The following is a 269,768-nucleotide window of genomic DNA, read 5'->3' on the forward strand; positions in this document are numbered from 1 at the left end:
CTCGGGGGACCACATGGGATGCTGGGAATCGAACCCTTGTCGGCCGGGTGCAAGGCAAACGCCCTTCTGCTATCGCTCCAGCCCCCTTCTTTTTCTTTTTCTTTTTTTTAATCTCCCCCCCCCCAGCTGGGCGGGCGGGAGTGGGGGGTGGGGGCCACACTCAGAGGTGCTCAGTACTTAATCCGATGGTGGTCAGGAATCCAAAGTGGTGCCACGGACGGAACCCGAGTCAGCGGAGCTCAAGGCAAAAACCCTCTCTGCATCCCCAAGATCAACTTTTTTATTTGTTATTTTTTGTTTGTTCGGGGTTAAGGCCACACCCAGAGGTGCTCAGGGCTGACTCCTGACTGTGCTTTGGGATCCTGGAGGTGCTCAGGGAATCCTGGAGGTGCTCAGGAAATCAAATGTGATGCCCAGGCTCCAACTCACAAGATAAAGAGCCCCCCGCTGCACACCCAAAATCAACTTTTTTTTTGTTTTGTTGGGGGTTTTTTGAGAGAGGGGAGGGATTAGGCCACACGTAGTGGTTCTCAGGGCGAGAGCCCCCAAAATCAATTTATTTTGTTTATTGGAAAGGGAGTTGGGGGGAGACGGATTAGGCCCACCTGGTGGTGCTCAGGGCTTACTCTTAGCTTTGTGCTCAGAAGTGTCTCTGGTGGGGCTTGGTGAGGCCATGTACAAGGCTTCCTTCCCCTCTGTTCCCCGCCCCCCCCCCCACCACCAACTGTCACCATTACAGAGATGGGACTTCCTGGGAACTCCAACTCCCTCTCTCCATCTGGACCCCCTGCCCCCAAACCTTTCATTCACACCTGTCTTCTTCTTGTCCCTAAATCTCCCATGCTACTTTCCCAAAGACTGCTGCCCTTTGTCCTCCCCAAACCAACCTAAAATCATCTTTGTTCCGTGTATGATGGGGTGCTCTGACCCCACCAGCACACACATGCAGACCCCACTTCTGGAAGCTCTCCTGGGGTAAACACTTCAGTTCAGTGACCCTGATCCCTGACCTGTCCCTAGCTGTAACTTTTGAGGAAGCTCAAGGTTGGCACAGTACTTTTCTTTTCCTTTTTTTTTTTTCTTTTTGTGTCACACCCGGCGATGCACAGGGCTTACTCCTGGCTCTGCACTCAGGAATTACTCCTGGCAGTGCTTAGGGGACCTTATGGGATGCTGGGAATCGAACCCGGGTTGGCCGCCTGCAAGACAAATGCCCTACCCTCTGTGCTATCGCTCCAGCCCCTGGCACACTCCTTTTCAACTGTCCTCCGTTCCCTCTATCACAGGAGCTCGCACCAGCGCACTGCAAGCAAATTTATTATCAACCTTAAAGATTTCTGAAGTGGATGGAAGAGATGGTCCAAGAATGCCTGAAGGCCCTTGTGGTTCCTCCCCCAGGCACCACCAGGGGTCATTGCTGAGCAAAGAGCCCGAGTCAGCCCTGAGCACAGCCTGTGTGACCCCAACACCAAACAGAAATATCCTCAGAGTCCAGGGAGACAGGGAGTTCGGTGCCTTGCACGTGGGCTGACCCAGGTTCCACCCCCATGGAGTTCCTCAAGACCCACCAAGAGTAATCCCTGGGCACTGCCTAGTGTGGCCTAGAAACAAAAATAAAATTAAATTTAAAACTCCCCAAACTCAACTTCTGAGGCTTTCCTGAAGTACATTCAGGCCTGGGCCTGGCATTTCTGTTGGTGAAGTGGGGAAGCATCTGTCCTGAGGTTTGCCCTAACTCCCCACCCCTCCCAGCCCCAGTTCCCATTTTAAGCAGACTTCTGATAAGAAAATTGAATGCCCTATGGAAAGAGGGGTAACCTTAAAGGTAGGTGCCCTGGAGGGCTTTCTGTAAGAAGTGACTTGGATTGCCCCGGGACAGTGGAGAGAGTTGGGCAGCTCAGGTAAGGTCCAGAGCTGAGCATCTGAGGACCCAGATGCCTCTTCCGTCCCGCCATGATCTGCACTCTGGTCCTTGTCCAGAGATGAGGAAGATCCAGTCGGCAGCCTCTTAAATTCAGAGGTTTTCTACGACCTCAGGCACCTCTTTGCCCTATTATTTGCGGTTCTTACCACCCTCACGATTTCCTTCACCAGACCTTTTATTCCTTACTCACTCAGGAGACTTTGAACGGCTGCTGAATGGAAGAGCCATCATCTCAATTTCCCTTGAAGATAGCTACCAACGTAAATAAGATGAAAAAAAAAAATCAAACCTGCTATTGGGGCTGGAATGATAGCACAGCGGGTAGGGCGTTTGCCTTGCATGCGGCCCGACCCAGGTTCGATTCCCAGCGTCCCGCATGTCCCCCGAGCACGGCCAGGAATAATTTTTGAGTGCATGAACCAGGAGTAACCCCTGTGCATCGCTGGGTGTGACCCAAAAAGAAAAAAAAAAAAACAAAACAAAAATCAAACCTGCTATCAAAAACTAGAGACTCCTGGTCTGCTGATGGTGGGGGACGGAGGATGAAGGCAGTGATCGTGAGTTAGGAACAGTGGAAAAAACAGAAGCAGACGTGAAAAACTGTCCTCGCTACAATCAGGAGGAGGAAAAACAAAAATTGCTAGTTGACAGTTATGATCCAAAGAGTCCACGTGGCTAAACAAATGTGCACCGTTTTAGAAAAGCAACTCAAGGATTTTTCATTTTTTAAATAAAGTGGTGGGATTTTGCTCCCAACACTCTTGTGTAACCCTGGGCAGCTGTTACATTCTGTAATTGAGTACCCTTTTTTCTCCACCCAGAGATTCTAAGTGGCAGGCAGACCATAGCCAAGTAACCAGTCCCCTTGATGTTCTGCAGGGATGAATGGATGAATCAGACAAGCCTGGGCAGAAAATTTTAAAATTAAGTTCTCCACAGAGTGGGTCCCTGGTAGATAAACCCCAGTTTTCTGCGGACCAGTCTTTAGCTTTATATATATGAGAGATAGTACAGTTGGTAGGGCACAGCTTTGCATAGGTCAGCACAGGTTCAATCCCCAGCATCCCTTATGTTCCCATAAGCACACTGCCAGGAGTCATTCCTGAGCAGAGAGCCAGGAGTAATGCCTGAACATTACCTGGTGTGGCCCCAAACCAAGAACATATATGTGTGTGTGTGAAAATAATGTTTCTTGCTTCACAGATGTCTCTCTTTCTCTAGTATATGCCTGTTTATCTCTTTCTGCCCACCTCCCTTCCTTCTCCCCCAGCTGAAATGTGGGGCACAAAATCATCAGGCACTTTTTGCTCATCTGCTTCCCAGTGTAGATTCCAAAGACACCAGAGACTTGGGAGAAAGTTGGTCTCATGCCTTACTCAGTGTGTTGCATTTTCTTGTGTGGACATTGCACAGGAATGGTCTGGTTCTATGGCGCTGGACACAGTCCCCACCACTTCCTATTGCCTATCACCTGCTCGTCGTCACTCGGATGAGTTTAGGATGAGGGGATGGGAGAGACTGAGAAGTCCAATGGGTCAAGGATTTTTCATCCAAGATGAAGTTTCAGGCCAACTGCGGTTCTCAGCAAAAGGGGGACCTGCCTGCAGGGCCCCACAAGCCCTGAGGGTCTCAGTAACCTTGTCAAGGGGGCGTCTGGAGATGGCACTAAGACCCCCCCCCCTCCCCGTGCGGATGGCAAAGTAGCCTGGGTGCAAACGAAGGTGCAAATGCGGAGGGAGGGCCCAACTCATCAAGACCTCTGATTGGGCGCTCATTTACTGTGACGGTCTATTGGCTGACCCATAGCTACCAATCAGAGAACAGAAACTGCTAAGGACGGATGTCTCCTTAGAAGAAGCTCCAGTTGCTGCATTGTGGTGGTGAAATTGAGGAAAGCGGTGCTGGAGGGAGCTATATTAGAGGTGGGTGTTTGTCGATCCTGGTTGTTCCCCTTACAGCTGCTGCCACAGTGACACCATCACACAGTCAGCCCGTAGAAATAAACCTTTGTGTCCTGAAAGTCAAGAGTACACTGGTCGCTGTAGGGCGATTCCCAGCATATCTTACGGTCCCCTGAGCACCACTGTAATTCCTGAGTGCAGAGCCACGAGTAATGAACTCCAGAACTTACTCAAATTGGAGTCTAGCAGAGGTTTGGTCCACTGCCCCTATTTAGGAAAAAAATCAATTTAGCTCACCCCTGAAAATCTACCTGCTGGATTTTTGGGAGAGGGGTCAAACCCAGCAGTGCTCAGGGCTCATTCCTGGCTGTGTTCAGAGCTGACTCTTGGCTCTGTGATCATGGATCACTCCTGGGTCTGTGCCTGTACACAGGTATACACGTGTGTACACAGGCACAAATGAGTGTGCATACAGACACACATACACATCCATGTATACATAGACACATATACATGTACATGGGCATACATGCATGTACACAGGCACACAAGAAGGTGTGCAGACATACACAAGTGTATACACAGACACATATGCATGTATAGGGCATGCATACATGTGTATTACAGAGATACAAAAGTGCACACAAGACACATAAACAGATGCATGCACAGACACATATACACATGTTTGTATAAGGCATACATATGTGTATGCACAAGCACACATCTATGCACATGTACACAGATACACATGTATATATACAATGTGCACTCGCATGTGCATGAGTACAATGCATGCATGCACCTGGGCAACAGCATATGTGTACATAAGCACACATGTGTGCACAGGAATAGTGTGCACATGTGCACCCAGGCACATGCATACACGTGTATTGGTGGGTACCATACACATACATGCACACCTACACAAAAAGTCACAAGTATGCATGTGATCACATGCATAAGTGTACACAGAGTGAACTGCAGTTGTTCATGCATGAAGATGGGCATTGTACACATGCACCACCAGGTCATACATGCAGTGTACACATACATACAGGTGTACATGGGTATAGTGCACAAGCCTGCACCCAGGCACAGACAGGCATACATGAGACACAAATGCACCATCACCCAACCACAGCACACAGGGCAGTGCAAATGCAGCTCACAGACACACACAGACACAGACACATCTATTCTACACATACATATGCACATTGCGTGTATGCAGGCAAGTATATGTGCATAGACACAGGCACAGAGTTGAACACTGTATGTGCATGCTCAGACAGTGTATACACATGCAAATAGCATACGATGTGATCTTTCTAGGTACATGTATGCACATTTCATTGTGCAGATACAGGTTCACATAATTTCTTTGTTTGGGGTGGGGGTCACATTTCTCAGTGCTCAGGGTTGACTTCTGGCTCTCTGTCAGGGATCTTTCCTGGAGGGACTTGCAGGGAGCCTATGTAGTGCCATGTAGACCCATGTCCCTGCATGCAAGGCAAATGCCCTACCTGCTGATTTTTTTCTATGTCCCCTACATGCACATACTTAAACACATGTACATATGCATGTGCATTTCACAGTGCAGGCAACTGCACAGATACACAAACATGCATGCATGCACATATACAAACACAAGTACACACACATCGCATTGTACAGATAACTCACAGTACATGCGTGTATATGTACACAGACACACCAGCATGCATATATCTGCATAGGCATAGTGGCCATGTGCACATACACACAGGCATGCACAAGGCAATACATACATGGGCATAGGCAGGGCCATGCATGCAGGGCATATGTGCTCAGACATACATATAAGGTAGGCATGTGTGTGCACACCTGGACACACAGTCAGGGAGTCAGGTAAATGAATGTACATGTATGCAGACAAGTACATTTGTACCAACTTTTGCACACACCTATTCAGATAAAGACATGACTCAACACACACCGAGGCACATGGGCACAGACATGTTAAGAGGCCCAACATCCACAGCCATGCAGTCACTTGCTTGTCTCCAGTGCCCGCAGACCTGGGCACACAGGTCCACACTTCAGAAGTCTCGCAGTGGCCAGGCCAAACTAAACGCGTTTTGGAAAATGAGAAAGAAGAAAACAAATGACTCAGACAACCGCGAGTCCCCCAAGACCATTTCCCATCTCTCCGCTGAGGAGCAGAGCAACACAGCCAAACACATGGATCAAAATGCCATCTTCCACATCTGGGGACAAAAATGGCGCTGGTCCTTTGAGACCCTCAGATATATTTGTTGTTGTTGTGTATCTCGCCCGCACAGCAGAGCCTAGCAAGCTACCCGTGATGTATCCGATATGCCAAACACAGTAACAACAAAATCTCCAATGGAGACGTTACTGGGCCCGCTCAAGCAAATTGATGAACAACGGGAGGACAGTGACAGTGACAGTTGTTGTTGTTGTTGCTTTTGCTTTTATGGGTCACACCTGGCAATGCACAGGGGTTACTACTAGCTCATGCACTCAGAATTTACTCCTGGCTGTGCTCAGGGGGACCACATGGGATGCTGGGAATCGAACCCGGGTCGACCGTGTGCAAGGCAAATACCCTACCTGCTATGTTATGGCTCCAGCCCCAACCCTCAGATATTTGGGTGTTTTGTTGTTGTCGTTGTTTGAGTAGAGGGCATTGAACCACATCCAGCGACACTCAGGGGCTACTCTTGGCTCTGTGCTCAGGGATTAATCCTGGCAGTGTTGGGGGAATGATATGGGATGCCAGAGGTAGAACCCAGGATAGCCGCATGCAAGGCAAGCATTCTACCCCTAGGGCCTCAACCTGGATGCACCTTGACCTTCAGCCTAGAAGGATTCCTCAGTGTTGACCTTGTCTGACCTTGAACTTTGGCCTCTTGGATCCAGAGCCTTGGCCCCGGGTGTCACTACAGGTCTTTGAGCAACTTCCCCGCAGAGCTGTGTGTTTCTACCTTCTGCTCTGGAAACTTGAAACTCTTGAGAAAACACCTTCTGTAGAAGACCTGCTCCACCCAGCAATCTGCCACCCTGGAGAAGAAGAACCCCCACAAACCATCCCCCCCCACTCCAGCACCACCACCCAGCTTCACTTGTAACAAATTTTATCTGTTGTGCAACTTTGCAGGACAGACTGTGCATGTCCCCGTGCGCCGTTGCATAATTTTCCAGCTGTTTCCAGGACTTGGTCGGTCTGGCAGTTCTCACAAGCCATAGATAAAAATGAGATCTATGTAAATATAACGCGGAGCATATGTGTGCCATGAAACAAGTGAGAAGCAGAGGGAAGGAGGGGGGAGCAGGCCAGGCAAAAAAGGCAGATGAAACAAGCGTAAACATTTGGAGCGCCACCTTCCACAGTCTGGGCGAGAGAAAGTAGTTAGGAAGTGATTTTGATGGCGGTGGGGGGCATTTCATCTTGCAAAAATAGTGTCGGTTTTGGAGAAAGTTTGTTGTTTTGAATTTTTTCCCCCTCCTGACTGATCACATGGGCTTTGTTTGAGCAGTGGGGTGTTTTGTTGTTTTTGTGTGTTCTTTGCTGGAGCAAGCCCTAAACCCCAGGGTTTTCTGTTATGCGGTGGGCATGCTCTTCCCAGGGCTCTTCCCAGCTTGACCTGATATGCCCTCTGCAAAACACAGAAAGGCTTCAAGATGACAAATCTCCTTCGATCCTTGTCGTCTGGGTTGCCATGTAGAGGTCAGCCCTGCCTTTCTGGGGTGGAGGGAGTTACTGCCAGACCTTCTGAGTTTCCAGGGTCCCCAGGGCAACTGTCTGCAGCAGATCTAAAACCGGGTCTTGGTGGACGGTGAGTAAGATGAGCACAGTGACCAGCAGATGTCTGCAGAGTTCCGTGTAGGGCCATCTCTGTGAGTGATGCTGATGGAATCAGTAGCAGCAGCAGCAGCAGCAGCAACAATGGGGTTCAACACAAGTCCAAGAGCAGCGAATGGGCAGGGCTGGAGCAATACAGCGGGGAGGACTCTTGCCTTGCACACAGTCAACCCAGGTTGGATCCTCAGAATCCCATATGGTCCCCTTGAGCACCGCCACGAGTAGTTTCTGAGTGCAAAGCAAGGACTAAACCCAAAGAAAGCATCTCTGCATGTGGCCCTCCACGAAAAATCCAAATAAATGAATAAGAACAGTTACTCGGTAAGAGACAGATACAATACACATTTCAGGCACAATACACATTTTACACTTGTGTATCTCCATCCTTTAGTTGTTTCTGCTGCCTCATTGGTCACACCCTATGTAAATGAAGGTCTGTGTAATGGCGAATGAGAGGACATATGTAAACAAGGGGCCAAACAAAGGCCAGGGCTCACTGGTCCCTTCTCTCCTTCCTGAAGTCTTCCTTTCAGCATCTTCCCCGGTGGGCATCTTGAGCAACTGAGCAGCCAGATTTGCCAGACTGGTAGTCTACACTGTAGACCACCGGCAAGAATCCTCAGCATATTGTTGGGTTGGGAAACAGCACATCTTATTTAAGTTGAATGAGATGCACGTAAAAATTGGGAGGTTGAGCATTGAAATCTAGATTTTTGGCTTCTATGGATAAAGTAACAAATGACATTGCTTTTCAGGAGTGGTCCCTGAGCACAGAGCCAGAAGTCATCCTTGAGCATAGAACCAAGAGTGATTCCTTAGACCAGAGCCAGGAGTCAGACACTGTGCCCTCCCCATCAAATAAAAGCTAAAACAAGCAACATCAACATTTAAAAAAAAAAAAAATGTAGGAAAGAGCATGGGGCCATCTTCCCCTGAAGAGACTTGAATTGCCTATACCTTAATGTTGTTGTTCTTGCTTTTGTTTTCAGCTCACACCCAGCTGTGCTCAGGACTTATTTCTGGCTCAGTGCTCAGTGCTCAGGGATCACTCCTGGCAGTGTTCTGGGGATCATATGGGATGCTGGGGATCAAACCCGGGTCAGCCATTTGCAAGGCAAATGCCCTACCCACTATCTCTTCACCCCTTGATGTTGAATTTCTGATGTCCACTGTTCACTGTTCACTGTCCTCCCGTTGTTCATCGATTTGCTCAAGCGGGCCCAGCAACGTCGCCATCGTGAGACTTCTTGTTACTGTATTTGGCATATTGAATACATCACGGGAAGCTTGCCAGGCTTTGCCGTGCGGGCGAGATACTCTCGGTAGCTTGCCGGGCTCTCCGAGAGGGGCGGAGGAATCGAACTCGGGTCGGCCATATTGGCTGCGTGCAAGGCAAACGCCCTACTGCTGTGCTATCGCTACAGCCAAAAAAAGAATTTTGCTCGAGCCGGCCCAGTAATGTCTCCATTGTGAGACTTCTTGTTACTGTTTTTGGCATATTGAATACTCTCGGTAGCTTGTCCAGACATCAGAAATAATGCCTTTCTGTATTAACCCCAAAGATGTGTGCTCACCTGTGTGACAGCCCTGAGGGTGACTACTCGGTGGCTGAGGGTTGTGGAGAACAGTTCAATCCTTCATGGACAGCTCTCCTAAACAGGATAATCCAAGACACATACATGCATGTGCACGTGTACATGTGCATACACACACACACACACACACACACACACACACACACATCTATCCCTGTAAAATAATGATTGCCATCCAAATCACACCAGTCTTGGAATCAGACCTAAATCAGAATTCAAGAATTCCTGTGTTGGGGCTGGAGTGATAGCACAGGGGCAGGGTGTTTGCCTTGCACGCTGCCGACCCGGGTTCGATTCCCAGCATCCCATGTGGTCCCCTGAGCACCACCAGGAGTAATTCCTGAGTGCAAAGCCAGGAGTAACTCCTGAGCATTGCCGGGTATGACCCAAAAAGGAAAAAAAAAGGGGGGGCTGGAATGATAGCACAGCGGGTGGGGCGTTTGCCTTGCAAGCAGCCAACAAGAATTACTGTGTTGTTATTTGGGGGGCACACCCACCAGTGCTCAGGGTTTACTCCTGGCTCTGCATTCAGGAATCACTTCAGACTAGGGTCAGGGAACCCTACTGTGTTCTGGGTATTGAACCCAGGTCAGCTTTCCCCACTGTACTATCTCTTCAGCCCCAGGATTCAGGATTCTAGGTCAGATCTGGAGGTTGTTCCTCTGGCCCCAGGAACCCACAGCTCTTGTTCTTCCCTGACCTGTCCTCTGCCTTCTCATGCCTATCTCCGACACTAAAACAGCCTGTCACTCCCAAAACACTCCCACTCAAAAAGGACTGAAATGAACTCTGATCCTTTGCAATTCTGCAGTATCTCTGGAAAAGTTTTGCCAGATTCAACTGCCCTGGGTTAGGGAATTTTCTGGAATGAGACTCTGCATGCATAGCCTAGAGGTTAATCCTCAGGATGGGTCTCAAAGACTCTTGGAGATTTTTTTCCCTGATTTTTTTCCGCTTCTCATCTTGAGTAATCTCCAGCTCCTTTAGATCTCACTCGTTAGTTTTTGCCAATCTGGTTCTCTCAAAAAATATGTGGGTTTCCTATGTATCTCGTTGCATATGTTGAAAGCCATATCTGGAATTCAAGATAGGTGTATCAAGGGCTGGAGTGATAGCACAGCGGGTAGGGCGTTTGCCTTGCACATGGCTAACCTGGGTTCAATTCCCAGCATCCCATATGGTCCCCCAAGCACCACCAGGAGTGGTTCCTAAGTGCAGAGCCATGAGGAACCCCTGAGTATCACCGGGTGTGACCCAAAAACAAAACAAAACAAAAAAGATAGGTGTCTCTCTACTTCATGACAGGTACCATGTGCAGCGTCACAATTGTAGGATCATACCTTTGATCTTTCTGGCAGCCTCCAGGTGCTACTAAATTCTACTAGAGCCTTCTCAAGGGTGAGATATTTCAGCCTTTGAAGAGCTCAAGGCTCCAAAATATTATCTTAATAACCAGGCAGTTGATGTGACTTTTTTTTTTACACACTGAACCTTGATTTAATTATATCTTATTGGATGAAGATCTACAAATTAAAAATAGCCTTCCCCTGGAGCTGGAGTGATAGTATAGTGTCTAGGGTGCTTACTTAGCACACGGCCAACCCGAATTCAGTCCCCAGCATCACATAGGGTTCTGCAAGCACTGCCAGGAATGATTCCTGAGTGCAGAGCCAGCAGTAGCCCCTGAACATCTCCAGGGGTGGCCCCCAAACAAACAAAAAGCTTTCTCTCTCTGTGTACTCAGCGAACCACCTTGCCTTTTTTGTTCTCTGCATTTGCTCTCAATTCTGAGAGGAGCAAAGTGCTCTCACGCTGTGATTTCTCAGTGAGTCCATAAGCAGGCGGCAGTGGAGGACGCCTGGACGAACCAGCCCAAGGCCATTGGTATATTAGGTACAGCTTCTAAGTTTTTGCAAGTGATATTTAAGGGGGGGTGGAGTTAGGGATCATACCTGGCAGTGCTCAGATATTATTCCTGGCTCTGCACTCAGGAATTACTCCTGGCGGTGCTCTGGGGACCGTATAGCATGCCAGGAATCAAACCCAGGTCATTACCTGCAAAGCAAGAACTTACCTGCTGTAATATATTTTTCAGCCCCTATTTTTGGGGGGTTGCCACACCTGGCAACACCCATGGCTGACTCTTCGCACAAATAAATAAAGAAAGAAATTTTAGAGGCTGAAGCGGGGAGGGCGTTTGCCTTGCACGAGTCAACCCAGGATCAATCCCTGTCATCCTATGTGATCCCCCGAGCATCACCAGGAGTAATTTCTATGTGTAGAGGCAGGAGTAACCCCTGAGCATCACCGGGTATGACCCCCCAAAAGGTAAAAAGCTTTTCAAAATTTTAAATAAAGTTTATTAGGTTTTTTTGTTTGGTTGGTTTTTTGGTCACCCCTGTCAATGCTCAGGCCTTACTCCTGGCTCTGAACTCAGAAATTACTCCTACGGTGCTTGGGAGACTCTCTGGGATGCCAGGGATTGAACCCAGTGGGCTTCGTGTGAGGCAAATGCTACCCTGTACTATCACTCTAGCCCCAATAAAACCTGTTTTTACTTAAAAACAAACAAACAAACAAATAAATAAATAAATAAGGAAGTGAGATTTCCTGGGACAGAGAAGTATGATAAGGGCTAAGGCAGAACCTTGCATGCAGCCAACCTTGGTTCAAATCCCGGGGAATCATGTATGGTCCACTGAGTATCACCGGGGGTGCTCCTGAGCACAGAGTCAGGAATTGCCCAGAGCACTGCCAGGTGTGATCCTCATATACTCCCCCCACAAGAAAGAAAGAAAGAAAGAAAGAAAGAAAGAAAGAAAGAAAGAAAGAAAGAAAGAAGGAAAGAAGGAAAGAAGGAAAGAAGGAAAGAAGGAAAGAAAGAAAGAAAGAAAGAAAGAAAGAAAGAAAGAAAGAAAGAAGGAAAGAAAGAAGGAAAGAAAGAAAAGAAGCAAGTGTGATCCCTCTTAATTTTCCAAGCTTGATAGTACCTTTGCCAAGTATCAGCAGGAGTAGACCCCGAAGCCCTGCTTGGGAAGCACCATGTACCACCCTTTCTAGAAAGAAGGTGTGGGTGTCCCTGTCATACAAGGAGAAGTTCCGGGTAGCCCAGGCTCAGGGACGGATGAGGAAAGAGCTGGTCCTGAGAAGCGTACAATGGAACCATGAGTTCAAGGCACTGATGGGGTAGGGAAGGGATCCCGGGATATCGACTGAGGGATCCTGGCTTGTTGCTGGTAGGTATGATGTAGCAGAACTCTAAATATAAAACTATAGTATTGGCACCATTGTAAGCTCTGATACATCAATTCAACAAAACAGGGGCGGCGGGGGGGGGGGGGTCAGAAATAGAGTGCAATGGGTTGTTTTGCATACAACCAACCCAGGTTTCATCTTGGCATCTCCTATGGTCCTGAGCACTACCAGGAGTAATGTGTGAGCACAGAGCCAGGAGTAACCCCTGAGCATCACCAGGTGTGACCCAAAAGCAAAAAAGGATGGAGGCAGAAGTTAAAGTGATTATTTTTCAAGTGGGTGATGTTGGCTCAATCCCCAGCACCCCATAGGGTCCCTCAAGTCTCACCAGAAGTGCTCCCTGAATAAAGAGCCAGGAGCAATCCCTCAGCACTGCCAGATACGACCACCAAACAAGACAAAACCAAAAAAGCAAATAAGGGATCAGAAAGGTAGTATAGCATGTTGCTTGCCTTGCATGTGGCCGACCCAGGATCTTTTCCCAGCACAACATATGGTCCCCAAATCTTGCCAGAATACTGAGCCAGGAGTAAGCCTTGAACACCGCTGGCTCTGCCCTCCTAAAAAGAGCAAATAAATATTTTTTAAATGGGGAAAAAAAAGACAAAAGAAAAGAATCCATGATCAGAAAGAATCAGAAAACACTTCCATTTTCGAAAAGACAAGGGAAGTTGGTGGGGGTTGAGGTATAAAAGTGGGCACTCTGTTCATGGATATTGTGTTGAAATTATGTGTATGAGAAACCATTATTACTAATATCATAAACCATAGAATTTCAATAATTTTTTTGTTTTGGGGCCACACCTGGCATTGCTCAGGGGTTACTCCTGGCTTTAGGAATTTAGGAATTACTCTGGCAGTAATTAGGGAACTATATGGGATGCCAGGGATCAAACCATGGTCTGCCATTGTGCAAGACAAACACCCTACCAGTATACTATCACTCCAGACCAGAATTTCAATTAAAAAAAAAAAAAGATAAAGGGATCTTCATTAAAGAGTTAGTAACTTTTTTGGGGGGGGGGGTTACACCTGGTGATGCTCAGGGGTTACTCCTGGCTCATGCACTCAGGAATTACTCCTGGCAGTGCTCAGGGGACCATATGGGATGCTGGGAATCAAACCTGGGTCTGCTGCGAGCAAGGCAAATGCCCTACCCGCTGTGCTATCGCTCCAGCCCCAAGGTTTGGTAACTTTTTAAAAAATAAAAAATAAATAAAATGATATTTTTAAATGATGGCACAGTGGGTAGGGCATTTGCCTTGCATGCGGCCGGCTTGGGTTCTATCCCCAGCATCCCATATGGTTCCCCCTAAGGACTGCCAGGAGTAATTCCTGAGTACAGAGCCAGGAGTAACCCTTGAGCGTTGCTGGGTGTGACCCAAAAAACAAAATAAATAAATGAACAAATAAATAATAAAGAACATCAAATACAAGTAAGCAAGAAGGATTCTACTGGGAGTGGAACCAGGGCTCATCTGGCAGTGCTCCAGGCTGACTTCCAGCTCTGTGCTCAGGGAATCAATTCTGGTGGGGTTTAGGAACCCTTTGGCATGCTGGTCAAACCCAGACCATCTATGTGAAGGCAAGTGCCTTCCCCACTGTCTTATCTTTTAAGTCCTATAAGGAGTCGTCTTGTCTGAGAAAGGAATAACTCCCCAAAAGAGCATAAGGGAGTCAGAGGGAAAGAAATGGGATTTTTGGTATGTCATTTTAGTTGACTCAGGACAAGCCACCCCTGGGTTTTTTGATTGGTTGGTTTGGGGCTACATTCAACTGTCCTTCAGGATTACTCCTGGCTCTGGGCTTAAGGATCACTCCTAATGGTGCTCAGAGTGGTGCTACTGGGGTTGAATCCAGCTACACCCAGGTGTACGCAAGGCGAACACCCTACCTGCTGGACTATCATTCTGGTCCTATCCTGGATTTTTAATTTTTTGAAACAATACTTTTGTCTTATCCACTATCCCCTCCCCCTCCTCGTCCCAAGTCTATTTCCATCATTCACCATCAATCCACTCATTCTTGTCAATTTCTTTTATTTATTTTTCTTGTCAATTTCTAACTTTTCCTGTAATCTGGAATAGGGTTTGATGTCTACCAGTCTGTGGTCCCCGAGAAGCCTTCCTAGCTTCCAGATCCCGATTTCCCAGTCAGTGAGAGTCTCTCAGTCCCAGTTCCAGGAGATCTGCAGGAGGATGATCCGGGGCCCAATTCCAAGAAGATCTGCAGGGTGAGCCGGGAAAGTGTCACCTCAAAGAAGCAATTTCCCCTCCTGCCAGGACATGAGCTGAACTTGGAGCCATCCCCATGGCTGGGCCCCACTTTAATTTCACTGACATCTTAAAAAAAAATCAAAATCAGTGTCTGGGGGCACAGAACCTGTCTGTCTTTCCCAGTTTAATTTCACCAGGACCATGCTCTGGTTTTTGAGAAAATGTTTCATTTGAAGGAACCCGTTTCATCAAAGCAAGTTCTCACGTTGACAGGGTCAGGGCACCGATAAAACGGCATTTTCAGGAGGGAAATGTGCAGTCAGACTTGGACTTTTTTTGTGCGGGGATCACACCCAGCGATGCTCAGGGGTTATTCCTGGCTCTGCACTCAGGAATTACTCCTGGCAGTGCTTGGGAGATCATATGGGATGCCAGGGATTGAACCCAGGTTGGCTGCATGGACTTAATTGTAGGTTTAGAGAATGAAGAGGAAATGAACGGAGCTCCCTGTGGTGCCTGCTCCCCTGCTGGCCCTAAAAAGTCAATCTAGAGGGTTTCTAGAAGACACCAAGTTCCTTCAATGCTCCTGGATCATTTGGTCACAGATCCATTCCCTTCTGTGACTCATCTCTCCTGATTCAGGGGGTGGCCTCCACCAACTCCTGGATGTTTTGTTCTGTTCCCCCTTCCAAATTGGCGGCCTGGAAGGTGGACTTGTGATATATATGTCAGAAAGTTGTTGCAGATGTGATTCTAGCAGACTGGGAGGAGAGATGCTGCTGCCTGAGTCTCCCTCTGTGTCCTACCGTTAATCACAAATGTCCTTCAAAAAGGGGGCAGAAGACAAGGTGGGGCCACAGAAGGGCGAAGGAAGGGATGTGGCCACAAGCCAAGGGATGCTGGCTGGGATCAACAGTCCTTTGCTGCTTACCCATGTCAGTCACTAGAACCAGAGAGAAACTGAGTGAGGCTGGACCAGCCCAAGAAGCCCCTATGTGTGCAGAGGATGTAGGGGTGGAGAGGCAGATGGAAATATCATCAGCTTCATCAGAGGGGAATTCACAGAAAATTCCCTCTGAAACCTCAACCACCACTTGAAGCCCAGGGCTCAGGATTACAAAATCAGTTCCGAAAAGTGGGGAGGGAGAAGTGAGCTTCCTTGCATATGCAGTCCAATTAGCCCTCCCACAAAGTCTTATTTACATAGGCTTACTCAGATAGCTGCATTCAAGATGACTCAAGGTCAGGGCTACTAATTCCACTTTCACAGTAAAGGATAAGCTTACTGAATTTTTTGTTTTGTTTTTTGTTTTGTTTGGGGGCACATCTCATAGTGCTCAGGTTTATTCCCAACTACGCTTAGAAATCACTACCTGTGGGGTTTGAGGATTCTGGGGGTGCCATATGGAGTGCTGGAGATAGATACCCGGGTTCGACCACCGCCCAGCAAGCAACTACATCTCTCTAGCCCTGCTAACAAATTCCTTTTTTTTTTCTTTTTGGATCACACCCGGCGTTGCTCAGGGGATCCTCCTGGCTCTGCACACAGGAATTACTCCTGGCGGTGCTCGGGGGACCAAATGGGATGCTGGGATTGAACCCAGGTCAGCAGCGAGCAAGGCAAATGCCCTCCCCGCTGTGCTATGGCTCTGGCCCCGGTAAATTCTTTTTGTTGGTTGTTTATCTTTGACTTTAATCTATTTCCAGCAGAACTCAGGTGCTCCTGACCCCGTGTCAGGGCTGACTCCCGGCTCTGAGGTCGGGTATCAATCCCGTAGGTGCTCATGACTTACTCCTGGCATTGCACTCAGCGATCACCCCTGCTGGGGCGCGGGGAACCCTGTGCTTTGTCAGGAACCAAATACAGGCCAGCTGCCTGCAAGGCAAGCACCTTCTCTGCTGTCCTGTCTTTCGGTCCCTTCTGGGTGTTAGTTTCCCAGTAGGTTCGTGGGCCTCCTGCAGGTGCAGTGGATAGTCAGTGGAGGGAGGGGCCCAGAGGCAATCAGGGGAGTGTCCACAGCTCATAAGTTCTTGGGGGGAGACTTATTCTAGAGCTCAGGAGAGCAGAACTGGGAGTGAGCAGGGGACCTGGGAGGAGCTGGAGGGAAGGTCCCCAGTGACTCTGTCCAAGAGATAGAGTCAAAACAGGTGAGTCAGAGTCACACCAACAGCCAATCCAAAAAATACATTTTTCAGAACCGCCCCCCCCCCCAGCCTATCATAGGTGAGGTTGGTTATTTCACCAGCCTATCAGAGGGAACGTTGGGTAGTGATGGCGGTGTCAGCCTATCAGAGGTTGGCGTGAGTGGGAGTCAATCCCTGCCATCTCCTCTGCATCTTCAAATCCCAGCCAGGGCACAAACCTGCCCCCAAACTGACCCAAGTCTCCTCAAGATCCTATCTCCCTCTGCATGTGAGGCACACCGGCAAGTCAGAATATATAGAATTTTTATATATGTACATTTATATATATACTTAAATAATTTTTATTTTTAAATCCAATATATACAATATGCCGAACACAGTAACAACAAGTCTCAAAAAATGGAGATGTTACTGGGCCCGCTCGAGCAAATTGATGAACAATGGGAAGACAATGACAGTGATAGAATTTCCAGGAGAAAAGAAGCCCTGCTACAAATAGACAGGTGGTGGCCTGAAACCAAAGAAACCTGTGGTTTTTTTTTTTCTTAAATTGAATCACAATGAATTACGACGTTCTTTTTGTTGTTGTTGTTTTGTTTTGGGGGTCATACCCGCCGATGCTCAGGAGTTACTCCTGGCTCTGAACTCGGGAATTACTCCTGGCAGTGCTTGAAACCACAGGGGATATTGGGGATCCGACCCTGCTCAGGCACATGGGCACTGGCCAGGGATAGGGCAGGAAGCTGACGGGGCCGTTGTCCATCGGAGGGGAGAAGTTGTGGGAAAGAATGAAAGATGTCCTACATTAGACCATGAGTCCAGGGACAAGTGATGCCATCCACAGGTCACAGGAGAGGCCTGGATGGTGGGGAGGGACCTAGATGCATTGGTTTAGATTATACAATCAACTAGAACTTCTTAAGCATCTGTGCTTTGTCTGCAAAGTTCTCATCCAATTTTCAAGAACCCACGAGCTTAGAAATTAAATGTGCTTCAATGGCATCATGGAGAAAGAAGACGGCAGCTTATCTGGTCCAGGAGAAAGGTCTGCCAGTTCTACTGGCCTTTCACCTTGAAGTGGATTCTGGGCTGCTCCACCCGCGCTGTGCCTGGGAGCTTTTCAGCACTAATGAGCGTCTGTTTCTGGTTGCGTGCATAGCACAGACCTTCTGTCTCGGCAGCTCCACCCGCCAATCACCACAAACCACACCCGAGTCCCAGTTGATCCCCACAGAACTGTTCATCCAAAGCCCCCCCCCCCACCAGCATCCAGGCAAATTCTCTCAGAGCAGGGTGGGGCACCCTTGTTCCAACGGGTGCTGCAGGAGGGGTGGGGGTGGGGGTGAATGAGTCCTGCCTCTGTAAAGCGTTTCAAGGCAGGAGACACCCCATGAAGTCGAGGTTGGATTCATTTATCTGGGCCAGATGAGGGCACAGAGTTTCACGCACAGGAGGGAACACGGCAGGCTTCCTCAGAGTGGGGAAAGCTGAGACACACCCCAAACAGAGCCTCTGGCGACCTCCCTGTTCCCCCAGAAAGAAATTGGGTAGAGATCAGACACCTCCAGGCAGGGCAGCTGCCTATCCCGGATTTGGGGAAACACGCATCTCTCCCACTGCCAAGTGAATTTTTAATATCATTTCCTCTAGTCTGTTGCTAGGGTCCTTGTCGCCGGAGAGAGCCAGAGAGCTGTGATGGTTTCCTTTGATATTCTTAGCATTTTCTTCCAGCCTTTCCAGGCAGAGTCCTGCCCTGCAAGTCTGCAATCCTGCACCTCAAGGTTCTGAAGCTGGGTCTTGCATTTCAAAGACCGACAACAAATTGTTTGGGGCTGGTTTGGGCTCCAGACCCTGTCTGTCCCCAGCCCCATAACCAGCCCCCCATGCTTCCTCTCCCGGTGACAAAGCCCCTCACAGTTGTCCAATACACAGTAACACAAACACTCTGGCTCATGTCAGCAATGCAAAGGAGCTTCTTCTTTTATCATGAGTGAAAGAAGGGGAGATGGGGTTTCCAGATGAGGACAGGTACCTCCACATTCTCCACCCCTCCACCCCCGACCAGCTAAAAGGAGGGGCTCAAGGGCCATAGAAATAGTACAGTGGCTAAGGTGATTGCCTTGTACACGGTTGATCTGGATTCAATACCTGCCATCTCTTAGGTTCCCCCAAGACCCACCTAGAGTGATCCCTGCGTGCAGAGCCAGAAGGAAGCTCTGAGCATCCTGGTCCAGGATCTGAATGACAGGACTGCCAGCTAGGGTGTTCAGTGTTGGCCTTCAAACTTCCTTCCACAATTCAACCCTGCAGCTTATCACCGGGCAGAGGTGGGGAACTTACAAGCCTCAGCCCCCCTGCCTTCCGCACCCTCAGGGCCACACAGACATCAAGATCTGCAGAGTCCTTTGCTAGGAAATCAATGCCAGGGGCCAGCTAGCAGCTGGGCTGCGGCTTCCCGGGGCTCCTCGTATCCCAGCAACCACACGCGCGCCCGCCGCTCCTGGCTCTGTGCTCTCCTGCACTCTCCCGCCTCTGAGCTGCCTGCCGCGAAGGCGACCAAGAGTCCAGGCAAGGATGGTTCCCACAGGGCGATGACAGCTGGGAGCAGGTGGGGGTCGGGGTCAGGGTCTCTGATGACCGCGATTTGCAGCAGCCCCCCGCCCCCGCCCCACCGACTGAGTTGCAAGCTGGTGAGTTGCTGCAGGAGCAAGAGGCAGCAATGAAGCCGCAGCTAGGAAAGGGGGAGTGAGGAAGGGAGGGATGGGAAGGGAGGCTGGCTGCAGCCAGGACAGTCACTCAGGACCCAGCCCACCCCTTTGCGGTCCAGAAACATTGGTGTAGGAACTGAGTCTGAGAATAAGTCAGGTCGAAGGGACACTTCCCTTTGGTCTTAACACTTTCCCTTGGGGTCACAGATTCCTTCCTTCCTTCCTTCCTTCCTTCCTTCCTTCCTTCCTTCCTTCCATCCTTCCTTTCGTTGTTGTTGTTGTTGTTGTTTAGCCACACCTGACTGTGCTCAGGGATCAATCATGGTGGACTCACAGGAATCCATGGGGTCATCGGGATGGAACCTGGATTTCCTGCATGCAAGGCAAACACCTTGTGTGCTGTACAATCTCGCCAGTACCCTGGGTCACAGATTTCCAATCACCTGGATGTTTAGCTTCAGTGATTGACTCCTGTGCTCCTATTGAGGTAACTATCTTTGGGGGCCGGAGCCGAAGTCTTCTGTGACAAACCCGGGATGGATCCTGGCATCATATGCCCATCCCCCAGTAAAAGGGAGCTCCAGTGCCCCCCCACACACACACACCTGAGGGCTGCAATCACCAAACCTCCAGGTTATATCTTACTAACAGTGTCTCATTCTCCTGGTTTTGTTCTATTCTTTCTTTGGGTCACACCCAGCGATGCTCAGGGTTACTCCTGGCTCTGCACTCAGGAATTACTCCTGGCAATGCTGGAGGACCATATGGGATGCTGGGAATCGAACCTGAAATGGCCACGTGCAAGGCAAATGCCTTCCCCACTGTGCTATCGCTCCAGTCCCTGGTCGGGTAGTTTTGGGTGTTTTTTTTTTTTTTACTTTTTGTGTTTCATTTGCAGGCCACACCCAGCAGCATTCAGGGGTTACTTCTGGCTCTGTGCTTAGGGCTCATTCCTGGCTCTGTGCTCAGGAGTCCTCATTCCGGTGGGACTTGGGGGACCACCTGGGGTGCTGGGGATCAAAACCGGATGGGCCTGTGCAAGGCAAGTGCCCAACCCACTGTACTACCTGCCCCGGCCCAATACTCTGTCTCTTGGCATTATCCTAGGTGGGTCTCGGCGCTAGAGAGATAGTAGAGCCGAGAGGGCACAGCTGATCCGGGTTCAATCCTTGGTATCCCACATGGTTCCCCATGCGCCGCCGGAAGTAATTCCTGAGTGCAGAGCCAGGATAACCCCTGAGCATCGCTAGGAGTGGCCAAAAAAAACAAAACAAAACAGGTTCCTCATAGGAAAATCAGAGATAAAGGGAATGCAGAAGTAGTTACAGGATAGGACTCAGGCACTTGAGGCTTTGCTCCAGGCCCCACCAGGCCTGGGGTACAGTCCTAGCACCTCCCCCTTATCCTCCCTCCCTGTGCTGCACCCTCAGACCCTAACATTAACCCTAGAGTATCAGAGGCAGGACCTGGCCGCCAGGGTACCAGGTAACACAGGCATGCAGCTGGACGCAAATACCGGTGCAAGGAATCTGGAACTCCCTGCTGTCTTCCAGAATCTTGCTCTAGGGTTTTTGGTCTTCACCCCGCAGGAGAAGCGCCAAGATACCAGCTTCAAGTCCAGGAACCAGAACAGCAGAAGGAATCAACCCCCAACGCAACCTTGTTCCTCTCTCATCCACTTCCTCCCGCTGATCCCTGTGGTACTGGGAGAGGAGCTGCCAATCACAGAGCAACCCCCCTCCCCCCCCACCACACACAGGTTGCCCACATGGCCTAAGCTGGATCAACCAACATCCTTCCCCAGTGCTTTTTGCTTTGTTTTGTGCCTGGCAAGCTACCTGTGACGTATTCAATATGCCAAACACAGTAACAACAAAAGTCTCCAATGGAGACATTACTGGGCCCGCTCGAGCAAATCGATGAACAACGGGAGGACAGTGACAGTGACAGATTATTATTATTATTTTGCCTTATTGGGTCACACCCAGCGATGCACAGGGGTTACTCCTGGTTCATGCGCTCAGAAATTACTCCTGGTGGTGCTCAGGGGACCATATGGGATGCTGGAAATCAATCGGGGTCGGCCATGTGCAAGGCAACCGCCCTACCCACTGTGCTATCGCTCCACCCCTGTTTTGTATTTTAACTCGGACTTCTCTGAAAAGGCCATTTCTCCCCCCTGGAACATATCTGTACGTGTCAGAAGTCTCAATCGGAAGGAGAGTGACCTGGGAGACATCCTTCAAAGGGTTCTCCTGGAAGACTCATCTACTTGATCAGAATTCAGCAAAAATGGTACCAAGAGTCACCAAGTCACTCTAGGCTGAGTTCTGAGATTTGGCAGCCAATAGATATATTTCAACCATCTCTAGCTCAGCTAGACCTCCCAAAACTTACACCAATCTCCTGAGCCCCTGGACCCCTCTGACAAGCTCTAAGGAACTCCTGACTTTAAGGTACAGCTGGTTTCGCTCTCTAAAAGAGGAACAAATTTTTCATGAGCTGAACTGACAGGGCTGGAGCGGTAGCACAGCGGTAGAGCACAGCCTTGTGCGCAGCCAGCCCGGCCAAGCTGGGTTCTATTCCTCGGCCCCTCTCGGAGAGCCCGGCAAGCTACCGAAAGTATCTCGCCCTCACGGCAAAGCCTGGCAAGCTCCCCATGACATATTCAATGTGCTAAACACAGTAACAACAAGTCTCAAAAATGGAGACGTTACTGGGCCCGCTCGAGCAAATCGATGAACAATGGGAGGACAGTGTTTGTTTTTGTTTTTTTGAACTGACAGGGGTGGGGCTTTGGGTTCCCCTCCCAGTCTGACCATGCAGGTACAGGCATGGCCACCTCTGTCACCCGCCCGCCACTTCATCGGGGGTTGGTAGAGAGTCAGTCCCAATTCGGGGTCTGGAGGGGAAGGAACCCAAAAGAGGAAGGATCGAGAGGTGAAGTTCAGGAGAGGAAAGATTAGTAGGGGCAGAGCTGAGGGGCCTGGAAGTCAGGAGAGCCAGAATGACACTTGTTGAGGTCCGAGTGATAGTACAGTGGGTAGCGCGTTTGTCTTGCACGCAGCCGACCCGAGTTCAATCCCCGGCATCCCATATGGTCTCCCCAGCACCGCCAGGAGTAATTCCTGAGTGCAGAGCCAGGAGTAACCCCTGCATTCTTGGGTGTGCATAGTGAATAATATTGAATAATAATAATGACATTTGCACAAGGTAAACCCGGGCTCAATCCCCAGCATCACCAGGAGTGGGCTCTGAGCAGAGAGCCAGGGCTTAGCACCGAGTACAAAGCAGGAGTCAATTCTGAGCACCTCTGGGTGAGGACCAAATAAAACACCAAAAAAGAAATGAACGAAGCCCAGAAGGGGGACCCGGAGCGGGAGGGTCTGTAGAGGAAGGAGGTGAGGGAAGAGGAAGCCCGAGCTGTTCTCCGTGGGCCTGCAGGGAGGGCCGCCTTAGTTTGTGGAGGTGAGGTCACATTAGGCAGAGGAGCTCTGGGGTCTGAGCCCCAATAGGGGAGCCCTTCAGAGGCGTGGTCGTGGGGGCGGAGTCCCGCTGGAGAGGTCTGAGTTTTTTGTTTTGGTTTGGTTTGGCGCCACACCAGGAGATGCTCGGGCAGTACTCCTGGTTCTGTTGGGGCATTGCTCCTGGTGGTGCTTGGGAACCATACTGGGGTGGGGAGGCGGATAGAAACAGGGTCGGCTTCATGCAAGGCAAACACCCCACGCACTGTACTATGGGGAGGATAGAACAAGGGTCAGCTTCATGCAAGGCCAATATCCTACCCACTATACTTTGGGGGGGATAGAACCAGGGTCAGCTTCATGCAAGGCCAACACTCCACCCACTGTACTATCGCTAGGGCCCCATGCCGGGGGCAGAGCCAACAAGGGACTGGACCACAGGGCGGAGTACCCCGGGGAAGTGGGGGGGGGCCTGCAGGGGTGGAGCTGTGCACACCAGAGGAGGGGACTGGGGGTAGTCGTGCAGGGTTGCCTGCAGGGGTGGAGCCCCCTCGGGGGCGGGGTCACGCCGAGGTGGCCTGCAGAGGCGGGGTCCGACAAGGCCCCGTACTGGCCCGAGGCCGGGAGGGGCGGGGCTCCGCTGGGGGCGGGGCCTCGGGGGCGGGCTGGGGTGGTTTGGGTACGGGGCCGGGGTCCCGCTGGGGTCGTCTGGGAGGGGCAGCGGCCCGGAGCGGGAGTTCGGGGCTGAGGCGCTTTCCCGGGCCTGGCCGCTCCCCCGCTCCCTGCGCTGCCGCCTGGGCGCCGGCTCGGGCGCCACGTGGCAGCTGGGACTCGGCCCCTCACACCCCGCCCAGTCCCGGCGACTCTGCCGCTCTGCAGCCGACACCCAGAGTGCAAGAGTGTGGCCACAGCGCCGGCCCCCGGCTCCGCCCGGTCAGCGCCGCCCGCCCGCCGCAGCCTCCCTTCCCCCGCACCCTCCCCCACCCCGCCGCGCGTGCAGTCCGGGGCCGGGGAATGAACCCAAAATCTGCTTCAGGCCCAAACTCCTCCCCGCTCTGAAGATCCGAGCGATAATGATCACCCCGCCCCTATAATCACAGCCCTCGGCTCTCCCCCCCCCCCCCGCCCTGCCCAGATCCCCCGGTCCCCGCCGCCCGCCCTAGGGGGAGCCGTGGGCCCGGTCGGGTGGGACGCGGCAGCCGTTGGGGAAGTGGGCATTCTGCAGGAGCGGGAACTGTCCGGTTGTTTTGGCTTTGTTTTTGCTTGGGGGGTGGGGTGGGGAGTCAGGATGGAACCCAGGTCCGAACCCTGCAACATCCCAAAGATGCATTGGAAAAGACGCCACTCGGGTTCCCACGTGGACAGGGACGCGTGGCGGACGGCTGGAGCAGGGCTGAGATTCCTGGGAGCGGGCACCCGGTCGGGCTCGGGCGGGCCGGGGAACCGCGGGCAGGAACTGGGGTCAGAGCCACCCACCCCCGTACATGCTCGGGAACTCGGCTCCCTCGGGTTTATTACAGGTCATCAAGGCACCTTTGGGACAGCAGTGCCGAGAGCGCCTCACACCCCACCCCAGGTTTCTTCCACGAGCATCTGGTGCCCAGTACCCCCGGCACCCTAGAGGGTCAGCAGTGAATGGCCTGGAGCCGACTCTGGCCGAGGAGGGGGCGGGGCCACAATCGGGACTGGGCCGGAGGGAGGAGCCAAGAGAGGGGCGGGCCTAGGGGGAGGAGCCAGACTGAAGGGCCTGAGTGGGAAGAGTCCAGCAGGGAAGGTCCTGGGGGGCCCGAGAAGCCAGATTTAGGGACCTCCTGGAGGGGAACTGGGAAAGGGAAGACCCGAGGGGAGCGCCTGGAGGGGCTGCAGCCCAGCGAGTGGAAGGCCTGGAGCGGGTGCGGTGAGGCTGGAGGAGAGTCCGGAGGGGGGAGCCAGACTCGTGGGCCTGGACAAGGTGGAGCCAGGCGAGTGGGGACCAGAGGGCTGGAGCCGTAGCAACGGATCTGGACAGGGCGGAGTCCGTATAGGGGAGGGGCTGGGGGAGGAGCCGGAGTAGCTGGTCCGGATGGGCGGAGTCAGTTAGGGGAGGGGCTGGGGGAGGAGCCGGAGTCACGGATGTGGCCAGGGCGGAGTCAGTGTAGGTGAGGGCTGGGGGAGGAGCCGGAGTCCTTGGTCCGGATGGGCGGAGCAGGGTAGGTCTGGCGGGAAAGGAGCCGAGCTAGTGCACCTGAAGGGATGAGCGGGGCTGAGGGGTCTGGAGGGCGAGGGCCCCGTTGGAAGGCTGGAGACTCTGATCTGTGTGCGGGTCGAGCCGCCCCGGAAGCGTCTGGAGCTGGAGCGCGGCGTCCAGTGGGCGCCCCCGTCAGGGAGGTGCTTCTCCCCGACCCTGGAAACTGGGTACGGCCCAACTGTCTGCCCCCCCAGCCCTGGGTAGCTGTGGGCGGGGTGCAGCCCCCCTTCCTCCAGCAAGTGGGAAGAGCGTTTTGTCATGTTCACGAGGGCTGGGTTCCATCGCGCTGTGGGCTCCAGGCATGCTGCCCACCCCAAACTCTGGCCACATCAGAGTTCAGGTTCCTTGGAAAGAGGAATATGCCCATGATTATAGCATCAACCCGAGTCCACACACACACACACACACACACACACTCACACACACACATATGCACACACACGCACCCCTTCCTCCCCTGGTGGAGGGGTGGGGGGAGGCAGAGGTTTCAAGTCACTCGGCAACACTGCATTCTCTCCTGGAACCAGGAGCACAAGAGGCGGTGCTCTGCCTGCGGCAGCCAAACACTCCGTCTCTGCAGGGTCCTTCTCTGGGGGCAGACCTGTGCCAAGGCGAGCAGGTGTCAAAGCATGTGACCTGGGAAGAAGAGGAAAGTGGGTTTGACTGCGGAGCTTATGGTCGGGAATGCGGGGGGGGGAGGCTGTGGATGAAGCTGGGGCGAGAGTGCAGAGACGGGCGGAGGGAACCTGCCAATCCAACGGGGGTTTGGAAGTCGCGCTGGGAAGACGGTGCCAGGAGTCTGGAAAGGGGTCACATGTCCTAGAGCTGACCTCAGCTCTCCACTGTTCCAGGAAAGAGTAGACGAGACCTAGCTTCGTGATTGTTGGGGTGCTAGGGGGAGCAACGTGCTCAGAGGCCTGCAGGGCAGGACATGAAATGGACATGGGATGAACACGGATGGTCAGCTCCAGGCCGGGCTGATCGGCACTCATCGGCACCCTGAAGGGCACTCATTCCACGTATATTTTATGTAATTTATGAGTATTTTTTTAACAGGGTGATCCAGGGTCTATTTAAAGTACTTTAATAGGAACCAGTGCTATGGCTCGGTGGTAGAGATTCTGAATCTGAACCCCAGCACCACAAGAAAAATAAATGGGGATACTGAGAGAGCTAGTACAGCCTGCAGAGCTGCCACCTTGCTCTCGGCTGACTCAGGTGATATCAGCCACCACATAGAGTTCCCTGACCCCTCTAGGAGTGATCCCTGAGCACAGAGCAAGGAGAGATCATCAGATATGGTTGAAAAACAAGAACAAAAAAATGACTCAAAGACGTACATTTAATCATAGCTTCACTAACACCAATGGTTAGCCAATGCCACTTATTCTTTTTCAGATGAGCGATTTGGACCACCACCCTCAGTACTCAGGGGTTACTCCTGGTTTGGTGCTCCGAAACGACCCCTGGTGGTGTTCAGGGTAAAAATGTTACTATTATTTTGTGGTTTGGGAGCCACGCCCAATAGCGCTGCTCCTGGCTTTGTACTCAAGGATCACTGCTGGCAGGACTCAGGGTTTGATATAAGGGGGCAGGAATCAGAAACGGGTTGGTCACATGCAAGGCAAGCACCCTACCCCCTGTACTATCTAGTTCCTCCTGAACTATTCCTGGCTGCTCAGGGGCGACCCCTGCCGGTGCTCAGTGGCTATGGCTGGCTCTGTGCTCAGGAGTAGCCCGTGCTGGTGCTCGTTAATTTCTTTTTGGATCATAGCTTGGTTTGAAGGTTCCCTCGAATTAATTTCCTCTTTATTCCCCAACTTCCTGCTTCATCAGACGCCTTTCTTTTCTTTTTTTTATGCTTTTTGGGTCACACCTCGCGATGCTCAGGGGTTACTCCTGGCTCTGCACTCAGGAATTACTCCTGGTGGTGCTCAGGGGACCATATGGGATGCTGGGAATTGAACCCAGGTTGGCCGCGTGCAAGGCAAATGCCCTACCCACTGTGCTATCGCTCCAGCCCCCAGAAGTCTTTCTTGTACTGCCCAAGATCCAGTATTCGTCCGTGAACCCTGGGCACCAGCGCTCTTGTCCTGGACCACATCAAATCTTTCACAGACCTGCTGTCCTTCCAGAGGGAGCCAAGTCCATCCACTTTCCACCTCGGCTTTCCTGGGCAGCTACTTTTTGCTTGGGAACTTTTGCTCTTCGCAGCTATAGGTCACGAACATTCTTGTCCTGATTATTCTCCTGCCAGCATCACTGCCTCCTTCCATCTGCCAGGCGCTCATCCATCTCCAGGCCAACTGGAAATCAGGACGAAGAAAGATCTGCATTCCAGGGAGCTCCTTGGCCCTGCCTCAGGCCCTGCCCCGTCTCTGCAGCACCTGCGCTGGGCTGCTTCACTGCACATCCCCCATCTGAACTTCGAGCAACCTTGCCCCGTCTCTTTCCCCTGAAAATGCACATGGACTTACTGGGGTAAGGCAAAACTCACACAGACTGTTGAGGTTAGAGTTGGAGCTTATCTTTCCCCTCCCACCCCCCAAGTACACATACTCCTTTGGGAAACCATTTTGGTTTGGTTGAACCAAAGCAGAGCCTTAAGGACACGTTTGCACTGAAAGGTACCCAGCCCCTGAACCCACAATCCTGGGCCTCGGGGACTGTACCACAGAGCCCTTTCTCTCCATACCTATCCAGAACACACCTTGTGACATCCTTCCCCCATTATCTGGACATGCGACATCTGTTTTGAAACCTGCTTCTCCACACATCTGCTCCCCATCCTGCCTCATGCATATGCAGGGATTTCCTGGATAGAATATACACAACTGTGAGGCTGGAGCGATAGCACAGCGGGGAGAGCATTTGCCTTCTACATGGCTGACCGGGTTCAATCCTCGGCATCCTATAAGGTCTCCTGAGCACTACCGGGGTAATTCTTGAGTAAAAAGTCAGGAGAAAGCCCTGAGCATCGCTGTGTGTGACCCAAAAAAGTCACAAAAAATGTGCAACTGTGACATCACCCCATCTCTGCTGGGCCTCCAACCAGACCCCCCCAACTCTCTCTCTATGAAACTGTTTTCTCCAGCCCAAGCTGGGAATCCTTGCTCCCCCCAAACTGTTTTTGTAGCAGCAAAAAATCCCCCCTGGGCTACTTTGGGGTCCTGTGTTTTGTCAAGCGGGCACACAAGATGTGGGTGGTTCGGCCCCAGAGAGTTTGGAAAAAAGAATGTCCCCCCCACTTCCCACACCTTCAGCTTCCTGTGGCTTTGCTCAGTCAAGCCTTTCAACCGAGAGAATTTATTGGACTTAGTTTTGGCATCATTGGCATCATTGGAACATGATACCCTCGAAGTTGTGGTCCTGGCTAAGCTTGGGGGTCTTCAGGGAACTGTTGATTGCTTTGATGCTTGGGATTTCTTTTTCTTTTGGGGGCTGACTCCATGCTGTGCTCAGGGATGACTTTTTTGTTTTTGTTTTTGTTTTTGGGCCACACCCAGTGATAATCAGGGCTTTCTCTAGGCTCTGTACTCAGGAATCACTCCTGGTGGTGCTCAGGGGATCATATGTGATGCCAGGGATTGAACCTGGTTGGCCAGATGCAAGGCAAATGCCCTACCTGCTGTACTATTGGTCTGGCCTCTTCAAATTGATTTCTGGCTTAGGGATCAGTCTTGGCTCTGTACTCAAAGGTCACTCACTCCTGACTTTGCTCAGGAATCACTCCTTGCTCTGTACTCAGGGCTGACTCCTGGTCATGTGCTAGGGGATCAATCCTGGTGGGGCTCGAGCAATGCTCTGCATTACTGGGGCTCAAACCTGAGTTGGCCGCATGCTATGCATGATCCCTCTAGAAAAGTTTTGCTTTTGGGTGCTAGAACTATAGTATGGCATGTAGGGCACTGGCCTTGCATGCTAGTCAAGCTAGGTTTGATCCCCGACATCCCATATGGATCCCTGAGCACCATCAGAAGTGATTCCTGAGTGCAGAGCCAGAAGTGACCCCTGTGCATCACTGGTGTTGCTCCCCCAACAAAAATAAATAAATAAAGGAGGCTTTACTCTCAGTTCCTTTTTCAGTCTATTCTAGAGCATTCAGTGGCACTCACCATGGCCTGTGTGGGCAGGAGAACCCCAATATCCAACCCCTGTGAACATGAGCCCCACAGGGAGGAGGGAGTGAGGCTATTTTTTTCTCCATCAGGAGCCCAGAGCTGCACCTGACTCATATGCATGAATGAGGGTCCCTCTGACTCTCTTTGGGGTAGGGTCCCTGAAGGAGGTTCCCCCCTGGCCCTGGTATGTGCTTCAGCCCCGAACCTGTGGGAGACCCTAGGCATGTCCCTTCCTGACCCCTGACCCTACCCAGTGCTCCTGCATGGGTGCGTTTTCCTCTCCCTGGGTTTCTTCAACTCTCTCTGTTCCACACCACAGTAGGACAGACAAATCACTCTGGTGACAGTGAGCAGTCAGGTGGGATGTAGGCACAAAGCTAGAGTCCCAGCACTGCCCTTTGTGACCTACAGCGGTACTCAGAAGCTGGGCAGAGAGGCTTAGGTGGAAGCTACTGGGGAGAGCAGTGAAAATAGGTGTAGATGGAGAGACAGAGCAGGAGTCTGGGTTCATCCTGTGACAGTGTGATGTTCCGGAGACCGGTTAAGAGCTGCTTCCTCGTGGGAATCTTCAGATGCAAGTAAATCTCCAGGGAGCTGGAGCGATAGCACAGCGGGGAGGGCATTTGCCTTGCCCACAGCCAACCCAAGTTCAATTCCCAGCATCCCATAGGGTCCCCTGAGCACCGCCAGGAGTGTAGAGCCAGGAGTAACCCCTGTGCATCGCTGAGTGTGACCCAAAAAAGAAAAAAAAGGCAAAAAAAAAAAAAAAAGAAAAAGAAGAAAGAAAAGAAAACTCCAGTCAGAGGCCAGGAGGCAGCCAGCAAGTGGGGCAATGGAGATGCAGCCTACATGGCATTCTGCCTTGGCCAGCAGCAAGGACTGCCGGGAGAGAGGTGGCCTCAGCGGCCAGACCCGGACAGGGGCCAGCTCAGTAGTGGAATGCAGAAGGGGAGGAAGAACCATCTACATGTGCCCAGATCTGAGGTAATTCCCTGAGCTTCTCCAGGAGTGAGCCCTGAACACAGAGCCAGGAATGAGAGCTGAGCACAGACTCAGGAGTGATTCCTGAACACAGAGCCAGGAGACAGCCCTCATCACAAATCTGGCTTCAACCCCATTCCCCCAAAAATATAAAAAGGGAAAAAGTAGTTGAAAGCTGCAGAATTCTAGTTCCGCGGCAGGGAAGAGTTTCCCCAGGCAGGACCCTCAAATGACAACCCCCCATCCCCACCACCACCATACACACACCTACCGCCCCCGCAAATCAAGGACGCGACCAAGATAAAAAGGTCCGGGATAGGCGTTGCTGCCCTCTAGCGGCGGGTCTGCAGAGGGGCGGGTCCCGGGTCCCCAGGACGCCCCTGGGACACGTTGAGGGGGCGGAGAGGGGGGACCGTCCGCTCCCGTCCCTGCCCTGGGCCAAAGAATGTTCCTTGTCAAGGAATACCAAGAGCGGCCACAAACCCCACAGGGGAAGCGTGAGAACCCGGGGCAGGTGCGGACAGCGGGTCAGCACGGAGTGACCACACCCAGGCCGGAACCGTGGGCGTACTGCTGCTGTATCATTTCACTCTGCTTTATTCCACTGCATTTCGCTGTATTCCACTGAATTTCATTTCAATTGACTTTATTTTTACTTTTTAAATTTTATTTTATGTTGCCTCATTTACTTCATTTCATTTTACTTCATTTATGGTCCTAATTTTATTTTGCTTTATTTTTTCTTAATTTTATTTAACTTTCTTATTTTGCTTTATTTCTACCCTTTGCTTTATTTTGTTTTGCTTTCTTTTATTTCACTTCATTTTCATTAATATTATTTCACTTTATTTTATTTTCTCTTTGTAAAATTTATTTGACTTGGTTTTACTCATTTTATTTCATTTTACTTGATTTTACTTATTTTGCTTTTTAAATTTTAGTTAACTTGACTTGATTTTTATTGATTGATTTTGTTTGGGTGACTCACCCAGCAGTGCTCAGGGATCACTCCTGGCTGGGTTAGGGAACAGAATCAGGTATAGCTCCCAAGGTGTGGTTCCAACACAGCCCTCCCACCCCCCCAAAAAAGATATTGACCAAACATCCGAGTCTTCTGGAACTTTCTCCAAACCGGACCCCCTCCAGGTGCAATCTGGACTCCGGGTGGCACACCCTCACACCTGATTCCAAAAAGACTCCCCCAGCTCCGCCTCCCCCGCAGTTCCTGTTTCCTCGACTTTCTATCCCCAACCCAGACAGCGGCACCCTGGCGCCCTCACGATGCCACTGACTTTCACTGTGTCTTGACTTTGATGGGACAGTTCTGGGCAGAGAGCAGGGACTGGACTTGAGCTCGGCGACTGCCAGGCCCGCACGCCTGTCCTCTGGGTCGTCTGCAGCCCCAGCTGGGACAACTGAGGCAAGCCCCCAGTGCAGCGCATATCTCGTCATCCGCCATGAACTGCACACCCCGGAACCAAGCCACAAAGCCCACCATGGTCTCCCCTCCTGCTCTCCCGCCCCCTTCTCCCGCTCCTGGGACCCACCCAGACACACCCTTGGTTGCCCTAATGAGCCCTACACTTGGTGGTTCTGCGGGGTAGATTAGCATTAAAAGATTCCCCACCCCCACGCTTTGAGGAAGGCCGAGTAGAAGTGTATTCAAGGCCACTTATGTGTGTGTGGGAGGAGACAGTGTGTGACTTTGGCCCGCTGACCCCTGTACCCCCATCCCAAGCCTCCCAGTCCTGGCCTTGCTCCATCTCAGCCACGCCCAGTGTCAGCTACGCCCGGTTGAGCCACGCCCACCGCAGTCACGCCCCCTCCCTAGGACTGCGCAGGCGTGCAGCAGCAAGTCAGCGCCCCCCAACACAGAATAATTTGGACAGCAGTTGCGGGGTGGCGAGGCCCCCAAGTACTTCTGTTCCTCTCTTACGGAGGAAGCTGAGAACCCAGAATCTGCCCCCTTCGGGTCTCCCTCCCAGCCTCCTGTCACCCCAGCGGCTCTCTCCTGCCCTCCAGCCCAGACCCCACTTCACCCAACAAGCTGGGGATCCAGGTTGAGCCCAAGTCCCTGCTTGTGCAATTCCGCCCTTTGCCCCCAAATTTGCCCCCAAATTTTTCAGGCATGTCAGAGGCACCGGGGAGCTCGCCTGTCACAGAGCAGACAGTCTGACCCCGTCACCCTGGAAGACCTCGAATGTTCGGCCCCTGGCGCGGTCGTGGAGAAGGGGATTTCAGTCCCTCTCCAGCCCGGCCTGGTTCCGCCTGGGTTGGGGACCTGGCTGGGCCACGCGGCGCCCCTGGCTTTGCTGTGGTCTTTGCAAGCCCCCCTTCCAAGCCCTGGTAGGGGCAGCGTGTCTCCGTGCTCACTCTGAGGCCGAAGCCAGAGAAGAAAGTGCCCTTTGCAGTGTTTGCGGCGGCTGGGCCGCTGGCGGCGCTTACATAAAGCCTCATCGGGGAGCAGATCCGCGAATGTCTTCATTAGCGTCTGTCTGCCAGAGCCCAGACGCCCGGGTCTCCCTCCCTGCCGTCCCCAGGGCCTGGCTGAGGCTGACCAGGGACAACGGCACGGGCTTCGTGTGACAAGCAGGATTCTGCAAACCCCGCCCCCCCCACCCCCCCGCAGCCCCTTCCCTGCTTAGCCACCAGCTCTGCTCAGCCTCCATCCCTGCCCTCTCCTCGAACAGGAGCCCTTCCAGACCATAATGGGGAATTGCTGAGACTTATTCTAGAAGGTTCCAGAAGCATTCAGCCCTAGCCTGCTTGGCTCTCCTGTTCCTGGCGTGGCTCAGAGGAAGGAGCTCCTGACTCTCTCCTCTGGGTCCCAAGGGGTGCACCTCAATGATCCCCATCTGGAATTGTGTTTGGAGTCTCAGCCCAGCTCCCTTGGAGGAGCAGAGGCAGGAGCAGAGTCAACCTGAGCTGACGGACCCTCACCCCCAGGGAGAGAGGACCCCAATACAGAGGGTGTAGGAGGGGGCAACCTGCTTCTCAGGCATCTGCCTGTGGTCTCCTGCAGCCCCCAGGAATAATCCTTCACCTCGGGGAACCCCTGATCCATGCGAGACCCCAGCATAACAGTCCACCTCTCTCTGTCCAGGAAGACGCCATTCAAGGAGAGCTTAGAGGGGCAGCACCAGGGACGTGCTCCAGGGCTGCAAGCCCTTGCTTAGGAAAGCCCCAGCGTCAGCATCAGACCCACGAGGGTTTGGGGGTGGACCTGTGCTCTGTAGCGACCCCTCATGGTGCTCAGGGGCATGTTCCTGACTCTGTGCTCTGCAGCGACCCCTGGTGGTGCTGGGGGGCTACTTCAGGCTCTGTGCTCAGGAGCGCCCACTAGCAGTTTTCAGGCGTGGCCCCTGATAGTGCTGGGGGGCCATGCCTGCAGTTGTTATAAGGGCTCCCTGGTAGGGCTCTAGTGCTCTCCTTATCTCTGCGCTCAGGGCCCTGCCAGGGTTGAAGCTGACCCCAGTCTGCTTCCTCCACGAAGCCTTCTGGGTGGCACCCTGCAAAGTCTGTCTGTGTCTGGCCAGGCCCTCTGGATTTGGTGGCAATGGAAAAACACCATTCTGGGAGGATGAGACAACAGCATCTGCACTCCCCTTTCCTCTGTTCCCTCCTGCCTGGCCGGCTTCCAACGAGGGCTCAGCAGGCTCCATCCCCACTCCTGGCTGGTGGCCCGTGGCCAGGCCCAGCCCAGCGGGCACAGTCCGGAGTTCTCTTTGCATCTTGTCTGTCCTCTACCCCATTCTGCAATCGTTCTGCCTTCTGGGCCTCTGCAAAATGGGAACCCGAAGGCCTAAAAGGTGGGGCAGAACTCAGGGCTCCCAAACTCGTGCCTAGCATGCATAAGGCCCCAAGTTCTATCCCCAGATACTCCTGCCCAATATTTCCCAGCTCCAGAGGGCCAGGCAGCTCTGTTAGCCCCAGTCATTAAACCAACTGACTTGGTTTGGTCTTTTATTTTTATTTTTTTGGCTCTTTTTGGTCATGCAATGCTCAGGGGTTAGTCCTGGCTCTACATTCAGGAATTACTTCTGGCGGTGCGTGGGGGACCATATGGGATGCCAGAGATCGAACCCAGGTCAGCTGTATGCAAGGCAAACACTCTCCCTGCTGTACTACCGCTCTGGCCCCTAGTTTGGTCTTTTAGTTCTAGAAGTAACCCCTGAGGACCCACCCTGCCCCCCAAATTGGGAGTTACTTGTGAGCCTCAGATGTCATCGAACAAGAAAAAAAGCTTGTCGGGGGACCCATTTGGAGGTATGAGGGAAAGAATCCAAACTCCCCTTAATAAACTGAGACCCAATATCCTTCTGCACTCTCAAGAGAAAATTTGAGTGGAGGGAACCATCCGGGGTAGGTCAGAAAGGCAAAATGCACTCTGCTAACCTGAGACCCCCTGCCAAGAGCAAAACACCCCCTCAAATGCACACTGAAGCTTTTCTTTTTTAAACTGATTTTTATTAAAAACACCATGATTCACAAAGCTGTTCATTATACAGTTATTTGAAGCAATTCTTCTCCAACAGCACTAGTATGACCTTCCCTCCACCAATATCCTTCCCTCCACTAATTTCCCTCCCAATCCCAACCTGCCCTCTTTGGCACATAACAAATTTACTTGCTATTGTTACTCCAATAAAACTGTAAGAAGTGACAAATAGAATGATCAGAAAATAAATCATATGTTCAGTTAAGGGCTACTTAGTGATTACCATATGATTTTGACCTATATAAATAAGAAAATTAAAACCATTTAATATATTTAAAATGCCTACTCTCATTTACATTTGTGTGTTTTCAGCTCTGAGACTTTCTGCTACACCCCTTTAGGGACCTGGCTCTCCCCACCAGGCTCTCCACCCCAACTTCCTCCTGGTGCTCCACTGCCAGTGGGGGGACTTGACTTGACCCCCCAGGTCCCTTGGTCCTACTGGGCTGGTATACTGGTGAATCTCTAACCTGGTCAGTTCCCGCTGCTCCTCCTTTCAAAGAGGGCCGGATGGAGGAGAGATGGGGAGCAGAATAAAAGAGGAGAGCAGAGAAGCCAGGATGTCTGTTTGGAGCAGGGACTGCTCCATAGAAATACTCATCAAATCCCAAGCAAGAGCACCATGGATAAGGTACTTCCATTGAACGTGGTATCCTTGATGGTCCTCTGAGCACCGCCAGGAGTAGTTTCTGAGAGCAGAGCCAGGAGTAACCCCTGAGCATCACCAAGTGTGGCTTCCCCCCCAAAAAAACTCAAGAAAATACAGCCTCACCCAAAAAAATCAGCACAAATTTCCAAGGCTCCCAACAGAGAGTCAGCAAGGGGTGGGGCTGCCAAGACTTGGGAGGTGGCTGTTGCTGGTCCAAATGGGTCCACTTAGAAGCTGGAGAGATGGGAGAGCAGGGAAGTTTCTTGTCCTGCACACAGCTGACCATTTCGATTTTCAGCACCTTGTAGGGTCCCTGAGCACAGAGTCAGGACTCAGCCCTGAGCACCAGCAGGAGTGATTCCTGAGCACTACCAGGTGTGTCCCCCAAACAAAAAATTTGGACCATTCTGGGTGGCATCTTAGCTAAACCATTAAAACAATTCCACTCCTTGGACAACCCAACACTTGTCCACAGAAGAGACTCGAAGACAGAGCTTCAGGTTGCTGTGACTCACTGGAACCTCCCGAACCATGCTGAGTACACAAAGAGATGGTCTTGCTGGCCAGAAAGTGAAAAAGTGTCACAGGGATGAACTTCCAGAATACTTGACGGAGGGCATGAAGCCAGACAGAACAGAGGGGGACAGGTATCTAGAACAGACTGGTCTGGGGGTAGGCAGAAGACTCATATGGGGGGGGGTAAGGGGACAGTCCCAAGACTGACTGTCAGAAGCCCTGGGCTTGAACCCGAGTTATCCGCATCCGAAAGCACTGTGGTTCCGTTGGCTCAGTCCTTCCTAGGGGAGATAGTGATGTCCCCCTCCCCCAGACCTTAGGATGACTGAGATATGCAAACACTGCTGAGCTCACTCCCTGCATCTGGTATGCCTAAATTCTGGACACTAATCAAAGTGGGTCTCTCTCAGAGGTGATCTACCAGGGCAAACCACAAGGAGGTCCAGTGTGAGGAACAGGACAAAAGTCAGTACTGTAAGAAGGCACAAGGAGATGCTGGCTGGGGGTGTCCAGGAAAGAGGTATCTTTGATCTATAGGTAGTACTAGGAGAAAAATTCTCTCCATGAGAAGAGTCTGAACACCACCCCCCCCCATCACTCCTAGCCACCCTAGATATCAAGAAGACGGCCAACCTTGATGGTGCCAGCACTATGGGAGGTGAAAACCAAAAGGTATTCCTAACACTCCCATTTCCCTTGAATGGCTCAATCAAGACTCTCCTGAACTCCGTGCTGTGCCTGCCTGAGATTTTTTTTGTATTCCTGAACGCACAACCTTATCTTTAGGTGCACCTGGACTTGTGGGGTATGAAGAGGCCTCAAAACTACATCTCTGGGGGCTGGAGTGATAGCACAGTGAGTAGGACATTTGCCTTGCACGCAGCCGACCCAGGTTCAATTCCCAGCATCTCATATGGTTTTCCGAGCACTGCCAGGAGTAATTCCTGAGTGCAGAGCCAGAAGTAACCCCTGTGCATCGCCAGGTGTGAGCCAAAAAGAAAAAAGAAAACTAAACTACATCTCTAATTTCTAATTAGAGATACCTAATTTCTCTTTTTTCTTTCCCCCACCTTTTCTCAGAGTTTTTATTTGTTACTGTCGTTTGTTTTTCTTATGTTTCCCCTCCTCATGGAGACAAGAAAGTTGCTCATCCTTCATCTTGCCAGGTTCAAAATTTAAAAAAAAAAAAAAGACAACATTTCTGTGTCCCACAGAGCCAACCTAGTAGTCAAATCCAGTATGGCTGAGCAGGAAGGGGTGGGGTCTTCCCATTTGGAGGGTGAGAATGGGGGACTCACTGGCCAAACACTGATGAGCAATGGCCCAAAGCAGAACAAGGAATGTTCTAGATCCAGAGGTGTATTTCCAACCTGGGCTTGAAGGGCTTTGGCCAACCTCATCATCTCTCTCCTAACTCTCTGGTCCCCCCGAGAGGCCACTGTCCCCTGTGGCCAGCTTGATACCGCCTCATCTCTCTCCTGTCTACCCCTCAGCAAGCCTTGCTTCAGGACTCCAAAGCCTGTCCCGTAAAATCATGGTTTGTCCTCAGATACCCAGAACATTCGAAGTGGTTGGGGAGAAGCCCAGAGTCAGGGTTCCTAGCCTCTCGCAGACTCCCCTTCTGCCCCGTGTTCGAGTACCGCTCCCTCCCTGTAGCCAGGCAACCCTAAGCTCTCCCATCTCTGCTGCATCTGCCCAGGTAAGAGTTAATCACATGGGCTCTTTTTGAGCTGTTTACCCACCTCCAGACGCCAGATGAAGCTAGAAATGGTATTTATGAGTTATAAGTTTCTGGAAAGGGTGGAAGGTACTGAGCAAGAGATACATATATAATGAGATTGCATAAATTCTGCAGGAGAACCAGCAGAGTGCGTGAGGGGGGAGACAGGAGAGGGGTGTTCAACAGCAGCTTGGAGGAGGAGGCTCGCTTCGAGCAAAGCACAGCTTCTGTCCTCAAAACTGCCCCCCCACTGCCCTCTGGAAACTACCTCTGCGAGCGGCTTGAGGCAGACCCAATGCTGGCCCTGAGAGAGCGAGTCCTTCCCTGCTTGGCATCGTTCCCCGGTTGGTGATGCCCTTGAGTCTCTCTCTAGGTCCAACCTCGGAGAGTCACAGAGGGAGTGAGAGAGATAGTGGGGCTTTTTTGTGGGGGAGGGGGTTGTTTGTGTGTGTGTTTGTGTGTATTTGTGTGTGTTTGCTTCTTGGGTCACACCCTGTGATGCTCAGGGCTGGGTGTTCACTCAGAAATTACTCCTGATGGTGCTCGGGGGACCATATGGGATGTGCCGGGCATTGAACCTGGGGTTGGCCGTGTGCAAGGCAAACGCCCCACGTGCTATACTATCGCTCCAACCCCAAGAGAAACAGTGTTGAAGCCACTCACACTTCTCCGGGACTTCCAGGCAGGCAGAGGCCCAGCTCAAAACTGAGGCCCTGAGTTTGATCCCCGGGTGCCTGCCCATTGCACCAGGACTACCCACCTGTGATTTCTCTTCAGTGCTGAGAAGACTTCCAGCATCTTAACATCTCAGGAGAAGTCAGTTTAGCATTCTGTAACAAAGCATTTGTTGTTTTCCAAGTAGATAAACAGCTCATCTCCTAGCTTCTCCATGAAGATAAGAGAACAGAGGGGCTGAAGCCATGGCACAGCAGGTGAGGCACTTGGCTTGCATGCAGTCAAGCCAGCTTCAGTCCCTCACTCCTTGTAGCACCAGGAGTGATTCCTGAGCACAGAGCCAGGAGTAACCCCTGAGAATCGCCGGGTGTGGGACCCCAAACCAAACAAAGAAAGAAAGAACCTAAGCAACAGTACAGCAGGAGATCATTTGCCTTGCATGAGGCAGACCTGGGTTTGATCCTTGTCATGCCAGAGGGTCCCCCAAGCAGACCCAGGAGTAATTCCTGAGCGCAGACCCAGGAGTAAGCCCTGAGAATCACCGAGTGTGGCCCAAATTTTTTTGAAAGTTTGATTAAAAATCTGTTTTTTTTTTTTTATCTGTAGGACAGGGTAAAACTGTGGTTTCTCTTTCTAGAAGAGTATGAGTGGAGTTTGACCCTCCTGGGGTGATTGAGCCTGAATCTAACTCATCGAGCACCAGCAGAGCTGAGCAATTCTGTTTGGGACCCCTCGGCCTCCAGCTCATTCTCTGACCACAAGGGCTGACGGATGCTTACTTTTCCCTTCACAAAGAGAAACCCAAATTGAGAAATGACCAAGGCCTTCATGGTTAAGGCCTTCATTGTAGGGGCCAGAGTGATAGCATAGCAAGATGCTGGCCTTGTATACAGCCAAATCAGGTTCGATCCCTGGTATCCCATATAGTCTGAGCACCGCCAGAGTCAGGAGTGACCCCTGAGCATTGCCAAGTGCAGCCCCCAAACCCAAAACAAGATGATTCTCTTGTTTGTTCAAGAACCACAGCTGGCAGTGCTCAGGGGTCGCTCCTGGTTCTGTGCTTGGCGACGACTCCTGGCTGAGCTTGGGGGCTCCTAGGTGGTGCTGGAGCTGGACGGGGGGTCAGCAGGTGCCTTACCCTCTCCACCCCTCCCCAGGCCATCTCTCTTGGCTTGTCTTTTAAAAATTCATATACAGGGGCCCAAGGGATAGTACAGTGAGGAGGGCATTTGCCTTGCATGCAGCAGACCCAGGTTCAATCCTTGGCATCCCGTAGGGTTCCCTGGGCACCACAAGAGTAGTTCCTGAGTGCAGAGCCAGGAGCCAGCCCTGAGCACTGCCATACATGCTCCCAAACCAAAATAAATAAATAAATAAATAAGAATCACCCTGACATAATTTGATAATAATCCAGGACTCTGGGTATGCTCTTCTCTAACCTGTAGGTGGGATAAAGTGGGGGTTCCTGGGGCCAAGGGTGTGGAACCCCCCAACCCTGAGAGTGGGGTATATCAGAGGCACAGTCTCTGCAAATATTACAGCTCCCCAAGCCAGGGCTGACTATTATCAGATGCCCCTGCAAGAGACAGTGCCTGCTTTGAAGTTGGAAGATGCCTGGTCCCCTCTGTGTCATGCGGAGGGGTGGGGGTCGGGGATCAGCTCTGAGGGACCCTCTGGGGTGTCAGCCCAGAGACAAGGGATCCCTTGCAGGTGTGACCTTGCCAGCTGCCCTGGAGATGATGGATTCCTTTTGCTCCTGCTGCAAACATGATCTATTCCTTCCCCGGACCTCTGGGGACCAGTGGCGCAGCGCATGCATTATGGAAGAAACAGCGACACTGCGTTTGCCTCTCTCCCGAGCTGGCCAGCTGCCTGTCTCCCAACCTTCCCTAGACAGCCCTTCCCCTCCCAGCCCCGGGCTCAGGCAAAGTCGGGCCCCAACAGCATCCTCTGCCACTTCCCTGTTCTCTGTCTCTCTTCTTTCCCCTGATCAGACTTGGGAGATGTAGATGGAGCTGGGGGCCGAACCTGAGACTCCTGGCATGTGAGGAGCAATCTCCTGGGTGGTCTCATTGTTTTCGTTTTGCTTGACTTGGGCGAGTTTGGAGACAGTACCTGGTGGTGCTCAGGGCCGACTCCTCGCTCTGGAGCCAAGGGATCATTCGTATTGAAGCTTGGCAGTACCAGGGATCAAATTGAGGCTGGTCACATACCAAACGAGTGCCTTCTTCCCCCACCCCAGCCTGTCTGATCTCTCAAACCCCTGTGTCCTCATTTATTTACGACTTTTATTTGGGGACCACACCTGGCTATGTTCAGGGCTGATTGACTCCTGGCTCTGAGCTCAGGAATCACTCCTGGCAGTGCTGGGGGGAGCCTATGGGATGCCAGGGATTGAACCCAGGTCAGATGTACAAGATGTCCCCTCCCCACTGGACTATGGCTCCAGACCGGGGTCTTTATCTTTTATGGAAAAAAGAAAAATGTGCTTCTCCTTTGTTCCAGGTCCTGTTTGCAGGTGTGATCAACTTGCTTTCTTGGACCTCAGCCACTCACTGGCCACTCAGCCACAATCTGTTCGTCCCAGAGTGACTCTTGGGCCCCAGCCCTGTCCTGGGCTTCAATAACCTACAGCACCATCGCCGGAGTGTTGTGGGTTGTAGGTTATGTGAGATAAAGTGCTGATGAACTGAAGGGGTAAACTGAGGCCCAGGTATCAATTTCAACTGACCCTAAGTCGCTGTGGGGGAACTTAAGGGATATCCATGGAATCATATTTTTTTTCTTTTCGGATCACACTGTGATGCTCAGGGGTTACTCTTGGCTCTGCACTCAGGAATTAATCCTGGTGGTGCTCAGGGATCATATGGGATGTCGGGGATTGAACCCAGATTGGCTGCGTGCAAGGTGAATGCCCTCCCTGCTGTGCTATTGTTCCGGCCCCTAGAATCACATTTTTAAATTATTTCTGGAGGTTTGTTTTTCGGGGGTCACACTGGGCATCCCTCAGGGGCTACTTCTGTCTCTGCTCAGGAGTCACTAATGGCAGTGCTGGGGCACCCTACGGATGCCAGGGATCAAAACCTGGATTGGCCACATGCAAGGCAAGTGCCTTACCTGCTATACTTTCTCTGGCCCATTTCTGGAGACTTTTTTGTGGTGGATGTTTAAGTTTCCCCGCCCTAGGATCCTGGGGGATTGTGCAGTGCCAGGAAACAGAACCTGGGAGACCCGCATGCAAAGTGGCGCTCAGTGCTTTGAGGTGTCTCTGAAGCCAATTCCTTTTGTTTGTTTGGGGGTCATACCTGCAGATGCTCAGGGCTTACGCCTGGTCTACACTTAAAAATCACTCCTGGTGATGCTCAAGGGATCCTATCAGATTCTGGGGAACAAACCTGGGTTGGTGACATGCTAGGAAGACCCTGACTGCTGGACAATCACTCTGATCCCACATGCCTGATTTCTACAAAAGTTGGCGGGCAGTCTCTGAAGAAGAGACAGAGCTAGGCAGTGACAGTTGGAAATGACCACCGCGGTGTTGAAAGTAGGTAAAGAAATATACATGATAATCTTTCAGGAACTTTACTGCAAACCATAATGTCCAGAAGTGTGTGTGGAGAGAGAGAAAGAGAAAGACACAGAGAGAGAGAGAGAAGTGCCTGCTATAGAAGGTGGGAGGGAAACTGAGGACACCATTGGTGGTGGGAAATGTGCACTGGTGAAGGGATGGGTATTGAAGCATTGTATGGCTGAAACCAAATCATGAAAAATCATGAACGGCCTTGTAACTGTTTATCTCACAGTGATTCGATAGAAAGGAAAGAAGGAAAGAGAGAAAGAGAGAGAGAAAGAGAGAAAAAGAAAGAAACAGAAAGAGAAAAAGAGAGAAAGACTGAAAGAGAGAGAGAAAGAAAGAAAGGAAAGAAAGAAAGAAAGGAAGAAAGAAAGAAAGAAAGAAAGAAAGAAAGAAAGAAAGAAAGAAAGGAAAGAAAGAAAGAAGTAAAATCAAGGAGGGAGGAAGAGATGGGCTGATTGGGGGAAGGAGCAGCCAGGCAGAAGGGGCCATTCTTGGGTAAGATCTAACGATTGGTGGGCCTGGAGCGATAATACAGTAGGGAGGGCACCTGCCTTGCATGCCGCCAACCGAGGTTCGATTCCCAGCATCCCATATGGTCCCTTGAGCACCAGGATCGAGTGATTCCTAAGTGCAGAGCCAGGAGTAGCCCCTGCGCATTGCCAGATGTGGCCAAAGACTAAGAACAAAGATCTAGTGATTAACAGGGAGAGAAGCAGGGCAGCGGGGCAGGCAGCGGGGCAGGCAGCGGGGTGGCGCTTGCCATAAATGCGGCTGCTCAGGCTCCAGCTCCTCCCTGAGCAGGTTCCCTAAAGCACAGACCCAGGAATAGCCGCTAAACACCTTAAAGTGTGATCCCAAAACAAACACAAACAAACGAAAAAGGTCTATCTGGGGAGCTGGAGAGATCGTACAGCAGGCAGGGCGTTTGCCTTGCACACAGCCACCTGGGGGCATACCATATGGTCCCAACCAGGAGTGATCCCTGAGCACAGAGGCCAGAGTAAGCCCTGAGTACTGCTGAGGGACATGGTTCCCCCTCCCCACTGGAGAGCTGTTCTTGACATATGAGAAGCCAAGTATGATTCCTGGTTGGTCCCCAGGACTGTCTTGGTCCCCTGAATGGTCCTGAGCATCACAGATGTGATGCCCAAACCAAATCAAACACAAGAGAAGAAAAGGAGCCTTCACCAGGTTAGTTCTCCCATGAACCTCTCCGGATTCCATCCTTTGTCCTGCTCGGGGATCCTTCGTGCACCCATGAAGATGCCATGGCCTTCATCCCTGGACATTCTGGTGGAGCCTTGCAGGGCAGAGATGAGACGGGCAGGGGTACCGGGACCCCACCACGCCCCATCACAACCCTTTGAGTTGCAGCCTTGGCTCTAGTTTAAGAACCTGTTGAGCTGGACAGATAGCACAGCGGATAGGGTGTTTGCCTTGCATGCGGCCAACCCGAGTTCGATTCCCGGCATCCCATATGGTCCCCTGAGTACCGCCAGGAGTAATTCCTGAGTGCAGAGCCAGGAGTAACCCCTGTGAATCGCCGGGTGTAAAGCAAAAAAAAAAAAAAAAAAAGAAACTGTTGATCTCTGCACCCCCATCTTTACTCCCCCCCCCCAACACACACACCTTCCTAGGGCCTCACCATGACTCTGTCCTCAGGGCTCACTCATGGCTCTGTGTTCAGGGATTACTCCCAGCTCTGTGCTCAAGGATTATTCCTGTCTCTGCATTCAGGGCTCACTCCTGGCTCTGTGCTTTGGATCACTTCTGGCAGAGTTCAGGGGACTGTAGAGGGTGCCAGGCATTGAACTGGGGTTGGCTGAGATAACTTCCTCTCTGTATCTTCTCTCTTGCCCCAGAAGGAAAGTGGGGAGTGATTTCCCCAGATGTGGCACTTGCTGGAGTATCTCTGGTGCTAATTAAGTGACATTTCCTGATGGGGGCTGAAGTTCACTGACAAGTTCCAGGGAGCAGCTGGATCTCTGCAGAGAATGATAGACAGTTCCCTGTTCTCTGCACTTTGAGCTTTGGGGTGCTTCTTTTTTTAATTCATTGTTGCCCAGGGGCCAATTTTCAGCTCGAATCTCATGACAGCAAGGACAATTTCTTATTTCTGACTTTTACTCAGAATCTATCCCTCCTTGCACCATTCTACTTGGTATTTACTGTCGATTTCTTTTCAGTGTCCTTGGGCAAATGGAGGTCAGTGGTTCTGTTCCTCAGGGCTGAGGGTGGGAAATGGAATTTTCAGTGCAGGGCTGGAGCCAGAGCAATAGCGTAGCAAAGAGGACACTTACCTTACACGTGGCCAACCCAGGTTCAATCCTCAGCATCCCTGAGCCCCACCAGGCTGATTCCTGTGCAAGAGTAAGCCCTGAGCCAAGGGTGACCTCTAAGCCCCCCCCCACCCCCACAAAAAAAGGGAATTTTGGATCAAAAAGGAGGAGCACCCAAGGAAGCAAGTTGAGGTTCAGGTGTTAGCAAATGGCCACCGAGTTGTGAGCTCTTCAAAGATGCAAGATTTAGAGGACCAAGAGTAGGGGGTCTGGGGTGCAGAAATTTGAGGGATTTGTTCTAAAATAATCTTTCTGTGGGTCAGAGAGCTAGTAGCAGGGTTAGCATGCATTTCAGACCACTCATGGTTCAATCTCCACACATTCCCCTCAGCACCTCTGGGAGAGACCCTCAGACACAGGGCCAGGATTAGTCTTCCAGGGACACCCGTGGGCCCCAACCTTTTCCAAATTAATAGATGGATGACAGAGAAATAGAATTGGTATTGGTCAATGATGGTAGCTAGGTAATTGATCAGTGACTAGATCAATAGCAAATACATGGGTAATAGTTGATAGAGAAATAGCTAGGAGTCAGCTTGGCTATTGGTAAATTGGACAATAGTATCTAAGAAGGGATCATCCATAGATTGGCAGATGAAAGATAAAATTGATTGGTTTTTTTTTGTTTTTTGTTTCTTTAATCAGCAACCATTCGTTTTTCCATTGTAGTTTTTTATTTTTGTTTTTGTTTTGGGGCCACAACTAATGATGCTCAGGGGTTACTCCTGACTCTGCACTCAGGAATCACTGCTGGCAGTGCTCAGGGGACCCTACAGGATGCCAGGGATTGAACCTAGGTGCAAAGCAAGCACCTTACATGTTGTACGAGCAGTCCAGCCCCAGGAAAAGATAAATTGAGAGATAAATGTATAAAGAAAGATCCTCGATAGATTCATAAATGTTAAACCAGAATCATGGGGGCTAAGATGATATGAGAGTGGATAGGGTGCTTGCTTTGCACATTGCCGACCTGGGTTCAATCCCCAGAATTCCTTAAGGTTTCCTGAACCCTGAGCTCTGCCAGGAGTGATCCCTGAGCACAGAGTCAGGAGTAAGCCCTGAGTGTGGCCAAAAAAAAAGAATGGATAGGTAAGTGAAGAGAGAGATTGAGCATAGGATAAGATAAAATTGATTAGTGAATAGAGAAGATCACTGATAGATGTGGATAAGATAGAATTTATTGATAAGTGGATTGATTATTGATGAATATGTGGATTGACAAAAAAAAGAGTTTAAGGCTTTGAAAACCAGGTGCCAGAGCAATAGTACAATGGGTTGGGCATTTGCCTTGCACGCAGCCAACCTGGGTTCAATCACTGGCAGCTCATATAGTCCCCAAAGCACCACCAGGAATAAATCCTGAGTGTAGAACCAGGGGGAAACACCTGAGCACCGCTTAGTTTGGGCCAAAAAGCAAAAAAATAAGGAAAGGGAAGGGGAGGGGGGAGGAGGGAAAGGCATCAGGGTAAAAAGTGGGGTCGCCCCAGGCAGAGTGGGTGGTTGGAGACCCCCAGGCCCTTCCTGGCCCCAGCATGTGTCTAAGTTATCTGTGGCGGATGAAAGTAGTGTGGTTATTGTCAGACAGAGTAATCAAGACTCAGGGAACTGGGGGAGCCCGAGGATGCTTCAGGATTCTGTAGCAGCACAGAGATAAGAAGGGGAAAGGGGAATCAGAGGAAACTTGCACAGACTGGGGGGGGGGGGCTGGAGAACAGGGCACAGACCGGGAGCAGATTCGAACCCCAGAGTCTCACGTGCACCAGCAGCTCTGCATTTGAATCTGGCAGTCACTCCTCACGCCACAAGGAATTTCCAGTTAAAGTACAGTGGGGGTTGGGGGTAGGGGGACATGGTGAGCACAGTAGGAAAGGGGGAGAGCCCAGTCCTCCCTAAGAGAATGAGTGCATCCCCCTGGTAGAAATGTGTGTAAAGGTCTCAGTTACAACGGTGACCCCCTGTGTAAGCCAGGAGTGAGCACAGAGTTAGGAGTCACACTTAAGCACAGAACCAGGAGCCAGCGCTGAGCACAGAGCCAGGAGTCAACCCTGAGCATAGAACCAGGAGTCAGCTCCAAGCACAGGGCCAGCAGCAAGCCCTGAGCATAGCCAAGGCCTGTTTCTTCTCCCTCCTCCAGACGGGGGTGGGTGCGTGGAGGGGCCCCTTTGCACAGCACCGGGCCTGCAGACAGATGCCTCGTTCTAAGTCTGCAGAAGCGCAGACTCCGGCGTCTGCAGAGCCGGTGCAGACGGGCTGCTCCATCAGCGTCAATAACGCTTGTCCCCAGGGCGATGACATTTACTCGGCAAATACTGAAGCAGAGTCGGCAGCAAGGGACGTGCCCAGGCTGGGAAAAGATGGGCTGGCACCAGGCAACCATCCATCATCTCTCTCCTCTCGGGCCTGCTGGGCGGGATGGTGGGGCACTGGCCTCCAGCTCCATCCTGGGCTTGGGCGCTCTTCCTCCCCCCCCACTCCCCACTCCGACACACCGCGTCTGCCCCAGCCCAGAACCCAGACAGGCTCAGGAAGACCAACTGCATGTCCCTACGTGTGCTTATTGGCAGGAAGGCTGATTGGCTCATTTATACCTACAAGTTCTGGAAGGGGGTACTCCCAGCAGGGTGCTCAGGGGCACTGCAGGCAGTACTCTCAGAACCAGGTGGCATCAGAGATGGCACTTGGAGCCCCTATATGAGGATCATAAGCTCCAAGAACTACAAATGTGTATCTGGGGACTGGAGCGATAGGAGAGCAGGGAAGGCACTTGCCTTACCCGCAGCCGACCCAGGACTGATCCCCACCTCTGCATCCCTGAGCTCCATCAGGAGCAAGTCCCGAGTGCAGAGACAGGAGTAACCCCTGAGCATCATCGGGTGTGACCCCCAAACAAAAACAAGAACAAAAAACCAAATTTGTATCTGGCTTTCCTAGACCTTATTATTATTATTATTATTATTACTACTACTGTTTTGTTTTGAGGACCACACCCAGCAGTGCTCAGGATTTACTTCTGGCTCAGGGATCACTCCTGGTGGGACCAGGGGACCCTATGTGGTGCCAGGGATTGAACCTGGTCGGCCATGTCAAGGCAAGCACCCTACCTACTACTATCACTTTAGCCCATTTCCTAGACCTTTAAAAGATGCACAAAAAAATAATGGGGCTGCACGAATAGCTAAAGCAATCCTTGGAGAAAAGAAGATGGGTGGAATCACCTTCCCCAACTTCAAACTACTACAAAGCAGTAGTAATTAAAAGCATGGTATTGGACTAGAAACAGACCCGGAGACCAATGGAACAGAGTTGAATATTCTGTCACAGACTCTTAAGGCACTTTATCTTTGATAAAGGAGCAAGAAATATGAAGTGGAACAAGGAAAGCCTTTACAACAAGTGGTGCTGGGAAAACTGGACAGTTACCTGCAAAAAAATGAACTCTTACCTCTGCCTAACACCAGGCACAAAAGTCAGATCAAAGTGGATTAAAGACCTCAATATCAGACCTGAATCCATAAGGTATATGGGGGGAAATGTAGGCAGAACCCTCCATGACATTGAAGTTAAAGGCATCTTTAAGGATGAAACACCGCTGATCAAGCAAGTGGAAACAAAGATAAACAAATGGGACTACATCAAACTAAGAAGCTTCTGCACCTCAAAAGAAACAGTGACCAAAATACAGAAAGAGCCCACGAATGGGAAAAAGCATTTACCCAATATCCATCAGATAAGGGATAAATATCCAGGATATACAAGACATTAGTAGAATTGCTCGAAAGGTAAAGGTAAAGGCCCTCCCGTTGATCATCGATTTGCTCGAGCGGGCCCAGTAACGTCTCTATTGGAGACTTTGTTGTTACTGTGTCTGGCATATCGAATACTCTCGGTAGCTTGCCGGGCTCTCCGAGAGCCCGGCAAGCTACCGAGAGTATTCGATATGCCAGACACAGTAACAACAAAGTCTCCAATGGAGACGTTACTGGGCCCGCTCGAGCAAAATTAGTAGAATTATACAAGAAAAAAACCTTCAACCCCATCAAAAAATGGGGAGAAGAAATGAACAGATGCTTCCGCAAAAAAAGAAATACAGATGACCAAAAGACACATGAAAAAAATGCTCTACATCGCTAACCATCAGGGAGATGCAAATGAAAACAACAATGAGATATCATCTCACACTACAGAGACTGGCACACATCAAAAAGAACAAGAACAACCAGGTTGGCACAGATGTGGGGAGAAAGGGACTCTCATTGTTGGTGGGAATGCCGACTGGTCCCTCCTTTTTGGAAAACAATATAGGCATTTCTTAAAAAACTAGAAATTGAGCTTCCATATGACCCCATAATACCCCTTCTGGGAATATATCCTGAGGGTGCAAAAAAGCACATTAGAAATGATATCTGCACCTGTATGTTCATTGCAGCACTGTTCATAATAGCCAGAATCTGGAAACAACCTGAGTGCCCAAAAACAGATGAATGGTTAAAGAAACTTTGGTACATCTACACAATAGAATACTATGCAGCTGTTAGAAAAGATGAAGTCATGAAATTTCAGACTTTAAGAGGATGCTTATAAGAGGATGGTCATGGAGAGTATCATGCTAAGTGAAATGAGTCAGAAAGAGAGGGACAGACAGAGAATTACTGCACTCATTTGTAGAATATAAAAAATCATAATATGAGACTAACACCCAAGGACAGTAGAGACAAGGACCAGGAAGATTGCTCCATGGTTGGGAGCCTGTCTCATGAGCTGGGGGAGAAGGCAGCTGGGATAGAGAAGGGATCACTAAGTTAATGATGGTTGGAGGGATCGCTTGACATGGGAGATGTGTGCTGAAAGTAGATAAAGGACCAAACGAAGGCCTCTCATCTGCATTGCAAACCATAATACCCATAAGTTGAGAGAAAGAGGAAAATTGTCTGCCATAGAGGCGGGAGGGGGGGGCGGGGCATAGGGCTGAAGTGATAGCACAGCGGTAGGGCATTTGCCTTGTAAGTGGCCGACCCAGGCCGACCCCGGTTTGCTTCCTCCGTCCCTCTTGGAGAGCCCGGCAAGCTACCGAGAGTATTACACCCGCACGGCAAAGCCTGGCAAGCTACCCCTGATGTATTCGATATGCCAAAAACAGAAATAAGAAGTCTTACAATAGAGACGTTACTGGTGCCCACTCGAGCAAATCGATGAACAATGGGAGGACAGTGCTACAGAGGCAGGGGGAGGAATGGGATGGAGGAGGGAGGAATACTGGGGACATTGGTGGTGGAAAATGTGCATTGGTGGAGGGATGCATGTTCAATCATTGTATGACTGAAAATCAGACATGAAAGTTTTGTAACTGTAGCTCATGGTGATTCAATTAAAAAAATAAATAAATAAAAAATAATAATGGGGCTGGAGTGATTTTACAGCAGGGAGGCCAACCTGGGTTCATTCCTTGGCACCGCATAAAGACCCCTAGCACTACCAGGAATGATCCCTGAGTGCAGGTCAGGGGTAAACCTTGAGCACCACTGGTTGTTACTCCAAACTAATATTTTTTAAAAATCGTTATTGTTTCTGGGCCATACCTGGATGTACTCAGAGTTTACTTCTGACTCTAACCTCAGGGCTCACTCCAGGCAGGGCTCAGGGGACCATATGGGATGTCAGGGACTGAACCCAGGTTAGCAACATGCAGTACTGTCGCTCGAGCCCTGGGAGTAAAAAGAAAATATAAATAGGGGCTGGAGCAATAGCACAGCAGGTAGGGCGCTTGCCTTGCACGCAGCCGACCTGGGTTCGATTCCCAGCATCCCATATGGTCCCCCGAGCACCACCAGGAGTAATTCCTGAGTGAAGAGCCAGGAGTGACCCATGTGCATTGCCAGGTGTGACCCAAAAATAAAAAAAAAAAATAAAAATAAATAAATAAAGGTACATTAAGGGGATCGAGCTATGGAGGTAGGATGACAATGAGGTGACTAGAATCAAACATGGGGCTTTGCGCTAAGTCCCAGCGCCTCTAAAGATATTTGTTTCCCAAAAAATTAGCAGGTGCCAGAGCCACAGCACAACAGGTAAGGCCCTCGCTTACACAAGGCCAACCCGGCTTCCATCCCCAGCACCCCAAATGGTCCCCCGAGCACCACCAGGAGTCATCCTTGAGCATTGTCAGGTGTGACCCCCAAACAAAACTTTTTTTGGCACACCTAGCAATGCTCAGAGATGACTCCTGGTTCTGTGCTCAGGGATTATTCCTAGCAGAGCTTGGGGGTTGCACCTCGGTGGTGCCAGCGATGGAACAAAGGTCGGCCCTGGGCAAGGCCAGTACCATAAGCCTGGAACTGTCCCTCAGTCTCCTTTCCTCTCTCTTACTTGGGGAGTCAGTGCTCTCCAGCTGAGCTCAGGGGTCTGGGAGCATCTCTGGGCAATAACTGCCCTGTGGGCTCTGTGGTTAACCATTCTGGATCAGTGACGCAGTGTCGGGACAGAGCTCAGCGTCGGGACAGAGCTCAGCCTTCCACTCCTGCGTGTGCCCTCACACGGTCTCGCGGTCTTGTTTTGTTGTTGTTGCTTATTTGTTTGTTTTGTTTTTTGGCCAGCAATGCTCATGGCTTACTCCTGGCTCTGCACTCAGGAATTACTCCTGGCGGTGCTCAGGAGACCCTGTGGGGTGCCGGGGATCGAAACCAGGTTGCCCATGCACAGGGAAATCATCTTAACCCTCTGTACTGTTACTCTGGTCCCTGAGGATTCATTCTTCAGGGCTTGAGTGAGAGCATAGCTTATTGACTGCCGTGCTGGCTTGATTTATAACTCTGGCCTCTTGTTATCCTTTTCGGCTCTTCCCCCACTTCCCAGGTCTTTGCTTTTCCGCATCCTTTTCATCCGACAGGGCTGCCTGAGAACTGTGGGGTTGCAGGTCTGGTAGACGGTGCTCACTTGGGCTCATCTCTCTTCCTCCGGAGCTCCTGCATGTGCTGGGAGGGGGATCTCTTTGGGGGCTGCAGTGGTGCTGGCTCAGCTGGCCTTGGTGCTACTCATTTGCAACTGGCTGTGCCTTGGAGATTGGGTGCTCAGTGCCAGTGGGGGCATTGCACTGATGCACAGGGCAGCTCCGGGGTCCAACTCCAAGCCTTGCTGGCCATGCATTTGTTTTCTTTCCTCCTGCTCCTATTTCTCTTCCTGCTTGTCTTCCTTTTTTTGTTTTTGTTTTTTTTTTTTGGGGGGGCCACACCCAGCAATGCTCAGGGGTTACTCCTGGCTCTGCTCTCAAGTACTTCTGACAGTCCTTAGGGCACCATATAAGATGCTGGGGATCGAGCCTGGGTCTGCTGCATGCGAGCAGGTGCCCTCCTGGCTGTCCCCACTCTGGCTCCCTCTTCCTTCCTCCTGCTGAATCCCAAGCTCCTAAATCCCGCTGAGTATGCCCCGAACCTCCCAAAGAAGTCAATAAGGAAGTCAATAAAATTATTCAAGTGGGGTCCAAGGGGCAGGAACTCCAAGGCCTGCCCCCTCGTCGCCCTCCTCCCCTGCCTTCTCTCCAGCTGCAGGTTCAGGAGGTGGCCAGCTCCTCCTCCCTCTGACTTGCACTTTCTGTAGCAAAGTCATAAAAGGAGGGAGTGAGGGTCTAGCACCCCTCCCCAGGTGCCAGTCAGCTGTGTGGATTTCTCTCTGGTGACAGAACCTCCCTTTCCACAGGGACCGTCAAGATCCTTCTTTGGCCCCAAGATACACTGTTTTGTTGTTTGATTTTCCTAGTCTGGGGAAGCTCTGACAATGTTTCCTTTCTAAATTAGGCACCCAGGAGAAAAGAAACTTGGTAACTAAGGGAGAAGGAGAACAGTAGAGTGGACCATCTGATGCTCTGATTCCTGAGGTGGTTATTGTGTGCTGGGAAAGCACTGGGTGGGGCAGGGGCTTCAGGATGTCTAGACTTGGTGCTGGACATTTGCTATTGGACCAAAGGATGGCATTTGCGTCTGGAGGTGAATGATCAGTATAGAGCAGAGGTGGGGTGCCACATGCCTCCCATCATCCCTGGCAGTCGGAAACTCCTGCCTTGTGTATTTCCAGGAATTTCCATTTCATTATTTTTCCACCACAGTAGCTGAAACCGCAGATAAGGGGGAGGAGGGAGGCCATGCACTAGATAAAGGTTTCTTTGAACTGCAATGCTTGGTGACTCACAGGAGCTACTCCTGGGTGGGGCAGACGAGGCAGCTAGATCAAGCCTAACCTGAAGTCGTATGGAATTGGCCAGGGGACAGTGCATCTGTTTTTTCTTGTTTGCTGTTCTCTTTCAGCCATACCAGGCTGTGCTCAGGGGGCCGTTCCCAGGCTATGGCTCTCTTCTGGCTCTCTTCTGGGGTGCTCCGCAACCCCAAGGTAGTGCCTGGTGCCCAGGCTCATACTTGGGCCTCCACACACAAAGCCTCCTGTTTGATTGAATAACAGGAGAGTATGTCCCAGAACTATTCCCCTGGGCCCTGACGTTAGGCTGGATTGCTCAAGTGGAATGCAAATGACCCTCTTTGCTTCTCTTCCTTTTGTTTTTTGCTGCGCCAGGGATCAAACCCAGGAGTCACTCAGGCATGGAAAGCGCCAGTGTCTCTGCTGACCTGCCTCTCCAGGCAGTCGCGTGACCCCACGCGGTGGGGGTTGTCCAACCCTCCCCCCCAAGCCAGAGTCACCTTCCCTCAACCCTTCCCTTCCGAGCTCTGATTTGATTCAGCTTGAGAAGCTGGTGATAATGATTGTGGTTGGTTGGTTTGTTTTTGGTGGTTTTTTTTTTTTTTAATGTAGAGGTAGTGTTACTTATTCAGCCACTGATTAAGCTGATTGAAGCAGACGGAGTTTACTCTGCATTGCTTTTTTTTATTTTTAGAAATTTTTAAAGTTTTCATAAAGTTGTTCACAGTAATTGTTTACATTCAATATTTCAACACTAACCCCACCACCATTGCACCTTCCCACCACCATTACTTTAAATCTTCCCTCCACCACTCCAGCCTGCCCCTTAGGCAGATGCTAAATAATTTATTTTGCATTGCTTGCTGCGAATAGTATGACATATCACACAGCCACGAATGTGGCCGCATATTCCTGGAATCTTAAAATTTTTAAATATTTGGGGCCTGGAGGCATACCTGTGGTGTGCCTGCTCTCTTCCAAGATTCTTTTGTGAGTCTCTGGATCATGGCCATTAATGTGTTAAAGTGGTACCCAGAGGCAGCTCTTGGGCGTGGCTGCCAGAAAACTGAAAGGTGGGGAGATGTGGGGGAGGTCACCCATCCCTGACTCTGTGGAGCCTGGAGTTTTCAGTCACTGGTCCGCATACTTGGGCTTTTTCAGTGAATTCATTCCCATGCACGGGATTTAAAGCAGGTGGGAGTGGCAGCCTCTAGCTGAGAGATAAGGGTCGGGGGAGGGGGGTGCATTCTCTGGGGTTGTCATGTCAGATGTAGTAAGGCCCTGAGCAAGACCCGGGTTGACCAGGATAACGTGGAACCTGGCTCCATGGGGTGAGCAGGACTCAGGGCCAGTGGGTTTGTGAAATCTTCCTGGGCGGTCCAGAGGTGAGCAAGTGCAGGCAGAGCACTGCAGAGGAGCCCCAAGGGCACCTCTCTGGTGAGCTGTGGAGACTCTCCTCAGCTTCAGGCTGCATGAGCTGGGTGGGACCATTTCTCTGCTTCCCTGGAAGGAGACAACTTAAGGATCTCAGCTTCCGAGAGCACCGAGAGCACCAAGGGCACTTGTCTTGCACAAGGAAAACCTGGATTCCATCTCCAGCAGCTCACGCAGCATCAGGAGGGACTCCTGAATGTGGAGTTAGGACGACCCTGAGCAACACGGGCCTCCAAACAAAACCAAAACAAGTCTCTGCTCTCCACAAGCTCACAGCCCTGGGCCTTCTCCAGGTTCACCAGATGGAACCGGTGGTATTTTTTATGCAAATAGGGGCCAATCCCTCCTGCTGGCTGGCTGAGCTGGGCTTCAGGCTGGCTAGAAGGAGGAACTGGGTGAGAGAGATCTGAGGGTCTCACTCCACCCCCTGGACCCTGCCAGCCCACTCTTCTGAATTCCAGACCCTCCAAGGATGAATCCTGATAAGGAACTCGGAAAAGGACCCCCCCGGATGAGGTTCAGGACCAGCCCTCGGGAAGGTGGGTGTGTGCTCGGGTCAGCTCCTGTCAGGGAAGAGATTGAAGTGGAGGAACAAGAAGTTTAGTGTTTTAGAAATTTATTTTTTAGCTGATTTAACTGTTATTCCGTAAGTACACTGAACTGCCCATGATTGCAAACAGAAAGAGTGTGCTGGGGTCCTAAATGGGTTTGGTTAAAGGGGCCTGATGGTTTTCCTCATGGACCCCTGCTGGAACACCTTTTCTCCTTTCTGTGACAATGCTTGTTCTGCTGCGTTGGCAGGAACTTGCCAGGCACTAGAATGTGAAATAAACAAGTTTTGCAGGTGCTTGGGAAAGTGCTCAGGCACCAGGACAAGGTTTTCCCTAATAAAGACCAGGGCTTCTGCAGGGGGCTGCTGCTCTCACCTAGCGGACAGCCCACCAGCCGTGGTCAACAAAGACTCCTCCAAGTTCTATTTTTTGGTCTCTGACGGTCTTTTGATCGCAACCCCACAACACTCTGAGACTTGAGTTCCAGTCTCTGTCCCACCCTATTCGTCTCCCATCCCTTCTCTCTCCCACTCCCTGGGGTTCCCTAGACCACCCTGTGCATACTGTCAGTTCCAGGCCAGTCTGGCCATCCCCCGAGACCCCCCCTGCTGTGCTTTGTTGTCTCTGAACCCCCTGCCATGCCCCAGATGGAGCCAAACACCACCCCCCACTCCAGCCCTGGGCCAGGACAGCTTGATCAGGCAGAGCCTAAAGGCCACATTCTGCAAGTGGACAGAGATATGGACACAGGGCTTCCACTTCTCTCTGCCTGGAACATGCCACGCGGCCCAGGTCTGTCCAGGAGTGCCTGCTATTTGAAGCTCCTTCCGAGGCTCCTCCCAATGCAGTGCTTGGAGTCACCCCTGGCGCTGCTCAGGGGCTAGAACCTGTGGACTCAAGGATGGAGCCCAGGGCCTCCTAGTGCGACGCCTGCACCCCAGCCACTCCCCGGTCCGTGATCACCCCCTGGATTTCTACCACGAGCCCTTCACTCCTCTGCTTTGTGCTGGCCACCTTTATCCCTCCAGTGTTGGACCGTATTCCTAAAAAAACAAAATTCCTTTTTTTAAATTCTTGGGTCATGGTTTACTCCTGGTTCTGCACTCAAGAATTAGTCCTGGCAGTGCTCAGGGGACCCTATGGGATGCCGGGGATCGAAGCCGGATTGGCCACATGCAAGGTAAGTGCTCTCTACTATACTATTATTAATGGTGTAAGTTGCTTATTACCTCTCTCTCTCTTTCTCTCTCTCTCTCTCTCTCTCTCTCTCTCTCTCTCTCTCTCTCTTCTCTCTCTCTCTCTCTCTCTCTCTCTCTCTCTCTCTCTCTCACACACACACACACACACATACACAGGCTCCCTGCTCATGGGAGCTGTTGTTGAGATCCTTACACATTATAAGTGCCAAAGCCATAGTACAGCAGGAGGGCACTTGCCTTGCATGTGGCTGACCTGAGTTAAATCCCTGTCACCATACGGTCTCCTGAGCCCACCAGGAGTCAGCTTTGAAACAACCGGGTATGGCCCCCAAATAAACACAAAAGCAAACCAAAATTAGGGGCAGGAGTAATAGAATGGTAGGGAGGGCATTTGTCTTGCATGCAGCCAACGCTCGTTCAACCTCCAGCTTCCCATATGGTCCCCTGAGCACCACCAGAAGTGACCCCTGAGCACAAAGCCAGGAATAAGCTTTGAGCATCACCAGTGTGACCCCAAAACAAACAAATAGCTCTCACTTTTGTTTTGTTTGTTCTGTGGGGTTCGGTCCACGCCCTGCCATGCTCAGGGCTCTCTCCTGGTGAAGCTCAGGGACTGCAGGTAGTACTGGGGATGGAACTCAGGGTAGACATATGGAAGTTCTGCTTTCACTTTGTTTTGTTTGGTTTGTGGGGTTCAGTCCACACCAATGCTCAGGGGTTATTCCTGGCTCTGCACTCAGGAATCACTCCTGGCAGGCTCCGGGGACCTTATGGGATTCTGGAGATTGAACCCTGGGCCAGAAGCTTCTAAGGAAAGTGCTCTACCCCTTGTATCTCCCTGGTCCAGCCCGTGCTGACCTGGTATTATACCTAGGCATAAAGCCAGGAGTAAGCCCTGAGCACCACCCGGTGGGGAAAAAAAACCTTCAGAGGCAAGACTGTTTTCCATCTGTTCCATCCATTTTTCTTTTTTTTGGGGGGGGAGGTCACACCCGGCAATGCACAGGGGTTACTCCTGGCTCTGCACTCAGGAATTACTCCTGGCAGTGCTCATGTCCATTTTTCTAAGTCTCTGCCCCTTCCAAAACCACTGTCACTACCACTGTCATTGTCATTGTCCTCTTGTTGTTCATCAATTTGATCAAACGGGCCCAGTAATGTCTCCATTTTGAGACTTGTTACTGTGTTTGGCATATCGAATATGTCATGGGTAGCTTGCCAGGCTTTGCCTTGCAGGCAAGATACTCTTGGTAGCTTGCTGGGCTCTCAGAGAGGGGCGAAGGAATTCAACCTGGGTCTGTTGGGTCAGCCATGTGCAAGGCAAACGCCCTACCGCTGTGCTATTGCTCCAGCTCTCCAAAACCACTAAGATAAGACAATGAGAACCGAAAGTTCTCCTAAAGAAAACAGAACGAAAAACTAATGCAGACAGGATCTCCAAATATCTAGGCTATCTAGAGCAATAGTCCAGTGTGCAGGTTGCTTGCTTTGTACTGGCTGACCCCGGTTCAATCCCCAGCACCATACATGGTCCCCTGAGCATACCATGAGTGATTCCTGAATGCAGAGCCAGGAATCAACCCTGAGCACAGAATCAGGAGTGGTCCCTGTGATCAATCCTGATCACAGTGCTGGGAGATAAGCCTGAGCACAGTGCCAGGAGTCCATCCTGATCAAAGAGCCAGAAGTCCAGCCTGACAGAGTCAGGAGTCAGGTCTGAGCACAGGATAGGATCAGCCCCAGGCACAGAGCCAGGACAGATATCAATCACAGAGCCAGGAGTGATCCCTGAGCACTGATCCAGGAGTGATCCCTGAGCACTGATCCAGGAGTCAGCCCTGAGCACAGAGCCAGGAGTCAGCCCTGAGCACAGAGCCAGGAGTCAGCCGTAAGGGCAGATGCAAGGGTAAGCCTTAAGAACTGCCCCAAATGCACCAGTTCCCATCCCCCCACCCCCAACAAAACCTCGGGGCATCCTGAATCCAGGCAAAGTGTTAGTTCCCCTCCTCCCTGTCCTTCCTCTGCGGTCGCCTTCCAGAGTGCTGGGAGTTGGGGTCAGCTCGGCTCCCCTTCACTGCAGGCTGGAGATGATGGGGCAGTTTCTGGCCTCGCTAGCCCGGCTGGTTCCTGCTGAGCCACTGTTCCAGCCCGTCCTTTGAGCAGCGTCCAGGTGCTGTGATGGATTTGCACTTCAGCCTCAGCCTCCGCCCAGCAGCTTGCAGACACCGAAAACCTGGGGGCCCCCCATGGAGGCGGTTGGAACACACCGGCCTGGGCTGCACAGCGCGGCCCAATTCTCAGCCAAGTCTGGAATCCATGCAGGGCCGGGAGCCCCACAACCCCCAGCCAGTCCCCACCCCAGGCCCTGAGCATTCCCTCTTTAAGCCTCGCGGAGTTCCAGCTGCAACTACGAAGGGAACAAGGCAGGTCAGAAGGTTCTGGAAAAAGGCGGGAGCCTGGGAAGATCACCACGGAAGTAAACATATAGGTCCTGCCTTTTCCCGAGAGAGAGAGAGAGAGAGAGAGAGAGAGAGAGAGAGAGAGAGAGAGAGAGAGAGAGAGAGAAAGAAAGAAAGAAGGAAAGAAAGAAAGAAAAGAAAGAAAGGGAGAGAGAGGGAGAGAAAGAGAGAGAAAGGGAGAGAGGGAGAGAGAGGGAGAGAGGGAGAGAGAGAGGGAGAGCACTCTCCAGCCGTACCGCCTGTCCACACTTGCAGCATGGGGAAGAAAACCAGAAAAACTTCCCCGATGCTCAGAGCCAGGTTTGCAAAATAGAACAGAGGGAAGCAGGAGCGGTGACCATAGGATGCTGAGTCGGTTGTCCCCAGCCCTGCAATGGTTTCAAGAATGAACATATTGGGGCTGGAGCGATAGCACAGCAGGGAGGGCATTTGTCTTGCACAGGGCTGACCCGGGTTTGATCCCTGGCATCCCATAGGGTTCCCTCACTGCCAGGAGTGATTCCTGAGAACAGAGCCAGGAGGAACCCCTGAGCATCACCAGGTATGGCCTCCCAAAGAAATGTAAAAAAAGGAAAGGGAAGCGTTAAATTGGAGTTACTCGCAGCCTCCGGCCCTGAGGAAAGGCTTCATATTTTGATACTCAGCATTATTTTTTGTGCATTGCTCCCAAGTGGTCATCAGAAGGCCAATTTTTGGAGATTCTTGACCAATCAGCACCCCCTGCCCAGTTCAATGTTCGGGCACTGCATGCTTGGGGACCCCCAATGCAACACCCAGAGGTGCGAGGGAATCAACCCTAGTAAGGTGTGTGTTCTAACCGCACCCTAACAGCTGCGCTATCTCCAGCCCCCTAGCCTGCTCCACTCACTACCAAGACTAATGTCTTACGTTTTGGCTTTGGACCCACACCCAACAGAGCTCAGGGCTGACTCCTGGCTCTATGCTCAGGGATCATTACTGGCAGAGGCTTGGGGGACCCTATGGGGTGCTGATGATCAAACCAGGGTTGACTGTGTACAAGACAAGAGCCCTATACACTGTACTATGGCTCTGGCCCCCAGATTAACTTTTGAAAACAGGATGGAGGGGCTGGAGCCATAGTACAATGGGGAGGGTGTTTGCCTTGTGTGCAGCCAACTGGGTTTGATCTGCAGCATCCCACAGGGTCCCCCAAGCACCAGCACAAGTAATTCCTGAGCACAGAGCCAGGAGTAAGCCCTGGGCACTGTCAGGTGGGGCCCAAAAGAGAGAAAGAGAAAGGGAGAGAAAGAGAGGGAGGAAGAGAGCGAGAGAGGGAGAGAAACAAAGGAAGAAAGGAAGGAAGGAAGGAAGGAAAGAAGGAAAGAAGGAAAGAAGGAAAAAAGGAAAGAAGAAAAAAAAAGTATGTTGGTGGGGCTATGGTGCCGCCAGCAGGTCAATCAGTACCTGTGAGGAGAGTGCATCAGCAGCCTGATGACGCCTTCAGACTTCCAGATATCCCAAAATTGTGCTGTGCCTTTGGCCAGACCCCAACAACTTGGGACAAAGTTTACCAAGAAAGTAAACGGCCAAAAGTTAGGTATGTGGGAGACACACCCAGAAACCACCTGTGGCTCAGCTATATATTTGGAGGCAAGGCCTCTCTGGTTCCTGATCGAACTGCTAAATGGCCATGATCCCAGAGACTTGGAGATAAATCTCAGTACCCAGCGGCTTTCGGCAGAGATGTGTCCAGTCTCCGCAATGGGTTACCAGCACCAGACCACTCCAGGGGGGAAAGGATGTTGTCGCTCCGCCTGCTCCCCCTTGGCAGCTCAGTGGCCGCCATCTTCCAGAGGCCATTAGACAGTCTGGTTTGGGCCCACAGTGATGAGACATGCAGGGTCTCACAGGATGGGGGTGGAGGCCCTTTCCAGCCCTTTCCTCCCTGTCCAACGAGACCCCGAGTCGCCACCCACGAATGGCTTCTCTGGCTCCTGGTCAAGCTGCTTAACAGCCATGCTCCCAGAGACTCAGAAACAAACTCGGAAACCAGTGGCTTTTGGCAGAAAGGCATCCAGTCCCTACAGTAGGTTACCAGCAGTGGGCCACCCCAGGTGGGAATAGATTTTGTACCTTGGCCTATTTCCCCTGGCAGCTCGGTGGCTGTCATCCTCCAGAGACCATTGGATGGTCAGGTTTGGGCACACAGTGACGAGACACGCAGGTCCTCATGGGATAGGGATGGAGCCGGCCCTTCCCCCCCACCCAAACGAGACCTCGAGTTGCCGCCCACGAACAGCCTCTCTGGCTTCTGATCAAGCTGCTTAACGGCCATGATCCCAGAGACTCAGAAACAAATCTTGGAACCCAGTGGCTTTTGGCAGAAACGTGTTTGGACCCTGCAGTAGGTTACTGTCACCAGGCTACCCCAGCGGGGAAAGGGTGTTGTCCCTCCGTTGTCTCCCCCTTGGAGGCTCGGTGGCCACCATCCTCCAGAGGCCACTGGACAGTCAGGTTTGGGTCCACAGTGACAAGACACGCGCATCCTCATGGGATGGGGGTGGAACCGGCCCTTTCCTCCCCACCCCAACGAGACCCGAGTCGCCGCCCATGAATGGCCTCTCTGGCACCTGATCAAGCTGCTTAACGGCCATGATCCCAGAGACTCAGGAGCAAATCTCGAAACCCAGCAGGTTTTGGCAGAAATGCGTCCGGACCCTGCAGTAGGTTACTGTCGCCCGGCCACCCCAGGGGGGAAAGGGTGCTGTCCCTCCGTCTGCTCCCCCTTGGAAGCTCAGTGGCCACCATTCTTCAGAGGTCATTGGACAGTCAGGTTTGGACCCACAGTGATGTGACGCGCGGGGCCTTGAGAGATGGGGGTGGAGCCGGCCCTCTCCTCCCTGCCCCAATGAGATCCTGAGTTGTCGTCCACAAACGGCCTCTCTGGCACCTGATTAAGCTGCTTAACAGCCATGATCCAAGAGACTCAGGAAAAAATTTCAGAACCCAGCAGGTTTTGGCAGAAATCCCTCAAGATTTAATTGTTAAAATTTTGGAATTCTGAAATCTTGCAGCCACTATTGTGGGTGCGAGACATCATATGTTATTCATAACCTACAGTAGAAAACAAATTGTCTACTGTTGCTTTTTGGCAGATCTGAGTGTTGGGGTTAAATCCCAAATAATAATGGTGGGTCTGGTGTCAAAATATTGAATGTGATCAAAGTAGAGAGAGAGAGTAATGTGGAAATCGTCTGCCCCACAGTTAGGGGGAGGGTGTGGGATGGGGAGTATATTGGGTTTTTTGATGGTAGAAAATGGGCACTGGTGAAGAGACAGGTGTTTCATTGTATGACCGAGACTTAAACCCGAAAGCTTTGTAACTGTTTTCACAGTGATTCAATAAATAAAATTATAAATAAAAAAGGGGGGGGAGTAAGGTGGAGTTCATGCCCAATTCAATCAGCCTAACCAATGGCTGAATAAATAGCAATACTTTAAAAAAGTATTTTTACTTAAAAAAAAAAAGAAGTAGTAGTAGTAGATCGGGGGAAGGACCATATATTTCATGCAATAAGCTCTGGTTTGATCCCCAGAACCTCAAATCTTCCCCCGAAGCACAGCCTTACATAACACCCAAACAGAAACAAAACCCAGCTTTTTAGTTATTCTCTTAATTTTGGGGATTCCCACACACACTCTGCATGGAGTACACATTTATTTGTGGGATTTGTATATACCCACTGGATACCAAAAATGTGCTATCTGTTTTGGTATGTGTTGGTGGGAGAGGACTGGTGGATGAACTGAGGATGAAGCTCGGCACATGTGGGGCCACCAGGGAGCGAACTCAAAACCTCACTCATGGGGAAGCTGGTGCTCAGACCATGGTCCAGCACCAAGACTCAAGAGATGAATTTAAAATATGAGGAAGATTAGAGTAGTGAGAAAAGGTGCAAGGACCATAGAGGAGAAAGAAAAAGGAACCACACCCAAATGAGCTGCAGCCTGTGGTGGGCCATGCAGACATTTCTTGGGTTTATTTTGGTTTGGGGTCTAGGAGCTACACCTGGCACTGATCAGGGCTAACTCCTGGTCCTGCTTAGGGCTGACTCCTGACAGCGCTCAAGATCACTTCTGATTCTGTGCTCAACGCCAACTAACTCCTGGCTCTGGGCTTTGTGCTCAGGGCTGGCTCCTGACTCTGGGCTCTGGGCTCACTCCTGATTCAGTGCTCAGGTGACTCTTGGCTTTGTATTCGTGAATCACTCTTGGCACACTCCAGGTACCGTGTGTCATGCTGGCAGTCATACCTGGCAGCCCCGTTCGAGGGAAGAGCCTGACCCTTGAAATGTTCAGGTCCTTTTAACCACAACAAAGGGGTGTGGAAAGGGGCTGAAATCCAGCCCATGCACCTCTCACCTTCTTTCCTGTCTCCTCTACCTTCTTCAGCTCAGACCAAAAACAGGGGTCTCTACTGGCTCTCTGGGGGTCACACCCACTAGGTTACACCTTCAGGGCAGCTCTTCCAAACTTCAGGACCATCTCTGAACACCCGGGGAATAACCTGGATGTGCCTCTTCTGCATAAAGAGTTTTCTAGATTTTTCCAGTCGTGGGGGGCTGTTCGGGGGCTATACCTGGTAGTGCTCAGGGTTTCCTCCTGGCTCTGCTCTCAGGAATCACTCCTGGCAGTGCTCAGGGGACCCTAAGGGATGCCAAGGGTTGAACCTTGGTCAGACACGTGCAAGGCAAATGTACCTGCTGTACTCTTTCCAGCCCAATTTTTCCAGAATTTTCTAGGCTCTGCAGAGGGCAAAAAAAAAAGGATCAGGGAAAGCAGCTTTGGGGGGCAAGTCAGGGAGAACAGATCCGGGGTCACCTCTCCAGAGCGGGAGAGTTCGGCCTCCCTTTGGGGGGCGGGGAGGGTGATTGTAACCTATTCATTCCAAATCCCAGAAACTGGGCTCGCAGGGTGCAAGGGAATGGTCTGGGTTACACAACACTATTCAGCCCCTCATAAAGGTCCCCTTTGTACAGCTCTTTCCAGCCCCCACCCCAACTCTCTGGTGTCGGCGTCTAAAGAGATCAAGTTTGGAAGCTGAAACTGGGGCTCACAACGCACCCTCTCCCCAGGGCCCCCAAGTCCTCTGCTGTCACAGGGCCACCGAGCCTGCAAGCTGCAGAGACAGACCCCAGCGCAGGTCTCGGGGATCACTTGGCTCATTAAAATTCGCTCTTCCAGACAGCTCTGATCTAAGGCTCTTAGTGCTTGGAAGAAAAAGGAGTCGAATGAAAAAACACATCTCCTGACATTTAAGCTGCGACCCAGACACAGCACAGAACAGCCATCAAGCTCCCACAGAGGAAAAAGAGGAGAGGGCTGGAGCGGGAGCAGAGAGAAGGAGGGGGAGCAGGCGGGAGCACCCCAACTGCCCCCTCGGCGTCTTCCTCCACCTCCAAATCCACAGGGGGAGATGGAGAGAACCTAGGAAAGAGATGCTGGTCCTGGGTACAGCAGGCCTGGGTCCATCTCCAGCAGCCTACATGGTCCCCCGAGCCTTGCCAGAAAAGATACCTGAGCACAGAGTCAGGAGTCAGCCCTGAGCACAGAGCCGGGAGTGAGCCCTGAGCACCGAGCAGGAGTGAGCCTGAGCAAAAAGCCGGGAGTCAGCCCTGAGCACAGAGACAGGAGTCAGCCAGGAGTGATTCCTGAGCACAGAACCAGACTCCATGCACAGCCAGAAGTTACCCCTGAGCACAGAGCTGGGAGTCAACCTCCAGCGCAGAGTCAGGAGTCTACCCAGAGCCCTGCTGGGTGTGACCCAAAACCAAACAAACAAACAAAAAACCCACTAGTGCAGGGGCTGAAGAGACAGTGAAGAAAACAGAGTGCTGGTCTTGCAAGGCGCCAGCCGGGGGTCTATCCTGGGCATGGCAAGTGAGACAGCAATCACTTCCCAGGCTGCCGCATGGAAGCACCATCGTGATTGGCCAGAAATTACCACGGATCCACTGGGGAGCACCCCACTTATATGTCTGCATGTGTGTGTATACATACATATATGAGAGTGTGTGTGTGTGTGTGTGTGTACGGCACACAAAATAACCACAGGGATCTTAGAGGGGAATAGTTCCTGAGCACTTCTGGGGAGGCTCCCCCCAGCAAAATGGGGGCACAAAGACTTGAAGCACGGCTGAGAGTCGGAACACAGGCTGGCGTTGGCCCTAGGTTGAAACCTCCAGCGCCAAAATAACAAAGAACATAGATGCAGAAGCTGAAGATAGGAGCTTGACCACGGGGACGGTGGCCTGGTGATGACACCAGAAAAATGGAAGCAGCGGCCTGGGTCTGCGGCTGGCCATGGCCCTCACGCCCCTCTGAGGAAGGGCTTCTCCCCACAACCCTTCCTTCTCTCTGTGACAGCTGCATTTCTGTTGTGTTTTGTTGTTTGAGGGCCACCCCCAGCTGTGCCCAGGGCTGACTCATGTCTCTGTACTGAGAGATCCCCTTTGGCAGAGCTCAGGGGACCATGTGGGGTCCCGGGGAGCGAAACCCAGTGGGCTGCATGCAGAACTGTACTATCATTGAGGCCAGGCTCCATTTTGGGGGGCAGATGTCTAGGGTGAACGCTTGAGTTGTGATTCAGAATCACGAGATGGGCGCCAGAGACCACCCACAACCCACTTGAGAATGCCTGGTTCCAGACCGCAAAGGCCACGGGTCCTACCTTGGCACCTGTGGTGGTACTAACTAAGGATTAAACTCAAGATCTTGAACTGGGGGCTGGAGCAATAGCACAGCGGGTAGGGTGTTTACCTTGCACACGGCCGACCCGGGTTCAATTCCCAGCATCCCATATGGTCCCCTGAGCACCGCCAGGAGTGCAAAGCCAGGAGTAACCCCTGAGCATCGCCGGGTGTGACCCAAAAAGCAAAAAAAAAAAATTTTTTTTTGGGTCATGGCGCTATCTGGTAGGCTAGCCCTCTGTCTCCACTTGTCTTTTTCTCCATTCTGGTTCCATCTGGATCTGAATCCAACACACACACACACACACACACACACACACACACACACACACACCTCCTGTGGTGGGTGCAAAGCTGCTGGGACTGTGGGTTTCATAGTCCTGACACAAAGGCGCACTCACCATCTTCCTAACACAGCGGTATCCTGTGGTTCCCAGGGAAAGAACCATTTCCTTCTCAGGGATGAGCAGACAAAAGCCACTGAAGGCACCTCTGTAATATCGGCATTGAGTCACTGGCTCCACCGTCTTATTTGACCTTGTCACCTGACAACTTTAAACTGGATTTCTGCTGTGGTGATCCACTCCATGGAAATGATCACTCAAATATACCACTAGACAGTGATTAAAATTTAACTTTCTTCTTTTATTTTCTTTCTTTTCTTTTCTTTTCTCTTTTTTGTTTTTTGTGTGTGTGTGTTGGGGAAGGAACACCTGGCAGTGCTCAGGGCTAATTCCTGGCTTGTGCTCAGGGATCACTCCTAGTGGGCTCAGAAATTACATGTGGTTCTAGAGACTGAACCCGAGTTGGTTAATACCCTATCACTATACTATTACTTCATCCAACCTCCTTCTTAAAAACCATGTATGAGGGCTGGAGAGATGGCACCGCAGGTAAGGTATTTGCCTTGCATGCAGCTGACCTGGGTTCAATCCCCAGCATCCCCTCTGGTTCCCCAAGCACCACCAAGAGTAATTCCTGAGTTCAGAGCCATAAAAAACCCTGAGCACCACAGGTGTGGCAAAATAATAGTAACAACAAAACCTGTCCACTTATTTTCTGAGGGAAACTGGGCCACACCTTGCAGCGCATGTAGAAAAAGAAAAAGGGGGGACGTATGTACATATGTGTATTTTGGATTTGGGGGAGGCCGTGGACCATATCTGAGGCTGCTGCCAGTGGACGTGGGAGTGTGGCGGTGCCAGGGATCAACCTGAACCTTCCATGCTCAGAACAGGTGTCTATGTTCCTCATGAGTTCAAACTATGGGCGTGTGATGCGTGCATTTGGGGGCGAGAACTGCCTCCTCAGGCCAGCCTACGGCAACAGACGAAGGAAGGAATTGGGAAATGGAGGAACAGGGCCGCAGGCGGTTGGAACCCAGTGCCCCTTTATTTCATCTCTACTTCTCTCTAACAGCATAGGTATATAGGGACCGTGAAGGGTGGAGGCCACATAGGTGGGGTTAGACACTGACATAACAACAAACAGGTAAAGCCACTCCTTCAGGGAAAGTTTTGGGATATGAACTCAAGGACAAAATCTCATCTTGGGGTTCAGCACTCTAGATTACTAGGAGATCCGCTCCAGGGCGGGATTCCACCTAAGGGTGTATTGCTTTCTCCTTTCCTCAGCTAGCAATCCATTTAAACAATCATAGTAAATTTACTTCATACTAATATTTCTGCCATATTTTTTATGGACATAGTAAGAGATATATTAAGCTTGAAGAGTGGCTCTTCCTGGGGACATCTCACTGTGTATCCCAGACTACAGTCCTCAGGCCAGGTCAGTCTTTCCTAACCCCAGACTGAATAAGTCCTTATTCAGTTACTTCTTGTTGGGTTATGACAGTTTGTTCCATGACAATGCTCTTAACATTATTCTTCTTATAGCACTTAGCTTGTCCCTTTTTGATGCCAGGGTAACTTACAGCTTGCCCTGGGTCCATCCTTGTCCCTCGCTGGGCACCTCCTTTTGGGGGTGCTAGGGACTAAGAGCAACTGAGGCTTAAGTCAAGTAACTATGAGGTATACCCAGGAGTAAACATTATTCGGAGTCAGTTTACTCCGATGTTACAAAAGCATAGCATCAACTGTCTTCCTGTGTCTATACAAAAAGGACATTGCTAAACCGTGCACAGGACAAAAAGGAAGAGAAAAGCAGCACAGGATTATTAGTGCCTGATGTTATTGGGTGTGTCTTGGGAGCACTGTTGGTGGGAGTAACTCAATAAACCTACTATCCCTGCGGGAGGAGCAAGGACACACCAGTGTTATCCAACAGTTCCTCTGAACAATGACTAACCCATTTCTTGGTTTCCCCTCCCCTCATTGATCTCTCCCTTCTTTCCCTTTGTTTGATTTCAATGATGGGGGTGGGGTGGGGTCATACTTGGTGGTGGGGATCCTCAAAACTTAAGAGTTCTTGGATCCCATGAGGCCTACAAAGCGGGTCCAGGGATGACACTCGGGGCCTCACACATACAGACGCTCTCCCACTCTCCTAAGCCCTGGCTTCCTTTCCCCCTTCAGCTGTATTTGTGGGGTGATGGAGGTCACACACAGTGGTGCTCCGGGAACAATGAGGTGCTTGACTTGAACCCGCAGCTCCCGCATGGAAAGTTGGTGCTCCAACTTCTCTGGTCTCTGGGGTTGGAATGATACACAACGGGAAGGGTCATCACCTTGACTGTAGTCAACTGAGTCTCGATCCCCAGCATCCCTTAGGGTCCCCTGAGCACCACCAGGAACAATTCCTGATTACAGAGCCAAAAGTAACACTGAGCATCACCAGGTGTGACCCAAAAAGCAAAAATGGGAAAACAACAACAAATCCTCGTGTCTACTTTCCTGTTGCTGTTTTTCTTTCTCCCCCCGCCCACTTCTTAGACATTAAGCATCTTCTTATTTACTCCATTTGAAGCCTAAGTTACAACACTGAATAAAGGAACTCGAAAGCTCATATGAGGATTAAGGCTCTTACTTTGCCCACAGCCCACCGGGATTTCATTTCTGACAGCCCACATAAGGATGCTCCCAAACCTAAGTCTCTCCAGGAGTGATCCCTGAGCAAGAGCCAGGAGTCAGCACTGGGCACGGCCACTCACCTATAGACCTGGCAGTGTGAGGCTGACCTTGAGCGTCTGGACCCACCCAGCCCCGTGAGGGGGCGCGGGGCTATTTCTGCATCTGGCTTGCCTCGTCCGCCTGGCAGCCTCTCACTGGGGCCTTTCCATCCATCTTCAGAGCAACTTGTCTCTCTTCTCATCCCTCCTGATGTTCTTGTCTTGTTTTAGTCTCGAGGCTATTTTTGTCTTCTGAAAGGAGTTGGAATGTTTTGCCTCGACTTTTCCACAAGACTTTACATAAGCTTCAGTCATTTGCCTTTTCAAAGTTGGTGCCGAGGTTCCAGCCGGAGTGATCATGCAACAGGTAAGGCGTTTGCCTTGCACGTGGTCAACCCAGGTTCAATCCCTGGCATCCCCAAGAGTCCCTGAGCACAGCCAGGAGTGATCCCTGAGCATTGCCATGCTGGCCCCCAAACAAATAAAAAAAGTTGTTGCTGGTTCCTTCGGACCACCCCCAGTGGTGCTCAGGGAACACTTGCAGAACCAAGGGTCAGATCCAGGGCCTCTCATGCACAGGTTCAGAAACTACAGCCCAGCCGGAAAGTTGTTTGGCACTTTAGGGTTGTTGTTTCCTGGTGGGCCACATGCAAGGCAAGTGCCCCACCTGCTGTACTATCACTCTGGCCCCCATCCTGCATTTCTGACTTCCTGCAAACTCCTGGGCTCTTTCTGATGAACAGAGAGTTAACAATTTTCCAACATAAAATTCTGCCCCAGAGCTTAGGCTCACTGGGAGAGCAGGAAATGCTGAAGGTGAAAGGTCAGACAGGAATCTGTTAGATCCTTGCATCCTCTGTAACACTTGTGGAAAACCTAATTTTCATTTAAAAGTGTCAACATGAATCCCTTATCTTTAATTTCTCTGCATTCTCTGTGTTGAACACAAAGACCCAGTGTTCCTATAAGACCCTCCACAAAAAGAACCACAGTTAACTTAGTCCTACACTAAGTTCCTCTACCACTATCACACACCACCACCACCCCCCACCCCGAGAGTTCCTTTTCCTTTCTCATCTACTTTCCAATAAAACTTTCTACTTCCTAAGTCTGGACATTTTTATTATTCAATAATTTCATCCTTGGAATGATTGAAGAACCTGGGAATCACGGCTGGACAAAGACCCAGTGTTGCCGTCCCAGATACCCTCCGCCAGTATGTATAGAGACGGGGTCCCATGCAGCTGGGAAGGTGCAGGAAATCGCGCGGTTCGCTTCAACTTGGATGGAACTGAAGGATCTTATGGAAAGTGAAGAGAGTCGGGACCAGAGCAACAGTATAGCATGTAGGGCATTTTCCTTGCATCTCCGTATCCCACAGGGTTCCCTGAGCATTACCAGGAGTGATCGCTGAGTGCAGAACCACGGTAACCCTTGAGCATTGCTGGGTGTGGTCTCTCCCCAGAGGTGAAGTCAGAAGAATGAAGACAAATACTGGTATATGAATAACAGGATAAGGGAGTACAGTGTAGTAAGGGGGGATGCCTACATCACACTTGGCCCCAGAGTATAAGGAGGAGGACAGAGAAGGAAAGGAACTGGGGGAGGGGGTGAGGTGGCAGAGCAATAGCACAGCGGAGAGGGCGTTTGCACATGGCTGACCCAGGTTCAATCCCGGCATCCCATAGAATACCCCAAGCACTGTCAGATGTGTTCCTGAGTGCAGAACCAGGAGTAACCTCTGAGCATTTCTGGGTGTGCCCCCCAAACAAAAACCCAAACAAGCCCCCCAAAAATTCTGATGAAATGTGTCAGGTTTTCTCTAGTTATTTTTTCCCCTTTGGAGGCAGGGCTGAGAATTAAGACCGAGGGCTCACATACACCATCCAGCAAATATCCACTGTGAGTTTCAAAGAAAAACTGCAGGCACACAGGACTCAAGGTTCGGTGGTCATAAGTTGCCCCTGGCCAGCCCATGGTGGTGACAGACAGATGGACAAAGGACGGAGGGAGAGTTGGAGAAACAGGAACTGGGCCCCCTGCTGGGGTAGTCAGTTTATTTCTCTCTCCTCCCCAGCACAGTCCGATCTCTCCCTATAAGCACAATCGTAGTCATAGTTGTGGTCGTAGTCCGAGTCATCACAGTTCCTTCATCCTAGTCTCCTCATAGACCTCAAGGTCCTCTACCTTGTTTCATCTTCTTCCTCAGGTCTTCATAGTCTCATCGTCTCCTCATATTCTTGTCCTCAAAGTCCCAAGGTCTCTTCTTTCTCCTTACTGAATAGTTATATAGCAATCATGAAGGGTGGGGTACATATAGGTGGGGTTGAACATTGTCATAACAACAAACAGAGGGAAAGCCCCTCCTACAGGGGAAATTCTAGGAGATTAATTCAAGGACAAAATCTCATCTGAGGGTGCAGCACTCTAGATTACTAGGAGATCCACTCAAGGGCGGGATTCCATGCAGGGTGTATTGCTTTCTCCTTTCCTCAGCTAGTCATCCATCTAAACAATCATAGTAAATTTACTTCTTATAATATTTCTAGTTAATGTGTATGGACACAGTAAGAGACAGGTCAACCACTGTGATAGGTCAGAGTAAGAGATAGGTCAACACAGGTCAACTGCGTGCAAGACAGGTGCCCTCTCCAATGTCCTATCTCTCCGGCCCTATTCTCCTGAAGGCTTCTGTGTGCTTCGTGTTTTGTTCTTGCCAGTGCTGGGGATGTGAGTTGTGCTGGGGGCCAAACCCAGGAGTTCACCTGCAGGACAACAGCAACCAAACTATGGAGCTGGCTCCCCAGCCAGCCCCTCATTTGCCCCGATTTAAATTCTGGATCCATTTGAAACTCTGAGTGGTGGGAGGTGAGGATCCATCCTGTCACATTTCCAAATGACTGTGCATTTTTCCCCGCAATTTCTTCTCTTGGCGTCAAACGTATCTTCATTATTTTCTCTTGGCTGTGATTTATCATCCTGAACCTCATTAAACACTCTTCCCTGGTGTATTTCAGACTTTCTTGCCCTGGCTTCTGCCTTACCTAAGATGAAGGGCACAATCCTTAAAAAATATTTTTTTTGTTTTGCATGTGCAGGGATACCTTCATGCATACTTCTCTTTTCAACCTTGGTGAACTGTTTTCTGTTTCTGGCTTTTGGGCACATTCAGTGGTGCTCAGGGTTGACTCCAGGCTCTGCACTCAGTGATCACACCTAGCGGGGCTTAGGGGAACCCTATGAGATGCGGGAGATGGAACCTTGGTCAGCCTCATGCAAAGTGAATGCTTCACCCACTCGACTATAGCTCCAGTCCCAACTTTTCTGAATCTTTTAAGGTCATCTCTAGTTCATGACTCGGAACTATCTTTTGTCCGGGATCTTACCATACAATCTCTTTCCTTCAAACATTAAATTAAAGGATGAAGAGATAGTACCACTGGTAAAGTGCTTGCCTTGTATGTATCTGACCCAGGTTCAATTCCTGGCATCTCATATGGTTGGTTGCCTGTGCACCACCAGGATCACTCCTGAATACAGAGCCAAGAGTAAGTCCTGAGCACAGCCGGGGGTGCCCCAAAAACAAACAAACAATAAAGTAAGTGGGTTTTTTAAAAAAAAAAATATTTAAATAAGTAAAAACTGCTTGAAGTTCATTTATATTTATTGGTATGAAGTGGATGTTATTCTCTTTTTCTTTTCTTTTTATTTTGGTAAGTCCAGACGTGCTCAGGGCTTAATCCCGACTCTATGCTCAGGGGTCACTCCTGGCAGGGCTCAGTGCTGGGGATAGAACCTGGCTTGATCACCTAAAAAGCATCACCTTAACCCCTGTCCTACTTCTCTGTATTTTTTTTCAATTTTTGCCACAATTTTTTTGTAGTGCTTACTTTTTATTTATTTATTGGGGAGTTTGGGCCCTTTCAGTGGTGCTGAGGAATACTCCTGACTCTAGGAATACTAGTGCTTGGGGGTCAATCTTCAGTTCTTGGGGGACCATGTGGTTGCAAGGGATCGAGTCTAGGCCCTCTCCAGCCCTTTACCCTCTCCCCCGTACCAGCTTTTTATGTATATATTTTGGGGAGATGGGGGTGTGTTGGATAATATTGGGTTATCTTTGCTTCTCCCATAGGGAGCTTAGGTTTATTGAGTTACTCCCACAACAGTGCTCCTGAGACACACCTAATTCCACAAAGCACTAATAATCCTATTTTGCTTTTCTCTTTCCTCTATGTCATTTGCATGGTTTATATAACAATGTCCTTTTTGTATAGACACAGGAAGTCAGTTGATGCTATGCTTTTGTAACATGGGAGTTACTCGACTCCAAATAATATTTACTCCTGGGCATCCATCATATTTACTTGATTTAAACCTCAGTTGGCCTTCCTAACACCCCAAAAGGAGGGTCCCAGTGAGGGACAAGGATGGACACAGGGCAAGCTGTAAACAACCCTGGCATCGAAAAGGGACAACTAGGTGCCATAAAAAGCATAATAAGTTAAGAGCACGGTCATGGACAAACTCTGTCACGACCTAAAAAGAAGTAACTGAATAAGGACCCTGCTGGGGTTAGGAAAGACTAACCTGGCCTGAGGACTGTAGTCTGGGATATATAGCGAGATGTCCCCAGGAAGAGCAAATCTTTAAACTTAATATATCTCTTACTGTGTTCATACAAAAAACTAGAAATATTATAAGAAGTAAATTTACTATGATTGTTTAGACGGATTACTAGCGGAGGAAACGAGAAAGCAATACACCCTTAAGTGGAATCCCGCCCTGGAGCGGATCTCCTAGTAACCTAGAGTGCTGAACCCTCAGATGAGACCTTGTCCTCAAACTTCCCCTATTGGAGGGGCTTTACCTCTGTTTGTTGTTATGACAGTGTTCAACCCCACCTGTGTGTACCCCACCTTCATGATTGCTATATAACTATGCAGTAAGGGGATGAGAAGGAGGATGTTAAGAAAAGAGGAGGCTAGGGAAAAGGGAAGATTAATGACTATGAAGATGATGAGGAGTAGAGGAGAAATTATCATACTGTAAGGGGAAAGATCAAACTACGCTCGGGAGGAGACGTAAACTGTTTCCCAACCAGCCTGGGCCCAGCCCCTTTTTCTCTGGTCTCCCGTCCTTTGTCTGTCCTTCGTCTGTCCGTCGCTGTGGTTGGGCTATGGGAAGTTTTCGGCCACCAGAAGCTCAAGTTCTGCATGCCCACGACTTTTTTGAAACTCACAGGGATCGTACACCCAATGATGCTCAGGGCTTACTCCTGACTCTGCTATCCAACTTTTCATATTTTCAAAAATTTCCAATATGTAAATGGTTTGTTTTGCTTGCTTTGTGCCTTCAGTGTTGCCAAGGCTGGCACTCTTAGACAAAGTGGTTATGAAAATTCCAAGTCAGATTATTGGGACCGAAGTGATAACACAGCAGGTAGGGCACTTGTCTTGCATGCAGCCGACCTCGGTTTGATTCCTAGCACCCATAGTGTCCCTTGCCAAGACCAGTCAGAGGTGAACAGGCCTGAAACAGAATCACAGTGAGGATTAAGAAAAGAGACATTCATCTGGGGAACATAAAGTAACAAAATAGGAGACTAACACCCAAGAATGGCCGAGATTAGTACCAGGAATTTTGCTCCATGGCTTAGAGGCCAGCCACACAGGCTAGGGGAAAAGGGAGCTCAGATAGAGAAGGGAGCACCAAATAAAGGGTGTTGGGAGGATCCTCCCAGGAGGGGAGAAGCATGCTGAAAGTAGACTATAGACCAAACATGATTGCCACTCAACGCCTCTTTTGCAAACCACAACACCCAAAAGGAGAGAGAGAACAAAAGGGAATGCCCTGCCACAGAGGCAGGGTGGGAGGGGGGGGGAGGGATACTGGGATCCGTGGTGGTGGGAAATGGGCACTGGTGGAGGGATGCGTATTTGATCATTGTATAATTGAAACCCAAGCACAAAAATTTGTAAGTCTACAACTGTACTTCATCGTGTCTCACTAATAAAAATTTAAAAATTAAAAAAAAGAGACAAAGGGGGCTGGAGCGATAGCACAGCCAGTAGGGTGTTTGCCTTGCACGTGGCCGACCCGGGTTCAATTCCCAGTGTCCCATATGGTCCCTCAAGCACCGCCAGGAATAATTCCTGAGAGCAGAGCCAGGAGTAACTCTGCATTGCCAGGTATGACCCAAAAAGCAAAAAAAGAAAGAAAGAAAGAAAAGAAAGAAAGAAAGAAAGAAAGAAAGAAAGAAAGAAAGAAAGAAAAAAAGAAAGGAGAGAGAGTACAAAAGCGATAGTACAGTGGGTAGGGCACTTGCCTTGCAGGCAGCTGACCCCAGTTTAATCCCCACATCCCAACTGGCCCCCCAAGCACCTCCAGGAGTGATTCCTAAGCACAGAGCCAGGAGTAACCCCTGATCATTGTTGAGTGTGTCCCAAGAAACAAAACATCAAAGAAAAGAAAAGAAAAAAAAAAGAAAAAGAAAGAGTCAGAGGGGCTGAACAATAGTCCTGTGGGGAGGGCGTTTACCTTGCATACTGCTGACTTGGGTTCAACCCTTGACATCTCAAATGGTCCACCAAGCCTGCAAGGAGTAATTCCGGTGCAGAGCCAGTTATAAGCCCTGAGCACAGCTAGATGCCACCCAAAAAAACAAAATAAATATTTTTTTTTAAAAAGGAGAGAAATAGGGCTGGAGAGATAGCACAGTGGGTAGGGCGTTTGCCTTGCACGCAACCGACCCGGGTTCGATTCCCAGCATCCCATATGGTCCCCTGAGCACCGCCAGGAGTAACTCCTGAGTGCAGAGCCACTGTGCAGTGACCCCTGTGCAGTGCCGGGTGTGACCCAAAAAGCAAAAATAAATAAATAAATAAAGAGAGAAATAATAGAGAAAAAGCACTGGGTCAGGGGCCTGACAGCCTTGTGGCCCGAGGACCCGACTGTACTCCATGTGTGGTATTGATTGCTCAGAACCAGTGCTCCTCAGAAGGAAAAGAACAAGAACAACAGTCTTTGTTCAGGGCCCTGACTTTAGTGGTCTATTCAGTTGGACTTTTACATATCTGAGGGTGCCAGTTTACCAGAATGAATAGAAAAGTAAAGGACAAATTTTTTCCAGGAGAAATTCTTCCAGGAGGTGGAGCAGAAAGATCTGATCCAGGCCCACCCCCAGCCCAGGGCAGCGTTCCCTCTCGGACCCCAGCATTCTGGATCCAGACCCAAACAGTCCCTGAGATCCCTCCCCCTCCCCCCAGGATTAGTCCCTGAGCATAGAGCCTAGATAAGTTCTGAGCACCTCTGGGCATGATCCAAAAACCAAAAGAGAGAGAGAAAAAATATGGATTCCTTCTTAGTCCAGAAAGATAGTATAGGGCTGAAGAGATGGTATCGCAGGAAGACGCTTGCTCAGGGAGGTCTCCCTGGGTTGAATCCCTGGCATCCCATATGGTTCCTCAAGCACTGCCAGGTGTTATTCCTGAGCTGTCAGGAGTAAGCCCTGAGCATCACTGGGCGTGGACCCAAACAATAAATAAATAAATAAATAAATAAATAAAACATTAAGAGAGAGAGGGAGGGAGAGAGAGAGAAAGAGAGAGAGAGAGAGAGAAGAAATGAAATGAAAGATAGTACATAGTACAGTGGGGAAGTACTTGCCTTGCATAGAGCCCACCCGGATTTGATACCTGGCACTCCATAGGGTCCCCCAACCACCAGCAGAAGTAATCCCTGAGCACAGGACCAGGTGTCAGCCTGAGTGTGACCCCCCCAAAAGCCAAAACAAACCAAAAATATCAAAACCAGGACCAGAGCATGTGATCAATCCAGTTTGATTCCAGCAATTCCCAGGCTCAGTCCCCCCAGAATTGTCAGGAGAGATCCCTGAGCACAGAGCCAGGAGTAACCCTTAGGCATCGAAGGGTGTAGCCCCAAAACAAAAACAAACAAATCCAAAAAAAGCAAAAGCAGATGTAAGCTTGTCTACACAAGTCTGCTTGGACCCCGGGTGCCGAGGGATGACGGGTGCTGCCACCCACGAACTGTAAAACCCACTACCCCAGCTCTGCCCTGCACCCACTCTGGCTTTGTCCCTTGCAGCACCCTGGGGTTCCCACCCTGTCTCTTCATTCTTGGGGGCTCCGTGCTCCCAATCAGCAGGGGACCATCACGCCCAAGACACGCTGGTGTATCTGCGACATAACTAACCAGCTAGAGGGCAAAAGTGACTCCAGCACTCTGCAAGTCAATGTTTTGTTGTTTTGTTTTGTTTTGTTTTGGGGGGCGCACACCTGGCCATGCTCAGAGTTTCCTCCTGGCTCTGTGGTGCTCGGGAGACCTAAAGGAGTGCTGAGACCTGGCTCAGCTGTGCGCAAGGCAAATGCCCTGTCTGCCCACCCTCCCGCCCCAGCTCTGCATGGCTGGAGGCGATTCAGGGAAAAGTGATGGAGTATTGACAGCCTCCGTGAGAGCCCAGAACAGTGTGACAGTGTGTGTGTGTGTGTGTGTGTGTGTGTGTGTGTGTGTCTTTGTACCCCAGATCCTGTGTGGTAAAGCCAGTCTTGGGTTTTTGTTGTTTTTTTCGTTTGTTTTGTTCTGTTTTGGGGTTTGGGGATGGTTTGGTGGGGGTACATAGATCTCTCCAGTTCTGGACCTTTTCCTGCCTTCTGGCCTCCTGCCTCCATCCAACAAAAAGTAACGTTGCTGCCTGGTTGTTTGTATATCAGCTCGGAAGTGTCTTGTGGCAGAAATGCATTTCACTGGGGCGGGAAGTGGCAAAGGAATCGGAAACTCTGGGCACCGGGAACTGGCGGGAAGGAAAAAGCTGCCAATGACACAGCCGGTGGGGCAGCTCCCAACCACCTGGCCTGTCCCCACGGGCCCCTTCCAGGCCAGTGCCATGGAAACGGAGCACAGACTCAGCCCACTGTCTGGCAAAGCAGTTCTGGAGGGGAAAGGAAACCCTCCCCTTGGTGCCGGAGAAAAGGGACAGCAGGGAGGGCACTTACCTTCACGTGGTCGACCCGGGTTCAATCCCCAGCATCCCATAGGGTCCCCCAGCACCGCCAGGAGTGATTCCTGAGCACAGAGCCAGCGTAAGTCCTGAGCACTGCTGGGTGTGACACAAAACAAACAAGCAAAAACCAAAGCAAAACAGGGGGCTGGAGAGATAGCACAGCGGGTAGGACGTTTGCCTTGCACACGGCCGACCCGGGTTGAATTCCCAGCACCCCATATGGTCCCTGAGCACCGCCAGGAGTAACTCCTGAGTGCAGAGCCAGGAATAACCCCTGTGCATCGCCAGGTGTGACCCAAAAAGAAAAAAAAAAGCAAAACAAAAGTCTGGAAACAGCTAGTACTGGAGGGGCTGGGTAAGGAAGGAACCATCATCCACTGTTGGGATGTCACCGGGTTCGGCCTCTGTGGAAACCAATGTGAGGAGCTCGCAAAAAAAAAAAAAAAAAAAAACACCAGAAATAGAACTACTATACCACTTCTTGGCATCTATCCCAAAGCACATGAATTTGAAAATACATATGCACACCTCTGTTCATGGCCTCAATTAGCCAAGCTATGGAAACAACTCAAATGCCCAACTACAGATCAAGGGATCAAGAACTTGTGTTGTAGGGGGTATGGTGCCACCAGCAGGTCAACCTGTACCTGTGGGGCGAGTGCATCAGCAGCCTGATGGTGCCTTCAGGCTTCCTGATACCCCCAAATTGCCACTGTTCCTCTGGTCAGACCCCAACAACTTGGGACCAAATTTCCTGAGAAATTAAATGACCAAAATTTAGGTATGTGGGAGTCACGCCCACAAACCACCTCCCACTCAGCCATACAAGCTCATTTTTTGGCCTTGCTTCAAAGACCCATAAATAAATCTCAGAAGAGATCAAAAACTGCAGTTAATCTTGGATCTGTGCAAGGCTGAACAGACCAGGGTAAGTCGGGCGGGGCAGGTCAGCCTGGTGCCCGCCCAAGCAGAGCCCCCAGCAACCATTTTCTTCCAAAAGCACCACCATGCCCCAGTCCTGACTCCACCAACTCAGGACGAACCCCACCAAGATATAATCTGCTGACAGTTCAGGCATGTGGTTTTTGCGACTAAAATCTCCAGACTTGCTTTCTCGGGGTTGATATGAGCTACATCCCCCCACCTCCCTGCCTCGGCAGTGATGTCCATACCCCAAAACTGCCACCTAGTCAAAAGCTACTCCAGCCTTACTGTCCCTGTAAAAGTACTGAATGCCCTGAAGAAACACAATAACCCCTTCGTCCCTGTATTGCAAACCATAGAGGGAGGCTGGGAGTAGGGTGTGAGGTGTTGGAAGATGGTGGGAGGGAAATGGGGGACACTGATATGGGAAATGTACATTGATGGAGGAATGGGTGTGGGATATGACTGTAACCCAATCATGAACAGCTTTGTAATGTAATATTTGTAATTTGTAATATCTCACAGATATTCAAACAAAAAACACTGTCCTCCCGTTGTTCATCGATTTTCTCGAGCGGGCCCAGTAATGTCTCAATTTTGAGACTTGTTGTTACTGTGTTTGGCATATGGAATACGTCACGGGTAGCTTGCCAGGTTTTGCTGTGCTGGCGAGATACTCTCTGTAGCTTGCTGGGCTCTCCGAGAGGGGCAGAGGAATCGAACCCGGCTTGGCCAGGCTGGCTGCGTGCAAGGCAAACACCCTACCGCTGTGCTATCGCTCCAGCCCTGACAGATATTCAATTTAAAATATTTTTAAAAAGTAATGTGAAGGGGGCCAGAGCGATAGTACAAGTAGAGCATTTGCCTTGCACATGGCTAACTCAGGTTCAGTCCCTGGCATCCCATGTGGTTCCCTGAGCACCTCTAGGAGTAACTCCTGCATGCAAAGCCAGGAGTAACCCCTGAGCATCGCTGAGTGTGACCCAAAAAGCAAAAAAAAAGTAATGTGGAGTATATGCCTGCATCAGTCAGTTTAATTAGTGGCTGAATAAATAGAAGAAGGAGAAGAAGGAGAAGAAGGAGAAGAAGGAGGAGAAGGAGAAGAAGGAGAAGGAGAAGGAGAAGAAAGAGAAGGAGAAGGAGAAGAAGAGGAGGAGGAGGAGGAGATGGAGGAGGAGGAGGAGGAGGAAGAGGAGGAGAAGAAGAAGAAGAAGAAGAAGAAGAAGAAGAAGAAGAAGAAGAAGAAGAAGAACAACAACAACAACAACAACAACAACCTGTGTTATAGGGGCCGGAGCATTAATACAGCGGCCAGGGCAGTTAGGGCATTTGCCTTGCATGCCAACCCACGTATGATCCTTGGCACCCCATATGATGCCTTGAGCCCATCAGGTGTCATTCCTGAGTGCAGAGCCAGGAGCAACCCCTGAGCACCACCAGGTGTGGCCCAGGGGGAAAAAGGAAAAAGGAGATCAAAGGGACTGGAGAGATAAAACAACAGAGATTGTGCTTGCCTTGTACCCAGATAACTTATGGTTTGATTCCCAGCACTGCTGAGTGTCTTCTGAGCCCGGCTGGGAATGATCTCTGAGCACCGCGCTAGGAGTAATCCCTGAGCATAGCTGAGTGTGGCCCCAAAACAAACAAACAAACAACATCATGGACTTTCTGGAGCACTCGGGCAATGCTCAGAAGGAGGACCATACGGGATGCCAGTAATTAAACCTGGGTCAGCCGTCTGCAAGGCAAGTGCCTTACCTGCTGTACTACCTCTCTGGTCCTGAGAAACCATTATTCATAGTATTATAAATCACAGAACCTCAATCAAAAAAAAGAAAGTGAACCAGGTAGGTAGATGAGGAAGCGGGACCCTTGAAAATGACTTTTTGGGGAGTAATAAAACCAAGATGGATGGGTTAGAGCAATAATACAGTGGTTAGGGATTTGCCTTACACACAGCTGATCTGGGTTCAATCCCCGGCGTCCCATATGGTCCCCTAAGCACCGCCAGGAGTAATTTCTGAGTGCAGAGCTGGGAGTAATCCCTGGACATCACTGGGTGTCGCCAAAATATAATCAACTAAAAACTAAGATGAGATTTTAAGTAGTTGCTTCATCCCTAGCCCTAAAGTAGCAAGAGAAACTACTGTCAGGACCGGCTTTGTGGATGCAGAAACTGAGGTCTGATAAGACTCTAGCAGAGGACTGGAGGATTAATACAGTGGGTAGGGCAATTGCCTTGCATGTGTCCACCTCATATGGTCCCCTGAGCATCGCCAGGAGTAATCCCTGAGGGCAGAGCTGAGAGTAACCACTGAACACCTCTGGTGTGGCCTTTAAACTCCCCCCCAAAGGCTCTCACTGAAGGCACCAGCACAGACCCAGGGCAGGCTGGACCCCCCCATCCCCCAGAGAGAGAAGCTCCAGCAGGAACAAAGGGTCATGATAAGGACAGGAAGCTGGACCAGCAACATTCCAGCTCTTCTCCTTGGCAATGCCATAGCAACGAACTCTTATCTAGGAAGAAAGTCCCACGTGGAAACAGCTTGGAAGAAAAGCTATAAAACCAACTCCACAAAGGCAAGTGGGGGGGCTCCTGGCTCTCAGGGGGTCTTGTATCTCCACCTGAGATGTGGAATATCAGCTCTTGCCCTTTGGGGAACCCTTGGAAGAAGGAAAGAAGGTAAGGCCTTTGCCTTGCATGTGACCAAGCTGGGCTCGATTCCCAGCATCCCATATGGTCCCCTGAGCACTCCCCTGAGTGATTCCTGAGTGCAGAGCCAGGAGTAAGCCCTGTCTATCATCCCATGTGACCCAAAGACAGAAAGAAAATAAAATAAGAGATAAGAAGAAGGGAAGGAGAGAGAGAAACCAAGGAAAGAAAGAGAAAAAGAGGTGGAAGGAAAGGAGAGATAGAGAGGAAAGGAAGAAGAGAGAGGAGGGGGAAGGAAGGATGGAAGGAAAGAAGGAAGGAAGGAAGGAAGGAAGGAAGGAAGGAAGAAGGGAGGGAGGGAGGGAGGGAGGGAGGGAGGAAGAAAGGGAGGAAGGGAGGGAGAAAGGGAGGAAGAAAGGGAGGGAGGTAGGGAGGTAAATAGGGAAGGAGGGAGGGAGGAGGAAGGTGGGAGGAGGGAGGGAGGGAAGACCCAAATCACATCACCCCTCCCCCTTCAGCCTGCCCTTCGTCTTCCTTCCCTGCCCACCTGCCTGGCTTCAAGAACCATCTGGGGGTCCTTCCCCCCTTCCTCTCCAGGCAAGCCCCCACCCCGCCCCACCCCCAATGCTTCTGACCCAGCTTTGCTCTGCACCAAGAAATGTGGAGAATCCCCCTGAGGAACCAACGGAGCCCCTCCACAATGTGAAGAGCAAGCAGGCTGGGGACCTGGAGTCTCAGGGTCAGAGGAAGAAGAGGGCGCTCTCAGGCATCTGAGAACAGCTGGCTTAGCTCCACTCCACAGGCAAGCCTGACAAGGCTTCCTCTCACGCTGCCCATCCATCCCATTTCTGCAAATCAGCTCAGGGCTCAGCCTGGCACTCATCCCAAGGAAGGGCACACACCGTTGCTCACTGAAGTGTTTGTTGGAGGCGATTCCCAAAGTTGTGCAAAGGATGCTGGCCTCACCCTTCAAGGGATTTCTGGGAGATTTCCAAGACAATGGACATGCTGTCTTTTGATCTAATGCGTGTCCTTGTGCTAGCGAGTAAAATTAGCCTGAGTAGGATGATGCTCTTGACTTGTGGCACATGGAGGTCCATCGCTGTGCTGACTCAAAAGCAGCTGCAGTGGTGAGTCCAATGATAGTCCCCCAACAGTCCAGTGACAGTCCCTCAACAGTCCGACGACAGTCCCCCAACAGTCCGATAGCAGTTTCCCAACAGTCCGATGACAGTCCCACACAGCCCAATGACAGCCCCCCAACAGCCTGATGACAGTCCTCCCAACAGTCCGATGATAGTTCCACACAGTCCTATCACAGTCCTCCAACAGCCCAATGACAGTCCTCCCAACAGTCTGATTACAGTCCCACGCAGTCCGATGACAGTCCCCCAACAGTCCAATGGCAGTCCCACACAGTCCAATAACAGTCCCACACAGTCCGATGACAGTCCCCCAACAGCCTGATGACAGTCCCACTGTGGCTGCTACCACAGTAACCCACACTAGACAGCGGCCTCGGCAGAACCTGAGAATGACTGTATCCCCACGAGTTAGCTGTCTCTGCTATCTGATTGGCTACATCCTATGTAATTGAGGGTGTGGAAACGACCAATCAGATTCTATATAGAAATGCAAATAAGGCGGGGGTATGGTGCCACCAGCAGGTCAATCTCTACCTGCAAGTGCATCAACAGCCTGATGGCGCCTTCAGACTTCCAGATACCCCAAAATTGCTGCTGTGCCTTTGGCCAGACCCCAAAAACTTGGGGCCAAGTTTACCAAGAAAGTAAACAGCCAAAAGTTAGGTATGTGGGAGACACACCCACGAACCACCTCCAGCTCAGCTATATAATTGGCAGCAAGGCCTCTCTGGTTCCTGATCAAGCTGCTTAACAGCCATGATCCCAGAGACTCAGAAACAAATCTCGAAACCCAACAGCTTTTGGCAGAAATGCGTCCAGTCCAGTCCCTGCGGTAGGTTACAGGTGCTGGGCCACTCCAGGTGGGAATAGATTTCGTGCCTTGGCCCGTTCCCCCTGGCAGCCCGCTGGCCGCCATCCTCCAGAGGCCACTGGACAGTCAGGTTTGGGCTCACAGTGACGAGACACGTGGGGCCTCACGGGATGGGGGTAGAGCTGGCCCTTTCCACCTATCCCAACGAGACTCCAAGTCACTGCCCATGAATGGCCTCTCTGGCTCCTGGCCATGATCCCAGAGACTCAGAAACAAATCTCAAAACCCAGCAGCTTTTGGCAGAAATGTGTCCAGATTGCTCAGTAGGTTACTGTCGCTGGGCCACTCCAGCGGGGAAAGGGTGCTGTCCCTCCGCCTATTCCTCCTTGGCAGCTCGGTGGCCGCCATCCACCAGAGGCCATTGGACGGTCAGATTTGAGCCCGCAGTGATGAGACACGCGGGGCCTCATGAGATGGGGTTGGAGTTGGCCCTTTCTTCCCCACCCCAACGAGACCCAAAGTTGCCGCCCACTAACGGTTTTTCTGGCTCCTGATCAAGCTGCTTAACGGCCATGATCCAAGAGACTCAGGAACAAATCTCGGAACCCAGCAGGTTTTGGCAGAAATCCCTCCAGATTTAATTGTTAAAATTTCAGAATTCCAAAATTGTGCGACCACTACTGCAGCCGTGCGACATCATTTGTTATTCATAACCAGCAATAGAAAACAAACTGTCTACTGTTGCCTTTTCAGCAGATCTGAGTGTTGGGGTAAAATCCCAAATAATAGTGGTGGGTCTGGTGTCAAAATATTGAATGTAATCAAAGTAGAAAGAGAGTAATGTGGAAATCATCTGCCCCACAGGTAGGGGGAGGGTGTGGGATGGGGATATACTGGGGTTTTTGGTGGTGGAGAATGGGCACTGGTGAAGGTACGGGTGTTTCATTGTATGACCAAGACTTAAACCCAAAAGCTCTGTAATTGCTCTCACAGTGATTCAATAAATAAAATTATAAAAAATGAAAAAAAAGTAAGGTGGAGTTCATGCCAAATTCAATCAGCTAATCAGTGACTGAATAAATAGCAGTACTCCTACATAAAAAAAAATGCAAATAAGGGTTTGTGGGGTGGCCAATCGGATTTTTTTTTGTGTTTTCCTGGGCCACACCCAGTGACATACAAGATTTCCTCCTGGCTCTCTGCTCAGGGATGGTTCTGTGGGTGCTGGGGACCATATGGGGTTCTGGGGATGGAACTGGTCAGCCTTAAGTAAGGTGGGCACCCTCCCTGCTGTACTCCGGCTCCAGCCTCCCAATCAAACTGTTGTAATTAATTGCAAACGAGGGGCGTGGGGGACCAACAGAATTTCGTATCTATTTCAATGCAAATGAGGGTCAGTTCAGAACCAAAAATTGTGTATGTAAATGAGATGACAATTGGCTGTCTCAGTTCTGCCTTCACAGATTGAAAGGCAGCAAGTCCCAAGAATACACTGTTGGGGGCTAGAGCGATAGCACAGCCAGTAGGGCTGACCCGGGTTCAATCCCCAGCATCCCATATGGTCCCCAGAGAACCACCAGGAGTAATTCCTGAGTGCAAAGCCAGGAATAACCCCTGTGCATCACCGGGTGTGACCCAAAAAGGAAAAAAAAAAATGGAAAAAAATACATTTTTTTTTTTTTTGCTTTTTGGGTCACACCCAGCAATGCACAGGGGTTACTCCTGGCTCTGCACTCAGGAGTTACTCCTGGTGGTGCTCAGGGGACCATATGGGATACTGGGAATCGAACCCGGGTCGGCCGCGTGCAAGGCAAACGCCCTACCTGCTGTGCTATCTCTCCAGCCCCCAAAAATACATTGTTTTTGAATTTGGTTTTAAGCCACACTTGGAGATGCTCAGGGCTTACTCCTGTCTCTGTGCTCAGGGCCACTCCTGGGACTCGGAATCATCTGTGTGCCAAGAATCAAATCAGCAAGACCAACACAGATCTGCTGTGCTATCTCTCCAGCCTCCCCCAGAAAAACAAAATGTGAATGTTACATTATTTTTGTTTACAGGGATGGAGGAAGCGTGGGTCGCAGGGCCCAGGGCCTCCCACATGCCAAGCACATGCTCTACTGCCTTGAACTTTTTTGTTTTTCCTTTTTGGAAGGGATTAACCTACCTTAACATCAAACATTTTAAAATTCAGTGCTAGTGAAAGCATGGCAAGTTGGGCTGTGTGGAGCAGATGGCAAGAAAGGAATCTCCAAACCTCAGTCTCCTTGCCCTTCCTGGAGAGGTGCTCAGTCCTCAGAGCCTCATGGCATTGAACTTGCACACTGCCAACCTCAGTTCTATCCCTGGCACTGCCTGGGGTCCCCATACCCTGCTGGGAGTGACAAAAAAAATGGAAAAGTTTTTCCATGCATTTGATAAGGGAGGACCAACTGGCCTGTAATGCAAAGATTACCATAGTGGGGGCTGGAGCGATAGCATAGCAGGTAGGGCGTTTGCCTTGCTTGTGGCCAACCCGGGTTCAATTCCCAGCATCCCATATGGTCCCCCAAGCACCACCAGGAGTAATTCCTGAGTGCAGAGCCAGGAGTGACCCCTGTGCATTGCCGGGTGTGACCCAAAATAGAAAGAAAAAAAAAGATTACCATAGTGATGAGAACTAGGGAGAGACAGAATGAGAAATTCATCAGCAACCTTTTACCCTTAGACCTTAGACCTGATTTAAGAAATGGCAAAAGTTTTGTGTTGGGGGCGGGAGAGGGTTGTTATTGTCAAAGTTTCATTTCTTTCAACAGCAAGTTGCTAAAAATGTTTAAATCTGCATTATCTCTTCAAAAGTGGAGCTGAAATCCAAGCGATCTGGTTTCTTGCTATGTTTCTTTCCTTTGCTGCTGAAAAGAAAAAGAGAGAGAGAGAGGGGTGGGGGAGAAGGCACCAGGAAGTGAAATCTGGTTTATATATAATTTGTCACACATGTATTATAGCCAACTTTGTAAGCACTCCAAGTCTTCATTAACTCTGCAAGAAATATATTTACATTAAGGAGTTCGCTCAGCCCTAATGTCACAGCGCTGCAAACTTTCAGACTTAAGTTGTTTTGCTTCAAAATGCAGATCGGAGGCAGATGGAGAACTAAGTACCGCATCTGACCCCCCTGCTAACAAAAACTTCCATTGCTGATGGGAAATGGCTGGTTTTCTTAGAAGAAGCAAAGGAAGGCAAAGAGAAAAGGAACTCAAGGTATAGGAACATACGAAGGAGCGTAACCAGGGCCAGAGAGATAGTGCAGCAGGTAGGGTGCTTGCTTTGAATCAGCTGACACAAGTTCTATCCCCAGCGTCCCAGTGGGTCCCCTGAGCCCTGAGTGACCCCTGAGCATAGAGTCAGCCCTGGGCACTGCTGAATTTGCCACCTCCCCCCAAAAAAGAGCCCATCCCAGTGCCACCAAGCAGTTTGGCCACCTGAATGCTAATTGCATACAGCTAAGTCTGTCCATCTCTTTGGGGGTCAGTGACAGCTGACCCCCGAAAGGATGAAGTATCCCTCCACACTCTCACACTGAAGAAGAGAATCTGAGGCTCCTCGTCATCTCCAGAGGCAGCTATGAGAAATAGAAACAGCAGGGGAGGGCGGAGAGATAGTCCAAAGGCTATGCCCCTTGCCTACCGTGCAGTTGATATGGGTTCCATCTCCAGAACCCATGGGGTCCCCCAAGCGCTACCAGGAATGATTCCTCAGCACAGAGCCAGGAGTAACCCCGAGTATCACCAGGTGTGGCCCAAAATCAGCAACAAAAAATGTTCTGCTAAAAAGGACCGAAGGGCCTGGACTTGGGGCTCAGGGCTGGACCTCTGGACCCACCCCCCAGTGCTGAGCCTGGCTTAGGAAAATACGGGACACGTTCACTGCAGCCAGCTTTGATCTCTGATACTCCATCTGAGGATCACCTGAAGTGAACCCCCTCTCCTGGCCTCCTGAGCATTGCTTGGGAGTCCCTCCACCCCAAAGATATTTGAGCATTGTCAAGTGGATGTGACTGCCACGATCACTGTGTGAGAGCCACAGCGCCGCCTCGTGGCCATAATTAGGTACTGCAACTAATGCCTGGAGTTCAGGAAATACTCTTATCCGACCCTAAAGGAAGCGTTGGCAGGCACCCCAACAAGCGTGAGTGTGTGATAAACACAGCCCGACTCCTCCAAGAGCAACCTCCACGGAGGGAAAGGAAGGAAGAAAATATACAAAGGAAGAAAAATTCTAATATTTCTAAAAAATATTAGAAATCAGGGGCTGGAGCGATTCTATAGCCAGTCAGGCCATTGCCTTATATGCAGCTGACCAGAGTTCAATCCTGGCACCCCAGATGGTCCCCCAGCCCCACGAGGAGTGACCCCTAAGAGCAGAGCCATGAGCAGTCCTTGAGCATCGCTAAGTGTGGCCCAGGAATAAGAAGAAAAAAGAAATCAAAGTGACTGGAAAGATAAAACAATGGAGAATGCATTTGCCTTAAACATGGATGGCCCAGGTTTGAGCCCCAGCACTGCCTAGCATCTTCCGAGTTACCACCAAAAGTGATAACTGAGCACAGAGCCAGGACTGACCCTTGAGCACAGAGTAATGAATTAACCCCAAGCACAGAACCAGGAGTCAGCCCCAAGCACACAGCCAGGAGTCAGCCCTGAGCACAGAGCCAGGAGTCAGTCTCGAACCCCGCCAGGTGTGGTTCAATCATTCAATCAAACCAAGGATTTGTGGTGCTATGCAGGAATAGATGAGATTGCAGAAGGAGCATCAGTCCGGACCAGGACTGTAAAAGTCGAATATTTCTTTTGTGCTTGTTTGGCTTGGTTTTGGGGACAAACCCAGTGATGCTCAGCAGTTACTTCTAGCTCTGCACCCAGGAATCACTCCTGGAAAGCTCAGGGGACCCTATAGGATGCCGGGGTTGACCTTGGGTTGGCAGCGTGCAAGTCAGATGCTCTCCCCACTGTACCATCTCTCCAGCCCCAAGAATTGGCTATTTCTAACATTAAACATTCTCCTATGACCCTGAGACTCACCGGGTGAGGCTCCCCCAGCCCAATAAAATATGAAAACCAAAATAAAAAATAAAAACCAAGAGAAGGAGAGAGGAAGGGAAAGAAGGAATAAAGAGTGACCTCCAAGCACAGAGCCAGGGGTGATCCTCCCTGAGCACGGAATCAGAAGTCATCCCCAAATACTGAGTCAGCAGTCAGCTCTGAAAATAGAGCCAGGAGCTTTTTCCCTAGGGTTGATCCCTGGAACTACCTAAGGCCTTCTGAAATCTGTCAAGAGTGATCCCTGACCACAGAACCAGGAGTCAGCCCCAAGCACAGAGCCAGGGGTCAGACCTGAACATAGAGCTAGGAGTCAGACCTTAGCACCAGCCTGGTGTGACTCAGGAAAAAAAAAAGAAATAAGTGAAAAGATAAAAGGGGTGGGGAACACAAACATTTGCCTAGTATTATGAAGAAGAGAGTTTGGCTCCACTTTGCAAACTGCTAATAGTATGATCCCAATACTGTAAAAATACAGAAGACTCAGAAGTATTTCGGTGCCCCCTGGTGGTAATTCTGGGTTATTGCAACTCTTGGAATAGCATGCGTGAGGGGTGTGTGTGTGTGTGTGTGTGTGTGTGTGTGTGGTGTGTTGACAGGGCTCATTCGGTCACCAGATTGGTGTCTCGGCATGGCTTTCTTTTTCTGCTTTTTTTTTCTTTTTGGGTCACACCCGGCGACGCACAGGGGTCACTCCTGGCTCTGCACTCAGGAATTACTCCTGGCAGTGCTCGGGTAACCATATGGGATGCTGGGGATGGAAACTGGGTTGGCTGCATGCAAGGCAAACACCCTACCCGCTGTGCTATAGTTCCAGCCCCACAGCATGGCTTTCTTGATCATGTTGTTGTCTACATTCGTGTGCATGAATGTGGAAGATGTTGCACCTGGAAAAATAGATTCCCAATTTCCCCACAGGGCATACGTTATAGCCCTGTGCTCAATGCTAAGCCAATAGCTGTCATCTCACCCGGCAGAGCACTGGCTAGGCTCAGTCCCCAGGCACCACATGACCCTCTCCAACAACTCCCTACACCGCACAATCCATCCCAGTGCGAGGATAAAGACACTCAGTCTACCTGCCATAACCAGTGAAAGGTGGAGGCACACCTGTTCTCGTCACCCATCACTGTTGGGAAAGGAGTGACTTGGAGCACTGGCTTTGCAGACTTTACAGAGACAGGAAAACCCCTGAGCATCAACTGGATGTGCCACAAGTCAGAACTATACACATGTAACACAAAAGGCCCCTCGATGACCTGCCATAAAGATACCAAAATGCAAACTGCTTTCTGAATGGATCAGACCTCGCTGCTTACCTCACTCCCAGTGAAGAGGATACTCTCATGGAATTGGGGAGGGGGCTCTGGGGGGCCACAGTTAGCAGTGCTCAGACTTATCCCTGAGCACAGAACCAGGAATCAGCTTGGGTCTGACTCCTGGCTCTGTGCTCAGGGTTCACTCCTGGTTCTGTCACGACTGACTCCTGGCTTGTGCTTGGGGCTCAGTCCTGGCTCTTTATTCATGGCTGACTCCTGATTTGTGCTCAGGCATGAATCCTAGCTGCTGGGGACCAATCCTGACTCCTTGTTCAGGGATCACTCCTGGCAGTGCTCAGGGGATGCTATGTGGTGATGGAGACTGAACCCGGATTGACCATTTGTAAAGCAAGTATCTGAACCCTGTACAGTCAGGGCCAGAGGAATAGTACAGCGGGGAGCAAGCTGGCCTTGTATGTGGTTGGTTCCCCAGCACCACACAGGGGCCCCTAAACTCCACCAGAAGTGATCCTTGAGCACCACCAGGTGTAGCCCCATTCTCCATCTCCCACCCAAAGTGTCCTTCATGGAACAGCATGGGAAATTTGCCCCTCTAATAAAATACCCCAGGGGTTGGAGTGAGAGTTCAGCGGGTAGGGCATTTGCCTTGCACATGTTCAACCTGGGTTTGATCCCTGGCATCCCATATGGCCCCCAAGCACTGCATTATTACATGTGTAACTCCTGAGCGCAGAGTCAGGAGTAACTTCTGAGCATTGCCATGTGTGACCCTTAATCACTTAATCACTTAACTTCCCGTTAGTTGTTGATTTGCTCGAGCGGGCGCCAGTAACGTCTCCATTTGTCTCTGTCGCGTGCTAGTGTAGCCCAATGGCATCTGTTCGCGAACATGAAGGGCCTCAAACCGATCGTTCATGATCTTGACGAAGAAGTCTGACCATCTGGTAGGTGGGTGGCCACGCGGTCTTTTAACATCCCGTGGAATCCAGTCGGTAACAGCTCTAGTCCAACGGTCGTCTTTAAATCTCATTACGTGACCAGCCCATCTGATTTTCGACACCTTGGCAAACGAGACAGCGTCCCTGATTCTTGATCATCGATGGATGTCAGAACTCTGGATTCTTTCTCTCGTTTGAGTTAAACGTGATATTCCAAGCATAGCTCTTTCTATTCTTGAGAAGGATGTGTGACCCTAAAAGCTAATAAAATAATAATCACTACCACTATCATCCCGTGGTTCATCAATTTGCTTGAGCACGCACCAGTAATGTCTCCATTCATCCCTGTCACATGCTAGTGTAGCCTGATGGCATACTGGGGGCTCTTTCTGGGTCAGGGGAATGAGCACCATCACTGTTACTGTTTTGGGCATATTGAGTATGCCACGGGTAGCTTGCCAGGCTCTTCAATATGTATACTATATATAAATATATAATAAATATATTCTCTCTATAAATATAGAGATAAATATTTATTTATATATAGAGAATATATTTATTATATATAATAAAATGACATTTTATTATATATAGCACTGTCCTCCCGTTATTCATCGATTTGCTCGAGCGGGCCCAGTAACATCTCCATTGTGAGACTTGTTACAATGTTGGCATATCAAATATGTCATGGGGAGCTTGCCAGGCTCTGCAATATATATATTATATATAAATATATATAGTAATTATATTTACATATAATATATTTATTATATAATCACTTGATCAGTTGATATTTATTATATAAATATTATTTATACATAAATATATGATATATAAATATTATTATAAAATATATGACTGGAGCAAGAGCACAGCCGGTAGGATGTTTGCCTTGCACACGGCCACCCGGCCGACCTGAGTTCGATTCTTTCGTCCCTCTCAGAGAGCCCGGAAAGCTACCGACGGTATCTCGTCTGCACGGCAAACCCTGGCAAGCCGTGACATATTCAATATGCCAAACACAGTAACAAGTCTTACAATGTTATGGGCCCGCTCTAGCAAAATTGATGAACAATGGGACGACAGTGACAGTGATATAATAAAATAATATTTTATTATATATATAAAATGATAACAATAATAATAATAATAAATCCCAGATCTGGACATCTCTTGAGTTGAACAAGTTTAGCTCACTTTACTTTTAAATTTTTAAAAATTTTTTGTGACTGGGTGACACCTGATGATGTTCAGGACTAACTCCTGGCTCTGCACTCAGGGGTCATTCCTGATGATGCTCAGGGACCCTATGGGATGCCGGGAATTGAACACGGAGCAGCCACCTGCAAGGCATGTTCTCCCCACTGTGCTATTGCTCCAGCCCTGCCAGTTCGTTAGGCAGTGAGACCTGCAGCCGTGCACCCGTGTAGGAATGACCCGCTAGGACGGAGCAGGCAATGACCGGGACTGTAGTCTGTCACTAAAGATACCGGATATCAAGCAAATCTATTATGTACCTAAGGGGGCAGGTTGAGTTGGGATACTACATCTTTGGAACAATAAATGCTTGAAACAACTGTATAATGAACAACTTTATAAATCACTGTTTTAAATAAAAATAAATAAAAATATAAAATAAAAGTAAAAGTCAATTTTGGCTAAAAACATGTAACATTTAATCATCACCAACTGATTTTTTTATTTGCTTTCCGATAATTCTGTTTGCCATTCCTTTAAGTTTTATTGGAACAGATAATATGAAAAAAAAAAGTGTCCTATGCCTGCCATGGTAGAAAGGCTAGGGAGTGAAGGTAACCTGGGGACATTGGTGGAGAGAAGGGAACACTGGTGGTGGGATTGTTGTTGGGATGTTATATGTGTTAAACAACTTTTTATATATAAATTTATTTATTGAATCACTGTGAGGACAGTTACAAAGCTTTTGGGTTTAAGTCTCAGTCATACAATGATGAAACACCCGTCCCTTCACCAATTCCCATTTTCCAACACCAAATACTCCTATATACCGCCCATCTACAGCCTCACCCTACCTGTGTGGCAGATGATTTGCACATTACTCTCTCTCTCTACTTTTATTACATTCAATATTTTGACACCAGACCCACCATTATTATTTGGGATAAACAACTTTCTTTTTTTATTTTTTAAATTTATTTTTTTAATGGATCACCTTGGGGTACAGTTACAGACTTACAAATTTTTGTGCTTGTTTCATCATACAATGATCGAATGCCTATCCCTCCACTAGTGCCCATTTTCCACCACCAATGCTCCCAGGATCCCTCCCATCCCCCCCCCGTCCCCCCCGCCCTCCCCCCTCTGCCTCTGTGACTGGCACATTCCCTTTTACTCTCTCTCTCCTTTAGGTTGCTCTGGTCTGCAATGCAAGTATTGAATGGCCATCATGTTTGGTCTATAGTCTACTTTTGGCATCTCCCATCCTGAGTGGGCCCTCCTAGCACCCTTTACTTGGTGGTCCCTTCTCTATCTGAGCTGCCTTTTCCCCCAGCATGTGAGGCCAGCTTCCAAGCTGTGGAGAAAACCTCCTGGTACTTATCTCTACTCTCCTTGGGTGTTAGTCTCCCATTCTGTTACTTTATATTCCACAAATGAGTGCAATCTTTCTATGTCTGTCCCTCTCTTTCTGACTCATTTCACTTAACGTGACACTTTCTATGTTAATCCACTTACATGCAAACTTCATAACTTCATCTTTTCTAACAGCTGCATAGTATTCCATTGTGTAGAAGGAAGGAAGTTTAACAAAGTTTAAGCAACTTTCTTATGAATAACTGTAGATCATCGCATCTCAATAAACATTCTTGGAAAAAAACTTAATGAGGATGATAAATAAATAAAGGTATAAGCTAGCACCCGAGAGATAGTACAGCAGGAAGGACACTTGCCTTGCACTTGCACACAGTCAAACAAGTCCAATATCCAGCACCCTACATGGTCTCCCGAGCACCGTCAGGAGTAATTTCTGAGCTCAGAGCCATGAGTAAGCCCTGAACATCACTGGGTTTGGGCCAAAATATCAAAATAAAATAAAGAATAGCCCTCATGACGGCAGCCAAAGGGAAGGCAACACTAAACGGATTCATGAAACCAAAACTGCTCTCTGCTCGGGCCAGCAATGCTGCCCGCTGCACGTCCTTCAGCCTCATCTCTGGGTTGACTCTGCCAGACAAAGCCCAAAGTACCAGTTCCACCAGTTCCACATGAGATTTGTTTTCTGTGTTTTGTTTTGTTGTTGTTGTTGTTGTTGTTGTTTTTAGTTTTGGATTCACACTTGGCGATGCTCAGGGAATTCTTCTGGCTCTGCATTCCTGGTGAGCTCAGAGGACTTTATGGGATGCCGGGGATCAAACCCGGTCTCCTGCGTGCAATGCTAGTGCCCTACTTGCTGTACCATCTCTCTGGCCCTCCACCTGGATTTTATGGGGAGTGTGAGTGAAAATTTGTTATGCATTAAAAAAGGATAAATAAGGGAATGCCCTGCCACAGAGGCAGGGTGGGATGGGGGGTGGGAGGGATACTGGGATCTGTGGTGGTGGGAAATGGGCACTGGTGGAGGGATGGGTATTTGATCATTGTATAATTGAAAACCCAAGCACAAAAAATTTGTAAGTCTACAACTGTACCTCATAGTGCCTCACTAATAAAATTTTTTTAAAAAAAGGATAAATATGTGGACCAGGGTGGATGATCAATACAGACAAAGATAATGCCCCCATACAGATAGAGGGACAGGTGGGTGATAAAGGGTGATGTGAGGGTGGCAAAACTGATGGATGGAAGGGTAAACCCATGGATGGATGGGTGGATGGAGAAAGGAAGGAAGGAAGGAAGGAAGGAAGGGAGGGAGGGAGGGAGGGAGAAATGGAGGAAGGAAAGGAAGAAGAAAGGGAGGGAGGAAGGGAGGAAGGGAAGGAGGAAGGAAGGAAGGAAGGAAGGAAGGAAGGAAGGAAGGAAGGAAGGGAGGGAGGGAGGAAGGAAAAGAGGAAGAGAGGGAGGGAAGGAGGGAGGGAGGGAGGAAGGGAGAAAGAAATGGAGGAAGGGAGGAACAGAGGAGGAAGGAAGGAAGGAAGGAAGGAAGGAAGGAAGGAAGGAAGGAAGGAAGGAAGAAACGAAGAGAACGAGGGAGAGAGGGAGAAAGGGAGGAAGGGAGGGAGGGAGGAAGGGAGGGAGAAATGGAGGACAGAAAGGAAGAAGAAAGGGAGGGAGGAAGGGAGGAAGGGAAGGAGGAAGGAAGGAAGGAAGGAAGGAAGGAAGGAAGGAAGGAAGGGAGGGAGGGAGGAAGGGAGGAAGGAAAAGAGGAAGAGAGGGAGGGAAGGAGGGAGGTAGGGAGGAAGGGAGAAAGAAATGGAGGAAGGGAGGAACAGAGGAGGAAGGAAGGAAGGAAGGAAGGAAGGAAGGAAGGAAGGAAGGAAGGAAGGAAGAGAACGAGGGAGAGAGGGAGAAAGGGAGGGAGGGAGGGAGGGAGGGAGGGAGGAAGCTTAGATCCTGCACAGTCTGCAAGTCATCTGTGGACCACTAGATGACGCCAAACCCCACTCTTCGCTCCTAGCTGGGCCACTGCAAACCTTCACCTTTCAGAGAGGAAAGTCAAATCCACCCACTAATGTGGGGGTGGGGCTCCCGTTGGGTAAAGATACTCATGCCAGGGTGCCAGATCTGACCCCAGAAAATTTGCAGCCACTAGATTCCCCAAATGACTACCGTTTGCAGATAGTCGCCTGCTTGCCTGTGCACATGTGATGTCACGAAAACAAGTGAAACTGTAACTTGCCAGGGGTCCTTGGGGCAGGAAAGGTTAGGAAGTGCAGAATCTAGGAGTGAAATGTTCTGGACCTGATAAAGGGGTACAGGGCCAGAGAGGCAAGCTGGGGGGAAAGGCACTAACTTGAATGCTGTTGATCTGGGTTCAATTTCTGGCACTACATAGGGTACACTTAGCCCTGCCAGGAGTGATCCCTGAGTGCAGAGATGGGAATAAGCCCTGAGCACCATTGGGGGGGGGGGGGGTGGAGGAAAAGATAGAGAGAAAGAAAAAGATAGAGAGAAAGAAAGAGAAAAAAAAGAGAGAGAAAGAAAGAGAGAGAGAAAAAGAGAGAGAGACAGAGAGAGAGAGAGGCAGGAAGCAAGCAAGCAAAGACCAAAACCCTAGAAAATAAATAAACCCTAAAAAATAAAGTAAATACCAGGGTGAAGAGCTGGCCCTAGGGCTGAAGCACATATTTTTCAGTACATATCTTTCAGGCATGAAAACTCTTGTTTGATCTTCAGCACATCTCCCTCCCCTCTCTGAACCCCAGCAGCAGAACACCCCGCTCCCCGCTCCTAGACAAGCAAAGCCTCAGGCACCAGTGAAGAAAGATCTGAAAAGGCCTGGAGCAATAGTACAGCAGGTTGGGCTTTTCCCTGCATGCAGCCAACTGAGATTCAATTCTAGCCATATGACTCCTGGGCATCACCAGGAGTGATTCCTGAGCTCAGAGCCAGAAGTGACCCTGAGCATTTCTGGATGTGATCCAATGATCAAAAAAAACCAGAAATATATATATATATATATATATATATATATGTATGTATATGTATATGTATATATCAGGAAGGTCAAAGGCTCAAGCCCTGAGTCTGAGGATCTTAGTATGTTTTCTGGCTGAGGTTTCTACAACAGACCAGAGTAGAGAATTTGCCAAAATCGCTTGGGCTCCGTACTTACACGGTCCTGGGTATAGACAGGAAGGGCAGGAGAACAGAGGGTCCGGCTAGCCAGAGAGGGAAGGCGGTTCTATCCCAGTAATATCTATGATCCTCTGAGCACCACCAGGGGACGCTCCTGAGCACAGAGCCAGGACTAGTCAGGAATCGCTCCCCCAAGAGCACCAGGGGGCGCTCCTCAGCACAGCCAGAATTAGTCTCTGAGCTGATTTTGCGCTGGCTCCATCAGAGCCCAGAGAATACAGGGTATGGGGTGTTGCTAACCAATGTTTAGCTACTACAAACTTCAAGCCTCAGACTAGTCTGTTCTGCTTACTCCAGAGGGTCCTAAGTTCACAGGGGGAACAAGGAGGCAGGGGAGAAAGGACAAAATTGAAAAAAAAAAAAAACAGCTTGAAGTTTTCCTAAATGATACACAACTGAAGTTTTTCAAGTAAGTCATCTCCCAAATTTCGAGAAGTTGGCCTAGTTATCCAGTGACCTGGGTTTTAAATGTGTGTTTCCAAAACTATCATGAAATGAATTTTGCCTTGGGATGAGGACAGAACTGTAATTGGCTTCTGATCACTTGATATCCTGTTATCGATTTGCTCGAGTGGGTGCCAGTAACATCTCCATTCATCCCTGTTGCGTGCTAGCATACCCCAGTGGCATCTGCTCATTCTAGGAACACTAAGAGCCTCAAACCGATCGGTCAGGGTCTTGACAAAGAAGTCTGACCATCTCATAGGTGGGCGGCCACGTGATCTTTTGACGTCCCGTGGAATCCAGTCGGTAATGGCTCTAGTCCTGTCGTTGTCTCCAAATCTCATTACATGTCCAACCCAACTGATTTACGATGCCTTGGCAAACGAGACAGCGTCCCTGATTCTTGAGCGTTGACGGAGGACGGAACTCCGGATTCTTTCTCTCATTTGAGTGTAGCATGATACTCCAAGCATAGGCCTTTCGATTCCTCTTTAGGAGACCTGAATAGTGTTTGCATCCTGTTTTCATAGGACCCAGGTCTCTGAAGGCATATGTTAATTCAGGAAGAACAGTGGAATCGAAGAGATGTGCTCGGAGCTGAAGGTTCTTCGTCCTCTTAGTTATTTCTTCGACACTCTTGAAGGCATTCCAAGCCACTCTCTTCCTCCTGCGCAACTCAGGTGCCAGGTCATTTGTCATGTTGACTTCTCGACCTAGGTACACATAACTATAGGTGTGTACTGTTGCATTCAGAGCTGGTCATTCCATTGAGAGTGAATGGAACGTCAGGAAAAAGACTATTTCTCATGAACACTGTCTTTGTGAGATTCAGCTGTAATCCAACCTTTCCACACTCAATTGGCTTCTGAAATTGCCCTAAATATAATACCTGCCATGATGTGCTCCATATTCTTACAAATCAGTCTTCTCAGTCTTTTTTGGGGGGGGGGTCACACCCAGCAATACTCAGGGATTACTCCTGGCTCTGCACTCAGGAATCACTCCTGGTGGTGCTCAGGGAACTGTATGGGATGCCAGGGATCAAATCCGGGTCGGCCACATGCAAAGCAAGTGCCCTCCCCACTATACTGTTGCTCCTGCCCCACCTTTCTCAGTCTTGAAAGGAAAATCAAAATATTACAGTGGGCTGAAGCAATAGTACAATGCATAAGGTGCTTGCCTCGCATGCAGCTGACCAGGGTACAATCCCTGGCACCCCATATGGTCCTCTCAAGTCCAACAGGAGTGATCCTTGAGCACCACTGGGTAGGATAAAGAAAAACAAAACAAAATATATCCCTCCATCTTAGGGTAGAACTCTTGCTTTGCACACGGCTGACTCAAGTTCAAACCCTGGCACCCTGTAGGTTCTCCCAAGTCCCACTGATAGAACCAAAGAGCAGCCATTTTAGTTGCTAGTAGTCATTCTGCTGTTCTGTATTATTATGTAACTGACAGCTGAACTGGGCATGGACCCGAGACCAATCTTTCGAAAGGGAACAGAACGAACAAAATTTACAATGCTTGCAAATAGTGCCAATCAGTAAAAAGAAGGAATCTAGTGGTCAGCCAGGCATGAAATGAATAGAACAAAGGGGCACCCACAGGTGGCACTAACCAATCCGTTTACAGGTCAGTTAGGGAGACAGAACAAGGTGGTTTTAGGGTACTTAAACCCTTCCCCGCAATTGGTGGGGGTCATACCCGACCATTTCTCTATGGGGTGCAGCCTTGGCCAGTCACCTGTAACACTCTCTCCCTCTCTGTAACAACACACACTCTCTGTAGCAACTCTCTCTCTCTCATCGTGGACCCTAACACCACCAGGAGCCATGCATGAGCAGAGCCAGGAGGAAGCCCTGAGCAGTCAGCTGTGCCCCCAAGCAAATAAAAATATCACTGCAGTCTGGACAACACTGAAAATGCTCCATGAACTGAACTCTCAAAGATGCAGCCAAGATTCCATTTTTGAGGGGTGAGGTGGTAGGAGTGGTGGTTAAGTTCCGCCAGGGGTGCTCATGAAACCACTAGATGCCAGAGATTGAACCTGGGCCTCCTGCATGCAAAACCTGCGCACGTTGCCCTGCCTCTCTGGCCCAGCGTTCGGTAGTGGTTGTTTTTGGACGTCACCTGGTACTGGTCAGGGCTCAATCCTGGCTCTGCGCTCAGGAACCACACCTGGCAGGATCCAAGGACCATATGGGATCACGGGACTTAACGGCATGCCATGCACACATGCAAAGCAAGTGTCTTAGCTATCTATCGGGACCCTCTGGCCCACTTCTGTTTAAATCACTCCTCGGGGCACTGCCAAGGCGGGTGTATGTTCGGATTTATACTCTGCAGAAATTTCCTACTCGCTGGGGTTGGAGAGATAGCACAGCGGGTAGGGCATTTGCTTTGCACGTGGACCACCCGGGTTGAATTCCCAGCATCCCATATGGTCCCCAGAACACCGCCAGGAGTAACTCCTGAGTGCAGAGCCAGGACTGAGTCCTGACCAGTACCTAGTGACGTCCAAACACAACCTGTGCATCGCCGGGTGTGACGCAAAAAAGCAAAATTTAAAAAAAAAATTCCTACTCGCAAAAGCAAGGCGGGGAGCTTCAGGAGGAAAGTTGGGTGCAGGGAGAGGGTTTAGCATAAGGCCTGTCGTTAGGGAGAGGGAGAAAGCCGCCGGGATGGAACCTACAGGCCCGCCGGCTCAGCCCCGCCCAAGGCATTGGTGCGGCCCCGCCCCGTCGTCAGGTCACGTGACTGAGTCGCTGCATCTTCCCAGATCACGTGACGAACCAACATGGCTGACGAGGGCAGCGCCATCCCGGCGAGGCCGGACCCGGAGAGCGACCCGAGCCCGACGCGGCGGGAGCCGGAGCCGGAGTCGGAGCCGGGCGAGGAGTTCGAGTTCGTGGCGCACAGCCAGCTGCCGGACCCGGGCGAGCTGCGGGGCACGGCGGGGCCGGGCTGGTCCGCGCCCCTCCTCAGCCTGGCGCGCCGTGCCACCGGCAACCTGTCGGCCAGCTGCGGGAACGCGCTGCGCGCGGCCGCGGGGCTCGGCACGGACGGCGGCGCGGACGGCGGCGCGCGCGCAGGTAGGCGGCCGCCCGGGGGTCAGCCTAGCTGGCGGGGCGGGCCTGTGCCGGGGCCGGGGCCGCGCCGCGACCCGCCGTGCCTCCCCCCCACTCCTCGAGGCGCCCCCCAGCATCCTCGGCCGCCGCCCTCCCCAGGGGCCACGCGGGGTGGACGCGCGAGTTCGCTGCCGGGGCGGGTTTTAGGAACTTCCCACGGAGCTGGGAAGTGAGTCTGCTTCTGTCCGTGCGGTGCCTGGCTCCAGGACGGGCCCGCCCGGCCACAGCCTGCAAAGAGAACCCTGACCCCGGCTTCTGCAGTTGAAACGGCCGCCCCCCACCCCCCGCACACCACTCTGCTTGCAGTATCAGCCCCTCCCCCACCCCATCTCTCCCGGCACCCCCCACTGTGACCCTCCACCCCAGCGTGACTCAGAGCCCCTGGAGGAAGCCCCCGTGTTCCCCCGAGCAAGGGAGCTGCTCTGGGAGCCTCCATGCAGAATGGTGGATTTCTGCCTTCTCCAGGGAGCTGAGCACTTCTCCCACTTCTGGCCCGGGACCAGGAGTGGGATTGAAGGCTGAAGAGTGGAAACAGGCCATGGTTGTACCAAAACTAAACTCTGGCCCAGAGGGTCCCCACAGGATGAGTTAGGAAGACATGGTCGTGAAGATAAAGACCCCCAAGTGGATAAGAGGTGCAGCCGTGGATCAGAGCCATAGACACCCCCCCACCCCCCCCCCACCCCCGGGACCAGAGGCCACAAGTGGACCAGAGATCCCAGTGGATCAGGTATCTCAATGGATCATGGATCCCGAGAAGCAGAGATCCCAGGTGGACCAGAAATCCCAGTGGACCAGAGATATCAGTGGATCAGGGATCCTGAGTGTAGCAGAGATCCTAAGTGGATCAGAGATCCCAGTGGACCCGAGCCCCAGGTGGACGGGAACCCTTTCCTGGAGCCTCCCCAGCCCTTCCAGGTTGGTCTCTATCCCACAGGCATACTGCTGCTGAAACAGACACAGGAAATTCCTTAAAGGGGACAGTGACTCCGAGCACTTCTTGGAAGAGAGATGGTTCAGGACACATGCTAGGAGGTCACGGGAAAGAACACGTCTCGCTGTGGGAGCAGCCCTGAGCTTATTCAACACAGGCCTGGGTTTGGGGAGATCTCAGGACCCAGGGTACTTGAGTCCCATACCCTAAAGGACCCCCTCCAGTGGGGGCGCTGCAGGCGGCCATTTCTCCCTCTTCTGCCAAGACAGGCATGTGCAGACAAAAGTTTTCCAAGTTTCCTGAGGTCTTTCGCACAGGGCCTGGGCTCTGCACACGGTAAGATTCTCACCTCCGAGGCTGCTGGGTGGAAGACGGGCCGTTTCGGCAGGAATAAAGTGGGGTTTGCTAGTGGAGGGTCCCCAAGCTACCCTCTGGGTGACATTGTCAAACTTCAGGTATTTCATGTTGATCAAATCACAAGGGTCTTCATACGGGAATCCCTACTCAATCCATTCTGTCTATGTGATTTGGGGTCACATCAGGCATTGCTCAAAGCTGACTCCTCGCTCTGTTCAGGGGGTCCCTCCTGGCTCTACGCTTAGGGTTTACATGTGGTTTGGGGGTGGCACCCATGCCCATTTTGGATGCCCTGCCTGTGCATGGTTGGTGCCAGGGACCAAGCTCAGGGCCTCACACTTGCCGGGCAGATGCTCTTATTCCCTGTGCCCCCCCTTTCCCTGCCTTTCCATAATAGGATTTTCGCGAATAAGTTATATCAGGAGCCAAAGCAATAACACAGTGGAGAAAGCACTTTCTTTGCATGTGGCCAACTCATGTTCAATCTTCAGCACCCCACAGGGTTCACCGACCCCCTCCAGGAGTGACCTTTGAGCACAGCTGGAAGTCTGCACTTAGCATTGCCAGGGTGTCCCCCAAGCAAAACTGATGTTTCCAGCAGGAAATGACAGGCATCCAGTTGTCCTTCACAAAGTCCTTTGCCTTGAGCTGTGACTAGAACCTCCTGGCTGGAAATGGTGGGGTGTGCTCTGCACCCTCAAGGGGTTGGAGGGAGCTGCCTGGGGTCAGATAACAGTAGCACATTGTGTCCAGATGTGCCGCAGTCTTGGAAGGGCAGCATGCTGCTACCCCCATGTCCTCCCAGGGACTGCCCTGTCGCCTCATCCCCCAACGCCCATATGCCTCCATCTGTTTTACGGCTTTTGCACCCCACTGTGGGTTTGCAGGGTCTGCTTTTGGCCTGGCCCCCACTGTCCCCCCCCCCATTTCATGAAGTTTTTCACGTGCATTCATGTGACCCCTAGACTGGATGGAAACTATATAATGGGACCAGGGACATAGAGCCAAAGGACTGCAACCCCAGTTGGTCCCCCAGAACCGCATGAACCCCCCAGCATGGTAGAGCCTGGAGGAGCTGCCAAAACAAGAAAGTCCCCCATCCCCCATCCAAATGCTTTGTCATTTGTTTAGGGGGGTACACCTGGCTGTGCTTAGGGAATACTGCTGGCTCTAGACTCAAGAATCATTATTGGCCGGCTCAGGGGATGATAGAGGGTGTTGGGATTGAACCCAGGTTGGCCATGTGCAAAGTAAGCGCCCTACCTGCAGGACTATCACTGGGCCCCACGAAATGTTTTATTCACTTCCACCCACACCGCCCAGATATAATGTTTAGGCTTTGTTTTTCCCTTTGCCCAGGAGGTCAAAAATAATTTTTAAAGTTTTGTATATGGGGCTTTAGGGCCATCTGCCACCCCTTCTCCCTCTGCTTTGGAGATACTGCAAAGTGCAGAGGGATTGTGCCGTGCCAGGCTCCGGATCAAGGTCCCGTACATGCCCGAGCAGATGGTGGGCCCCCGCGCCGGTGGATTAAAACTTCCAAGTGTCTCAGTTTTTGCCCCCATTAGCTCCGTGGTCATTCGTCCCTTCCTCAGCCAACCCTGCCCATGCCTACCCGCACATGAGTGCCGCTTGCACACTTGTAAACGGCAAGAAAGAAATGCCCCATCCAAAGCACCGGCTCCAGCAGAGGGTGGGTTGGAGATACAGCACGGGCTTCACTGGAATTGAGGCCCCCGGTTTGACCCCTGACCGGCTGCAGAAGGCTCGCGCCTACCCGCTTACAAAAGTGGGCCTTACTGCGCTGCTTCCCGCGCTTTCTGCGTAGTGCCCCGTGCACCGTTTCTAGCGCTCCTAGTGTAACTACTCGTGTCCTGCTTCCTGCGCTCCCAGCGTAACGCCGCGTGCCCAGCCCCCTACGCCTCCTGCGTAGCGCTTCGTGCCCAGCTCCTCGCGCCCAGCCTCGCTCCTCCGAGAGCCGAGCCCGCGTACAAACCCGGCTCGACAATCTGGGCACTAAACGGCCTCACCTCCTCCACCCGCTACCACGCGCCACCCATGTGCTCCTACAGGCGTTAGTTCCCCCATCAAGGGCCCAGCAGTTGTGCTGATGCAGGGGAGGGTGTTAGCGAGAAAACAGACGGGAGCTGAGGCTCCTGGGTGCGAGCAAGCGAGGCCGCCCAGATATGGCGCTGAGAAAATCCCTGGGTCGCCGCGCTCCGCGGGCGGGTCCTCGGCTCGCGTTTCCTCCAATCGGAGCCCCGGGCGGGCCACGCTTCCCTGTTTGGGGCGGGGCTTACTGGCTTCCCTGTACTTCTATTGGCCGAATGCGGAATCGCGACGTTCCGTGGCGGGCCGTTGCCCTAGCAACGCGCGGAGCACGGGGGCTAGGCCCCTTGTGACTGGCCTGCGGTCCAAGCTGGCTAGAGATGCTGCTGCGCCCTCCGGGATCCGGGACGAGTGAATCCTTCGAAGGCCAGTGAGCTCCTCGGCCCGGATCTATCCGCTGTTTCGGGTATGAGTGCCCGCCCCGTTGCACGCACGCAAACGTCCAGTCCACCCGTCTCACCTTGTACCTCACGCCGCCGGACTCCGGCGTCTGTCCCCGCAGCTTCCAAGAGCCAGATGACGACAGAAGAGCGCACCCACCTGGTGCACCTGCTCAAGCTGAGCATCAAGGTCCTCCTGCAGTCGGCGCTGAGCCTGGGTCGCAGCCTGGACGCGGAGCATGCGCCGTTGCAGCAGTTTTTCGTGGTCCTGGAGCATTGCCTCAAACACGGCCTCAAAGGTGAGTTGGGAGCCCGGGCCTGCCGCGAGGCCCCCGGCGCCGGGGACTAGTAATCAGAGCTGCAGTGTCCCAGCCGGGCAAGGGTGACACCGTCCCAGCTCCGCGCCGGCACCGCCTCGGTATGGCTGGGATCCTCCCGCCTTCCCCCTTTGCATTCACGGCTGCAGGGCAGTGACCTCAGAGCCACGGACCCGGCCAGCACCCTGTCAAAGTAACAGCAGCGTCACCTTTGCTCGGGGAGGTTTGGGAACCACATCTGGCTGGGACAAAATTCGCACCCGGGTGCAGCGCCCCCAGCCGTCAGTGAGCTCCTTTCTCCCCAACTGCACGCTCAGGCTGATCGTGATGGGGTGCACGGCGGGAGGTGGCCTCAGGGAATCAGCTCGGATCTGCCTTGCTAGGCAGGTGAGCTCCTACCCCGCTGAACTCGCTTTTCTGGCCCAAGAGCTATTTTATTTTATTTTATTTTATTTTGGGCTTGGTGGGGGGGGTCACGCCCGGCAATGCTCAAGGCTCACTCCTGGCGGTGCTCAGGTGACCCTATGGACTGCTGGCGATTGGGCCTAGGCTGGGCTCGCAGGGCAAACCCTCTGCCCGCTGTGCTGTTCTCTCCAGGCCCCCAAGGGCACTGTGCCAGTAACCACATCAAAAAAAAATTTTTTAAGGGCTTACAATAGGATAGCGGGTAGGGTGGTTTGCTTACACAGTCGACTCAGATTCAAGCTCCAGCATCTCATAGGGTTCCCTGAGCCCAGCCAGGAGTGATCCCTGAGCTCAGCCCTTGAATAAGCCCTGAGCACTGCAGAGGAATAAAACAGAATAAAACAATGGCTCTTTTTCCCTGCAGTTAAGAAGAGCTTCATTGGTCAAAACAAGTCCTTCTTTGGGCCTTTGGAGCTGGTGGAGAAGCTTTGCCCGGAAGCTGCAGACATAGCCACTAGCGTGAGGAATCTCCCAGAACTCAAGTGAGTGAGAACCGGGACTACGGTTTGATGGGGAGAGGGAGGATTGCTCAAAAATAGTGCTCAAGAGACCCCGAGGCTATTTCTCTGCCCTGTGTAGCCAATGGAACCTGGTACTGCAATGCTGGGGTTCAAGAAAACCACTCTAGTTTTGCCCTGCCAGATTGGGGACAAAGGGCAAAGGCAGAGGAGTGAACACAAAGCCAGTTTTGTAGGTCTCGGGACCCTCCATAGCTGCATTTGGGGGTTCAAGCTCGCGCCCCAGCCTCCCCTTAGTGGCTTGTTTCATTTTTTAATAATTAGGGGTTGAGGGGCTGAAGTGATAATACAGAGCGGAGGGTTCTTGCCTTGCATGTGGCTGACCCGGTTTGATCTCTGGCATCCCTTAGGGTTCCCTGAACCCACTAGGAGTGATACCTGAGTGCAGAGCCAGGAGTTGGCCCTGAGCTTTGCCAGGTATGCCAAATTCCCCCACCAAAAAAAAAAAAAAAAAACGCCGAGGGTTGGTTGGTTGTGTGGTTGGTTTTGTTTTTGTATATATAGTGTAAATGGATTCTGTTTTTATTTATTTTTTATATTTTCGGTATTGGGCTGGAGTGATAGCACAGCGGGTAGGGCATTTGCCTTGCACGCCACCGACACAGCCAACCTGAGTTTGATTCCTCTGCCCCTCTTGGGGAGCCCAGCAAGCTACCGAGAGTATCTAGCCCACATAGCAAAGCCTGGCAAGCTCCCCGTGACGTATTCGATATGCCAAACACAGTAACAACAAGTCTCACAATGTTACTGGGCCCGCTCGAGCAAATCGATAAACAATGGGACGACAGTGACAGAGACAGTGGTATTTTCGGTAATATGGTTGTAAGAATGATTTTTATTTTGTGGGATTGGGGTTAGAGCACAAGTGGCAGTGCTCAGGAGTCGCTCCTGATGGAACTCAGGGCATCAGATCAGGGTTGGGCACATCCAAGGCATTTCAACCCCGACAGTATCTCTCCAGCCCCATTCTTTTTCCACACCTATGTTTGAACAGTCTCCAGGGGCAGGTAGCAAGCGCCTTTCTCGGCCTACCTCCCCCCCTCCCACGTGCTCCTGGGCACTCTCCTAATACTGCTCCCGAGCACTCTCTTCATGGTGCTTCCTGGGGAGTCTCTCTCTTTTTTTTTTATTTCATTTTATTGAATCACCGTGAGATACAGTTACAAAGTAAGATTCAGCCAGACAATGATCGAACACCTGTCCTCCACCAGTGCACATTTTCTACCACCAGTGTCCCCAGTATCCCCCACCTCCATCCCAGTCCTCACCCTGCCTCTATGGCAGGCATTTTCCCCAATACTCTCTCTCTCTCTTTCTCTCTCTCTCTCTCTCTCTGCTTTTTGGACATTATGTTTTACCTGACTTTTCCCACCACCATTCAAGCCTACCTGCCAGGAGCAGATGCTAGATGATTTATTTTCTATTGCTCATTTTGAATATCATGAGAGTTTGTGCAGCTGCTAGAGTCTTACATTGTAAATGATTGGGTTCCAGAGATATTTCTGTAGGCCACTAATTCATTTGGGGATTCAGTGGGAGTCTCTGGAGCAGGGCTGTGGGTATGCTAAGCTGGCACCCAGCGGAAGCTTTGTGAGTGTGACAGTCAAGCCGTGGAGCGGGCAGGGAACCGGGAGGGACAGCCCAGTGCCTCTACCGCTATGCAGCCTGGAGATTTAATCCTGGAACCCACATACCTGGGCCTTGCTTGTGGAAGTTCTTGGTTGCTAGGATTCCATCTGGAGTAGGCTGGGAAACAGCACCTGCTCCATCTGGGGTGCCCCAGTGAAACTGGATCGGTGGGGCCTGCAGAGATCTTTGGTGCTGTGGTGCCGTCCGGGATTCACTGCCATGTCCTGGGGATTCTCTTAACAGTACCCTAAGCACTTTCCAACATGCCCCGAGTACTCCTGGCCACATTCTTCAGGTATTCTCCTGATAGTTCTCCCCAAGTGTGTTTTGACATTGCCTGCAAGTACTCCCAACAGTGCTTCTGAAGTGCTCTCCTAGTAGTGCACTTCGAGTACTTTCCATGCAATCCTGAGTTCCCTTCAGCAGTGCCCCTGAGTATTCTCCAGACAGTGCTTCCTGAATACTCTCCCTGCAGTGCTCCTGGAATGGTCCTTTGGCTGTGTTCCCAGAGAACTCTCCCATAAATGCAGGAGGAAGGTGCATTGGTACTCAGCTCCACTGCCCTTTTCAGTCTTGGCTGTGGGTGTCCCTCCCCGCCCTGACCAGTAGGCCTTGTTCCACCTCCAGGACGGGGCTGGGGCGGGGCCGAGCCTGGCTGTACCTGGCGCTCATGCAGAAGAAGCTGGCAGACTATCTACGCATACTGGTGGACCACCGACACCTGCTCAGGTGAGTGTGTGTGAGATCATGGGTGTGAGTGTGCGTGTTTGTGTATGAGAAAGTGAGTGTGAGGAGGAGTTGGTGTGAATGTGAGTCTGTGTGGATGGTTGTTTGTGTAAGTATATGATGAGTGTGTGTGTGAATGTGTGTCTGTGTGTATATGTGTTACTGAATGTGTGTGATTGGTGTGAAGTGTGCGTGTGCATGTGTGACTTTGAGTGTGTGTATGTATGTATGTAAGTGTGACTGTGACCGTGTGGTGTGTGAGCATGAATGTGACTGTATGGTGTGTAAGATTGTGTGTGTATGCATGACTGTATGTACCTGTGTGTGCATGTGTGGTGTGAGAGTGTGTGTGCATGTGTGACTTTTTGTCTGTGTACATATGTGACTATGTGTATCTGTGGGTGTGTCTGACTATCTTAGTGTTTGCGTGTGTGACCGTGTGGTGTGATTGTGTACATGTGTGACTTTGTGTGCCTGTAGTGTGTATGAGAGTGTGTGCATATGTGACTGTATGGGTGAGAACGTCTGTATGGTATGTATGTGTGTGTGCATGTATAACTGTGATTTGTGTGATGTGTGTATGCTTATATGACTATGACTGTGTGGTGTGTGTATGTATGACAGATGGTATGATTGTTTGCATGTTTGATGTGTGAGAATGTGTGCATGTGCAATTTTTTGGTGTCTGTGTGTGACTGTGTGTGCATGTTTGGCTGTGATGTATGTATGTGCATGTGTGACTCTGTATGGTATGTGTGTGTGTCTGTAGCTGCCCAAGCTCCTGAGTGCTCATGAACCACAGACAACTCCTCAGCTAATCAGATGTGTGTGTGTGTGTGTGTATGTGTGTGTGCATATGCATGCACTCTGAAGATCACCTTTCTAAGTGTACGTCAATAATTAAGCACCAGGGGCAAAGGGATCTGGCTCAGGGCTTGAGCACTTGCTGCCTTGCATGAGAAAGACCTAGAGTTTGAATCCTGACATTGCATGATCCCCCTAAACCGAAATGAATGAATTTGCATAAGAAATAGAATTGCCTTTTACACAATGGCCTGGCCCTGTGCCCTCTGCAGACTTTTCAAATCTGAGTTATTAATTAAGCCTGTCTTTCTAGGCCAAGCATAATCTGGAATATTCCAGCTACTCTGTACTTAGTGAATTATTATATCGAGTAATTTGGAAAAATTATTTTTCATTGTTTTTTGGTTTTGTTTTTATTTTTGGCTTTTTGGATCACACCAAAATACCCAGGGGTTACTCCTGGCTCTGCCCTGGAATTACTCCTGGTGTTGCTCGGGGAACCACATGGGATGCCGGAAATCGAATCCAGGTCAGCCATAAGCAAGGCAAATGCCCCACCCATTGTACTATTGCTCTAGCCTACTTTTCGTTTTGTTTGGGAGCCACACCTGGAGGTGCTCAGGAATCACTCCTGGTGGTGCCTGGGGGACCTGATGGAGTACTGGGGCTCAAACCCAGTCAGCCATGTGCAAAGCAAGTTCCTTCCCATCCGGACACTCTCCAAAGCTGTCTTTATTTTTAAAAAATATTTGGGCAACACCCGGCAGTGCTTGAGGGGGTGGCCACTTGAGGTGTGGAGGACAGAACTGTGCCCTACCCACTGTACTGTCTTTCCAAGATGCCTGCTAAAGCATCTTTTCATTTTTGAATTTTGTTTGGGGGCCACACCCAGCAGTGCTCAGGGCTTCCAGTTAGCTCTGCACTTAGGGATCCTTACTGGGGGGCTTGGAGGACCTCACAGGGTGCCAGGGATTAACCCGAGTCAGCCACATGTGAGGCAAGTGCTCTCCTCGATGGACTATCGCTCAGACCTTCCAAAGCGGGAGCAAGTCAATCATAACTAGGTTTCTGCAGACAGGGATGAGGGTGGGGAGTAGAGCGTGAGCCTCACATGTGTGAGGCCTGGGTAGAACCCCCAAAGTGATAGCCGAAGTTCCTCGTAGGGCCCGCTTGCGGGGGAGGGCACCCCCGGGTTTCCCCCTCCCCAGACGGATCCTTTCTTGCAGCGAGTTCTACGAGCCGCAGGCTCTGATGATGGAGGAAGAGGGAACTGTGATGGTCGGGCTGCTGGTGGGCCTCAACGTGCTGGACGCTAACCTCTGCTTGAAAGGGGAAGATCTGGATTCCCAGGTATGGCAGAGGGGCTTGGGGGTCTTAGCCTCTGGGAGCGCTGACGGCAGGACAGGGGAGTCCCTCAGGGCCTGTTGCACAAGATGACAGAGCCATGGGTGTGAAACAAAACCCCTTTTCCTTTCCAAAGTCCTCAAGGCCTTTGACCCATTCCTCCTCTGATGGGGAATGGTAGATTGTCCCACATAAGTTGGAGTGCAGGTGTGTACCCACTTCTCAGCCCTCCTAAAAGCCATGGCCCATGCCCTCCCTCTCTCTACTCCTTGCCTTCTTTCCTTGCCCTTCTCTCAAGCTCCCTCTGCCCCACTCACCCACCTCTTTGCTGGAGAATTTCCCCCTGGAAAGCCAGTCAGATCATCTGAACTGAGCTTGAACGAGAGCAAGGAGGGAGGGTCTAGTTCCCGCTTGACTCTGGAAACCCACACACAGACCCAGTGTGCTCGGGACTTACTCCTGCCTCTGCACTCCTGGCAGGGTCAGGGGGTCATTTGATGCCAGGGATTGAACTCAGGTTGTCTACATGCAAGGCAAGCACACACCCTGCTGTCCTATTACTCTGGTCCCAATTTTATCACTTCTTGCCCAAAACCTCTCCTGGCCCTAGTCAGTAATTTAGTGAAATCTAATCGGTGAATTTATGTTTTGTGTTTGCTTTTGAGCCACACCCAGCAGTACTCAGGGGTTACGCCTGCATCTGCAGGGATCCCTCCTGGTAGTGCTCAGGGACCCTGTGGGATGCTGGGAATCAAGGCCAAGCGGTGTACCGTCACTCTGGCCCCTCCACTCGGTGAAGTTCACTTCTGATTCCGCACATAAAACCAAGCACATTTCTTTGTTGTTGCTTTGTTGGCCACATTCAGCAGAACTCAGAGTTGACTCCTGGCTCGGTGCTCAGGGATCACTCCTGCCTTGGTGCTTGGGGATCACTCCTAGCAGTGTTCAGAGAACCCTCAACAGTCCAGGGATTGAACCCTGGACTCCTCCATGCAAAGCCATCGCTCCATCCTCGAGGGGCCCGCGGACCCAATCTCAGTTGTAGCCACTGGAGCTTGGGGAATAACCTGTCTCCAAGGCTGTCCGGGCTGTGCTATTGACAGTATCTCTTCTCTGCCTCCTGCTGTTTGGCCTAGAGGGAGTCGGACTGAATTGCCGGACTTGGTGCTGGGAGGAGAGAAAAAAGATGCTGGGGTGGGCACAGGGTCTTACGCATGCCCTAGGGAGCACTCTGCCCCTCACCCGTCTTTCCTCAAGGCTCCAGGCTCCGTCACTCACAGGTGCTGTTCACTCTCGTCCAGGTTGGAGTCATTGATTTCTCACTCTACCTGAAGGACCTCCAAGACCTGGAGTCTGGCAAAGAGTAAGTGCTGGTAGGGGGTGCCCCATGGCTGCATGACCTTCGGGCTCTGGGGGGTTGCTCTTGGGGGGCACGAGGGAATGCCGGCGATCGAACTCGGGGCCTCTGTGGTGGAGCAGCTCAGAAGGAATCGGTACATGGTGCTTCTGGTGAGAAAGCATCCTGTAGGCATGAATCTGGTCAGCTGCATGCAAGACGAGGTCTTACCCAGTGCACCATCACACTCACCCCTCATTTAAAGCCTTAGAACATTTCCGCTGGTTCCAGGGCTCAGTTCAAGCCCTCGTACACGCAGTGTGAGCTGCCTTCTGAGCCACACGCCCAGCTGGTTACAGATGCTGGGTGCAAATAGAGGTTTGCATGCTGGGGCAGCGCAGAGAGGGGTAGATACAGGAGGGAGGTGGGCTGAGAGAGCCAAATAGGGAGATGGCAGGTAGAGAGGAGGCAGAGGAGGTAGAAAAGGTGGGTAGGTAAGGGGATAGATGGGTAGGTTGGTAAGTAGACAGCCAAGTACAGCAAATGGATAGATGATGGATAGGTGAGGGATATGTGGGTGCCTATGAATGGGTGAGGGTTGGGCGTGGATGAATGAATGGTGGATGGTGAGTGGTGGGTGGGTGGGGAGGGTGGATGGATGAATGGGTGGGGGTGGATGGATAGATAGATGGGTAGGTGGGTGGTAGATGGATGCATGCATGGGTGGGAGGATGGGGAAGTGGGTGGATGGTTGATGGGTGGATGGGTGAATGGATGCATGGATGGTGGGTGGATGGGGGAGGTGAGTGGGTGGGTAGCTCAGTCCCACAGGCAGGCGGACAGATAGAAACGAAATATAAGGAAACAAGAGAACTTGGGGCTCCCCATGTCTCAGCATCCCCGACTTTCCTTGCACCCTGACAGCTGGCTTTCAGGCTCTGGGGCCCCTTTCCTGCACCAGCAGCCCCTGTTGGGGAATGACCAGACCTGTGTATTTCCTTCTCTCCTTCCCCAGTGCTACTTCAGGGCGGGTGACAGGGCTATCTTCTTTTTTGACTTGTACTGCATTGTTTTTACTGATAAATGCTCTTCTATTATTTGAACATTTGGATTATAAAACACATTGTGTGTTCCCATCTGTGATAAAAATTAGGATTATAGGGGCTGGAGAGATAGCACAGCAGGTAGGGCGTTTGCCTTGCACGCAGCCGACCCGGGTTCGATTCCCAGCATCCCATGTGGTCCCCTGAGCACCGCCAGGAGTAACTCCTGAGTGCAGAGCCAGGAGTAACCCCTGTGCATCGCCAGGTGTGACCCAAAAACAAACAAAAAAAAAATTTGGGTTACATATACATTTTTTGATTATTATAGATAATGCTGTTATGAACATTCACGTATGTACAGGTTTCAATTATTTTTTTATTTAAATGTTATTGTCCCCTTACATCTTATATAAACACTGTGGTTTGCAGAGTTCATGATGATTTGGTACAGACATTCAATATTCCAGCACCAGTCCTACCACCATTACACCTTCCCACCACCATTATTTCCAGTTTTCCCAACCACCCCTTAAGCCTGCCTACATAGCAGGCCCTCAGTAATTTATTTTATATTACTTGTTATAAATAATTTGCTAGAAAAATAATCAAAAATTGTTTGCTTAGAAGAAAACTAGTAAAAATAGAAGAAAGTTAGTGAAGATTGTTATATCTCGCCATGGAGCCATTTAGCCCATATAAAGAGATGACTAAGATGTTGTACAGGTTAAGCCCTCTGTATTTATATTTTGTGATCACGATTACATGCCCTCCAATCTGGTGTGCTACTCCTGGTTTATCAGTGTGTAGAGTTTGAGATGCTGTGCAGCCACAAATGAAGCCACACACTCCAGGAAACGCAAACGTTTTAACATTTGGAGTTAAATTTTTAACTGGGTGGCAGCTTTGGGTATGTGCATGACTGCCAGGGCTTCCAGAAGTACAGGGAGATGGGGGGAGGTAATCCCCAACTCCGAAAGTCTGGAGATTTTAGTCACAAAACCCGCACACCTGAGTTTTTCAGCAGATTAATTTCGGGGTGAGGCTCATCCAGCTGGGAGCATGGTAGTGATTGCGAGTGGGGAGTTTTTCAGCTGCTGGGGCTCTGTTTGGGAAGGTGAGGGACTCACCCGCTCCTTTCCGGGTTGCTCCAGGCAAGTTAGCCTTGCACTGTTCTGGAAAAATCTCTGCAACTTGTTGATCTCAGTCAAGATTTATTTATGAGTATGGCCAGTGGGTGAGCTTACTTGTTGCCAGAGGCAGTTCAGGGCTGTGACTCAAGACGTTTGGGGCTGGACCCAACAGTGCTCGGGGCTGATTCCTAGCTCCACGCTCAGGGATCACTCCCGCCTGGTTGGACTCAGAGGACATTCTGGGATGGAACCTAGGGTAGGCTGCGTGTGGGGCCAGCACCTTACCCTCCATCCCATCTCTCCAGCCCCATCTTGTGCTTTCCTTCCTAGGCAGGAGCGTATCACAGATGTCCTGGACCAGAAGAACTATGTGGAGGAGCTGAACCGACACTTGAGGTACGCCACTCCCCCCCCCCCCCCCCCCCCCCCGCTTCCCACCACTCCTTATGGTCATTGTCTGTCATAGGCACCTGGGGCTGCCGGGGGTTGTCTCTGCACTCTGGACTTTGCCCAGGTCCCTTCTGTACACTCTGCCAACCTGTCTGGGTGGGCTCAGGGCTGGGGACCTGCTGTGGCACTGTTCCCACCACAAACTCTGTGGACTGAGGGGCTCCCTGAGCAGTGCCCGAGAGCCAGGCAGGCAGGGACGGAGCTCGGGGCCTCTCCTGAGGTACCTCTGTGGCCTCGTGTCATGGCGAGGTGGAGGATGGAGGAGATTCCCCTTGTTCCCTGGAGCACTTAGCTTTGGAGGCACCTACCTGGCACTGCTCAAGGGGTTACTCAGAACTAATGCTGCGGGACTCGAACCCAGGACTCGAACTCCATTTCAACCCTTGGAGGCTTGCACTGGACCGGAATGTCACTTCATTTGCTTTTGTTTATTTGGGGGCCACACCTGGCAGTGTTCAGGACTCCTGGCTCCATGCTTAGGGGTCACTCGTGGCTGGGCTTTGGGGTCACCATAGGGTGGCCATGTGCAAGGCAAGTGCCTTTCCCAGTGTGTCCCCCAGTGTGCCGTCTCTCCGGCCCTGTTATATTTGGAGGGATTTGGCGGTGTTCTGGGGTGCTTCTGGTACAGTGCTCTGGAGTCACACACATGGCTCTTGGGGTTATTGTGCGGGCTCCTGGAGTCAAGCTCTGGCCAGAAGCCACTCTCGCTGCCTCCAGCCTAGTCCTGGGCCCTAGAAGGTGAACTGAGTCTTTAAAGTGGCGCCAAGCGTTAAGTGGCGCCAAGCGGAGAGCGACTCGGTGGGGAGGTCCTTGCCTTGCACATGGCAGATCAGGTTTGACCCCTGCATAGCCGGGCCTGGGCTCCATCCAGTTCCCGTCATTCCCTCCCTCCTGCTCCTGGTCACTTCCTTTGTCCTCTGGCTGTTCTAAGTTTCTAAACTCCCACACCCACCTCCATCCCTTACCTCCTCCGTATCTGCAAGGTCATTCTCTGCCTTTTTTCCTGTGGGGGAGGGGAGGTGTGCCATGATTCAGGGCCCTCGTGCCTGCAGGGGAAGCTAGGGCTGCCATGTGCAGAACACGGGCTGACCCCTCTCAATTGGCCTCCAGCTGCTGACCTCACAGCTGCTCCCTCTTGCCACATCAGGGCTCACAAACTCGCCTCTTCCGTCCTTCTCTCACCAGCTGTACCGTGGGTGATCTCCAGAGCAAGATCGACGGCCTGGAGAAGACAAACTCAAAGCTCCAAGAGGAGGTGGATGGCTTTCTAGAATGTTCTAGAATGTTCTAGAAATGTGTGTCGCTTGAAGGGCTCATTCCCACCCCCACCACCCTCCCCAACAGTCAGGGCTTAGATAACTAGGACGTAAACCTCTGTGTACACACACACAGAGGCCTCGCCCCTCCCTCCATTCTGCTACACACCCAGAATCTCTTGCTCTTCCCTCCACTTCCTTTCTCTTCCCTGTCACCTACTCAGGCTTTCCTGCTGCTCCCCAGTCCCATGTTGGAGCTTCATTTGCTCATGTCGATCCCCCCACCAGGGATACCCCCTCTCTCCCACACGCCCCCACTTCTGCTGCCCACCCCCAAGCCCTCCAGCCTGGTTCTTCTCTGCTTTTCTCACTAGGAAGAGAGGCTGAAGGACAGGACACAGGAGGGCGGAGGACGAAGGCTTGGCTGCCCCGCGGGCACTTCTGGTGCATGGTGCCCCCAGTAGGAGGACGGGGTTCAGCCAAGCACAACCTTGCTGAGGTCACAGGTAGTGGTCAGTCCCCTGGCTGCTCATGCTTTCCCCTCCCCCATCCAGGGGCAGGCCTTCCCTGACCCCTCCTACCACAGAGCAGGGTCAGCCCAGAGCCTAAAAGGAAGGTTCTAGAATGGGGGGAGGGCGAACCCCAGAGCAAGCCTGGCCCTGAAGATTCCAGACAGCCTCGGGGGATGGTGAGAAGTACTGGGACATCACTTAGGCTCCGCAGTGCTGGGGGGTATCCCTGTGAGCCCCCCTTCTCATCTCCAGTTCCGGTTGTGAAAAGCTGAGAGGAGACTCAGACCCTCGAGCTCTCTTGCTCCTCACCCCCGGAGGTGGGGAGTAGGGGACCCTAGGACTGACCTCAAAAGACTGGAGCTGCGGGGACTAGTGCCGCAGGCAGCCCAGGTTATGTTCCCACCCACCCCTCCCCAGATGGCTTAGACAGATGCAAAACAGGAGAAAAATGTGTCTGCATGAGCCCTTAGAGGAGACGGAAACACCAAGGCCCCAACAATAGCACAGCAGAGATGGCACTTGCCTTGCACGTGGCAGACCCAGGTTCGGTCCCCGGCATCCCATAGATCCCTGAGTGCAGAGCCAGGAGTAAACCTTGAGCATTGCCAGCTGTGGCCCCCAAACAAAACAGAGAGATGCTCATGTTACTTAGCCAGGGCTGGACAGTGAGCCCTGAACGGCTGAGTTCTGGCTTTGCGCAGAAAGGGTCTGGGGGGGTCCATTTCTCAGGATTTTGTGCCACCATCCCCCAACACCTCCAGGGCGACTCTGGCATAGAGTGGCGGCAATTCCCAGAGCACTGCCAGGGGTGACCCCAGAAACCAGAAAAGTAAAATTAGTTGAGGGGGTTGGAGAGATAGGACAGCGGGTAAGGTGCTTGCCTTGCATGCATCCGACCCTGGTTTGATCCCCAGAACCACATAGGGTCACCTGAGCCCCAGAGTGAGCCCTGAGCACAGAGCCAGGAATAGGCGCTGGATATGACCCCCCACACAAAACCAGAATCAAATAGAGAAGGGAGAGATGGTATAAAGGGGAGGGGAAGACACTTTCCTGGCCCCTGTGGCACATCCCAATTTGATTCTTGGCACCTGGTACAGCTTCCCAGGAACTGTCAGTTGTGGCTCCCACCAAAGCCCAAAATACCCAGAGCAAAGAAATGGCTTCAGCAAGAGCTGCTGTTGGTTTTTGAGCTGGTAGATGCTCAGGATCCCCCAGACAGGTGCCATGTTCTAGGGAATCTTCGTGACACTTTGAAACCCAACGTGGGCTCTGGGAGAGAGACTTTGGGTTTTACATTGTGGTGCTGGGACTGAATCCCCCATTTGTAGGCCAAGTAAAGATGCACACCTGCCCCTTTTCCCTTTCAAAATCAAGGAAGTGGGCTGAAGCCATAATACAGGAGGTAGGGTGCTTGCCTTGTGTGCAACCAGCCCAGGTTTGATCCCCAGAACCCCATATGGTTCCCCAAGCCTCAAACCTGCCAAGAATGATCCCTGAGTGCAGAGTTAGAAGTCATGCCTGAACACCACCAGGTGTGTTCCCCCCCCAAAAAAAAAAATATCAAGGAAGGTGCTAGAAGGTTCTAGAAGATGCTAGAGCATGAGCTTCCCTCAGGAGGCCAGGCTCAGAGTCCTCAGCGGCTTGAGGTTCGCCTAGGGTTTTTCCCTGATGCTTTGCATAAAGCCTGGACACTGGTTATTTGGGGGTTTGGGAGAGTTGATCCTGAGGGGTGTGGAGAGACGTTGAGTTGAAGCCCCCACTTGGGAATGACGCTAAGCGTACAGCCAAGTAACAAAACCAAATCTTTGCTCGCTCTCCTCCTCCTCCGTCCTTATCCTCTCTTCTCTGCAGGCTGTGTTCGGGAGTGGGGGTCTGTCCAGCCTCTCTGAATCCCTCCCCCAAGAAAGGTCCTGCTTCTCATGCATTTCCAACCGTGCTCATTCAGGAAGAGGGACAGTTTCTGGGAGTACAGCCTTCCTGGGTTTGGTGGAGAATCTGCCTCCCCATCTCCCCAAAAGTCTGTCCTCTCTCAAGAGGTCAAAGTGACCTTTTGCTTATTGGGCAGAAAATGGAATCAGTGAGGAACCAGTCAGAAAATGGGGAGTGTACAGGAAGCAGCCCCTCCCAGCCTGTGCCAGCTCACTCCTGGCTTCGGTCATTTTTATATCCGTACGTAATCATAGTCCCCATTTTTCTTAAGCGTTTGCAGGGGCCAGAAGGCAGTACAGTGAGTAGGACACTTGCCTTGGGAGCGGCTGACTCAGGTTCAATCCCTAGCACCCCAGAAAGGTCTAAACCAGCACCCAGAGTCACCCCTAAGTGCAGAGCTAGGAGTCAGCCCTGAGTGCATCCAGGTTTAGCTCCCAAATGAAACCAAACCGAAGCACAAAGGCTTCTGTTCTGGGAAGCGTGGGCTTGGCACACTGGGGGCCGAGTTAGATCCCTGGCACTGCCCGGGATCTCCTGAGCACAGAGCTAGGAGCGGTACCCAGTTCTAAAGATGGAACATTCATACAGGAGGTATAGAAGGGCCCCGGCAGTCACGGGGGAAATGGTTTCTGTGCCATGGGCCGTTCGGGCCCAGCCCCACGACTGGTTTCCAGGAGCCGCACGGGGCAGTCAGTCTGGGAGGCCAGGGGTGAGGCCCGGCTTGTTGCAGGGGTCAAGGGGGCGTGAGCTGACCCATCAGGGGAGGAGGAGGGGGCGGAACATGCAGTAGCACTAAGGGCGACCCCTGTGTCCCTCCCTCAGCTCTCTGCTGCCACCGACCGGATCTGTTCGCTCCAGGAGGAACAGCGGCATTTAAGGGAACAGAATGAACTGATTCGGGAACGCAGCGAGAAGAGTGTGGAGGTGAGGAAGTGTCCCTGCCCCTCGGACCCTGCACTGCACACGGCCCACACACATGCACATGCCCCATCTACATACCATACCACAGACATGCCACACATGCAAGACACGCCACACACATGCCACACACCCCCAACTAGACATGCCACACATGTAGATGCTCCAACTAGACATGCCACACACGCATGCACATGCACAGATGCCACAGACACAGCATACACAGATACGTGCCACACAGGTACATGCCACACACACTTAGATGCTCCACAAATGCCTGTGTTCCACACACATAAACACCTCACACACATACGTGCCCCAACTAGACAAACCACAAAGGTATACGCCCCACACACATACAGGCCACATCTCCACCTAGACTTGCTGCACGTACGACACACAGACACACCACACACACACAAAGCATACAGACTATCCCCCACATACACCTACACATACCACACATGCCATATATACACCACACATATATACCACATATGCATACAACACACATGTATGTACCTCCCGCCACACACACCACACAGTGACATATACCACACTTACACCTACATCTGTACACACATAATACAATTTGCCACATGCACCAAAATACATACCACACAAACACCACACATACATGCACTGCATATAACATGCCACACATACATGGTATACAGACACCACACATGGGGCTGGAGTGATAGCACAGCAGGTAGGACGTTTGCCTTGCACACGGCCGACCCGGGTTCAATGCCCAGCATCCCATGTGGTCCCCCGGGCACCGCCAAGGTAATTCCTGAGTGCAGAGCCAGGAATCCCTGAGCATCACTGGGTGTGACCCAAAAAGCGCAAAAAAAAAAACCTAAAACCAAAAACAGACACCACACAGATATGGACATATATACCACATACCACACATATGCCCACAACACACATGCCACATACTACACATGTGTACACATAATGCCTAAACTATAATACCCATTAAAACACACACTTATACACCACAGTATACACCCCACACGTATCAGACACACGGAGCACACATCATATACATGCATGCTCATACACACATATCACACACATCCACAATATACACTGCACCTGTACATACAATATATCCCATATACACACTGAAAGACCCTGTGCACACACATACCACACAGACACACCCCAAATATACAGTATACTCCTCACAGACACATGGGGCTGAGTACTAAGAGGGAACTTCAGGGCTTGAGTGATAGCTTAGCAGGGAGGGCACTTACCTTGCACATGACTGACCCAGGATTTATCCCCAGCATCCCAGGAGTAATTCTAAGTCCAGAGCCAAGAGTAACCCCTGAGCACCACCAGGTGTAACCCCAAACAACAGACAAACCAAGAAAGGTGAACCTGGGCTTCCAACATGCTTTGGCACATGCCTTGCCATTTGGATTCTTAGTTTCTGCGGGCTGTTCTGGCTCTGTGTGCAGGGGACAAGAGCACTGGGCCCTGGACACAAGTTCTTTTATGCCCCTGAGTCTTCTTTAAAAAAAAAAACAACTGGGTGGGGAAGGGGAAAAAAAAAAATCTTGGGTTAAGCCCAGGGACACAGATTGGTGGTAGAGTACTCACAGGGCAAAGGTAAATAAGATGCACTCTTCTTGGAAAAAGTTAGAATATATTTCGGGGAGCTCAGGAGCTGACTCAGTGACTTATTAAGCTCAGCACGTTGGAATCCGGTGCTTCCACTTGCTGAGTGCTCCTGACATCCCTGCTGGGGTTGGGGTGGGGGGGGGTCCTGGTCAGATCCCAAAGAGCCAGAGGCAGAGCCCTGGAGGGAAGAAACTTGCCTTGCCTGGGGCTGTGGGAGCCCTGAGCCCAGGTCAAGTTCCTGCTACCACACACCATCTCCTGAGCATCACCAAGGGTGAACCCAAAATCCAAGGCCAGGATTTCCCATCTGGTCACTATGAGGAGGTGCCCTGGGCACAGAGCCAGAGAATCCCAATCAGCACCGGGGCACTGCTGAGCACAGACCCAGGACTGGCCCTTCTGAGCACCAGAGCAGAGTTCTGATGACATTCAGGAATGCCCAGAACATGGCTGGCTGTGGCCCAGGAAAAGACAAAGGGCCTGGAAGACAGCCTTGTGCCACGGGAAGCCCTGGGGACATGTGTCTCACCTGTGCCAAGGCCTGCTGGGGCAGGGTGCCCCGAGAGGATAAGGCAGGCAACAAACCTCGGCCTTCTTGTGCGCCTCAGGTCACAAAGCAGGACACGAAAGTGGAGCTGGACACATACAGGCAGACCCGCCAAGGGCTAGACGAAATGTACAGTGATGTGTGGAAGCAACTGGAAGAGGAGAAGAAAGTCCGCAGGGTGAGCTGGGGGAGAGCTGGGTGTCTGCAGGAGGAACCGGGAGGGGCTGCCGGAGACCAGGGCACCAGGGAAGGCACTGGCTGGCACTGCCCACTCGGGTTACATCCTGGCACCGTCTAGGGTCCCCCACCAGGAGTGATCCTGAGGCCCACGCCAGGAGTCAGCCCTGACCACCGCTGCATGTGGACTAGTCTCCCAAATCACAGGGGTGTCAGGGTGATGGGACAGCAAGTGGTGCTGTGTCAACCTGGGTTCCAGTACCCGACACCCCTATAATTCCCTGAGCCCGCTACGAGTGATCCCTGAGTACAGAGCCAGGAGTAAGTAAGCCCCGAGTACTGCTGGGGGTCACCCAAAAGCCAAAAAAGAAAAGAATGTCACAAAGGCAGGATTCGGAAAGATGGCACAGGCACTCAGGCCCTTGCCTTTCACATGGCCCACCTGGATCTCAGGTCAGGTACCGGAAACCCCCACCCCCACCCCAGCAGTGTCTCCTTGCTCATCTGCTCCCTAGGAACTGGAGAAAGAGCTGGAATTGCAGATCGGGATGAAGACAGAAATGGAGATTGCCATGAAGCTGCTGGAGAAGGACACACATGAGAAGCAGGACACGCTGGTGGCCTTGCGCCAGCAGCTGGAAGACGTCAAGGCCATAAACTTACAGATGTTCCACAGAGTGCAGGTAGGTGTGGCGGGGGCTGGCAGGGGGGTCGTGGGTGTGGGTTTGTGTTCTTGGGTGTGACTTTGTGTCTAGCAGAGTAGGTATTGACTTGGGGTTGGCAGAGGTGGGTGGGCATAGGACAGAAGTTTGAGGGTTGGTAGGCGTGGTTTTGATGCTGGTCAGTGGGAGTGGTTTGGGGCTGGGAGAAGTCAGTGGTCCAAAAGGAAAAGGGAAGAGAGCAAGAAGGAAAGTGCCCCCCATAGAAGGAGGCTAGGGCTGGGGGCGTGGGATGCTGGGGGATGGTCGTAGGGAAACAGGGGCCATTGGTGGTGGGAAATGTACACTGGTGGAGGGATGGGTGCTGGATCATTGTCTGACTGAAACCCAATTATGAACAGCTTTGTGATGGTCTATCTCATGGATAGTCAATTTATTTTTTTTCAATTTAAAAATAAGAGTGATAGGGGCTGGAGGATAGCAGGGAGGGCATTTGCCTTGCATGTGGCCGACCCAGGTTCGATTCCCAGCATCCCATATGGTCCCCTCAGCACCACCAGGAGTAATTCCTGAGTGCATGAGCCAGGAGTAACCCCTGTGCAATGCCAGGTGTGACCCAAAAAGCAAAAAAAAAAAAAATTAAAAATAAGTAATGTGGAGTTCATGCCCAATTCAATCAGCTTAATCAATAGCTGAATAAAGAGCCGTACTCATACATTTTTTTTAAAAAGTGGGTGGGCATTACAGGGGAGTCTTATGTGTTTGGGGGCGGGGCTTGTTTGGTGGGCGGGGCTTGGGGCTGGCAGCAGTGGGTGGATGTGGCCCGGGGCGCCCCCCTCGTTCCTACTTGCATAGTAGTGGAGGAAGCTGGGGGAGGTGGGTCCCCTGGTTCGGTCCCTGGCACACCTTTCTACTGGTGTTTTAATGTCCCAGCAGTCCTGGAACAAGGGGCCAGGGCTGGAGGGCAGTACCCAGGCTTGATCCCCAGCAACTAGTTGTATTGCCTGAGCTGGGCTCCTGTTCCATGCTCAGGAATCACTCCTAGCGGGTTTGGGAGAACTCTGAGGTTCTAGGGATCAAACACGGTGGGTGCGATGCAAGGTCACTGCCCTTCTCTTACATTCTTTTGTGGGGACCTCTCCCCTCGGTGCTAAGAGGGGCTCAGGAGGTGCCGGGGATCAGACCCAGCCCCTTAGGCACACTGGGTGTGTGTAAAATGTGTTGTACTCTTCATCCTGCTCCCTGGGTCTCTGCCTGGGATCCAGCCCAGTCTGGGGCGGGGTTTGGACGAGCTCCCTGCCTCCCCCCTTAGCAGTGGGCTGGACTCGTGGCTGCAGCCATGGTGCCTGACGTAGCTCCTTAATAGATCTGACTCTGGAGCCCCCTTTCAAAACTAGCCACTGAGGACGGGGTCGTCCAGCGGGGATAGCGCCAGCCTGGCATGTGGCCAACACAGGGTCAATCCCCACCACCTGATCAGGTCTTCCAAGTATCCCCAGGAGTGAACCCCCAAGCCCAGAGCCAAGAAAGCTCCTTCTGCACCACCAGGTGTGGCCCCAAAAGACAAAAAGAAGGGTCGGGGGCTGGAGTGATGTGATGGTACAGCGGGAAGGGCATTTGCCTTGCACATGGCTGAACCCGATTTGATCCCCAGTACCTCATACGGTTCCCCAAGCTCCACCAGGAGTGATGCTTGATTGCAAAGCCAGGAGTAAGTCCTGAGTACCCCCTCATATAAAGCCCCAGAAAGAAGTGGGAACCTGATATCCCAAGTGAAATTTGAGCCTTTACAGCCCCGTGGACCTTTGCGCTTCGAAAGCAGGAGCTTGAGGCATAAGGAAAAAACTGAAGCACTGAAAGGCAGTGGGATGGCTGTAAGCTGATCAGGCCTATTCCACACCCCTTCAGCAGCCTTATTTAGTGACTGGACAGACTCGCCCGCTGTGGCACCCCAGACAGCTGCTTCCGGGTGCAGTTCCCATTCGCCCTATCTTTGCAGACTGCGGAGAACAGCCTGCAGCAAAAGAATGAAGCCATCAAGGCTCTGGAAGACAAAACCAGTCAGGTTGTGTCCAGCATGAAGCAGATGGAAGAAAGGTAATCTCTTCGCTTGCCCCCTTCCCATACCCTTTCTGGACTGTGGGGGCTTTGTCAGGCTTTCTCAAAAGGACAGACAGGTGCTACAGAGATGCGACAGTGGCACAGGTGCTTGCTTTGCATGCCACTGACATAGGCTCAATACCTAGCACCACCTAGGGTCCCCCGAGCCTCACTAAGAGTGATCCCTGAGCACGGAGCCAGGAGTAACCCTGAGCACCACTGGTGTGGCTCCAAACAACCCCCTCAAAAATAAATAAAGGGAGAGGGCTGGAGCAATAGCACAGCAGGTAAGGGCCTTTGCCTTGCATGCGGCCAACCCGGGTTCAAATCCCAGCAAAGCCAGGAGTAACCCCTGAGCATCGCCAGGTGTGACCCAAAAAGCAAAAAATAAGGAAGGAAGAAAAACCAACAAGTTATGTGAAATGAACAGGAGCAAATTCAGCCAGCTGATGAGCAGGCCTGGTATGCAGGGGCGGTACAAAGCGGGGGCTGGCATCACTGGACCTTGGAATCCTGAACATCGAACTAGCCAGGCCTGTCTCCCCAGCACGTCCAACTGTGGCCCCCAAACCAAACTAAAACTATATGCTGTAGAGTCACATGAAAGCTCTTTATTTGAGGGGGTGGGAGAAGAGAAGGCGTTGGGTCACGCCCTGGGGTGTTACCTTCTCTGCTCAGGAGTGACCTCTGGTGGCTCTGGGAGTCCTACATGGTGCTGGGGGTCAGTGGAAGCAAGGTCCTTGCACCCCTGCCTTCTCTTTGACCTCTGAGGGCAGAGTATTCACGTGGAAAGAGCCCTTCTGGAACCTTCTCCATAGCCTGATTGAGAGCACCCGCCTTGTGTCCCCAGGTTGCAGCTGGCCGAGCAAGCTCGTAGGGGTGCAGAGGACCGGAGTCAGCGGCTGCAGCAGGAGCTGGGCAGCCGGAGAGGGGCACTGGAGCGGCAGCTGGCCCAGCTGCAGGAGCAGTGGTAGGAAAAGGACACCCCCTGTTCCCATGCATCTCCAACACTAGCCCAAGCGTTCTAGAACCTTCCTTCTCCTTTTAACGGCTACCCGCCTGCCCATGTGTTTCTCTCGTGAGTTCCCCACTGCGGGTGGTCCCCAGGGCGTTGGGGAGGGTAGGGGAGGTCTTTTTTTTGTGATGCCCCCCACACCCCACTGCCGGTGTGAAGACCCCTGCTGAGCTGTTGCATCGGCTGCGCACACAGCTCCAGCCTGGAGACGGAGCTGAAGGCGGAGAAGGAGCAGAGACAAGGGCTCCAGCGCGAGCTGCAGCACCAACGGGAGGGGGCCGTGCGGCTGCAGGCGGAGCTGCAAGAGCTGCAGGCACTGAGGAAGGTGCGGAGACGGGGCCCCACCGCTCAGAACCAGCCCAGTCACATGCACACACACACACACGCACACGCACACGCACGCCAGCACCCACTACTGCCCTGCTCAGACACACACTCACACACATACACACGCACACACATACACACCAGCACCCAGCTTGCACACACACACACACACACACACACGCCAGCACCCAGCACAACCCTACTCAAGACACACACACGCACGCTCGCACCAGCACCCAGCACTGCCCTGCTCAGACACACACACACACTCACACACACATGCCAGCACCCAGCACAGCCCTGCACAGACACACACATACACTCTCACACACACCAGCACCCAGCACAGCCCCGCTCAGACGCACAAACCCGCACCCAGCACAGCCCACTCAGACATACATATACATGCACCCAATACAACCCTACTCAGACATGCACATGTACCCAACACAATCTTGCTCAGACACACACACACATACACATGCACCCAGCACAGCACCCAATACAACCCTATTCAGACATACACGTATACCCAACATAGTCTTGCTCAGATACACACACACACACACATATATGCATCCAGTATGGGACTGCTCAGACACACAGACCCGCACCCTGCAGTCTCGCTCAGACTCACACACACACACACAATCACATCATATACCCCCATAGCCCCCCAAACACCCCACATAACACCTCCACACCTCATACACAAATCAAATACACCCGTACCCCATACATAAAACATACACAGAACTCCCCAGACCTCTTCAGACACCCCACCTCACAGCCACCACAGATATGCACCCTACACATATCACATCAGATGCCCAAACAACACATGTGCAGCTCTCACCAGATACCCCAGACAGAGGTGCCCATGTGAGGGTGCCCCGCTCACTCTCTGCCCAGTCCTGTCACCTCTGCGAAGGCACACGGTGGCGGACCAAGGAGGGCATTGTCTGCCAAATTCTGCCCCAGGAACCAGGAGAGGACAGCATCGACCCCTCCGGGGGAGCCCAAGAAGGCACTTGGCGCCATGCATGCAGCCCCCACCTCACTCTCCCAGGAGTCACCCTCTCTTCCTCACACCCCAAACTGCCCTGGGCTTTAGGAAACACCTGCCTGCCACTGTGATGGCTGGCGAGGCCTGGGAAAAACAAAAGGTGGGACGCAGCTAAGGCTACAGTGAGACCCCACGGAAGGCATTTGCCTTCCATACGACCAAACCCAGCTCAATCCCTGGCACTGCATAGAGCTAGAAGTGATCTCTGAGCAGAGCCAGAAGTCAGCCCTGAGCACAGAGCCAAGAATCAATGCTTCCACAGAGCCAGGAGCCCTGCCCAGTGCCCCCAAAAGTGCTTCCGTGCTGAGTCCAGCTTTGCTTGGGGATTTCAGGAGATGCAGGAGCTCCAGGACGAGAAGGAGAAGCTGCAGAAGGTCTGCGGGGAGCAGGAACAAGCCCTCCAGGAAATGGGCCTGCACCTCAGCCAGTAAGACACTACAACCGCCTGCACCTCCCAGGGCGCCAGCCTGAGTCTGCACACGCTGACCCTGGCCAGCCGAGTTAGCATCAACCCCATCTGTATTTGAAGGGCAGCACGGGGCCAGACCATCTGCAGGACTGATTATGGTGGAGAGTTGAGGGCAATTCCCGCAGTGCTGGGGACTCCCCTACCTGCAAAGCTCATAGGCCCGCTCCCCAGCCCCCAGCCCTACATCTTGGACACCCCAGAGGGGACAGGCCTCAGGCAGGGAGGACAGACCTAGGTTCCTCCCAGCACTGCATGGTCCCTGAGCATCATTTGGTCTCTCCAACCACCCCAGTCTCCGCCCCCCCCCCAGTTCCTGCTTCAAAAGCACTTACATTAGAACCACACACAGGGGGTGGGGTTCCTCTTAGCCATGCCACTGGGACTCCCAGGGTATGTCAGGGTGCTGAGACTAAACTCAGGGTTTTGCTCCTGGGGGCATGGGGGATTGCTTCCATACTCCTCCTTCTGTCCTTGGCTGCTCCGCAGCCTCCCTTTAGCAGCTGCTGGCAGCAGTTGGGGGCTTTTTCCAGCCCCTACTCGCCCCCACTTCTGCTTAAAAAAGTGAAATGTGTGTTTGTCAGGTCGAAGCTGAAAATGGAAGACATCAAAGAGGTGAACAAGGCACTGAAGGTATTGAGGGAGAGCACGTGGGGGTCCCACTTACTCTGCGAGACCAGAGTGGAGTAGGGGTTGGAGGGAAGAGGGAGAAACTGGGGGCTGCATAATTTCCCATGGGATACCAGCTGGAAGATGGCCAGGAATGAATGGGCTTGTCAGGAGGGGATTCAATGTTTCTTCACTTTCATGGCAAATTTAGACCAGCACCCCTATGCATAGTAAGTGCTCAATAAATATTAGCCATGCTCCCTAAGGTTAGGTGAGGAGTGGAACAATCCCGTTGCCAAGGAAAATGAGAGACCTTTTGTGGATATGGGGGTTCCAGGGCCCTGGGCATTGTCCAGAACCAGAGTCTTGGCGCCTGCCTCCCCAAAACCCTCACTGTCCATGCCCCCATCTAACTCCTCTGATCAGGCAAAGCCCACCCTGTTACTGGGACACCTGGGTCCCTTGAGCCTATGGCTTGACTGTTTCATGCGTGCCTTCCCCTGTGCCATCCACCCTGCACCTGTCAGCTTTCCCACTTTCCCGTCAAAAAAAAAAAAAAATTAAATCTAGGGCGTTTGCTTTGCCTGCAGCTGACCCTGGTTTGATCTCTAGCATCCCAGAGACCCTATGAGTACCACCAGGAGTGATCCCTAAGCACTGCTGGATGTGCCCCCCCCCCCAAAAAAAGGAGGGAGAATCTGGGGCACCAGGACAGACCTACAGTCCTATGAAAGCCTCCCTCTCCCATCGCTCTTCTGCCTCCTACCCCAAGTGCTAGTGACAAGCAGGTACCTTTTAAGAGACACACCCCCTCATCAGCCAAAAGCACCCTGAGAAAAGGGCTTCTCTTGAGTGGTCTAGGGGAGGGCAAAGGGAGTGGGGGGAGGAAGGATGAAGGGAGGCCAGTCCCCTGATGCCACATCCAGTGGTGGTAATGCCCTGCCCCCACCCCTCCAGGGCCATGCCTGGCTGAAAGATGACGAAGCCACCCACTGCAAACAATGTGATAAGGAGTTCTCCATCTCCCGGAGGAAGGTAGGGGGTGGGAGGTCCTGGTTGGGGGAATGGTGGGGGAGCCACCCTTTGTTGTTGGCGGCTATCCGGGAGCAAGGCCTCCCAGTTGGGCCTGAGCCCACACTTGACACTGCTGTCCCTTCCCCTAGCACCACTGTCGCAACTGCGGCCACATCTTCTGCAACGCCTGCTCCAGCAACGAGCTGGCCCTGCCGTCCTACCCCAAGCCTGTGCGCGTGTGCGACAGCTGCCATACGCTGCTGCTGCAGGGCTGCTCGTCCACTGGTTCCTAGGGCCCGTCCACTCTGGGAGTGGAGGGAGGCCACAGGGCTACCGCTGCCAAGTCCCCAGCCAAACACTGGCCTCTTTTGTAGCTGTGCTCCTGCCACATCCCAGGGATTCCACCCACCCCTTCCTCTGGCCTCTCCCCAGTATGCCCCCCCTTCCTTGAACTGCAATAAATCTATTTTTCACTCAGGAGCTTATAGCAGGTTAATTGAGTTAATGTGAAGATCTGAGGTTACAACTTGAGGATCCCAGAACCGTATCTTATGCTACAGTCTGATAACCTCCCCAACACTTTGCATGCCCACTGCATACCTGCAGTGGTCACCACCCATACAGGACATGCACCTCCCCTTCTCCACCGCTAGCTAGAACTCTGCTTTGAAAAGCACCTTTCCAGCCTTGCTCCCGATGTAAGGGGCCAAACACAAACACCCACCACTCTCCCAGGTACTCAAACACTGTTGGTTCAATTCAACACCATACCTGGCAGTGCTCAAGGCAATGGGATGCCTATGGGCTTGTATTCATGTCTCACCCATGCAATTCCTGAGTAGTCTGATCTAGGAAGCCTTCTGGGTGCTTTGCAACCAGGACTAGTGGGGTACTGAGTGAGCTGCAAACAGCTTGTGCCCAGAGTCAATGGAACCAGTTCACTCTCCCCTAAGCAGATGACGCTCAGGAACCCAGTAACCTGTAACTGTGCATTGGACGCTGCCGACCGTTGGAGGCCTGCATTGCAGTAGGATCTTAACTTGTGTGCCAGCTGGGTTGGCAACAGGGCTGGGGAATAGGTAGGACCCCTCTCAAGAGGGGCTTTCAGCATCCCCCACCCAGGGCAGGAAGGGTGGGACTCAAAGGGGAAGCACAGGAGCCTCTAAAGCTTGCTGCCACACCCGGAAAGCAAGACCATGAGTCTCCTTTGGTACTAAACCCCAAATCACAAGCCCAGCCCGCGGCTCAGCACAAGCAGGACCCAACCCCTACACAGCAGCAGCAAGCCCGAAGTCCTCTGACCTCGAGTGGCATCGGAGGCCAGATGTGCATGGCAAGCACCATGGCTGCCGTAGCCCATACTGAAGGCCCACCGCCACTGGGGCACACATGAGAATCAGTGTGGGTTTTTACAAGAAGTTTTATTGGACAAGTTTCACTGAGCGCAATACACCTAAAGGAAATCACAATACAATGAGATTGCAATCAGGGCCTCAGAATTTCCCACAAACACCAAGACCAAAATCCTATGGTATTGGTAATTGCGCCGCAATCCCCACCCCCCACCCATTAACTTAAAAAAAAAGGCTTCAAACTTACGTGCCTTAGATTATTATTATTAAAGGAACTAGACATGCCAAATGTTTTTCACTTGTTCATTACAGACACAGCTCCTAATGGTTTAAAAGTTGCGTGTCGTCCCACACGCCTGTCTACAGTATTTTTCTCCAGGTCAGATAGGAGAGAGGAGCAACAGGTGGGAACATAATTCAGAACCTAAATACACTGAATGTTTACTGAAATACAACCTAACTAACTTGAGAAAAAAGCGGGAAAGGGCTCTTAACATGGACTCGACTTGGTGCATCCTAAGATGACCATTCAAAAAAACCAAACAAACAAAAAAATACTGAATCTGAAGTCTTGGAATAAGCCTCCTGATTGCCACAAGAGCAAAAAGCATGAATCACAGAAGTTGGGATGGCCAAACTGCACACACTCTAATTTCATGTTTTCCTTTTTTTAAAAAAGGGGGGTGGGGTCGGCGGTGGAGGCCAGTGATGGAGGGAGATCCCCAATCACATCCCCCACCCACCACTGAGACTGGAGGTGCCAGCCATCCCGCCGCCCATGCCGTTCACTCCCACAGATGCACGGCTTCCGCTACTGTAATAGCTGCTGTTCACGGCTCCCGGGCTGCCTGCAGAGAGAGCCAAGAATGACACAGTGAGAAGGGGCCGCAGGGGAGTGAGAGGACAGGCAATTTAGCATTCCAAGGAAATAGGTGCCAGAGAGTAGGACCAAATCGTGCAAATGGCAGCTGCCCCGTGGGAAAGAGGGAGGTGGGGAGGTGTTCCCAACTTGCCAGCCAGATCAAGTTAACCCCCTTTTGTCTCTGCAGTACCAAGTCGCCAGACTCTCGTGCTACCGCTTTGTGTGAATAGGGTGCGCTTCAGGATCAGTGTGAAGGTGGAGAAGGAAGTTTAAAGGAAAACTAGTGTTTTTCAAAAGTTGCAAAATGTTATGGTTTTGGTTTTCTGTACCTTTTTGACAATGTTTTTTTAAAAAGGGCCCCTGTGGCGAGGCATGTGGCCAAAAGTGTGCCGCCTCTCGGCCCGGCCGTCCGTCCTCCAACTACCTGTGTCCACAGGGAGCATGCCGGGCACCCGGCTGCTCTGGCTCAAAGTGGGGGGAGGCAGGAAGTGGATTCAAAGGGGCCAAGTCACAGCCACTGACTGCGATGCAAGTGTTACCATGACATTCTCAGTAGGTGCTAGTGGGAATTTAAATTATATTTTTTGAGAAAATATTTACCTAGGCAATGTTTGATTGAAAATCACTGGAGTTTTCCTGTAAAACTTGGTCTGCAAAAGGATTTTGTAGGGTGAGACGCTAAATACCAAATCACCATTCTTTTACAGCCCAATTGAAAAAAAAGGCATCACACCAAACCCTAAGGTTACCATAACTGACTATCCAAGCCCACCCACCCTGCCCAACACCCGTTCCTTTCTCCCAAGCTATGAGGCTTGAGCCCCAGACCAGACAAGGGAACTAGAGCACATGGCATATTAAGAAATGGACGCAGGTTTCTGACTTCAGAGTGCGCAGGGAAAAAAAAAATCCCATTTCCCCCTCCTCCCCTGGAAAGCTATGGAAAAATCAATAGGACAGAAAAGCATCAGTTTCTCGCCCAACCTCACCACCCCCCAAAAGATAAAGAGAAAACCACCACCAAACTGCAACTGGAAGAGCCTGCGGTAGTTCCTCCCCCCACCGCACTACAGCCACCCGCCTAGCCTGAGGTCCGGGGTAATGGTCATGCACGTACCATAGCCACTCATGCTGCTCTGGCCACCGTAGCCACCTCCATAGCCGCCGCTCAGCTGCTGGCTAGCCGGGCCACCGTAGCTTGACTGGTTGGCTGTGGAATTGAGAGGGCGTTAGCACCTGGCGCCTCTGGCAGGGTGGTACCTGGTGGTACCGAGCTTGTTAACACTACTGCTAGGATTGATTTCCAGGTGAACTCAAGTCACTATGTGCCCTTTGCCTCCTCCGGCCTGCCTTCCCCCTGCCACCTGCCGGGAGAAACTCCCGCACAACCAGGCAGGATACCCATGGGCAGGAAGATCCACGCATGTGCAGCAGGACTAACTCCAGGACTCCAGAAGACAAGGCATTTCTGTGACAGGAAAACTGCTTCACTTTGTGTGCATGGGGGGGCTTGCCCCCTCCATTAAATCTACTACTCGGCTGGGACAATACAGATGTCACTCGACACCTAATTATGCCCAACAAACTGCCGATTTGATTTTCCAGTCTTCGTATCATGTGCTCTGTGCCCTTTTACTTAGCTGCAGACGCCACACTTGTCACTAGCTGCCTTCTTAAAGCCCCACCCACCCAAAATTCAAGAGTAATCAAAATTCTGTCTTAAAACTCACAAGAATATAAGCCAGACACAAAACTAAAATCGAAACCTTTCTTTGCCTGACTTCAGTTATGCTAAAATGTACTCAAAATGAACTTAGCTTCTAAGATTGACTTATAGGTATAAATGTTTTGGTTTTTAAGAAAACTAACGATATTTACACAAGCCCATGCCTCCCATCATTTGGCTACCATAAGCACCACCGCTTGCTCCTGCTGTAGAATTCAAGAAGAGTTCTACATATCTGTGTTCTGAAATGAGAGAAAAGGCATACAAGGTTAGCTTAAAAAAAGACACTAAAGTGATATTTACACAAACCCATGCCTCCTAGCATTTGGCTACCGTAAGCACCACCACTTGCTCCTGCTGTCGAATTCAAGAAGAGCTCTACATATCTGTGTTCTGAAATGAGAGAAAACAGCGTGAAAACATTTGTTGGCAAAGGAGAACCAGGTATCTTCTGAGTATCTAAGTACAAGTTCTGTGTGACCATAAGGGGACTTTTTACAGACTCCAGACTCTTTCCTTGGGCTGGGCAACTTTTCTGGCACAGGCCAAGTTCCAAAACCTCTCTGACTGGTTGCCAGGTTATCCTGAGTCCCAAACTTAACCCATTTTGAAACCCCACATGATTCAATACTCCAACCCACCTTACCCAGACTACAGGAACTTCCCAGCATGCTGCCTGCTCCCTGGAGCCCTCACTGACCCCACCAACTACCAGCACCCATCTGATGCCTGCTCCCACTGATGACTTACGCATATTTGCTTTGTCTTTGGACATGGCCGCTACGGCATCTTCATGAGTTGCAAACTCAACATCTGCCTCCCCAGTGACTCTGCCATCAGGTCCGATTTCAATATGGACTCTCACAGGGTTGAGCGGCGAAAAAAACTGAAGGAGACAGTGTGGCATTGTGACAGTTAACTTATCCCCCATGGGGCCCAGCACAGAAAGTCAGTCTGTTTTCTCTCAAGAGCTAAGGACACGGGTCAGAGTGAATAATCCAGGGAACAGGACACTTGCCTTGCACACAGCGACCAGGGTTCAATCCCCCACACTACATACGGTGACACAAGCACTACCAGCACACCCCGGAGTGCAAGGCCAGGAATGAACGCCCAGCACTACCAACTGACAACAAGGGTCCAAGTGGCAGGAAAGGCTTTTGCCTTGCCTGGGTCTGACCTAGGTAAGATCTCCAGATAGGAGGGCTCCCTGAGCATGGCCAGAAGTTAACCAAACACCCCACACCCACAGAAGAGCTGAGCAGCTTCTTTAGGACAGGAGCAAGCAGCTTAGGGTAATTACACACCCCACCAGACCCTGCTTACGTTATAGATATCGTTCTCAGTGGCGCGGTAGGGCAAGCCCCTCATGTGCACACAGTGTCCGGTGGTGCTCTGGAAAGTGGAGCCACCATCACCGTATCTGTGATCAGACATTCCTGAAAAACAGTAATTGAGGTCTAGATGGACAAGAGTGTAAGTATCCTCCAGCTGGCAAATTCCAGGCTCACCTTACCTCTTCCAAATCTATCTGACCCAAATCCATAGCCATCATTATAGCCGTTATAGTCGTCATAGCCTCCATAACCTGCGGAGAGGACCAGACACTGCCCGTCAGCCGAGAGCACCCTGGACCCATGCTGCACCTGCCCAGGCACTCAGCTACACTGCACTTGCCTCCAGGGGAAGCCCCCCCCTTACGCCCCCCTCCAACACCAGGCACTCAGTCCCCATCTGTCCCCTGTGCTCAGCTTCCTGCCTCTGGCCCCAGCTCACCTCCACCATAGGCTCCACGCCGCATCCTCTCAAAGCCTGCGCCTCTGCCAATGCTGTTATACCCTCGGCCAGCCCCGGGCCTGTCATAGGGGCCGGGCCGCTGCATGGCCATGAGCTTCCGGGGAGGATCATAGTGTGTTCTCACCTCGGCGCGGCTGCTCTTAAAGATTTCGATATACCTACAGCATTGGTAGCCACGAAGGAAGGGGGAAGGAGCGAGGGGAGAAGAACATTAGTGCCTGCTGGCCCAGCCCAAGGCACAACACACACAAAGAAATAACACAGTAAGAGTCATAGCCATGAAAACTGACTGCTAGTTAAAGCCAGCTTTCGGATAGTTGCATAGGCCATGATCAGAAAGTCACTCAGCTTTACAATTATTATTCAATGGCTATTGTATGGTAGAGAAGCCACACGCTCCTCTGGGGTGCAGGTGACACCCCACCTTATGGGCTGAGGAGTGGGACAAAGTATAAGGAGGTAGGAGGGAACATATTCCACTCAACTTTCAACATGGCCCATTTTCCAGTCCACTGGCGGCACATGCACGGCAAGTGGGCTACAAAGCCAGCCTCCACCAACAGTCTAGCCCACACCACGCACTTCCTCGGGCCGCTCAACCCCGCCTATGCTTTTAGTACGAAATCAGCATAGGTAAGCGCATGCTTCAATGAAAAATAGTCACAAGCAAAGAGAGTAAAAACCTTTTGTGACAATTTCTTGAAAGCTATGCTTATTATTAATAACTTATGCAGAATATTTATACAGCAAGAAAGTTTGTTGCATTTCAACTTTAAAAAAACAAGATCAGAAAGTATCACATTTTCTTATGGTAACAGTCATTTTCTAGGTGGGTACTGAACTTCTCTAGGATTAGGGCACTCTTAAAGCCATGGTCTCAACTTCACTGGGGCGAATTGAGAAATGTGGGCAATTTCTCAGGGAGGCCAAATCAATCAGGGACAGTCTTCAGCCTGAAATTTAGAGGGAATGCAAAATGGGGAGCTTTAGGGCCAAATCTGAGTAGTGGGGGAGAGGCTGGGGTGGGCTACAGGTAGGATAATTTCTGAGGCCAGACAAGTGGGACTGCCTGGCTCTGGGCCAAGAGAATATGGATTTAATGGTTTTACCATAAGAAAAGCGACAAGTCCAACCAACCATCCATCCCCACCTGTGCCCTATTCTTTCCTTGTGTTTCTTTAGAGCCTTTTCAGCTATTTCCTGTGAAGCAAACTGCACGAAGGCCTCCCCCGTACTCCTCCCCTGGAAGTCCACCGGCAATGTTATCCCATTTGGCACGATTTCCAACCCTTCAACCCAAGGACAAATAACCCCAGCAGGGGGCAATATTAACATCACGAGCCCAGAAATGAGGCTTCTTACAGCTTTACATAAACCAGAACTTTAACTGTTAGGTGCACGGTATTGCTTTCAACAAGTATTCTTTAAATATGCATGGCAGATATACATGAAGTTCCAGCATTACAAACTACAGAATTCTTCAAGCACCCCATGGGCAGAGCAAAGAAAACTCTGTGGAGCCCCAAGAAGCAGGAAGAATTCCACAATTAAGAAATTATGTAACTATGCAAGTTTTAACGTTGAAAATTATACAAATCATATAATAAAATTTTCAAGCATTCAATACAACAATTTTACTAAATTCAGTGCACACCTTGTACCTCTCATCTTATATTTCAATGATTTAAGTTAGTGGAACTTCAGTTTTTTAAAAATATCTTAACACATTTATACATATTAAAATACAAATTCAAACATTATTTAAGTCATATCATTGACAAACATATACAGTCTAAACTTTCAACAGACAGCTGATCTAACACAACACAATCATGCACTCTTATTCATGTTCTAATAGCAGTTTGATTTCACTTCTGGAAATTCCGTCTATGAAAAATCCTTTCCGTGGATACATTCCCAAGCTTACAAAAAGGGCTTAAAGCACTTTCCTAGAAGATATGAAATTATGTTCATATTTAACGTTGACAGTTAGCATTCAATTCTCACCAATTTAGATAAAACAATCAAAACACTAGATTTCAAAAATTCTGGCAAAATATTAGATGAGACTCGATACATTGGCTAATAATTCAAAATTGTTACGCATATGCTATACTAAACTCCAGTTTCGCAGGCCAGGACTTAACTTTCAAATACATACAACCTATCACTCTGCTAAACATGCAATTTTTATCAGCTCTTCATAAAAACATTCAAATACTTTAGGCCCAGAATAGTGTTCAAAATATTCTGTTCAATTACTGAATTTACCAGCATTCAGCTACTTACAAAAGTAAACAGTTTTGACTCAGTTAATTCAAAGTTCCCCAACTAAATCACTTTCTTTGTTCAGGTTATGCAGAAAAATCAGGACCACTGACTGAGAACACTTCTGGTTGTGGGGCGAACATGTCACCCAGAGAAGAGGTGGTTCCTATTCTCAATGCAAAGGGATCTTACCTTTACTTTCAAATTTATTGCTCAACTGCACTTGAAACAAGCAGGGCCACCAGGCAGAAGAAGCCTTAGGGATCTGCTCTAAATGGACTATGGTAACTACATAGGGGCAAATTGAACATTTGCACGTGCTACAATAGCCACCATGAAGATGGGTGTCAATTATCTAACATTATTTTAACCATCTTTCCCAGGAATTATTTATTTGCCTGAGCCAACTGCTTGAGTATCCTTATCTAAGGCATAGAAGTTGCTGGCCTGTTTCTATCCCGGTGTCAGAAGCTAGCCAGAACTCACTGCGGGGCAACCGAGCCCACCACATACCTGAGAAGAACTGAACAATCTCCTCCTTGCTACATCCAAAGGGCAGTCCTCTAAGCCGCACAAAGCCATCATTGGCCGTGTCGGGACTATTGGGACCAGTATGCTTCAACACCCAATCCATCTCAACGTTGTTTGACTTGAATACTGAAAGAGGTGCTTAGAATTAGTCAACTTTGGAAAAAAAGACAAAATAAGTTCAGATTTCCTGGGACTTTTATAAGGAACAACAGATTGAGGAAGAGTTGCCTGACTCCCCTACAGGACCACCGCCATGCGGTCACCAACACCTATAATTCAAAAGGGGTGACACTTCGCTGCATGGCCAACTGACCATTACTAGGGCAACAGAAACCAAACCTTCAACATATCTGTGTCCCATAGTCTCTCTGTCTTTTTTCAGGGCCAATTTCACTTCATCTTCTGATTCAAGTTCAACAAAAGCCTCGCCACTCGGTCTGCCTTCTCTGGTGTAGATGAAACGAATACCTTGGGCCCCATTTTGAATTTTGCAGTCTGGAAAGAAAACAACCGTTAATACAGAATTGAAAACCAACAGATCACCCCCGGGTGATTGAATGTGAAGTGCCTCCTACCAAATGGAGCTCTGACCTGGCATAAACAAGGTTTACCATCCACAGGAATTTCATCCTGTCCAGAACAATCAGGAAATCTGCCCACTGAACCTGTGAGAGGGTCTCCTAAATGGCCCAGATGGAACGTTGGAATTTGGCATCTTAGCCTGAACAGTCATGCTAGTGTTATCCAGCCATTGTTATTTACAATATCGCCAGCACTGGGCAGTAGATCAAAAAAGCTAGAAAGCTCCCAGCTGCTTGGCCAAAACCAAACCTGCCCCCATTCCCTTGCCTTGAGCGCTACAGGTTCTAAACAAAATCTAAACCAAAACAACCTTCCCCAAGCCAGAAAATTCTCAGAGAGAGCTTATGTGAAAAGGCAGGCGCCTCATATGCGCCATCCCGGACTTAATCCCATGCGCAGCAAAAGCATCCCATTGGGCCTCAGGAGAAAGATGACTGAGCTCTCCTCTGGGTGCGGTCCCAAAACAATGAAAATCCAAATCCAGACATTTCCTTTCAAAAACTGTCAGTCTAATCCCACAATAACTTAAAGAAAACCTACGTATGGAAAAAAAGTCGGGACCTCCAGGCTCCACTGGCCAGAAGTAAACTGTAAATTCTACGGACCCATTTCTGCAAGCGAAACCCCCAGATACAATCGAGAGGATCAGACTTATCAGAATATAGCTTATTCTCGAATATAAAAGGGTCCAGACGGATCATCCCAGAGGGCTGGGGAGATGGGAGGGCCCCACCTAGGGTCCGCCAAATAAAAATGCAAAATTATCATGGCTTTACAAAGGGGGCCTTTCGATTGAGAAACTAGGCCAGGGAGCAATCCAGGGGCGGCGATGCTACCCCCACTATGCTCCCGGCCGAGGACAGGCCCTGCTGATCCCCTAGTTCCCTCTTGGTAGCTGAGCAATAAACCGCCGAGATGCTGCGGAAGCATCTTCCCTTGATTGTCTCCATTACCAGATGGCTTGGGGTTCCACCTGAACTGCAAAATAAGCTCGGCCAAGCAGGGGGTGCGCAGTCGGCTCTGGCCTCCCGCAGGGCTGCCCACGCCAAAAGTGGTCCAGAGACGCCTCCCCCAAAAATAAGTTCTACTTACATAGTCCGCACTGTCAACAACCTCTGCGTACTCATTCTTTGAGAAATCAAATTGCAAAACCGCAAGCTGCAAATTCCGCAGCGAGAAAAATGTAGTAAAAACCTCAAGGGTTAACAGGGACCGACATACAGAATCATTAAAAAAAAAGGGAGGCACAGCAACGGCCCCCGCCAGCACGGCGGGGCGCGCGCTCGGGCTTCTCGCAATTTCCATTGCGCCACAGCGGCGAGCGGTCCCGGCGCGGCGGGAGGGTCCGGGGCTGCCGCCGCGGCCCGCCAGGGGGCGCCGCGCCCCGAGCCCCGCCCCCCGCCCGGCCCGCCGCGGGCCCCCGCACTCACCCGAGAAGAAGCGCTGCACCTCGTCGGCCGAGCACGACCAGGGCAGGCCGCGCACCTTCACCACGAAGCCCTCTCCGCCCTCGGTGCTCAACATCATGGCGGCGACGCGTCGGCGACAGGCCTGGCGACGGCACGAGGAGGGGCTGAGCCGCGACGCCCCCGCGTCCCGCCCCGCGCCCCGCCGCACCCCCGGGCCCCCCCCGACGCCGCCCCCAGCACCCCGGCGCCGCGCGCGCCCAGGACGGCCGCCAGCGTGGAGCGAGGAAATGGCGGCGGCCGTTTCCGCTCCTCCTCCTCCCGCCTCTCACACAATAGACGCGCCGCGGCCTGGCGGCCTCCGCGGCCCGAGCGCGACACACCGAGCGCGGCCCGCTCAGGCCGCCCGAGAGGACCGAGCAGGCCGCGCCGAGAGTCACCCCGCACCGCCCCTCGCCTTGGAGCGCCGCCAGGCCCGCGCGGCCGCACTCACCCAGTCACACGCTGAGAAGAAAGCGCACACACAGCCACGGCGTGATTGAGGAGAAATGGCCCGTAAGCGACTGCGCCGACTAAATAAGGTCCGGCGGCGAGGCTCTGCGCAGGCGCACGCCCTGCCCGCCCCGCCCCCTTGCGTCACCCGGAGCTGGGACGCATGCGTGGCGCGTTCATCCCGCCCCTCACACGCCGGTCTGGAGAGCCACGCATGCGTCGCGAACTCGGCTCCGCCTTTTCCCACCCAGAAAGGCGCTGCGGGGGAGGGCTCTGCGCCTGCGCCTTCCCGCCATTCTTGAACTTGGAGCCGCAGCGGTTTGCGAGCGCCGACTGCGCGTGCGTCATGCGGCCAACCGCTTTCGCCGTGCCCGCCGCCCTGGGGGGAGGGGAATGGCGACGGGCTACTGCCCCAGAGACGTCTGCGAGGTGAAGGGCCTTTCCCCTTATTTCAGGACCGGGTTCTATGCTCGTCTTTGTCCCACCCCAGTCCCTGGAGTCCGGAAGCGGGCACTCCTCTGCTCGCGAGCGCCCACCTCTGAGCTGGGGGGAGCTGCAGGGTCTACACTGCGCCTCCGTGCACCCCGAGGGGCCCTCTCGGCTCCGGGCGTGGCGCAGCTCCTGCACGTCCCCTTACCTGCCCGCGTCGGCCCTAACGCCCGTGGCGCCCCCGGCCCGTCCGGCTCTGCACGCCGCCCTCGGCGCGCTCACGAGACGAGGGTTCGCGGGAGCCTCGTGCGGCGGCCCAGTCTGCAGATGGGCTGCGGTTGGGTGGACGGGCCGGATGCTGGGACCTGCGGGGACCCGCTCGGCTCCGCGGTGCGCAATGCGCCGAGGTCAGCAGGGGCGTCGGTTGCGGGGAGTGCGCGACACCGAGTTAGGGGAACCGGCACCCGCCAGCCCCCCAAATCTGATAGGGAACGTTTGTCCCCATCCGGGTGCATCCGTGCCCCCTAGTTTAGAGCTGGATGAAAAGAGGGAGTAGACTTGGAGAAAATGGAGAAGACTTATGCGACTCAATGGGATAGGCAGGGCCTGGACCCCCAAAGACCTCGATTTATAAAGAGGGTCGGTCAAGAGCCTGAACCCCAGGCCTCCCCCAACAGACCCATCAGAGCTGTTAGGAAAGGAACGGAGGCTGGAGGTGGGGAGTTGAGGAATTTGTAAGTTAGGTGTGGGGGAGATAAAAATGGCATGGGGAAGGGAGTGCCCTGCCACAGAGGCAGGGTGGGAGGGATACTGGGATTGGTGGGCGTGGAGAATGGGCAATGGTGGAGGAATGGGTACTTGATCATTGTATAAGCGAAACCCAAGCACAAAAAATTTGTAAGTCTACCAGTGTACCTCATGGTGTTTCACTAATAAAAAAAAAAAAAAGAAAAAAAAAGTGGCATGGGGAGCCCGGTGATGTGTGCCTGATCACCCAGCCCCCTCAAAAGAAACTGCAGATGCCAGAGAACGCCCGTGCAAGGGAAATGATTTGGTCTGAAGGTGATGGGCGAGGCATATCTTGAATGCATACTTATTTTCTTCTGTGGCCACATCCAGCAGTGCTCAGGGCTGACTTCTGGCTCTATTCCCAGGATCACCCTGGAGGAGCTAGGGTTCAAACCCTGTCAGCCCACCCAGTGCAAACCCCCTACTGGCTCCAGTCCTGTCCCTGCAGGCTTGTGAACTTTGGGATGGATAGAAGACCGCTTTTGACATGGCCGTGATCACTGGCTTGGCCACAAATAAACTAGGTTTGAGTCCTTTCAGCAGACCATATTGTTTGTTTCTCTCTCTCTCTGGACTTTACACCCATCAGTTTTCGGGGATCACTCCTGGCTCTCTGCTCCAGATCATTCTTGCCTCTGTGCTGGGGATCACTGCCCACTCTGCTAATGACCATGCTAATTGTTATGTGGAACCCAAGACAAACTGGGTTTCCATTGTAATATCTCCTGAGGCCAGTACAATAGTGGGTAGGGCTTTTGCTTTGCACAAGGCGGACCCAGGTTCCATCCCCAGCATCCCCTGTTCCCCCAAGCACTGCCAGAACTAATTCCTGAGTGCAGAGTCAGGAGTAACCCCTGAGCATCGCCGGGTGTGACCAAAAGAGCCATAAAAAGAAAAGATCACTAGGGCTGGAGAAATAGCACAGAGGGTAGGGCGTTTGCCTTACATGCAGCCAACCCAGGTTCAATTCCCAACAACCCATATGGTCCCCTGAGCATCGCCAGGAGTAATTCCTGAGAGCAGAGCCAGGAATAACCCCTGTGCAGCCCCCAGTGTGACCCAAAAAGAAAGAAAAAAAGAAGAAAAGAAAAGACATCTCTAGTCTTGCTTTTACATTTATTTTGGGTTTTGAGCCACACCCAGCAGTGCTCAGGGTTTACTCCTGGTTCTGCCGTCAGGGATCATTCCTGGCAAATGATTGAACCCGGGCCCTACCCACTTGTCTTTCCAGCCGGGAATTTCAATAATTGTAAACAATGAAAAGAATAGAAATTCACTCCAGAGTGGGCACCAAAAATAAAGAATAGTCGAGCTCTTTTTCCTTTCCTTTCTTCCCTCCCTCATTTCTTCTCATTAATCTGTTCATCCTTCTGTCCTTCCTCTGTCTTTCCTATCTTCTTTCTTGGAAAAAACAAAAAAGATAAGTTTCTGTCAATTATCAATAAGATTCATTGTTGGGGGGCACAGCTGGTTGCACCATGCAATACTAGGACTCAGACATAGGGTACCCACATGCAAAACATTCACCCTTTAAGTCACCTCCCCAACCCCAACATGCAATCTATCTTTACCAAAATGATTTTATATACCCTCCAAAATATGTTTTTCACCAGAGACATAGTTCAGGGACTCATGTATTTGCCTTTCACACAGCTGGCCCGTTTCATCCCTGGAGCTGCACACTATCACCAGGAGTGACCCCTGAGCACAGAGTCAAGAGTAAGCCCTGGGGTCGGAGCAATAGCACAGCGGGTAGGACGTTTGCCTTGCACACAGCCGACCCAGGTTCAATCCCCGGCATCCCATATGGTCCCCCAGCACCGCCAGGAGTAATTCCTGAGTGAAGAGCCAGAAGTAAACCCTGAGCATCCCTGGGTGAGACCCAAAAAGAAAAATAAAAAAGCCCTGAGGACAGCTGGGTATGGCCCAAAAACTCAAAAGAAAAAAGAAAAAAATTCCAGAAGACTTTAGAAATAAAAGGGATGGGGAAAAAAGGGAAAGGAAGCACATTAGAAATATATTCAAGGAGCCAGAGAGATAGTACAGTGAGTAGGGCATCTGGCTGGCACTCCATATAGTTCCCCAAGCACTGATTTAGGAGTGATGACTGAGTGTGCTTGGTGTGGCCACCCTCTCCCCCAAAAAGTAAGAAATATAGTCACATTATAAGATAAAAACGGGGGGCTGAAGTGATACTACAGTGGGTAGGGTGTTTGCCTTGCACACGGCCAACTTATGTTCAATCCTCAGCATCTCATATGGTCGGTCCCCCAAGCACCACCAGGAGTAACCCGTGAGCCTTGCCGGTGCGACCCAAAAACCACATACACACACACACACGCTATATATATCTATGTATATATATACACACTATATAGATATATTTATTTATAATATATATATTTTTCCACATGTATACACAGATCCAGGAAGATAGTACAGTGCTGGAAGGGTGCTTACTTACCTTGCTGGAGGCAAACCCAGGTTGGATCCCAAGTATCCCATGTACTCTCTCAATCACAGCCAGTAGTGATGCCTGAGTGCAGACAGGAGTAACCCCTGCATGCTGCTGCTGGGTGTAGCAAAAACAAAATCTAAAAGATTAAAAACTGCCCTAGATTCCTAGAACACAACCAGGAGTGATCCTGGAATGCTGTGGGTACTGCCCAAGAGAAAAAAAAAAGATTGTTTATCTAGGTTCAAGGAGTATAAAACTAAGTGATATTCTGGTTCTTGGAAGTTCATATGGGGAGGGGGAGGTGCTTGTTTTTCACAGTGCCAATTTGATTCTTAGCAACCCTGAGCACAGAGACAGGAGTCCTTGCCTAAGCACTGTCAGATGTGGTCCCTCCTCAATTTTTAAGACTCTTTTTCTTTTGGTTTTGTATCATGACCATATGTGCTCAGGGCTAACTCCTGGCTCTGTGATCAGGGATCGCTCTTCACCGTGTTTAGGGGACCATATAGGGAACCAGGGATCGAATCCAGGTGGGTCACAGTACAAGGCAAACAAACCCACAAAACAAAATCTGGACATGCATCTGCAGAGAGATGGGTCTGTGCCCATGCTTTGTACTGCCAGACAAATAGTACAGGCGGGTCGGGTGCTTGCCTTGTATTAGACACAATCCCCGGTACCCCATATGATTTGCCAAGCACTGCTAAGGGGGATCCCTGAACACAGAGCCAGGAGTAACTCTGCACTCCGGGGTAATTCCTGACAGTGCTCATGGAATTAAATAGGATGCAGGGATCAAACCCAGGTTGGTCATGTGCAAAGCACATGCCCTCCCCACCGTATTTTCTCTTCACCCCTAATGACAGTTTTAGTTCCACTAAAAATGGGCTAGAGAGAGAATATAGAAGCATATCGAAGGGCTGGAACGATAGCACAGCGGTAGGGCATTTGCTTTGTGCACAGCCAGCCCGGCCAAGCCGGGTTCGATTCCTCCGCCCCTCTCGGAGAGTCCGGCAAACTACTGAGAGTATCTCGCCCGCGCGGCAAAGCTTGGCAAGCTACCCGTGACGTATTCGTTATGCCAAACACAGTAACAAGTCTCAAAATGGAGATGTTACTGGGCTCACTGGATCAAACTGATGAACAACGGGAGGACAGTGTTTTTGTTTGGGGAATATTTCACGAATGAAACATATTAACGGTTTGTAGGAGGCTGGAGCCATGGTCCAACCGGGAGGGCATTTACCTTGCATGCGACGGACCCAGATTTGATCCCCGGCATCCCATACAGTCTCCCAAGCACCGCCAGGAGTAATTCCTGAGTACAGAGCCAGGAGTAACCCCTGAGCATCGCCGAGTATGACCCAAAAAGAAAAAAAGAAATGTTTGTAAACGATGTAAAAAAGTCATGTAAAAAATTAATTGGGGACACACAAACGAATCTCGGGCCTGAACAACTTGCTGCAGAGATGGCCTCGGACTTTGCAATAGGCCGTTTCCACTGGGCAACTCCAGACAGGGGCAGGTGCCGCCTCTACGCCTGCCCTCTAGGAACCCCGGCGGCCGTCATTTTCTAGAAGTCAGCGACAAGCTCCATGAGTGGCAGTGGCTGCCCACGCCAGGCCTCATGGGACAGGGGAGGAGTCGGCCCTTCTCCTTCCCACACTCCCCCTACATGGGACTCGGAGATGATGCCCACATTTGGCCATCATCTACTTAAGCACCCACACAGCCACGATCCAGAGACACACAATGAATTTTGGACCTGAGCAGCTTGCTGCAGAGATCTCTCCAGACCCTACTTATTAAAATTTTAGAATTCCTAGGGCATGCGGCATTATATAGTATCCATAACAAGCAATACAAAACACATTGTCTAGCATTGTATTTTCAGCAGGTATGAGTGGTGGTGGGACTGGTCTCGAAATATCGAAGGTAACTAATGTAGACAAAGAGAGTATTATGCAAATTGTCTGCCACAGAGGCAGGGGGAGGTGTAGAATGGTGGGAGGGGGGGCGGGGGGGCTGATACTGGAGATTTTGGTGGTGGAAAATGTACACTGGTGAAGGGATAGGTGTTTGATGATTGTGTGATAGAAGCTCAAACATAAAAATTTTGTTACTGTACCTCACGGTGAATCATTTTAAAAAAATTAATTGGGGTCAGAATGATAGCACAGTGGATAGGGCTCTTGCCTTGCATATAGCCAATCCTGGTTCAGTCCCCACTACCCCATATAGTCCCTTGAAACTGCCAGGAGTGACCCTTAAATGCAGAGCAAGGAGTACATCCTGAGCATGGCTGAGTGTGACCCAAAACAACAAAGTTGTGGCTGAAGCAAGATATTACAGTGGGTGGGGCATTTGCCTCGTATGCTGCTAATCCAGTTTCAACCCCAGCACAGATGGTTCCCCAGTCAGACTAGCAGTGATCCCTGAGCACAGAGCCAGGAGTTGCCCTGAACACAGTCAGGCATGGCTTCCCAAATTCCCCCAGTGTGGGGGAGGAAAATTGGTGATAACTGCTGGTGGGAAATGAACACTGGTAATGGGACAGGTATTGGAGCCTGAAACCCAACATTGCACAACCTTGTAACTGTGTCTCACTATGACTCAATTTTTTAAAAATAAATAAATAAAAAGAAGGCAGAATGATTTGATACTCCATTTGCTGTAGGAAATTTGTCAATATACATCAAGCATTTCACTATTAACCTAAAACAGGAAACCAAACCATTTTTTAAGAATGTATTTTAGGCTCTGTGTTCTGCAATGCTGTTCCTGATAGATGGGTTTCACACATGTCATTCCAGCCTCATGGTCCACCTGTGACCACTTCCATCATTGTCCCCCAGAAATGTAGCTCATATTATTTATTTTGGGGTGCCAGAGATCAATTCCTTGTGGATTCCTGCGTGCCAGCCAGGTCCCTTTCCCAGCTGCCCAGTCTTTCCAGCTCGTGTATTTAGCCCTGGGGCTGTTCTGGAAGCTTCCCTAGAGAGAGAGCTCCATCGTCTGTCCTCAGCCGGGGGGCTTCTCTGCAGAGACTTGCTTGGCATCCAGATTCAAAGCTCCTGCTAGGGACCCCAGCAGGGAGCGAGAGGGAACAGGGACACTTAGTAGATGCTAACGCGGACCTGGTGGGCGCGGGCGCGGGCGCGGGCGCGAAGCGGGACCCAGGCGGAACCCCGGGACACACGGGATGGGACTGCGGGGGGTGGTGGGGGCCGGTTCCCGCGGGGAGGTGCCGGTCGCGCGCCCTCTGCTGGGAACATCGCGCAACTGCTTTGGCGGAAAGCAGGCCTGGTGGGCTCCAGTCGGGAACAGACTGGTGGGATTGCGGCCCGTGTGCCTCCCGTCTGGTGGGATTGCGGCCTGTGTACCTCCCGTCTGGTGGGATTGCGGCCTGTGTACCTCCCGTCTGGTGGGATTGCGGCCTGTGTGCCCCCGTATAGGACCGCCTCGTCTAGGAGCGAGGAGGGGGGCCTGGAGCGCGTCTCGGCTCTGTGCGACCCTCGCCAGCAGGCCCAGTAAGCAAACACATGCTGCTGATATGGTTAATGTCCCTCCCAGAGTAGCGGAGGAGGGGAGAGGAGAGCTCCGACCAGGTCAGCTTAAGCGCGGCCCTTCCCGAGAGGCCACTGGCCAGCGGGGTGCCCTAGAAGAGGTGTTCTGCACCGTGCTGGTGGGGGGTCTCGGCCTGTGGTTAGTCCGCGCACCTTTCATCAGCTGTGCCCGTGCCCCTCCCCCACCTCACTCACACACACACACCCCCCACAGAAGAGTTTTAATCAAACTTTTCTTTATTTGGCTTTTTGGGTCACATCCAGCGATGCTCAGCAGTTACTCCCGGTTCTGCACTGATGCTGGGTCAAACCCTGGTTGACCGTAGCATGGTAAGCGCCCTCCCCATTGCACCGTCGGTCCAGCCCCATAAAAAAGGAAATCTTGGGGCTAGAGCAATAGCACGGCAGGTAGGGTGTTTGCCTTGCACACGGCCAACCCAGGTTCGATTTCCAGCATCCCATGTGGTCCCCCCAGCACCGCCAGGAGTAATTCTTGAGTGAATGAGCCAGGAGTATAACCTCTGTGCAAAAAAACGCAAAAACAAAAAAAGGAAATCTTTTGGAGCATGGGAAATGGCTCAACAGCCTGGAGTATACTTTATTTATTTTGCCTTTTAGGTCACATCCAGGGATGCTCAGGAGTTACTCCTGGCTCTGCAAGCAGGAATTCCTCCTGGCTAGTGCTTGGGGTACCATATGGGATGCAGGGGATTGAACCCAGGTTGGCCGTGTTCAAGTCCTGCATATACTTTATTTTTTAGATTTAATTTAATTTTTATGGAAGGTCACACCCTGTGATGTTCTGGGGTTATTCCTGGTTCTGCACCCAGGAATCATTCCTGGTGGTGCTTGGGGGACCATATGGGATACAGAAGAGTGATCCTGGGTCGGCCAAGTGCAAAGCAAATGCCCTACCAACTGTGCAATCACTCTGGCCCTGATCAAACTTTCTTGTTTGGGTTTTCTGTGTTTTTTTTTTGGGGGGGGTTGCCATATTCAGCGGTACTCAAGGGTTACTCCTGGCTCTGCACTCAGAAATCATTCCCGGTGGTGTTCAGGGGACCACATCGGGTGCTGGAGATCGAAGGCAGGTCAGCCACGTGCAAGGCAAACTCTCTTTCATGCTTTCGTGTCTAATACTAGAATGTGTGTAGGGGCTCTCTCCGCCCTTGGAGTAAACCTGTGTTCTCTCTTGAGTATATTACTCACTCACTCTCTCCCCTTCACACCTTAAAAATCCTCCAAATAAAATCTATTTGTTTCACTGACTGCTTGTCTGCTCCTTGAAATTCCTTTCTGAGAGGTGAGACAAGAACCCAGTAGCCCTGGGTCCCGAGTGGTAGAGGCGGTTGGGGAGAAAGTGACCGTCTTTCTCCTCCCCACTTCACATAAGTCACCTGTGGGACCCGCCGACATCAGGAAGGGGGATCGGGAAGAGGAAGGGAAGGGAGATGGGAATGGAATGAACTGCAACTGACACCAACCAGCCTGGCCAGTTTCCTCCTTTGCCTGCCCATCGCCATGGGCCTCCCCAGGGTGGGGGAAGCGGCCTGAGACTACTGAACTAAGGTAGTGAGAGAGATAGAGCCTTTAGTAAATACACAATGGGCCACACCCACCGATGATCAGGGCTTACTTCTGACTCTGAACTCAGGAATTATTCCTGACAGTGCCTGAAAGACCTATGTGGGATGCTAGGGATCGAACCCTGGTCAGCTGCATGCAAGGCAAGTCCTCTACCTGCAGTATTATCTCTCTGGCCCTGAGATTTACTTATTTATTAACAGCTTTTTTGCTTAGGGACCACACAGCAGTACTTGGGGCTCAATCCTGGCTCTGTGCTCAGGAATCGCTCCTGGCTCTGTGCTGGGGGCTCAGTCCTGGCTGTGGTGCTGAGAATCTAACCGAGGTTGACAGGAAGCAAGGCAAGTTCTTGTCCTATCTCTTGAACCATCGTTACCTTTTTTTTTTTTTCATAAAGAAAGAAAAGAACTCTGAACTCTGAACGTTCCATGTAAGCATAAAAGAAGTTGAGAGGCTGGAGAGATAGCACAGCGGGTAGAGCGTTTGCCTTGCACGCGGCCGACCTGGGTTCGATTCCCAGCATCCCATATGGTCCCCTGAGCACCGCCAGGAGTAACTCCTGAGTGCAGAGCCAGTAGTAACCCCTGTGCATCGCCAGTGTAACCCAAAAAGCAAAAAATCAATTAATTAATTAATTAAATGAATGATTTGAAATTTCCCCCCCAGCACACCCCCTACACCGCCCTGTCAATGAAAGGGCCAATCCCTTATGGCAGCACTGACACAGCAACTGTTAAGGAACATCTCATTCCTCTCACCAAGGGAAAAAATATCTGCTAGGGAACAGAAAGAGTTAGAACATTCCCTAGCTCCTAGTCCACCTCTTCATAAGATCAGCCAGGAGCAAAAGAAAAGCAGAAGCCAGAAAGATGGAGCAACAAAATCACAAGTCAGAAGTCAAAATAGAAAAAATTAACTAAAATGAAAGATCAAACAAAGGAACCAGAGAGACAGTGTAGTAGGTTAGATAACGGGCTCATACACAGCAACTACCCCAGGTTCAATCTCTGGCACTCCACAGAGTTCTCTGGGAACTGCAATAGTGATGACAGCACAGAGCCAGGAGCAAGCTCTAAGGACCACAGTATGTAGCCCCAAACTACATCAAAATTATTTAAATATCCTTTTTTGGGGTGGGGATTAGGCTAAAACTGGTTGTTCTCAGCGACTATTCCTGGCTCCTTGCTCAGGAGCAACTCCCTCCTGGTAGTGCTCAGGGTCTACCCCTCATTCTGTGCTCAGGAGTGCCCCCTAGAGGTGTTTAAAAAATCTTCTGAAAGGGGCTGGAGCAACGGAACAGCCGGTAGGGCATTTGCCTTGCACATGGCCAGACCAGGTTTGATTCCCAGCATTTCATACGGACCCCAGAGTACCTCCGGGAGTGTGACCTGAGCATCATAAGGTGTGAGCTGAACAACCAAAAAAACCCTTCTGAATGAAGCTCATGTGATAAAACCAGGGTCACTTTTCTTTGGTGAAACTTTTTTTTTCAATGTTTAACTGCGTATGTTTGTTTTGGGGATAGACCCAGAGGTGCTACTTCTAGATACGCTCAAGAGCCCTATTGTGGTGCGAGGCTGAGTCGGGTCAGATGCACCAAGGTGAACACCGTAACTCCTGTCCCGCTATACAGATTTTCTTGGAGCCACACCAGCAAAACTATATGGGGTAGCTGGGATCCACCCTGGGTTGGCCACATGCAAGTATCCACCTTACCTGCTGGACTCTCACTCAGGCACTCTGTATGGAGTTTTCTTTTTGTTTTGGGGCCATGCCTGACAATCTAGGGGTTAACATTCTGGCTCTGTGCTCAGGGATCACTCCTAGCAGCGCTTGGGGAACCATATGGGTTGCCGGAGATTGAACCTACATTGGCTGCATGCAAGGCAGGCATGTTGCCTACTGAGACAGCTCTCAGCACCCCTTCCATATGGATTATTTTTTTCATTTATTTTGGGGTTGGGGGCCACTCAGGGTCCATTCCTGGCTCGAGGTCGAGGGGACAATCCTGGTAATGCTCTGGACAGTACCAGGACGTTAGTCATGAGCTTCCATCAGTCACACCCTACCTTACAGAGCACTGAGCTATTTTTCTAATTCTGATTTTCACTTTGCTTTTGTCCCATTAAATCTATTTTTTGTGGGGCTGGAGTGATAGCATAGCGGGTAGGGTGTTTACCTTGCACGTGGCCAACCCAGGTTCGATTCCCAGCATCCCACATGGTTCCCCAAGCATCACCAGGAGTAATTTCTGAGTGCAGAGCCAGGAGTAGTAACCCCTGTGCGTCACTGGGTATGACCCAAAAAGAAAATCTATTTTTTGTTTTAGGGCCACTCACATTGGTCCTCAGGACTCACTCCTGGCCCTGCACTCAGGGATCACTCCTGATGGGCTCCAGGGATCAAACTTAGGTTGTCTGACCTGTTTTTCAATTTTAGGGCCTCAACTTTAGCACAGGAGAAACTCAAACCCATGAAAGGGAAAAAAAAAGCCCTTTGCGGTGTCATTGTCACATTATTAAATCCTGGGTCTCCTTTTCAGCGGGTACTACAAAGTTGCTTAGAAATGCTAAATAATGAGCTGATGAAATAGGACAGGAGGTGAAGGCACTTCCTTTGCAGGATGATGCTCCAGCCACGACCCAGATTCTATCCCTGGCATTGCAGGAAGCCAGAGCTAGCCCCTAAGCACCACCAGCGGTCACTTCTGGCCAGAGAGGCAAGAATAGCCCTGGACAACTTCCATTAGGAGCGCCAGAGCAGAGAGCTAAGAACAGTCCTTGTGACATGCTGGGCTTTAACAAACAAGCAAAAAAAGATTTATTTTCATAATTCCTATGATCACAGCTGTCCTTGATCTTTCAAGGGCCAAAACTATTGTCTAAGCCAGGTATCTTCGTCTCAACTTTGCTCTGCTTCCAACAGGCCAAAGATAAAGAGTTTGCTGTGGGCATCTTAACCCCTGGAGTATCTCTCAGGTTTAAAGTTTTGTTTTGTTTTGTTTTTAGGGCCACAGTCAGCGATGTTCAGGGGTCACTCCTGGCTCTGCATTAGAAATTACTCTTGGAGGTGCTTGGGGAACTGTATGGGATACTCGAGATACAACCAGAGTCAATAGTATTCAAGGCAATTGCCCTGCCCTCTGTATTATCGCTCCAGCTGCCTGAGTTCTCAAACTTAAATAAAGTCAGTGTCAGTGTTTGAACTGGAGCCATAGTCCAGTGGGTAAGAGGCTTGTCTCACAATTAGCCAACAGGAATTTGATCCCAGACACACATATTGTCCCCTGAACCCTGGCAGGAGTGATCCCTGGGCCCAGAGCCAGGAGTAAGTCCTGAGCACTGCCAGGTTTGGCCCAATAATAACAACAAAAAATTTATTTTGGGGGAGGCTGGAGAGATAGTACAGCAGGTAGGGCTTTTGTCTTGCATATGGTTGACCCGGGTTTGATCCCAACATCCCATGTGGCCCCCTGAGCATGCCAAGAATAATTCCTCAGTTGTAAAGCCAGGAATAAGCCCTGAGCATCACTGGGTATGCATCCCCCTCCGAGAAAAGAAGTGATTTTTTTCATTTTGTCAATTTATGGGCCTTATGCAGATATACTCAGGACTGCCTCCTGGCATGACCTTCTAAAAATTTTTTTATTTTCATAAGGTTGTTCACATTAATTGATTACATTCAATATTTCAACACCAATCCCACCACCATTACACCTTCCCGCCACCATTATTTCGAATTTTCCCACCACCTGTCAAGCCTGCCTGCCACATGCAGATTTTAGATCATCTATTTTCTGTTGCTTATTATGAATATCATGAGTTCATGCAGAAATGGCCAGAGTGCTTTTGGAATTCTAAATATATAAATGATTGGGGTCCAGAGACATCTCTGTAGGGAGCTAATCCATTTTGAGATTCATTTGTGAGTCTCTGGATCAAGGCCCCGATGCAGTTCGTGGGTGTGACACACTGGACCCCAAAGGAGCGGGGAGACAGGAAGGGACGAACTTTCTCCACCGCCTTGTGACCTGGCATCTCCAGACCTTGTTCTATATTTTTCTGAATTTTTTTGTACCTGGGTTTTTCTTCTGAAAGTTTGTGGCCACCGAGGGTTCATTTGGAGTGGGTGGAGAGGGGACACCCGCTCCTCTGGGGAGCCGCGTGAAATTGGAGAGATCTCTGGTGAGCTGCTGTCCCAGGGTTTCGCCACTGCATCTCCCTCCTGGTGTGACTTGGGGAAATATATGTGGCGCTCAGAACTAAACCTGGGTCAGTGGCATGCAAGACCAACTCCTTCTCCCTATCCTTTATCTCCCATCTTTAGGATTTTTTTTTAATGGGGCCCACTTTTGATTATGCTGGGGGCACTTGAAGAAGAGATCAATCCAGGGACCTCACACATGCTGGGCATACGCTCGATCTCTTGACTATACCGGGAAGCCGTGGGGGGGAAAAAGTTTTTCCCCAGCGATGCAAGTTCTGTGGGTTTCCTGCCCGTTGCCATTGATCTTTTTCTGGCTATAAGCAAATTCCCAGCCATGGTGGCCTCCTGACATAAAGCCAGAAAATAGTTTTTGCTAAAGAGTGCTCCTTAGGTGAAGGAGGTAAAGGCTTCAAAGTGCCCTTTGTTCCAGCTCTTTGGTATGTCACCTCCTTTGAGAATGGCTGCCCGATGCCTGGAGTTAAGGGCAGAAGAACAGAGAGAACAGAATTAGATTCCACCCAGTTTCATCCTGCCTGTGGAGCTCAGGTGGGGTCTCGGCTGTTTGGTTCTTTGCTTTCCTACTGATCTGGAACTTTTCAGAAAGGAAAAAAGAAATTCTGGGTTCCATCACTGTCACTATGGCCCCCTGAGGAGTATCAGATCACTGAACATGGAGTGACCTTTGAAACTTCAAACCAAGATGCTAATGGCAGGGGCTGAAGCCATAGCACGGTAGGGAGGTTACTTACCTTGGATGCAGCTGAACCAGGTTTGATTCCTGGCAGCCTATATGGTTCTGAGCCCACCCACAGTGATCCCTGAGAGCAGAGCCAGGAGTAATCCCTCAGCATCGCCAGATGTGACATTCCTTACACACACACACACACACACACACACACACACACACACACACACCCCACACACACGCACACACACGTACACAAAAAGCACTCACTGTTTATGAGACATTGAAAAATAAAAACAGTGACTAGAAAGTACAGTGGGTAGGGCACTTGTCTTACATGCAGCTGACCCAGGTTTGATTCCCATCATCTCATATAGTTCCCCCAAGCACTGCAAGGAATGATTCCTGAGTGCAGAGCCAAGACATTGCTCTGAGCAGTACCAGGGACACAAAGTGTGGCCCCAAAATGGAAATACAAAAGCCAAAATGTTGCCCTCTTCCCTTCCCTTTACCTTCTTTTTTTCCTTCTGCTTTTTGGGTCACACCCAGCGATGCACAGGGGTTACTCCTGGCTCTGAACTTAGGAATCACTCCTGGCGGTTCTTGGGAGACCATATGGGATGCTGGGAATTGAATTCGGGTCGGTCCCATGCAAGGCAAATGCCCTACCCACCGTGCTATCACTCCAGCCCCTACCCTTCCCTTCCCTTTATTGCTTTGAAGTCAGGGGTTACACCCTAGGTTGTGAGGACCCCAGGAAATACACTGCCAATGTGCCTAGATATTAGGTCTAGGTGCTGGGGATGGAATCAGGGTTACAGTGTGCAAGACCAGTGTCTTAACCACTGAATCTATTCCTCTGGGCCAGTTTAAAGCTGTCTGTGTAACAATATTAGCTGCTTTGCTGTTTTCATGAGGTAACATATACAGAGCAGTAGTTTCATCCTTCCAAATCTACTGCAAAGATGGACTGAAGGAGAACACCCACATTCTCTACAAAGCCTCACATGGTCCTAGAGGTTGGGGACCGTCAATCTGGGTCATGAGATGTCCCAAAAGGTGAAATAACTGTGGACTTCCTGGGGAAAAGGTTGCAGACTGCACACACCCGTGTCCTCATGCTTATGCATTGACAAAGGTCATTCGCTGCTTTCAGACCTTTGAGGAAATAGCCTCTCTGGGAGATGGTGTGTGTGGGTAACAATGGACATCCCGAGGTAGTGGATGGAACGGAGCTAAGCCTGGTCTCTCGGGAAGAAAGGAGCAAAAGTCACTGGGTAGAACCTCCATTTACTGCCTGGGGGCTTCACAAAGTTCCACCTTACACTGATGACCTAGTGCAGAGGCAAAGATGCCTAGTTTGCAAAGCCACCAACTCTGTTCAAACTGCCTCTGTAGGGAGCTGAAGAGATAGTACAGCAGGTAGGGTATTTGCTATGGGTTTGATCCCTGGTACTCCTTATAGTACCCTGAGCTCGCCAAGAGAAATTCCTAAGCACAGATTCAGGAGTTAGCCCTGAGCATACCCAGGTTTGGCCCAAAAACCTAAAAAAAACCCCCAAAACTCCCCCTGCCCCTCTTGCAGCATGGATACAGACTTTTATCCCTAGGTCTCAATGCTCTCTTGATTAAGAAAAAAGTCAAGAACCCCACTGCCTGGGTCTTTTATTTATTTTATATTTCCCCTTAGAGAAAATGGGAAACCATGGACCAGAGTCATAGTACAGTTGGTAAGGCATTTGCCTTGCACACATCTGACCAAGGTTCAGCACCGGCATCCCATATGGTCCCCCATGCACCGCCAGGAGTAATTCCTGAGTGCAGTGCCAGGAGTAACCCCTGAGCATTGCCGGGTGTGACCCAAGAAGTTAAAACAAAAATATGAGTTGCCAGAATTTTTTCTTTTTCTGGGGGTGGGGGTGGGGGTGGACTATGGCCACACACTCCAGTGCTCAGGGATTACTCCTGACTCTATGCTCACAATAAACCCTAGTAGTGCTCAGGGGGTGTTCCTAACTCTGTGCTCAGAAATCCCGTACTATTACTACAGCCCCTGTGGTCCTCTTTTTTTTTTTTTTTTTAAGGATTGGCCACTCCCAGCTCAGTATCCGGGACCATATGGTGCTGTGAATTTATCCTTTAGGCTGCTCCATTGCAAAGATGTTCCTGCTGGAAACCTGAATTCTTCACATGAAATATATGAAAGTTAGCAGCACTAACAATTATGAGGACTCAGGCTGGAGTGATAGTAAAGCGGCAGGACGTTTCAGTGGATAGGGCATTTGCCTTGCACATGCCAGCTTCCCATCCATTCCTCAGAGGACTGCTTGGAGTTCCTGAGCACTGGAGTATGTGGCCGTAGTCCACCCCCACCCCCACCCCCCAGAAAAAGAAAAAATTCTGGCGTCCCATATTTTTGTTTTGTTTTAACTCTGAGGGCAGAGCCAGAAGTAACCCCTGAGCATTGCTGGGTGTGATTTCCCCACCCCCCAAAAATAATCACAAAGACCCGAGTGAACCCTAGTGCAGGACTAGCTTTGGAGAGCAATCCCTTGTACCTGGGCAGACAGCCTCATTCTGGGCTGTGGGGGTTGGGAGTGAGATCACTGACTCTTTGGGGGAACTAGGTTCTTGTGGGGTAAACTAAACTTGCCCCATACTCAGACTGTGGTTCCGGGAGACCAAGAGCAGGGTCTGGGCCCACCTGGTCGGGCCCCTCCATTTCCGCAAAGCCCTGCATTCCTCCTGGACTTTGCCTCCATACTTCTGTCCTTTACTTCTGTTCTCGAACCCCAGGTCTTCCATTCTTGCCTCTCGAAGGGTGGGGTGGGGTGGGCCTGGGGGTGGGTAGAAGGGTCACGTTCTGGTGCTACGGACTTAACTCCTGGCTCTGTGCTCTGAGATCACTCCTGGCAGTTCCTATGCTTACTCCTGACTCTCCTTACTCCAGCAGTGATCCTGAGACTGCTGGAGGGACTCAGGAGATCATTCGTATGGAGTGCTGGTTAGTAGCGTGCAAGGCAGCCTCGGTTTGGGGATCCCACATAGCATTGCTCAAGGATCGCTACTGGCAGGCTCGGGCGACAATCGGGGTGCCTGGTTATCAAACCAGTGTTGGGCTTCTGCAGGCAAGCGCCCGCCCGCTATAGTATAGCACCAGCGCCTCGGGTCCGGTCCCCACTATTGCCTTTTTGTTGGGTGCCCCAGGCTGCAGTCCTGGGGCCACGCCCCGCCCCGGCCTTCAGGCCACCCTGATGAGACGCTCCACTGACCACAAGCCCCGCCTCCTCTCCAGGCCTCTCGGATGCGCCACCGACCACAAGCCACGCCCCCGGCCCAGCCCCCCGCCGCCGCCCCGCCGAGCCGCCGGCGCTCCAGGAAGCGAGTGCGCCTGCGCGGTGCGGAATTTATTACGTCATCGCGACGCCGGGGCGCGCGACTCGAGCATGAGCGAGCCGCCCCGCCTCACGCCCTCGCGCCTGCGCAGTTTCCGCGGCCAGATGCGCGCCGCCGCCGCCGCCCCCTGGCCGGCGTCGGGCTGGACCTCCTGCTCCAGCAGGTGCAGGCGCGCCGTGGTTTCGGTGAGCATGTCCATGAGCAGCTCCTGCTGCAGCCTCAGGTAGTTGTTCTCGTCCAGCAGCTTCTGGCTCTGCGCGCGCGGCGCCCTCCAGTCCGGGGCGGGCAGCGCGGGCCGCGCGCGGCCGGCCGAGCCGTCGTCGCACCAGCGGCCGCCGCGGAACACGAAGGCGCGGTCGCCCAGGCGCGCACGTGGGGCTCCGTAGCACAGTCCCAGCTCGGCCTGCCGGGTGCGGTGGTCCAGCAGGTAGAAGCTGGACATGGAGGCGATGCGGCGCAGCGGGGGCCGCCGCGGCGAGAAGCGCCGCGAGAAGTGATCATTCCAGAACTGCTGCAGCCGCGCCCACAGGTGCTGGGCGTGCCGCGACGGCCGGCACCCGTAGGCGTCCAGGGTGCGCGCTGCGGGGACGAGGCGGGGTCGCGCCCTTCCCAGTGGGACCCGGGAGGCGTGAATGATGAAGTCGAGCCAGGGGCGCTGCTGGGAAGGGACGAGGCGAGACGTGGATGAGCTGCGGTCGCGGGCCGCCCTCTGATCCCGGCCCTCCCCGCCCGGCCCCTGATCGCGGTGGGGCTGTGCGGATGGACCCCCCCCCCCCCCCCCAGAGCACCATTCCTTCGAGCCCAGACCCTTCTCGCGAGTACCGCGCGCTCGGTCGACCCTGGGGCGAGCGATGGGGAAAGGAGGACTAGACCGGAAGAGGTTGGGGGGGCCCGGGGCGATGGAACAGCGGGGAGGGCCTTTGCCTTGCACGCGGCCAACCCAGGTTCAATCCCCCGCATCCTATAGGGTCCCCCAAGCACCAACAAGGAGGAACCCCTGAACATCGCTGGTGTGGCCCAAAAAGCAAAAAAAGAAGGGTAGAGGTGGAAGAAGAAAGAGGCAGGTATTCGAGAGCTGCGCAGGGTCCCAGAGACATAATAGAGAGGAGAAGTTACAGTGCCTAGCAAAGCGTGGATCTGGGTTCGATCCCGGCACCTGCCTAAGGTCCCGTGAGGCCTGCCAAGAGGATCCCTGAGCCATCCCTGAGCATCGCCAGGTCTGCCCCCCCCAAAAAGGGGAGAAGTGATAGTTACTCAGGGAGAGTTGTAATGTGGCTCTGTGGTCCAGTGTTTGCTTTGGACGTGGCAGGCCCTAGGTTCGATCAGAGTAAGGCAGAATTCGCCCAGGTGATCGGGGATGGGATGGGAACAGTTTAGTCAAACTTAGGAGCAGGCCAAGGTTTGCATTATCCTTGCCTGAGTACAGAAAACTGTTGGGAGCCGGGGTCTAGGCCTAGGCGATTAGAATTTGTCCCAAGGTGCTTAGGACCTCCATCAGATACATATACAGCCTAGACCCTCCACCTCAAACTTGGCACTCAATCCGTTGATCCATCTCATACCAGCCCCTAGAACTGTGCCTGGTCCCCGGGCTGGTCAGGGAGTCCTGCCAGCCTGCGCCCACCTTTGAGAGGATCCTGGTTGCCAGGGAATTCAGGTCTCTGTTCAGAGCCTCTGGTGGCTTGGGTCTCCAGGTACAGGCTGTGCTGGCCCCCAACTCCCTGCCTTGGCTCTAATTCACCCCTCAAGGAAATGGGTTCCCAGATAGTGCCCCAGTGCTGGTCCTGTGGTGCCAGTGAGAGATTCTATTTGCTTTTTCATTTCATTTCTTCCTTTTGGTTTGGGGGCCACATCGGCAGGGGCTCAGGGATTGTTCTTGTCTCCATGCTTGGGAGTGCCCCCTGCACGTGTTTGAGGGGCCTTACGTGGTGCCAGAGGTTGGAACTATGGTGGGACCCTGCAGCCATATACAAGGCAAGTGCCCTCCTTCCTGTGCTTTCTCTTCTCTCTGATTCTTTTTTTGATTGGCTTTAGGGTGACACCTGGAGGTACTAAGGGCTGACTCTTGGCTCTGTGCTCAGAGATCACTCCTGATGCTGCTAGGTGACCCTGTGAGTGCTGGGGACTGAACCTGTATTGGCCATATACAAAGCGTGTGTCCTACCACTATACAATAGCTCTGGCCTCTGGTCCCATTCTTTTAAAATTTATTTTTTTGCCTTTGGGAGATGCCACACTCCAAGATTCTCAGGGGTCCATTCCTGACTGCTCAGAAACTTTTCCTGGTGATGCTTGGGGGAAGTGCTAGGGATTAAACCAGGGGTGGGGCCACGCAGCTGCACGTGAGGTAAGCCTGTTCTCCCATATCCTGTCTCTGGCACGAAGAGGCTCTTCTCTTCATCATGGGGAGAGCAGAATGAAAGGAAGCCGAGTTCCCTCAACCCATGGCCTGGCCTCCATGCATCACTGAGCAGAGGTTGGCCAGCCCTGACATTTGCTCTGGTCTCTGGAGCAGACTGGGGAGGTATTCCAGGGTACCAGGTGGGCTAGTCTTCCTCTTTCCCAAGCCTCTCCCAAGAATCTGGCCTTTCTTACCTAGTGGATGTGCAGGAGATGCTCAGCAGCTGCTCTGAGTCTGGCCCCATGTCCAGCCCTGTCCACTGCTGGCCCTCAGCTGTGTGACTCACAATGCCTGCACCTGGGCCAGCACAGTCGCAGGGCAGCTGTGTTGATGGGCGGGTAATCAGGGGGACCCAGGGGTTGCAAGGAAGGTGCTGGGTACCCTGTAGGAGTAGCCCTCAGTCACCACCAGAGGGAGCTCGCGAGCACAGAGCGGGAATTACTTTTCAGCGTTAGAGTCGGGGTAAGGGTGGGGATTCTCAGTCTAGAGCTAGGAGTAGCATCCCGAGCACTGCAGGCTGTGGCCAGAGGAAGCGACTCTGTCTTATTTTAACAATAAAACACCACGGGTTGGCCCTGGATGTACTCAGCACAATCCTGAGTGCCTCTCTAGTGTTTGTTGTTGTTTTGTTTTGTTGTTGGCTTAGGGGTCACTCTTGGCAGTACTCAGGGGACCCTGTGGGAGGCCAGGGATTGGCCCTAACTTGGCTGCATGCCAGGTCAGTGCTGTCACCACCGTCGTATCTGGCCAGCAGCTGTCATGTTTGTTGGACAGAAACCATATAGTTGAGGTTGGAGGCAGTGAAATTGTTCCTTCTTGTGGCTCACACCCAAGTGTCTGCCAGCCCAGCCCCTGCAACTCCAGTGGGACCCAGGAGTCTCCATTAAATTCATAGTCCTGAGGCCAGAGCAGTAGTACAGTGGAGAGGGTGCTTGCCTTGCATGCTGTCTGCCCAGATTCCGTCCCTGGCCTCCCCTGTGGTTCCCTGAGCACTGCTTGGTGTGGCCCAAAACAAACACCTGTTTGGTCTAAAAAGGCTTTACCTCAGCTCTAGGCTTCATGCCAGGGTTAGAGTCAAAGGGAAAGTATGTTTGGGCCAGGAGCACTGAACGTTTTGTTGGTGCCACTGAGAAGAAACTGGGTTTGAGGGCCTGAGAGGTAGTACAGTGAGTAAGACTTTTGATTCCCAGTACCCCATGTTGTCCTGAGCTCTACCAGAAACGGTCTCTGAGCATCTCTGGGTCTGTCCCAACAACTTCCCTCTCTCTCAAAACCCATAAAATTCCAAATGTTTGGTTTTTGTTTTTCCATACCCAACTGCACTTAGAGTTTACTTCTGGCTTTGTACTCAGGGACCACTACTGATGGATCTTGGACCTGGTGGAGTGCCAGGGACCAAATATATCAGCCAGATGCAAGGCCAGCACCCTGCCTGCTGTACCATCGCTCCTGCCCCAGAAACTGAATTTATATATTATTGAATAAACATCTATATTAGGGAGTTGAATATGTTTTGATCATTTTTGGGAGATCTTAGGACCCATGTTGAGATGAAGAGGGGGCCCTGGTCTCCAACACCTCTCTCTTCCTGGTCCCATGCATCACCTGGCCATTAGAAATACCCTTCCCTCAAAATAAGGAAATCTTTTTAATTTCCTTTCCATAAATATATATATATATTTTTTTTTTTTTCGTTTTGGGTTTGGGCCACACATTGGAGGTGCTCATGGCTTATTCCTAGCTCTGCACTCAGGGATCACTCTTGGTGGAGCTGGGGAATTAAACCTGAGCTGACTGCTTGCAAAGCAAGCACCCTGTGGGCTATCTTACCTCTCCAGTTCCTAATCTTTTTGATTTGTGGGTGGGAGGATAGTTCACAGTGCTGCTCCCAGCCATGCGGGGGAACCTGGGGATTCAGGGATGAAACCAAGGTCAGCCACATCCCAGAGTTAAGGTCTAAGACCTTAGACACCTAATATCTCCTGAGGAAGTAACTTCTTTTTTTGTATGTTTTTGGGCCACACCTGGTTGTGTTCAGGGGTCACTCCTGGCTCTGCACTCCTGGCAGGCTTGGAGGACCCTCTGGTATGCTGGGATCTAAACTGGGTTGGCCGCGTGCAAGGCAAGTATCCTACCCACTGTGCTATCACTTGGGTCCTGGGAAGTAACTTTCTGTCACCCCCTCTCCCCCCCACCGCCCCTCACCATTTCCATCTGCTTTTCAAATATTCCGCAAGTGACATTTACCCTTCCCTGAGTCAACAACGAGATCCTATATTTTCTGTGCTCACCAGGCTTTCAGAAATCCTTGTCAAATGCCGCCTTTAGAGAAGAAAAAACCAAAAAACCCAAAACCATTCAAATAGTCAAGAGTCCAAGAAACTCACGGCGAGGGAAAATTGCACATACTCTTCAGCTCCTGCAATTTCTGGGGCCTCGCTGGATCCCCCTCTTCCCGCAGGGGGTCATGCCAGAGTGGGGCTGAGGAGGGGATGAGCTTAGGCCACACCACTTGGGCCCCACGCTGAACTCCGAGATCATTCATGACTCTGGCTGCACGAACTGAAAGGGTCCCTTAGGCCCTTCCCGAGTAAGCCCCAAGCACCCCCACTGTGGCCCACAACATCTACCCTGTCTCCTAGAATAAAGAGCAACCGTCATCAACTTTCAAAAGCAAACAGGGGGCTTTTCGTTCTGCTGGTCCCCACATCTCTACTTCATCATTCTTGGACTTTCTGGTCTTTCGTACCCCTTGGTACTCTCCCCTGCCTCTCTTTTTTTAGGGCAGGATAGGGTTTAGCCCTTACCCAGTGATGCTCAGGGATTAGTCCTGCCTCTGCACTCTGGAATTACTCCTGGCAGTGCTTGGGGGACCATATGTGATGCTGGGGATCGAACCCTGGCTCTGTGCTAGCTCACCTGCCCCTTTCCCCTTTTTTGTTTTTGTTTCTTTTGGGGCCACACTTGGTGGTACTCAGGACTTACTGCTGGCTCTGTGCTCAGAAATTGTTCCTGATGGCTCAGGTGACCATATGGGGTGCTGGGGATGGTCCCGGGTCAGCTGCACAATGCAGGTTGTCCCCCTGCTCAATTACTGCTCTGACCCCTTGTCTGGGTTTTTGTTTCTTGACATTATCTTTGAAGGCATTCCCCTCCCTCCCTCTCCCTTTCCTGGCAACCTGTGAATAAACCTGTTTCACTCCTTTCTCCTTCTTAAAGATTTTCTGGGAAGATCTTGGAGCAGATGTTTCTTGTCCCTCAAATACCCTTTTCTCTGATGGCCTGCTCGTCATTCCCAGGCTCAGCTTCCTTTCCCAGTGAGCATTCGGGTCGCAGGAATTATTCTCTCTAATGCCTCCTCCCCCAGGAGATTATGTGGGACTCAGGTGTAATCTGACAACTGCCCATAGCTGGAGGGATGCAGGTTGAGTATTGCACTGGAAAGTTCTCAGGGCTGAGTTTCTTTGTACTGATACTTTTTTGGGTTTTTTTTGGGACCCACTTGGCAGTGCTCAGGACTTACTCCTGGTTGTGCACTCAGGGTTCATTCCTATCAAGCAGAGGGGATCACATGAGATATCGGGGATCGAACCCAGGTTGCCTGTGTGTAAGGTAAGCCCCTACCCTACTGTGCTACTGGTCAGCCCCCCCTGAGGCCAGGTTTCTGTCATGCACTTCCTGCTGGTGGTCAGGAGGGTGATCAGGGAAGGCAGAGCAAAGCAAGGTAGGACTCCTGTTTTTTTTTTTTTCTTTTTGGATTATACCTGGTGATGCACTGGTGTTACTCATGCCTCCGCACTCAGGAATTACTCCTGGTGGTGCTTCGGGGACCATAATGGATGTTGGGGATTGAACCCGCTGCGCTGGACAATTGCTCCTGCTTTAAAGCCAGGGCTCTTGCTTGCAGTCGGTTACCTCTCTCTCCCCACTTCACTAAAGCCCACTACAAACCTGTTTTAGCTGTTGTGTTCAAATGGAAGACAGAGACCAAAGCACCTGAGGTTGAGAAGTTGGGGCAACTTTCAGATTTTTTCTTTTTTTGGTAGGATTGGGTGGGGCACACCCAGTGATGCTCAGGGGTTACTACTGGTTCTACACTTGGGATCAGTCCTGGTGGTGCTCTGGGGACCATATGAGTTGCTGGGGATCAAACCCAGGTCTGCCGCGTGCAAGCCTTCCCTGCACTACCACCACTCTGGCTACTGAAGCAAGCTAGTTTTTATTGAACAGAACTTGCTTTGAAAGATTTGAGGGAAGAGGAAGAGAGGAATACGTTTTTAGGAGAGAACATGGGCTTCTCAGAGTGGGAAACAACTGCAGTCAAAGAGACACGAAGACAAGGATGTGGATATGTGTTCAAAAGGAAATGTGTTTGAAGAGCAAGCTGCTTTAAGTTTTGCTAGTATTTTGGGGGTAATGCTCAGGGTTCACTTCTGGCTTTGCCCCCAGGGATTACTCCTGGTGTGGCTAGATATTGAAACCAGGTCAGTCACATGCAAGGAAAGGGCCCTACCTGCTGTACTATCACTTCAGCCCCCAGCTTTCAATTTATTATTTTGGTTTTTGGGACACACTTGGCAGTGCTCAAGGATCACTCCTGGCAGAGCTGGAGTTGGGAGTAACCATCTGTGGTGCAGGGGATCCAACCCCCTGTCAGCAACGTGACCTGCTTGCTGTACCATTGCTCTCGCCCTGGCTTTCAGTTTTTGAGGTTCCTAGTGGCACATAATGGTGTATTTTATTTTTCTTTGAATTTGGGGTCACACCCATCGGTACTCAGAGAGGACTATGGCTTTGCTCAAGGGTAACTCTTGACTGCTCAGTGCTAACTTCTAATTCTGCTTGGGGTTACTTCTTGGCTTGCTCAGTGATCATTCCTGGGGGCAGTAGGGGTTCATTCTTGGCTGTGCTTGGGGGCAGTGGGGTTCCCTCCTGAGGGGGTTCCCGGAACTCAGCCTCAGTCTGCCAGGCAAACGCCTTCACACTTGCACTTTCTGACCTTGGTGTGCCTTAATCCTTTTCCCTGGCCATTTTTTCTCCCAGCCCCTTGACCACAAACCCAAGCGTGCTCCAGTGCCTTCCTCTCCAACAACCTCGGGTTACTGAAATCTGGGACGGTTATTTGCAAGTCCCTTTGGGGACCTAGTGGCTGCAGGCTCCTGGGGCCCAGACCGACGACTCTGCAGTCAGGCCGGCGCCAGGGTGACCCCGCGCCCTTGCAAGGTCCTAGGAGATGCCCGCCGTGCCTCTTGGTCTGAAGGTCCCGCCACCGCCACTTTCCGAGGACATTCCAGCCTTGCCGCCAGATCCTATTAGTGGCCTCAGGCATCGGAACGCAGGCTCCCGACCCGGGTTCTGGCACACCCACCCCTGCATCCCAGGAGCCCGGACCATAGAAAGGGCGAGCACAGGCCGGGCAGCGCGCCCACTAAGTCACCAGGGCAACGCCGCACCGAAGCGCCAAACGGCCCACCCAGCCGCCGGCGCCCGCGCGCGCCTGCCTTGGCCTCCCCCGCGAGCTCCGCCTCCTGGCGGTGTCCAATCCGCAGCCACTTCCTGTCTTGCTCTCCGCCAATGGTCACGCTCCACGAAGAATAGCCCTAGGGGGCGTATGGGAAAGGTCCTGGAACGACGGCTTCGCCGCCCAACGGCCACGCGAGACCTGCATCGGGGGGCGGGCCGGCTGGCGGGCCGCGGCCAATCGCGCGCGAGAGGCGGGCCCGGGGCCGGGCTTCGCGCGGAGGGGCTCTGGCGCGGCGACGGCGCTCGCCCAGGCCTCTCGGTTCTGCGGCACGTGACGGTCGCGCCGCCTCGGCCGCTGTCTCCTCCGCAGCGCGGGGGCCCAGGAGTGCGGGCGGGACGAGGCGCGGGCAACGCGGCGAACCCGGGAGGCTGGAGGTGAGGCGCGGGGCTCGCGCGGCCGAGCCTCGGCCGTGGCCCCGCGGTGGGGGAGGGGAGGGGGCGCGGGCGGCGGCGCCGGGGGGCCGGGTGTGGCCTGGGCCGGGGGCTGGTCGGTGGCGCGGGCCCGCGGCTCCCGGCGGGACGGTTGCGTGGTCGGGAGGCGTGGCCGGTGACCCCGCACCGCCACGGCCCGCCGTGGTTCCCCTGTCTTCTCACGCCCAGGGAAGAACCTTCCCTTCCAGTACCTTCTCGAAGGGCCTCGCGGGGGGTGCGGGACCGGCATGGCGCTGGCGGGGGCCTCCGTCCCGCAGGCACAGCCCCTCAGCCCGGATCGGGGAACGCCTGCCTTCAGGCCCAGCCAACCCCCGGCCGCGAAGCCCCCCGGGTCCTGCCGCAGCGCGAGGTGGGAGAATGTGCTAGAACACGACGAGGCCCGCCGCCGGCTCGCGGGGGCGCCGTGTGTGTGTCCCCGGGAGGTACCGGGGCGGGGGGAATCGGTCACCTGAACCCGCGGCCTGAGAGGAGCTCCCACCGCCCCCTCCCCCAACGTGAAGGCGACCCCCGCCCCGGCTGGACGGTGCGGGCCTGTGGGGGAAACTGAGGCTCGGAGTGGGGCACCGATCGGGCCTCCCCACCCCCCTCACCCCGTTCCCGCAAGGTCAGTGCGGGTTTGGGGGCGGCGGGATCGTGCAGGGGAGCCCGGGCCCGGGGGACGTGAGTGCGTGTTTCTGCATTTTCATTGCCAGGGGCCCCCCAAACTGCCCACCTTATTCTGGCAGTTAGGGCTGGACCATGATGGTGTAAAATTAGCTCCCTTGGAAGGCGGATGCAAATGAATCGGTTGCTGTGCAAATGGACTGTGATCCCCAAGGCCTCTTAAGTGACAGCCCTGTTCAGGCCTCTGACAAAAATCTGCGTGAAAGTCACCCAGTCCCGTGGGCGGGGGCCTCAGTGAGCCTGAGGGGTTAGCCTGGGCAGTACAAAGGTGAAACCCCCTACACACACACACACACCCACGCTTGTGATTTCCCACGTGCTTCCAGGGCGGATGAATTCCTACAGCTCCCCCAAAAGTTTTTCTGTTTCTTTTTTTATGCTGCATACTCTGGGCTGACTCTGCCCTGGGGGATCACTCCTGCTGGGGCTCCTGGGATCCCAGGTCGGCCATGTGTAAGGCCAGTACCTTGCTCCCTTGTCCTCTCCTGCCTTCTTTATGCTAGTCATTTTTACTTTGCCAAGTTTTTTCTTTCTTTGTAAGGGGAGATAAGAGTTGCTGTTGAAAATGGCCTGCTGTCTCACTCAGCTGGCTACCTTCAGGTTTTCATGGGATGAGGGTAGCATTCAGCTTGGGTTCCAGAGTGAAATTCTTGGCACTAGCAAAGGGGGGACTGGGGGACTGTCAGCACCCCTCCCACCCCAACACCCCTTCCCGCCCCCTCTGATGAATCTACTTGCTCCAGTGGGTCTGAGCGGGCAGGGGACTGGGTGCTGGCCTACCCCACCTTGACTATCTCAGTGCAATACTTCCTCCCTGGCCCTTATCTTTACAGACCCACCAGGCCACCTGGAGGCCACTGGCTGAGTGACCAGGCTGACTTTGTCCTGCGAGAAAGCAAAAGGGGGCTGGAGAGGAGCTTGGGGACAACGGAGGCTTATAGTCTGCCTCCAGCTTGGCAACCAACTTCAGAACCAACTTTCCTGATTTTTTGTTTGTTTGTTTGAGGGGCTACCCTTGGAGGTACTTCACTCTCTGCCTCGGTCCTCAGGGATCACTCCAGGTAGGCCTTGTGGGAACCCTCTGGGGTCTTAAGGATTGAACTTAGGTTGTTGCATGCCACATTTCCCCATTTCCCTAGTTCTCTGACCCTGCATTTAATTATTACTATTTTTGGCTTGGGGCTACATCTTGAAGGTGCTCAGAGCTATGGGACCATATGGTTTGCCACATATCAACACTGGGTGGGCTGCATGCAAAACTCTCTGACCCCTATTATTATTATTGTGCTAATGTTCCTATCAATACCACACAATCCAGCACTGGAAAAACCAGTAAATGTTTATTTTTGCATGCATGAGCATTTTGAAGGAATGTCACTTTGAATCTTTTTGTACTTACCCTGCCTCTTGTATTTTTTTTTTTACCTACCTATTCATGTGGTAAGATCAGAAGGTACAAAGAGCAGTGGTAAAAAGGTCTATCAGTGACTGTAATCAGGTTCCTTTGAAGTGGTCCTCCCATGAATCTTAGATTTTTTTGTACCCCCACACCTCATTTTTGGGTCAAAAGTGGCACCTGGCTATGTCCATTGCTGAGACCTGGCTCCGTGGTGAAGGATCATTCCTGACCAGGCTTGGAGAATACTGTGAGATGCCAGGGATTTGAACCCCTGTGTGTCGTGTTTAAGGCAGTCATCATTCCCACTGTCCTAGCTCTTTTTCCCTCTTTTAGAACTTTTAAGCAGATGGGATGCATCTGTAAGGGCTGGAGCTGGCGAAACCCTGGGTTTTATTTGTTGAACCCTATGGTTCCCCATCATTCCCAAGTAAGCCCCTTAGCAGCCTTGGGAATAGCACCTAGCATTAGTGATGTGGCTCAGAAAATGAAGTGAGAACTGCCCCTCCCCACATTCCCCCCAAATTTAGTGGAAGCACCAGTCCTAATCTAGGAAAAGCATGCCTTACATGCAGGAAACGGCATTTTATTAACACCAACCCAAAAGGTACCTATGAACTCATTTCATTTGGTTACTTTATTAGTTTTTGGCTGAGGCCACAGCCAGCAGTACTCAGAGGCTATTTCTGCTCAGTGCTGTAGCTGCACTCTGGGCCTGTTCCTGGTTCTGTGTTCTAGAGCGAGCTCTCCCGTGCTTGAAGGATCCTGTTCAGTATTCATCCCAGTTGGCTCTTGCCTGCTTGCACCTTAACCCCGGGGGCATACCCACCCAAGGATTTGCCTCCTTTTAGAAGTGGCCGCCCCGCCCAAGTTCAAGAATAAATTCCCCTTGCCAGGATCTAAGACTTTGTGAGTTCCTGCTCATAAAATGTTGCTACGTCCTTGCTTGGGTTGCGTCACTTCTTTAGCCTTCATTTCTTCACTTGTCAGATGGGGGAGATAGAACTTCCTGGGAGGGTCACGTTGAGGTGTCTAAATCCTGCGAGACTTAATTTGGGAAAAAGTATATTAAGAGGTGATCTTGTATGGAGGAAAGGGACTAAGTTTATTTTTGTTTTTGTGCTTGGGCTACATCCTTCTGTGCTCAGGAGTTACTTCTGGCTTTGTACTCAGGAATTATTCCTGGTAGGTTGGGAATCCATATGGGATGCCAGGAAATGACTCTGGGTCTGCCATGTGCAAGGCAAGCTGCCTTATCCACTGTACTATTGCCTCAGTCCCAAGAAAAGAACTAAATTTATCATTACTTATTGCTCTTAAGGAGCATCTCTGGTGCCGGAGTGACAGTACAGGGGGCAGGGCGTTTGCCTTGCATGTGGCCAACCCGGGTTCCATCTCGGCATCCCATAGGGTCTCCCAGTACTGTCAGGAGTGATTCCTGAATGAAGAGCCAGGAGTAACCCCTGAGCATTGCTGGGTGTGACACGAAAAGCCAAAAAATAAAATAAAAGGAGCATCTCTTAGGTGTCAGAGCAGTAGTGCAGTGGGTAAGGCACTTTGTATGAAGTGATCCTGGTTTGATCCCTGAGTGCTTAGCCAGGGTTCCAACACCAAAAAAGAGTCTCCCAAAGGAAAGCACAGAACCAAGTGGATTCCCTTGAAGTTCTGTGAGCGGGTGAGAGAAGATTGAGTGCCAGCCCTTCAGGAATGCTTACATAAAATAGAAGAAAAATCTTGGCCGCTCATTCTGTGATGCCAGTTTTGTGGGAGACCAAATCCAAACAGACTTCTCAAGAGAAAAAGGAGAGCGAGAAGAATAGCTCATGAAAATAGATGCAGAGGTCCTCTCTCTAGACCTCCTTGGGATCTGACCCAGGAGTGCAAGGATGGTTCAACACAGGAGCATGAATATCACAGATCATATTAATCCAGGAGAAAATGACCCCATCCCCACTTTGTTAGCATGTCCGCCCCCAATCGCAAGAAGTAGAAGGGAAATGAACCTTCAGCCTGAACAGACCGAGTCCAGTAGTTCTGGGGATTTCTTCCAGTGTCCTATTTCTCATGCATTTAAGGAATCAGGGAGTTGACCTTTACCAACTCCTTCGAAGATGCCAACTTCTAGGACTCCAGAGGTAAAGCAGCTGGTAACACGCTTGCCTGCTTTTGACCAGCCCTGGGAGTTCGACCACCAGCACTGCAGAGGGCCCCTTAGAGTACTTTGGGAATGATCCTGGAACACAGGTGGGAACCCACCTATTAAAAAAAAAAAAAGGCAAAATCTTGAAAGAAAAAGCCAGAATCAGATGTTTTCCCTGCTGAATGTTACTAAATATGTGGAAGCCCCTGGGGGTCAGATTCATCATCATTCTTTTTGGGAGGGAGGGGTTTATTGACACCTGGTGATCTAGAGAGGCTACTCCTGGCTCTGCTCAGGGATCACTTAGTGGTGCTCGGAGGACCATATGGGGTGCTGGGGATCGGACACATGTTGGCTGCATGCAAGGCAAGTGCCTTCCTCACTGTCCTATCGTCCCATCCCCTGGGTTGTGGATTCTCCTGACCCATCACTTCCCTTGGGCTGCCTGGACTTGGTAGTTTTTCAATCACGGCCCTGGGTCCAGGAGAGGGGGCGGTGGAGGTATGTGTGGGGGAGAGGGAGTTTCGCAGGCTGCAGTGCAGGTGATATATATTATATACTGTTTTTTTAGATTTTGGGTTTGGATTTTGGGGTGCATCCAATGGTGCTCAGGGTTTCCCTCTGGCCCTATGTTCAGGGATCGTTCCTAGTAGTGTTCAGGGACCTTTTGGGATATTGGGGATCGAATCTGGTTCCCCTATGTACAACACAAGTGCCCTAACTCCTGCGTGTGCTTGCACTCTCTCTCTCTGTCTCCTCCTACCCTATGGACCTATCCCATTAACATAAAATAGACAAAATAAGGGTATTATTTTGTTTTTGTTTTTTGGGTTTTTTTTTTTTTCTTTTTGAGTCACACCCGGCGATGCACAGGGGTTACTCCTGGCTCTGCACTCAGGAATTAAATCCTGGCAGTGCTTGGGGAACCGTATGGGATGCTGGAAATCGAACCCAGGTAGGCTGCGTGCAAGGCAAATGCCCTACCTGGTGTGCTATCACTCCAACCCTCGAAGATTTTTTTTCTTGGGGCTTGGGGCCACACATGGCAATGTTCAGGGGTTACTCTTGCACTCAGGAGTCATTCCTGGCCGTGCTTGGGAGAACCATATGGAGTGCTGGATATCGAATCCAGGTTGACTGTTATAAGGCAGACACCTTATCAGCTGTACAAGCTCTCTGGCTCCAGATTCCTTTCTCTTTTTTGGGTCACTCTCAGTGTTGTTTGGGGACCATATGGGGTGCCAGGGATCGAACTTTGGTCGGCCGTGTGCAAGGCAAGCTCCTTACCCACTTAGGTTCTGTCACTCCTGCCTCTCTTTGGACTTGCCTCCCCACTCCCGCCCGCCGAGCTTTGGGGGTCTCCTGCATGGAAAGCCTGTACTCAACAGAAGGCTTTGACTTCTTATCCTGGCCTGAGAGTCCTAGGACTGCTAGGAGGATGGGGAGACTAGCCAGATGTATTGCCATAATTTGCTCCTGCATCCTGTTTTTTCTTTGGTTTTGGGGGCCACACTCAGCAGTGCTCAGGGCTTCCTCCTCCCTCTCTGCTCCCAGATAGAACCCTTATCTCTCTGACCATAAACTTACCTTCTTGACTTGGCCTCCATTTGTCTATCAAATTTCTCACAAGACGTTCTCTGATCCTGGCACATGCTTATTTTTTCTTTTTTGGATTTGGGGCCATATCTGGTCGTGCCAGGGCTTAATTCTGACTCTGTGTGCTCTTGGATCACTCCTGGTAAGTCTTGGGTGCGGGGGATTGAACCAGGGTCAGCAAATACAAGGCAAGCGCCTTACCCGCTGTACTACGGTGCAGACCCCAAGATAGTTTTATTTGCTTACTCAGTATAAAACCTTAATTCGGGTCCTGGGTGTTAGCGCGAAGGTTGGAGTACAGACTTTGGAAGTGGAGGCCTCTTTGGAAGCAAACCTCTTGGGGCCAGAGAGATCATACAGCCGGTAAGGTGCCTGCCTTGCATATGGCTGACCCAGGTTCAATCCCCGACAACCCATAGTCCCCCCTGAACACCGCCAGGAGTGATTCCTGAGTACCAAGCCAGGGGTAACACTTGAGAAGCATCAGGTGTGACCCAGAAGCAAAACAAAACTAAAAAGGTCAGAGAGATGGTAGTCCACTTACAGGGTCCAGTGCTTGTCTTGCAAGCAGCCAATCTGGGTACCAGCCCCGGCAGCACCGAGGGGTGCCCTGAGTGGTGCCAGGACTGATCCCTGATCACAACCAGGTATGGTCCTCGAGCCTAGAGGACCAAAGCCCAGCCCCTTGTTTCTTATGGGGGAATAGAGGAGCTGGCCCTTCCGGTCTGTGTTCACAGTCTGGCTTCCACTCCCCGTTTCTGCCTCACCTGGGGCAGTCTTGTGGGTACCCAGAGCAGGTACAGTGAAGAGCTGGTTTCCAGACTGTGTGGGTCGGCAAGGAAAGAAGCATCTTTGTGATTCCAGAAAAATCTGTCCTGAACGAGGTGTATCCACCAGCCCTGGCAGACAGTCTTGGGGGCTCTCACAGTGACTGCAGCCTCGGGAAAGACCGTGGCTGGGCATGGAGGGACAGGATTTCTGAACTGCCTCTGACATGTGCTAGTCTCAGTCAGTCTCTCTCTCTCTCTCTCTCTCTCTCTCTCTCTCTCTCTCTCTCTCTGTTTGTCTCCCTCCTTTTCCTCCCTGGGTATTTTATATGAGGGAAATGCTGCCTATAAAACGTGAGTTGGGGACTCCCAGGCGGCCCCGAGGAGTGCATCCAGCCAGTGATTTGGTACCAGGACCCTGTGGCATCCTGAGGTGATCAGGGACATGAGTTGTGCTGGGGATCAGGCTAGGCTTGGCCCTTGTGGGAACTTTAACCCTCCTGGTTATCTCTGGCATCTTGTATGATCCGCTTTTGTGTGTTACCGTGTTTTCATTTGGGGCCATACCAAGCGGTGCTAAGGGCTTCCTTCTGACTCTGCACCTAGGAGTCAGGAAACCCTATGGGATGCTGGAGATTGAACCTGGGTCAGCCACATGTCAGGCAGACTCCCTCCTGCACTCTTGCCCTGGCTCTAGACCCTGCGTTTCTGTGTTCTCTCGTGTTTCTTTTCGGATCATGCCTGGCTCTGGGCTTCCTGTTACCTCTGTCCTCATCCCTGTGGGTGGGGTTCAGAGGTCCTTATGAGAGGGGTTTAACTGGGGTGGCCATACACAGGGCAAGTGCTTTCCTGCCTCGTGCACCTCCCCCTCCCTCCCAGGCTTTTGTTGTTGATTTGGGGTCAAACCTGGTGGTGCACAGGGCTTACTCCACTGGCTCTGTGCTCAGAAATCCCTCCTGGCAGTGCATATGAATGCCAGGCATGGAAACCAGGTGGGCAGCGTGCAAAGTGAGTGCCCTGCCCCTACATTACACTTCTGCTTTTCTGTTTTTTTTTATTTTTTTGGAGGGGGTACCATACCTAATGGTGCTCAAGGATTTCTCCTGACTCTGCTCAGAGATCATCCTGGCTGGCCCCACGGGACCTTATGGGATGCTGGGAATCAAACCCCGGTCAGCGACTGCGAGGCAAATGCCCTGCCTACTGTGCCAGCTCTCAGTCCCCAGACTGTGCTTTGTTGCCTTTAGTATTCTTCCTTCAGGGAGTGCCCGCGGGAGATGCTGGGAAGGTAGAGGGTGCCGTGAGAGAGCCAACCAGGAAAGGTTGCCCACAGCAGAAATGGTGGTTCTGGGGTCTGTCAGGCAGCCTCTCTGCCATGTGGGTCAGCTGGCCCCGCAGGTGCCCCTTAGAGCAAGGCAGTCAACTGAGTGGACAGGAGAGGGCTCAGAAGTGGGGTGCATGCTGCTGCGCCCGACCCCCCCCCCCCCCCCCCATGATGATGTCTGCCTGGCCGTGCTTTCACTGCTCTCATTTCGCTCCATGCTGAGGGTCCAGCACTCACGTGCCCTTCCTGGAGCTGAATCCCAGCCTTGGGTTTATTTTCTTTATTTGGGTTTATTTTAGGTGGGGGGTCAGCTCCAGGGTACTCAGCCAAGCAGGCCAGCAGTTGAATGCTTGGATTGCAGGGTACAATTTTGGGGATTTCCAGAGACCCTCCCCACAAGTGGTGCAGGGCTGGGTCTTGGAGCATTTATTCCCCAGTGCTCTTTTCCTGTCCTCTGACATGACTGGTCAAGTGGTTGTGCAGAAGTACCCCCACAAGACTTGTGTCAGGTGTTTTTTCTACAGTGATGATGGAGTTTAGGTGGGGGAAGACCCCAGAGGGTCAAGTACTGTTGCCACCAACGTTGTTTTCTTTGGATTTTGGACCATACCCACTGCTGCTCATGGGTTACGCCCAGCTCTGTATTCAGGGATCACTCCTGGCGCTGTTTGAGGACAATATGGGATGCTGGGGTGTTGAAACTGGGTTGGCAGGGCATGAGCCCTCCCCGCTGTACTATCTCTGGCCCTGATCTTTAGTTTTGGGGACATACCCAATACTGCTCCAGGGTCACTTCTGGAGGGGCTCAGGAGACTATGTGGTGCCTGGCAACAAATCTGGGTTGGCTCCATGCAAGGCAAATGCCTTCACCTCTGTCTGTCCTGTTTCACGCCCTGGTTTTTCTGGGAGGTGGTGTGCACACCCAGTGTCAGTACTCAGGACTTACTTATGGCTCTGCATGCGGTTCACTCCTGGTGGGCTTTGAGACCATATGGGATGATCAAACCCAGGTCCAGTATATGTAAGGTCCTGGTTTTGTAGTTTTGTTTAACACCCCTTTCTGGTAATGTGTCTGTACATTTTTCCTGACCCAATTCTAGAATCATTTTCCCAAGGAAACCATGATCTTGTCTTGCATGTGGTCAACCCTGGTTTGATCCCCGACATCCCATCTAGTCCCCTAAGCACCACCAGGATTAATTCCTGAGTGCAGAGTCAGGAGTAACCTGAACACCACTGGGACTGGCCTAAAAACACATAGCAAAAACAAAGATTTGGCAGGCATACAGGCAGCCTGGGTTCCCCCCTTCATCCCCGGTTACCCCCAGTACCTCAGCCTGAGACCCTCCCATAGAACTGTGCCCTGGTTGGCTGAGAGTTGTCAAACCATTTTACAAAAGAGAGACATGAGAGGCAGCAGATAGGACAGTGGGGAAGGTGCTTGCTTTGCCCTCATCAGTTCAATTCCCCCACATCTCACGTGACCCCCCCACCTTATACCACTAAGAGTGATCCCTGATCTCACTACTAGGAATAAGACCTGAGCACTGCCAGGTGTGGCCCAGCACACACACACAAAAAAACCGGTAAAGGAAAATAAAAGACAGGATTAATGAAAATGATGGGGAAAGCACATCTTTCTCCCTTTGGGGGGCCAGGGGGGTTTTTGGGTCACACCTGGTGGTGCTCAGGCATTACTCCTGGCTCTTCCCTCAGGAATTGATCCCAGCGTTGCTGTAGGGACCCTCTGGGATGCCAGGGAGCAAACCTAGGTCCGCCACATGCAGGGCAAACTTCCTCCCCGTCGTACTATCAGCCCAGTTTTCTCCATTTTGTTTTGTGCAATGCGGGGAAACTAACCTGGATTGGCAGCGTGCCAGGCAGGGTCCTTCCCCACCATCCTGTCTCTCCAACCCTTATTTGACGTTTTTTGAAGCATTCACCCGTTTCACCTGTGTTGTTTTGACTTCGAGTTAAGGTGGGGGCTGGGCTCAGTCTATGCACTGCGGTGCTTTTGGGGATCACTGGTGGCGGTGTTCAGGGGTTCAGCTGTGTACAGAGCAAATGTGGTTTGGCTGTGTTGGTGGCTTGGGCCTCAGACTAGGGCCAGTGCAGAAGGCTCGCCCACCGATGCATGGGGCCTGCCAGGGTCCCCACGGTGATAACACAAACTGAGTATGCAACTGAGTCCTTGTTTGATGGGGGGTCTTCTGTGCTGTATCAGGTCAGTGGGAGCTGTCTCTTTCTTGCATCAACTGGTACCCACCTGGGGGCCTGTGGTAGTGTTTCTTTTTCCAGCTCAAGCTGCGTCAGAAGGGTCGGGCCTGAGTGCCCTAAGCAAAAGCAAGGCGTTGGGGCTGGGTGATAGTGCAGTGGGGAGGGCACTTGCCTTGCACACTGCCGACTTAGGGTCGATCCTGTATCCCATAGAGTCCCCCGAGGCATGCCAGATGTTACCAAAACCACACAAAAACCCAACCAAGGAACGTGGCATTTAATCCAAGTGCTTTAGTTTAGTTCAGCTGGGTGTGCCCCACTGGCCCCCCAGGTATGTTGAGCTCAGTTTTCTGGCACTTGAGTTGGTGTGGGTTGTTTGTGTTTTTGTTTTTATTTTGATCTTTGGACCACACTTTGTCCTGTGAGATGTTGATAGATCTTGGGGCTCTTGCAGGACCAGTGATGGGCCCCTGTACCCCCAGATAGATGTAGCTCATTGACTGGTCCGCTTTCTCATTCTCCCTTCCTGACGAGCCTGGGCTGGTGATTTTCAGTATCATCCTCCTGTGCCCAACATTGAGTACCTCAGTATCCCAAACAAAAAGAACCAAACAAGAATGAAGGTCATTGGTGTCAAACATGTGCTCCTGTTTTATGGGGCGACCCAAAAAGGTATCCCCCCAATTATTTTTTTATTATTATTTTTTGCTTTTTTTGGGTCACACCCAGCGATACACAGAGGTTACTTCTGGCTCTTCACTCAGGAGTTACTCCTGGCGGTGCTCGTGGGACCATATGGGATGCTGGGAATTGAACCTGAGTCAGCCGCATGCAAGGCAAATGCCCTACCCGCTGTGCTATCACTCCAGCCCCTATTTTTTTTTTTTTAAGTCTGTGGGCCACACCTGGTGGTGCCTAAGGCTGAATCCTGACAGTGTTCTCAGGGATTACCCCTGACCAGATAGAGGGGCACCCATAGGGGTGCTTGGGATTGAATATGGGTCAAACATGTGCCAAGTCAGAATATTCTGTTGCCCTGTCTCTCCAGCCATGTTTTCAGAAATCATGGTTCAACGCCAGGGTCCAGATGCTCAGTGCTCTTTGACCCAGTGCAGGTTCTGCAGTGAGTCTGATGGACCATCTCAGATTGTGCCTGACTGTGGGAGTCTGTTTCTGACAGACTGGGCACTGGACTGGGCTTTTGATCCCATCTTGCTGCTTCACAGACACAGCACGGGGTTGGACGTTAGGTTTGACCAAATGGCGTTCCCTTTGGAGGCTGTTACTTTGGGCATCTTATCTGGACATTTTCTTGACATTCAGCCGTTTTTGTGTGGGGCAGATCCAGGGATAGAATACCAGGTTCGGTGTGGGAGGCGGGTAGAGTATCTTAGCCATCTTCTCTCTCTGGCCTGGCTCCCTTCATAGAGACTTCTTTGGGGCTGGGGGGCACATCCAACGGTCCTCAGGGCTCAATCCTTGACTTTGCATTCTGGAACAAGTCCTGGTAAGGGGGTTCAGAGGACTCATGGGGTCCTGGGCCTTTTGGTGGACATGGAACGGGAGGTGGTAGATTTCATCTCTCTCTTTCTCTCTAGATCATGGAAGGAAAGAAACTTCTGTGCTTGCTGCTTGTCCTGGGAACAGCTGTCACTCAGGCCCATGATGGCCATGATGATGACATGATCGACATCGAGGATGACCTGGATGATGTCATCGAGGAGGTGGAGGATGGCCCGTCGAAAGCAGACACTACTGGGGCCAGCGCTTCCCCCAAGGTCTGATGTGTCTTGGTAACTTCACGACCCACAGCAGCAGTGGCCACTGGAATTTCTTGAAAGCCACGTTTGCAGAAATTACCTTCTAGGGGAACGTTGTGGGGGTGGGGGCGAACCGACAAGTCTCTAATGGTGATTCTGGGCCACCCTTCCTTGACATGGTTCCACGCCACGGTCCAAGGATGTGGTATTGCTGGGTCTGCGAGACCTTGGGTTGCACCAGCAATGCTGGGGTGCCATGCACTGTAGCCCCTGCTCTGTCTCCAGGGCTTCCTGAAACCGTGGCCTGCGTTCTGTATGAGGGGACTAGACTTGGCAGTGTCATTTGGAATAGCCCCTGGGGAAGAAAGGTTAAGTCGTTGTTGACTGTTCCTGCTTTGTTCTCCCTTGGACCCCAGGTCACCTACAAAGCCCCAATCCCAACGGGGGATGTGTTCTTCGCGGATTCTTTTGACCGAGGGACTCTGGCGGGGTAAGTGTTTTGAGGAAGGGATGGGTGAGAGGGTGGGGGACAATCGGAACAGTGATTCAAGGTGGGTAGCGCCTTGGATTTCTTTTTGGAGAGCGTTTTTAGAGTGAAAGAAATAACTCTTTTGGACTATATTTATCTCTTTCCCCCCGGATTTTTGGGTCACCTGGCGATGGTCAGGGGTTGTTTTTGGCTCTGGACTCAATTATTCCTGGCAGTACTCGGGGGGACCATATGGAGATGCTGGGGATTGAACCCAGATCAGCCGTGTGCAAGGCAAATGCTGTACCTGCTGTACTTTTGTTTGGGCATCTATTTTTATCTTTTTAAAGTTTTGCACGTTTATTTATTCCTGGTTTGGGGGCCACACCTGGTGATGCTCAGGCCTTACTCCTGGTGGGCTTGGGGGAGTAGAAGTGGTGCTGGGATTGAACCTGGGTTGGTCTCGTGCAAGGCAAGTGCCTTATCCTCTCTCCCGTTGCCCCAGCCCCCTTTTTGACTTTTTCAAAGATGCCGGGTTTTTCCTACAGTTTGGGACCACACCTGGAGGTACTGGGGAGCTCTTCCTGGCCTTGGCTCTGCCGTTGGGGGTCACTCCTACTGGGGTTCGGGAACCCTATGGGAGTGCCAGGGATTGAACCGGGGTTGGTGGGATGCCCAGCCAACACCTTCTGGTCCCTGAATCTTGCTGGGCCTCTGTGGCCTGTGTAAAAGTTGAAAGTAGAGCTTCGAGTCAGCCTTAGGGAGGGAAGGGTCCTACCCAGCAACAAAGGCCTTTGACCCCCTCATTGGAGCATTTGTCTGACTTACAGGTGGGTCTTGTCCAAAGCAAAGAAAGACGACACTGATGATGAGATTTCCAAATATGATGGTGAGTGGGGACTGGCGTTCCTCGAGCCCCTGAGCTGCCTCCAGGGTTGGGCTGCTTGGAGCCTGGCTTCCAAGGAGTATGAATTTTTTTTCCCCCAATTTTCCTGGGCTACCTGTTCTATGACTCTGTTTTGTAATTCAGACCTGTGGGAAGATCATTTATCACATTAGTTGCTGTTCTGTGGGGGTGACAGGGCTTCCTTAGGCCCTGGCAGAAATCAGAAGTCCTGATATTTGCCCAGTGCCTGTGTTTGAAGTTTCTGATAGTAACTGTTTTGGGGCCCACCTGGTAGTGCACAGGGTTTCCTCCTGGCACTGCTCGCTGGTGTGCCCCCCGTGTGCTATGGGGCTGTTTCTGGCTCTGTGCTTTGGAAAATACTCTCTTGGGGGCTGAAGGGGACAGAGATTATGTCCAGGAATGGACCCAGGCTTTAACATGTGAAATGCGAACCCTGGAACGCCTGTCGTCGCTCCAGCCCCGCCCAGGTGCAGAGACAGAGAAACAGAGGGGAAGAGAACGAGAACTCTTCTCTGCTCGCCGTACGACAGGGAACATGCCACGGTTCCCTTCCTGACTTTTTCCAAGGGTGCCCCTCCAGCTAGGGTCCCACTGGCAAGGACAGTGCGAGGGGCAGTGGGGGTGCCCTGCCATGGCCTAGCCCCAGGGCCCCACTGAGGCGATGTTCTTGTGGCTCTCCAGGGAAGTGGGAGGTGGAGGAGATGAAGGAGTCAAGGCTGCCAGGCGATAAGGGGTTGGTGCTGCTGTCGCGGGCCAAGCACCATGCCATCTCTGCCAAGCTGAGTAAGCCCTTCCTGTTTGACACCAAGCCACTGATTGTGCAGTAAGTGACAACTGGGCGTTTGGAGGTCAGGGAGGTATGGGGGGCCCTGAATGTGTGTTGGTTTGTGTCTTCCTGCCTGCCCCACTCCTGGCAGGACTTGGGGACCCTTATAGGGTGCTGGGGATTAAACCCGGGTCAGCTGCATGCAAGACAAGTTCCCTAACTGCTGTTCTATGTTCCAGCACCTGCCTGTTATTAAATGAATAGGCTGTTCCTCTTCCTTTTGCCGTTTGGGATATTCGCTTTAGGGCTATACCCTCCAATGCTCTGGGCTTCCTCCTGGCTCTGCCCTCCAGGATCACTGTGACGGGGCTCAGGTCAGCTTTGTGCAGGGCAAATGCTGCCCCTGTACTATCGCTCTGGCCCTGTTCTTCCTCTGTAGTAGCAGTGAGCTTGTAGCTCTATTTTTACAGGGGAGGTTTTTCTAGGGTTGCCACACTTAAGGTGTGGTTCCTGGTTCTGTGTTCAGGGATCACTCCTGACAATGCTCAGGGAACCATATTAAGAGCCAGATAATGGTGTCGGTGAAGGTCTGCACCGTGCAAGGCTGGCACCCCACATCTTACTGGCCCCAAATGTGGGGGAGGATTTTTTTTACAAAAGCTTCTCTGAGCTTTTCTTGCATTTTGTGGCATGCTAAAGCAGTAAGTGGACACTTTGTCTTTTGGGTACTAGAGGTGTTGGGAGTTTCTCCTGGCTCTGGGCTCAGGTCACTCCTGGCAGTGCCAGGGATGAAACCGAGCCTGGTCCACGCAGAGGAGCCCTTCCTGCCTGTGTCTTGTCTGCAGCCTGAGCTGTCACCCTGTGAGCCTTGCTCTTGGCTTTCCCAGCACCCTGGTGGACTTTGGCTTTTCTCTGCCCTCAGGTATGAGGTGAATTTCCAGAACGGTATCGAATGTGGTGGAGCCTATGTCAAGCTGCTCTCCAAGACCCCCGAGCTCAGCCTGGTATGTGCCACCCTTTCCTGCCAGTTCCCACGCACAACTGCCGGGGACAAAGCAGGTCCCCACGGCTGACTCCCTGCTTGTTTGGCTTTTCCTTGGTTTCTGTCTTTGGGGGCCACACATACACGTAGTCTAGGCCTTCGTTTTTGTCTTTGTCCATCCCCCCCCACACACACACACATGACTCACATGCACCCCTAGCTGTACTCACGGCGCACTCCTGGGTCTGCTCTGGGCTGACTCTTGGCTATGAGCATCACTGGGTATGGCTCAAGGGGAAAAAGGAAATGAATTTCAAGCTCTTCTGGGTTTTCCCGCGCTGCAGGCATCTCTGTGTAACTTGGGTATTTTTTTCAGATTCCTCGTCCGCTGCAGCCCCTCTGTTCTTTGCTTGTTTGTCGTGAGCTATGCTCACACCTGACTCTGAGCTCCAAGATCAGCCCTGCAGGTTTCGAGCCCGGGATGGAGCCTTACCCTTGTGCTATGACTTGGGGCCGCCTGCTCTGGTTTTGATGTCTGCCGTGCCTCACCTTACCGAAATGCCAAGTTTCCTTTCTGCAGTCTACTGTCTCTCCCTGGCCCCTCACCCTCATCCTGTTCCAGTTCTGGTGCCCAGGGTCTGTCAAAAATCACCTAACTGTTCCCGTCTTTTGTTTCTGGGCATACCTGACGCTTGTTGCCATCCTCATGCCTTTCTCCCCCCAGCCGCCTTCCTTCACTTGGCATGATGTGCTCAGGTGCCCGCTGAGTTGCAGTGAGCTGGCATTGAGTTCTTTTTTCTGGTAGGATGGTATTTCCCCGCCTGTCCAGATCTCAGCGTCTCCATCCCTCTCTTCCTGCACACTGAACCCTTCTGGGTGCAACGTCTGTATGACTTTGAGTAAACTCATTTCTTGGATTTATAGAACTTAACACCAGCCAGAGCAGTGCATTTCTTTTTAAATTATTTTTGCCTTCCCCTGGCTGCATTTTGCTATATTCCCCTTAAAGTTTTTCATTTTCTCCCTTTTTTCGGCCACATCTGGTGGTGCTCAGGGATTATTTCTGGCTCTTTGCTCAGGGATCACTCCTGGTGGGTTCGGGGGATCATATGGAGTGCCGGGGATGTAACCTGGGCCCGCAGCATGCAAAGCCCAACCTGTCGTACTATCCCTCCAGCCTCCCCCACTTAGGATTTCTTGATCCCTTCTGGTTACCCCTTGCAGTGAGAACTCGGCAAACCTAAACCTCAGCCCCATATGCAGGCCCCATTCACCTGCATATCGCACTGATTTGGGGGTCAGGGGTGGGGTGGGAACTATGGGAGAAGAAATTGGCTTTTGGACTCTGGCTGAAATTCTGTGATTTGAGCCATTTTGGTTTCTGCAGGATCATTTCCACGACAAGACACCCTACACGATCATGTTCGGGCCGGATAAATGTGGCGAGGACTACAAGCTCCACTTCATTTTCCGCCACAAGAACCCCAAAACGGGGGTGTATGAAGAGAAGCACGCCAAGAGGCCTGACGCGGATCTGAAGACATACTTCACCGACAAGAAGACCCACCTGTACACACTGAGTGAGCCTGGGCATGCACTGGGTGCTGGTTGCGGGGTGTTCTTGGTGCGCCACTCCCCCCCCCCCCCCCCCCCCCCCGCACACTCTCAGGGCACTCAGAGTCTCCATTGGTATGGTTTTGGGGCCACACTGTTAGGGCATGCCTCTGATTCTTGACTCTGCGTTTAAGGGTCACACTGGCAGCACTCAGGGAAATAGTTTGAAGCCCGAGATTAAACCCGGGTTGTCTACACTTAATACCATTTCTCTAGCCTACTACAGATTTTTTGTTGTTCATGTTGCTTTTGGTTGTTTTGGTTTTTGTTCTTGGGCTCTGAGCTCCGGGATCAGTCCCAGTACTCAGGGATTATATCCAGCAAGGGATCAAACTGGTTTAGCCACCACATGCGAGGATTTTTTTTTTTTGGTTTTGGGGCCACATCTGATGGTTGTCAGGTCTTATTTCTGCCTCTGAGCTCAGGAATACCCTCCTAGTGGTCTCTGGTCACCATATGGGATGCCTGGGTTGGACTTATCAAGGCAAGCGCCCTAACCATTATTGTCTCTGTATCTCTGTACGGCCCCTTGGCCACTGATTTTTATTTCATTTAAATTTTTTTTTGCTTTTTGGGTCACAGCCAGCGATGCTCAGGCATTACTCTTGGCTCTGCACTCAGGAATCACCCCTGGTGATGCTTGAGAGACTCTATGGGCTACCAGGGATCCACTGTGGTCAGCCATCTGCAAGGCAAACACCCACCCTACTGGACTATTGCTCCAACACTGGCCACAGACTTTTAAGTGCAGTTGAGTGGTGGCATGTGGGCAGTCTCTTCTCAGTTTCCAAAAGGTCTGAAGTGGAGTGGTACCCATTTTTTGGTTATAACGCAGAAGTGTCATAGAAAAACCCCAGCTCCCCTACTGATGTGGGGCCACACCTAGTCATGCTCAGGGCTGGCTCCTGGCTTTGTGCGCCAGGGTCTACTAGAGGCACCAGGTGTTTTTTGTTTTTTTTTTTTCTTTTTGAGTCACACCCGGCAATGCACAGGGGTTACTCCTGGCTCTGCACTCAAGAATTACTCCTGGCGGTGCTCAGGGGACCATATGGGATGCTGGGGATCGAACCCGGGTCAGCCGCGTGCAAGGCAAATGCCCTCCCCGCTGTGCTATCGCTCCAGCCCCAAGGCACCAGGTTTTTTGTTTATTTGTTGTTGCTTTTGTTTTAATATTTACAATTGTTTATTGATTCACAGTGATGGACACATTTACAAATGTTGTTCATGATTGGCCTTCAGTCACATAATGCGTCAACGCCTCCAGTGTACTTTTCTCACCACCAAAGGTCCTGGTTCTGTCCACTCACTTGCTGCTATGGCAGGCACCCTCCCTCCCTTCCTCCCTCCCTCCCTCCCTCCCTCTCTCCCTCCCTCCATCCCTCCATCCCACCCACCTAGAGATGCTTAGGGGTCCCTCCTGGCTCTGCACTTAGGAATTACTCCTGGCGGTGCTTGGGGGACCATAGTGAGTGCTGGGGATTGAACTCGGGTTGACTGCGTGCAAGGCAAACGCTCTACCTGCTGTACTATCACTCTGGCCCCAGCAGATACTTTCCTTCCCTCTCTCTCCCTCCCTTTCCTCTCCCCCACCTTTTGGGCCTTATAGTTTGCAGTACAGATAATGAAAGGTCATCCGGTGTATCCACATTCCCACAGCAGTGAGGAAAAATCCCTTTCTCCTCTCATCTGTGCCAGCACTGGTCCACTTGTTTTTTTTGTGTGTGTGTGTGTGTGTGTGTGTGTGTGTGTGTGTGTGTGTGGCACCAGTCTATGCAAAGCCTGTGCCTTCACTCCATCTGCTGTCTCTTCAGCCCCCATGTGAACCTTTTTCTGGTTTATTTTGGTTTGGGCTCTGCCTGGTGGTGCTCAGGACTGTTTGCGCTCAGGGATTACTCCTGGCAGGGCTCAAGACTCGGGGGTGCCGTGCATTTGCTGTACTCCTGCTCTTGCTGCAGCTCCCCCCGCCCCCCACCTGGACCCATTCTTAATGATGGCTGGTCCTTCTTACAGTCCTGAACCCAGACAACAGCTTTGAGATTCTAGTGGACCAGACCGTGGTCAACAGCGGGAACCTCCTCAATGACATGACCCCGCCCGTCAACCCATCCCGGGAAATTGAGGACCCAGACGACCGGAAGCCAGAGGACTGGGATGAACGACCCAAAATCCCTGATCCTGATGCTGTCAAACCGGACGACTGGTGAGCCCAAAACCTGGAATGTGTCCGCTTGTCTGACTCAGAGTAACAGCACTTCTGGGGTGACCGGGATTGTTATCCTCAGTCACCAGCTGCTCAGGGTGCTGGGAATTGAACCTGGGTTGCCCTTTGCCCCAGGTTCAGCAGCTCTGGGGGCCGCTCCTTGTGGGGGGCAGAACAGTCCCAGGCACCAGCGCCTGTGGGTGCGGGAGTGGATTGAGGATTGAAACCCAGCTTGGACGTGGACTCAGGGAAGCCACGTGAACAGAGAAAACAGCTCAGATTCATCTCCCATGAGACGCTTCTATTCTTGTGCTTCCCCCCAGCCTCCTCCCCTGCCCCCCAAACTCTCGGGACACTGGTGCCTGGGATCACGCAGACTCTTGTGCATGTCAGACCTGTAGCCTGATGCCAGTCCCCATAACTCAGCACATTCCTGGCACCTCTAGTCTCTGAAGGCCCCTGAGGCTCTGAGGCACGCCGTCAGCTGGGCGCTCACAGGCTTCTCATCTGTGTTGAAGGGACGAAGAGGCCCCTGCCAAGATTCCCGATGAGGAGGCCACGAAGCCCGAGGGTTGGTTGGATGATGAACCCGAGTATGTAGCCGACCCGGATGCAGAGAAGCCGGAAGACTGGTGAGCGCCCCTTGGTGGTTGCCCTGTGTTTCCTGCCTGTGTCCCCTGGTTCCCTCATACCTTAAGTCCCTTTCTCCTCTCTCTTCCCTTTTCCTCTCCTCTTCCCTGCCCTCTCTCTCTTTTTTCCATTTTTTTTTTTATGTTACTGGGCTATATCCAGCAGTGCTCAGGGTTGACTCTTGGCTCTGCCCTCAAGGATCACTTCTGGTGAGCTTGGAAGGACTCTATGGGATGCTAGGGATAGGCACCCTTTCCCCTGTACTACTGCTCCTCCCCTTTTTTCTCTTTGTTCTTTGTCTCTCTTTGTCCCATGTCTCTCCCTCTTCTACCTCTTTCCTTTCTCATTCTCACCCTCATTTCCAGTACCTCTCTCTTATTTCCTCCTTTTTTCTCTCTCTCCCTCTTTCCTGCTCTCTCTCCCCTCTCTCCCGCTCCCCTTGCCCCTCTCTTTCCCCGTCCCTCCCTCCTCCCCTCTCCCCATCTGTTGTGAGATGAGAAAGCTTACTTCTGGTGCACCCTAACCCTGGGTCACTGTGACCTCTCTCCGCCCAGGGATGAAGATATGGATGGTGAGTGGGAGGCCCCGCAGATCGCCAACCCCAAGTGCGAGGCGGCCCCTGGCTGTGGCGTCTGGCAGCGGCCCATGATCGACAACCCCAGCTACAAGGGCAAGTGGAAGCCGCCCATGATCGACAACCCCAGCTACCAGGTGGACAGCCAGCCCCCCCCCCCTTTTTTTTTTTTTTAATTTTAAGTCCAGTTGGTGAATATTTTTGTTTCGGTTCTGCCCACCCCCTGCCCCCTGCATGCTCCGGGTTCCCGTGGGCTCTAGGAAACCTACTGAATGCCAGGGATCAAACCTGGGTTGTCCACAAATAACTGACCTGCTGTTCTGTCTCCCCAGCCCCCAGTCCATGCACCCTTCTTAAATAGCTGGGGAGTGGGGGACGGAGGGTGTGGGTACAGCTAGAGCAGATGTCATGAGAAACTACTCCCGCAACTCAGTGAGAATGTGTGTGTGTGTGTGTATGCATATGCATGTGTGTACACGCATGTGCACATATACGTGGTGAATGTCTAGAAAAAAGAAATGCAAAATGCAGAACCAGGGGCTGGAGCAATAGCACAGCGGGTAGGGCTTTTTTGCCTTGCACATGGCTGACACAGGTTTCATTCCCAGCATGCCATATGGTCCCCGAGTACCGCCAGGAGTAATTCCTGAGTGCATGAGCCAGGAGGAACCCCTTGGGCATCACCGGGTGTGACCAAAAAAGCAAAAAGCAAAAAAAAAAAAAAAAGGCAGAACCAGTTCTTGACCCCTGCTCACTCACTGGTGCGGCGTGCGGGCTGGTTGGCATCTTCCCAGCTGGTCTCAGCTCTAGAGGCCTGTTCAGGTGTGGCTGGGGGCCACACCCGATGGGGGTCAGAGAAGTTTCCTGGCTGGGCTCAGGGGAACTCTCCTGAGCTTCAGAGATCAGGGACTGGTCAGCTGTGTGCCAGGCCAGCGTTTCCCTGCGCTGGCCCCTTTCATCGGGGGTTCAAAGTATGGGCTGCACTCTGGCCTCCAGCAGCTATCGCTTCCTGCTCCTCTCTTCTAGGGCATCTGGAAGCCCCGTAAAATCCCCAACCCCGATTTCTTCGAGGACCTGGAGCCTTTCAAAATGACCCCCTTCAGTGCCATTGGCCTGGAGCTGTGGTCCATGAGCTCCGACATCTTCTTCGACAACTTCATCATCTCTGCCGACCGCCGCGTGGTGGATGACTGGGCCAACGATGGCTGGGGCCTGAAGCGGGCTGCTGACGGCGCTGCTGAGGTTGGTAGCTGCTGAGCGATTGACCAGCAGGGATGGACAGACGGACGGACAGACACACACACACCAGGACAGGGCTACGGCCCTAGCTGGTCTCAGGACCTGGAAACCATTGCCGTGCCTTCTTTTGCAGCCCGGAGTTGTGGGGCAGATGATCGAGGCCGCCGAGGAGCGGCCGTGGCTCTGGGTGGTTTACATCCTGACCGTGGCGCTGCCCGTCTTCCTGCTCGTCCTCTTCTGCTGCTCCGGAAAGGTGGGTCTTGCAGAGGGAAGGAAGGCCTGGATGATTCAGAACGCGCTCTACTCTGCCATGTGAGGGCGCTGTCTCCCTCTGTTCCCTCTCTCCCTCCTTCCTTCCCTTCCATCTATTCTTCCCTTCTCTTCCCTCCTCTTCCATTCTTCACTTCCTTTTTTTCCCTTCCCCTTTCTTCCTATCTTATTTCTCTTATTTTTGGACTCTCAGTGATGTTCAGGGCTCAGTTCTGGCTCTGTTGCTCAAGGATCATGGGATGACTCTTGGTGGGGCTTGGGGGACTCTTGTGCCCGGCATCAGACCCGTGTTGGTGTGTCCCTGCTGTACCTACCCCTCAGGAAACTCTCCCTCGCTCCTCCTCTTCCCTGTGCCCCTCCTCTCCTTCTCTTTCTTCCCTTTGTTTATTTTGGACCACATCCAGCTCTCAGCACTCACTGGGGTCTGTGGTTAGGCATTGCCTGGCACTCCATAGAGGCCACACTGGGTTCCGGGGAGCCGACCGAGGCCGCTGCATGCAGTTGTGCACCCCTGAGCCTCCTCAGCACGAGGCCACGGGCAGCAGTCATTGCTGTGAAGCCTGGCACCTGTCGCTGTCGTCCAGTCCCAGTCCCTGAGTCACAGAGCGGCCCTGGGCCTCCATCGTGTGTGCTGCCCACTTGCCCAGAAAGCAAACCAACCCTCCAACAGCACGAGTTGCTTCCCGTGTTGGGGTGGCCAGCTGGGTGGGAGCAGCTGTCTCCCCACAGCTGTTTCTGTCCTCGCGCCTCAGGATTTGTCTCCGGTTTCTCAGCCCCGCCACCCCCACCCCAAAATCCCTGGTGTCAGGAGGTAGCCTCATCTGAGTTCAGGAATGGCCCTGTCACCAGCTGCAGAACTTAGAGACACTGGCTTGGGGTGATGCTGGTTCACCAGGAGGACTCCATTTCCTCACAGTCAGGGGCCTTGGCTACTGAGCTGACTTCCACTCTAGTTTTCAGATCCCTGGTCCTTGGGGGCAGAGCTTGGTCTCGGGGTCTTATCTGTGCTGCTTGTTCTTTCCTGGGTGTCAGGACCAGCATGAGGTCCAGGGGTGACACAGGTCCCTTGCAGGGGATCCTGACTGTGGCTCTGCGGGGGGGAACCTTTCAGAAACAGCCGGGGCCTGCCGAGTACAAGAAGACCGACACTCCCCAGCCAGATGTGAAGGAGGAGGAGGAAAAGGAGGAAGAGAAGGACAAGGGGGGCGAGGAGGAGGACGGGGAAGAGAACCTTGGTAAGAAGGCGGCATGCACCCCAATACCTGCTTTACTCCAAGGCCCAGGGCTCACCCACACTTTCGGGGGCAAGTTCCCATAGAGCTGTTGCAGCCATATCTGTGTTGCTGATCTTGGCTCCAGCTCAGGCTTGGGGCAGGTAGTTGTGCAAGGCTTATGCTAAGGGAGTGTTTGTTTTACCTGAAAGTAAAGCACATGGGTACAAGGTGGGGGCAGAGGAGTCAGCTGACGAGTTGGCCTTTGGGGTGCTGTCAGATGCTGTCCTCTGGTGCCCGGGAGGGATGGGCAAGGGCTCAGTCACACGGCTTCTGTTCTAGAAGAGAAGCAGGACAGTGAAGCTGAGGAAGACGGTGGCTCTGCCAGTCAAGAAGAGGCAGACCGGAAGCCTAAAGCAGAGGTAATGGGGGGCTGGAAGGAGTCCCCCTGACTTGTGTCTTTCTTGTGAAAGCCCCTGTCAGCATTTAATTTTTCAGGTGATGAGGGGTACAGGGGGCACTCCTGGCTCTATGTTCCAGGGCTCACCTCTAGCTGTGCCCCATGACTCTGACTCTGTTCAGGGACCACTCCTCGTGGGCTCTGGACCCAGAGCCTCGTCTGCTAGGCTTAAACGGCCGCAGTTGTCCCAAGGTGCCACCAGGCCCCACACCCATGACAGGCCTGACCCTGTTCTGTGTGCTGGAGGACCAGTGGGTAGTTCCTTGATCCCCTAAACTCACTGGCCCAACCTGCCCGCATAGTCTATGCCTGGGAGTCCTCTATTCACAGGCCCTCGACTCATGGCAACACCCTAAATTCTGCCTCCCATCCAGTCTGAAACAATTGTGTGTTTGGTTTTGTTTTTTGTTTTGTTTTGTTTTGTTTTTCTTTTTGGGTCATGCCCAGCAATGCTCAGGGTTTACTCCTGGCTCATGCACTCAGGAATCACTCCTGGTGGTGCTCAGGGGACCATATGGGCTGCCGGAGATCGAACCCGGGTCGGCCGTGTGCAAGGCAAACGCCCTCCCTGCTGTACTATCACTCAAGCCCCTGAAATTATTGTGTTTTGCTGCCTTAAATTGACTTCCCAGCACCCAGCAGACAGATTGCTGCATGGGCCTGGGTTTTGTTTTTTTGGCAGGGGGATGGGAGTTGGGGACCACACAAAGTGGCCATCCTCCTGGTGCTCAGGGGCAGAGTTTGGGCTATCCTCTGGGGTTTCAGGGATCAAGCCTGGGTTTGGTGTATGCAGGGCAAGTGCCCTACCTGTTATACTCTAGCTATACCCGGCCCCTGGGTGATACATTAAGGATGAAAGGAGGCACCACCCCCTAGGGCCCCTTCACTGGGAGCTCGCCCTAAACCCCACAAGTGGACCGATTTGGGTGAATGCAACGCCTTTTCTCTCCCCCATCCCGTGCGCAGGAAGATGAAGTCTTGAACAGGTCGCCCCGGAACAGAAAGCCCCGACGAGAGTGAGCTGGCCTACAGGACTCGCTGGGAGATCCTCGCCCACCCCTTTCTCCCCCCTCTTGCAAGCGTGACCCGCAGAGGGGATCCGGCCCGTGATCGATCGGTTGACAACCCCCCCTCCCGTCGCCATCGCACCACTGCCCCCCACCCTCTGGGCTCCAGCCGACAGCGCCCTGCGCCCCAGCCTCCCACAGCCACACCTCGCTGTGGGGGCTGCCCCGTGGCCTTAGGGAGCGTGGGGCGTGGTGGCTTGCGGGCGCCACGCGGAGCCACCTTCCCCACACCCGTTGGCTCTCCACTTCCTAACATGTTTCATGTTTTCTTAGTTTCCTTTTTATTTTCCTTTCTTTTTTTCTTTCTTTTTTTGGAAGCAGTGCTTAGAGAACTTGGCCCTTGAAACAGAAATCTCTGCGAATTTAATATATTAATCAATCCACGCAGGAGTTAACACCACCTTTTAGAACTGCAGTTTTTTCTAACCCATTCTGGTGGGGGGTTGGGTGGGCTGGGTGGGTTGGTTGACTTGAGATGGGGCGATTTTTTGTTTTCTTTTGGGCAGGGAGTTATGTTGGCAATTAGTTCAAAGCCAGTTGCGCATCCCCTGAAAACTGGATAATCATGTCCCACGGACCCGGGTTTTGTGGCCCTTTCAGCCTGTGGCACTTGCCCACTCCTCATCACCGCCTCTGGGAAATCCGCCATGGGCCCGACTCTCTGGCAAAATTTGGGTGAATGAACTTCTTTCCCAAATTGATTTCCTCCCCCAAAAAAGTAGGGGGAGGGGAGGGAAAAATAGCTCCAGCCAATGCCGGGGGTGGGGGTGGGACCCTTTCTGGAGCCACACCTGGCTCTGCTTCAGATGGGGTGGGCTGCCTGCTGCCGGGTTTGTCTACCCCCTGGGGGCTGCTCCCAGCTGCATTTGGGCCTCCCTAATCGCCCCTTGGTGCCTGGGCCCCCACCATGCACCGTCACAGCGCAGCTTGACTCTGTGGCCGAGACCTGCTCACACACACCCCTCCGAGTGTTGGGCTCCATCTCGCCCATCAATTTTCTCTTTGTTAGCTTTTTGTTGTTGTTGTTTTTCCATTGCAGTCAGCTTGTCTCCTGCCCAACTCATTGTTGAAGGGCAGAGTCTTCGGCTCTGCCTGTTCCACACTCGTCTCTCTCCCCGGGCCCAGACCCACGGACCGGCCAGGTCCACTGGTGTGTGTCTGCATCTCTGCGGCGGGAGTCGGCCAGCACGCGTGCGCGGCAGGCTGGGGGGGCGGGGTAGCTGCTCAACCTGGCTGGATCCGCCACATGAGCCCGCTGGAAGTTGCCTGCCACGCAGAAGCAGCCCTGTTCCGGAACAGTGTGGGATGGTTTGCGTTTGGATTCATTTTACTATGTTAATTATTTTTTAATTTTAAAGTGATTTGAGAGGTTTTTTGCTGGTGTGTGCTGCTGCGCCCCCCACCCCCACATACCATGTGTCATACAGAGGGTGCTACGGCGCTGAAGTGTAATACGGCTTGATCCTCGCGCATGGACAAGGACGCACTGAGGCAGCCTGTTGGCCTCCGCCTCTTGGCCAGGCAGTGTTCCCCAGGACCCAATGAGAACTGTTTTTGCACTGACTACAGAAACACTCCCCGTGGGGGGGGTGCGGTGGGGGTAGGAGCAGGGGAGGAATGGGTCACACACAAGGCTGCACCAGCTTCTGTTTGGTTTTCTCTGGGAGTTTTTACTGGCTCTTAGAAATCCTAGTTGTGGGGTTTTTGTTGGGGGTTTGTTTTATTTTTTTTTTGTGGGGGTGGGGGCAGTGATCTTTCCTTTTCCCCCCTTGCTCTTTCATGCTTTTTCTTCGTTTTGGTCTCGTGGTCGCCCCAACCCATAATTTTTCCCAAATGGATCCTGTGCAAATTCACTTCCAGCCTTCCTCTCCCCATCTCTCCCCTCACACCCAGTCTGTTTCCACCAGGCTGCGCATGCAAAATTGAAACCTGTAGCTGCAGGTTCGGTCATGGGCCCACCTGGGGTTAACTGGCCAGGTGGGTCCACAGAGAAAATTCTAAGGAAATGACTGGGAAGCGTTTATTTCTTTCCCCGCGGCCCCTCTCCACCCCCCATCACTCTTTCTTTGAAGGTGCCAGCTTTCTGAAGACACCCCAGACCTGGGCAGTGTTACCCCCACCCCCACCCCACCCCACCACGGCACTTAACTCGCAACTTTTGAAGGGTTGACCACCGGGGCAGTCTGTTGTGTACAATGCTACCGTCCCACTGTGTTCCTCGGTTCTCAGCCACAGAGTGCTCCCGACCTTTCTCTAGACTGTCACGTTCCTAAATGGTATTACATTAAAATCCTGTGTTTAAACGTCTGCTCACGACTGAACTTGGGGCTGAGCCTGGCGGGGTGGGGGTGGGGGTGGGGGGGTCACTTTTCTCAGGGGATGTTGGCCTGAAATCAAGTGTGGTGGGAATTTATTTGGTGGAAGAGGAACTTCATCTCAGCTCCTGTATTAAATCTGAATTTAGTGGAGGTTTCTAACCTGGGGTATAATCACAGTTGAGAAAAGGAGAGTTGGCTTATGGGTGGATACTTTAAGGTTAATGGGGAGGATCTCTGGGTTTGGGAGAGTTTTGTAGGAAAATATGTTTCAGTATGGAGCTCACATTAATTCTAGGGGTTTCATTTCTGGATCTGTGCCTTAGGATCACACCTGGAGAGGTTCAGGAGTCCATGCCCAGAGTGGAACTGGGGGACAGGCAAAGGCAAGCGAATCTTTCCCCGTACTCTTTCAGCCGGGAAAATGATGGTGGTACATATTTGCTGAGGAATTTTGGGTGATCTAAACCAATAGTTTTCTAGTGCACTTTGAGGTGCTTTGGACTTGAAGGGAAAAAACACGAGCCTGGTAAAAGCCCATGTTGTGATGGCATCTCTTCTTGCACCTTCTATTGTACTTTTTAGCAATCAGAGCCACAGTGAGGACTTTGGGGGCTCTATTTTGATAGGTTAGCTATTTGGAGGGTCCACCATAGTATAATCAGTAGGGTGCTTACCCTGCCCGAGGCTGAACCGGATTTGATCCCCAGCGTTTCATATGGTCCCCTGAGCATGTCAGGAGTGATTCCTGAGTGCAGGAGTAACCCTGAGCACTGCCTGGTGTGGCCCGCCCACAAAAATAATTTTGTTTTTAGCTCAATTATGGCTCCGGTTTTTTACCTCCTTCCAGCTATCCTTAGCCCTGCCTATTAAAACGCTAGAGTGTGACAGTTATTGAAATCTGTGCAGGGAGCCTCGAATTTACAAGGCTGGCTCCGTTATTTGTATAGCTCACGGAGACCCGCAATCTCCCATCTAACCCACACGTGCCCAGGGGTGCTCTGTCCCTTTTGGGCCTTGGAGCAGCGAATGGAAAACCAGGAACTCTGTTTGGATTCTGCGGGGGCGGAGGTGGAGGTTACCTGACAGCTACAGTGGTCCAGATGGTGGCAAAGGGAGGGCTTGGGACCGCTCCTCCGACTGGGCAATTCCAGCCGAAAACGCGGCGGCGTGGAATGGAAGGAAGAATGGAAGGACAGCCACGCACGAAGCTGCGGGACAACCTGCAGAGACTGCCGGGTTGCTAAGGGCTCGTGCTGGGCGCGGGCGGGGCGGCGCGGGTAGGGGTGGGGCTCGGGGACCCGGAAGGGCCTGGAGGCGGGGCATCAAGGCTCAGAGGGTGGGCTGTCGCCCCGCCCCGAGCGTTCCCTTTAAATCCTCTCGCCGCTCTGGGCCCGCCCCCCGGGGGCGGCCGCTCCGCCGCTCCCCATTGGCCGCCGCCGCGCCCGTCACGGTGACGCCGCGCGGGGACCCGCCCACTTCCGAGGGCCCCGAAAACAATTTTAAGATGGCGGCCGCGGCGGCGCGCAAAACAATGGGGCCCGGCCGGCGGGCTCAGGCCTCGGCCTGAGTGGGGCGCGAGCGCCGGCCCGCGGGGGTCGCAGCGGGGGAGACGTGGCGGCGCGCGAGCGCAGGGGCGCCGCCATGGCGCGGCCGTGAGCCCGGAGCGGGCCGCCCCGGCGGGCAGCGCCGCCGCCAGTACCCAGCCGGCCCCCAGAGGCCCGCGGCGGGCCGGGCCGCGGCCCATGGTGCTGCCCACCTGCCCCATGGCGGAGTTCGCGCTGCCGCGGCACAGCGCCGTCATGGAGCGCCTCCGCCGGCGCATCGAGCTGTGCCGGCGCCACCACAGCACCTGCGAGGCCCGCTACGAGGCCGTGTCGCCCGAGCGCCTGGAGCTGGAGCGCCAGCACACCTTCGCGCTGCACCAGCGCTGCATCCAGGCCAAGGCCAAGCGCGCCGGCAAGCACCGGCCCGCGCCCGCCGCGCCCGCCGCGCCCGCCGCGCGCCTCGACGCGGCCGACGGCCCCGAGCCCGCACGCCCCGGCGCGGTGAGTCCGGGTGGTCCGCGCCGCCGGGCCGGGGGGTGGGTCCCGGCGCGGTGAGTCCCGGGGGTCGCTCGCGCCGCGCGCAGCGGGGCCGGGGGTGGGGCCCGGCGCGGTGAGTCCGGGGTCGCCCGGCGCAGATGTCCTGCCCCGTCGGAGAAGCGGCGTCTGCGGGCCCCCGACGGCGCGGGCAGCCCGCGCAGAGGGGCGCCTCGGCCCCCTCCACCCCGCAGCTGGGCTTTCCGGGGCCGAAGCTCAGCAGTTTCTCCCCGAGAAGCCGGGACCCGGACCGGGCGCAGGGCGACGGCTGGGCTGGGAGGAGGAGTGTCGGGGCCCGGGAGCCCGCCGAGGAGGGGCGAGGGGCCGCCCGCAGCCCCCCGGGTGGCCGGGAAAGGGTCTGGACTCGGGCCGAGGGCTTCCCCGGGCTGGTCCGGTTTCCCGGGGTTCGCCGCCTGAACTGACTAGTTCTTTTTGCTTTTCCGGCGTGGGGAGCCCGCGCGGTGCCCAGGACCCACCCGCCGCGCTCCCCTCCCGAGGGCGCGGTGCCGTGCGGAGCAGCCGCTGGCGCGTGTGCGGGGACGGGGGAGCGGGCTCGGGCCGGGGGTCCGGGGTCTGGTGCCGTCCTGCCCCGCCGGTCGCTCAGTGCCCCTGGCCTCACCGGTTGCTCTCAGGCGCCTCGCCTAGGGAAACCCAGGCCGACCTCTCGAACCCGACAGTGTTGGCACCTTAGATCGGGGGTAGCGACCGTGCCCTGCCGTCTCCTCCGGGCAGCCGGCGGGGCTGGCGCCCGTTCCTGTCCGGCCGGGGCCGGTTGTGGGTGTTGAGTCCAAGATGCCACCTCCGCCAGACCTCCCAGGGTTCCCTGAAGACCCCTGAGACAGGGTCTGGATGCTGAGGGTCTCCTAGCTGGACCCACTGGCCGCTGTCCCCTCCACCCCCGTCTCCTGAAATCCGCGTCCTCTCCGCCAGCGGCATCCCCACCTTCGGAAACTATTGTCTGTGCGCTATTTTTAGCACGGCAGGCCGGCCGGCTGGAGGTCCCGGGAAGCGGCCCATAGTGGGCAGGGGCGGGAGGGATCGGGCACCCCGACCCCTCAGCAAGCCCGAGCCTGGGTGCCCGGAGAGAAACGCTTGGCGCTCATGCGCAGCGGACTCGGTCTTACCAACCGAGTCCTTCCCGCAGACCTCGGGGCTGCCCGCACCTTTGGGCCGCCCACCTGAGGGCAGCGCTCCGGCCCGGCCCGGCCCAGCCGCGGCTCCCGGCGCCGTCAGTTCACTGGGGAATGGTCAGTGTCACTCACTGCCGGTCAGCCTCACCTGCCCAGACCCGCACCTCAGTCAGCCTCACCCTCAGGTGGTGGCTGCCCGGGGAGAGGGTCCCCCACCTGCTTCTCCCTATGTGGTTCTATGGGACACCCCCCCCCCAAGGGACGGGTTTGAGTCACCCTGCAGACATCAGGGTCCTGAAATTAGTCTCGCATCCCCCGGGGGCTCCCTGGAGCTGGGAACCGAGGAGCCCGACTGGGTACCGGCTAGCCACGGTGCTGACAGATACCTGGAGCCCACCTGGCTTTTTGTTTTTGTGGTGTGTGTGTGTGTGTGTGTGTAATTGACGCCCCCCCCCCCCCCCATTGAACACCGGTTCTCCTGTTGGCCTGATGTCACCAGCGAGGGCATTCTCAGAGTTGGCACCCACAGACCATTTATACCACTGCAAAAACGCCCCAGGACTGAGGAAGCGCATCTTCTGTGGGCTTCCGCACGCTCCCTTCGCCTCAGTGTCCTAGTTCAGTCCCTCTGCTGACTGCTTCTGTTGAAGCAAAACTGCGCACTTTCTCTTCTAGTTCCAGAGTAGTGTGGTTAGGCTTTCTGGATACTGTGTGCTTTGAAAACAAACAACGGAATGGTGGTACAGCGGGGAGGGTACTTGCTTTGCCCACAGCTGACCGGGGTTTGGTCACTGGCATCCCATAGGGTCCCTGAGTACCACTGGGACTGATCCTGAGCACAGGGCCAGGAGTAACCCCAGAGCATCCTGGATATGGGCTATCCTCACCAGTGCTCCGGGCCTATCCCTGACTGCTCGGAGGTCCTGTGGGTCCTGGGAATTCAAAGCAAGGTCCACGGCTGAGAGACAAGCCTCCCCTGTTCTCCCTTTCCTGTTCCAGACACTGGCTGGTTTCTAACGATAGGCTTGACAGCTGGTTATTAGGCGTGTCAGATTATAGAGAATCCACTCTCCACTGTTTGGGGAGGTGGTGCTCGCGAACTGTTCCTGACATGGGGCCCAGGAGCCCGCCCCGAGGTGTTCCAGGCCCTTCTTGGCTCTGGGCTCAGGAGTGGCCTCTGGGACTGCTTGGGGGACCCTGGAGTTGGTTGTGTACAAAGCCAGCGCCTTCCTACCCTATCACCCCACCTCCCATGCCCCCTTCTCTCTTTCCCTCCCTCTCTCTTTCAAGCAGGGTGACTGAAACTTCAGTAAGAAATAAGCAAATGAGGGGTCAGAGAGATCAGTAGAGCAGGAAAGGCAGGGTGCTTGCCTTGCACATGGCCAACCCTAGTTCAATCCCTGGCATCCCACAAGGTCCCCTGGACCACTACTGGTCCCCTGAGCATTGCCAGGAGTGACTTCTGAGTGCAGAGCCAGGAGTAAGCCCTGAGCATCACCTCGTGTTGTCCAAAAATAAACCAAAGAAGAGGCAAGTAATTGGCCAGAGCAGTAGTACAGCAGAGAGGGTGCTTGCTTGCCTTGCACATGTCCAACCCAGATTCAATCCCGGACATCCCACAAAGTCCCTTGGGAGTAACCCAAGGTGTGACTCAACCCCCCCCCCCAAAAAAAAGATAATAATGATAATTAGGTGAGTGAATTCCTCGCAGAAACTAAGAACATCCTGGTCTGACACTACGCTGGAACCACGTGGGCCAACTTTAGAGAAAATGACCCATTTGGCATTCTTACCTCCCCTTTCTTCCTTGGTCCCAAATAAGCAGATAATGTCAGGAACATGATCAAAACACCCACTTTTGAAAAAAATTGAAAAGTGAAAGAGCTGTCACACCTCGTAGTGCTCAGGGGACCAGCCCAGGGCGCCCCTCTGACAGAGCCTGTGCTTTCAGTTGAGTTCATTTTCTTTTCTTTTTGTTTTGTTTTTTGGCCAACAGCAGTGCTCAAGGCTTGCTCCTGGGTCTGCGCTCAGAGATCACTCCTGTCAGTGGGACCACCAGGGGACAGACCATGTCCCAAGGATTCCTCAGTCCCTCAATCCTTGTTCTTTTCTAAAAACAAGCAGCAATCTCAGTGACCTCCTTTTCCCTCTGGGCTCTTTGCTGTTGCCTGAAAGCCTGAGCGAGTTGTCTTTTCTCTTGCCTTCTCTCTCTCAAAGTACTTTTGCACCCTTTCCTCTTCCTGCCCTCTGCCCTCTGCTCTGGGCCTGCCCACTGACTCCTTAGCCCATTGTCACCACAGTCAGCCACCCTGCTTTCTCCCCGCCCCTGCAGGAGAAAGACCAGCAGGGCTGGAATTGCAAAATCCTGCTGGCTTAGTCATCCTGAGCTTCACTTCCTCCACTGAACACTCAGCCCAGTGCTTCTGCTCTGTCGGATTTTTCCCCCAAAAACCACTTTGTTTTTCCACCTCTTTCCCCCCCATCAACTTCCCCTCCGTAAGTCCAGCTGGGGGCAGCCAGGACAGCCAGGAAAGGTGCTGACCTTTCATAGTCAGTCTGTGCCACCCCCCCCCAACACACGTCCCCTCAAGAACCATCCCTGAACTCAGAGCCAGAAGTCAGCCCTAAGCAGATCCAAAAAAGAAAAGAAGGAAAGAAAGAAACAGCTTGTTTGGGGACTGACGGCTGACTCCTGGCTCTGTGTTCAGGGGTCGAACCCGGGCTGGTCACGCCCTCGCACTGCACTGCTGCCCCAGCCCTGTGCAGGTTCATTGGAAGCCGTCACTAGTGCAGGCGGGTGTAGGGCTGGGGTGTGGAGAGCCGCCCAGTGAGTGTAGGCACCAGCCCTGGACACACCTGGCAGTGCTTAGGGTTCGCTGCTGGTTCCACACTCCTTGGAACTTAAGCAGGATCCAGCTTGGAACCCCGTCAGAAGTCTTCCCTTTAAAAAAAAAAAAAAAACAGGAGCAAATGATGTGACCAGAGTGCTAGTCAGGGCTCAGGTCTGAAAGTTCCCATAAGGGGGGGGTCCCATGGAGGCTGGGGACAGACTGGGTGGGGAAGGGGAATGGACAGGAGGAGCTGGATTCTCAGAGGACCAAACTGAAGGGGCAGGGAGGAAGTTGGGCGGGGGGGGGGGGGGGGGCGACTGCTGGTGTCTCCAGATGCAGTTGCTTTGCAGATTCGGGGGTTCCCCTGAACACTGTGGTAAGTGACCCCCCATATACATATACACATAGTTGGTCGGGTCCCGAATAAACAGACATTCATGTTTCCCCGGAAAACTGGGGATTCACCACCCCCCTTTCCTTCTCCACCTCGGCGCTTGTGCTGGGGTGGCAGCAGTATGGGGCTCTGCCACCCATAGTTGCTCAGGAGATCCTAAAGGGGCAAGACCTGGGTTTTGTCTGGGTGGGGTGGGAGGACTTAGGGCTTCACCCTTTGTGCTTAGCAGCTCTGCTCCAGGCAGCATCCTGGTTGGTGCTCAGGAGCGCCACCTGATGGTGCTAGGGGCTCTTCCTGGAGCATCTCAGAAGCGCCCCCTGGTGGTGCTCAGGGGATTACAACAAACAAGGCAAGGGTCTGCCCTCCTGACCTTTCCCAGGTGCCCCAAGATTTAAGGTTGGGGAGACCCATTGTGGATAGTACAGCAGGGAAGGCTTTTGTCTTGCACACAGTCAATCCTGGTTTGATCTGTGGCATCCTGTATGGTCTCCAGAGCACCCCTGAGTGTGGTCCCCCCTAAAAATAAAGATTTGAGCTTTAAGCTATCTCTGGAGATGTGGACTGGAAGCTTTTCCCAAAGGGTTTTTCCTTAGAACACGAAATTCACAGACTGTTCAGAGGTCCTAAAGGTCCACAGGGTTGGTGGGCACCAGGATAAAGCCCTTGAAACCGGCTCTCCAATCCTTTCTGTGCCAATGGCAATTTGAGCTCTGACCACAGGGCAGAGTCTTAAGAGGATTTTGATCCCTTTGTGAAACAAAGCAAAAGTCTAAGATTCTGGCAGCAGAACAGTTGCGTTTTGAGGTGAGCTGCAGGATGGGCAGTTTAGCATTGTTAGCCAGAGGCTGAGGGGATTGTAGCCCCTTGCTGCTGTCTGCTGTCTGTTTGATCTAAATAATCTGGAAATGCTCTGAACTCCCATCGGCAACGGGTTTCTGTTTTGTTTTTTGATATCAGTGTCTAAAACTTTGCAACCTGGGGTCCAGAAGGATCATACAGCAGGAAGGGCATTGAACTTGTATGCTGCCAACCTGAGTTTGATTCCTGGAACCCCACACAGTCCCCTGAGCACAGCCAGGGGAGTGGATGCAGAGCCAGGTGTAAGCTCTGAGCACCTCTGAGTGTAGCCCCCAAACACAAAGCAGCGTAAGCTTTCTTTAAGCTCAGTCAAAAATTACACTGCACGTAGTGCTCATTAATTACCTCCTGACTAATTAGGTAGCACTGTAGCACTGTCCTCTCGTTGTTCATCGATTGGCTTGAGCGGGCACCAGTAGTATCTCACAACAAATTATGAGGCTTGCTGTTAGTGTTTTTGGCATATCAAATATGTCACGGGGAGCTTGCCAGGCTTTGCTGTGTGGGCGAGGTACTTTCGGTAGCCTGCCAGGCTCTCCGAGACGGGCGGAGGAATCGAATCCAGGTCGGCTGCGTGCAAGGCAAACGCCCTACCTGCTGTGTTGTCACTCCAACCCAACAACAACAACAAATTACAAAAATACTAATGTAGCCGTGTTACTTCAACTACAATTTAAAAACATTTTTTAATCTCCTTAGAATATAGGTTGTGTGACAAATAAAACCCAAAATAACTCATCATTCCATCTAGGGGATGTCTCACAGTTACTTCAAACTTTACTACTTACAAATCACTGACAAGGATATCATATCGTACCACATAGATCAAAAAAGGAGAGGAAGGGTACTTACATTATCTATAAAGATAGCAAAGCACGCCCCTTTTCCCCGGGTAGAGCCATGTGAAGACAGGGTGCAGGAACAGGAAAGGGGCCCCTCAGTCAGGGCCTTACTCTGGTCTGTGCTCTCAGAACATCCTGACTGCCGACCTGGCGAGTGAAGCCAAACTAATTAGGTGAAAGAGAAAAAAATCAGGGGCTGGAATACAGCAGTAAGGAGCTTGCCATGCATGCGGCTGACCCAGGTTTATTACCCCAGCATCCCATATATGGTCCCCTGAGCATGGCCAGTAAGCCCGGGCGGGGGGCGGGGGGAGGGAGAGGGAGATTAATTTACTTTTTTTTTCGGGGGTGGGGGGGCACCCAGCAATTCTCAGAGATCATTCCTGGCCATAATCAGGGGATCTTGTGTGGTGCTGAGGATTGACCCTGGGTTGGTTGCTTGCAAAGCCAATGTCTTCACGTCGGGTCTTATTTGAAACCTCAGTAATCAACTCTTTTCTTATCTGGATTTTCCTTTTCCCCAGGAGCCACCCCTGACTCTACTCCCTGATCACATCGCACTTTATGTCTGATCAAGGAAACGCAGTGCCCGGGAGTGGGTCCAGGGCCGCAGCCGCTGCTACAGCACATGTGGGGCCTCCACCTTTCTCTCTCTCTCTGACCCATGAATCTCCGCTTTTCAAAAAAGAAAAGGCAGAATAGGCTATTTATAGTTGCAGAGGGGAACATTTCCAGAGAATTCTAAATATTGACATTTAAAAATAAAGCAGTTGTATCCCTCTAGCAGTGGAATCTGAATACTTTCGCAAAGCACTTTCTGGGGTGTTACTGTTGTTTTTGTTTGTGGCTTTGGAACCCACACAGCAGTGCTCAAGGCCAGCCCCAGGCCACACTCTGGAGTCACTCTGGCAGGGTTCTGGGATTGTAGACCGTGTCTGGGATAGAGCAGGGGTCAGCTGCTTGCCAACAAGTATATCCACCCCTACTCTATCTCCCGGCCCTAACCCCCTGCCCTCAACAAGCAGTCGGTAATGAGCCATTTTCAGAGAGGGGCTTTTACTATGTTTTGGCTTTTTGCTTTGGGGCAATTCCCTGCAGTGCCCAGGGCTTACTCCTGCAGTCAGGGAACACTCCTGGCAGGCTCAGGGAACTGTATAGGATGCTGGGGGTCGAACCCAGGTTGGCCACATGCAAAGCAAGCGCCCTCTCTGTTATAATACCTCTCTGGCCCTAAAGAAGAGGTTTTCTTGAACAGAAGTTTTAAAGTCTTCCATTTTCTCCTGGAACTTGCATTTATTTATTTATTTTGGGGTGGTATGGCCTCACAGGCAGTGCTTAGGGGTAGGGGACAGACGGCCCGATGGCTTTGTCCGCTGGGATGGGGCCTCACAGTCTTTCAAACCTCCCGACCCTGGTATTTCTCAGACTTGCCCTCTGTTGGTTTCAGTTGACGTTATGACCGAGTTTTCACCAAAACAAGGCTTATGAACTTGGAAATCAGGGTAGGGAGTTGACTCAGTGGTAGAGTTTCCCTTGTGTGTGTGACACCCAGAGTTAAACTCCTGGCACTATCCTTCCCCAAAAAAGATTGAAATAAATAAAAGTTTTTATTTGACCCTGATGCTCTATGCATATTTTTCTTATTTATTTTTGTTTTGGGGGGCCATACCTGGTGATGCTTAGGGTTTTTTCTTGGTTTTGTACTTAGGAATCTACTCCAAGTGAGGCTTGGGGGATCCTGTGGGGTGCCAGAGATTGAACCCCGGTTTGGCTACATGCAAGACAAGCACCCTGTCCACCGTACTATCCCTTCAGCCCTATATTTATTTTCACTTTGGTGCTGTACCCTGCAGTACTCAGGGTTACTCCTGACTTTGCTTTCAGGAATTACTCCTGGCAGTGCTTGTGGGACTATATGGATGCCAGAGATTGATCCCATGTTGGCCATGTGCAAGACAAGCCCTCTACCCGCTATATGATTGCTCAGTCCTGTTTTTCTTTATCTTTGGTTTTGAGGCAATCCCCAGCAGTACTTAGGGGTACTCCTGGATCTGTGCTCAGGATCGCCCCCTGGTGGTACCCTATTGGCCTTGGCTGGTGCACAGGCAGGCTGCAGTGCTCACGCCAACCCACCAGGGAGCACCCCACTGTCAGGGGGCCTAGCAGTTGGGCTCTTATGGGGCCCCACGGGTTCTGGAACCAGGTGGGAGAGAATGAATGTGAGCTGTTTTGTGAGCAGTGGTGCAGGTAGAATGGGGTGGTGAGGGCCGTGGAAATGGAGAAAACTAAGCCGAGCTTTGGTCTTTGTTTGTTGTTTTGGGCCACATCTGGCAATGCTCAGGGTTAACTCTTGAATCTGCACTCAGGAATTACTCCTGGGGTGCTCAGGGGGCCCTATGGGATGCCAGAATTGAACCCGGGTCAGCCAAATGCAACGCAAATGCCCTCCCCACTGTACCATGGCTCCGGCCCAACTGGAACAGGTTAGTAGATCCAGGAGAGAACCAAGGAAGCCCAAGGGCAGCCCAGTCAGGTCTGCCCTCCCACCCTCTCCCGGCAGGTACCAAGGCTGTGGAACCCCTGAATGTCTGCCCCACACAGACCCTCATGCTCCTGAGCAGGGTGGCCCACAGGTGGTGTGGGTCTAGGGACCGGCCATCAGGGCGAGTGGGATGTAGTGAGTGCTTCTGGTTTACATCGCGTAAACCAGAAGAGCAGACTGCATGGGGCCTGGCAGGGTGGCACCCCGGAGGCCGAGCACAGAGATCACCTGGGAACTGGGCACCATGAAGGGAAGGTTTTCAGGCGGTGGGACAGGAGAGGAGTGTACTGCTGAGCGTCTGGACACAAACTGCAGGGCCCCGCACGGTTTGCTGTCGATGGGAGTGTGTGGGGGTGAGGGGGGCTGGGTCCCCACCCTCCCCTTCAGTAGCGCCCACCAAGGGTCCCTGCAGCAGCCTTGGGGTCTGGTCTAGGGGTGCCTAAGTGACCCTCCTTGCTCTGCACCCGCAGCATCTCCACGACGCGGTGAAGCGCAACCTGGATAACACCAGCTCCCCGCAGAACGGGGACCAGCAGAACGGTTACAGCGACCTCTTCGCTGCTGCTGCCGCCGCCGCTGCCGCCGCCGCCGCTGCTGCTGCCGCCGCCGCCGCCGCGACGCCCGCTGGGGCGGGCCCCAAGAAGACCCGGCGCGAGGCGCCCACCGCCTCCCCGCTGGCGGCGCCCGCGGAGCAGACCGAGGCCCCGCGGAAGGCAGGCAGGGCCGAGGCAGGCGGCGCCGAGCCCCCCGCGCTGGCCCGCGACCTGAAGCAGGAGCCGGCCGACGAGCTGCCCTGCGTGCTGGCGGGCGCGGGCGCCGCCCTGCAGGGCAACCTCATGCCCGACCTCAACCTCAACGAGCAGGAGTGGAAGGAGCTCATCGAGGAGCTCAACCGCTCCGTGCCCGACGAGGACATGAAGGACCTGTTCGCCGACGACTTCGACGACAAGAAGGAGCCCGAGCCGCCGCCTGCGCCCGCGCCCCCCGACGTGCACGTCAAGAGCGAGTTCGAGGCCGAGCGCCGCGCCCGCGGCTCCCCCGGCTTCCTGGTGCCCGACGGCGCCGCCGCGCAGCCCCTCTTCCACGTGGCCGAGCTGCCCACGCCGGGGCTCCTGCCGCCCGCCCCCACCACGTCTGCCCAGCACGCCCTACCCGGCGTGGGGCTGCCGGACCCAGGCCAGACCGCCTCCTCCGAGCTGTCCTCCGCGCACCAGCTGCAGCAGATGGCCGCCAAGCAGAAGCTGCTGCAGAACCCGTCCTCCGCCGCGCCGGCCCCAGGCTCCCTGGTGGGCTCCTGGTCGGCCGCCGCAGCCCACGGGGCCTTTGGGGGGGCCTACCCCCTGGACAAGGCGGCCAGCCCGCCCGGCTACAGCAAAGCCGACTTCGGGGGCTCTGCCCTCCTGTTGGGGCCCGGCGGGAACCAGGGCTCCCCGCGGCCCCCCAATGCCGGCGGCCCCTACCTCCAGGCGGGCCACCACCACGGCACCCTCTTGGGCCACACGCCCGGCGCCGGGACCCCCAGCTCCGGGCCCGCGCCGGCCTCAGTGCTGGACTACGGTAACACCAAGCCTCTGTCGCATTACAAAGCTGACTGCGGGCAGCCCGGCGGGGGCCAGGGCAAAGCCACCCTCACGGCCTCCTACCTGCAGCCGGCGCTGCCCCCGCTGGGCACCGAACAGAACGCACTGTTCCTGCTAAAGGCCAAGGCGGGCGCCGGGCCCTTCCGCGCCCTTCCTGCTGGTCAGGTGAGTGGGTGCTGCCCTCCCGCCGGGGCCTCCCTCCCTGGGCTTTCCTCCTCCATCCACGTCTTCTCCTTCCTCCCATTCAAACTCCCCCGTCCCACGTGGTCCACCTGCTGCCCTTCCTGCGGATTCAGTTTACCTCCCTCCTGGCCCAGCCTCCCTCTACTGAGCTGGCAGTTCAACCTCATCTCTCGCCCTCTTCCCCTCCTCGACCTTCTAACTCCCTTCAGCCCCTCCCCACGGCTCATCCTGCCTCCTCATTCCCGCTCACAGCAGCTAGGGGGCTCCCAGAAAAGGCCTGGGGCTCCTTAGACATGTTCTTGGGTGGAAAAGTAGCTATTTGAGGCCAGAGAAGGACCAAATACTTTGTTTTTTTTTGTTTTGGGTGTTTGGTTTGGTTTGTTATTTGAGCCATACTCAGCACTGCTTAGGAATTAAGTGTTGACAGCCAGTCTGACTCCGGCTCTCTGCTCAGGGATCATTCCTGGCAGTGTTCTGGGGACCCTAGAGGGTACCCAGGATGGAGCCCAGGTAGGCTGCATGCAACGTCACTTGGTTTTGAAGCCTGAGCCCTTGGCCATGAGTAGCCTTGAATGTCACTTGAATTAAGTCACTTAGTTGTGGGTGGGCCTGGTTTTTGTTATTTTCCCCATGACTTTGGGCCTCAGAAGGGTTCAGAAGCTCCTCCCCACTCTGTTTTCAGGAGTGATTTGGGGGCCATGGGTTGCCAGGGGATTGTGCCTCGGGCTCCGGCATGCGTTCAGGCCTTTTGAGCTGTTCCTGACCCCTAAACATCACATTGGGGGCGGGGGTTTGGGGTCAGACCTAGCAGTACTCGGGAATCCTTCCTGTAGTGCTTGGGGGACCTTGTGGTCTTAGGGGTGGCACCAGGGTCTGCTGCGTGCAAGGCAAGGACCATATTAGCCCCAAACTCACTCTCTCTGACCCCCTTTCTTGATTTTGAAATCATCTGTCAGACCAGATCAGTACATTCAAATCGCCAGAGTTTTGGTTGTTGACTTAGGAAACTTTTCTTCTTCAGGAGCCTTCCTGGCTGTCAGGAGTTGAGCCCACAGCCCCAAACTGCCCTCAACACTGCCCCAGCCCCGCCCACAGACCCACCCCCCATCCAGCACTCACCCCACCCCCAGGACTGGCTCTTTCCTCTGGCAGGGCGCCCCACCCTGCACCCTAGCCTCGCATTCTGAGGAGGCTGCAACTTCCTTCTATGGGACTGCCCAAAAGGACTCTCATTGCAGCCCACCCCGAAATCTGTCGAACCAATCCACAATGACAGAGTACAGCAGCAAAGGCACTTGCCTTGCACGTGGCCAACCAGTTCAATCTCCAGCACCCCTTAGGGTCCCCAGAGCTCCCCAGAGCCTCGCTAGGAGTGGTTCCTGTGCAGCGCAGGAGTCAGCCTAGAGTACTGGCCAGGCGTGGCCAGCAGCAAAGCCAGTCAGGGCCCAGAGTGGGGTCGAGCAGAGCTTCCTGGTGATGGAGAGGGGGCATCACTGTGCCCAGAGACGGGGGTAGGGCAGGCTTGGGAGGTCTTGGGTCCAGGAAGCAGAGGGAGGGAGTGGTCTTGTCAGCTGGATCTGAAGGGTCGGGGCTCCCCTTCCTGACCCAGACCCACACTCTGTGCTTGTGCTGCTGCAGGAGCAGACGCCCTCCAGTGTCCCCGTGGCCACCCCTGCTGGTGGAGTGGGCGGGGCTCAGGTGGCGGCGGGGGCGCACGGCAGCGCCCCCTACCTGAGCGGCGCGCAGCAGGCGGCCGTGCTGAAGCAGCACCAGATGCTCCTGGACCAGCAGAAGCAGCGCGAGCAGCACCACTTCCTGCAGAGGCAGCAGCAGCTGCTGGCCGAGCAGGTGAGGGTTGACCCCGCACCTCCACAGCGGGCCCTGGAGGTCCCGGAAGGCACTTCCACACATAGGGCTCGCCCTGGGTCCAGCCGCAATACCCCTGGGCACCCCGCGAGTCTCCCCAGGAAGGCACAGACAGAGCCAGGAGTTGCCCTGGAGGCCTGCCTGGCAGTGTGGTCCCCAACCCTGGGGGTGGGGCTGAAACATTCCTCAGGCTGGGAGGTGGGACAAGTTTGGTAGCAACCATAACGGGGAGGGGGGGCTCCCGGTCTGCTGTGGCGGGAGGGGGACGTAGGGAAGGGGGTGGTTCAGGCCTTTCTGGCATTTTCTAGGAGAAGCAGCAGTTCCAGCGACATCTGACGCGCCCGCCTCCCCAGTACCAAGACCCGAATCAGAGCAGCTTCCCTCAGCAGGTTGGAGCATTCCCAGGTGAGAGTTGACGGATAAGCAAGGACAGTCAGGCATGGGGCTGAGGGTCAGGGCAGGATGGGCGGAGGCAGGGGAGCCATGGTGGGCGGTGGGGCTAGGGGGGACAGAAGGGGCAGAGCTAGAGTACAGAGGGGTGGGACAGAGCTAGATGGGATGGGGGAGCTAGAGTGAGCCAGCAGGGGGATGAGGGGAGGGGCAGGCCAGAGCCCGAGTGAGCAAGGCATGCCCCTCTGCCTCCTGAATGCGGGTCTGAGCCTTGGAGGCACCCCTCCTGACCCCTTCATCTCCAAAGTCACAGTTTCCCGTGCAGGACCCAGGCGGCCCCCACATTGGAGCCCTCGCCCATCCTGCTCCCTTGCTTACTCCCCTGGAAACGCTGCTTTTGGCCCTGTAGAAACCCATGCCCTAGAATGACCTCCCCTACCCACACTCTCCGTCCTCCCCACCATAGCCCCAGCACCCCTTAGAAACACAGCGGGAGGGATGCTTGGCGTTCCTGCAAGCCCAAGTTTGACCCCCTGCTTCAGAGGCCCGCTGTCCCCCCCTCCCCAACCCGAGCCAGGGAAGAGACCTTGAAAGGCTGAATGCAGCAACTGGACTTATACTGTGCAGTGGGTAGAGTTTGCCTGGCACACGACCAACTCGGCTTTGATCCCTGGCAGCCCATAGGACGGGTCCCCTGAGCCTACCAGTACTGATCCCTGAGTGCAGAGCCAGGAGTGAGCCCCAAGCACCACCAAAAAAATAAAATAACGTTTGGGTTTAGGGTTTGCATACGGGAACCCTAGGTTTGCTATCCCATGTAATGTGTGCACCCTGCCCCACCAAGAATATCCTAAGCACCTGAAGCTGAGAGTAAACCCCCAACCCCCAGACTTCAGTTAAACTCACACAGATCTGGAAACTGAAGAGAGAGCCCACTCGTTCAATCCCCGGCAGCCCACATGGTTCCCAGAGCCCACCAGGACTGACCCTGAGTGCAGAGCCCAGAATAAGCCCTGAGCACTGCCCATAGGGCCCAGAAACCGAACAGTTGGCACAGACCAGCCCAGGGCACCCTTCTTTGTCAGGCCTCCCCCACTCGGTGTTCCCTTCCTCTCAGCCCCCCAATCCCTACGCTGCCTGTGCTCCTGGAGCCATGCCCTCACAGCTGGGGCCACCCTCCCCTGTGTCGACAGGCCTGCAAGCCCCCTACCCCCGCTCGCTCACCCTCGCCTTCTCTCACTCCCTCAGGCTCCTCGACGGCCGTGCCTGGCATGAGCAGCTGCCCGCGCGCCTTCTCCCAGCCCGGGAACCTCATGTCGCTGGGCCCCGGACTCGCGCCCACAGGCTCCGGCCCGCAGGAGCGTGGGGTGCCACCCTTCTCCGCCGGGCCCCCCACTCTGCCCCAGCAGCCGCAGCCTGGGGGGCTGTATAGCCTGAGCCCTGCCAACGGCCACGCTCACCTGCCCCGCCCCGGGGGCAGCGCTGGGGGCGGTGCCTACGGGCAGAACTCGCTGGGGGGCGCTGGCCTGCCGCCCCCGCACACCAAGGGGAGCCTGGCGAAGCCCCCCGCCCCGCGGGTGTCGGCCGCTCTGGGGGCCCAGACGCCCGCCTGGCAGCACCAGGGGCTGGCGCCTGGCTTGAGCGCCCAGAGCCCGGGCGGGGCGGGCGCGGGCGCCCCCTTCTCCCCCGCAGCGCCCGCCTTCCACCTGCCGGCGTCGCAGGCCCACCTGAAGGTGAGCGGCCCCCCGTTCCCGCAGCCCCTGCCCAGCCGGCCCCTGGCGCCCCCCGGGAGCGCGCCGCCACCGCCACGGGCCAGCGCGCCCACTGCGGGCGCCCCCCAGCCGGGCCTGCCGGAGCTGGGGGGCTTCAGCCAGAGCCCCGGGCCCACGCTGGGTGGCCGCGGGGGGCTACCGTGCACCCAGGCCTACCAGGTGCGCGCAGCGGGCGCCGCCACCGAGCTGCCCTGCCCCTTCGCGGGGGACGGCGACCTCATCGACTCGCTGCTGAAGAGCCGGACGTCGGAGGAGTGGATGCGGGACCTGGATGACCTCCTGGGGCCCCAGTGACCGGGGCCTGCTGCAGGAGCAGGACCGCAGTGACGGGACCAACAGCCTCCTGAGGGCCAGGCGCTCTCGCCCCGCCCTATCCGGCAGGCCCCCCACCTCTGGGGCCCGAGGGGTCCTACCCTCCGGACCAAAACACGCCCATGGCCCAGGTCAAACACAGAAATGGGGGTCCCCTGCCACAGCACCCCCGGGGAGGTTTCGGCAAAGCAGAACCTTTGCAGTTTGTAGCTGAGAGAAGATGAATTTTTGTATTTTTTTCCAACTTGTGAGATGTGAGATTAGAAGGTAGGGGTGCAGTTGATCGAGTGGGGACACCCCGTTCACTGCTGCCTTGGAAGGCCCAGCCTCTTAATTCTGCCTCTCCGGCTTCGGCGGGTCAGTGCCCAGAATGGAAGGAGGCTGCCCTGGCCCTGGATCCGCGCCTTGGCCGTCCCCCGCCGCGCCCACCCCCAGACAGGGAGGCTGGAGCTCCGGAATCCGGTCCCGCAGTCTCAACCTGGCGCCTTCTGCGGTTGCCCCGGAGAAGCGCGGGAGGGGGTGGGCGTTTGGGGAGCGTGCAGATTCCTTCCATCCCCTCCCCCATCTGCGTCTCGGGGACACACACCCCTGCCCACTCCCGCTGCGCGCTCCCTGGCACCGGGAAACCTCCCATCAGGTCGAGTCTGCCTAGCCGAGGGCCCGGTCTGCAGCTGTGTGCCCTGCTCGTCGGGGAGACTGCTCACAGCACCCCCACCTTGCACTTTTCCGAGAATTGCTTTATAACACTAAACCAGCGCTCCCGGGGGTGGAAGAATTAATTCACTCCTGGGTCCGAGTCCGCCCCAGGGTGCGCTGTGGCTTGGATTGGAGGGAGCAGTTGCATCTACAGAGGGTCGACTGGGGGATGGGGCAAGAAACGTCTTGAGGGGTCCCAGAGAAAGCCACACACAGCCATCCCCCTCTTCTGGCGCAGGAGACTTGAGGGTTCCTAGAAGCGCCCCCATTACCTACACCCCGCACCCGGGTCGTTATTCCGCACCAGCAGTGCCTTGCCAGGGGGTCCTGGAACTCCCAATCCTCTAATAGCCATTAGCTGCCGCTGGTAGAGGGAGCGCTTCCTGTCTCCCTCCCACCCCCATCCCAGGCTGAATTTCATTTCCCCCAGAAGGGAAGAAGCAATCAGGCCAGTGGACACCCCACCCTGGGGGTGGGGGGACGGTGGTTCCCCAATCCGCCGGAGGAAGAGGGTGATTTCAGCGGGTTTTCTACCAAAAATACGGGCTGAAGGCTGGTGACCTCCCCTAGCTCCTGCCCTTCCCCCCACTCCGGGGAGGTGAGCGGGACCACCCTGCCTTAGTCCGGGGCCGCCAGGTCAAAGCAATACAATGTGATGTTGGGGGTCCCTCCCCCGGAGCTGCCCGTGGCTTTATTTATGAACCTGGTGTGTCGGGTGGCCAGGGGGACGCACGATACCCCACCTTCCAGGAGCCAAGACTCAAAGGGTGCTCGGACTTTTGTTATACACACTTGCTTTGTGTAAATAAATGTTTACAGTTTTATATTAAAGATGGAATAAGCGTTAGAGCTTCGGACTATATTTTTTACTTTTATAGATTTTTAAGAACTATGATCCTTTATGTTGGGGGGGCGTGGCTATGATACGTTTTCTGCAAACGGTTGGTATTGTTGATTTTATATTGTCGGTCAAGTACAGATCTGCTTGTCCCCCACCGACTCTCCTTAACTCTGCTCCTTACCCCCAAAACACAGTCTTCACTTTTTTCCTTGTTTTCTTATTCTGAAATAATAAAAGTATTTTGCTAGTACGTAACCTCCCGTGTACTGGACATGCAGTGGCTGTGCTGGATCGGGAGAGGGGGTCAAGGCAAGGCATCCTGATTTGGTGCTAGCTTTCTAGGGGTCGGAGCTGGAGCGATAGCACAGCGGGTAGGGCGTTTGCCTTGCACGCAGCCAACATGGCCGACCCGAGTTCGATTCCTCCGCCCCTCTCGGAGAGCCCGGCAAGCTACCGAGAGTATTCGATATGCCAGACACAGTAACAACAAAGTCTCCAATGGAGACGTTACTGGGCCCGCTCGAGCAAATCGATGATCAACGGGAGGGCCTTTACCTTTACCTTCTAGGGGCCCCAGTACCCCCCCCCCCACAGCCTTTGACATGGCTATTCGGGTATGCCAATCAGCGCTGTCCAGTGCAATGCTCCGTCCCGCCGCTCTTTAAACCAACCACTCAGAACACTGGTGAATTGCTCCTCCCCGCCACCTTTTAGTCTAGCCATTCAGAGCGATTCTGGTGAATTACGCCTTCCCAAGCCTCCCCTTAGGTTTTGGTCTTAAGGTGTGGCCCAAAAAGTAGTGGTCGGGGCTGAAGCGATAGCACAGAGGGTAGGGCAGTTGCCTTGCACGCGGCAGACCCGGGTTCGGTTCCCAACATCCCATATCGTCCCCTGAGCACTGCCAGGAGTAATTCCTCAGTGGAGAACCAGGAGTAACCCCTGTGCATTGCCGGGTGTGACCCAAAAGGGAAAAAAAAATGGTTTGAGCTGGGTTCAATCTCCAGCATCTTAGATGATCTCCTGAGCTGTAGTTGAATGATAATCATCAACAGGTGTGGCCCAAAAATCAATAAGGGTTTAATCGAGGGCTGCCAAAAATGCTTGAAGGAAACATTTCTAAGCATAGACTGATCTTCCATTAATCTATTGAGCCTGCCAGTTCAATCCTCAGCATTTCATATGGTCCCCTGAGCCCCGCCAGTAGCAAACCCTGAGCACTATAGATTATACCATCGCCCCGCCCAAAAAAGCCAACGACATTGAAAAGACCCTAGGCCATCCACCGAAAACTGACTGAGCAGAGAATAGGATTGAGCCTCAATGAACTTTTTTGAAAATTATTTTTGTTTTGGGGCCACACCCAGCTTACTTGTGGCTCTGTGCAGTCTCAGGGGACATAATGAGATGCTGGGGATCGAACCCACGTTTGTCCCTTGCAAGGCAAGTGTCCTACCCACTGTATTGAATTGCAGCCTCCAGTATTGAAATTTTTAACTGTCACTGTCACTGTCCTCCCGTTGTTCATCGATTTTCTCGAGCTTGGCATATTGAATATGTCATGGGTAGCTTGCCAGGCTTTGCTGTGAGGGCAAGATACTCTCGGTAGCTTGCCAGGCTCTCCGAGAGGGGCAGAAGAATATTCTTTAATTTTACTGAAGACTACATTTTTCTTTTTTGGAGGAGGTGATTCTTGGATCACACCTGGTGGTGCTCAGGAGTGACTCCTGGTAGTGTTCTGGGAACTCTCTGCATTTCCAGAACTAGAACTGTGTTCCCACATACAAGGCAAAACCTTACACCCTGTATTATCTCTGGCCCACGAAGTCAATTTTCAACCCATCATATACTAAAATCATTGCCCTGCTTAGCAAGGAGTAGCTGGTACATCCCTGTATCCACTATTTAGGGTGGGGCCATCAGTTAGATGTTCAGGGATTACGCCAAATTCTGTTTAGGAACTCCCTTAGGTGATGCTTCAGGCCATTACTGACGCTGATATGGAGCGCCCCCTACTGGTCCTTAGAGACCATATGCGGTGCCCAGGCTGGAATAGGGTCCCATCTTCATGCAAAGCCAGTTCCTTCACTCCAGCGCTGCTGCCTGTTTGGACCCAATGTGCCCCCTTCCCTCCTGCTGGAAACCATTCAAAACCTCTACTCTGACCCTTGAGGTCCAGCTTAGAGGCCACACCCATCAATATTTTTGTTTGTTTGGGGGCTATACCTAGCAGTGCCCAGGGCTTACCTCTGGCACTGCACTCAGGGATCACTCCTGGTGTTTCTTGAGGTAGTCTATGGCCTGTTTAGGATCAAATCTGGGTTGGCCGCATGCAAGGCAAGCACCCTACCCACTGTAGTATCTCTCTGGCCAACCGCCAGGCAATCTTGAAGGAAATGGGATCACTCGCAGGTCCTTCCCGGGGAAGGGTAGGGCTGAGTGCCAAACCAGGCAGACGACAGCCTGGGCACGGGCCCAGAATAGGGAAAAGGGATACGTAGAAAGTTGGCTCAGGGAGAATATTCAAATGGCAGAGACCTGGCGGAGGCTCCCAAAGTCCTTGCTCGCTGTCACCCAGCTTGGCTGGTGGAAGCTCCCAGGAATCTGGGGCTCAGGCCAAGAAAGCCTCGGCAGCTGCTGCCTCAAGCCATGAAGGGGGGGGGGGGAGCATCTGGGCAGGGGAAGGGCAAGCAAGGCAGGCAGAAGCTGCTCCCTGCAGGGGGGACCTGGGAGGAGTCAGGGGGAAATAGCGATCATGGAAAACAGCCAGGCTAGAGGACCCAAACCCCAAGAGCAGGAAGTGAGATGGTTACCAGCTGCACAAACACATAGATAGGGCAGATTGCATCCAAGCAGGAGGAGGGTGAGTGCAGCCCGTCCTGGCACCACATAATCCCAGGAGACCCACTAAGTGCTGGTTGCAATAGGTGCCCAGTTCCGGCCTCACACTAGAAATTCTCAGACCTGGGAGCTGGAGTGATAGTACAGCAGGTAGGGCGTTTGCCTTGCACGTGGCCGACCCGGGTTCGATTCCCAGCATCCCATATGGTCCCCTGTGCACTGCCAGGAGTCATTCCTGAGTTCATGAGCCAGGAGTAACCCCTGTGCATCGCCAAAAAAAACAAGAAAAAAACAAAAGAAATTCTCAGACCTGAAATTCCGAGTTGCTTACAGAAACTCCATAAACCCAATAGACATCTGGTGCTTACACTTTTGTTTTGGCGAGGGGGGAGATTGTTGTTTGTTTTTGGGTCACTCTCAGTGATGCTCGGGGGTTACTCCTGTCTCTGCACTCAAGAATTACTCCTGACAGTGTTCATAGGGGACCATACGGGATGCCAGGGATCAAACCTGGGTTGGTCCTTATACTTGAACGTCAGGAAAAGCCTCAGGCAGAACCGAAATACCAGTGCAGGCCCAAGAAGGATCAGAGTAGCCTCGCTTCTCCACTGCAGCCTCCAGACCAAACCGAGCGTAGAAGAGATGATGACGCAGGAGCACACAGAGAACGGCAGCCTCATGAGGCAGACCTCAGGAAAGGCACCTCTGGGAAAGAATCGCAGAGTGGGGGCAGCGGGAGGGGCTTCTGCAGTAGAGATGATGGTCCTGGCTAGGTTGAAGTCATTGCCACAGCAGGTAGGACATTTGTCTTGCATGTGACGAATCCAGGTTTGATCCCCGGCACCCCAAGGTTTCCTGAGCACAACCAGGAGTGTTCCCTGATCTAGAAGTTCTAACCTCCTGACCGAAGAAACTTATTTGACAGGACATGCCTGGGGGTTGGGGGTTCCAGGGAGCTGGTGCAAAGGGCTGGAACATCTGCACTGTAGGGAGGAAGTCTGGGTTCCCTGAAAAGCAAAGCACAGACCCCTGAGCCTGGCTGGGTACACCAAAACAAAAGCCAGGGATCAAAGAGAGTACAGGGTGGAAGGTACTTGCCTTGTTTGAGGCTGACCGAGTTTCACCCCTGGCATTGTATATGGTCCTGTGAGCACTGCCAGGAGTGATCCCTAAGCACACAACCAGGATTAATTCTTGAGCAAACAGCAAGGAGTGATCCCTAAGCAGAGAGCCAAGAGTCAGTCCTGAGCACAGATCCAGGAGTAAACCCTGAACCCCAATGGGTGTGGTCCCCAAATATAAAATCCTGAAGAATTGAGACAGTCTGATCTTATCTTGTATGAGACCATTGATTCAAGAAACAATAGGTTGACTTAGATAAACTAACTTGCCAGCTTGCAAGCGCCTGGTAGTAAGTTCAAATCCCCAATCCCCTACATGCACAAGGTGAAATTCTGGTCACTTTGTTGGCTACAACTCCAGCCAGTACAGTGATTCCCAGACACACAACCACAACAAAGAGTTGTGACACCTGCCCTAGCAACTCAAGAGAAGTTTATGAGAAAGAATTAGAGGCAGAAACGTTACTTAATAAAATTAGGGATGTAATAAAATTAGATAATAAGAGTTAATAACAGAATACACAATTGAGGGTCGGAGAGATAGTCCAGAGGCTAAGGGATTTATTGCCTTGCACATGGACAACATGTTTCTATCCCTGGCAAGGTATAGGGTTCCCAAGAACTGCCAAGAGCGAGCCCTGACAGCCAGGAGTGAGCCCTGAGCATCACAGCCCCTTCCCTGCCCCACCACACACACACAAAACAAACCACTTCTCTGAGGTGTCCTTTCCATACAACATAACTTACACACCGAAATAGACTATTCAGTGTTTTTTGCTTTGGACCATGTGGGTGGTGCTAAGGGCTCACTCCCGGCCGAGCTGAGGATCCTGTGTTAATTCCAGGTTAGTGCCTTAACCCCCTGAACTGTCTCTCAGGCCCTCTTATTTATGGGGATGGGGGGGGTTCCCTGCATATCTCTGCTTGCACAGCATGTGCTCCAGCCCCTGGAACCAGCTCCCGACTTCATTTATGCTGTTAATAAACTCACAGACCCCTGCCAACAGGCTCATAACCCAGTTTTATTTATTTTTGAAGTAAAAGAGATTTTATCTGGAGGGTTTTTGAAGGTGGGGTGGTGGGGGAGAGAGAGAGAGAGAGAGAGAGAGAGAGAGAGAGAGAGAGAGAGAGAGAGAGAGAGAAAGAGAGAGAGAGAGAGAGAGAGATCAGGAGAGAATACGGGCTTTTCCAAGCAAGGGCAGAGAGAGCCCTACACACATGCCAGCATTAGACAGGAAAGCATGAAAGCACACACCTCACCTCAAGAGGGAAGTTGCGGGGCTGGAGTGATAGCACAGCGGGTAGGGCATTTGCCTTGCACACAGCCGACCCGGGTTCGATTCCCAACATCCCATATGAGCACTGCCAGGAGTAATTGGTGAGTGCAGACCCAGGAGGAACCCCTGTGCATCGCCCGGTATGACCACCCCCCCAAAAAAGAGGGGCGACTCAGGGGACACGTGCTCGGCCCACAAGCAGCACCTGGGCTCGGGCAGCATCTGCGCCCATACCCCAGCTTTCGAGCTTTTCATCACCCTGACAAGTCACATGCTCATAAGCAGCCCCAGGCGGCCTAAACGGGGTTCTCCAACTGCTTCTTTGCCTTTTCCCAAGTTTGTGGGAGTAGAATCAGCAACATCTGGGCCTGTGTGTCTAGTGTAACTGCCTCAGCACCTTGCTCTGTAATTTCTGTTGGCGAGGTAACTGGTGAAGCCTCCATGATGCCTGGGAACGGCCCGAGGGGGCGGGACCCACGTCAATTTCTCAGCTTGGAGACTTGATTGATGCTTTCATCTCATAAATTTAAAACTCCAGGGCGGGGCAGAGAGAGTCCAGGGCTTAAAGGTCTTGCCTTCGACAAGTCCCACCCAGGTTTGAACCCTGTGCACCCCAGAGGGTTCTCAAAGTCCCCCCAGGAGTGGCTCCTGAGCACAGAGTCAGGAGGAAGCCCTGAATACTACCAGGTGTAGTTTATAAAACAAAAGTAAATAAAAATAATAGGGTGTGGGCTGGAGCGATAGCACAGCGGGGAGGGCGTGTGCCTTGCACGCGGCCTACACGGGTTCCATTCCCAGCATCCCATATGGTCTCCCGAGCACCGCCAGGAGTCATTCCTGCGTGCAGAGCCAGGAGTGACCCCTGAGCATCGCCGGGTGTGGCTAAAAAAGAAAAAAATAGTAACAATAGGGCGAGCCCCTCCAAGCATGGCTCAGGCCCAGTCCTGACACTTCGCAGCCACTGAGGAGAGACAGCTTGAGGCTTGTTCAAACTCGGGTCCTTGTCTGAGACTGGAGCCACATAGATGATATATTTGCAACTATTGGGGGCAGAGGTTTAGGGGTGACACACAGTGATGCAAAGGGCTTACTCTGTGCTCAGGAGCGCCCCCTGGCGGTGCTCGGGGACTGTTCCAGGCTCTGTGCTCAGGAGCGCCCCCTGGCGGTGCTCGGGGACTGTTCTGGGCTCTGTGTTCAGGAGCGCCCCTTGGTGGTGATTGAGGACTGTTCCTGACTCTGCTCAGGAGCGCCCCCTGGCCGTGTTCCGGGCTCTGTTCAGGAGTGCCTCCTTGCGCTGCTTTGGCAGGATCCCTTTCTACTTTCCAACCCCATTATTATTGCTCCTTCTGGTGTGTGGCTCTGACCTTGCAATTCCATTTGTCTTGTCCCTCCCGGAGAGCCTTGCTGAGCTGAGCTTCTAGCAGATTCCTTAGGACCCCAGCCATAGAGCGTGGGTGGTGGGGCTCACTGTGTTGGCTCTAGGAGGGCTGTTTTTAGTTCCCTACCGGTTGTTGGCCCCTGTTTCTGGGATGGGGGCAGCCCAGATGCCCAGGCAGCTGGAACCCCCTCCCCCCACCCAGTGACTTCCTCAGAAACTGCTGAGGATTTCCCTCTACTTCCTGCCATCCAGGCCAGGGAGGATGCAGAATCAAGGCACCCAAGGCTCCGAAGCACAACAGGCACGCCCAGACCCCCGCCTATCTGCAGTGTCCCGGGCCAACGAGACGTGGTCTTCCTGGGGACAGCAGCCACCTGCTGTGTGTCTCCCTTTCTAACTGGGGCCACCAGGAAGCTCAGAGGAGTGGTCCAGTCGGGTAAGAGGGTGGGGTGGCCGAGACAGGGCTTCTGGAAGCTTCCAGGACCGCCTTGGGCTGCCATGGCTTCTACACCTTGAATCATGGCAGCCATAGCCACAGTTTCTATGTGGCCACAAAAAGCCACGAGGCTGAAAAGGCTGATGCCTGGAGGGACCTCCAGCTGGCATGCAACACTGCAGGGGAGAAAGTGCTTGGGGGCCCCTCAACAAGGTACAGCGCAGTGACCACCAGCCTGACGTAATCCCGCCAGCAGAAGCCAGAAGGAGAAGTGGGCTCTCTCACCCCCCACCCTCAGAAAACTTGTTCAATTTTTTGAGGCCACATCAGGGATAACTCTGGCTCTGCTCAGGGACTGCTCGTGGCAGGGCTGGGGGGACCCTGTGGGTTGCCAGGGACAGAACTGGGTTGGACATGAAGCAAACATGCCCTCCAGCTCTTCTTTCTCTCCTGCCCCAATCAAGTGGAAAATCAGACCAAGGAGTGGGGGAGGAGGGCAGGAGTCACCCCATCCTTTCCAAGTGGGGAGGAAACCCTTGGGGACCCCTCTTCTATGCTCTCCTGCCAGCCATAAGGAAGTTTCTAAGAACACCCCAGCTGCAGCCTAGCACACCCCTTCCATGTCCTTCTCAAGGCCTGGAGTGGGGGTCAGCTAAGGGCGGATGCACAGGGATTGAAGGGAGGGGTTTCCTCAGAATCGGGGTGGAGGGCCAGATTTGGAAATGGTATAGTAAGGGTCAAAGGGACATCAGGGCTGACTGAGGGCGGAGGGGGCATGACATATACTGTCCCTGAGTTACAGCCCCAGCCCAGTACGGCCCCCTGGACAGGACTGAACCCCCAGCATCATGTGTCTGGGGCCTGTAAGGTTGTCTGGGAGACACTGGCATACCTCCCCCAAGTAATAATGATAATGCCTGGAGAGAGACAACTGGGAAGGTCTGGCCTCACATGCAGCTTGTGGTGTGCTGTCCCTGGCAGAGCGAAGGGTCCTCCAGCCCTGCCAGGGTTGGTCTCTGATCGCTGAGACTGAGCGGAAAGGAAGTGGCCAGCGCCAGGCTCCGGCCCCAGCTGCCCCTCGGCCCGCCCTCAGCCTCAACCCCGCCCCCGCCCCGTGTCATGTCCCAGAAGGGCAGGGCCCGCAGTCACCGTCCACTCCCCTTCCTGCTGATAAATGCCCAAGCCGTCCCGCCTGCCACCCACCACCTGCAACCATGGACCGCGACGACATCGCCCTTCTGGCCACTGTCACCATCCTGGGCGTCCTGCTACAAGGTGGGCCCAGGGTTCCCGTCCAGAGCGGTGGGGACAGGGGATGCGCAGAGGCCAGGCTGGGGTGGCCCAGGGCCATCTCGCTCTTCTCCAGAGGAGGATGGTGGCGGGGGGGCAGGGCTGTGGAGGAACGTCTGTGGGGTGACCAGTAGAACCCGGGTGTGGGGCTGAGGCCTGTGAAGCCACAGAGAGTAACAAGGGACCATTCCTGCAGCTCAAGGTGGCATTGTCCCCGAACCTCCAATTTGATCTTGAAGGAGGGCTGAGAAGGGCCCCAGGGCTAGAGATGTAAAGGTCCTCTGTCCAGGTTCACCTGAACTTCAGGCCCCCCACCCCGCAACAACCCCCAATATCCCTGCCTGCCCCTCCTCCCCAGCCATATGGGGGTGGGCGCGATCTGTTTGGAAAAAGGTGGGGCTGAGCAATAGCACGGAAAGTGGGGCTCCTGCCCTGTGCATGGAGGACTAGGGTTTGATCCCCAGCACCTCACAGTGTCCCCCAAAGGGGGACAGGAGTGACCTCTGAGTGCAGAGCAAGGTGTAACCTGAGTATCGCTAAGTGTGGCACCCCCCAAAAGAAAGAGAAAAAGGGGAGCAGAGATTGGACCAGGGGTGGGAGGGATCTTGCTCTAGATGCAGTACCCCCAGTTTACTACCTGGCACCGCCTAGGGTGCCCCAAGTCCTGCCAGATTAACCTTGAGCAGAGCCAGGAGGAAAACTGAGGACTGGGGGCGGGGGTGCAGAGAAACTGGTCAATGCATGCAGAAGACCTGACCATAAGATTCCCTGAGCACTGAGCTGGGAATAGCACCTGAGCACCCAGTCTGGAAGCGATGGGGAAACAGAACCGTGGGTCAAGGAGCTCGCCTTGCATCCCACCGACTCTGCTTCCAACGCCCGCACCCCATAGGGTCCTCCAAGCATTGCCAGGAGTGATCCCTGAGCACAGTGCCAGGAGTCAGTCCTGAGCACTGTCTGGAGTGGCTGGCCCAAAGGGATTCACCAGGAGCATAATTAAAAAAGGGGTGATGTTCAACTTTTTTGCCATCCCCTCAGATCCCACACTACTGACCCCCTAAAGGATTGGGTGGAGTGAGACCCAACTGCAAAAATGCTCTATACCCAGGACCCCAGGGTTTGTGAGAACAAAGCTGAAGATCCCCCATACTGGGGCTGCAGCCCAGGAGGGCAGATGGGGGAAGTGGGGGGAGGCAGGGCCCCTGTGCACTCAGACCCCCTAAATCCAGCCCTCTCTACATTCACCCCATGGAAGGGGCGTGTCAGAGACTTTAGAAGTGCATACGGTTGGATTTGGAATCCTAGCTGGAAGGAATCAATCGGTGAGGGCATGTGATGGATTTTGACCAAGGTCTAGAACCCCTGAGCTGGGAAACGGAAGCAGGAGTGGCACCCCTGGTATTCTCTGTAGGGTATGCAGGGAGTTATTAGCTGCAGGTGCGCCCCCAAGGCGCCAACGCGCGGGGAGTCTGCTGAAGCATTGCAGACCGGTTCTGCAGGTTGCCCAGGAGTCCTGAGCAAGGATCCAATCAAGAGGGTGGCAGGAGACATTTGCGTGCGCTTTGCAAGTCAAAAGTTCCAGGAGTAAAAAAATCAAATACACAAGAGAAAGGGGCTGGAGCGATAGCACAGCGAGTAGGGAGTTTGCGTTGCCCGCGGCGACCCGGGTTCGATTCCCAGCATCCTATTTGGTCCCCTGAGCATCGCCAGGAGTGATTCCTGAGTGCAGAGCCAGGAGTAACCCTGAGCATCGCTGGGTGTGACTCAAAAAGCAAAAACAAAATAAACAAACAAAAAAACCTCCAGGGGTCCCTTCCTTGTCAGCTTCCAGCTCTGTAGGGCACATGGGAAGAATTTCGGTTTCCTCCTCCCTGGGGACTGCACCAGAAGCGAGCGAGCAGGGGGCGCCGGTGAGCGGGAGGGGAGCCCATTTCCCTAGAAGAGTTGGCTCCTAGATCCTTGCAGACTTTGCCCGGGTTCGAGCCCCGGCACTGCTCTGCAAGCACCGCCTGATGTGGCCCCCAGATAACAGGGAGCTGAGCTGAAGCAAGAGAAGGGAGGAGCCAGGGCGCGGGGATGGCTGCAGCGGGGGCCGGGCTGACCCCTCCCTTTGGGCCCCCAGCCTACTTCTCCCTGCAGGTGATCTCCGCCCGCAGGAGGTTCGGCGTGCAGCCCCCGCTGACCAGCGGCCCGCCCGAGTTCCAGCGCATCTTCAGGGCGCAGTAAGGCCGGCGGGTGCGCGGGGAGGGGTGCGGCGGGCCGGGCGCGCCCTCACCCCGGGGTTCCCCGCAGGGTCAACTGCAGCGAGTACTTCCCTCTGTTCCTCGCCGTCCTCTGGGTCGCCGGTGTCTTCTTCCACCAAGGTCTGGACCCGGCGGGCGCGGGGGACCCCCGGGGAGCAGGGAACCCCAACGGTCTCACCGCCTCGCGGTCGCTCCAGGTGCGGCAGCGCTGTGCGGCCTAGGCTACCTGTTCTCGCGCCTGCGCTACTTCCAGGGCTACGCTCGCTCGGAGCTGCAGAGGTGAGGGCCGGGGCCAGAGACCCCTTCCAGGCTGGCTGGGCGGGGCCCTAAAGGGACTGGGCGGGGCCTAAGGAGTCGTGGGCGGGGTCTACGGTCTGGGCGGGGCCTATGGGGCCGTGGGCGGGGCCGGAGGGGTTGGGGGGGCTGGGCGGGGCCTGACGGGCCGTGGGAGGGGGCGGAGGGGGCGTGGGCGGGGCCCAAAGGGATTGTGGGCGGGGCCGGAGGGGCTGAACGGGGCCTGAGGGGCCGTGCTCAGTAGGACTGTGGGCGGGGCCTATGGGGCTGGGCGGGGTTGGAGTGGGGCTGGGCGAGGCCTGATGGGGCTGTGGGCGGGTCCCGAAGGGGCTGCGGGCAGGGCAGGCCCCTCAGCTCCACTGAACCCGTCCGCAGGCTGCCCCCGCTGTACGAGAGTGCGCATGCGCTCTGGCTACTCGTGGCGCTGGCCGCGCTGGGCCTGCTCGTCCACTTCCTGCCCATGGCCTGGCGCTCCGCACTTCTCGGACGACTCCACATGTTGCTGCCTCGCTCCTGAGTCGAGGACGCCGGGTCAGCAGAGCTTGGAGAAGAGGGGAGCCGCCCGAGGACTGCAGAGGCGGTGGGGAGGGGGCGGCTTGCCTCCATCCAGTGTTTGATTAAAGAGCCCTTGAGGGGATCCCCAATACATTGTTTAGTGCCAGTGTCATCTCAGGCCGAAGCTGAGGAGGCCTCTGGTTGAGGTGGGGGTGCGCGGCAAGGCCTCGTAATGAGAAGCACCTTCTCTCAAATAGGGGGCGTGGCCAGCGCCCCCCTCCCCTCCATTGCTCCTCACGGAGGTTGGCCTGTGCTGACCTCTCAGCCGCACAGCTTCACTGAATCCAGGGCCCACGTGAGGGCAGCGGTCAGTGGTGGGGGGAAGCACCCAGACGGCAAGGGGCCCTGTACATCACAGCAGGACTTCCGCCTTGCATGCAAGCGACCTGGGTTTGATTTCCGGCACTGCCAGATTCTAGGGCATGGAGCATGGAGCTGGGCGTGGTCCCCAAGAGCAGAGCTTGAGTGTAACCCCCCCAAAAATAATCGGGGCACTAGGGTCCGGGGAGGGCGAGGAGCTGGGAGGGTGGCTTCGCCGGGGGTGGGAGCTGACATGAGCTTGGGGCACGCCACGCAGGGAAGGGAGAGGTTTCTCCCTGCAGTTCCAGCATCCCAGGAAATCGGGCAGAGGTGGTGGGGAGCTAGGCCCCGGAAGTGGCGGTCACCTCTGCGGGGGACATTCCGCCGTGCAACTTCCTCCCCCGCCAGAGCAATAAGCCAGACCATGAGCCATACACTTCATTAACCCTTTATTACAAGTCACGCTCTTATAGAAGTATATGTGGACTTACGTGAAAAAATCAAATGTATCCAAGAATAAAAAACACAGCACAGAAAGTAGTATATGCATTCCAGTGTTCGCGCCAGGGACAGCCCGGGAAAAAAAAGCTCATCCGGAGAAAAACCCGCCCTGCTCCAGCTGGCCGGCAGGGGCGAACGTTCCGGTTCGGTTCGGTTCCGGCAGCACACGCCGGCCTCAGGCACAGTGTGGGGACCGTGGCCCAGGGGGTCGGGCCAGCACCAGCTCCTTGGGGCCTCCGGGCCAGCGGCAACCCCAGGCCGGCCGTGGGGTGGGGGGCACCAGGCTAAACCCCAGTTGGCTGCGCCCCGCCCTCCAGGAGCGACTGGGACCAGCCCCCCAGTGGTGGGTGGGTGGGTAACAGCCCACGCCCTCAGGGGGTCCCCGGCTTCTTGGCTTCTTAATTGGCCTTTTTCAGGAAGATCTGGAAGAGAGTGCTCCAAGTCAGGCAAGGTGCAGGGGTTCTGGTGACCCAGAACAAGACCCGACACCGACCCCCTCACCTCGCTCAGGATCACCCACACCGGGGAGTCAGTCTGGATGGACAGGCGCAGAGCCTCCAGGGGCCCAAAGGCGGGGTCCACCTCGCCCTCGGCCACGCCCTTGTAGAAGGAGCCTGGGGAAGGAGGACAGCCTGGTTAGCCCCTCCCCTGTCCCTTCCCCCCTCCCCCCACCCCTCCCACCCCATCCCCCGCCCTCGCCCACCAGCCTCACCGATCTGGAGGTAGCCGTCCGGGCTCCGGGGGTACCGCAGGGCGGCCCGGCCCTCCTGCAGGGCCTCCTTCTCCGACTGGGGGCTCTGGGGACAAGGGACCGCTGAGGGGGGGCGCCGTGGGCGGAGCAATGGGGAGAGGGGGCAGGCAGAGCCACGAGAGGGTGGGCTTGAGGGGCGATGGGAGGGCTGGGGAGGCCTGAAGTGGGACCTGGGGGGGTGGGGCTGCGGGTGGGGCCAGGAGGGCCCCTCCAAGGAGATACGAGAAGCAGGGGCGGATAGCAGGGCGGCGTGAGGCTGGGGTGGACTCCGGCCGGGGAGGGGTGGCCTCGGGTCAGGGGGGAGCCAGGAGAGGGCCACTCACGTCAAAAGGCAGCACCTCTACCGAGGTGTTGAAGAGCTTGTCCTCCGGGTGCTCTATGTTCCCGCTGCGGAAGAAGAACCTGCGGCGGGCGGGCGAGGTGCTGCTGAGGGTGGGGTGCGAGGGGCACCGCCACCCCCACTCGGGCATCTGATGGGGACCACCTGCCCCTCCCTTTGTTTAAACTGAATCCCCGTGAGATACACAATAGCAAAGTTGTTGGCAATTGGGCTCAGTCACAGAATGATCCAGTACCCGCCTTCACTGCACATTTCCCACTTTCCCTCCTACTCTCCCCACCGACCCCCAAACCCCGCAGGCACTTCTCTTCCCTCTCCCTTCCTCACTCTCCTCATTCTTTCCTCTGGCGGCTGAGCAGCTGCACCTCAGCCTGGCAACTGCCATGACAGAGCGGGAGAGGGCTGTGGGGGCTCTGGGCTTTGCTTTGGTTTGGAGCCACGGCCCCAGTGCTTTGGCTCTCCTTTTTTTTTTCTTCTCTTTTTGGCTTTTTGGGTCACCCTGAGGGTCTCTCCTAATGCCTCTTCTAACTGTCCCATCTCTGACCCTGTGGGTTGTTTTCTACTAAAAAAAAAAAAAAATTAAGCCATACCCAGCGGTGCTCAGGGCTCACTACTGACAGGCTATTGTGACCTTATGTGGTACCCGAAATCAAAACTGAGTTGGCCACATGCAAAGCAAGTGTCCTACCCGCTGCACTATCACTGTGGCCCTGTTTGACTCTTTTTAGATTGAGCCTGAGCGTGAGCCCTGGTGATGCCAAGGGGACTCCATCGGGCACATACAAGGATCCACTGCCCATTAGCACTTTTTGGGTCATCCCCAGCGGAGCTCAGGGCTGACTCCTGGCTCTGCACTCAGGAATCACTCCTGGCGGTGCTTGGGGGACCACAGGGGATGCTGGGAATCGAACCCGGATCGGCTGCATGCAAGGCAAGCCCTACCCACTGTGCTATCACTCCAGCCCATGTGTCTTAACAGGGCCGAGGGAGCGATGCAGCGGAACATCTGTTGGCCTAGAAGCCACCGGTGAGGCCAGGACCTCACCAAGGACCTCCCTGCCCCTCCACGGGGGCGACGGTACTAACCGCTCCAGGCGCAGGGGCTGGAAGAAGCGGAAGCGAATGAAGTCCCCGGCAGCGGGGGTGAAGGCCCAGAAGAAATCCTCCCGCAGGTAGGCCTTCTCCAGGGTGAAGTGCTGGTACGTCTTGAGGCTGGTGCTCACCTCGGCAGGCGGGTTGACATGCTCCTTTCGCAGGGCCTGCTTGCCAAAGTCCTTGTCCTGACAGTGGGCAAGGCAGGACAGAGGGGCAGGGACAATCAAGGCTCCAGGACCTGCCCCAAACCCAGTTCTGCCTCTGGCCCACCGGCACCTCCCCCAAACCTGAGTTAGCCCTGGTCCCGCCCCCTAGCCCAGAGCTGCTCTGGCCAGGCCCCACCAGGACCTCAGTCTCAGCCCCCGGCCCACCTCAGTACCTTTGCTCAGACCCGGCCCCAGCCCACCTTCAGTTTCTGAATCTTGCCGGCGAGGGAGGAGTGGGTGCCCACGTGCTGGAAGAGGGAGGGCTTGAAGCGGATCCGCAGGTTGGCCTTCTGCCGGTCACAGTGCTTCTGCAGAGGGAGGGGGCCCCCCACGGTCTCAACTCTCATCCCTGAAGCTGAGGCTGGAGCCCTCTGCCCAGCACCCCGCCTCAGGACAGCCTCAGCTCACCGCATCCTTCTCGGGGTTACAGACTTTCACCCACAAAATGTGGTCCAGGAGCCAGTCGATGGGCTTGTCCCGGTAGAACATGAGGATGAACTCAACGATCAGACTCAGGTCCAGGGACTTGAACATCTTCCCTGAGGGTGGGAGCATGGGAATGGGGTGCCAGCCCTACCTTTCCGTTGGGGGTGAGGTGTTTGGGGCAATCCCAGCAGTGCTCAGCACTACTCGGTATTCACTCGCGGGGAATGCTCAGGAGACCCTATGCAGGTTTGGGCATTCAGCAGAGCTCAGCCCTACACAGAGCCAGCACCTCAGCCTCCTGATTCACTCTGGCCTCCACATCTGTGGGTGGAGGACACAGCTGGCTGTGCTCAGGACTGACTTCTCACTATGAAATCAGGGATCACTCCTGGTGGGGCCCAGAGTGGTGTCACAGAAGCAATCTGGGTCTGCAATGTAAATACTATCTTACATTACTTACTATCTCTCCCACCCATCTCCAGCATTTTTGGGGGGGAGGGTAACTGGAGATGCTCAGTAGTTAAACCTGGCTCTCACGCAGGAATTAGTCTGGCAGGGTTGCGGATCATTTGTGACGCGGGGATCAAACCCAGCAAGACAAGTGCCGTACCGTGTTACTATCGCTCTGGCCCCACCATGCCAACATTTTTGTTGTGTGGGTTTGAGGCCGCATCCAGCAGTGCTCAGGGATTACTTCTGGCTCTACACTCGGGAGTTACTACTGGTGGTGCTTGAGGAACTGTATGGGAAGCAACGTTGGCCACATGCAAGGCAAACACCCTGTGTACTATGGCTCTGCCCCTCCCACAAAAACAAAACCATCTTTAAAGGAACCACCATCCCAGCAGCACAGTGAGGGCCGAAGAATCGAGTTCAGTGCTGAGGCTGGGTCTTTGGCTCCCCCTCACACTAGGCCTGTGCTCTGCAGCTCGGAGCTATCTGACACCCACTAACTTTCCTTCATCTGGGTGAGGGCTGGGTGCCAGGACCGTTCCACAGCAAACCCTGTGATCAGTTACAGGTGCTGGTCTCAGGGAAGAGTGAGCCTAAACCTCTGCAGGATGCTGGGGGGCGGGGGTCCTTGCGTGGAGCGGAGTATGAACTGGCAGGACAGGCAGGGCTTGCGTGAGAAGGGTGGGCGGGGCTCTGGGACTGGTCCAGCAAGACAGGTACAGACCAATGAAGCCCAGCTGAGAGAACTCCAGGATCATCCACTCCTCCGAGGGCTGCTGCAGTGCGAAGTTCTTCATGGTGCTCAGGTAGTTGGGCTTGGCCACGATGTCATCCTCCAACTGTGCAGTGGGGGGCAGAAAGGCGGTGGGGTGGAGGTGGCGTCAGCTGGTTGAGGGCTCAACTCCCACCAGGGCTTTGGGTGGAGGTGGGGGATGGGAACACTGCCCGTGGCTCAGGGCTGACCTGCACGTAGTAAATGCCTTTGGATTGCGCGTACATCATGAGGAAGCAATAATCCAGGTTCTGTTTGGTCCGCCACCTGTAGGGAAGAAGGGGGTGTGTGCAGTTAGACCCGTCCATTTCTAGGCCACATCCCGGCCTGGGAACTGCCTCCACCTCCAGGGAGGTTCCACTTCTAGTGCCACTCCCTGCAGCCCACCACCCAGAGGGACTGGCGCCAGTACCTGACTCTCTCCTTGGGGTCCCCAAAAGACTCTCGGAGACGGGAGAAGTCGGGGTAGAAGTGGGGGGAAGGGGAGATGACCTCCAGGAGCCCGGAATGGATCTCTGAGGGGAACCTGGGGGCGGGAAATCCAAAGATTATCCAACAGGAAGTGGGGGGGTTGGGGAGGGGAAGTCCGCCCCTCCTCCCCCTACCTTGGGGGGCTGCAGTACTCACAAGGCCTTGATGTTCTCGGTCACCATGGAGGTGTACTGAGGGTCTGTCTGTGGGGAGAACAAGGTCCCTTCCTAAGCCTGTTGCCACACTCAGATGGCCTGGGAGGGGCTGGGAGTGGGGCAGGTTTCAGAAGACACACACAAGGAAGCAGGCCCTGCTGTCTGGAGTTCTGAAGAGGCAGTGCCTCAATAAAAGTCCTCCCTTTGTTTGTTGGGGGGCTTGGGCTACCTGGTAGGGGTCTACAATATTTCTTGTTTTTTTTTTTCTTTTTAGTGGATGAGACAATTTAGGGGGTGGCTCCTGGCTCAGTACTGACGGATACACGCAGCACAGGGATCAAAGCAGGCCGCTTGCTTTCCAGCTCTTGAACTATTTCACTGTCCCTTATTTTACTTGGGAGGGGTGGGGAGAAGCCGCACGCCTCCCCAATTCGAGCGCACTGCAGGCCTGGAGTATTCACACCACATCTTCTGTTTCAGAGCTTCCCCCACCTTGCAAAACACGAAGGCATGAAAGGAAGCCCACGCCATGACTTCCCACTCCACCCCCCCCAATGATGCCTGGCTTGGCTTTCATTGCTCCCGAGGATTGGGTCCAGGGAAGGGAAAGGGGGCATGTCCCGTCGGTGACCCATCCCCCACCGTCTCGCTCCCCACACTGAACCACTCGCCTCGGCGATCAGCACCACGATGACCGAGTCCTCCTTCTCCTGCGGGCTGAGCTCGGAAATGAGCGAGTGCAGCGTGTCGGTCAGGTACGAGTGCACCTCGCGCCTCACGCTGGGGATGCCCATCACCACCGACACTGCGGGGAAGCACAGAGGGGTCAGGTCCTTCAGGGACGAGGCCCCGCCCACTGGGGGGAAACAGATCTCTCATTGGTCTGCTCAACATAAACCCCGCCCTCAAACATGCCCCTCCCACCGCAGACCACACCCCACGAACCACAGGGGTCTGCAAACCCCAACCTAGAACAGGCCAACGCGGGCCTGCCCCTAGAAACCCCGCCTCCAATTATGCCACGCCCACCAGAACCCCACCCCCGATCGTGCCCCGCCCATCGCGGGTTCCGCCCACCTCCGGTGCGACCCTGGCCCACACGAACTGCAGGCTGCAGGCTGCTCTCCTTGGCCAGCAGGTGCGGCAGGTGGTGGAAGACCGTAGGCAGGTGCAACACGTGCTTGTGCGAGACATTCCACGGCTTCAGTCGCGGGTCCTCTGGGGGGTGCGGAGGGGACAGGTGAGACTGTGTGCAGGCTCACACCCCGGGAACCTCGCGCGAGCACAGGCTCAGGCAACTCACCGGTTAAGCGGCCCCAGGTGCGGTTGTCGCTGTCCCGCAGCGCCTGCCGCTCAGACACGGCCCGCTTGATCTCGTCCAGCACCAGGTTGAGCTCCTTGGAGCGCTTGAGGCTCTCCTGCTCCGCCGCATGCAGACGGTCCCGCAGAGCCAGGAACTCGCGCTGGTACACGTCCACCACGTCGCCTGCGGGCGCAGCATGCGGTCACCGGGGGCCCAGGCTACCTCTCCCTGCCCAGCTGTGCTGGCCACCTGCCAGCCAACGGCCACTACATAAGGGCCACTCAGAAGCGGCACCAACAGGTCTGCGGGCTGTGCACGTGAGCGGAAGGAGGCAGGGCTGTCCCTTACTCCTCTGTCTACCCCTGTCTCCTGAGGCATGATCTGGAGGGGAAGCAGGAGCAGGGAGAGGTACTCTCAGCCAGCACCCACTCATCTGCACCTCCGTGTTGCAAATGCAGCCTTAGCTTCTCAATCCTCCACCCAATGGGTCCCCAAAGCCTCCTCTTGCTGCTTACTGACCTCTACAGGTCAGCACCCCAGAGGCCATGTGGACCCAACCCTTCCTCAAGTGGGTTTTGTATTTATCTTTGTTTTGTTTGGGGACCATACCCAGCTGTGTTCAGGGGTTACTCCTGGCCCTGTGTTCACTCGTGGTGGTGCTGGGAGGTCACATGAGATGCCAGGGATCGAACCCTGTGGGCCACAGGCAAGGCAAACTGTACTATCACTCTGGCCCCTGAGTGCCTAATCGGTAGGGGACACACCTGATTTTGCTTGGGGACTCTTGTTCAGGAATAATCCATGGTGGTACTCAGGGGTATATCAGAGCACACCCTGGTGGTGTTCAGGGGCTATTCCTGGCTCTACGCTCAGGAGCACATATGACAGTATCCAGGGGACCCTGTGGGCCCGCCTTAAACCCGGACTACCTCAGTGACCCTTCTCGAGTGGTTTGGAAGCCCCCTACCTGACCCCCACTCAGCCCGTCTCTGTACTCTGGGTGTCTCCTCTATGGAGTGTCCCTCTGGCCCCTCGCAGCCCTCTGGAAAGAGACAACTTCCAGAGCCCTTCCCGGAATCCTCCCCCAGAGGTACAGAGCCCAGAACATCACTGAGTGGCACTAGTGCTCCTTCAGCACGGGATCAGCCCCCGACAGACCCCCCCCCACATGGTCCCTTCTCCACACAGTGCCCCCATTAAGCAAGTCAAGTGAGAAAAGAACCCAGGGCTGGGGATGGAGCCACAAGACAGCAGAGAGGGAGCCTGCCTTTCCCGCAGCTGTTGAGGGTTTGATCCCCAGCATACCACAGAGTCCCCGAGCACTGTGATTTCTGAGTGCAATGCTAGGAGTAACCACCGAGCAACACCAGATATGGCCTCCAAACCAAACCAATCCAAAAAAGAATTCAGGTCATTCTGGGTCAGAACTGAGGGGACGTGGGTCTCTGAGGCATGTCCCAGCTGTACTAAGTCTGGCTACACCCCACAAAGGCGATGGGAGGGCAGCCTGGATTGGAACCCCCAGCTGACACCAGCTGCCAGCCAGTGGGGGAAATCAGCTGTGGCAAGGGTCTGGTCCCACAGGGAGAAGAACTTCTGACAGGGAGAAAGAAAATCAACATAACCCAGACCCTGCTGCGCAGGGTGGCAGGGCTGGGTCTACACACTGCACTTTTTTCTGAGATTTATTTTGGGAGTGGGGGGCGATGACACCCTGCCAAACTCAGGGAGGACGCCATGGGAGGCTCAAGGTACCTTATGTGGTACAGGGTATTGAACCCTGGTCAGCAAAAATTTTGGCAAGCCCCCTATCCATGTCCTATCACACTGGCTCCCACATTTCCATGGTCTTATTTATTTAATTTATTTATTTTTTTTGGGGGGTCATATTCAGTGATGCTCAGAGGTCACTCCTGGCAGTGCTTAGGTGACCATATGGGATACTGGGAGCCGGGTGCGAGGCAAATGCCCTCCCCACTCCTATTTCTCCAACCCTGTTCCAGGGTTTTTAAAGCCCAGGATGCTGGCTTGAAACGCCAAGACACTGTGACACTAGCTTTCACCTAAAGAGACTCCAGGTTCCAGCTCCCTGTTCAGCATGATCCACCAAGCTCCAGGAGTGATCCCTGAGCAGAGTCAGTCCTGAGCATCAAGTGACTGGGAGCCTCTACCCCAAGAAAACACTCAAACCCAAATCCCCCAAGTCTTCCTCAGCTCCCAGCTCTGTGTCTATCCCCAACTTCTCCTGCCTGGGGATGGGGTCAGACAGGTACCAAAAACAGCTGAGAAGGTAAAGTTAGCACTTCAGGACCCTGGGCTAGGGCTGATACCCAGCGAAGGAGATCCTGAGACAGGTATGTGTGCGAGAACACACACACACACACACACACACACATACACACATACACACATACAGAGTCCAGCCAAGGCTTTTCCAGCTTCCAGATTACACACACACACACACACACACACACACACGCCAGCCAGCACATATACACACACACAGAGGCCAGCACACAGATACACACAAACAGAAGTCAGCACACACACACACACACACACACGCCAGCCAAGGCTCTACACACACACACACACACACACACACACACACACACGTCAGCCAAGGCTTTTCCAGCTTCCAGATCTCACACACACACACACACAGAAGCCAGCACATATACATACACACAAGAGGCCAGCACACAGATACACACAAACAGAAGTCAGCACACACACACACACAGGCCAGCCAAGGCTTTTCCAGCTTCCAGATCTCACACACACACACACAGAGGCCAGCCAATGCTTTTCCAACTTCCAGATCTCTCTCCATACACACACACACACACACACAGGTCAGCACACATATACACACAGAGGCCAGCCAAGGCTTTTCCAGCTTCCAGATCACACACACACACATACACACACACACACACACCAAGGCTTTTCCAGCTTCCAGATCTCACACACACACACACACACACACCCCAAGGCTTTTCCAGCTTCCAGATCACACACACACACACACACACACACACAAACACACACACACACACACACACACACCCAAGGCTTTTCCACCTCCCAACTCGGGGGAGGGGGATCACTGGGACTGGGGCTCAGGTTGCAGCTCTGAGTATCTGCCCTGGGAAAGCCAGGTTCCCTTGGAAACTGATCCCTCCCTCTCTCCCTTTCTCACACTCACACCGGGGTCCCTTTTCCCGCCAGGGGAGTGTTGCCAGCAGGCAGGGGTCTCTGGGAGCTCAGAGCCACGTAGATGCAGATACACACAATCCGGGGTCCCTGGCCAGACCCCTGTGTCCGTCCGACAAACAGAGTGGCCCCGTGCCTGAAGGGGGTTGGGAGGAGCCCTCAGCCTGTCACCTGTGGACTGGATCAACCTCAGGGTACAGGGTGGCCCTAAGCCCCGGCCCAGCTGCCTCCTCCTGTGGAGGGGCCCCTTTCCTCTGAGAAGGGAAGGACATTCCAGGGTGAGCAGAGCTGGCCCCCCGCATGTCTGTCCTGCACCCAGAGCTGAGGCCTTGGGCAGTTCTGCTCTCAGGGAGGGGTGGGTACAGCAATGAGGGGCTGTTAAGGCCTTTCAAGCGCTGTTCCTGGGACTAGGGGCTGCAGAGGACAGCCGTCTTGGGAGGGCTGGGGCGGGGCAGGAGGTGGCTGGCCCAGGGCAGAAGGCTGGAGTGCCAGGAAACCCCTGGGTTCGAGCCCCATATGGCAAGTCTCTTCCAAGTTGCATTCCAGCCCCCCCCCCAAAAAAAAAAGCAAAGCCGATGGACTGGAGCGACAGTACAACAGGGAGGGTGTTTGCCTTGCACACAGCCGGATTCAGTTGAATTCCCAGCAACCCACAGGAATGATACCTGAGCACAGAGCCAGGAGTAACCCCTGAGCCCCTCCAGGTGTGACCCAAAATTCAGAGAGGGGGGGAGGCAAAGCCCAGAGAGGCTTGGATAAGAGAAACCAGAGAAACTGCCCAGTGGGGAGGACCCTAGCCTTGCACAGGCTCTCCAGTGTTCAGACCCTGCCATCCCAGAAGGCCCCCAACCCCGTCAGGAGTCATCCCTGAGCACAGTAACAGGAGCAAGCTCTGGTGGGTGTGGCCCCCAAACAACAGAAAGGCAGTAAATGGGGCCTGAGAGGTAGCACAGCGGGTAAGGCCTCTGTTTCACACATGGTCAACCAGGGGTTGAATCCCCAGCACCCTGTATGGTCCCCTGAGCACCATGGGCTTATTCTGAGCAGCCAAAGAAAGGAAGTCAGTGAGGTTTGGGTCCCTGAGACCAGCCCAGAGACATTTCTCCTGGACCAAGTGTGAGTGGCTTTCGGGGAGAGCGAGACCCATTCAGAACCCCGAGACACGGCTACCTCTGGGGACAGGTTCCAGCTTTCTGGGCACCCCTTAAGTGTTACAAGAGCAGAACCATCGTGGAAGAAGGGTGGACCAATCCCCACCCCCACCCGATCTGCATGCTGGGTTCTTAGGCCACTCAGGCTTGGCGGGGTGACTCCCCTTCACTCCGGGGATCCTGGGAGCGGCCCTGCTCCAGAAGTGGAGGCACTCTTGTTTGTTTTAGAGCTATACTTGGCACACTCAGGGCTGGTTTGTGGCTCTGTGCTCAGGAATCACTCCTGGCAGGGCTTGGGGTACCCCATGGAATGCTGGGGATCAAACCCAGTCTGCCAGGTGCAAAGCCAGAGCCCTCCCTGCTGGACTATCACTCTGGCCCCAGACTCTGGAGCTGGTGTCCCTACGACACCAAGGCTTGCAGATGGCGGCACAGACAGAAGACACCACGGTGACACACAGACAAACGTACCCCAGCATCCCGTTAGGGTGCCCCACTTGTCCCTGTGACAGCTAGCTTTGATGGACACTGTCCCCAAATGTGTCCCAAATGCCAGGGGGCTGGGACCTGCCCAGACATGGGAACACCCCAAATCCATTCTCCAGCCCTGCACACATCCCAAGCATGCATCTCAAGGAGCAGCCAGGTGGTTCCCCGAGAACTAACCCCCAAGAAAAGCCACTGGGTAGATGGACGAAGACCTGTACCCCAGCTTCACAGTCCTGAACCCACAGGACTTGGGGTGGTCCTTCGGCGTCCCCTGAGGCCGCCCAGAAACAGGAGGGCTCAGGAAGCTGGGCAGGCACGAGGGGGCAGGACAGTGGGGGGGGGGGGGGTGCTACGAAGGAGGGGGAGCGGGAGGGGGCTGGGCGCCGGCGCCACCCTCCACCCCAGGTGCAGCTCAGGGCTCTGGCAGGAAGGGGCCGGAGGAAGGAAGGAGGCGGCTTCCAGCTTCCGGCCCCAGGCCCCAGGCCCGGTCTGTGCGCGGAGGGTGGACTGGTGGACGGGGAGGGTTGGGCTTCACTTGGGGGAGGAGGGTTGGTGGGTGGGAGGAGCGTGGTCCCAATCAGGCCACCCAAAGTGAATTCCCTAAGGTGGCGGGGACAGGAAGGGCTGGCAGGGCTGCCCAGGAAGACCCCCCCCCCCATCTCAGTGGCCACAGGAGGCGCTCCGGTGCCCCAAGCCCGAGAGGAGTGACCCTCAGAGGTGCCGGCCAGGGTGGGCTGGAGGCCTCAAGGGTGGCGGGGCTACAGCTATTCCCTGGGGCCCCCTCGCCCGACCTCTGCCCCCTGACTCCTGCCCAGGTGCCTGGTCTGTCGCCCCAGGGGTCCTCATCCCCCAGGGCGGCTGACCTTGTCTCTGTCCGTCCCTGGCACGGGGGTGGGCGTCCTTGCGCGCGTCTATAAGAGGAGCGACGGGTCCCAGTGGGACTGGGGGGGAGGGCGGAGCGGGTGGGGCCCCCCAGGACGTCGGGCACGGCCCACGCACAGGCCCGAGTGCTCAACTGACGACGTGGGGGCGCCCCTCGCCACCCGCCACGGCGCCCCCGGCAGGGCCCGCAGGTGCGAGGCGCGGGCGCAGGTGCGGGGTGCGGGGTGCGGGGCGCGGGCAGGTGCGGGGCGAGGGCGAGGGCGAGGGATGGGCGCAGGGCCGTGGCGGGGCTCACCCCGGGGGGCCGCCGAGCACGGCGTAGCGGAACGGGGCAGCGGCGCGCCCAGGTGCGGGGCGCGGGCGCAGGTGCGGGGCGGGCGCGGGGTGCGGGGCGCGGGCCCAGGCCCGGTCCCGGGCGCGGGGCTCACCTCGGGGGCCGCCGAGCGCGGCGTACCAGGACAGGGACAGCAGCGCGCCCAGCGACAGCAGCAGCAGCGTCAGGACGGTGCCGTGGCGGCGCCTCATGGCTCCGGGTGCGCGGCGGGCGCCGGCGGGGCCGAGGCCGCATGGCCCGGGGGTGCCGGGCGGCGGGGTCGCGCCGGGGGCCGGGGCGGCTGGGGGCCCGGCCCCGGGGGCGCGGGCGGCGGCCGGGCCCGGGGCGCGGGGGGCGCGGGCGGGCGGGGCGCGAGCGCGGCGCGGCGGGATCCGGCGGCCGCGGAGTCGGCGGCGCGGGGCGGGGCGCCCGGCTTAAAGGGGCCGCGGCCGCCGCCGGGGAGGCGGGCCGGGGCGGGGGGCGCCCGGAACCCCGCGAGTACCGCGGGAGATCGGGACACCCTGGTGGGCGCCGGCGTCACCTGGCGGGCCCCTGGCCTTAGGGTCATCCAATCTGGGGCCAGGGTGACCGCGGGGGCGGGGGGGTGCAGAGAAGCCCGGGGGCACACGGGGATGGGGTCCACCGCGAGGATGGAGGTCCACAGCCCCTTTTCGGGGACCCTCCGTAATGAGTTTCCCACGGACAGTCACACCAAGCGGTTCCGGTCCGCACCAGACCCCCGTTTCCTCGGGTACCCCCAGGGTCTGAGGCTGGAGGGGTGAGACTGGGCGACAAGGGAAGACCCCCGCCAGCTTGGCTCCAGTCCGCGCAGGGGATCGCCTTCCCCCCCGCCAGCGTCCCCCCCAACACCCGCAGTCACTTCCTCTCCCAGGCCCCCCTCCCGTCCGCGGGACAGAAGCCAGCAAAAGTGGGGGCGTTGGGAAATGTCAACACGCTTTCGGGTTGAAAGGGTCGCCGCGGCGTGGACCCCGCAGGGGCTGTCCGGCTGGGACTGCCCCGAGTGGCCGGGACCCGGAGGTCACACACGCAGATCCTCAGCCTAACGCAAGGATGCCCAGCTCTCCCTGCAGAGGGTTGGGGGTGGTGGGGACATCCTAGGTCTCTGATTGCAACCTTCCCTGTCCCCGCCCGCCACTGCTGCTCATCCTTCTCGAGATCTCAGCATCAGCTCTGTTTTAGAGCCACACCTGGTGGGGCTCAGGGCTCCCAGCTCTGTGCTCCAGGATCACTCCAGGCGGGAACCCGATGGGTTGCCGGGAGTCTACACAGAACCCAGGATAACGGTGCTCAGGGCTCCTGCCCTTGCCACTGTACTATCTCTAGATTGCAATCTTTTTGCCCTCTTCCTTTCAGCCCCAGGCCTCTTCTGGACTACGTGGGGAGCAAGCCCCAGCTTGTCTCCGTGAATCCAGGCATTCATGTCTGCAACTTGAGTTCAGCCAGACCCTGACAGGCATGGAGGGGCTGTGGGGAGTGCGGACTCATCCCCCATCCTGGATCCTTGTCTGCTCCGATGCTGTTACACGTTGGCCTCCCTTTGCGGCATGTTCAGTTTCACCGTATCTCCCAACCTCTTGGCTCTCTTTTCACCCTTGAACTTAATGAACCCGATCAGAGTCATTTCTTCCAGAGGAAACGCCTAGCACTGGTCTGTTCGCCTTGGGCTCCTTCATTCAGGATCTGGGATCCAGTGTTACTGCTGGGAGTGGCCAGGAGGGGCCAGGGCACTCATTAACTTAATTGGCCACTTTAAATCTTTCTGGCAGAAAAGGTCTCCAGGCAAAATAGGTAACGGCTGTGACAATGCAGGATATCAGAGGAAATCCTTAGTTAGGTGGTCGCCCTCTCTCTCTCTGTCCCCTCTGCCTGGACAGTCTGGAGCTGGAGGGCCTCACCCATACTCTGGCCATGGCCAGAACTTAAGGAAAGCCCAGGGGACAGGGAGTCTCTGGAATGTCACAGGTTACAGAGTAGTAAGTCCCAGCGAAGCGGTACAGGTGACAGGGATACAGCTTCAGTTCCTGACCAGGAGCATTCATACTGGACAGGAGCAGGTTGTCCTGCATTAGGACACTGTCCTAGTACAGTATACACTGTCCTGTGCAGTATACAGTGTCCTCATGCAGTATATAGTGTCCTCGTGCAGTATGTAATATCCATCTCCAAAGCAGGACGACCTGCACTGGGACAATGTGTATTGTACTAGGACACTGTATACTGCATGAGGACGCTGTATATTGCACGAGGACACTGTATTCTGCATGAGGACACTGTATACTGCACTAGGCATTGAGGGAGAGCCATGTCTCGAAGTAGCAAGAGAGCCTGAGCAATGGTCAGGGGCTGGATAATTCAGTTTACTTAAATTATCCAATGAACGCCAACTTTTTTTTGGGGGGGGAGGGAGTGTGGAGTCACATCCAGAAATACTCAGGGTTTACTCCTGGATCTGTGCTCAGAAATCACTTCTGGCAGACTAAGGGGAGGAGAAACATATGGGGTACAGGGGATTGAACCCAGGTTGGCCATAGTCAAGGCCTTCCTCCTTGGTCTATCTCTTAGTCTCACTCTTTTTTTTTTTTTGGCTTTTTGGGTCACACCCGGCAATGCACAGGGGTTACTCCTGGCTCTGCATTCAGGAATTACTCCTGGCAGTGCTCAGGGGACCATATGGGATGCTGGGAATCGAACCCGGGTTGGCTGCGTGCAAGGCAAACACCCTACCCGCTGTGCTATCAGTCCAGCTCCTAGTCTCACTCTTTTTTTGTTGTCATTTTGTTTTGTTTTGGGGCCACACTCAGCGATGCTCAGGGGTTACTCTTGTCTCTGCACTCAGGAATTACTCCTGGAATTACTGCTCAGGATACCATATTGGATGCTGTGGATCAAACCATGGTTGATTGTGTGCAAAGCAAGTTCCCTACCCGCGGTACCATCACTCTGGCCCAGAAATGTTTTCTTTATTTTGGGGTCACACCAACAATGCTTAGGGGTTATTCTTGACTCTGAGCTCAGGGATCATTCCTGACAGTGCTCAGAGCACCATACAGAATGCCGGGAACTGAACCTGGTTGGGCTGAGTGCAAGGCAAGTGCGCTCAGCCTACCTGCTGTATTATCTCTTACCCTGCACTTACATTTCTACTTTGCCTGCGAACCCCAGTGTGTAGTCTTCCGGTCTTTGTCCTTTTTTTCACAGAGATGGGATTTGGGCTATGGGAGAAGCAGAGTTGGGGTTAGTCCCAATTCTGTGCTCAGGAGCGCCCCCTGGTGGTGCTCATGGGCTATTCCTAGTTCTGTGCTCGGAGCCCCCCTCCCCCCATCCCATGGGTGCTTGGAGGAACATCTGTGGCTGTGTGGAATGAGAGGTATGCCCTTTCCCTCTGTCCTATCTCTAGGTTTGGTTTGGTTTTGGATTGGGGGCCACACCCAGCTGTGCTCAGGGCTTGTTCTGGTTCTTCACTCAAGGGTCACTTTGGGGGACCCTGTGGGAGTTGGGGGTTGAAGCCCGGTGTGCTGTGTCCAAGGCAGGTGTCTCCCCACTGTGCTCTCTCCCGAGCTCTGTCTTCTCTCTGACCCATGCTCTTTTGTTCTAGAAGGAAATACAGGGAGTGTGGGAGGCCCTGCCAGCTCCCAGTCTACAGGGACTCCTTAGACTTTTTTGATTTGGGGTCACACCTGGCCGTCCAGCTCAGGGCCGAGAATTCAACTCAGGGCTCACCTGCACAGCCGTGTTCAGCCCTTTGAACAACTGGAGTCTTTAATTTCTTTTATTTTGAGCCACACTTGGTGGTATTGAAGGCTGACTCCTGCCTCTGTGCTCCTGACAGGGCTTAAGGAACCCTGTGCAGTGTCAGGAGCTGAACTGTAGGCAAGTGTCTCAACACCCCTCAACCCCACCCTCACACCTCGACTCTCTCCAGTCCCAAAATAGGTCTAAGGCCTAATCTTTCTTTCTTTCTTTCTTTCTTTCTTTCTTTCTTTCTTTCTCTCTTTCTTTCTTACTTTGTCTTTCTTTGTTTTTGTCTTTCTTTGTTTCTTTCTTTGTTTTTGTCTTTCTTTCTTTACCACACCCAGTGAAAACTCAGGGTTACTCCTAGTGGTGCTTGGGGGACCATCTGGGGTCCTGGGGATTGATCCAGTAGGCAAGCATTCTACCAGCTATATTATATCTCCAGCCTCAAGGTCTAATCAGGTCTAATCATTTTGGATCAACTTTATTTTATTTCCTTTTTGGGTTTTTTTTTTACTTTTTTTCAGGGGGGATCACACCAGAAAATGCCAGGGGTTACTCCTGACTCTGCACTCAGGAATTATTCCTGGTGAAGCTCAGGTATCCCATATGGGATTCTAGGGATGAGACCTCAGTTGGTTGCATGCAAGGCAAGTGCCCTACCTGCTATACTGTTGCTCCAGCCCTTAGACCAGTTTTTAAATATACATCTGGCTATTACAACTAATTATTCCTATGCTGTCCCTGGCACTCCAACATCATCCATTCTTAAACTGTTTTGTAATCCCCAGCTCACCACCACCCCTGTCTGGAAACCCCCGAGTCTATCTTTGTCTCTCTGCTTTGTTTATGGAGTAGTTTAATTTCTTTGGTTTTTGTGGGTTGAACACTGCCCTGAAATCCAGATGGATTTTGTTTCTCTCGAACTGTTGAGTTGTGGAAGCAAATAAGTTCCCTGAAACTGAGAAGGTAACCCGAGTCCCCAGCAAAGGCCGGCCGGGCGAGTCCAGGAGATCGATGCAGAAATGAATAAAGGGATGAGGTCTGAGACATCGTGAGGTGGCAGTGTTGCTTGCCTGGAGCACAGCCGACCTGGATTCGATCCTCAGCAGCACACAGGGTCCCCTGAGGCCCAGTAGCAGCGATCCTCGAGTGAAGAGCCATAAGTAAGCCCTGAGCACTGCTGGGAGTGGGCCAAACTAACTCCCCTTGCAAAGTAATAAAATAGGAAAGAAATGAAGGGAAGGCCAGAGAGACTGTCCACTGGGTCAGGTGCTTCATTGCACTTGTGTGGCCTGAGTTCAATCTGCAGCATCCTATAATCACTTAATCACTTAACTTCCTGTTAGTCATCGATTTGCTCGAGCGGGCGCCAGTAACGTCTCCATTTGTCCCTGTCGCGTGCTAGTGTAGCCCAATGGCATCTCTTCGCTCCGGGAACATGAAGGGCCTCAAACCGATCGTTCATGATCTTGACGAAGAAGTCTGACCATCTGGTAGGTGGGCGGCCACGCGGTCTTTTGACATCCCATGGAATCCAGTCGGTAACAGCTCTAGTCCAGCGGTCGTCTTTAAATCTCATTACGTGACCAGCCCATCTGATTTTCGACACCTTGGCAAATGAGACAGCGTCCCTGATCCTTGATCGTCGACGGATGTCAGAACTCCGGATTCTTTCTCTCAATTGAGTGAAACGTGATATTCCAAGCATAGCTCTTTCTATTCTTCTTTGGGAGACCTGAATGGCGTTCTCATCTTGTTTGCGTAGGGCCCAGGTCTCTGAGGCATATGTTAATGCAGGAAGAACAGTGGAATCAAAGAGATGTGCCCGGAGCCGGAGGTTCTTCGTCCTCTTAGCTATTTCTTCGACGTTCTTGAAGGCGTTCCAAGCCGCTCTCTTCCTCCTGCGCAGCTCGGGTGCCAGGTCATTTGTCATGTTGACCTCTCGACCTAGGTACACATAGCTGTTGCATTCGGAGATGGTCGTTCCGTTGAGAGCGAATGGGGCGTCAGGAACGAGGCTGTTTCTCATAAACATTGTCTTCGTAAGATTCAGCTGTAGTCCTACCTTTCCACACTCACGGTCAAAGTCGGCCAGCATTTGTGCCGCTTGGCTGATGTTTGGTGTTATTAAAACAATGTCATCAGCAAAGCGGAGGTGGTGTAGCTGCCGACCATCTATCTTCACTCCCATTCCTTCCCATTCCAGTCGTCGCATGATGTTCTCGAGGGTGGCACTGAAGAGTTTCGGTGAAATGGTATCACCCTGCCGCACCCCTCTCTTGACATCAACGATCACTTCTTTGTAGAATGGTGAGATCCTGGTAGTGAATCCGCAATACAGCTCACGGAGGATCCTGATGTATTGGGCTTGAATGCCCTGATTGGCTAGGGCTTCAATGACCGCTTCCGTCTCAACAGAATCAAAGGCCTTCTTTAAATCAATGAACGTTAAACAGAGCGGCATCATCGACACTACTTCCACTACCCAGCCGTCACCACACACTCCAGGACGCTTTCCGGACCCGCGTGGCAGCTCCGGCCGAGACCCACGCACCACTGAAGACCCACAGAACAAGATAAGCGGAACTCTCTGAGACCTTGGACTCCAGGCTCGGAGGACCCAGGGACACAGATTCTCTGCTTGCTCCCACCACCACAGGTGACAAAGGAATTCTAATCAGGAGCCCCACCCTACCCTGCCCTGTCTGCTTCCATCAACCACCCAGGGATCGAATTGCGCACAGGAGACCCACCCTACCCAGATAAATACCCCACTGGCAGACTTCCACTATTGACACTACTTCCACTACCCAGCCGTCGCCACACACTCCAGGATGCTTTCTGGACCCGCGCGGCCGCTTTGCGGCCGCGCAACACATCATGAGACACTAAATACCCATCTTCCAGAATTGTCGTACCGTATTTGATAGGGTTCAAATATGGTAACACCTACAAGGGTGATTAGAGGTCGCCCCAAAAGCCTCTATCCCTCTCGAAAAGACTGGCAAGCTACCAAGAGTATTCCGCCTGCACGGAAGAGCCTGGCAAGCTATCCGTTGTGTATTCGCTATGCCAAAGCCAGTAACTACAACTGGTCTCATTCACCTGACCCTGAAGGCTTCAACAACATGGCAGCAGCATCCTATAAGGTTCCCAAATATCATCAGGATAAGAGCCAGGAGAAGGTCCTGAGCACTGCTGGCTGGGGCCCAATAAGGAAAAAAAAAAAAGTAAAAAAATGCTGGCTGGTATTACAATGAGCAGGTGCTGCCTGTGAGTGTGGATGACTCAGGTTCAGTCCCTGCCTTCTCTTATGAGCCAGCCAGGGGTGAGCACTGAGCACAGAACTATGTGCCAACAAAGAAAAGAAAAGCAACGAATGAAGGGAAGCTTACATGCAGAGGGGCTAGGCACTAATGACGAGCCGTATTTTTTTTTATATATGAACCATCTGAAAATCCACACCAACTCACCTCATGGGAGGTCAGATACCTCCTTCCCAAATCCCTGTCTTTATTTAATTTAATCACCCTTTTCATAAAAATGATGTGAGGGGCCAGAGCCAATAATACAGTGAGGAGGGACTTGTCCTGGATACGGCTGACTCAGATTCAATCCCTAGCACCCTACATGGCTCCCTGAGCCCCACCAGGAGTGATCCCTGAGCAAAGACCCAGAAATAAGTCCTGAGTACTGACTCGAGAGTCAGCCTGACCACTGCCAGTGTGACCCTCAAAAAAACAAAAACAGGAAGATTGAAATGAGAGTCACACACTCCACTGTTCTATTAAGATGAGTGACTTTGTTAGTGGTTTTTTTTGGGGGGGGGGTTTGGATCACGCCCGGTGATGCACAGGGGTACTCCTGGCTCACGCACTCAGGAATTACTCTTGGCAGTGCTCGGGGGACCATATGGGATGCTGGGAATCGAACCCGGGTCAGCCACGTGCAAGGCAAACGCCCTACCCGCTGTGCTATCGCTCCAGCCCCTGTGTTAGTGGTTTTATGAATTAATGTGATTCCTGCACTTTAGTTCCTTCTAGCTCTGACCTCTTGAGCATGTTGCAGGTCCACAAGAAACTGACTCTTGTATACTGACTACTCAAGCCCATCGATGTCTGCTATGACCACGAACAGGGGGAAGTGCTTTCTACTTTTACAGGGCTGCATGATATTCCACATGTCTGCATATGGTGCCATTCCACAGATCCAGGCCATGGAACTTGAGATATTTCTTCTCTGGTGGTTCTGCTCTACAGAGAGAATAGTTACAGAAACCTACAGGGTTAGGAGTAGGACCCACCTCAACTGTCTGTTCCTTATCTGGATGCCTCTGGTGAGTGAGTTGAGCTGACCCAAATAGTGGAAAGTGCTGCCTTTACATTGATGGATGCTTAATTTGGGTTTCAGGACCAGGGAGATACTCAAAGGATGGAGCATGTGCTTGGCATACAGGGGGGCTCAGGTTCCCTCCCTGGCACTGCCTGGTCCCCCAAGCACCTCTGGACAAGTCCCTGAACACGTGGCCAGGAATATCTTCTGGTCATCACAAGGGGGCACTAGTGAGCATGAGCCAGGAATAAGCCCTGAGCATGATCAGAGGGCACTGAGCACAGAGCCGGGTATAGCCCCTGAGTACCACCAGGGGGCGCACTGAGCACAGAGCCAGGAATAACCCCAGAACACTTCTGGGTGTGTGACCCAACCCTCGCCCCCCCCCCCGCACCCAGTTCCTTACTTACTGCCGCACAGGCTGCTGGGTGAGAGAAGATCTGGCTGGGCAGTGTGGGGTGGCTCTAAAGGCTACAGGAAGTCAGGGCCCCCATCTATACTTGAGGTCCCAAGAGTGAGCTAGATGGGGCTGGAGTGATAGCACAGCCGGTAGGGCGTTTGCCTTGCACGCGGCCGAACGGGTTCTATTCCCAGCATCCCATATGGTCCCCTGAGCACCGCCAGGAGTAATTTCTGAGTGCAGAGCCAGGAGTAACCCCTGAGCCAGGAGTATCCCCTGAGCATTGCCAGGCGTGGCCCAAAATGCAAAAAAAAAAAAAAAAGTGAGATAGATGGCTCCAGAATATAGCGCAGGATCCATGGGGGAGGGAGGCTGGGGCATTAGCACAACGGGTAGGGCATTTATCTTGCACTCAGCCAACCCGGGTTCAATTCCCAGCATCCCATATGGTCCCCCAAGCACTGTCAGGAGTAATTCCTGAGTGCAAAGCCAGGAGTAACCCCTGAACATCGCTGGGTGTAACACCAAAAGGGAAAAAAAATCAGTGGGACTGGAGAGAGTACAGCAACAGGAAGGGCATTTGCCTTGTACATGGCAGCTGGCCCAGGTTTGATCCCCAACATCTCATGTGGTCCTTTGAGCACTGCCAAGAGTGATTCCTGAGTACAGAGCCGGGAGTAACCCCTGAGCATTGCTGGATGTGCCCCCCACCGCAAAAAAAAAAAAGACTCAAAACACAGGAGACAAATAGTCCATGGTTCAAGACACTTGCATTCATATGGCACATCTGGGTTTGATCCCTGGAACCCTCTAGGGTCCCTAAAGTCCTGCCAGGAGAGAGCCCTGAGCAGAGCCAGAAGTAACCCCGAGGTCCTCTGGTGTGGCTAAAAAAAAATAAAATGAAAGGAAAATGTCAAGCCCGTCATGTATGAAACCCCAGGGTCCAGCACTGGTTCCAGAGGGTGTGGGTCGGTCTAAGAATCACTGAGTGTGGCTCCCACATGACCTGCCACAAAGAAAGAAAAAGAAGGAAGGGAGGGAGGGAGGAAGGGAGGGAGGGAGGGAGGGAAGGAGGGAGGGAGGGAGGGAAGGAGGAAGGAGCAGATACGGTGTTTGCCTTGCCCGTGTCTGGCTCAGGTTCTATCCCAGGCATCTCGTGTGGTCCCCTGAGCCTGCCAGGAATGATCCCTGAGCACAGACCCAGAGTCAGCTCTGAGAGAAGGAAAGAGAAAGAGAGAGACACAGAGGGAGGTGGAGGGGGGAGGATGGAGAGCTTGTACCAAAATTTAAATTCCTTAATACGTTACTGGCTTTAAAAATTTAAGTCCTGGCTTTGGGCCAGAGAGGCCGGCAGGTGAGGCTCTGGCCTTGCGTGCTACTGCAGCCTCAGGCTCTGCTGCTCTGCCCAGGATCCCTCGAGCTCCACCAGGAACGACCCAAGAAACAGGCCCAGGAGTCAGTCCTGAGCACTACTGAGCATGACCCCTGCAACAAATGCACACAAAAACTTTTGCCAAGGTGCCAGAAAGATAGCAGAGCAGGTCAGGTGCTTGCCTTAAATGTGGTCTATGGGGCTGGAGAGATAGCACAGCGGGTAGGGCGTTTGCCTTACACGTGGCCGACCCGGGTTCGATTCCCAGCATCCCACATGGTCCCCTGAGCACCGCCAGGAGTAACTCCTGAGGGCAGAGCCAGGAGTAATCCCTGTGCATCGCCAGGTGTGATCCCCCCCCCAAGAAAAAAATATGATCTACCTGGGTTCAACCCCCAGCACCCCTGAGAACCTCCAGGAGCGATGGCCCAAAGCAAACAAGTCAAAGAAAATTTCTGCCAGACACAGCAGTTGTGCCCTTTGGGGCCACAGACCAGTGCCAAGTCTCATCTCTAGTTGTCAAGTGTGCAGGGGATTGGGGAGTAATAATCAGGAGATTGGGGGAAGCAAGATGATATAACAATTTCCCATTTCTTGTTTGTTTGGGGGCCACACCTTGTCACGGATGGGGCAAAGCAGAGAAATCGAGTGTGGGTTGTGCTAATGTCCCTGCTCCCCAATTCCTGGGATGGGCTAAGATCTGTTTCTCAAGGCAGCCAACGGTTCCCTGGCTAGTCTGTGCATGCAGGGACCGACTTCCGACAGCTGTTCACCACCATGCAGACCGTCCCTTGGATGTCACAGGCCTTTCTGGCCAAGCAAAGAGCGTTCCCTGGGACAGAGAGGGACTACGGTGGGAGGGAGCTTGCCTCACACAGGCTTGACCTGGGCTTCTGTTGTGCTTTTTCTTTTTCTTTTTCTGCCACACCCAGATATGCCTACTCAACACTCAGTGCTCAGGGATCACTCTTGGCAGGCTCTGGGAACCCTACAGAGTGCCAGGGACCAAGTCTGGGTCAGTCACATGCAAGGCAAACATCCTTCCCACTGCACTCTCGTCCTGGCCCCTGCTAACCTGGGTCTGATCCTTGGCCCCCCATAGGATCCCCCAAGAGATCACCAAGAGAGATTCCTGAGCTCAAGGCTAGGAGTCAGGGGCTGGAGCAATAGTACAGTGAGCAGGGGTCTGCCTAGCGCAGGGCCGACCTGGGTTTGAACCCCTGAGCATCCCCTTTGGTCCCCCAGCACCGCCAGGAGTAATTCCTGAGTGCAGCACCGAAAAGTAAAATAATTATAATCACTGTCACTGTCCTCCCGTTGTTTATAAGAATAAGAAGAAAGAAAGTCAGAAGTCATCCTGAATTCTGCCAGGTGTGACACCAAGGCAAAACCAAAAAACAAAAGCAAGTTCTCAAAGCTCCACAGGCCAGAGAACCCCCCCACCCCACCCCCCGCAGACCTGTAAATGATCTACAGAGCACTTCAGACTCAAATTTCCTCCCCAGCCAATGGCCGGTGAACAGGAGGGGCTGTGGGCATGGAACATTCAGATGCTGGGGTGCAGGGAAGGAAGGCCCCTCTGGCACCCCATAGGGACTTTGCAGAGAGGGATCCCTGAGCCAGGAGTAAGCCCTGACACTGCTGGATTTGGCCCCCAAACTCAGACAATAGAAAACAGAGGCCCTGTGGGTGGGCCTTCGCCACAAAGCAGTGACTAGGGCGCTTGTCTTGCACACACAGACCTGAGTTTGAATCCAGGCACCCCTGAGCTCAGCCAAGAGTAAACCCTGAGACCGGGATGTACCCCCCACCAAGAAAAGAAAGGGTGGAGAGATAGCAAACACCGGGAAATAAAGGCTCCCGCCTTGCAGTGGCCAAGCGGTTGTGGTTGTGATCCCCGGCACCCCGCAGTTCCTCTGAGCCCTAAGTGTAGAGCCACCGTAGGGGGTGAGCCCCAAACCAAAACCAAAAAGAAAATGGGCTGAGTGCAGGCTTCATTGCTGGTGGGGCTCAGCGTTCATCCCCAGGAGTCAGGATAGAGGGGACTGTCCCTGAGTACTGTTAGCAGGTCCCTAAGATAGGAGGTGAGAGAAAGGGCAGCCCAGTCAGGCCCAGGGTTTCCCGGGGCTTTCTCTTTGGAGGTCTGAGAGACAATAATATTTTGTGCCCCAACCCTCTAATCTTCCATGTTTATAAAGAAACTCAGAGATCAGTCCCCAGGGCTGCCCCATGTGGGGATCAATTCAAATTCTTTTGTGCGATGTTTATACATTTCATTTTCACAAAGTAGATCACAATAGTTCATTACAGATAATATTCAAACACCCACCCTACCAGCGAGCATCTTCCCACGACCATAAGAGGGAGGTGTGTGAAGGTTGTTGATTTCATTCTGGGGGCCTTTAAGCCCGAATATAAGAGAATACAAGCACGTATGTTAAAATCAAACACATGTGTGCTGCTTTAGGTTCATAAGCGGGCTAGAGTGTAAGAGATCTCGGGAAATACACACGCTCCAGGAAATACTGCGTTGTTCTCTTCTGGGAACTTGGTTTTATAGTCTCTGGATCTTGGCCATTGATAGGATTACACAGCGCTGGGGGCAGTTGGTGGGTGTGACTGCCAAGCTACCAGAAAATTGGGGACCTAGCGGGAGGAGGCCCAGTCCTGATCTGAGCAGGCCTGGAGATCTCAGTCACGGGTCCTTCATACCTGGGCTCCTCTGCCGGTTCTGTGGAGAGTAGCTTTCAGCATGGCTGTGGTTGGGCTCTGGAGGTTTTCGGCTGCCGGGGCTCTGCTTGGGGTGGGGAGGGAGACTCAACCTGCCCCCCTCCCCCTCCAAGGGGCCCTGGTGAAGACAGCCTGGCGTGGGGGCAGGAGATTCTACCCAATTCAAATTCTGAGCTTGACTTGCTAGGCTGTTTCTCCAGCTCTACAGACAGCTTTTAATTTAATTTAATTTTTATTTATTTATTTTCTGTTTTTTTTTTTTTTTTTTTTTTTGTTACACTGGCGCTGCTCAGGCATTACTCCTGGCTCTGTGCTCAGGAATTACTCCTGGTGGTACTTGAGGGGTCATACAATGCTTGGGATCAAACCCAGGTTGGGGGCGTGCAAGGCAAACGCGCTACCTGCTAGACCGTCCCTCTGACCCCTACTTACTTGGTATTCATATTATTTCATTTGACTTTGTGGGTGAGCACCTAAGCAGCGTTCATGAGGTGCCGGGGTCACTCTGGTTCATCCTTGAGGCCTCTGGTGAGTGAGCTTCCGCCTGGGCACCTGCTCCCCCCCCCACACCAATCGGTGGTCAGCGGCTCAGATCACGCGCCCGAGGGCCAAGCGTTTTAGTAACATTTAAACAATTTTAATCTCCTGGCCTTGGCCCGTCCTCCTGTGGGCTGGGAGACTCAGAGCACACTCCGGAGGCGGGGGTGGTGAGGGCCTGAGCACTGCCCAGTGCCCCTCACCCCCACCCACACAGGATGTGGGGGTAACAGCAGGATAAAGGCCTGCGGGGGGGGGGGGGGATAGGACCCCTGACTCCCGCCCGCCCACCCCAGCTGGCAACAGAAACCGTGGCCTTATCGGCTCTGATTCCTCCTTGTCCCTGAGCGGAGCCCTGTCCTGTGCTCATGCAGGAAGGAGGCGGTGTCCAGCTCCCGGGGGGGAGCCGGAAGGAGGGCAGCTACGGGCTAGAGGGGGGTGGGGGTCACAAGGGGATATGCCTGGTGGCGGGGCAGCAGACTCTGGTGGCAAGGGGTGGAGCATGAGAGGCCAGCAGGTGGCCTGGGATGTTTGACAGGGCATCAGATGGGGTATGTCCCTGATGGCGAGTCTCAGGGCACTCCCCCCCCACACACACTTTTTTCCCTTTGGACATTCAAACCCATGGGGGGGTCAGGAGTAGCTAAGTCCCTGGGGCTGGCCACTAAAACCAGGGAGGGGGGCCCTCCAGTCCATTTCACAGACAGGTAAACTGAGGCCCGGGTCTTTGCATTGGTAGAGGCTGGGAGAGGGTAGTGTGGTGTCCAGACTTGTGGGGGGGAAGGCAGCAAGATTTCCTGCAGGCAGAGGGGTGTGCCCTGTCCCAGCAGGTGTTCTGTCAGGGTTCGGGGTTCAGGCGGCTCCTCAGAGCAGCCCAGGCCCCAAGAGGACAGCATCTGGATGGCTTGGGGTCCTGCGGCCAGCTCCCTGCTACCCTGATCTTTGTATTAGTCGGGGGCTCTTTTGGCTCCAGCGTCCAACTGAGACCCCCCCCTGCTCACTGAGCCTGTCACTCCTCGGAGAAACCCCGTTTGGAGCCGGGGTCATGGGACGCTGACTCACGCAGGGATCACCTGACCAGGCTGCTGCGTCCAAGAGGGCCCTGGCAAGGGGGTTCCCCGCCACGCCTTGTTTACCTTCATCCTGACCAGGGACAGGCCTGCTCTGTGCCCAGCCTGAAGCCCAGGGCTCACTGGCCCCCCCCCCCAAATGAGCCCTCCTCCCTCGGGCCTGGGCCCCCCTTTCGGGCCCCCTGCTCCTTCCCTGAATTCCTCGCTCCTTTCCCGAGAAGGCTGAACCCCCCAACACTTCTGGCAGCTTAAGTCTGTTATGTACAAAGGCAGGACTTGCCCCAGGCACCCCGTTTCAGCCAGGAAGGGCTTGGGGGAGCCTCCCAGGCCCACCGGAGATGTGTCTGCTGAGTCCCCCGGCTTGTGGCTGCTGAGTCACCGGTGGGGAGGTTCCTCTTTCGGCTGCTGAGGGGATGCGGGGAGGGACGGAGGCACGAGCCCCTCCACGCAGGTCAGGGATGCTGGAAGCTTGGCTCGACGCTGGGCAGCCACAGACAACCAACTGTGCTGACTCCTTGCTCAGTGCTCAGGGCTCACTCCTGTCCCAGTGCTGAAGGATCACTCCTACCTCTGTGCTCACAGATCATGCCTAGCTCTGTGCTATGGGTCACGCCTGGCAGGGTTTAAGGGACACTAGCTTACCGGGGGTCAAACGCGAGTTGGCCTTGTGCAAGGCAAGTGTCCTCCCTGCTGCCTTCTCTCTCCAGACCCGTGCGCCCTCGTGTTTGTACTGGCATCATGGTGAAGCATTCCAGGGAGGGGCTCAGGTTCTATCCCCTGCACCTCAAGTTCCCCTCACACCCCAAACCTGGTCAGAGGATAATCTTAGAGCAGGCCAGGGAGAGTCCTGGCTGGGATGTACGTGGGGATTCTAGCTGGGCTCGGTCTCCGGCTGCAACCCACCCCTGACCGCCTCCGACTCTGCCCCCAGCCCTACCAGCCAACCGAACAAACACAAACAAAATACCGAACCAATATTAGACCACAACAACTGTCCTGGGCTCAGGCCTCAAAATAAGCAAACTTTGTCCTCAGTTTACCCTCGCCTCAAAGCCTCCCCTTGACTTTGGTTTTTAGGGACCCGGGAATGTGCATTAGAGGGTTTGACTGTTCATTTTGGCAGCCCAAGGTGCATAATTCACCCTTTCTAAAAAGCTGTTTCTGAGACCAGACAGCCGGGAAGGGGTGCGCCTTGCACGGGGTCCAAATTGATGCCAGAGTCCCCATAGCCCTGCCGGGAGTGATCCCTGAGCACAGAGATAGGAGTCAGCCCTGATCACCATGAAGTATGGCCTAAAAAAGCAACAGAAATGGGGTTGGAGTGATTTTATAGTGGGTAGGGCATTTGCTTTGCACTCGGTCAACTAGGGTTTGATCCTTGGCATCCCACATAGTCCCCAGGGCACTGCCTCAGGAGTAACAATCGGGAGTAACCCCTGAGCATCACCAGGTATGATCCAAAAAGTCAAAGAGAAAAAAAGGCAACAGAAACAACAAACTGCTTTACCTTTTGATTTGTGGGTCACCCCTGACGGTCCTGAGGGTCCATGAAGTGTTGGGGATGGAACCCAGGCTTCCAATACGCGAAGCCTGAGCCCACCTGCTCCTGAGACCTCTTAGCTCTCACCCTGAGAACGGCTCCTTGGCACGGAGACAGGACCCCACCATCTGGCAGACTGCCAGCTTTGTTCCCTTCAAGCTCATTCTTTGGTTTTGTTTTGGGGCCGTACCAGGTGATTCTCAGGGCTTGCTTCTGGCTCTGTACTCAGGGATCGCTCTGGTGGGCTCAGGAGACCAGGGGGAGCTGGGGATCAAACTGAGTTGGCTCTGTGCCAGGCAAGCGCCCTGCCAGATACACCATCCCTCTAGCCCCTGAGCGGAACACACCTTTGTTTATTTATCTAGGTTTCTGGCCCACCTCCAGGAGTGCTCAGGGCTTAGTCCTGGCTCTGCACTCAGGAATTCCTTCTGGCAGTGCTCGGGGACCATCCGGGATGCTGGAACGCCCCGCCCACTGCACTGACACACTGGGATCACGCACTTTTGTTTGTGAGCTACCAAAAGGGAAATCGTTCTTTGCATTTGGGGGGGTGTCCCCAACCCACACCAAATAAACATAAGGCAGAGTTTTCCATCCTCGGCTGCTGGAGAATGTGGGTTTCCCTCCAAAGCAGGCCTGAGGTCCGCACCCCAGGCTTTTGCCAGTGAGGCCTTCGTGAGTCTGGGCCCCCTGGGAAGCTCTTTTTGGGTAGGAGAGGGCATTTGCAGAACGGAAAAATGTAGTTGGGTGTCCATCAGGTAGGGTGCGGGGCAGGGGATCCCGGCGCGGGAGGGGGTCTGTACCCCGATCAGAGGGTGGCAGGTGCAGCTAGCCCCAGGGAGTCCGGGGGTGGACATCCAGGCGGCCGCGGGCTCGGGCCTCGGGCAGGAGCACTCGGGCGGCCCGCTCGGTCCTGCTGAGTCACCGCCAGGGCAGGGCGGGGCTGCTCGGGAGGGCGGGGGGGGGGCGGGAGGGAGAGGCGGTCTCCGGGCAGGACCCCTGCTGGTCCTCCCTCCCGGAGCAGAGAGATGTGGGTCGGCCCCGCACCCTCTAAGGGTCGCGGGTGCGGGAGAGGGGGCGACGGAGGCTGGAGTCAGGCCCGCGGAGAGGCCTCCAGAGCGGGGGGGGGGGGGGGCCGGGGCCCAGGCAGGGCGGCTCGCGCGCCCCGGCACGGCGGCGCGGGGCGGGGCCAGGCTGTGGCCACGCCTCCGAGGGCGTTAGGGGCGGGGCCTCCGGCGGTATAAAGGCGCGCGCCGTCCGCTCGCCGGACACTGGCAGTGGGCAGCATGGCGGCGTTCACGGTCAAGGCCTACCTGCTGGGCAAGGAGGACGCCACCCGCGAGATCCGCCGCTTCAGCTTCAGCGTCGCGCCCGAGGCCGAGGCGGAGGCTGGGGGCGGCCGGGCCTGCGAGCGGCTGCTGGCGCGGGTGGCCGCGCTGTTCCCCGCGCTGCGGCCGGGGGGCTTCCAGGCGCACTACCGCGGTGAGCGGGCCGGGGGCGCGGGGCGCGGGGCGGGGGGCGGGGGGCTTCCAGGCGCACTACCGCGGGGAGCGGCGGGGGGCGCGGGGCGGGGGGCGGGGGGCTTCCAGGCGCACTGCCGCGGTGCGCGGGCCGGGGGCGCGGGGCCGAGTGCGGGGGGCGCGGGGCCTTCCCGCTGCCCGGGGCCGTGACGCAGCGGGCGGGGCGCGGGGCCTTCCCGCTGTCCGGGCCCGGGTGCGGGGGGCGCGGGGCCAGGCGCAGACGGGGGGCGGCCGGCGCGGGCGCGGGCGCGGGGTGCGGGGATCCGGAGGCGCGGGGAGAGCCGGGCACCGGGCAACGCTTGGTGCGAGCTTTGGGGAGCTGCGGGGAGGGGGGCGCAGGGTGAAGCGCAGCTGGGGCGCCGGGGGCTGGGGTGCAGGTGCGGGTCCGCGGGGAGCCCCGGGGCTCAGGGAGGGGCGGGGCGCGGGCGCTGGGGAGTGGGGGGCGCTCCGAGCTCCCGGCTGACTGGGGGCTGCGGGAACGCCCCTCGGGGGCGGGGATCGGACGCCCAGCCGCGTCCTGCCGCGCCGGGACTGGGCGGGCGCCACGGGGCGGAGTCAGGCGGGCACCAAGGCCGCCGGACAGGCCCGCTGGACAGCCGCCCGCCCCCGCCGGCCGCCTCGCCCGTTGTCCTTTGCGTTTGTCACCGCGCCACCGCTCCTGGGTCTCCCCGAGGTCGGAGGGGCCGAGCGTGGGTGCCTTTGTTCCTCCGAACTGGACCCTTGGGCCCCCCACCCCAAACGCCGGTCGTGCTCCCGCTCACACGCCGTGTCCACACACAGATGAGGACGGGGACTTGGTGGCCTTCTCCAGCGACGAGGAGCTGAACATGGCCCTGGCCTACGTGAAGGACGACCTCTTCCGCGTCTACATCAAAGGTGCGAGTGCGGGGTGCGGGGCCCCAAAGAGCCCGGGAGAGGGACACGCACACATACTCCACCCAGAAGAGGGACACGCGCATACACACACACACACACACACACGCACGCACGCACGCACGCACTCAGACACGCACACACCCCCACCCCCCCAACGAGGCGCACTGCGGTCGGTGGTGAGCGTGACGGGCACATTCGGGGGTGCCTCGACGAGTGCGCAGCCGGCCCAAGCGCCTTGCCCACCACCCTCTTGTCTCCACCACTGGCCGGGGACAGGCGCACGCTGGGGCCTCCCGGGCGTGTTCTCAAATGCCTTCTCTCTGTGTTTGGGGGTGGCCCTCGGGGTCCAGGGCTGACGGGTCCCCCGCTCACGCCCTGCCGCTGTCCGCAGAGAGGAAGGAGTGCCGGCGGGAGCACCGTGCCGCCTGCGCGCAGGACGGGGCGCCCCGCCCCCTGGTGCACCCCAACGTCATCTGCGATGGCTGCAACGGGCCGGTAGTGGGCACCCGGTACAAGTGCAGCGTCTGCCCTGACTACGACCTGTGCGCCGCCTGCGAGGGCAAGGGCCTGCACCGCGAGCACGCCAAGCTGGCCTTCCCGGGGCTGCTGGGCCATCTCTCCGAGGTGAGCTTCCCCCGCCCCGGCCCTGCCCTCAGCCGGCCCGCCCCCGTCGTGCCCACCTGATGGGCTCTGGGCCTGACTCAGCGCCCCCCTCTGTCCTAGAAAGCCCTGCACCGGGTGGCCCCGCTAAGCCCTCGTCTGCCCCTTCTCCCCAGGGCTTCTCGCACAGCCGCTGGCTCCGCAAACTGAAGCACGGCCACTTCGGGTGGCCTGGCTGCGAGATGGCGCCCCCTGGGAACTGGAGCCCGCGCCCGCCCAGGGCCGGGGACGCCCGGGCCAGCCCCACCGCGGCACCTTCGGATGCAGGTGAGGGGGCAGTCGAGAAGGGAGGGGCCGGCGCTTGGCTGGTGGCACCTTGGGTCTTGGTTCCATGCGGCAGACCCCCCACAGTGCTTGGGCTCCTCAGCCCTGACTGTACCCAGGGAGCGCTCCTGGTGCAGTGCTCATTCCCGCGGGAACCGGGGCTGGCTGGTCTAAGGCAAGTGGAGACCCCTGGACTGTCCAGCCCCCGCATCTGTCTCTCCTGTGCCAGCCGGCGCCGGGCCCTCGGAGGACCCCAGTGTGAACTTCCTGAAGAACGTGGGGGAGAGCGTGGCTGCCGCCCTCAGTCCTCTGGGTGAGTGGCTGCCTGGGCATGGGGGTCTGCCTGCTCCCTGTCCTCGCTTTGCACCGTGGGGTTCCCGTCCTCTGAACTGCGCGCTGACCCCTGGACCGTCGGTCTCTGGTCTTCTCATGGTTTGTGTTTTTGTTGGTTTTGGGGTTCCACTTGGTAATGTGCAAGGCTGACCTGTAGCTCTGTGCTCAGGGCTCTTTGCAGCAGAACTGGGGGGACACTGGGGGTGCTAAGGTGGAACTGGGCTGGGCTTCGCACGCGTTCCCAACGTTTTGTTCTCGCACTCTACCTCATCACTACCCTCCTGTTATTTTTTGGGTGGGAGAGGAGGGCAAATCCAGCTCTGTGCCTGGTGGAGTTAGGGGGCCGCCTGCGATACCTGGCATTGAACTGAGCTTGGCCATGTGCGAGGCGAGCACTTTCCTTGCTGTTCTCTCTCTCTCTCTCTCTCTCTCTCTCTCTCTCTCTCTCTCTCTCTCTCTCTCGGGCCCCAAATCCATCTCCTTAAACAGAAAGTGGCCCCCAGCAGCACCTGAGGCTAAAACCGTGCACTCCTCGAGCCCCCATCCCTGCAGCGGGCGCGTGTCGGCACCCACTTAAGACAGTGGCCTGGAAGGAGAGTCAGTCAGCCCAGTAATGCTGAACAGGACAGGCCCCTCTGGGGAGCGAGCTGGTCTGGGGTGGGGCTGTGGGGGATGCTGAGGGAAGGCTTTCCATGGCTCTGGAAGGAGCTGACCTCGCTGCAAGCAGGGCGACTTTGATAATTGGAATCCATCAGCACCTGGCGGCAGGTTGCGCGTGAGCCCCGCATCACCTCACAGCCGCTTCAGCTACTCCGCCTCTCGGCCTGGCTCTCGACACTGCCCGTGGTCAGCTGGGGTTAACTTCACAGAGATGTTGTGTAGGCAGGGAGAGGCATCCCCTCCTGCTGTCCCATGAGTATGATGACCTTGCTTTGGCCTGGTGGCCAGCACGTGTCCCTCCCTGTCCCTCCCTGGCTGTGCAGGGGCATCCCTGGTCACCCCCTCTCAGCCGGAGCAACATCAAAGTTGCGCGTGTCCCTCTGCAGGCATCGAAGTAGACATTGACGTGGAGCACGGTGGGAAGAGGAGCCGCCTGACACCAGTGTCCGCGGGCAGCTCTGGCTCCGAGGACAAGGCGGGCCCCCCGTCCTGCAGCGGCTCCCCCAGTCCCAACCAGCCCAGCGTGGATGCCACGGGGGGCGCCGCGCTGTCCCTGGCGGAGCAGATGAAGAAGATCGTCCTGGAGTCGGGACTGCAGACTGAGGCAAGCCTCCCCTGCAGTCCCCGGTTCCCGGCACAGAACGGGGGGGGGCCTGGGACCCCATTTCCAGCAGCCTTCCCTCTCCCTCTCCGGTCAGTCTGATGCCTTCCAGAGCTGGGAACAGGGGTCTGAGAGAGACAGATCGGGGGTGGGGTGGGGGGTGGGGGCAGGCACTGGCCTTGACGTGACCCGGTTTGGGCGCCCTGCATTACACTGGATTTCCTAAGCCCTCTCCGGGGCGACCCCGACCAGGACTAGAGAAGGGGAAAGCCATGTGGTAGTACCCCAGGAAGCCGGGATTGTGGCTGATGGGGTGAGCCCAGTCCCTGCTGCTTCATTCCAGGGACAGATGGAGTCGGACACCTGCTCGGGAGGCGACGATGACTGGACACACCTGTCCTCCAAGGAGGTGGACCCGTCCACAGGTGAGCTCCAGTCTCTGCAGCTGCCCGACTCGGCGGGCCCGAGCTCGCTGGAGCCTTCCCAGGACGGCCCCACGGGGCTGAAGGAGGCGGCGGTTTACCCACATCTGCCACCAGGCAAGTGCCCGCCGCCTGCCCGCCTGCTGCTTGCGCCCTGGGCCCCGCCCCCCGCCCCGCCCCCGCCCCGCTTGCCGCCAGCAGGCCCTGCGGCACAGGCACAGGCGATGGGGGCGGCCCCTCCCTGCCCTCGGGGGGCCAGGCCATAGGCCAGGGGCAAGGTGGGCAGAGGAGGGTCGTGGGGTCTCCTCTCTTCGGCCCCAGTGCTCAGAACGTCTTCCACGGGACTGGAACATGCCCAGAGGGCTGAGTGCGGGTGCGCACAAAGATGGCTCATGGCTCTTGTCCAGCCGCTGGCTTCTTTGAGAATTTTTTTGGAGGGGGGGAAATGGCCACAGCTGGAGGTACTCAGGGAACCATTTTGTGTGATGGAGATCAGACCCAGGTTGTCATGTGCAAGGCCAGCGCCTGCCCCCACCCCCACGCTCTCTGGCCCTCCCTTGGGTCCTGTGTGAGGGGCCATGGCGAACCCAGGCCTGGCACCCGCAGAGCCACACTCTCCCTGCCGGCCCGCTCTCTTGTTAGCCTTTCGATTTGGCTGCGGGGGCCCAGGAGGCCGTTTCCCAGCCCATCTGGCACACAGGTATCCCCCAGCCCTTTGCGCCATCACCTGGGCTGCCATCTGCAGTGGTGCAGAGGGACCCCCAGCATAGTGCTGGGGATCAGACGGGCTGGCACCTCTATGCCTGGGCTGTCTCTCGGCCTCAGCCCCCTGATGTTTGATGTTGGGGCCACCCCCACTCTGGGCCCACTCCGGGCTCTGACTCCAAGTCCTGTTCCACCCCCCCTGCAGTGTTCAGCCCTGAGGGCAACAGGTGGGATTGGGGGCTCCCGCTTGCCCCCCTCTGGCCTGTGCAGCACCCCATGGGGAGCACGGTGGGCCCAAGGGGGCGGGGGCAACTCTTCCTGCTGCTGGGCTGGGCACTACCTCTGTGGTGGCCCGGCCCGGCCCCTGCTCACGGCTGTCCTCTTCCGGCAGAAGCCGACCCGCGGCTGATCGAGTCGCTGTCACAGATGTTGTCCATGGGCTTCTCGGACGAGGGCGGCTGGCTGACCCGCCTCCTGCAGACCAAGAACGGTGACATCGGGGCGGCGCTGGATGCCATCCAGTACTCCAAGCACCCACCGCCCCTGTGACCCCTGCTGCAGATGGGGGGGCTGCCTAAAGCAGGCCCCCCCCGCCCCCTGCACACTGGCTCCCCACTCCTCCGCTTCCATGCTCCCCCGAGGCTGCAGCTGAGGCGGCTGAGCCCCTTCTGGGTTCCCGTGCTGCGGGTCTGGGTCGTCCGCCACAGTGTTGGCTGTGACAGCCAGAGTCCCTGGTCCTCGCTCTTGGAGCCCTGCTCTGACACACTGCATTAAACGGGCACTTTATTCCCATCCAGTGTGTGTTCCTCGTTTCTATTGGTGGGGGCTGGGAATCACTCAGGGATTGCTCTGGGCTCTGCTCACGGCTGACTCCTGGTTCTGTGCTCAAAGCTCCCTCCAACAGTGCGGGGATGGGATCTGCAAAGTGGGCACTTTCGGCCAGCAGAGTAGATGCCAGGGTCTTGAAAGCTGGGCCCCGCCCCAGAGGGCTGCGGGTGAGAGACCTCCCCCCCCCCGCCCCAAGGGACCCAGCCCCGGCAGCCAAACCTCCAGAACCCAACTGCCGCCACGCTCCAGGCCGCTCACACTCGGGCTGAGCCTTACACACGAGTGAAGCTACTCCTGGACACAACATGAGACACTCCCTACCCGTTCTCCAGGAGCACCGCACCACATCTGATGGGGTTCAAATAGGCAGCCAATCATAGGGCAAATACATATGCATATGTATTTTTCAGATATATATATGAAAGGTCTTAATGGCCCCTGCCAAAATAGAACAATCTTCACACAGTTTCCTCTATGGATACTTTATTTTTTGTAGCATTTTCAGTGGTTTTTGTAACAGACAATACAAAATATATTATTTCGGCTGTGCTTTGGGACAGGGCTTGGGGGCTGAGGTGGAAATATCCCAAATACAGAGGTGGGAAGGTGTCTGAATATTAAGTGTCCTCAAATATTGTAAACTACCTTATAAAAAAAAAAGCTGGGCCTGGGGAGTGGCTGCAGCCTTGTCCGGCCTCGAGGTCAGGGATCGGCTCCACTGAGGGGTCCGAGCAGGTCCTCGTCTAAGTCCTCCCCTGTCTGGAAGAGGTTGGCCAGCCTCTCGGGCCAGAGGCACATGGGGGTCTCCGTGCAGGGAGGCGCTGGCATGGGACTGGTGACCGGAGGCCGGGGCTCGGCTGCAGGAACGTCTCTGGGCGGGGTCCGTGTAGCAGGCAGCTCTCTGTGAGGACGGGGGCCCAAGGCCAGCCCAGTGGGACTTGGAGGACAGGGCTGCTCGGTGCTGGGACTTCTTTTCCTGGAGACAAGAGTCCAGGGTGGTGGGCCCGGCCCTTCCCCATGCCCAGCCCACCGGCTTTGCCTGCTGCTGCCCCTGGCAGGTGTTTCTCTCCAGAACTGTTTTTGGAGGAAGTGTGTGTGTGTGTGGGGGGGGGGGTGCTCCCTCAGAGAGCTCAGGGGATCTGGGAGCCCTTCCTTGTGATTCTCAGCTGGCCAAGGACGCCAGGCTGCCCCCGCTGTGCTGCTGGGGGTCTGGAAGGCAGTGCTGAAGGGCCGATGAGGGGCAGAGGTAGAACTGCAGTTGGCTGTGTGCAAGGCAGACCCCTTTACTTTGGCTGTTTGGTGTTTGGGCCACAGTTGGTGGTGCTCAGAGATCACGATCCTGGGGGGCTCAGGGAATTCTCTGTGGGCTCTGGGGTCGAACCCAGGTCAGCCAAGTACAAATCCAGTACCTTCCCTGCTATCTCTCTGGCGCCCTTTAGAAAGTTCTTTTGTTTGTTGAACACACTCAGTGGTGCTCAGGGTTGACTCCAGGCTCTGCACTCAAGAATCACTCCTGGTAGTACTTAAGGGATGTCGAGGGGTGCTGGGAATCGAACCTGGGTCAGTTGCATGCAAGGCAAATGCCTTCCCAGCTTTTGCATCAGCCCCTCCAGAAAGTTCTTACAGGGAGCTGGGCTTGTGCCTTCAGAACACCCAGCAGGGTACTGTGGGTGCAGGCATGAGGGGCTCTGAGCCATCTATGGAGAAGCCTCAACCTTCCCAGCTCCTGAGAACCCTTAAGAACTCCCAAAGCTGGAACAACACTGACGGCTGAGTGCAGGCTCTAGGCATGCCCCAACCCTGTCCCCCCACATACAGCAAAACAAACAAAAAAAAACATTAAAAATCCCCTAACAAAACACCAAGCACGCATCAGGCTCCCAGTTTGTCACCAGGAGCTGCAAGCTTTTGGGGAAAAAGGTCCAAGTAAGAGCAGGTGTCAGTCCGGGGTAGGGTGCCTGCCCTGCACACAGCCACCCTGGGCTTGATCCCCAGCGTCCCACAGGATTCCTTGCACACCGCCACAAGTGACCCCTGAACACTGCTGGATGTGACCCAAAAACCAAAAAAATTTAAAAAATTCCAATAAGGGGCCAGAGATAGATGCTGAAGCACAGAGGGGAGGCTCCCGCGAGCCCCACCGGGGGCACTTACACTGTTACCCACATCCCCTGCCCCCAAAGGGTCTGGGGCGTTGCCTCAGCTTCTCCTCTGCAGAAGCTTCTAGAAGCCACACAGCCCACACCTGGCATGGGGCTGGGCTGGGGGCTTGCAGGTACCTCTTGCGTGGACACTCCTCGCAGGAAGTGGCCCCAGGATCCTGGCATGTGTCCCCTGCCAACATCTTTTCTTCAGAGTCTCCCTCCAGGTACTTCTGCCAGCGGCTTTCCGAGGTCCTGGGCTACAGCCAGAGAGAAGAGCTGAGTGTGCAGGGGGCAACAGGGAGTCGCACCCGACAGAGCCCCCCAGGGGGTACTCGGGGTGATGGCGGCCTGGCCAGTCCCAGGAGGTGAAGGTATGGGGGAGCCCAGACCACAAAGATGGGGTGTGTCTGGGATGCTTAAACCCCGGTTCCATCCCCAAACCTACAGTCTCCTGAGTTCTGCCAGGAGCAATCCCTGAGCTCAGAGCCAGGAATGAGCCAGAGTACAGAGCCAGAAGTGATCTTTGGAGCCCAGAGCTCGAAGTCGGTCCTGAGCAAAGAGCCAGGAGCGATCCCAAAGCACAGCAAGAATTAGCCCCAAGCACAGCTAGGAGTGATCCTGAGCACAGAGCCAGGAGTGAGCCCTGAGCACGGCTAGGAATGAAACAGGCCCATCGGGTTTGGGGGGTACAGTGTGCGGAGCCGTGGAGCCCAGGGTCCAACCCCCATGTCTGTTTTGTCCCCTGAGACCATGGGAAGCTGCTGTGCTGAGGGCCAGAGGCAGAGGCAGGAGAGAGAGACCGAAGATGAAGCTGCCTCCAGCAAGGAGGGCGTTTGCCGTGCACGCTGCCAACCCGGGTTCAAAACCCGGTATCCCACAGGGCCCCCTCCCCAGCCCCCCAGGAGTGATCCCTGAGCACAGAGTCAGGAGGGTAAGCTCTGAGCACCGCCAGGTGTGGCGCAAAAACCAAATTAAGCAAAGCAAAAAAACAAAAACAAAAAAACTCTTAATGAGAGAGAGAGAGAGAGAGAGAGAGAGAGAGAGAGAGAGAGAGAGAGAGAGAGAGCGAGCAATGGGGAGGGAGCAGAAGGGAGAGGAAGGGAAACCCACAGGCCTGGTGGGGACAATACTGGAGGGCAGAGGCCATGTGGGGAGCCCTGAGCGGCAGCTGCATCTCGCGTGGGGGTGGGCACCCGACCCCATCACCCTGCGTCCCAGGACAGAACCCCACCCTGAGGGCTCACTTGCTGAAGAAACGGTGAACAGGCGTGTGGGCCGCAGCTGGAAACTGCCCCTGAGTTGGGGATGGGGAGCTGTGAGGAAGCCCCCGGAGAGGGAAAGGGAGCAGACGCAGAGCCCAGAGCCCAGATCCCTTTGCTGCCCCTTCCCGGCACTTTTTGGTCTGGCTGGACACACTATGCCGTGTGTGTGTGTGTGGGGGGCTGGTCCTGCCGGTCACCCCTAAGGGTGCAGGGGACAGGACTCCTGAGTTCTCCATGCAGCCGGCACAGGCTCCCTAGGGACCCCTTCTTGGTGTGTCGGGGGAACAGGATGTTGGGGGATGCCCCCGAGAAAGGCCAGGGGCCTTAGAACTAAGAATGCACCTGTAGACATGCATGCCTGGCCAGCGGAGGGTCCTCTTCACTGATCTGCGCCCCACTTTCCAGAAGCCTGTGGAGGGGACAGAGAGGATGAACCCCACCTATGAGGAGTGGCAGGAAGTAAGGAGGCGCACGGACAAACCCAGTGAGACAATACCCACTCCCCTGCACACACAAAACCTGGGATGACTCTCGGCTCTGTGCTCAAGGCTCTGGGCCAGTGCCCCAGCCCAGGCCCCTGCCTCTAGATCCTGAGCGTGCATCTGCCAGAACAGAGGTAGAACCTTTCAGAGGCAGCGGCAGTAGGCGGCAGACTTCGTATCTCAAATAAAGCAATGGGGTATCCTCAGCATGGCTGTGAAGCGCCCCAAACTGCACTGGGGCCCCTCCAAGCAGTGCTGGGGAAGGAAGAGGGAGCCTGGTGCACCCCTACCCCCCAGGGGACAGATGATCAGCATGCAGGGTCAGAGTTCCCGTGACAAACGGTCATGTGAGACTGGGAAGAGAGCCATACCACAGTTTCCTCCTAGGTTGCAGGGTTCCACTTAGAAAGTGAGGCTTGGGGGCAGGAAGCCAGACTGAGGGGCTGAGGGAGTCCACTGTCCACCCCACGTGGAAACAACCAGGCTTAGGGGACAGCGAAGAGAAGGGGTGGAGTGTTCCAAAGACTCTGACTCTGTTTCTTTCGCTTGGGTCATACCCAGCGACGCTCAGGTTACTCCTGGCTCTGTACTCAGGATTCAGTCCTGGCGGTGCTCGGAAGACCATATGGGATGCCGGGGATCAAACTTGGGTTGGCCACACGCAAGGCAAACCCCCTACCCGCTGTACTATTGCTCTGGCACCCCAAGGAACCTTTTTTGAGGCACCAGCACACATATCACCCCAACTACCTTGGAGAGGTCCTCTGTGTGATGCCAGGATCTTTTCTTGGTTTTGGGGTCACACCCGGCCATGCTCAGGTGTTTTCCCTCACTCCTGGCAGTGCTCAGGGGACCCCACGGGTGCTAGGGACTTAACCCCAGTCAGCCGCGTCCACGAAGGGAGCCCTCCCTGCTGTGCTATTGCACCGGCCCCCGTGCTGCCAGATCTGATATTGGGCTGGAAAAGGCTCATTCGTTTGAACATGGAAACAGTCTCTGGGGTGAGGGCGAGGAAGAGAGAGGGAACTGGGGTTCCAGCTACTATCCTGAATGTGGCCAACCCGAGTTTGAAGCTGGCAGCCCTGGGTCCCTTGCACACTACCACTGTAGTCAGGGAGACTCCCAGAGCATCACCAGGGGTTAGTTTGAGCAGAGATTGGAGAAGCCCTGGAAAACCACTAGGGGGCACTGTTAAGCCGAGAGCTAGGAATAGTCCCACAGCACAACCAGGGGGCACTCCTGAGTGGAGACAGGAGCCCCAGAGCACCACAAGGAATGGTCCCAAGTCTTCCTCTGCACCCCCAAAAAGTGTGAGGCCCTGGGTCCAAGCTCCACTCCCCAAACTAAAGGACGTAAGAGTTACATGAGACTTTTCTGTCCCTCTTCAGGCCCCCAGAGAACTGCAGGCAAGCCCCTTCAATCAGGGTTGGGGTGCACATCTCATGGGGGTGGGGGGTGTCCTGTGGGCCTCTGTCCAGGGAACAGACTCTCCGCTTTACCTCTGTTGTCCTGTGTCCCTGCTGCTCTCTTAAGAGAGCCAAGAGGCAGCTCTGGGGCTCAGCTCACACTGGCAAAGGTGCTTTGCACATAGAGGCCCCTGGGAGCTTCTTTGAATCTGGGCTTTTGCTTGATTAATTTAGGGTTTGGGATTTGGGGCTATTCCAGGTGGGGCTCAGTCCTGGCTCTGCGCTCAGTGATCACTCCTGGCTCTGCGCCCAGGGTCACTCCTGGCAGTGCTTGGAAAACCCTATGGAGTATCACGGCTTGGCCCTGGGCTGGCTGCATACAAAGCAAATGCCTCCTCCGCTGTCCTTTCTCCCTCGCGCCCACTTCATTTCCCCCATCAGATGTACCTGTTCCCTGCCTCAGGCCCCAGGGGCATCTGCCGTATCAGAGCAGAACATGCTGTTCCTTTTGCACAGCCGGTGCCCAGGTTGCCCAAGGCTGCCTCTTGTGAGACCTGTCTCCTACAGGACCCTTGGAGCCATGTTCCCACGCTATGCACGTAGGGGCTAACAGGCTGAGGGGGTGGGGCGGGAGGCGCACATGGGACTCGCCTGCAGGAGCCTGGGGGTCCAGTCGTGCACCAGTCTCAGGGGTCCCCTAGAATATGGTCCCCTCCATCCCCTACCTCCCAAAGTAGAGGAAAGAGGCGGTGTCCGCCATGATGGCAGCTTTCAGCTGGGTACCTGGGTGACTCCTCAGAAAGCTGCCCCTGCAGTAGGTTCAGTTTCTGCACATGGCGCCTGCAGTCGGCTCCTGAGCCCTCGCCGTAGGTCTGACACCCAGAAAGGATAGAGGTCACCACAGCTGCAGAGAGGTCAGGTCTGGGACAGACACCGTGGGGAAGGGGCCCATCCTGCATGCGGCCAACCCAGGGACTGGCACAGCACCTCCTAGGACCTCCCACTCCTGGAGGCCCACCAGGAGTGATCCCTGAGCACTGGGCCAGGAGTCAGCCCTGAGCAGGGACCCAGAGTGATCCCTTAGCATAGAGCCAGGTCTCCCCACAGAGTGATCCCTGAGCCCAGAGTCAGGAGTGAGCCCTAAACTCAAGAGTAAGGAATGGGCCCAGAGCCAGGAGTGAGCCTTGAGTAGAGTCAGGTGTGATCCCTGAGCACAGAGCCAGGAGTCAGCGCTGAGCAGAGTCAGGAGTGATCCCAGAGCACTGCCAGATGTGGGTCCCACCTCCCCCGTTGAAAGAAAAGAACAAGAATCCAGCAGAGATACTATCTATTGCAGTGCTTCTCCACGGGTCCTAAGGATATTCTGGGGGGTGGCCACTGGGGTACATCACATCGGGGGCTGGCACAGGGCAAGAGGTACCAATGTGTAGGACGGAGGTAGACAGGGAAGAAGCCTGGAGGAAGGGGAATTGTGGCCTGAGAGAGGCAGAGAGACAAAAGGGCATAGGAAGGGCCCCCGCTGGGTGCTGGCGCTTTAGGATTCACCCTCAGAAATGACTGCTTCTCCCCACATGCTTTGCAGGTCCACTTCCGGCTCTTCGTTACCTATAAGGACACCAAGACATGAGGGCTCAAGTTACTGCTGCCCACAGGCAGAAAGGGTCAGTAGTAAACACTTTAGTGGGGGCTGGAACAATGTACAGTGGAGCCTTGTCCTATCCATGGCTGAACAGGGTTGAGTACCAACATCCCAGGGTCTACCAAGTACTACCTGGGATCCTGGGTCAGGAGAAAACCCTGAGCATGGTGAGGTGTGGCCCAAAAACCAGAAATAATAATAATGATGATGATGATGCAAAGGTCTAAGAGAATCCCCGGTGGAAAGTTCTCTGGTTTTAGGCCAAACCCATTTATTTATCGATTTATTTAATTAGGCTTTAGGGTCACACTCATTTGTGCTCAGGGTTGACTCCTGCCTCTGCACTCAAAAATCACGCCTGGAGCAGGCTGGAGAGGACCCTATGAGGTGCCAGGGATTGAACATGGGTTGGCCCTACCTGCTGGACTATCGCTCCAGGCCCAGGCCAGACCCGTTTGTGCTCAGGGTTGACTCCTGACTCTATGCTGAGGGATCACTCCTGGCAGTGATCAGGGACCCTCTGTGATACTGGGACTGTAATAGTATAGTAGGTAGCACACTTGCCTTGCATGTGGCCAACCCAAGTTTGACTATCAGCATTGGATATGGTAGGTATCATATATGGTACCCAAGCATCACTAGGAGTTACCCCTGAGCATCAACAGCTGTGGCCAACCAACCAACCAACCAACCAACCAAAGAACTGGGAGGGTCTCTCCAGCTCCTCAGCATCTATTTAACAGCACGTGGGGCCAGAGTGGATGGGACATTTGCCTTCCATGTGCCTGACCCAGGTTCAATCTCTGGTATCCCATAGAGTCCCCGAGTGATTCCTGAGCACAGAGCTGGTAGTCAGACTTGAGCATTGCTAAGTGTTACCCCAAAACCAAAAAAAAAAAAAAAAGCATGAAGCACAGGCAGCTGAGCCTGTTTTGCCATCAGGAGACCTGGGCTTCCCTGATAGTACCGCTGGGTGCCCCAAACCAAGCCCCTTTGGGCTCTTGATAGATTTGTAAGAAATGCTTTTTGATGCCCACTGACAGAAGGATGATCGAGAAGTTGTGTATTTGCACAAGGGAATGCCATGTGACCAAATGGATGATGATATCACATTTAAGCGACCAGAGAGATGGCACAGTGGGTAGTACCCTTGCTGTGCTCACGATCAACCCAGGTTCAATCCCTGTCAACACAGAGGATCCCCAAACCCCACAGGGAATGATCCCAGAGTGCAGAGCCAGTAGTCAGCCCCGTGACAGCTGCATGTGGCGCAAACTCTTAAATCAATCAACCTGAGGAGTGGAACGGAGGCATGAGAACAATGGCATGGGCTTGGAGTTGGAATGCTGGAGGCTAAACACAGATGAGCAACTCTGCCAAGGAGGGGGAAGTTGCTCTCTGCAAAGGGCCTTGCTGAGGGCTCTTGCCTTGCATGTGGCCAACCAAGTTTGACCCAAGCACCCTTAGGGGTCCCAGGGCATTGCGAGGGCAATCCCCGGGCCGTCAAGAGGAAACTCTGAGCACCACTGGGTGTACCCACCACCCAAAGGACGCTTCTGGATCTTTGATTTCAGACTTAACTGGAGCACGGGCAGGGCCCTCTCTCCAGTGAGATCTTCATTCACTGCCAACTCCTAGGGCAGTCCGGACCCTTGCAGCCTCCCCTCAGCCCACCCCCTGCAGCGAGTGAAAAACATTTCTGAGCCTCTTAAATCAGCCTCTGCTGCTTGAGCATCCTCTCTCCTGCCTCTCGGATGCAGGTTGGGGGCTCTCCTGACTGTGTCCATCCTTCCTGGGCTCGGGTTCACTCCCACTGTGCTTGCAGGGTCTGTGCCCGGGGCTGGCCCACGGCTCATCCCACCCGGGCTCAGAGGATCCTGAGTGGGGACAAGGTTGGAAGCTGCGAGGCGCGTCTTGTCCTCTTCCCAAAGGCCTCGAGTCTTTCCCTCAGAACTATCCTTAGCGCGCGGGGAGTCGCCTCGCAGGCGGGCTCGGGTCCGAGCTTCGGCACCTGCGAGTACCCTGAGCACCGTGGGGTGAGTCCTGAGCAGGGCAGGGGCGAGCCCCAACACACACACACACACACACACACACACACACACACAGACTCTCGTACTCACACGTCCCCCCCCCCCCCAGCCCCGGGCAGACCCCGGGAAGGCCGCGCGGGCCCGACTGCTGGGGCCGGGGCTGGGCGACCCCCGGAAAGCGGCTTCTAAAACGCAATTTCCTCCGCATCTGAAACAAGAAGGCGCCTCTGGGCGGGTTCCGTTCCGCGGAAAGGGCGAGCCACGACCCGCTGCCAAGTCCCCGCTTCCGGGAGACCCCGAGCCCAGATCCTACGGCTCCTGGCACGCCGCGGGGAGCCGAGACCCCTACGGAGACGGCCGGCCACAGAGGCCCGGCGGGGTCCCTGCTTCGCCCGAGCGACCGGGCCGCCCACCTGCTGCGCCTGGAAGAGGCGACACGAGAAGCACCGCAGCACCCGAACGCGCTGAGGCATGGCAGCGGCGGTGCCCGCGCCTGCGCAGAGCGTCCGGGCGGTCTCGGCCCCGCCCCCGAAAGCTCCCGGGCCCCGCCCCCGGAAGCGCGCTTGCTTTTATGGGCCGGGAAGCGCCTGGCGATAAAGGGCTGCGGCCCGCCCCATCCGCCTGGGAGCTGCTCAATAGCGCCCAAACCGTCCGGAGTGCGCATGCGCCCAGGATGCGCCCCGCGCTCGCACTGACTCTAGTGGTCCGCTGAACTATCTAGTCCGCGGAAGTATCAGGAGTGGTCCGGTCGTGTGATTAGCTCTACCCTTCCTGGGCGCTCTTCCCGTAGCCCTCCGCCCGCCGCCCTAAATGCTCTGTGCGCCTGCGCTTTGGGGCCTTAGGGCTGCCCTACCCCGGCAGGCGGCCGGCCTTGCCTGCTCCCCAGCTGCTCAGACGCACTGCTTTTTTGTTTTTTTTCTTTTTGGGTCACACCATGCGATGCTCAGGGTTGCTCCTGCGTTACACTCAGGGATCCCTTCTGGCGGGCTCGGGGGACCCTATGGGATGGAACCCGGGCCGGCAGTGGACAGGCCTGTCGCTCCGGCGCCTCACAGGCTCTTGGTCCCGGCCGGTTCCCGCCGCCCCCGGGCTCGGGGCTGCTCCGCTTCCGGTTTCTGTCCCTCGCACCGGCGTCGGGGCAGGAACCGGGCGGTGCCTGAGCCCGGGCTGCGGCTCTGAGTCTTTCTGGTGACGTAACTGAGCCGTGTGTCCCTCTGGGCCGTGGCAGGCAGTTCACCTTTGCTCTCTGACGTCGTACGGGAGGCGGAGGAGCAGGTTTCCAAGTCTCACTCCGCGGAAGGACTATCAGAATCTTCTCTTTGAGGGGGAACGTGGCGCATCCCTTTGTGCCCAGGGTTTACTGCTGGCCCCGCGGTCTGGGTCACTCCTGGTGGGGCTCTGAGAACCGTGTGTGGTCCCGGGGATCGATTATGGGTCGGCTACGTGCAACGCACGCAGTCTCATCTCTGTACGATTGTTTGGGCCCCAAAACCCTTAATCTTCACATTTACCAACTGTTGCTCCATTCCCCTGAGCCAGAGCGTCGAGCAAACTGCTTTGGGAAATGCAAATGGTAACAGTAGACCTTAATGTTAGAGGATGCTGGGGGTGGGGTGGGGATATATACACATTTCGTTTTTACCAAGGGAATAGCTAGTATGACCAGGCTTATGATCTGTACAATGCTCATCACTGACTTTTCCCCTCACACCAAAGAATCAATGTCAAATTGGTGCTGGGTTGCCATTGGCCCTGCCGATGACCTCTAGCTAATAACATTAAGCAAAGCATGTATGTGGAGGGCCTCCGGAGGGGCCACAGTGGAGCCAGCAAGACGGGATTAAATCAGGCACAGATGGAGATGAAGCCCCGGGAAAACCGAAGTAGTAGATGCTGCTGCCAAATCTGTCTTGTCCATCCCCCCACCCCCATGAACAACATTGGGGGGACAATGTTTGGCCCAGGCCTCCACCTGGCAATCATCCCATTCTACACTCTGGAATTTTTCCAGTTTGTAGTTGGGCCACACCCAGTGGTGTTCAGGATTTACTCCTGGATCTATGCTCAGGGATCACTCCTGGCAGGGTTCAGAGGACAATATAGGGTGTCCTGGATCAGCCCAGAACAGTGTCCACGTTTTTGCTTTTGTTTTTGGGTCACACCCAGAAATGCTCAGGGGTTACTCCTGGCTCTGCCCTCAGGAATTAATCCTGGCTGTGCTCAGGAGACCCAAACGGATGCTGGGGATTGAACTCAGGCTAGCCGAGGGCAAGGCAAACGCCTTATCTGCTGTTTTATCGCTCAGGCCCCTAAGATGAACATTTTGTATTAGGTTGCTGTGTTCCCTGATAGGTCTGCTTATATAAGACCTAGTCAAGTGATACATTTGAACATCAACCCAGATATTGCCCCGTTATCTTAGTCTCCTCTGAGTACAAGCCTGGGGCAGAATTTATGATCTCAGAAAATGATGATCTTCCTCTATCTCAGAGTCCATGAATTTCCAGGAACTAATTTACTATTGTCACTGTCACTGTCCTCCCGTTGTTCATCGATTTGCTCGAGCGGGCCCATAACATTGTGAGACTTGTTACTGTGTTTCGCATATCGAATATGCCACAGGAAGCTTGCCAGGCTTTGCCGTGTGGGCAAGATACTCTTGGTAGCTTGCCAGGCTCTCCGAGAGGGGTGGAGGAATCGAACCCGGGTCGGCCATGTTGACTGCTTGCAAGGCAAACGCCCTGCCCGCTGTGCTATCGCTCCAGCCCAATTTACTATAAGTATTTACTTTTCAGAATTTATTTTTAATATGTGTTGGGTTTGAGGCCACACCTGGTGGTGGTAAGGCCGCTGGCTTTGCACTCAGGGATCATTCCTGACGATATACCACCATGGGACTCTGGTACCAGGGACTGAACCCAGATGAGTTGGTGACGGTTCGAGGCATGTGACCTACACATTATCCAGTGCCATCTGCAGGCATGTTTATTTTATTGGATGATTTTGTTTTGCTTTGTTTTTTTTTTGGCCACACTCAGAGTTCAGGGGTTACTCTGACTAGTGGAGGGCTCAGGATGCCAGAAATCAAACTCAGTGGTTGCATGCAAGGCAAGCACCCTCCTTGCTGTGTTATGACTAAGTCCTGCAGGTATGGTCAGTCTGTAGAATGGTCAATTCCAGTGGAACAGTTCACTGCAGCTGTGCTCGGGAAACTGAGGCTTCCTTTCTCAAACTTTAGTTTTAGTTGGGGGGGTGTGGGAAATCACACCAAGGGTGCTAAGGGGCTAGTTTCTGAGGTGCTTTGGGACCCTTCGAAGTTCCTGGGATGGAACCAAGTTCCATCTCATGCAAGACAAGTGCCTTACCCTGTCACACCATCCATGTGGCCCGGCTGTTAGGATGCATTTCACCTGTGAGTGAAGTTTAAATGCTCTGAGATACAGCTGGCCACAATCTTGAGCACAGCAGAGCATGTATGTGGAGGGCCCTCGGAGGGGCCACAGTGTAGCCAGGGGAGGCAGAGGGCCAGCTTCAGCGCAGATGGGGGGTGGTGTAAGAGGTGGGGCCAGCTAGGAGCACATAAATGCAGAAATCCCCAGGACCACTGACCTGCCTAATAGCCTTTCCCCAATCCAGCATACCGATCCCCGCCCCCCCCAGGACATCCACGTTCTCTACAGCAGACTGGATTCTCTTTCTTCAGACTTCCTGTGTCATCCCCACAACCTCCAGTTGGGGGTTTGGGCCACATTCAGTGGTGCTATTACTAGCTCTATGCTCAGACGCGCCTCCTGCTGGTGCTCGGGGGATCATTTCTTTTTTTTTTTTAATTTTTTTTTTATTTTTTAAATTTTTAAAATTATTTATTTGATTTTTGGGTCACACCCAGCGATGCACATGGGTTACTCCTGGATCTGCACTCAGGAATTACTCCTGGCGGTGCTCAGGGGACCATATGGGATGCTGGGAATTGAACCTGGGTCGGCCACGTGCAAGGCAAATGCCCTACCCGCTGTGCTATTGCTCCAGCCCCTCAGGGATCATTCTTAATTCCTGGCAGCATGGAAGGCCACATGGAAATTCCCAGAACCACAAAAGCAAGTGCCTAACAGCCTCTCCCCAAGGCAGCAGTTTAGACCCTTTAGACACTTTAGCAGCACGGGTCTGCCAAGTACCCCCATAGTCTTTACAGCAGACTTGGTCCTCATCATTTATGCTTCCTTCTTAAGAGTGGAGTATTGGCCATGGCTTGGAGGCCAGCCGCACACTCTAGTGGTAAAGGCGGCTCAGATAGAGAAGGGAGCACCAAATAAAGGGTGTTGGGAGGATCCTCCCAGGATGGGAGATGCATGCTTGAAAGTAGACTATAGACCGAACATGATTGCCACTCAATGCCTCTCTTGCAAAACACAGCACCCAAAAGGAGAGAGAGCAAAAGGGAATGCCCTGCCACAGAGGCAGGGTGGGATGGGGGGGTTGGAGGGTGGGAGAGCTACTGGGATCGGTGGTGGTAGAAAATGGGCACTGGTGGAGGGATGGGTACTCGATCATTGTACAACTGAAACCCAAGCACAAAAATTTGTAAGTCTTCAACTGTACCTCATGGTGTTTCACTAAAAAAAAAAAAAAAAAAAAAAAGGAGTGGAGTATTGGGCCACATCCAGAGGTAATCAGGAGCTAATCCTGGTGGTATGCTCAGCAGCACCCCCTGGTGGTGCTTGAGGGATATTGCTGGCTCTTTGCTCAGGAGTGACGCTGTGGGTCCTTGGGGGAATCTATATGGGGTGCCAGGGATTCCAACCAGCATAGGCCACTTGCCAGGCAAGAGCCTTAATTCCTGTTGCATGTCTCGGACACAGGAGTTCCCTTTGTTTTATATTTGTCTTCACTTCAGGATCAACATAGCAAGCCATACTGAGGTTTTTTTTTTTTTGGGGGGGGGGTCACACCCAGCGGTGCTCAGGGCTTACTCCTGGTTCTGCACTCAGGAATTACTCCTGGCAGTGCTTGGGGGAACCATATGGGAAGCCGGGGATAGAACCCGGGCTGGCTGTGTGCAAGGCAAACGCCCTCCTCGCTGTACTATCCAGCCCCAAATCTTGATATTTTGTAGGTGGTCTTTGTAATGACAAATAAGCTGAATGTAATGAGAATTATGAAACGGTAATGTAATGAGAACTAGGACACTAAAATCAACCCCAAGCTCAGCCAGGGATGGAAGGGTTTTTAATCTGTATGCTCCTAATCTGGAAGAAGGGCTGCCAGAGGCGCAGGAGAGCACAGGCCCCCAGATTTAGGGGATGCCTGGGAGTGGCACCTGAAGCTCATGACAAACGGGCAAGAGACACTGACACAGACGTTTCTTGTTCTTTTTGGGTACCTGAAGGCTGGGAAAGATGTTTCACTTTTTTTCTTTTTTGTAGGTTATAGCTCACTCTTAGACAAGAAAAAAGATCCTCTCAGCAGATGGGACTCCAAGGCTCTTTCTCTTCTGACGGGGTCCTCAGCCCCGAGCTTCTAATAAACCCACTATCTAATCCTTAGCTGTCTCTCTCTCTCTGCTCTTTCACAGCTCGTGTCAGCAAAACAATCTTTATTTCCAAGGTGATTTATCAGGGCTGA

At 53.6% G+C, this 269,768-nt stretch overlaps 7 protein-coding genes and 1 long non-coding RNA gene across 19 annotated transcripts; 5 read left to right on the forward strand and 3 right to left on the reverse strand.

The window, feature by feature from the left end:
- The first annotated feature begins 51,211 nt into the window (after positions 1–51,211).
- On the forward strand, positions 51,212–187,934 carry CANX (calnexin). Of its 3 annotated transcripts, none has more exons than XM_056115673.1 (15): positions 155,174–155,303; positions 175,138–175,317; positions 175,716–175,789; positions 176,599–176,657; positions 177,357–177,498; positions 178,364–178,445; positions 179,811–180,003; positions 182,048–182,237; positions 182,756–182,869; positions 183,422–183,578; positions 184,468–184,683; positions 184,814–184,933; positions 186,062–186,185; positions 186,504–186,583; positions 187,588–187,934. In XM_056115673.1, exons 2-15 carry the CDS (start codon positions 175,141–175,143, stop codon positions 187,639–187,641), a joined length of 1,782 nt encoding a protein of 593 aa, XP_055971648.1. In that variant the 5' UTR covers positions 155,174–155,303; positions 175,138–175,140; the 3' UTR covers positions 187,642–187,934. The 3 variants fall into 3 exon arrangements, with proteins under 3 accessions (XP_055971649.1, XP_055971648.1, XP_055971647.1); XM_056115672.1 differs by having other exon boundaries at positions 155,242–155,265; XM_056115674.1 differs by lacking the exons at positions 155,174–155,303; positions 175,138–175,317 and adding an exon at positions 51,212–51,220 and having other exon boundaries at positions 175,714–175,789; positions 187,588–187,854.
- RUFY1 (RUN and FYVE domain containing 1) lies at positions 102,673–127,370 on the forward strand. The gene is made up of 17 exons (XM_056115675.1): positions 102,673–103,252; positions 104,100–104,217; positions 106,510–106,611; positions 108,639–108,762; positions 110,058–110,119; positions 112,596–112,661; positions 113,901–113,970; positions 117,238–117,339; positions 119,580–119,696; positions 120,211–120,378; positions 122,354–122,451; positions 123,305–123,424; positions 123,665–123,794; positions 125,195–125,289; positions 125,913–125,961; positions 126,895–126,972; positions 127,101–127,370. Exons 1-17 carry the CDS (start codon positions 102,982–102,984, stop codon positions 127,242–127,244), a joined length of 1,914 nt encoding a protein of 637 aa, XP_055971650.1. The 5' UTR covers positions 102,673–102,981; the 3' UTR covers positions 127,245–127,370.
- On the reverse strand, positions 128,358–137,986 carry HNRNPH1 (heterogeneous nuclear ribonucleoprotein H1). 9 transcript variants are annotated; one of them, XM_056115688.1, is made up of 14 exons: positions 137,969–137,986; positions 137,500–137,620; positions 135,827–135,982; positions 135,470–135,613; positions 133,839–133,977; positions 132,668–132,846; positions 132,408–132,479; positions 132,218–132,330; positions 131,642–131,777; positions 131,225–131,284; positions 131,044–131,133; positions 130,283–130,375; positions 129,766–129,815; positions 129,015–129,151 (listed from the first exon to the last, which is right to left on the reverse strand). In XM_056115688.1, the coding sequence occupies exons 2-13, from the start codon at positions 137,594–137,596 to the stop codon at positions 129,766–129,768; spliced, it is 1,329 nt and encodes a 442-aa protein (XP_055971663.1). In that variant the 5' UTR covers positions 137,597–137,620; positions 137,969–137,986; the 3' UTR covers positions 129,015–129,151. The 9 variants fall into 9 exon arrangements, with proteins under 9 accessions (XP_055971659.1, XP_055971657.1, XP_055971662.1 ...); XM_056115686.1 differs by having other exon boundaries at positions 132,218–132,351; XM_056115684.1 differs by lacking the exon at positions 129,766–129,815 and having other exon boundaries at positions 128,358–129,151.
- A 3,796-nt stretch (positions 187,935–191,730) lies between the features above and the next one.
- MAML1 (mastermind like transcriptional coactivator 1) lies at positions 191,731–207,283 on the forward strand. Its single transcript, XM_056115670.1, has 5 exons — positions 191,731–192,051; positions 201,152–202,426; positions 204,083–204,292; positions 204,619–204,715; positions 205,949–207,283. Exons 1-5 carry the CDS (start codon positions 191,749–191,751, stop codon positions 206,764–206,766), a joined length of 2,703 nt encoding a protein of 900 aa, XP_055971645.1. The 5' UTR covers positions 191,731–191,748; the 3' UTR covers positions 206,767–207,283.
- A 9,302-nt stretch (positions 207,284–216,585) lies between these two features.
- Positions 216,586–219,734, forward strand: LTC4S (leukotriene C4 synthase). The gene is made up of 5 exons (XM_056115295.1): positions 216,586–216,646; positions 218,784–218,883; positions 218,954–219,024; positions 219,102–219,183; positions 219,574–219,734. Exons 1-5 carry the CDS (start codon positions 216,586–216,588, stop codon positions 219,713–219,715), a joined length of 456 nt encoding a protein of 151 aa, XP_055971270.1. The 3' UTR covers positions 219,716–219,734.
- Positions 219,735–220,489: 755 nt separating this feature from the next.
- On the reverse strand, positions 220,490–232,862 carry MGAT4B (alpha-1,3-mannosyl-glycoprotein 4-beta-N-acetylglucosaminyltransferase B). The gene is made up of 15 exons (XM_056115677.1): positions 232,693–232,862; positions 226,527–226,709; positions 226,301–226,441; positions 225,895–226,028; positions 225,225–225,271; positions 225,010–225,123; positions 224,789–224,864; positions 224,550–224,664; positions 223,355–223,485; positions 223,147–223,254; positions 222,732–222,925; positions 221,629–221,707; positions 221,267–221,351; positions 221,056–221,168; positions 220,490–220,976 (listed from the first exon to the last, which is right to left on the reverse strand). The coding sequence occupies exons 1-15, from the start codon at positions 232,787–232,789 to the stop codon at positions 220,953–220,955; spliced, it is 1,641 nt and encodes a 546-aa protein (XP_055971652.1). The 5' UTR covers positions 232,790–232,862; the 3' UTR covers positions 220,490–220,952.
- A 16,734-nt stretch (positions 232,863–249,596) lies between these two features.
- SQSTM1 (sequestosome 1) lies at positions 249,597–255,147 on the forward strand. Of its 2 annotated transcripts, none has more exons than XM_056115697.1 (8): positions 249,597–249,796; positions 250,615–250,710; positions 251,102–251,334; positions 251,487–251,637; positions 251,864–251,947; positions 253,014–253,231; positions 253,572–253,767; positions 254,747–255,147. In XM_056115697.1, the coding sequence occupies exons 1-8, from the start codon at positions 249,601–249,603 to the stop codon at positions 254,902–254,904; spliced, it is 1,332 nt and encodes a 443-aa protein (XP_055971672.1). In that variant the 5' UTR covers positions 249,597–249,600; the 3' UTR covers positions 254,905–255,147. The 2 variants fall into 2 exon arrangements, with proteins under 2 accessions (XP_055971672.1, XP_055971671.1); XM_056115696.1 differs by having other exon boundaries at positions 253,572–253,653.
- A 2,356-nt stretch (positions 255,148–257,503) lies between these two features.
- Positions 257,504–264,622, reverse strand: LOC130024885 (uncharacterized). The gene is made up of 5 exons (XR_008792614.1): positions 264,560–264,622; positions 262,023–262,082; positions 261,261–261,349; positions 258,932–258,998; positions 257,504–257,584 (listed from the first exon to the last, which is right to left on the reverse strand). It is a non-coding gene; the product is annotated as an uncharacterized LOC130024885 (long non-coding RNA).
- Positions 264,623–269,768: the final 5,146 nt, after the last annotated feature.

The sequence above is a fragment of the Sorex fumeus genome, unplaced genomic scaffold (assembly GCF_029834395.1).
Source record: "Sorex fumeus unplaced genomic scaffold, SorFum_2.1 ptg000029l, whole genome shotgun sequence".
Classification (NCBI taxonomy): Eukaryota; Metazoa; Chordata; class Mammalia; order Eulipotyphla; family Soricidae; genus Sorex; species Sorex fumeus.

Excerpts from the sequence above, each read along its gene's own strand:
- RUFY1 (XM_056115675.1), top strand. The coding sequence starts at position 102,982 with ATGAGTGCCCGCCCCGTTGCACGCACGCAAACGTCCAGTCCACCCGTC. Across the intron at positions 112,662-113,900 it reads GAGCTGAACCGACACTTGAG|CTGTACCGTGGGTGATCTCC; the intron begins GTACGCCACTCC and ends TTCTCTCACCAG. Across the intron at positions 117,340-119,579 it reads GCAGCGAGAAGAGTGTGGAG|GTCACAAAGCAGGACACGAA; the intron begins GTGAGGAAGTGT and ends TGTGCGCCTCAG.
- HNRNPH1 (XM_056115682.1), bottom strand. The coding sequence starts at position 137,596 with ATGATGTTGAGCACCGAGGGCGGAGAGGGCTTCGTGGTGAAGGTGCGC. Across the intron at positions 133,978-135,469 it reads GATTGTTCAGTTCTTCTCAG|GGTTGGAAATCGTGCCAAAT; the intron begins GTATGTGGTGGG and ends CTTGGGTTGAAG. Across the intron at positions 132,480-132,667 it reads GCGTGGAGCCTATGGTGGAG|GTTATGGAGGCTATGACGAC; the intron begins GTGAGCTGGGGC and ends TCCTCTCCGCAG.
- CANX (XM_056115673.1), top strand. The coding sequence starts at position 175,141 with ATGGAAGGAAAGAAACTTCTGTGCTTGCTGCTTGTCCTGGGAACAGCT. Across the intron at positions 177,499-178,363 it reads ACCAAGCCACTGATTGTGCA|GTATGAGGTGAATTTCCAGA; the intron begins GTAAGTGACAAC and ends CTCTGCCCTCAG. Across the intron at positions 184,684-184,813 it reads CTGCTGACGGCGCTGCTGAG|CCCGGAGTTGTGGGGCAGAT; the intron begins GTTGGTAGCTGC and ends CTTCTTTTGCAG.
- MAML1 (XM_056115670.1), top strand. The coding sequence starts at position 191,749 with ATGGTGCTGCCCACCTGCCCCATGGCGGAGTTCGCGCTGCCGCGGCAC. Across the intron at positions 192,052-201,151 it reads AGCCCGCACGCCCCGGCGCG|CATCTCCACGACGCGGTGAA; the intron begins GTGAGTCCGGGT and ends CTGCACCCGCAG. Across the intron at positions 204,293-204,618 it reads AGCAGCTGCTGGCCGAGCAG|GAGAAGCAGCAGTTCCAGCG; the intron begins GTGAGGGTTGAC and ends GGCATTTTCTAG.
- LTC4S (XM_056115295.1), top strand. The coding sequence starts at position 216,586 with ATGGACCGCGACGACATCGCCCTTCTGGCCACTGTCACCATCCTGGGC. Across the intron at positions 216,647-218,783 it reads CCTGGGCGTCCTGCTACAAG|CCTACTTCTCCCTGCAGGTG; the intron begins GTGGGCCCAGGG and ends TTGGGCCCCCAG. Across the intron at positions 218,884-218,953 it reads CAGCGCATCTTCAGGGCGCA|GGTCAACTGCAGCGAGTACT; the intron begins GTAAGGCCGGCG and ends GGTTCCCCGCAG.
- MGAT4B (XM_056115677.1), bottom strand. The coding sequence starts at position 232,789 with ATGAGGCGCCGCCACGGCACCGTCCTGACGCTGCTGCTGCTGTCGCTG. Across the intron at positions 222,926-223,146 it reads GCAAGATTCAGAAACTGAAG|GACAAGGACTTTGGCAAGCA; the intron begins GTGGGCTGGGGC and ends GCCCACTGTCAG. Across the intron at positions 220,977-221,055 it reads TGTGGGTGATCCTGAGCGAG|ATCTTCCTGAAAAAGGCCAA; the intron begins GTGAGGGGGTCG and ends ACTCTCTTCCAG.
- SQSTM1 (XM_056115697.1), top strand. The coding sequence starts at position 249,601 with ATGGCGGCGTTCACGGTCAAGGCCTACCTGCTGGGCAAGGAGGACGCC. Across the intron at positions 250,711-251,101 it reads CTTCCGCGTCTACATCAAAG|AGAGGAAGGAGTGCCGGCGG; the intron begins GTGCGAGTGCGG and ends CGCTGTCCGCAG. Across the intron at positions 253,232-253,571 it reads AGTCGGGACTGCAGACTGAG|GGACAGATGGAGTCGGACAC; the intron begins GCAAGCCTCCCC and ends GCTTCATTCCAG.